At 41.7% G+C, this 243,793-nt stretch overlaps 1 protein-coding gene across 4 annotated transcripts; it reads right to left on the bottom strand.

Annotated features, from left to right (window-relative positions):
- Positions 1–3,310: 3,310 nt before the first annotated feature.
- On the bottom strand, positions 3,311–235,928 carry LHFPL3 (LHFPL tetraspan subfamily member 3). Of its 4 annotated transcripts, none has more exons than XM_064421994.1 (4): positions 235,313–235,927; positions 76,787–77,023; positions 37,530–37,557; positions 3,311–5,980 (listed from the first exon to the last, which is right to left on the bottom strand). In XM_064421994.1, exons 1-3 carry the CDS (start codon positions 235,779–235,781, stop codon positions 37,541–37,543), a joined length of 723 nt encoding a protein of 240 aa, XP_064278064.1. In that variant the 5' UTR covers positions 235,782–235,927; the 3' UTR covers positions 3,311–5,980; positions 37,530–37,540. The 4 variants fall into 4 exon arrangements, with proteins under 4 accessions (XP_064278064.1, XP_064278063.1, XP_064278062.1 ...); XM_064421993.1 differs by having other exon boundaries at positions 37,510–37,557; positions 235,313–235,923; XM_064421995.1 differs by lacking the exon at positions 3,311–5,980 and adding an exon at positions 37,289–37,306 and having other exon boundaries at positions 235,313–235,928.
- Positions 235,929–243,793: the final 7,865 nt, after the last annotated feature.

The following is a 243,793-nucleotide window of genomic DNA, read 5'->3' as shown; positions in this document are numbered from 1 at the left end:
CAGGACAAGTGATAATGGTTTAAAACTGGTACAGGTTGCCCAGAGATGCTGTGGATCTTTAAGATCCCTTTGAGGCCAAGCCATTCTATGATTGTATGGTTCTTTGAGGGGGTAAATAGAAATTAGTGTCTGTTATATCTGGGAAATGTAGAAGCCTGCCCCTGAGAAATGTTGGGCACAATAGGTCTGGAAAATGCTTTTAAAATGTTAAGCAAAGTTCTCATCCACATTTACAGAGATAAAGCTTCTTCTAGTCAGTCTTGAGAAATTGAAAAAAACCCATAGAAGTTCTCAAACTTTGTATCAAACTTTATGCAGTGTGAGTTAATATGGTGATGGTTTCATCTCCTGGATTTTGCCCCGGGAGGCACGGGAGGTAACGCGTGCACTGGTTTTGTTACCTTGATCTCTGTGAAGGGAAATGCAAAGCTGCCTTTAAGTGACTAAATCCCGAGAACGACACCCGCAGAGGCTGGTGCACCATTAGATGGCAGCACAGATAAGGACAACTTCCATCGTGCCCGGTGCTGCTCCAGGAAAGCCTCTCCACTGCTTTCAGCATCCCCAAGGTGCCTTGTGGGTGAAGAATTTCCACATCACTTAAAGCAAAGTAAATTAAAACCTGTAAATGAGGATTTTCATATTATATTAAAGCATATAAAATAAAAATTACCCCCTCCCCCAAACAGTGATGGCATGTATTAAGCCTGAATTTCTTTCAGAATTTCTGAATTGTTTTATTCCTTATCCTTCTCAAGCATACATAAATTCAGCTATACTGACTAAAACAGCTCTTTTCTTGATGACATGTGTAGTTGTAGTTTATCACCTAAAAGCTCTTCTAGAAAGCTCCGTCACCAACCATGTCAGCTCATGGCCTCAGGAGCATAATATTTTGCATTACTTTCTGTTGCCATTTGAGAAACTCAACAAATACAGCAGGCACTTAGTAAATCCTCAGAATATTCCAGTGACACTCCAACTAATTGAATTTTTAATGGAAAAAAATAGGGAGGAGACCTATTTTTTTTCAGACTGAATATCTTATTATTAATTTTGCATTGTGTTGGCTTAAAGTTATATAAAGGAGAATCAGGGTGCTAATTGAATACCTGTAAGCCTGATATTTGTGCTGACATCCCAGAGTCTTGCCTGATATCTTGTGTGAAAGCCATCCTTGAGAGCTGTCAGAGTGAAGTTCCTGGTTTTTGTTGTGGCAGAGTAAAAGTCCTACCTTCCTGTGCTGGGATCTGACAGGAGAATCCTGAATCTGTGTAACTGGTAATGTAGCTGATGGTCTAGAGCATCTTCTGGTGTTAAACTGTGGAAATACTTTTAAAAATATGTGGTAATCATGTCAAAGAGACTTCATTTTAGCATATAGGATTTTGACAATCTTTATTTCACTTTTCCCCAAAGAAATTACTAACAATAGTACATAATTTTTCTTATTAATAATCCTATTAGGCTAATGTAAAGCTACCTTGCACTTGACAAAATCAGGAGTAATAATCCATGTTGTAATAACAATTTAAAATTGGTTTGTGGAGTTTAATTCAGCCCCAGCTCTTAGCTTTTTGGAGCATTTTCACTTCCAAGCTGTTTTCCCAGGTGACTGAGCTGGTGCTCAACCTTGAGGCTGGTCTCACACTGGTGATTTCAGGAAGTGCTTTGCAGCAACTTTTGGAGCTGTTTCAAAAGGAGAAGAGCTTTGTAGTGTCTCATAGGCAATTAGGGGCCACATCTCCTCTTGGGAGTTTATGAACATAATGTGTCTGCTTATATTTTTTTCCCTGGAGATTTTCCTCTTGTAGAGGCAATACTTCTCTTGTCACTTTGTGAAGTGGAAAAGCTGTGTAACTAACCCCGACTCATCTTCCCCCACCTCCCCCCGTGGGGTTATGAGACTATCTGGAAGAAAGGAAGGATATATCACTTTACTTTTTAAAATGCAAAAGACATTTCAGAAGGCAAAGGCATAAAGTAACTCTAAGCAAAAATTTAAGAGAGACAGATGGGTAATAGAAAGCATCTCATCAGTATCTGATCACTGCAAGCTTTGGCTTTGTGTTTTCAGCACCACGACACAAATGTTATTTGATCTACAGGGAAGATAATGGATTTTTAAACTACATATTCTACCTTCTGCAGAATTCCAGGCCCTCTGTGAAAAGTTTCTACTCAAATTATTAATGTAGGCCATGTGTGCATGTACTGCCAGCTACTCCAACAGCAGGCAAAGCCATTCCATTCTGTACAGAGCTCCTTGGGAAGGAGAAATGTGTAAATCTTTAGAACGTGGGGAAAAGGAGTGTTGCTTTCTAGCACTACCTCAGAACCTATTTCAGTGTATGGCTGTCTTTTCAATGTGTAAACTAGTTAGGGCAAATCTGGGGTGGGATTTTTATTTACTTTAAACTGTCTAGGTCTTATTCCATTTCAAATCTTCAGAGAATCAGATGAAACTGCTAAAATTTTAAATGTTTGAAGGATATCAGACCAGCAGAAAAAACCCAGAAAGCTGCTGTGCCCAGCATTATATTTTTCTCCCTAGAACAGGTAAAGATGGATGTGTGAGGGAAGCTGATCTGTTACTCTGATTGAAATGTGTCAGAGCCTGGCAGTTTGGGCATAATTAGACCCCAGTCACAATAATTTCTGATCATCTGCAAATGCAGATACTGCTGCATCAGCAGCATGGAGGCAAATCCAGCATCTCTTTGACAAGGAAGTACTTACCTCCTGTTGGTGCAAACTGGAAGGATGTGACAGCCCCTGATGGCTTCAGTGTACCTTCATGTGGTGAAATTAGGGGGTGGTCAACTTCTGAGCTTTACTGTGTCATCCAAGTCACTTGTTTGGGGTTTCCAATCTATTTATAAATAACTGAAATGCATTGCCCATTAAAATGAACAGCATGCTACAAACCTGGCAGTTCTCTATTTAACCATAATTAACTTATAAATAATTTACTCTTCTTTGTCTTACTATAAACCAAATTTTATACCAATCAGAGTAATTAGGAACTTTATATTGTGGCCCATATATGGATATGTAGTCAGGTACCAGAGGGTGGAGATGACTTACCTACAAGGTTCTCCTATGAGAACCTTGACCCATGAGTTGACCCATGAGTACAAATCCCTGCACTCGTTAAGGGATCCAGTTCTGCCTGGACTTGACATATGTGAGGGACCTCTGTAGGTACAGATGTGAAGGAGGTGTCCAGGCTTGTGTTTAGGAGAGCAGTCATCCCAACAACAGCTGCTCTTATCACAGATAAGCTGGAGAAAAGCACTATCACACTTTATTTTAGTATGCTACAAAAGTCTTTGTTGAACTTTATTAGGTACTTTAATACCAAGCATACTTTGAAGTAACAAAAATTATTGTTATTATTACTTTTACAGAAAATCAGGTATTTCAACAGTTTTCTTTACAGTTTTTTGACTTAAAAAGAAATTACAATTGACAAGTTACAATGGAGTGGGATGGGAAGGTGGTAACATTTAAAAAGATAAGACATACTATTCTTACTGAGTCAACATTTAACGATGTACATCCTGGTATGTCTCTCCCTTCTGACTGTGTACAAATTGTACATATTCACTGAGCTGCCCTGGCAGGGTTGTGATGCCTTGTGATGGCACTTCTTTTGCAATGTTTGTGTGTATTTAGAAAGGGGTTTTACATTACAACATCACCATGATGCTAAACAAAATAATATAATACAGAGAAACCCTGTTTTGGTGATTTCTGTCACAGCAAAAGTGCCATGACTGCAATAATGTAGGATAGAGGTGAACTCAAGGAGCAAATGAAGATGGTGATATGAGAGCACATCCAGATAACAAACCCTTTCACAGGCTTTGAGGTGTGGGTGTGGTTGTGAGCCAACAAGAGCAGAGAATGAGGATGGGCTTCACTGAGACACCACTTAACAGGGACTCCTGAATGCATCTGGCCCCTGAGGATGTGCATTTTCCTGCTGACACTGGTTGGACTAACCAGAGAATGAAAAACCTGTCTGAAGTGGGCCCTTAAATGAGTTTATGCTGCCTCATGTGTGAACTACTTGGTTTTTACCTTCCATCCCCTTCAGGTCAATAGCAGGTACTGGGAAGATGTTTATGGTTGTTGACTGATTTGGGTGGGGTTTTTGACCAGCTAGTGCTGGTCCTTTAGAAGTCAGAAGAATTTTCTACATCCAGTTACAAGCACAGTTTCAGATTAAAAAAGTTATTTTTTTAAATGCTGCCCAGCTTCATCTTGTCTGACATCCAAGTAAAGTCAGTGCCACATTGGTACCTTGGTAGTTAGATAGAAAAGTTATCCAATTCCCTGTATTTGTTTTCTGGCAGTTTGCTTAAAGATAATTTTTCTTTCAAAAGGAAAATAAATTCTTTGAGATTCATGCACTAAATTCTGGAATAATTTGTGTTGTGCAGTCAAGAGTTAAAAAGCAGTTTTAACTCATGTTTTCCTCATGTCTTCAGCATTTTGCATTACATGGGATCAACACTAGCAATTAATTATTATTTTAGCCATTTCCCCTGAAAGCCAAAGAATGAAGGAACAGGCTTTAAAACCCCTGAAGGAATCAGCACTGGAGTGCTCATTTTGCACTGGATTAGTCTGTGATACACAGGAGAACCTGGAGGCATGTAGGGAGCGAGGTGCTCATGGCCAGTCCTGAGCCGTGTGCCTTGGCGGGAGGGTTAGAGAGGAGCAGAGGGGAGTCCCTGCCTCCCTCTGCTGCTCCGTGCCTGCTGCTTTGCATCCAGGCCTTTCACTAGGAGCTCCTTCTGTGCCTTCTCCTGATTCACTTCTCAGTGGCTTCTGGCACTGAGTGCACCCTCTGGGACCTGGGGAGGGAATGACTTCCCTGCCAGTGCCCCAGGGCTATTTGCATCCAGCCCTTACACGGCTACTTGCAACAGGTATTTGCTTACTAGTCTGTTAATTTTTGTATTGACTTTAAACTCAGGGGTTTACTGAGTTTGTATTGAGTATGAACTTAAGGCCAGAAGGTCTCTCAGATCACCCTGTCTGATTGGCATTAGCATGGGCCAGAGAGTGTCACTCCACAGCTGTACGGCAGAACAGGGAAGAGAAACACCCTTGAAGCGAGCAGCAGTGGGTTACATTTAAGGGGTAAATTACTTTCTCCTATTAAAAAAGGAATCAAGGGGTTTTATTTTGTCACTTCAAATACAAACAATTCTATGCATCTTGGGAAATTATAGCATTATGATATTCAGTCAGACATACCTTATAGTATATATGCTTCATAGAACTAGAATATAGGTCAGAAATAATTTTTTGAGTCTTAAGTTTGTTACAGACATATTAATTGGAACACGTATGCAGTAAAAATTGAGAAGCTTTACAGTTTTAGTAAACTTATTATACAGTGAAGTAAATGAAGTGCAGCAATGTAGCAGTAAAAGTTATGCTTTTTCCACTAGGTGATGGAAACATTCAGAGTCTATAAATGCTAATTTAAGAGAGGTGTCCTAACAGCTTCTTGGCTACTGGGATAGGAATAGTCTGAAGTTAACTGCCTCTCTACTGTGAAAGGTTTTAAAGCTTTTTGCTTTCCATCCGAATAAAAAAAATGACATTTACAAACCTCTTCAATGCATATATATTACATATGTTTATCTAGCAACAACTACACCCCTTTTAATTTATTCCCCAAATGTGACTTTTCATGCATGTCTTCTGGATGCTGTATTCAGCAACAGTTTCTAATGAGCTGGTGTGTAATCCATGATTGCATTTCTCTTCTGAAATCACTTCCATGTCTGGCTGATCTATGTTTAGAAGGTGGTGCTTATCCATCAGGCATTTTTGCACTTGTCAGCATTCTTCTCTGTTGGAGGCCCTTTCCCAAGCTTCTTCCCATTTTAATGTTGATGTACAAAAGCTGTTATTCATTTGTTTTGTGCTCATTCTAGTGAGGATTGGCTTAGTAGGACTGTGCAAAACAGAGAAAAGAGAGAAGTTGGTTTACTGCCAGCAAACACAAAAATGATCACTCTGTTTTTAGCTTAGAGCAAGCCTCTGACCAATATTGTAATGCACTTCATTATATATATTTCCATTTGTCACAAAAAGTGAAAAATTTAATCTGTAGGTAGGATTTGTAATCTGAAATTCTCAAAAATAATTTTTCACCAGCTAATTGACACAAGAAGTCAAAATAATAAAATTATTTCATCTAAAGTTTGAGCAATATGAAAATAAAGATACAATGCATATGGGGCAAGAATGACATTTACTAGATTAATACCATGAACTGAGTCAAAATCCTGACGTTTCTGTTCCGTATCAAAAGCTCCTTTCCCTCGAGGACACAACCCACGCTTGCAAACATGTTAAAATAATACCTTGTGTTAAATTTCAAGTGAGGGCAGAGGTGTGGGGGTGTTTTCAAATCAAACTCTCCCTTAGAAACTAATTCTCACTGCCCAGGTTCCATGTACCTGAGCGGAGCTGGGTACAGGAGGAGGGGACAGGGGCTCTGGGCCTGGGAGCAGGGTGACAAAGGCTCCCCCTCCTCGCTGCAGGTGACAGCCCCCGAGCTGGTGCTTCAGGGGGCACCTCTGGAGCTGGGGCTCAGTGAGATCTTTTTGCAGTACCCACACACAGGCAAAGGTGGAAACCTGGCTGCCCCAGCATTCGGCAGTGAGCAGGAGGTTCTTGCACCAAATGGACTCTGCCTGTTCATCATTAGTTAGAGTGTCTCAGACCCCGAGACCACACCATGAAGTCCTTTGTCAGGCAGCCTCTCCACTGCCTCCCGTGAAAGGGTCACTGCTCAGGGGGTCTCACAAAGCCTCGTCCTGGGGGAGAGGGTGGCCAATGTCATCACAACACCAGTTCCTATGTCGTAACACAGGGTCCTCTGCAAGAGACTGCTGGATGCAGAACTAGGGGTAAATCGCATATTTTGTCACAACAAAAGAAAAATAATGAATTTCATTGTGAAATGAAAACAAACAAAGAATTTCAGGACTAGAAACACTTAAAAATATTACTCTAACAAAACTGAAATATTTAATTTCCTCCCCGCATATTACACTTCTTCTATTCCCTCAAATTCCCTACACCCTTGACTCTTGTGGTCACCTTGGCCTGCAGCAATTCACCCACAGACCCAGAGAGTGTGGTGCCCCAGGGCAGGATACCCAGACCTTAAAGCCTGGGGTGATGGTACCAAGAACCAGTGAGCCTGGGGGTGGCAAACCCTCCTGCCATGGACCTTGGATGCCTGCTTCCCCATCAACTTCCAACAAACTGACATTTTTCAAGCAAAGTTCATTTTGGAGGAAAATTCCAGACTTGTCCAGCATGTATCTATAGTCCAGATTTATTTTACAAGACACTTTTAATTGATGTTGCTGAGACTAGAAAGTAGCAAATAAGTATAAGAAGCATAACATGAACTAGGGAGGGAACTGAAAAAGAAAAAATGAGTCAGTTTTGTTTGTGTTAAAAAATTAATATGAAATATAATGTTCACTGGGGTAAAAACATTTTTATGATGTGAGTATATAAGGGGATGGTAGTTTCCAACTGTAAAAATACCCTTGCCATTCATACCTCCATGAGCTTCCTTTTAGTCTTTGAAACATGTAGAAAAAACGAAGGATAAAGTGTGGATGAGAAATGAAGATGCTTGTGATAAATAAAAACTATTAAAAATGGTCTGAGTCTGGAACTTTGGTGTATTTTATAAATGTGGTTACTAATGTTATTTGTGTGGTAATTAGTAATATAGGTAAACAGCACTACCAAATAAAATGAATGAAAAAGTGCCTGAGCCTCTAATCTGTTTATTTTCTAGTGAGATAAGGGGGTCTGTGAGCCTCTTAAACAATCCCTATTTGGTGCAACTGAAATCTGGAGAAAGACAGATTGCGTGGTAAGGGGCACATGCCCTGATACTCCTAGGAACAACCAAAGCTTAATAGAACTGAATGAGCCATTTCTTTCAATTATTTTTAATCACAATTTCATGTACGTGTGTTATTCAAACTCCTGACATTGCTTATTGGATTTCCAGCAGCACTCCGTGTTTCAGCAGTAACATACTAAGACCTTTATTAATTCTTTGGACAAATTTTGCACACAGGTGTTGTACAGATGGAAATGAAATTTAACAAATGCCATAGGTGCCTAGCTGACAAGACATAAGTAAGTTATTCACATGCAACATCTCTCAGTCTGTTTTGTATCACACCAGAGGCTTTTGAAGTTTGTTTTCTTAGAGCTACTCACAGTGCTCTTGCCAAGAAATCAGTTAATGAAAGCAGTCTTCATGGAAGCTGTATTACCCAGCCACCCAGGTGCTCTGCTCTTAAGTTCCCTATTTAAAGTCTTTAAAGGCTGCCTGTTAGGCTGACCTCACCACAAGGGGGTTACTGCTTATAATTGACTCACTCAATTAGGGCAATCACTTCTGCTGACTGCAGAGCTGGGGTATAGTCAGCCTGGAGGGATTTACAGCATTTTAGTGTTTATGTACATTTCAGAAAGAGGACACTGAGGTTTGTTTGTGGTAAAGATGAATCGCAGGGAGATTTCCAGGTTGCTCCCTGACAAGGTGTAAAAGACGAGCTGAATTTCAGATGGTCCCTTCCATGCTGTTACTGTAAAGTCAGTAAAATGAACAGTAAATATAGAGAGAAAGGCAGACCTTCTAGGTTTGGGTATATGTTGTCTCAGACAACCTTAAGACTTTACACCACTAATTGTCACCAGCCATACTGAAATTATCTTTGCCATGTATTTGACTGGCATCTAGAAAATAACACCTTTCCAAGTATTAATCTTTTATTGCTGACTCCAAACACATACAACTGCTGTGCTAAGGAGCAGCTGGCATTTGTGGTGACACCAAAATTGGTACAGTTACAAAATCAGCTGGCAGAAAGCCATAGGTTAATGAAGTACCAGAGATTTCCTCTCAGGACCTCCACAGGATTCCTCCAGCCTAAACATCATCTCTGCTGAATGCTGGCACTGTGGGTAGTGTATGGGAGGCGATGAAGGATGAGAGAAACATTGATTCTGAAGCTCTGCAATTGAAAATAGACATGCTGAGGCACCTTGGATAACACTGCTGTCTGGGCTGTAGGCCAAAAAAAGTTGGACAAGTTCAGTTTTAATGAGGTGTTGGAGTTCTCACCTTTCTGCTTATAGAACCACAGAATCATTAAGGTTGGAAAAGACCCCTAAGACCATCAGTTCCAACCATTAACACAGCCCTTCCATGTTCACTCCTAAGCCATGACTGCAAGTGCCACATCCACACACCTTTTGGACACCTCCAGGGACAGTGAATACAAGACTTCCCTGGTCAGTGTGTTCCAGTGTCTGACAACTCCTTGGTGAAGAAGTTTTTCCTAATAGCCAATCTAAACCTCTCCTGGTGCTACTCAAGGCCATTTCCTCCTATCCTATCCTGTCACTTGTTACCTGGGAGAAGAGACTGACCCCCACCTGGCTACAACCTCCTTTCTGGGAGTTGTAGCATGATAAGGTCTCCACTGAGTCCCCTTTTCTCCAGGCTAAACATTCCCAGCTCCCTTATCTGCTCCTCAAAGGACTTGGGCTCTGGGCCCCTCACCAGCTTTGTTGCCCTTCTTGGACACATTGATCTGGGTCAGCTCCTTATAATCACAGGTAGATGGTTTTGTTGCTTACATCAGGGTTGGTGAAATGCTAAGTGTGTTAAAACTCCACTTGTAGCTGCTGCTGCCAAAATTGAAACAGGAGCATATATTCATGGCCTGGACAATATCCAGGTATATATAATTAAAAGGCATGAAAGGCAGATAGATGCCCAGCTGCACAGAGCAACCAATGACCCATTATCTCTTATTTCCTTGAAGATAGTCTCTTTAGAACACATAACAAACCAAATTTGAGTGGCCTGAGAGAATTATTTTATTTTTCATGTTATTAGAGTGAGGAATTATGTATATTCCCATTTCCCTACCTGCTGTGGGTGCCTTTTCCCTCTTGATGCACTGAGCATCCTTTGCCCTGGCCTCATGGGGAAATGCTTATCCATCACCTGGAGAGTGACCCTGGGGCAAATTGTGCTCTCAGTAAACAGCCAGGCACCAACTCAGGTCCTCTCCAAGATCCCTGATGATCCAAGCTGAAACTCTAGCCCATGTTTTGGAGAAGCTGTCCACAGATCATACTGGAAACAGCTACATGGCCAGGAGGAGAATAAATTGTGCACTGCTGCCTACACCTGCACTGCAGCTGAGACACAGTAAGGAGGGTACAAGGCTGCCCTGTGGATATGGAAAGAAGAATAGACAGAAATTCCCCAACTGTTTTGCTAGCAGCTCTCTTTCAGTGTTTCACTGTTCAGCACCTTCTCAACAAAATGTGATAAATGACCTGTCCACACCAGAGCTGCCCAAGGTGTTTTCTCCTCTTCCTGGCAAACAAGCAGGCAGGATCTGGCAATTGCCTGCTCTGCCATCACTCACAGCTACCAAAGACTACCTGAAAGGGCAGGGGTTAAAGAGAATGCACCGTAAACCTTGAGGAGTTACTAAGACTTTTACAAAATTTTGGAATTGAAATTGTGTGACAGTTTTGTCCATATGGCATTAGAGGAAAAGCTCATCTGAGCAGAAGGTGTGTGAGCTTGCTCTTCTGCTGCATCACTTCCTTGCAATAAAATATAATTGAATCACATAAAAAATGGCAAGATTTTTCCCGATTCAGTATGCAAGCCCTGTGAAACCAGAGCTGAGTGGAACAGTGGGACTTATTCAATCTGCTGGATGGTATCTTGCTCACCCTGTTAGTGGCAGCAGCTGAATTCCTGGGCATGGCTTGTGGGAGGTGTTTCTAGGACAGTGGGAAATGGTTACAGGAGCATTCAGGAATTTTCTAAATGTGTGGCTCTGGTGGTTCTGCTGTCAGAAGGCTCAGTTCATGGCTGCACAAGCACATTTCCAGCATGTGACAGGATGCTGTGGTGGTGTGCTCCCCTCCACTGCTTGAGCCTATCTAGGGCTCTGATGGCTGCACCCAGCTTTCTCTGGACTTTGGGGTGGTTGTCTGGAGTGGTGGGCTGCATGCCAGGATGTCCCCTTGAGAAAGGTCACCTCTCAAGGTTACTCCTTGAAGCTGAGAGATTCCTCACTGCAACAGAACCGTGGTATGTGGTTAAAAGCACACTGCACTTTGAAATCTTAGCTAAGCGATATAAAGGATTGATTGTGCAAATATAATCCCTCAGACATAAACCACTGAACACGTCTGGGGCTAGGACTGGATCCAGCCACACCTACACTTCTCTTTGAGAAGGGTTTTAGAGCGCAAGGAAATTCTTTCTGAACCTCATGGCTCAACGACAGGGGTTGAGCCCTGAGGTAGTTTTGTCTGACCTTGTCCTCTATGCAGTGAATAAACAATCTTGCCATTGAATCTTGTTAAACCACAGTCGCATTTACCACTGAACTTTGTTAAATCACTGTTTTATATCAGTAAAGCACATTGTTGCTTCTCTCTTGTATGTTGCTTGTCTCTCACAAGTGCAGTTGCCTCCATCCATGACAGATGTTTTCAGGGCCAGAGGGGCGATGAGGGCTGAACAGACAGAATGCTGTTTTATTAGACATCGTTTGCTGAGAAGAAATAGAAAAATGTTGAAGGATCCAGTCAGATCAATTTTGCTAGGTTTCCAGCATCTGTGTACAACACACAGCTGGACAAAGCTTTGCCGTCAACTTACAGGCTGTCATTCACAAGAAAAAACCCAGCACACTGTCAGACCTAAAGCTGCACTCCTTGAATACTTAATGCACTCAGCAACTGTCCTACCCTGCCTGACAGACTCTGGCCAATTCTTGTAGTTTTAAAACACAATTTAATCTTACATTGTATTTTCCCCCCTTTTTCTGTGATGACTGAAACATGACAGGAGGAGATGGATGTCAATTCAGAGGCTGTTTGGTTGCAGACAGCATGCTGTGGGGGGAGAATCATGGAATCATTGAATGGTTTGGGTTAGAAGTGACCGGAAATGTCACCTCATTCCAATTCCCCTGCCATGGGCAGGGATGCCTTCCCCTTGACCAGACTGCTCAAAGCCCATCCAACCTGGCCTTGAACATATCCAGGGACAGGGCATCTTTTGGCAGCCTCACTACCCACACAGGAAAGAGTGGCATGGCAGGGATACCTTATTTTCTGCATTGCTGATTTCTCCAGACAGAATGTTTCTTGAAGCTATTATGACAATAAGCAAAAGTTCCCAGGACTATATGTGGTTGTCAAGAAAAATTGACCACAAAAAAGGCATTGAGCAATGAAGTGTCACCACCTTGTGCCAAGGTATGAAAGGAGACATGTATTTGGAACCTGAGTGGGTCAGGGCAGCATAACCATTTGTGGTCTTCTTTAAATTCCTGTTTTCTTCCAGATGGAAATTTTGAGAAAGTTGAGAAGATGTTTTGGGAGGGGAGATCAGACAGAGGTTGGGCCTGGAGATGCATCTCACATAACATCTGCACTCTCACAGTCAGACATCAGATGTGAGGCTCTAGGAAGTCCTTGGAGCAGGACAGGGCCCTCCTGGGGTGACTAATTTATTCTTAGGATGGTTCCCAGGATGGATGAGTGCTGTTGGCTTCTGTGGGTCTGTAGGCCTGGATGAGATGGGAGGCCTAAATCTGAGATGGACAAAGTGAGGTGTGTGAATCCTGGAGTTACAATTGCCCTGTGCAGAGTCATTAACTGCATGCATGGAAGAAGAGGGAAGCTGCTGCCTATGCATGGAAGATCTTCAGCATGAAATATCAATAGCAGTTTTGTGACAAAGCCTGCAAGATTAGGCTTGTTTGTAACAAGCTATCAGAGACCTTGTCTGAGCACAGCTTGAGGATGGGTATTTTTAATTCTTTTGGGGTGTGCCATAGTGCACCAGGACTGCCTTCCAGGTGTTAAAATGGCTTTGCAGAAGCTGGGTCTGATACTCTAACCCCCGGTCAGGAAGGCTCAGTAAGATCAGTTAAACAGCTTGAGGACTGACTGGGCAGGGGTGCAAGCAGCCTGCCAGCCTGATGGGAAGGCATGAGCCAAGCTACATCCAGCAATCAGCTTGGCTGTCTTGTCAGTGAGACTGTGCCTGAAGGAGCAGGTGAATTTTGACTGAAATCTTGTGAAACGGGGTTAGAGCAGCTTAAAGAAGGCACCTCTTTAGAGCCTGACAGTTTTCTTATCTCTGAAAGACCCGAATTCAACTCCTAAATATAGCCAGGTGGCAGTGGCAGGCTGCAAAACTCTGAATATGGGCAGGTTCAAGTTCCCTTCCTAATCCACCCTTCCTAATCTCTGCCTTGGGTGGCTTTCCTCTGGTTTGAATGCAGCTCCAAGATTACAACATATGTGTTTTTAATGGTGAGAAAGACAGGAGAAGAGTGACAGACAGAGGGAATAAAGACCTATCCAAGGATGGATCAAGTTGTAGCTGTCATCTCTGTCATCTGCTGGCACCAGTCTAGGCTGCTGGAACAGGGCTCCCTTTGGTGATGGCTCTGCTTGCCATGCCTCACTACAAACACCTTTTGGGTTCCTCATCTGGGCAGCTTGGTGCTCATGGCTGTACCTCCAGGGCAGTCAGCATCCATCATCACCATCCCCGTGCCACTGTCGCACACAGCGAGTGTGCCCTGGCCACAGGAGGAGGCTGTGAGTCTGCCTGAGGTGGGAACCAACACGCTGGGATGTCGTGATCAGATCCTGCTGAACACTGGGCTGCCTTTTCCTCCATTTCAATATTTGCTTCTGTCAAGAAAAGGAAGATTTTTATCATAATGAACAAACACAGCAAAAAGCCTCCTATTCTTTCTCCTAAAGAGTTTTATTTTACTGTGGAACATCCCAGAGACGCTCCTTCCTCTGGTGGTCCCTTTCCAGAAGGCTCATCAATTTGTCTTTTGTACTTGGTGGTGTTTCTGTCAAGTTTGGCATGGGAGTCACGTCTCAAGACAGGTTTGCTGGCATGGGAGATCTAGTATGTTGTTGGAAGAACTGGCAAGAGGCTGAAATGCCTTCATCAATAATGTCTTTCACATGAAGTAGCTTCCTGCTCTGTAGAGTTGTAGGCTCAAGTCAAGCAAAATCAGTCACTTGTTGTTCATCTATTTTTATTTCCTCCATGTGGTTTGCTGCAGTCTTTCTTTGCCCAGATGGTCAAATAAATTGCTGTCATTAAACAGGAGTCTCTGAATGGTGATTCCTAAACTCTTCCTGTTCTCTAACTCTTTAATGAGAAAATGTTTCACTTTCTTTATATTCTGCCCATTTGCTGTAGCTGTTTTTCAGTTTCTCCCCTGGAACCCAGAGGATCTGTAGGTATTTTTGTTTGTTTCTCCAGCCTTCAAGCTGCGTGATCAGACTGCCCAAAAAGCTCTTTATTGTCTGTATTTAAAAACTGTTACAAATGTTGATGTACTTGTTTACAGGGAGCTTCTCTGAGGATCCAGCCATGTCAGAGAGGTATCATGACAGGGTTCTGGGCATCTCGGCCACAAAATGTTTGGATTGACATTTTACAATCTTTTGGTATTTTTTCATTTTTGTTAGTAACATTTTATATCTAGCTTCAGTAGCATTATATCTTCCAAGAGTTTTCCTGTGCTAGGCAATGCTGGATGTTGACGTTGGCAGGTTTTTTGGTTTGGGAAAACAAACCTGGCTGCCATTGATACAAAGCTCTCCCTGTCTGGGCTGGGCCATCAGGGCAGGAGCAGAGCCAGGGCCAGCGTGGGCTGGGGCTGAGAGCGAGCCCCAGCCTGGGAGAGCCCTCGCTGCCTTCGTGTGTGCTCAGGCTGGAGCTGCTTTTCCGTGAGCACGGAGAGAGTGGGAGTTCAGTGCTGGGAGAAAGCCAAAATATTGCAGCAGATCCTTGAAGGTGCCAGCCAGGATCTCTGTGTGAGGAAGCTGCTACGATGGGGCTTATTTTAGTGGTGTGACAGAAATGGAGCTCTGCTCTTTTTTCAACAGACTGGATTTCTCCAGATGAATTCACAATTCATACAGTGAGTGTTTCCTCCTAACAGAAATGAAGAGGGCTCTGACAGTTCTCTGGCCATTCCAACATGACATTTCTGTGAATGAAATTTCCTTAAAAAAAAAGCTGATTTTAAAAATTTTTAACATAATAACTAAAATATTGCAAGAAGTTTAAATGCCACAGAAAACATAAGAAAAATTTCATTGCTGATGAACCTTAAATGCTGCAGAATTTTTGTGTGTGAAATGAATTTCCCTGCTCTTTGGTCAGTGCCAAAGCTGTGTGACCTGGGAATATGGCACAAGTCCATGCAGAGCAAAGGCACATCCAAGGATTTCCAAAAGTTTTCCGAACTTTCTCTTTGTATGTGCTTGTGCTGAAGGGAAGAGGAAATTTGATGAATGAACTGGGCTGGAACTGGCAGTGGGGCTCTGGCTTCAGGGGCTCACTATGGAGGGGAATGGTCCTGCAGCTGCAGGACTTTGTCCAGAGCACCTCTGGGGCAGGGGCTCACCAAGGCAAGGCTGTGTGTCCTTCATCTCGTCACACTCCTCTCTGGCTGGTTGGCTGCTGTGATGTTGGGTCTCAACCAAACCTGCTAATGAGCTGCAAATATTGATCCCGTTTGCCTTTGAGAAGGATACAGGTGCCAAGTTACATGTTTATGGGCAACAGAAAGATAATGATCTGGAGCAGCTTTGGTCTGAGGTTTCAAAACTGCAGTTTAGTGATTAGCTTACCGAGCACAGGAATGTTAATTAACTGTCTGCATACTCTCTAGGCAAATAGGAAGTATTTGGAACTGTACATTAAGCTCAAAATTGTTTCCAAGGTATGAAATTACATGTTAAACTACTGAAAAAAATCTCTGTGGGGTTAGATGATACTCAGCTAGAAGAGAGTCTGGATTTGGGAGTGGGCAAAGCCAGGGTCTAGGGAGTGGGTGAGCTTTTTGGTGAATACCATCTGTCATGAAAACCTGTCTGACATGTAGCAAGGACAATGTTGAATGCTCATGGTCCTGAAGACATTTTTTTTTCTGTCACCTTCCTTTTCTTGTTCCAAACCCAATTTGTGCGGGCTTTAAACAATTTGTAAGGATTTATTATTGCTATTAATTTATATTATTCTCATTAAACATTTTCTTGAGTTGCTCTAGAGGTGTGAAGGGTACTCTCATGAAAGAAAAAGAAGAGATTCCTTCCCTGAAGAGCTTTCAGCATGGAAGGCAAACTGCAATCAGCAGTGCAGAGAAAAAAAAACTAAAACAACCCATCCCAGAGAGGGAAGGAGAGGCTGTGTTAGGAAATTGCCAGCTGAAGAGCATGCAGAAAGGCAAGCTGGTTTGCAGGAGCCCTGAGTGATAGGTGGACATGGACAATTTCTCTGTTGTTTGGCTGTTCCCACCAATGACCATAAGACAAGTCTTGGGTAAAATGCACCTTTCAATGTAAGGATGCCATTGTAGCAGCAAGAGACAGCAGGGCAGTCTTGAGCAGCAACCAATCCAGTACCAAACACTAACAGGAAGGGGGGAAATCTCCAGACCACCATCTCAAACCAAACCCCAGTTTCACCAGGATTTCTCAAAGCTCAGTCACTAGTTTCTCAAAGACAGCAATAATTCAGAATGACATGTTACATAAAGAACACACTGATACAGGTTTTCTCAGAAAGAAGCTCATCTGTAAAAAGGGGGGCAGCTTAGACAAAGGGAAAGCAAGTCAGGTCCAGTTGCATCTGCAGAGCTACATCTGCAGCTCTAGAAAACCTCCAATAAAGGCTTCCTCCCTCCCACACCCTAAACAAGTAATATTTGACAATATTTCCCTCTCATTTTGGTCCATTGGCCAGGTCAGCAGTGGGGGCACAGACCCAGTGTGTACCCTTGGTGCTGGGCTGCTCAGGGACCAGTGCCACTGCTGCTGGCCCTGCTGGGGCTGCTGGGGCTGAGGGTCCTGCCGAGGCTCCCTGGCCTCCAAGAGCCCCTGGCAGTGTTGATTTCCCAGTGCAGGTGCTGCCTGTGTTTGGTGTTTGGCACAGAGACCCCTCCTTGGTGCTGCAATAACAATGATGGATCTCTGCTCAGGAGTGATGGCTGGTGCTGTGCAGCTGGGCTAATGTGTGTCAGCTGTCATCGTCCCTGTCAGCCGCCGCGGTCACCCAGCTGCAGATAAGTAAATCTGTGATGATGCATGTCCCAGAGAGAGCAGGGATTAAATATTTCATCGCCTCAGACACTGAAACATCTCCTAATTTGGTGTCCTTTTCTGGAGGTCACATCCTGTCAGATCGCCCAGCCCTGGGGGAGAGCAGAGGCTGCCTGGGTTTCAGGGGCCGCAGGGCTGAGCATTGCTGGCAGCAACGTCCCTGCAGCCAGGGTGAGCCAAGCTGCTGAGCCAGCCTGGGCACGTTTAAAAATAAATGGAAACTCAAGGAAAAAGAAAAACCTCCTTTTCTTCCAATGGGCCTGGTAAGGCAGTTGAACTTCTGTTGTACAGACCAGGGACACACTGCTGAGCACCCAGCACCGTGGACTGAGCATCTGCCATGTGTGGTGGCTCACCCCACGTGGGCAGCACTATGGAAAGCATCAGCTGTGGCTGTAGCCAGGTAAATGTGCTGGTCTCATGGTGTTCCCAAAGTGATGGGTCACTGAACCCTGGAGAGGAGCTTGGTGGTCATTCCTACAGCCCTTACATCACCGGGTGTCCATCCTCTTTCTTCTCTGTGGTGATATGAAAACCTCTTTGCTAGCAAAGTTGCCTATTAGCAATTGCTTGGAGACAGGGAAAAAAGCTACAATTCAGATTTCTTCACTCTCCTGGACTTTTATGGTGTTACCCATAGGAACTTTATATTGAAGGAATTTTCAGTGCAAAATACCAATTTGTTGAGACTGAAATTTTCTCGGATGCTTCTTTTTTTTTAACACATGAAAGGAGCTCTTCTAGGGAGATGTGAAAGAAAATGCTCTGATAAACAAAATCTTGGGTACTTTTTAGACTAACTACCTACAGAAACAAATAAAAATGAAAATGTCTCGTTTTTTTTGCACCACATTGGAAGAGACAGAAGACCCATCCTGTTAGTGCTGCTCAGGGCATAAAGTCCTTGTTTTCCAGAAATATTTAATGAACCATAAACATTAAAAAACCAGGAAGACATATAAAGATGAGTTGTGAAAAGCCTGATTTCTTTCTGGTTTCCTGAGAGCTAGTGGTTTTCTTTGCAATTATGAGGCACAGAAGGGTGATTTTTGTTTGTTTTTGTTTGCATCTTTGTTTTTTTTTTAAAGCTGAGATTGAAGTACAACACATGATTCAGAACTGGAACTTGGAAAACAGAAAGCATGAGCAGTTGTGTAATTCTACAGGCACTTCATCTTCATCCCTTCCTTGCCTTCCTCTGAAGCAGTCACCTTCCTTTGCTGTGCTCTTTATCTGGACAGCAGATCGACTGTGTCCTCCATATGGGTATGTTCCCCTGTGGGTCTGTGGTTGCACTGACTCTGGGATCAGTAGCTGGACCTCAGCAGAAAACCAACAGCGGTTTTGCAGATGGATCTTTCTGTTATGTAAGGTTTCCAAATCCGTATTCATCTGTGCACTGCGAAGTAGCAGCATTTCTGCTTCTTTTTGATTTTTTTTTTTCATGCGGGGAAAGTATAGTTTGTACTGGCTTCTTACATAAAAATAGCAGATTTTATGAGATGCATTTCCCTCAGGCCCCACAGAGTAGAATTTGTTCTGTAATAAGAGACCAATGTGTTTTAATTGCTTGTTGTAGACTATTACCTGTTAAATTTTTCTGACAGTGTGACACCAGCAAAAAAACCTTCTTTTCTGTTTTGCTTCCTTCTACTTTAGAACTGTCAAACAACTTCAACATCCAAGGATAAAACATGACAGATTACTCAAATATGTGACAGGTCATGAAATATTGATTCTTCATGTTACCTGCTAATGAAACACATGCCACCGTGGGTAAATCTTCCTTACTTTGGATTCCTGACTTTTAATTGTTATAATTCCAGTTTAGGTTGTAGTCTAGAATTGGGAAGTAATGGGTTTGGTCCCAGGACATACTAAAGCCTATAAATAAGGAATCAGTTCTACTTTTCTTTAACTTGTGTTTTTTTATCTAGACTCCCAGCCACGTTTTATGATAAAATCTTCATCTCATGGAAACCCTTTTGGACCTTTCTGGTTCTTTTTTGACTCAGTAGAACCAATCCAATTCCTAAGATCATGTTATTATGAGAATTACCAAGGATCAATCAATGACTTCCCATTGTGATTTTCTTCCCCAAGAGAAGAACCTTCTCTTGTTCATGTATGAAATAAATAATATTTACCAGATTTATTTCCAGGACTTTGGCATTTTTCTGGTTAAGCTTATAATTTTTAGTCTTTTTATGTAATTTTCAACCAACAAAAGCTCAGTGTGGGCTTTCTTGTCTGGTTCTACTGGGTGCTTTCTGCCAAATGAAGACAATATTTTTTTGGCTAGAGATTTTTATATGAGATCTTCTGGCAGGAAGTGGGGGATGCTGCCCTACCTTTCAAGGACACTGAACCTACCTGCCCCAGCTGCATGGTTGGCTTTTTGGCACTGGACTGTAAGGGAAAAATGTACCTGCCTCGTGAATACAAGAGTGGAACAGCAAGAGTGTCAGAAGTCTTGGAATTATTAATGTAAGAGAAAACATGGGCAATTGATCTGTGTAATCTAGAGGAAAGGAGACTTAGTGGACATAACACTCTTAACTATGAAAAAAAGCTGCTGGAAAATGAAGGGAACAAATCATGGGAATGTGACAAGTAATGGGCTTAGAGAGCAGCCAGGGAAATTTCACAGACATTAGGAAAACCCTGTCCAAGATAAAGTCCCTTGGCCTGGGGAGCAGCTGCTGAGAGTGGAGTGGGAGCTGCTGGTGCTGGGGTCCTGCAGTGCTCCCCCCACCAAAATGCCCCCACTCCCTGCAGCCAGGCAGAGCTAGAGGCACACAAAACCCCACTCTGCACCCAGTGGCATCCAGCAGGGAGGCAGGAAAGGAGCAGTGTGCCATCTGCACCTACACCCTCGGCCCCCTCAGAGGGACACAGCCCTGTGAGGATGCTGGGCTGCAGGGGCAGCTCCTGAGGCAGGGCTCAGGTGACAGTGGTGTCTTGCTGCTCACCCTCACTCCAGGTGGAGGGACTGAATGACTTAGGAACATCATGTTTTCTCCCCAGGTGACTTACACAGAGGGCATTTCCACTGATCAGGGAAGAACGATTCCCCAGCCCATATTTCTGTGCCAACTGTACTGTCTATTTTTAACTGCAAGCTGCCATTAGCATTTGTTTGCTAAAAATAAACACATTTCAAATGCAATTCATTACCTAGTGCATTAGGGTAAAGGCAATTTATTCTTCAGTCAAGAAGAAATATTTTTAAGAGATAAATTGGTTCATGCAAATATCTGTGACTTGCACTCAATGCACGTGGTACCAGCAGAGACAGTGCTCTGATTTCAACTGATGGGATAGATCACAAAATTCAGGAAGCTGCTGAGGAGCTCAGTGCAACATCCTATTTCACTTAATTAAAAACACGATGACAATTATGTAAGAGAAAAAGAAAAAAGAGATGTGGGGTGGTAGACACAGTTCTCCCCTTGAACTGCAGTGAAACAGAAGTGTAACAAATGGGCAGATAAGGTTCTTGAGGAGGGGGTATTCTTTATTATATTGATGGTAATGGCTTCCTAAAACCTAAACATCACTGCTTCTTGCTCACAGAACAGGGGGGTATTACAAGGGCACAGCACTGAATCAGAAAATGCCAGTAGAGAAGGATTCTAAAATGGGTTTGGATGAGCTGCTAAGCCAGGAGATGGTGATCTCTGATGAACCTGTCCTTCATGAATCCCTTGGTTTCCTTTTTATAAAAAAAACCCAACCAACCAACCAAACAAAAAAAAAAACAAACAAAAAAAACAACTTCCCAAATGTTTTGTGGAAATAAGGTACTTGAAGCAAAACTTGCTGTCTTTTGGCAGGAGGATTTGTAGGGCATGTAGTGAATTCCTGCTCTGAAGATTCACAAGTAGGAACTGAACCTGAGTCTCACATGTCACTCGTTCCCAAAGATCAAAAATAATGTACCATAAATAAATTAAAAAAAAACAAACATAAAAAGAAAAAAATCGACTCAGAGTCCTCAGGATATATGGGGGGAAAGCAAAGCTTTCATATCCAGCCACTGCTAATGCAGCAAGTCCTGCAAAATCAGCACAGTCTGATTTTCCCCACTAGAGGGGACTGCAGTATCTAGAGTTACCTGCTCAATCAAAGCAGTTCTGGTAACTTCACAATTTGTGACATTACTAAGAAAATTAATTACTGATACTTGTAATATAATTCAAAAAGTGTAAAACTGGAATATGGTGGAAACCATTATTAAATGTACAAAATGGAAAAAATAATAACCTGGGTTTAGGTTCCTTCAATAAACAGTATTTTGAAGTTGCCAGATTTAAAAAAAAAATCTTCTAGTTTATCTGAAAAAGTGGGGCATTTTTCTATACTGTTTTGCAATGTTCATATGAAATACTTTAAATTAAAATGCAGTCTAACATCAGAACCCTAATCTATAAAATGCTTCTGATGATTCACAGTAACTTGTGTTAAATCTGCAAAAACCAACACCTCGCTGTCCTCAAAATATTTTGGTGTCAGGATCCTTAGCTAATTGCAAACACTTGAAACAAAATGGAGAGAGAGAGAGAGAGAGAGAAATAAGAGCCCAGGTGTGCTTCCCACCTTAGACGTGCTGCTGGGGGATGCCACAGCAGGTGGCACAAGGAAGGCTCTGAACATGGAGAAAACAAGTTCTGACTTCTTCTCATGGTCTCTTATCCCTACAGTTTTGGCAATTAAGCATTTCCAGGTGCCTTTTTCATCAGAAACATCCACTGAAGTAGCACAAGTTAAAGCACATTTACAGTTGTTGAGGTTTTGAAATCCAGGATAAGGAACAACAGAATCATAGGATTGCTGAGGCTGGAAAAGGTCTAAGAGCATTTATTTCAACCTTTAACCCATCATCACCACCTTCATCACTAAACCATGTCCCTAAGTGCCACATCCACACACCTTTTGAGCACTTGCAGAGAGTTTCTGACAGGGGCACTTTCAGAGTCAGTGTTTCTATCACTTCCCTGGGCAGCCTGTTCCAATTCCTGACCATTCATTCAATGGAGAAATTTTTCCTAGTATCTAATCTAAACCTCCTCTGGTGCAACTTCAGGACATTTCCTCTTGTCCTGTCACTTGCTACCTCCTCTCAGGCAGTTGTAGAGTGTGATGAGGTCACCCCCAAGCCTTCTCCTCTCCAAGCTAAACAACCCCAGCTCCCTCAGCTGTTCTTTGCAAGAATTGTGTTCAATGTGCAAGCACTGGTGCTACTGCCAAGGGCCAAGACTTGGGTTTGAAGCTGGCTGTTCTTGCCAATAGGTTTTGTTTTACAGAGCTTTGTTTGCATCAACTCTTACTAAGGGAGCAATAGTGGGGGATGCCTCCCTCATCCTGAGATTTATCCCTATGTGAGTTGTGCTGCACTTCTCCCCTGCCACAGGGCTGATCCTCTGGGAGCACCTGTTTGCACCTTGCTCACCACTGCACCTCTCTGGCAAGCTCAACCCCTTGTTTATTGCTGATCTTTTGCTGCAAATCATTAAACCAAAACTCACATTTTCTCTCTGCCAGTTGCCAGCAGTTTTCTTGTCTTGGTGTCAGAGACTCAGAAAGCTGCAGAGCTCAGCAGGCACCTCTGGGGTGCCTGCTCCAGCCCCCTGTTCAGAGGGTCAGCTGGAGCAGGGCACTCAGGGTCATGGCCAGCCAGGTCCAGTGATGGAGACTCTAGCACCTCTCTGGCAGCCTGCTCCAGTGTTTGACAGTGCTTGCTGTAAAAAAAGTGGGTTTTTCAAAGTTTAAATGTAATTTCCTGCATGCCAATTAGTGTCTGTTGTGTCTTATGCAGTGCCCAGGCTCCACCAAGTAAAACCTGGTTCTGTCTTCTTTACTGGGCCCCATCAGGTGTTTGTACACACTCACAAGGTCCCTATTGAGCCTGCTCCATTCCAGGCTGAGCAGCACCAGCTCTTTACTCCTTTTCTCACAGCAGAGTTGCTCCAGTCCCTTCAGCATTCTGTTGGCTCTTCACTGGGCTCTCTCCAGTGTGTCCACTTCTCTCTTGCACTGAGGAGCCCGACACAGGGCACAGCACTGCAGGTGTCACCAGTGCTGATGGAGGATCCTGAATGGGTTTGGCACAAGGGCACATCATTAGCCCACAGCCATCCTGGTGTCTCTAGAAACCCAGGTCCTTTCCTATCGAGCTGCTTTCCAGCTGGGTGCCCCCCAGTGTATTCAGGTGTGTGGGCTTGTTCCTCTCCAGGTGCAGGACTGGGGTTATCCCATCTTCACGTGGTTCCTATCCACCCATTTCTTCAATCTGTTGAAGTCCCTCTGGATAGCAGCATAACCCTCTGCTGCTTCAACACTTCTCCCAGTTTTTTATCTGCTGTATCATCCAGCTGGACTTTGTGCCACTGACCACAGCCCTTTAACCTGACACTTCAGCCAGTGTTTAGTTCACCTCACTGTCTAGTTACTTAGCCCTTCATCACCTTGTTTGTGAAGTTATAGCAAGCACTCAAAATCCCTGCTAAAGTCAAGATGAACAATGCCACCCTGTGACCACTGAGGCAGTCGTGCTGCTGTACAAAGTTTTCAGGTTTTCTCAGGTGTGATTTCCCCTTTGTAAGTCCAGGCTGATTATGTCTTATCAGCTTCTTGTCCTTTGTGTTTGGGAATGATTTCCAGGATTATTTACTCCATGACTTACCCAGGGACTGAGGTAACACTGCCATGTGTGCTGCTCCCCACATCATCCCTCTTGGAGATAGGAGTGACACTGAATGTCTTGCCCAAACCTATTGAAATTATTTAACTACTTTTTAAATTCAGTTGGTGAATGCAAAAATGATTTCCACGGTCATATGGGAATGGCAATCTTTCCAGGCTCCTTCCCCAGCAACAGTTTTCCTTGATTGCTCCCTCCATTCCAAACTCTTCATTTCCTGCTGTTCTCTTTCCAGGGGGTGTGAGCAGGACACCAGCCCAGTGCAGGTGAGTCACTGGGATGTTTCCTCACACACTGGGCTGTTTCCAGAGGACTGCACCTCTGCCACAAGCCCATGCAGCTTCTGTGAGGAGGGAGTGCAGTGGGAACTCAGAGTGGCTCAGAGGACACAGTGGGAAGTATGAAGATCTTTTAAAGCTACCTTCTCTTCTCTCTCTCCCTTTCCTAATCGATTCCTCATCCTGAAGAAACTCCTGTGGGATGCTACTGTCAGAAACTTGTCTCCCTTCCCCCCTTATTTCCATTGCTCCCTTTGCAGGTGACAGGCAATTTTCTCCCATTTATTAAGGTTATCTTTTCCTATACCCATCACAGGTTTCAATCTCCTCTGTCCTTTTCTGCTTTCTATTCTCTTCTTTTTTATTCCAAGAAGAGAAAAGAAGGGAGCACCGGCATCCTAATTATTTATATGCAAATATTTCCTCTACTTTTGTCCTGATTTAGCAAAAGTTAGGGTCCTAAAGGAGCAGGCAGGAGAGTCCCTTTTATTCCCATCAGGCATTCTTGCAGCTTCATTCCTGGCTAGCAAAGCAGTTTACAAGACCAATGGAAAACTGACATTCTTTTATCCCTGCCGCAAAATTTGTTTTATGATTATGTATCCTATTCTAAAATGTATATGTGGCCTTAATCTGCCTAATACGTAGGGCTTAATATGTATAAAAAGTCTGCTATGTATGTTGTCTCAGCACAGAATTTCAATTTCTAGAAAGGCTGAGACTGAATTAAAAAGGAAACACTGTGCATGGCAATGAGCTCATTTTGACAGGCTGAATTAATTTTAAATAATAAGGAAGTAATTTCCATCTCACTAAATGTCTGCATTTTTCTGTAAAAATAAAACACTATAGTCAGAAAGATCTCTTGAGAAGTGTCTCTCATAGAGATAAGCAAACCAGATAGCAATTTAAAAAGTAAATAAATCATAATTACAATAGTAAAATGTAGTATTAAGTATTAATGCACTTCAAGCCCAGCTACTTTGATTGATTTCTGCTTTATCTCATTAGCTTTATAATCAGAAAAATATAATCATATGAAGACACATGGATTTAAGCACAGACAAATACCTCCAGCAGTTAGACATGGTTGTTTTAAGGATGCAGTCACAACTGCCTGATGCAAAAGAAAAGACCATGAGGAAAAAAGGCATGGGAAGATGTAGAGAAAAAAGATCTCTACAGCACCATCCCTGGTCCCTACTGCCCGAAAACATAACAGGCTTGTAAATTAAACACTCTGTGGATGGTCACATAGGGAACATGGCTTTCTGTGCTGAAGCATGACCAAAAGTGATGATGCTTGACATGGTAGTACCCATCTGGGGTTGAGAAGTGATGTTCAACTCTCTCCTCTAGAAGGGGGGATTCACTTCTGTACTCCAGACTAGTCAGGAGAGTTTTCCCACCACCAGGCTGGGAACATAAAAGGGCATGTGGCACTGATGAGGGTTTGCACCAGGGCCTCGGGCTGCACCCTCAGTACTGGGCTGCACTTTGTTTAAAGGGCTGTGCACAGGAACAGCCTGGTAGATCCATGGTGCTCCCTGCCCTGGGGAGGGCTGCAACCACCAGACACCTCCACATCCCACCCTGAACAATGAATTAGTTTTTGCACAGCATCAGGAGGAGCATCTAGGTCATGGCTGTCTGTGCATTCTCCCCTCCTTTAGCATATTCCCTGGCATATTCTGAGCCAGGGTGAAAGGCCCTTTCCCAGATTCAAGGGAAAAAATACACCTCCTTTTTTAACCAACAGCATGGTGATTTGAACATCTGCCTAGAAATGGGAGATCCTGGTGCAGCTCTAATCCTTGCAGTAGCTGCTTGACTACAAAGCGTTTTCTAAAATGTATCTTTCTTTGTCCTGTAAAGGAAACTGGGGAGAAAGAGAATATAAAAAGCAAGATCAAGGATGACATTGTAGCCTGGTGACAGGGGCACTAAGCTGTGGAAAAGGTGATCTGACTTCCCTTCTCTGCTCCCATTAATATTTAATAGTCATTAAATTAACAGTCAGGGATGTGTAGGATTAACTACAGGTCAACATCCTCATACTTATATCTGAATGAATGAGATAGTGCTAGTATGGAGGGAAATAAGCTATTAGCAATGAGTATGGCCAGAATGTCAGTAACAGGCATGAATTTAAATGATTTAAACTCTGTCCCTGAAAACCAAAACAATGAAATGGCTGCTCTAATACAGACACCCACACAAACCCTGCACTAGTGCTGAAACCTCCAGAACAAACACCCATGGAGATGTGAAACCCTTTGGCAGAAGTCAGCCCTTTCTCTCTGTGGATTTGCTCAAAGGACTTGCAAGAGACTGATACTGCTGATCACAGGGAAAACAGCCATAAACAGCTTTTCATGCACTCAGTAGCAGTGCTCTCAAAAGGACCTGTGAAGGATGCTGTAACTGATCCACCTGCACTGCCAGGAGAGGAGCTGAGGGCCCTGCACCAAGCCATCAGGCTCATTTGCAGGGTTGGAGTGGCTGATGGCTGGAGCCACAGGAGTGTCCTTCTGCTCCCCTCCAGCCTGGCCCTGACACTGAGGCACAGCAGAACCTGACTTCTCTCCTGCAGTTCCTTTTTTGGGTGCACCTTGGGAGCATCATTGACTGCAGCTGGTAGTGCAAAATTCCCTCATCTTTCCCATGCTCTTTAAAATGAAAAGCAGTCTAATCTGAAACAGCCTTTCCACTTCTGGAGGAGCCACACTGAGGACTGTGATGGCCAGCTTGTTCCCTTGTCCCTCAGTGGAGAGATGGACAAGGGGACAAGCCTGTTCACCTATTTTGGTGAATTGTTTGCTATCTCCCTGTTTAGGGAAGGCTTCCCACCAGCTGTGCAGATGAGCAGAGAGGAGGAGGTCCTCCACAGAGGGATGCCTGCTGGATTTGACCAGACAGCTCAGATCTTAGGCAGCTTCTTTTCCCACAGTTGCTAAGAAACCAAAAACAATCAGCTGCTGAAACAACTGTTTAGTGCATTTCCCCCTCCATTTGTCTCCTTCTGGATTACAGCAGCTTTAAGAATTGCTGGGCTTTCCCTGTGCTTCTGATGGTGAGGGCAAGCACAATGCTGGGGAGGAGAGTTTGGCATCAGTACTTTTTGCAACAGGGCTCCAAGCACACAGGTTGTTTCCATATGTGGCCATCAGGGATTTCCCTCCCTTGAGTGGTCTGCAGGGGTCTCAGGAGCACCTATTCATCCTTTCAGCTCCCTTTACAACCACTGTCAGCACATCCACCTGAGTCACCAGTAGTTCCAGGTGTGATTTTGATGAAACCTGTTGTCCAGTTCCTACTTCAGTGTTTCAAATGTCTTCATTTTTGCCCTTGCAGGTCTGGCTCTGGCTCTCTTCCTGCCCACATCCATTCACAGGTTGCCTGGGAGAAGGGACAGTGATGATTGCCCAGCAGGATTTTGGAGTGCCATCAGGAAGGAGACCATATGGGTTTCCCTGTGCCTGAGAGCCAGATGGCCAGTGAGCCACTGAAGAACAAAACCCCACAGGAGGTTAGGACCTGCTGGGAATATCACCCAGGAGGAAACTCCCACCCACATTTAGCTACAATAACAGAAAAAAAGGAGAAAATAGTCTTGGGAAAAAGCATCCTTAGTCAAGTCAGGGGTAGGTTTACAGATCTGTTTTGTGTAGTGTTAGCACCAGGCATTTGTCTCTGGTTGGAGGGGACTGGAAGGCTGCTAAAAAACTTTGGGGAATAACCTTCCCTGCATAAATGACTATGTGAACTTCACTTCTTTATTTCTCTGCCATGTCAGCTCAGCTGCATGTTCACTATTAATAATAGGTCCAAATCTGCAGAGTCTCATAGTGTCTTGGAAATGTCACCTATCAAGGTACACAAATAAAGCTAGAACAGCCTCAAAATATTAACTGCTCTGTGTGTTTGCTAACAGTTCTGTGCTGACCGTGAGGGCTGGATTTGTGTTCCCAGCACAATCCCTGTAAATTTTGCTGGTTCCCTGGTGGGCTGGGGTTGTTTTTATTAAGTGGTTACGTGTCATGCTTCCCTTATGTGGAACCTTCAGTTTTCTGATAGAGCTGGTGGCTCTTACAGCAAGTTACAGCCTTTTTTCCAGCAGCCTTGGTAGAAACTGGTTGTTGTATCAGCTCATATATTTTGTAACTCCAGCAAATAATTCTGTGCAGGTCAGTAAAACAGAGATCTCTGCTGCACAAGAAAGAAGTGACACAGTGTTGGGAGCGAGGGGGACCTCGGCTTGGCTTGTGAGCTGAGCAGGTTGTGCTGAGCCAACACCCCTGGGAGCTCCTGCTCTGTGCTGGGGCAGCATGATGAGGCATCACTGTGATGGTATAAATACTGTAGTGAGTACAGGGCTGAGGGGAGCTTGGGGGCATGTGAAGGAACAGCTCCAGGGCAGCCAGAGGAGCCTGGAGACAGGCATTCCCCAAGAGCAGGTATGAAAACAAAGTTCTCACCTTCCATATGTAAGGTCAGACCAGAAGTCTACTCAGTCCATACCTTTTTTCTGGCAGTGGCCAGCAATGGGTATGTAGGGCAGGGCAGGGAAAGCCATAGGGATCTTTCCTCAAAATTATCTACCATCCAACAGGTTGAAGGGGGGGATTTGGGAGCCCAACAGACATCATTGCACGTAAGGGTCCTGAAAGTCTTTCTGCCATGAATATATCCATTTGCTTTGTGAACATTTTTAGTACATAAAATCCCAGACGGGGAACTGCAGGCAAGTGAAGTCTGGGTCACCCAGGATGTGGCTGCCTGAGTGTCCTGAAGCTGCAGCCCGAGGCACTGTGTCATCCATTAAAGCATCTCCCTCTCCTGAGGGTGAATAAGCACTGACCTCACTTCAAACTCCCCAGGAGACAACAATCACCCAGTCAGTCATTAATTTTTCAAGTGGTGTGTGTGGCTTTAGGTTTAGAAGGGAAAAAAGGCTGTTCCCTCAATCTCAACAGCGTTGTTTGCAGTGACCTTGTGTGTGCCCTGTTCTAAAGCAGAGAGAGAGATGTTTTGAGAATTGTGGAAATGGTTTGCTGCACCTTCTGGTGCTTTATGGATGATGAGGAAAAATAGGAATGAGGATCACTGAACGAGCTGAGTAAATGGCCAAGTTACCTAATTTGGTTCCTCCAGACAGCTGCTATGCTTAGCAAGAAATATAACTGTATTATTATATGATGGCACACAATTTATCAAATCCTCCCAAAGGAATATATGTTCCCTAATTTTTTATTTTTCAGAGCAAAATACTATTTTTTTCCAACATGTTCTATCAGACAATGGTTAAAAACATATTTTGCTGAGTTCACCATTCCTGAAAAAGGCTGGATTAAATCTTTAGGATTATTTTATTAGAGAAACAGCTCCTAAACCACCAGGTAGGAAGAGGACACTGTAGGGCCCAGCACATCACTAGGATGAGCTATATTCAGCCAATTAATATGATTTTTTTTTTGTTTGTTTTTGGTGTTCTACCTCAGAAATGGCATTGGCTATTTACTGCACACATGTGAATCCCCAGGCCAGCAGGGTGAGTTGCTACCTGGGTTTTGGGTTTTACATAGCAGTCTGAACATTACCTGTGCTTTCCCTCACGTGGGCAGCCTATAAATACTGCCTGTTGCTGTTTGTACAACATGCTCATCAAAGCTTATGTGAAGCAGACAGTTTTTGTAGGGCTCAGTAAACTTTACCATTGTCAGTGACAGAGTTGCCTTTAAAGCTGATGAAAAGCTGTGCACTGCTACAAGGCTCTGGACCAAGAGAATAATAAATGTGGAGAAATATTTATTATTAGGAGCATTTAACCTACAAATTAATTAAATTCTAAGCATGTGAATGGAGCATCAAATTATTTTATGCAAGTTTTAATTAATTAGTCATAGAATTTACAAGGAATTCAGTTAAGTTATGACTTGTGCATATATTGCAACATTTTTGAAAACCTATTACAACTGACTTGACAATCTTAGCTGCAGGATAAGATTTTCCATTATGGGTGACTTTGGCAAAATGGATTTTGCCCTTTCAAGCCCTCTAATTTTGGATGCAATTTTTGTAGCATCTTCATCTTAAAACAAAACCAAAACCAAACCAAAACAACAACCCAAAAAATAACAACAAAAACCCAACAAAAAATCCAAAACAACAACAAAAACAAACAACAGAAAGCCCACATGAATATCCAGGCTCTAAAAACTTAAACTTTTAAGTCTAATAAAGGTCACCCAAACATTGCCAGCTACCTACAAGTACTCTGTTTTACAGACTTGAATGAATTTCTCTTGTATATGCTTTCTTAAATCATCAGTACCCCTTTTTTGTTTATTAACTTTGATATGCAATTGACAAGTTTATTTGTTACTCTGCAGTGATATACTTAATCACAACTAATTCTTGTTATTTAGAAATCTTTGTGGCATCTCTGATCTTTCTAATCTGTTATGAATGTTGTCTTTAAGTAATATGAAAATGGATTTATTAATTACAAACTGCTCCAGAGGAGGCTTCTGACAGGCAAATAATTTTCTGCAAGTCAGAGAGCTGAAATAGCTGCTTGGATATGGTAAATATTTTTAAGTTTCATTCTCAGCCTGAGCACCATACACAAGGTAGAGGTGAATGAATATCCTCTGGATGGAGGGTAGGGTGCCCTCTGCTCAAGAGACTCTACTCTGACAGTACCTTGTGCTCCTCATGTCACATTCCTTTATTTTTCCACTGGGGAAGAAAAAAAAAATGAATCTGGGTGTAGACATAGCCAGAACTTTCCCTACCCAAATCTCAATCATAGTTTCCTTTCTAAAGGGAGTTTTCATCAATGTAACTTTAATGCAATGCCAGGTCTTTCACAGGCATTTAAAATACTCTTGATTTGTAAAAACAGAGTGGAGGCAGGAAACGTGCAGCAGCTGGATCTCCTCCTAGGAAGGATGTTCTTGACTCAGGATGGGCTGTAGATCCTGTGCTACAAAAATGAGTGGCAGACAAAGACTGACTCTTGTTTATTTGGAGGTGAGTTCAAGCAAGGCTAACTTGGGCAGGGGCAGGGCATGGATTCCTCCTCCAGCTCCTGTACCTCGTGCAGAGGAGTGCAGAGCAGGAGAGTCACTGCTCATGTCTCATTGCAGGCAACACCTCAACACCAGAGGCAGGAGCTGTGGGTGAGACATCAAGGGATGATTTGAAAATAACACAGACAAGACTTATTTTCTGAGAAAACCTATGGAAAACTTGGAAACTGGTATGATTTGACCTTGCCTGTGGTGGCACTCAGGGAGGAGGTTTTGTGTTGCAGGGCCTGGTAGAACACAAAGAGGAAAAGGAAATGAGCGTCTCAGAAGAAAGGAGGAGAAAAGCAGGAAAAGCCATAGAAGTAGTTTCATGGAAAACTTTGGGAGGTTGGACCACAAATCTGACAAAAAGGATGAAGGTGAAACAGTGAAAGGATTTAGTGCGATTTGCTAAAGAATTGAAGCTAGGAATTGATTTTAGTTGTGACATTTTGAGGGAAGACAAGGTGAGCGTCAAGAGGGCCAGAACAGAGAAGGCTGTGAAAACTGAGGATGAAGTTATCATGGCCCTACTGTGGGAACAAATAGTAATAGATAATTTTGTAGGATGCTCTTGAGGGAATGTCAGTGGGATTAAATGACAGCATCAGTCTGGAGAGAAGAGAGAAGATGGTGATAATGCTGAAAATAGCACTGGGGGTGTGTGCTGCCTGGATACAGAAGCTAATAGGTTTACCAGTACAGGGTAGGCAGGTGAAGTAAGATAAAGGGTTCAGTTGTAGCTAGAGCTTGGAGAGGGAGGTTGGACCAGATGCCCCACTGCGGTCCCTCCCAGCATTACCCATTCTGTGATTCTGATATTTCACCCTGTGCAGCCCCCATACACACGTACTCTTAGAATCACAGAATCATTAAAATAATTAGAAAAGTCTTCTAAGACCATTGAGTCCAAGCACTAACCCATTAATCCTGCTCTGTTCAGAGAAGCTGCCTGGGCAGCATTTGAGGATTTTAGATAAACTTTTTTTTGAGATTTAGATAAACTTTGCTCTGCAAGTTTAGCAGGATGGAGGTGTTCATGTGCAGAACCACCTGCTATCTTGGTCCAGTCTGAAAGGCACAGCAATCCCATAGGTGTGTGTCACACTCAGAGGTCACAGAGTCTGTGGTCATGCCTATTTCCAGGGGAATCACCCTCTTTCTCTGCTGTCCTAACAAGTGGCCCTTTCCCACATACCTGGGCAGAAGCAAGTTTTACACACTGAAGGGATTATGTGCTGGATATTGAACATATCACAAAGTGTACATCTCTATCCACATCTCATCACAACAAGGGACCATCTGCCCCACAGTTTTTTTGGATGGTTTGGTGTGTCATGGCCTTGAGTCAGGCACCTGAAGTCTCTCCTACAGGGATTATATGATATCCAGCTGGAGGTGAGCATGTTCCCCCCAGAGATATGCTATTGATAGGAAGATGTAATGACTTAGATGAAATCATTACTCATCCTTCCAGTAAGTTGTGTCCTGATTTAGTAACATATTCCATTTGTAGATCATATTGTCTCTGGTGAGTCTGCTTTACAACAGTAGTGCAAACAAATTAAACAAAGTTTTGATATGCTTTTATCAAAGATTTGTCCCTAGTGTCCTTTGATTTACTTCTTGAGATCTCTTCTGGCATGAACTGGATAAAGGCAATATTTTCTCCCCCTCAAAGTGGATCTGAGTTCAACACCTCTGAGAATATATGAGCTCTACCTTCAGAGCTGGCTTCAGGCATTCTAGAGAATGACTGCCCTCCCCTTAATATATAATAGACTGAGGACAGCTCTATGTCTTCATTCCAGTGAAACTGTTTTTTTCTACATTTCCTCGACATCCACATAGTGGTGCTTTGGGTATCCCAAGTCAGTTACAAAATGAACAAAAAGAAAAAAACCTCCCTACTTTATTATTTTTTGGTGGCTGACAAAAGGAGTTGCAAAGGTATATGCTCTCCTGGTCTTTAACCCCACTTGCCTCTCTAGCAAGGACCAAAATTAATGACAGATAGATTTGTCAACAGGAGAATATTCTTGGATTTTGCAATGTTTGTAATTGTGTCACAGAGGTTAGAGATGAGTCTAACCTATTAATTATCCTTTATACCACTTCAAGTCTGTTAGAGATGGGTTCCTAGAACAAGAGGTATATTTTTCAGTGCACATTTTGATATGAAACAGAAATCTGTAGTGAGAAAAAGCTGATTCCATGAGCACCATTAGAGAGCCTTTTTTGTCTCTAGTCTGAATTTCAGAGGATCATTTGCTGCTGAAATTGCTGTGATTGAGTAGATGAGTGCTTGAAGTCTCATGTTGCTAGCATGATTGTCAATATGACTACAAAAGAGGAATGTATCTTAAGAAATAAGAAAATGTTCTTACAGATGAGTATGTCGAATGACTGGAAAATCCAAAGTAGCTGTGCATCAGGAAGACAGGTAAGGCAGTGTGTGCAGGAGCATCAGCCTGCTCTAGCTCAACTCAGGTAGAATAACTTGCCAGTTTAATGTATTGCCAGGTTGTGAGAGGCTACTGCTCTGTCTGGGTTTCTGCCTGTTGTATTCTTTGTGTGCTCTGGATGCAGAGAGGGGACGTCACATCAGAAGCCATGAAGGAAGCCTAAAATTTACAGCAAATCCAACCCTTAACACTGGATAATTCCCAATCCTTTGGCTATGTTTGATGAGTAGCTCATCTGTGGTTTCCAAGCACTGTGGTCCCCATGGCACTGACAGCATCCACCTGACCCTGGATTCTCTATGGTAGGGCTGGATTTGGGGCCAAGCTATTTTCCATAGCAACTGTTGGAGAGGGACTCTGCTCTTGTCTGTGAACAGCCCCAAGGTCTTTGTCCTTCTTCAGATCTTCATGGTCTGTCTGGTGGCTGTTGGACATAGGGAAATGCTGGCATTTTGGGGACACATCATACAGAAAGGCTGGCCAGCCCTACTGAAGGATTAAAACTCTCTGTTGAAGGAAGGAGGCTTGAGGTCTGCAGAGCTTTTCGATGTCTTTGATAAAGACCTTGCAATTTTCACACATCAGGATAGTCTTTGAGGGGCATTGGTATTCCAGTGGGCAGAGTTTGCCTTCCCAGCTGTCCCATGGGCTCTCAGGAGCAAGTTGGTGTGCGGCCCTCAGCCAGAAAAGCACTTAGATAAGAGCATACCTCTCAGACCATGGATCATCCTGCTGCATTTGTTAGGGCTCCTTATGCACTTCCAGGAAACAAAGTGCTTTGCTGGGCTCAGTCTCAAGTCCCCATATGCATAAAGCTCCTCCACATCCCTTGTAGCCACATTAATATGCTGGATGGGGTAGCGATTCTGCCCAAGAGTGCACTCCTTGCTTGAGTTATAACCACACTTTCAGCAGTGAATGAGAGAGTGTGCTTCTGCTTGAGGTTAAAAAGAACCATTCCTTTGGGCTGTGAGCAAAATCAGCCTCAGGGAAGAGAGAGCTGTGCCTACACACTATGCCAGTGATAAACACAGAGATACTTGTTTGCTCCCTGAATAATATGACTTTGAGTTCAAAGTTGGCAGTGCTGGGGAGGATCAGCACATGGCTGAGCACAGCAGGTGGGGGCAGAGGAGGAAGTGTTGTGTTACCCTTCTTGTTAAGGATGGCTCCCAGAGCCCCAGGGGTGGCACTGCAACTGCAGCTTGAGTGAGGGGTGGGTCAAATGGAAATGTCAGGACAGAAGACCCTGCAGAGCCCAGCATAAGTATCTAGCAGCAAAGGACAGCCAGGGATGAGGACATAAGAGGAGAATGAAGGCATGCCTAGCTCTGTGGTGCAGGGTTACAGAGGCAACTCAACAGTAGGCAGGTGAGCCAGGCAGTGGCCCTTTCAGAGAGCTTTGACTTTTGCTTAATGCTCTTGTAGGGCAGATGAATAGGCTGAAACATTGCAGGACTTGGCAGCTCTCTGCCAGATAAGGTGTCTGAGAGACAGCTGGTTCCATCAAGCCTGCAATGAGGGTCAGAGCATTGAGAGGAGACAGGTGGCAATCAAGAGGATCAGCCCAATTCAGGGAATCTGAATTTTGAACTAAGAACTAATTTAGGGGGAAGAAAATGAGAGCAGGAATGCTTAATAGGGTGCTTTGGGGGAAGATGGAGTATTTCACAAGACTCAAAGACAAATTCAGGATCCTTAAGTGGTGCTAGAGGCAGATCTGTGGGTTGTGTTCTATAAAATATGGTCTGTGGACACCCATTCACCCAAAAACTGTGGGTAGATATTGGCCTTTTTTTTTTTTTTTTTTTTGTGCTGTGTAGGATGAGGGAAGTTGGGTCTTCTGGCAGCAAGGGGAGGAGGTGGGAGGTTGTGGGGTGGCCAAGCCCTGTGTATGTCATGGCTCCAGCATCCCTAAGGAGACACATTGTTTTGGGAGCAAACTGAAGAAGGAGCATGGTGACTTTTTGGCAGGTGGGAACAGAGATGTACAGCACTCCTGCCTCAGGGCCTCAGCTGAGTCTCAGAGCTCTGGCTGCTGGCAGGAACTCACTGAGGAGAAGGAGGCAGGAAATCACAAACCCCTTATTGATTCCCTTTCTTTTCTGCAACCCATCCCCAGCACTAACCATATTTGAAAATACAGCTTCCAGGCTTCTTTTACAATGGCTAAAAAAAAATTAAATCTTAGCTCTAGAGAGAATTGTTTTGCCAGCCCTATTTTTCTCTGGCTTTGAGTTTGCCATTGACGTTAATTAGGACTTCCTGAGCCTTGTTAGCCTGGCATTTTCCTTTCTTGCTGAGAACAGCGAAGGTGACCTTGCTCAGTAGGTGGATTTTCTCAGCTCTGACAGTCTAATCATTAATGTCTTAGGAACAGAGGTAGGGATCTTACATGGGAAACTTGAGAAGAGTTGTAAAAACATCATGTAGACAGCTGGCAGTGTCAGCTGGCATAGCTCCAATAATTCAAAAGTAGAGGTGTTTCTGATAAGTCATCTTGATCTCACACTACACATGCTATTCAATACGTATTTTTTGTTGCACAATAAGAAAACAACAACTATCTATCTGTGTAAGCTCAGTTGCAGGTGGTTGAACTGGGTATACTGATCAACAAACTCCATTTTATTATCCAGGAAAGTAGACCAGTCACCAGAACAATGATCTCTGGTGATGTGGTTTTGAATGATGGCTTTAAAGCTATTTTGGTGGTTTCACTCCACACCTGTACAATCACAAAACTGTAGAATCATGGACAACTCTAAGCAGAAAGGGACTTCACGTATTCCAATTCCCTTCTCAAGGTCCAAACAGAGCAGGTTGCTCAGGATCACGTCCAGTCAAGTTCTGAGGATCTCCAAGGATGAGACGATACTACCTTGCTGGGTAACCTGGTCAATATTTGACCAGACTCATGACAAAAAAACCCCACCAGCACGCTTAAAATATGAATGAAAATCCTGTGAGAAAAGAAACCAGGAAGGGAATAACAGTTCTGCCTCCCCATACCAGGCAGCACCACAAGACCCATGTGGGTAAGTTATGTTTCAAGCTGCTGTGATTAGTCTCACCTTCATAAGCTTTACATACACTAAGATTAGAAGGACTATATAAACACAGGAAAACATTGTATTTGCTCATAGCAAAAGTCTTTTTTAAACAGAGACTGTGCAAACAACATTTGTAATTCCGATGTGTCATCTGCCACATGAAGCAAGAGTTTGACAACAGGAAAGTCACAAAGCACTGGCAGTAGCAGAGCTGTCCTCCTCAGCCAGCTGCACCAGGAGCAGGCTCAGCTCCCAGAGGAGGCAAAGTGGGAGCTGCTGCTTTCCACCAGCAGGCACAGCAGGGCTGGTTCTGCTCCTGACCCATCTGAACTGCACACTTCCACACCTCTACCACAGATTTCCAAACAGCCATGTCCAGGGGGGTCCTGATCCTAGCAGGTACCTCTGAGGGTCACTAGGAACGACACACACAGCTTGCAGAATTGCCACTAGCAGCTGCCACAAGCTACCAAAAAAGGCAGAATATTAAGACTGCACAAAACCAAAGCTGAGCTGGAATATCAATGTCAAATGAAACGCTCACATGTTGCTGAACATGCTGCCTAACATCAGAAACACGAGACAACAGCAGAAAGCCATGCAGGGCATTTTGGCAGAAGCACGCAGACATTTCACAGCTTGTCCCCTGGATGCCATGCTCACACTTACGTTAGTCTGTGTCACACTACCTGAACTTGTTTTAAGCATTTCCATCATCTGTGAGGTAGGGAGGGAAAAACAGAATAGTTAAGGTATAATCAAGTGAGATCTTGCACATCACAGTATAATTTGTAAACAACTCTTCATTGGATGTAGTGTGGAGAGTGTAAATGGTTCAGGCTTCTACCTTAACTTATCCAGACAGGGAACTTTCTGAAAGCCAGGTAAGTGATTGAATGGATTACTAAGGAGGAAAATGAAAAAAACCCAAAAAAACAACAAACTGGGATTAACAGAGGAAGAAGTAGTGACAGAACATAAATAAACACATAAACAAGTAAATAATTTTGGTGTCAGTAAGATTAATTTTTTTACTGTCATGTCAGAATCAAAACACTCAGTAATATCTTTTGATCAGTAAGCAATTTTAAACACTGTGTTAATCTGTCTGCTTCAAAAATATTTGAATAAAGATGCAAAATTAAAAAACAAATGCCTACAAATCATTACAATGAATTAGACCAAAGATAAAACTGTATCAGTTCTCATCTCAATATGGAAAGTTCTGTAGAAGTCTTTATTCTAGGTGAGAAATTACAGTAATGAAATAAAAGTGATAAATCAAGAATTTGTTGATACATTGCTCTTCAGTTTTGATTATACTTTCAAAATCATAGGTACCATTTGAAAGACACAGCCTACCAAATCCTTTTATATGCACAAACTTTCCTATTGGCTTAAATATTAAGGTTAGCCATGTGCTTTTAATCATGCACCCAGAGAAGCCCCCTCTGGTGAGATCTTGTGCCCATGCTACCCTGAGAAAGCCCAGGGGAACCCAACAGTATTTTGGATCTCAAAGGATCTTCAGTCATCTCCTGTAATTACTCCTGTGATTTGTGGTGAATTTACAGTACTTTGCACAGTGCATAAGCCTTTCATGTCTGATGAGGGCACATACTAAGTCACCTGAAAGCTGAAGGATTTGTACAAAGAAAAAAAGTACTTGCACATCTAGACTTTACAGTACTGAACAGCTAAAAATCCCTAACAAGATGGAGAAAACAATTATCTCCTGGGAGAGTGGCAGGGTAATCAATTGGCCTAAACTTCTGCTATTCAAGGGGAGCCTGAAAGGAGATACTCATATAGACAGAATTTGACACACTATCTCAAAACAATAATTTCTTCACTAAGAACAGAGACCAATGGTTCCACTATCACTTGACAACTATTTTGGAAAGAATTTAAGGACTTTACTGTGGGTGTAACATATAAATCACAAAGAGCCAAACTACCACCAGAGCTGTATTTTCTAGCTGGGCCTAATGTTTGCAGAAGAACTGCAAAATACAGAAGAGAAATTACATACAGTAGCTGGAAATATGTAAATGTATTGGTTATGTGATTGGCATGTCCCTGCTGAAAATAATCAACATATTGACTTTTCTGAAGATTCACAGTAGGCAGTAAGGAAAAAAAATGAAAAAAATCTGCGTATGTGTGTACGTACATTTTTTTTAAAAAAAGAATTTTATTTCTGTCTGTCTTGGAAGCTGTGATTTTGCATACTGGTACTGGAGTGCCTCCATTGGCTTATCTCTATCATTATTTCAGCAATGAAAAATAGAACAAATAGAGGTGCTGAAGGGTACACTGGATGAGTACTGAGATACAAAGCAAGGCAGCTGTCTCATTTAAAATGCTGGGGAGTATGAGGTAAAGTATCTTATTAAGCAAGTAATAGGGATATCATTTTCCTATTCCCCTATTTTATTTTGGTCCTTGTGCACTGTGAGAGCAAATGATCAGGAATTTGTAGCGATGTAATCATGCTTGGCTCCCTGCCTCCTCTGGCACATCCTGGTTCAGTGGAACTGATGCAGATTTTTTTGTGCAGATTAGGTGGCAGCGTTAAATTCAGCAGCATGACACCAATTGGATACACTTGGGAATTATCCTTGGAAAACCAATTTTACATTCAAGCACTGATGAAGGTTCCCATGCACCTCATGCTCTCCCTTTCCCCTGAGCTTTCCCTGGCATCACCCGAGGATCTCCCTGCCTGTCCAGCCTGCAGGACACACAGTCTGTGCTGCCCCCTCAGCACAGGGGATGTGCAGTCCCTTCCTTGGAACCCTGGAACCCTTCTCCTTCCATGGAGAAGACTCAGAGCAGCTTCTGTCTGCTAAACCATGGGGATGCATGTGAGACGCTGGCAGACTTGAGCCACCTAGGGATGTGCCCACGTCCTTGGTTCAGCTGGGACTGGGACAATGTTTCTGAAGTGAATTTCCCAGTCACTGTGCTCGCTCCAGCTGCTGATGGGCAGCTGTGGGGCCGAGCAGGAGCTTGGCTGGCATGACACTGTCTCTCCACCACGCTGCTGGCACGGCCTTTGGGCCCCCAGCACAAGCTGCTTCCTCCTGCAGTGCTGCTCCTTTTGCTAATGTAGATGTTGGATCCTGCTGACTTGATTGATTCTATTTAAATCAATGTAATTGTTTGTACGAACAAAGTTGATAGAACTGGTCCTAAGTGGCATTTACTCCACCATGCTATTTGGCATATAAATCAGCTGTTTGGGGCAGTGGTAACTGTTTTGTTACCACTGTGAAATTAGGGAAATCTGTTAAAGACAATAAAGAAAGTACATATTTGCAGTGAAACAACTGATATTAGCACTTGACTGGTCTTATTTAGATGTATAGAGTAGCCTTGCTCTGGAGGTAGTTTAAAGAGATTCCTCTGTCTTTTGAAAGATCTGTGAAATAATCAAGTTCATTGTAATGCCTTTCTTCCAAAGTATCATATACATTGATTTATTATGCATTTGGTTACATAGTTTTAAATCTGCATATGGTTGTTTGTACCCAGTGATAAAATATTATTTTAGCTTTTTTTTAATGGTTACAGTAAAATTCTGCATGATGTATATCACAAGTAGTAATTTTCAGCTAGAAATACTGATGACATCTTGCCTATGGCAATAAACAGGTTTTAATAGTACAGTAAAGCATGTCCTTTCTTCTTAATTAGTCTCCATTCATTAATCATGAAGCTTATTTACAAAAAGCCTAATACAATAGAAAAGAAGAATAACTAATGCCATGGCTGTATTCCCAGGATCACATGAAATTCCTCTTCACTAAGCTAGCTGAGCCTCTATAATCTCAAGGTGTTTATGAAATAATAGGGAGAAAGCATTAGGTTAAGCATTTATTTAGTAAAAAAAATAATTTTTTTCTTGGGATGAAATTCTCCTATTTTTGAGGGAAAATTAAAGTCCTTGATGGGTTAAAGCCACAGACATCTTGCAGTAAGATATAAGAAGCCTTGTCAGATCACTAACAGAAACAATCTTTATGATGCTGAGATTTTGTAGCTTATAATTAAACATAATTTTTCAGCCTCTGTAACCTGTATCATTCTCACATGCTGTATTTTGTACATCACAGCAATTAGAGAAGCCTACAGGGCACATTTAGAAGAAGGCTTTGTGTCAGGAGCTGGTGCTGTAGTGACTCAGCAAGACATCAGAAAGCTTTGCTTGTGCTAAGGCTTTGTGCACCTCCAGGAGGCTGGACCTGTCAGATTAACAAAAAGGGCTATTTTTGTAACATCCAAAAAGTTTCTGCCGTACATCAAAGTGCACTGGCTGCTTATTTTAGATGACAGCAACTCTTAGATTTGTCTTGAACAATGCAGTCTTTAGCACTTTTTTTGGTATGCACTTCTCCAAAAAGAAAATTTCCTGTGAAGCATTTTGTTGAAGAAGGGCTTTCCATTTGAGATCATCAGAGACATTTTCATCCTGTGCTTCAAAAGTTCCAGTAAATTAACAGCACAAGTACCAAAGGTAAGAGGCTGTCATGGCATGTTGGGGACTACTCTGAGCATGGACATCTGGATTTGTGCCCTGCTCTTCAGCTGAGCTGGGGTTTGCTCCCAGGCAGTGTGAAGAGCCTCTTGAAAACGGGGTCCTCAGTTGGTCTGGCTTTTTATTTATTGAGTTAATTTTTTACTCCCAGCAACCAAAATCTCACCCTCCTTCCCAGACACTCAGTTATTCTCATTCTTGAAACTAACTTGCCTGAAAGCTGCTCTTTTCCCTGTGGCCATTGATGAATGTGGCATATGTAGCCTTCCACAAGCAGAGGGGCTGTGAGTTACTTTCCCTTGGCTGCTCTTAAATCTGCCAGGATGTTTGGATAATTAGTCTGAGCATTTTATCCTGACTTGTGTTTCTTTCCTTGTGCCTGACCTAGTGGGATCCTGACTACAGAAGTGTGAAGCAGTGGAAGACATGAGGTCACAGATGTGTCCCCAAGGTCAGAATCAAGAACTTTTGGCAAGTTCTAGAGAGATAATGGAAATTACCTCTGAAACTAGGTGATTTCACAAAAGATGTCGTCATTAACATTTGGCTTTCACAATGTGCCATTGGTTTGTGTTAATCTCAGAAGGATATTGTCAAAGAGACTGCTATTAACTCTAATGGCACAGTGAAGTGACTTGGAAAAGGTGACACCAGAGTCAACAAAGGCACTGAAATTGGAATGAGCTTTTCTGAGTCATGGCCTGACTCAGCTCTCCTTGCCCCTTCTTCCCCAATACCCCTGCAGCTGCCCTCTGCTCCTTTTTGCTGTTGCCTTTGTGTGGTCCCTCTCAGCGGCCTGTCCCTGCTCACCAAAGCACTCACCAAGGTCCCTTGGCTGGCCTGTGCTCCGGGGCCTTCCTTGGCCAAATGCAGCTGCACTTTTCTAGATGGGGATGGATTAACTGTGTGCTTAAAAGCTTTGCTGGATGGAGACCTGGACTCCAGAGCCAGACGCACCTTCACTGCTGGAGCCTGCAAGGAGGAGGAGGAGGAGGCATTTTTCTCCTTCTCACACACTGACTAGAAAGGGGTGAGCAAGAGAAGGAGAGAGAGCCCTGACTTGGTTTCTGCATTGCTGCCATCAGAGCACTGGGCAATGAGGCTTTGAGTACCTCCCAGATCCCAGAGCATTCTGGGGAGAATTAATAGCAAGGCTGAGCTGAAAAGTAGTTCTGTAATATTATTTAATAAAAACACTTGGAGAAAAGTTTTCCCTATTGACTTTGGAAAAAAAGAAACATCTAAAAACCCAACAACAATTTTTATGCAGGCAGCTAGTATTGTAAATATTAGATTTATACTAGAATAACTTGTAGTTATATTAGTACTTGCCCGTATAAAAAATATTTTGTGGTTTTCAGTAGGAACTCAGTATTACTACTAGTAATACTTTCATTTGAGTAGCTCTTTTGTCTGCAAAACGTGTCAATGATTGCTTGTAAGTCACACAATGCAGGGGTGCTGGAACCTCCCTTACCTAAGCTATTTAAAAGCATCATGTTGTTCCTGTTATTTTAAGAACACAGCATATAACATCCAGTTGAAAATAAAAACCATTCTCCTTACTTGTTTTTCCAACTGAAGCTTATTTTCACTGTTTTCTCAGAGAAGCAACAAAGTTTGGGCTTAATCTGTTTAATTGCACCTTCAATTTTCATCCCTTTATGTTATTACCATAAATGCATGATTTTTAAAAGTCTGTTCCTCAAGTTATTTCACCCATCAAAAGGCTTGGTTTTGCTTCTGAGGTGTATGTTTTATATAGTAAACTTCCCTGTAGGATACAGGACAAAGATTTCTTTGCTGAATCACTACAGTCAACAGGAATTTCAATACCTATATCTCAGGCAGTTGGGTGAGGTATCTTTTAGTTTCTTCCTCTATTAGGTTGCTGCTTTTTTTTTGGGTCTCCCTAGACTCAGCACAGCAGCATGAGCTGAGAGTTCTCAGCATGGCAGCTGTAAGAATCACTGATTTTTTTTGGTCAGTAGCAGAAACAGACAAAAAAAGGCTGATTTCTGTCAGCCTTTTGAAAAGCAATTCTGAAAAAATTAATTTCAGACCAGCAAAATACATGATTTGAGGGACATGGTATAAAAGTAGAGGAAAAAAAGCCTGGCATCACAAAGTGGAAGAATAAGGCATGGCAGCTATTATTCCCTGACCTGGCTTTCAAAGGAAAAGATGTTCACTGAGGTCAAAACCCTCTCTTCTACACGCAGAGATTTGAGCCAAAGCCCTTCTTTTACTAGAGATGTTCTCTAGCTCCAGCCAGAGGTCACCTGAAATAAGATGTTCTCCAGCTCTCCTGCTGTGACTATTTTACTTTTCATTGCAACTGTACAAATGCTCAGCAGTTAAGCAGAGCAGAGCACGTATTTGAGTGAGTTTTCTGTCTGGTACAACCTATGGCTGAGACACAGCACCATCAGGTTTAGCTTGGTGGCAAAGGCCAGTGAAGCCATTTACATTGAATTAGATGCCACTGAAAGAACAGGTTTCAGCCACATTCCCCAGTATGTCCTGGATGAGCAGCAGCTGCCCTGGAGCAGGGGTGTGGGGGCTCCTTTCTCCAGGTAAGGGAGGGCTGGAACCACTATTGCTGAATTTGTTCATAAAGAATTGTTGTGATCCAAAATTGCACTTTTAAATTATAAAAGAATGAAAAATGCTGTTTTTAAATGCTGTGCACCCCTTCTGAACATCAATCATGCACATTGAAAATCCCACTTTCTGTGACAGTCCATGCATGTGATCTTTACCTGCACACATAGGAGAGGTGCTGGTGAATCCTTGTGAGTCATTCAGCTCAAGGAATGACAATAATGAGATCTCAGCTACCTTCCTTCAATTCCTGGTCTCTCTGTCCAGCCCTTGGATCTGCACACTGAGGTTACCTTACTAATCTCACTGGTTTAGATTTGAAAGTCCCAAGGTAGTATGCCAACCCTCTTGCACACATTATTATTTTTGTATCTAAATCTTCTTTAAATATTGGGCAGGCTCTCTTTTCATAGCTGAGTAGTTATTTCAGTAAGTGTGGCAGTTGATTTACAGTTGGTACTGTGTGCACTTTCTGTAGTGAAGCATAAAATTGAAAAGCTTATGTCAAATTCATTCATACATGGACACGCTCAAGAACAAATTAATTTTAAAGCACTCACAGGGTGTATAATGTTTCTATGTCATGCTTTACAAATCTATAAAGTAATTTATAACATAAAGCCTACTTTGGAAGAGAGCTGTAGTAGAACAGATAGCAAAGTGATTTCAATCTAAAATATCCCAGTGCTACACTTCCCCAGATATCTGCAATTCAGATCTGATAGGAACCATGAGTAATCAGTTTCTAAAGCAAAATTATTATACAAGAAAAGGCTCTCAGTGCAATGTCCTCTTGCAAAACCAGGCTATTCTAGGACAAATTAGGTTTCCTAACCATTGGTATGCAGCACACTAGATAAGGTGTCAGATTCAGATCTCAAACTAGTATAAATCAGAAGTCACAGCCAGGAAGGATCAAGATAAACTCTTAAAGATGCATATTGGATAAATTTCATATGTAACTGTAATACCAGGACCCCTGTAATTAACAGCAAGGGAGTTTTCACCCCATGGGAACAGATGCCTTCAAGCTGGCACTACTGTTGTGGTCCTTCTCCTCTGGATGGCACAGCCCACAGAGGGTGCCTCTGCACTGGGTGAGTCTTCCCCGTGCCATTCGAGGTTCTTTGAACATCCTTCCAGTGTTTTGTATTTTGGAGCACCACCAGATTCTTTCTGCTGTCTTTGGCAGAAGCTGGAGCTGCCAGCACTGTCTGACACCAGCCTCTTGCTGCATGGACCAAGGGACCCAGAAATCAAGAGAAGAGCACCTCCCTCTGATCACAGCCAAGCTCCTTGTCTGCTTGCAGCAACCTCATGCCTGTAAATTCTCCCACACTGAGCACTTATCATTAGCAAATGTGGTAGGCAATCCTCAGGAACATTCAAAGGCAGTCACCCAAACTCAGCCCTGAGGTGAGCAGCTACAGCTGCCCTCAAACTGCAGGTCTGCACAGACAGGAATGGGTGCTGAGTCTAAAGAGCTGGCAGAAGCCAGCTCTGCCACAGCTACTTCTGCTCCCTCCTTGCATTTTTTTCCAGGGGCATTCCTGCTCTCTGCAAGAAGCAACTTAATATACTAACAATGCAAGGAGTAAAATATACAGCAATGACTGTGGACTGCTGGCGTGCTCCTCTTCCCACTATTCATCCCACTTGGCATGTGTGTTGCACCTAGGTAGCTAACTCTGTAATTTGGACACAAGTAGTGTGCTCCCTTATCTCCTCAGGAGAAACAGAGATATAATCAGAATTTAGAGTGGCTTCTAAAAGGTGCATATTTCAAAGGTAAAATTGCAACATAAAGCATTCAGAGGAACGATAGCCCAAGTACCACCTGTGTGCAGGGGGGAAGGAAAATATCATTCTTTGTAACAGCCAGTGGTGGCAGACAAAAGGGTCTAACTCAAAGCAGCTGCTCCTACTCCTTGCATCAGAGGGAGGAAGCCCTAGTTGCAGTCCCCTCATGCAGTGAACTTTGAGGTATTTATAAAAAGTGGAACAGCTTCCACAGTGCAGGGCAGTAAAGGTCACCCCAGCACAGCTGGGCTGGCAACCAGTCAGTACAGCACAGCCACAGCAATGAGGAGAGAAACCCTGGCTGTGGGGCACTGGGACCATCCTTCAACACAGACACGTAGGCTGGGGGTCACCATGGAGCTGGGTGGGGAAGGTCACACAGGATGGAGGAGCTGAGCCTTGCCTTCTGCTAAAAGCTGGGACCCTGTTTCTCAAAAATACCTAATGACATTGGGTGCATTACACTTCTCAGCACAGGAATTGGTTTTGTCGGACATTCTCTTCCTGAAAGTCAGTTGAAACCAGGTCTCCCAAAAGCCCTTTTGAAAAGATTGACCTATGCCAGTCTCGTGTGCTGCATTCCTCCCTCCAGCCACCACATTGCTGACAGAATGGGGAGGAAGAAAACTCCTTATTCCAGCAGGAAAGGCTGAAAAAGGAAGAACTATTAGTCTGAAATTCTGCTATTAAAGAGGAAGATTTCAAAGGAACCCAAAGAAAAAATGCATCTAGCTCAGTGGGAATGCCTTAGGTATAGACTTCACCTATTTCTTTGCAGCAAGCCAGTTAGTTCTGCAACCTTAACAGCTGCTTTAAACAAAAGGATTCCTAAAATATGCTTTATCATCAGAAGGCAATGGCTGACAGCCAGCAAGCACAAGGAGCAGTGGGGTGTTGGAGGAGCCCTGCCCAGCCCCACCACAGGCAATGGGGAGGCAGCTGCATGAGTGCCAGGCTGGGGGCTGTGCCATTTGCTGAGTGCTTTGAACACTCCTGTTTGCAGTCAATAATAAATACCTGCAATGTTAATAATTTGCACTGGAATGCTCTGTGACTTCTTTCTGCCTCAGGTTGCACTTTTTTCTTTAAAGTTTCAGCACAGCAGTTCAGCAGTTTTTGAGAACCTGTGTCATTGCCTCGGGAGCTCCTGACTCCAAGAGGAGACAAAATTCATCAGCTTTCCTATGGCTGTCATAGTAGTTCTGAAATATTAAATAAATGGTATTTGGATTGTTTTTTTGATTTTGATTGTGAAAATCAGTCATAAAATCCTTGACAATTAGATACCAATGTAGACCTATCCCACCATTCCTTTGCAGATGCAGAGTGCTCCAGAATGTTAGATCCACAAAGTGGTGATAGCATGAAGCCATGATGCTGTAACACTCACCTTTCAGGGATCTAACCCGCCCTGAACAGTCACAAAGCAGGATGTATATAGGGAGCTTGCAGCTTGAGGAGAGAGATGGGTTCCTAAGCTTGGGATCCAGGAAAGCCAATATAATGCAGAAAGACTGCCTGTGACAGAGGCCAGGAGGCATTTGAAATGAAAGACTGCTGAGCTCTGCACGGAACACAGAGGAAATGCTCATCTTTCCTGGTTGGTGGAGAGCTTCTACTCAAGAGCATTTCTGTGGACCCCTGCTGTTTCCCACTCTTGTATTCCAGGAAGGCAGTTATTGTTTGTCCTCCCTTCTACTGCATTAAATGTTTCTAGGTGGCTGTCACGATGAAAAGTCTGCTGGGACTGCCCTGGACACCTCTGCAATGCCAGGAGGGGATGAAGTCTTGATCTTGTCTGTGGTGAGTATTCTTTCTTAGCCAAGATTGTCTCCTTTGCTGATGTGCTAAGATTTTGGGTAGGAGGGAACACTCCCCAGAGATCACCAAGTCTCCTGTCCAGGCCTAAATAAAAATCTCCTACAGGCAGGTCCTCTCTGTGTGGACAAGAGAATTATTGAGTAAATGCCTTTATAAATGCCAGAAAAGTGCTGATTAACAAATTACATTTGTTTCTCTCAAACACTGCCATCACTTTCTCAATCAATTGATGTGAAAGGGTTTCTCTCTTGAACTGGCTTTTTAACTGTGCTGCTAAGGAGGCAGGTGAGGTGCCAGGGTAAATAAGCTTGTGCAGGGCTCTTGGAAATTATGGCTGGAGGTTGCCTCCAGCTGCCAAACTTACACAGTGAGAGTGAAGCCTGCAGTGTAGACAAACATTCTGCTACTGCCCCAGATTTCAAGTTAGCTTACATAAAATATGAACTTATGCAATTTATGTGCAAAATAAAAGACTTTCTAAGGTGTTTGACTTGATATTCCAGGGCATAACATGAGCACTATGTAGGTTTAATAAAGCACACAGGAAACAAAAGTGAAGAACTGCTTTCCCTAGCACCATTTGGCAATAAGCCATCATCATTAAACACAGGGTACCTAGCAGGGATGTACAGAGGTTGTTCCTAGACCTAAAAATGCTCATCAGCAGTGCAGATGCTACATTGGATCGTGGCTGATAAAATCTGCAGCTTGCACAAGAATCGATGTCATGTTTAAAAGATGAAGAGGAGGCAGTGATACGAGACCTGTTGCTTGGTCAGACAAATCCACTGCTTTTAATACGGCCAAATAGAGAGTTAAAACCACAGAAAAAGAAATACTAGCTGCTCTAGTTAAGTGCTGTTTTTTCTCTAAAGGCTTTAGAGGCCAAAGAAGAAGACAAAAACTCAGGTCCTCTAATAACTCAGAAGGTTAATGAGACTTTGACTGGCTAAACAGGGGATGCTGAGATGGAGGCAGGAGCCGAGGTCAACACTGCTATCTGTGGTCTTAGCATCCACTGAGGATGCTGAAAACCTGGGAAAGAGGCAGAGAAGAACTGCAAAAGGGGGCCAAGGACTACAGAAAGCACCTAATGGGGAGAGAGAGGTTAAGAAAGCACTGTCTGTCTGGGTTATCAAAAAGATTGAAAAGTCTTGATTACAGAGAAAAACTCTTCACGGAGACAAATGAGCTCTTTATTTTGGTGGAAAAGGATGAATGCTTAAAAGCTGAAGCCAAATATATCTGGAGTGGAAATTAGGCAAAACATGTTAATAATGAGGGTTTAAAACAAGCTGCTGAGAGAAGACAAGGAGTCTGCAGTGCTTGATGAAGATGTCTCAATGCTTTTCTGAGAGAATTTTCCTGAATACATGCTACATTTCAGTCCATCCCAACAAGGGCACAAATGGGTGACATTTTAAGAGTGGTGTTAAAATCCAGTTATCTTTTCCAGCTTCAGCTCTGGGACCTTGTCTGAGCTATCTGGAGGCACACAGGGGTGTGTGCCTCTTTGCTCTTTCTCCCCTTCCAGCAGGATAGTCACGTCAAAACCAGCACTGGCATTCAGTCCTAAAGCCTGGCTTGCTGAGTTTCCAAAATGCCTTGCAGAACAATGAACCCCTTCCTTGTCTGTCCTCATTGAAACTATTCCCAGAGCAGAGGGACAGTAGGGCACTGCAGGGGTGACCACATCAGCTCCCACCTGTCCTGGGCAGGATGGGTGGCTCGGGGCACCGAGCCAGGCTGACACAACTCCAGCGGGTGCTGCCTTCATCTGGGGGATCATTCAAGAGAACAACCTGTGTTCTCATCCTGAGAGAGTTTTTTACCTGAAACTCAACACATTTTCTTCACTAAAATATGTTCACTCCATTTTCTTTCTCTCTTCATCTTCCAGAGATAAACAATTATTTTTTCCCCAGTGGAGCACCAACATCCTTCAAATGCCTGTTAGAAAGCTTCACCCTCACTTAGTTGGTGAGCTCAGCAGTGCCAGCTCTGTGCATCAGTCCTGCAGCATGGACTAGAAATGCTGTGCTGTGGCTCTCCCTTTGCACCCAGCAAATGGTTCCCAGTATGTTTAGAATACTCAGTCGATGGTGGGATTGAACGCAACAGGGCTAAAAGGCTCAAAATAAGGTGGGTATGATTTCACCTGTAGCAAAACAATAATCCCCACCTTCTTTGAAGCTCATTGTAGCTACTTTTTACTCCTTTAAGTTGTCAGTCTCATGGCAAGGAGCTGGCAAAAAAATTACTCCCACGCTTGGCTTTGCAACAGGAAAGTGAGTGCGTCATGCAACGATGTTTCAGGCTTTCATCAATTTATCTTTGACAAAATGCAGCTCTTTAGAGAGAGATCAAGGCTGGAAGAAAAAGACAATGCTGACATTCTATCCTGGTACTTCTAGACTTTTTTAGCATGGAGACTCCTTTACTCAGCATTTAAAGAAATTGTCAAATCTTCGTATACTAACTATAGAAGAGTGAAAGTCTGAGCAGTGGCAGCAGTGGTGGAGCAGCCCAGGGAGACAAAAGATGTGTGGACTAAGCCTGAACATGCAGTGCCTTGTGTTAACACAGATCCCATGTCTGGGACCCTTGAGTATTCAGCCCTTAGAGGGAGTAACTTTCCTCCAGCTTCTGGATGGTTCCCAAACAGGAATATCCACTGACAAGCAGCAGATGATTGCTGCTCAGTAGACAATTGTCATGGTGGCACAGTCAGAAATTTGAGATCCTGCTCATTTCCCAGCCCATGCTCATTCCAGCAGGACCCCACACATATTTGCTTCCTGTGACTTTCTAGGGAAAGCAGTTGAGTTACAAGGGACAAAGCTGTTTCTTGAGAAATAGAACTCCTTAATGTGTGGTTAAGCACAGAAATATTTCCTGATTTATTGTTTGTTTGTTTGCTTTTAAGGATGTAGAGAGGGGTAATAAGCAGGCAAATGAATGTGTTTGTGATATGTTTTTAGAAGAATGAAGAATGAGTTATTTAATGGAAAATTGAAAGATGTGATTGCACTCTGTCATGAGCACTTACAAGTTTGGCCATTGTATAATTCCACTGACTTTTTTAGAATTGTCCTAACTTAATAGTCAGAAGGGAGGTGCAAATTAGACACAAAGCCCACATTCACACTCTTGTGAATTAAAAATATAGAATTCTGACTTGCAGAGATAAGCATTTAAATCAGCTGATTTAAAAACTATTAAAAACCACCTTGCTAAATTGAAAAATAAAGAAATCAAGAAAGACATCAGGATAAAATATTTGGAATTTCCAAAGACAAATGGAGAAGTGGAAATTATTGACAATTACAAAAAAAAGCAAACCCAAATCCCAAAGGTTTTCTCAGAAAAGTACCTTCTAGAGCAACCACACCACAGTAGAGGAAAGAAGAACTTATGAAGACATTAATCAATGTGTGAGTGAAAAGAAAATTAGATGCTTCAGGGCACAAAGATGACAGGAAGCATATCTGTGGCAATAAGAGATGATGGAAATCATACAGAGGGAAATATAACAAAGTATACATAAGGAGAGGATGCAAGCACTGCAGAACACCTACTCTGACAATACAGTCTTTTGCTCTCACTAAAAGCAAAAATCAATAAACTCTGTGTAGGAAGAAAAGCTTATTAAATCATTGACTGTCCAAGCAGATATTCCTGTTGGCAAACACATTGCTCTGTGTGATGGATGGACACCAGGGTCAAGAGGTCATTCACTGAAGTGATCAGGCTTCATAAAATCCAGATTTGCAAACAGCTGGGGCAGCAGAGGCTCAGTGCAGTTGCTGCTGTTGGGTGATTTCTGTGCACTGCAACACTGCAAGCTCCTTTTTGGACCAGTGAAAGGGTCTCAATGAAGGAAGAAGTGGAGGCATTCCCACAGCTCTGGCCCTGGGCAGGCTCCTGCAGTGCCTGCCCCTGCAGCAGCCACGGGGCTCAGCTCTGAATCCCCAGCACTGCGGTTCTCTCCCTCCCCCTGCTTGCCCAACAGGGAACCTGGTGGTAAAGCAGGATGAAACACACTGCAATTCCTTGTGTGGAGACACATCCTACCCCATCATCAGCAAAGGACTCCTGAACCCTGGATCACAAGGTTTAGCTTGGAAAGGACCTTCAAAGATCACCTAGCTTAAGCCCAGTGCCGTGGGCAGGGGCACCAAGGGCCTGAAGATCACCCTACATTTGGCACATACCAAAGCAACAATAAAATGCCTCCTTTGAAGCTACCCTGTGTTTCTCCCACTGTCTGGCAGCAAGCTGTAACTTGGTCCAATTTCAGCTCTCCCTGTTGGCTATTTATATTACTGGTGGGTCTCTCATCCCTTAGCATCAGCCCATTTCTTCCTTATGCCCCCTGCCCCATCCCCACACTCCTTAACCCTCAGCATTACTGCCCTCTTTGTGCAAGGTGAAACACACAGAGCTCACTCAGTCACCTGTTGAGAGAGAGAGGCAAAGGAAAGGAGCTTTCAAGGGAGAGCACTGGGCTGTAAACTTCAGGAATGTGCATTTCATCCATAACTGCAGCTGAGCAGACAAACTGGGGCACAGAGAAACCACGGTCCTACAGGACCTGGTCTCATTCTCAGTGTCCAATCTCCTTTCTTCTGTGGCACCCTCTTCTGACCCGAGCTGACTCTAAGGGAGCTCAAACACATTTCCAGGTACACCTCAGGGCCCTGTGCACAGTGGGCTGGATTTTGGTGAAGATATGAGATCTGGAGATGACAGCCATGGAAATGTCATAGGTCCTTCAATAGTTCCCCTCCTCCTCTGCGTTTCCTCCTCCTCCAGTAAGATTTCCATTCCATCCAATGCAAAGCATTTGCATTTCATTAAGCACTTCTTCCTTTAAATGATGCCTCATTATGACTTTCTTTTTGGGTTAGGTATTTCTTTAATTTCTAAGCATACTAATTATGTTTTTCTTTTGGAGGGAAGATGGGCATGCCCTGAAGCTCGGGAATGCTCATTTCAGACCAGTGTGGAAGCAGTCTTTGGGGTCAGGCTGCAAGTGTCCATAATTCCCCACAACCCTAACACTGTGTGTTTACTGCTGTGGATTGGGATCTACCCAATTTGACCTTGATGAGCCAACGTTTTTCTGGCTTTTTTTAGAGTTTCGGGCTGGAGAAAGTACAAAGTGGGTTTTTTTCTTTTCCTGGAGTACAAAGTGCTGTATCAGGCTGGTGAACACTTGGGGCCACTTCTGCTTCAATTCAGTCTGAGGAACGACAGGGGATCACAATAAGCATTGGCCCTTTGGTTATTAAAAATTTATTTTGAGATGTTTTCTCCATCCCAAATTGACAACAAGAAAATCTTGTTTGTTTCTTGCAAATTGTGGAGAATTTTTATATGCCAGTGCATTTTCTCCTGAATGCTAACATATGAGAATAAAATCAAAATTATGTACATTAATAATAGAATACACATATAAAGATAACTTTGAGGTGTCTAAACTTTCTGCATATTCTTCTAGATTGTTGATAGCTTTTGTATGTGAATATAATAAAAACAAAGAAAAAAAGAACAAAATTGAAATGTAAATATTTTTGTCTGGAAAAGAAAAATAATTTGTATCAATAAATCAGTCACAATCTTTGTTTGCCACCGTCAAGAATAATCTATCTGCAAGGAATGAATTTCTGACCTTAAGTAGCTAACTTACTGTCCAACCTTACCATACTGACACTATTCAAATAAGTTAGAGCTTAGCCAAACTCTTTCTTCCTCAAGTTATAAATTTTTCCTCTGATAAAAAGTAAAGTTTGATTTTATTTTACTGTGCTCAGACAGCATCATCCCCTTGATATTATGTTTATTTAGCAAGATAAATGGAAGTTTTCATTTTCTTTCTTCTGGAAAAATGTATTTGCAGAAAAGAGAAAATCAAAAGAACATATAACATCATTGGCAGGAACCAATGATGTGAAAAAAATGTTTCTGCTTACTGTTTTTTTTATTTCTTTTGCCTTTTGGGCCATGTTTAGAAGCCATGCTGTCTATCATCCATGTGTGTGACACACTCATGGAGCCCTGAAAACCCATGGAAAGCAGAAGGTCAGCAGCGGGCTGTCTCCTCTGCCAGGCAGCCTTGACAGTGTGAGCTGTTTGATGTCACGATCTCTTGCTCAAGTGCCCAATTTCTGCAGGAGAATTCAACCACTTGTAGCTTGTGACAAGAGCCACATACTGAGAAAACAGATCACATGCAGTGGAGTACCTGGGAACCTTGCCTGAGGAAGACTGCAGAAACCAAACCAAGGGCCAGACATGCAGTTAAGGAACTTATTTTCCAAATTTTGTTATGCAACCAAGGTGCACAAAATTAATCTACAAGTTACTCAGATACCAGAAATTTTGGGATTATTTGTGCCCTGCCACAGGTTAAATCAACTACAGCTGTATTGAACTGCTTTCATTAGTAGGTCAAATATATAATGGGGGCATTTTCTATGGAACTTGACTGACGTGATGCCAAGGAGGAAGTTTGCCTTGTAAAGTTACAGGAGGCTTAACCATTTAGACTTCTCTCTGGTCTAGTTATGGAATATTTAGTAAATGGCACAATCTAACCACTGAAGAAATTTTACTGGGGTTCTGAGGAATACAAAGGGCAATAATCTGGTTTTAGTGCAATCATTGCAATCCCACAGATGGAACTGGTCTGGTTGCAGCCTGTTGTAATCACTGCCACCCATGCAAAGTGAAGGACTACAGCAGGCCAGTGGAGAAAGAAGTTCTTCAGACATTTTCTTTGCAGCAATACTGTATGAAAATAGTTTGAACTATCAATCCCAGAATGACAGATTAATCTAATTTTGGGGGAGAAGCAGAAGTGACACTGATGGATGAACGGTGGCAGGCGGGGCTCAGAGCAGCCATGGAGCGGGTGTTAATCCTATTGCTGCATCCAAGAAAGGACCTCATCCTCCAGCTCTGATGACTCAGCAGAGGGCAGATATTTAAGGAAAGGTCTGACTCTGTTTACTGAAGAAAATGTCTGTGGGAATTTATTCTGCATGAGGGATGCAGGACAGAGCCCTTGGTTATGGCTGCAAGGTGTTACAGCTCCCCTGCTCCCTCTCCTGCCCCTGGAAAACCCCACAGCAAACAGGAATCCCCAGACAAAGTCCTACATTTCTCATTTGAAGACCTGCCAGTTGAAACTTCAGTTTTCAATTTTCTCTGGAGCACTATATTATCAGAGGTATTTGATGCTTAGTTTAACTTGGTTTCCACATGTTGCTATGTTTATGAAATGTCTTTCAGTGAGGAAGATGCAATCACAAGATCTTGCTCTTTGGCTTAATTTCCAATTAATTGTCACAATTGTTTTTCCAAATCCAGGTCAGCCTGCTAAACATACTTAATAATTTACAGTTTTTAATACCTATTGGCCGGGCCTGAAAGGCTGACTTTTTTCTTCAGCTCATTGTGAACTCTGTAGGGAAAAAGACTGAAAACTGCAAAGGTCAAGAGGAGTTTCAGATTAAGGTTTATGTTGTGCTGCTATTTGAGTAAACAAAGGTAAATTCCAGAAGGAGGGATGAATTTACATCACATACAATGTGTATTGACTGTGGTGAGGTAGAGCTGGAATGGAAATCTTTTCCCATTGTGAGGCAGACTGAGCAGGAGTGATGTGAGAGAATGTGGAGGAAGGTTTACCAGAGGGTGCTGGGATGGGTAATGAACAGCAGAGGCAGGAACAGCAGGAAAACATCCATTAGCAGAGATTACTGCATCACACAGAGCCTTTGCACACCCTGCCAGAGCAGGTTTTCATGCTGGTGCCTGGGGTTGTGTCTATAGCAGTATATGAGAACAGACAATGTTCTGCTCTCTAGTCCTGAGGGCAAGAGGCACAGCATGGCAGCACCTATCCTTGCCTCCCCAGCCTTGCCTTAACTGTGAGCACCTGACCTGCATCTCCTGAAGTGGTTGACTCCACTCTGCTCTCCCCTGACAGGTGCTGGCTGCGTCTTCCTCCTTATGAGAGCTTGGGTGCCTCACGTGTGTCAGCACCTATGCACAGGTGTCTTTGGGGTGTCAGCCCCACCTGAACTGTGCTGGTGGCTGTGCTGTCGTTGGCCACACTGCTGCAGAAGAGGCAGCCTGGGGGTGAAAGGCAAAGCCAAATAAAGAGATGTCTACGTCACAGCTACCTGATAAAGTGACTGCAGCTTGTAATCAAGGATATACGGGGATAGCTGTGGCCTATTTGCTACTTAGTGAGGCTTGCAGCAGTAGTAGGTGCAATGATGTAGGCATCATTCATCTGTATTTTCCAGCCTCCAGATGCATTTATTTATGGATACATTTAGCCTGTGCTACTCCTTCTCTATTGCTGTGCCTTTACAAGCTAGCCTGAAGCTAAATCTGGACCTTCTGAATGGAGTTTGCTTGCATCTCTGCTTAGATCAAAGAGGGAGAGAAGCAGAGCTGACCCTGCTGGATGTGTGAAGTGTTGGCCAAGAGAGATGGAGCTGTAATGAGTCTGATGGTGTGATGTGCCTGAAACCAGTGTATGGGCTCCATGTCTACACCATGTCAGATACTGCTGTCTCAGCCTCGCCTGAGCTGGTGGGGCTGTACCTTAGTCACTCTGAGAAAAATACAGAGTAACTTCTGAAGCTCATTAAAATGTAACTGAATGGTAAGGAATGAGGAGGAAAAGGAGCAGCTTTTTGAATAGAGCATTCCTGCTGTTCAGGAAAGCAAAATGTAAGGCCCAGAACGGAGTGGGACATGCATGCAGGGAAACACCGATGCAGATATTTAAAAATAACTGTATGGAATGAATGGAGAATGAAACTACAAAATGAACCACAAACAGAACAAATTTACATGAAGCTGAACAAAACCATGGAAGTTAACTCAGTATCTTTATCTTGTGTGAAGGTTTTATTGTGCCTTTAGGATAAAAAGGAGCTTGAAAGGATTATATATCTCATGAAACACATCTGCTGAGCTTCTAATGGTTATGCTGCTGGTAGAAGACATTGCTTATCAAAGCCTAAATAATGTTCTCCCTTTCACATATAAACAGGAGCCATAAAGTCTGGGAGTGGGATTTCCCAAAGCAGGCTCATGACAGAAAAATACCTACTTATTCACTCCTGGCAGGTCTGGGAACTTATGACTAATTCTACATCAATTACACTGCTGATCTTCTGTCAATCTATACACAAATCCTGTCAGTGCATTAATACCCCTTACTGCATAGACACAAGTAAAGCAAGATACAGACAAACCAAGTAATTTATTGCTTTCTATGCCTTGTGATCATAGTGAGACCGTTCCTTAGCAAGGTTTGGAATAAATGAGCTGGTCACAACCCCTTTCATTCTGGAAGTGTCCCAGGGCTTCCCAGGTGAGTTTAGTTCTTACAGAAAATATTACATTGACAGTCTTGAGAAATTAAGTCTTTGTTTCCAAAGAGCAGAAGCACATCCAGTAGAAACAGATTTCTCTACAATTTCCCACCAATAGGCTGCCTTATGTCCTCTGCAAAATGGGATTTTCCACAGCAGATGCCTATTGCTACCAGAAGAATGTCCTTGTGTCTTCCTAAGGCTCTCCACAGTTGAGCAGCCGTGGTCCTGTTGGGCACCCAGACTCAGCAGGACAGAGAGGATGCACATGCACACCCATGCTCCTGCTCTGCTGTGTCTGACAGCCTCCAGCATCCTGCCCTGGTCAGCCTGACTGCACCCCAGCCCAGCCTCTGTCTCCCCCACTGTCCCTGTTTGGTGGCACCAAGACCCACAGGCTGTTTTCTGCCCAGGTCTCTCAGCAGAACCCTGTTCTGTACCTCCCCTGCTCCCTGTGCATATTCACAGCATTCCTACTTGCTTCCAGCCAGTGACAGACAGGGCTGGATTCCATCCAGTGAATCAGCAGCCTGACTCACCATTAACAACCAACTTTCCTCATAGCACCAGCACCAGATCTTGGCCATGAATCTTTTGCTGTAGAGCAACCATGCTAGAAGGTGTTGTGAAGTTCTGCTCCAGGTACATGGAGCACAAACCAGTTATTTTTAACATTTACCTGTGATGTTCCACATTCCCATTCATCTAAAAGTGGAAGAACACCGAGGTGTTTCTCACAAGATCCAGTAGGGTATCTTCCCTTGCACTTGTCTTTGCTTGTTACCCCTTGATGTTTTTTTTGTTAGTCAGTTGCCTCAGTGGGTTTAAAAATAATCTAATTTATCCAAATCCATTCACAACATTTCAGTAATGGTTTTTAATTGTGTAATTAGTGTAAAGACATATAATCATGTAATTAGGCTGTGTAATTACAACATGTAATAATATTGTAGTGCAGTTATGCACCTTTTTTCAAACACGGGGGAAGAAAACCCAACATCCATATAACTCCAAAATCATAACTGTAAGTCCCAGAGTGTCTGTAAGTATTTTCTTAAAAATATTCTTGTGCAATCATTGAAGTTTAAATGCAGGGATATATGCTGTTATAAGACTGCCAGGGAGACACCAATTATTTTTGGAAATCAACTCCATTAAATTGTGTGGTATCAACATGAAATAGTTGTGCACAGGTGGGCATGTCTAAAGGCAGGTGTTAAGGAAAGAGGAGGGAATTTAGCTGAAGATATGCTTATAAAGCACACTTAATTGATTCATGGATGTCCTTATTGCAAAGAATAATGGTGCTTTCATCACATAGCCAGAGTCTCCTTTTCTCATGGTGGAATTGGATGCAGGACTGATCCTGCTCTTACTTCAGGCCAGTGAAAAAGCTCCCAGTGGCTTTGGCACAGTAGACTCACCCCACAGTGTGAAAGGCTCCAGGAATTCATGTACCCATGGAAAATTGGTGCCTTATTCTGTTCCCCCCTGCCCCTGCTCTGGCAAAATCAGCATTTGTAATGTGTTTGGATTCCAGCACTTTTCTAAGACAGAGCAATGTATCTCAAAAAGAAAGACTTTGCTAGTGTTAAGTTTCATCAGCTCCCAAGTGGACCAGACAATCTGTTCCATCATGCTGGGAAGTATTTAACAATTCACAGAATTAAAGTACAATGGGATTAATTGTTAGTAATTACTGACTGGCTTTGAGGAGTTCAGGTGAATGTCTCCAGTGTTCATCTACATTTTGCTCATTTTAAGAAAAGGCTGGTAAATCCCCAAACGAGGCAGATGTTGCAGGTTTCTGTACGTGGCATCCTTCACCCCCAGCCGTGAAAGCAATGCTGTACCTGTCACTGGTTTTGTACAGAATTAATGAACTGTTTGAGAAACATATCACATCCTCAGTAGTTGATGGACATGTTAATAATGTCTTATTTAGTTTTTGCAAAAGCATGACCCAGTTTCATTCACACATTGGCATTGCAGTTAACTACAGTGAATGCAGCATTTAATGCAAACAGGAGCCAATGCTGGAAGGTTTCTGTGACTTTTCTGAATGGAAAACCCCTTCTAATGTCAGATGAAACAGCACAACTGGCTAATACTTGCTTTACAATATGCACTGATCACCTCAGGATGCACCAGTCTTTCCAAATGATCTGAGAAACTTTTCAGGTCAGCAAGCAGCCACGCCAACCTCAGTTGCCACCACCAAGATGGTTGTGTGACTCTCCCTGCTCCCACTCCCTCCCAAACATTCCATGTGCTGTGCAGTAACAGCCTGGGTGTCCCTGGAACTGAGGAACATTTCTGTGATCTGACAACTATCACTACAGGAATGTATTCACTTCTATTTTATGGCTCTATGAGCTCTGACATGCAGCTCAGCAGCCATGAGGAGGAGGATGGAGCCTGAAGCCAGGGGCAGAGGCTGGAGGAGAGGAAGGCATCTGGACATCCTTCATTCAGTGGTGATGAGATTTTGGGTCAGCTGCTATACAGCACATATCATTAGCAGAGTACCCAAAGTACCCTATTGTGCCACAACACAGTAATTGCTAATGGAGACTATATATTCTAATGGAGACTAAAAATGTATATAAAAAGTAAATAGGCTTACAATAAATCCCTATTCTAGTTTAGTTACTAGAATGAAAATCTAATTTTGTCTCTCTCTTGTTAAGAAAAAGCTGCTTCCCCTCTCCTCAAAGTGAAAATATTAGTGGTTCAGACCAAAAGTCGTGCTGTAATGTATCAAAAATAATCAGTTTCTAGGAATTTCTTTTTTTTTTTGTAACTTCATGTGGTGTGTTTTTCTTCTTCCTGATCAAATATCTGAAACTTTTGGAAAAAGCAGAAAAATAAAAAAAAAAAAAGATTTCTTACTAACATGACAAACAGAAGACCTCTGTATTATGTGCAACTATTTTGGTTGGTCTTTCTCTTTCTTGGAATTTGCTGTGAGTTAAATGATCACTGATATGAATGCTTGCAGCAAAGTCAGACTGAGATATCAAAGCAATGGCATGAGTTTTATTTGTGTGTGTCTTGGTGAATGCTTCTTGCTGCTGATCTGCAGCAGCTCAGCCAGAGCAGTTGCTGCAGCAGCTGAAGTTTCTCGTGGCAATCACTCAACATGCCCAGTCCTGCTCAACCTGCTGATCCATGAGACACGTTTTCCCTGGAATGCACAGATTCAGGGGTTACTGCTTGCATAAGTGGAAAAGGAAAAGCCCTGATCTGACCAGAGTGCAGAGCCTGGCACGACATGAGTGAGAACATGGCAGTGAAGAGCTCCAGCCACGAGCCCTGTGTGCTCCTGCCTGGCAGACAGACACACGGCGGCTCCTGCTGAAGCACTCAGCACCACGAGGGACAGCTGCCACCTTATCCCCACCAGCACTTCCATCCTCCCATCTCATCCTGACCCCCTTGCTGTACACAGACACACCTCACCCCTGTGTTTGCCAGAGGCACACCAGGAAATTTGGGATTTACAGCCACGCTGTGCAGACATGGCAGCTACAGTTCTCGGCCCCATCCTTCCAAGCAGGACAAGATTTGTGCTGTTCCTTCTTTGGCTCTCTCTGAGGTTGTTTGAACAAAACAGCACCTTCTTTCAACTTCCTCAGTTTGATCAGAGTTATTTTTAACAAATTGTTTATTTACAGTAATACACACTTTTATTGTATCTACTTCAAGAGCAGTTCCAACCATTTCAGAAATGTTAGCTGAGAAATCCTTACATAAGATGCTGGAAGCAAGAAAATAGTGCTGGTGCCTCTGCAGAACAGGCAGGAAACTGAGGCATGGAGCAGTGAAGTGCTTTGTAACTCACACAGAACTGGAAATAGCTTTTTGACTGCCCACTCCTCCTCCTCTAGCCTCAAGGTGAGGGCTGGTTCCAGCCTCCTCCTATTCCGCTTTTTGGGTGCTTTGGAGCAAATACAGTGCTCATTTTGAATCCAGCCAAGTGTAGTTATTTCAGCAGTGAATTACTTTTCCTTTTCTGTCCCTACTGTATTTCTTTTGATTGCAGAGAGCTAGACAAGCTCTCCACAAGGCAGACTGGACAGTGATGCTGGGGGATGCTTGGTGTTTGCTCATCACAAAGTAACACAACTCTGAGGTCCCTGTGCAGCTGCCTGTGTCTGAAAGGGGGGACACAGCTGTGACAGGGGGTTAATTCTCCACTCAAGCCCATAAATCATGCATATCAACAGGGTTTTTTAGCTCAACCAGTACTGCAATATTGTAGCCATGAGACTGTGAAGATCTGAGCCAGGCTCTACCCTGCGTGGGCTACTGTGAGCTTTGGGATCTGTGCACCGTGTTACACTGAGTAATATACACACGGCCAAAGATAAAAATATTCAAAATGTTCCTTTCCAGATGGAAACAGGGAGTTATTAAAAGAATAAAGGAAAGGTCTGTGCACATGAGAGATTGTATGGGAAAGGATGGATGTTCATGGAAGATGCATTCTGAACCAGCTTCTCCTGTGAGTTTGGCCCATTGGTTGCCCTGTTGTCCATTAAGCTGCTCTGGGACAGGTTTGGATTGGATATTAGGAAATATTTCTTCATGGAAAAGGTTGTCAAGGACTGGAACAGTCTGCTCAGGTAAGTGGTTGAATCACCATCCCTGAAAGTATTTAAAAAACATTTAGTCGTGGCCCTTGGAAACATGGTTTAGTGGTGGGTTTGGCAGTGCTGGCTTTACAGTTGGACTTGGTTCTAGATGTCTCTTCCAACCTAAATAATTCTGCTATTCTGTGCTCTATGTAACAGCATTTCAGCAATATCTGGAGGAAACCACACAGGAATTGGAATGCAGGGACCAAACCAGCAGCTCAAAGCACTTTCCCCTGGCACAAGGTGCTGTGCAGATACAGCTGAGTCCTAAAGGCAGAGGCTGTGTCAGCTCCGAGCTGTGCTGACGCACAGGGCAGCTGCAGCTGCTGCTGCCAGGGAGCCACGCTGCTGCAGCTGCCTCCTGACACAGGCCATGCTCCTCAGCAGCTCCAAACCCCCCCATGGAGCCACAGCGCTGCTGCTCCTCCTTCTCCCCAAGCCCAGGGAGTCATGTGCCTGGAAGAATACGCTGCTGCAGGCCGAGTTTGGGTGTACCAATGCCCTTCTAAAGCTGTCTCAGCATGTGCAGCAATTGAATTAAGACGAATTTTCCATTGGGTACCAATAACTTTGTGTTCTGCCCATTTTTTTTTTTTCAGATGCTTTGAACCAGGGGTTATAACCTGACTCCAGGTTATTCTCTAGGTTTACTCAGCTGGACAGAGCACAGTGAAGTTTTTGTTTCAGGAGAAAAAAACTGGCTTAATTATTTTGTTGTAACAATGATTTCAGACTTGGTTCAAATCTTGCTCACACTTCTCTAAGGGCCGAAGTTTATTTCAGCCACAGTAGCAATCAGGTGATGTTGGTTAATCCTGGATGTCCACTCCACTGGGTCTGGGTTGAGACTAAAAGGTACCTGAGGCCTGGACCAGAGGCAGCACAATCAGAGCAGTGCTGACAAGGCAGCACAGCAACAGCACATACTTTTATCCCACATTTTCCTTAACCACAACTACTGAAATGCTGCTTCTTCAAAAAGCTGCATTTCCTAGACCAGCTCTTCTTTATCTTTCACTCTTTAAAAGAAATTGCTGCAAAGGATTGATTGACAGGATTTGTGAATATAGCTTTTTGCTTATCTACAAACCACTTATACTGTGGGCACTGCTTGCCTAGTGCTCGTTAGAAACAGCTAATACTCATTTTCTGGAAGATAAAGGTTCCCCAGACCATGGTCCATTCAGTTTGTCAGATGCAACAAACATCCCATCTTTAATCAGTATTGTAGATTGCATCTCATGAACCTGGTAGCATAAGCCCTGGTAGCATTGGCAGATTTGAACCATAATCTGTAGATGAGAATTGATTATTTTGTATGCACCAGCCTTCAGAAAAGTTTCTTACAGCAGCTGCTGAAATGATAGTATCTTCTAGAAGATTATCATTGGCAGAGGCATGTTTGTTAGTTCTACTTTGTTTATCTTTGTGTGAACAAGGGAACAAATTCTCCAAAGCACAGGCTGAGATCTTATCAGCCAGAATGCAATAGGCAGTGCCAGGTCCCTGGCACATTTTTTGAGCTGCCCCCACTCCAAAGCTCTGAGTGAAAGGTAATGGCCGTGCCTGTGTTGCAAATATTTTAAAGCATAACTGTTAGGTAAATAGCCAATTTTTCAGTTCAATGGCTGAAGCAAGCAGTGGAAAAAATAGTTTGGGGATGAACTGAAACAGAGTTTTTACAGTTTCTATTGAAAAATGGAGTTCCCATGACTTTGCATTGTACTGCTTTCTTTATAGTTAAACTGAATTTTTTCACTAAATACTTTTTGAGTTACTTAGATACTAGAATAACCTTTTTATTGGTCAGCTTTAAACAGCCTGATGTTGTGTGAGTGGTACAAGAAATCAGTGCCTGCCTTTCAATGAACAGCATGTGTGCTCCCCCTCCCACATGGCCAGAATATAATGACCCAGCTCCTTTGTCACAGCCCCACGACACCTCCACAGCAAGACCCTGTTTCCTCTTAGACACCTGCACCTTCTGCCCATGATTCCTATGTCTTTCTTATGTCCTCAGATCTTTCCCTAGTACTACTGACTCCCTTCCTGCCCCAGACATTTCCAAGCTCCCATGCTTCCCACATGCCCCAAATGTCTCTTAGAGTCTCTTTGCTACAGGACTTGTCTTCAGTTTCTTACACTTTTAAGGATACATAAATATATATTTATATACAGACAGACAGACAGACAGACACACACACACACACACATGCAATGTGGTCCATGTATCCTACCTACTTTATTTAGCATGACAGATGATCCAGAAAAGGCAGGAAGAGTGGTATATCTGACATGGGATTTATGCTGACTTGGTTAACCAAGGGCTATTAAGCGCTGAATGTCCTTCCTGGCTTTCCCTTAGTGGAATCACATACTAATTTTTTAAATTCATACATTAATCTTCAAAACACTTCTGGGAGTTTTAAATTCTTATGATAGCGTTTGTTAAATTTTGTTGAAATTGGACAATGCGTTTAACGATTATTAGAGAAGGGGATTGATAAACAAGTGGGCAGATAAGCAATGTAATTGCATAAGGAAATTATTCTGATGGGGAAATTAGGAATTTTTGCTTTCAGATATCAAAATGAAATGTACTAGAACAAAAAAAAAAATCTAACTAAAGCAAAGCTTAAATTCAAGAGCCATCCATTAAAAGGCTTTGCTTCCTGAAATGCTACTGCTCACTGAAATTGCAGTTTGTTAAAAAAGGGGCAATTCTAGGGTTTATGTTGGTTTAAGATCTACCTGGTGCACATCATGCCACAAGGAATCACAGTGAAATCGCTGAAACTAAAGCCAAATTTCTGAATGTATTGCCTGCTGTTGCACAAGTCCTTCTGTCACTAGAAAATGTCAGACAAAGGAAAATCATAACCACTGGAGACTAAATTTCTTGGAAACTTGGAGAAAGAAACATCATGTACTAGGTCAATTCACTTGACTACTTCAATAGAATTCAAGGTGGAATGGGAATGCCAAGAGACTGCTGTACTTTTCAAGGCAGGCACGTGCCCAGAAAAGCTGACCTTTGGCTCTCCCACAAAGCCCTGCCCAAAATGCAGCAGCTCTCTCCTGACATGCTTACATGGCACCCATGTCCATCCCCTGCCCAGTTTTTGAGGACAGTCCTGTCAGGAGCACTGAACATTGCTCAGAAGATACCTCACTTTTTAAGTGCATCACATCCAATACTACAACCTGGTGTTCAGAGACTTGAGGGGCATGTCCAGGCAAATTCCCTTTCTGGCAGTAGGTAGAAGCTGAACGTAGCAGACCAAGGATGAAGGCATCCAAAATTACACAAGTTCTGCATTTCTCAGTCTCCCCAGTTAGGATGTTTGCTAGCACAGGGTTAAGACACATGTATTTTTTTAATATTTTTATTGCATTAGTCTACTCTCAGCTGCACAGAAAAAAACTTTTCTTACATACTTCAGCAATCAGTCATTCTCCAGATTCAGTTTTCAGTCAATTTTGGTCAAATATCTGCTGTACTTGAGTCAATGATCCAGAAATGAAAAGTACCAACTACCTCAAACTGTCAAAGCTCTCCAGTTCACAAATTCCACTCTTATAAAAAGGCACAAAACGTTAACTGGACTGGACAAGTGATGAATTGCTGCATTCTTTTCCTGCTAAAAAAATGGAATTAGTCAATGCAGTGGGCTATAGCTAAACAGCCCACATACACTTTTTATAAGGTAACATTCACTCCTAAAGCAGGCTAAGAAAAACAGTATCGTTTTAAACACTTTTTACTGGTAATGCTTAGAAATAATATTAGATATACATTAAAAAAATCCCTTTAACTTCTGGTTTTCATCTGCTTAAATGATGATTCGATCTCTTTTTTTCTCCCCTTTAATTATGAAAACATAATTTGAGAAAATTCTTGGCCCTGGGATTATGAAAGTTGAAGATCTTAAAGTTGAAATGAAGATATTTGCTAAGTAAATGGTATATAAAGACATACTCTATGATAAGAGAGGTGAGAAAGACAGCAAAATACAAGAATAAAGGAGAACCAAGATGGAACTGAGGCACAGCCCAGGAAATCTGTCAGGAGAAGAAAAATGAATGTTTAATATTATTTTTAAAATATCTAGTTGGAAAGAAATTTACTTTCTCTCTCCAGCTTCTTTGACTGAGACCTAAATTTACATCAGAAGGCAACCTAACTATAGGTCTAGACAAACAAAGGCTGATAACTGTGATTTCAATGCTATGCAGGGCTTTAGAGAGCATTCTGAAGAATAATGGGGCAGAATGCAATGAGGCTCTAGCTGGGACAGGTGGTGCTGAACCCACCTGATGGGTTTTAGGTGTAGCTCCAGAATATTAAAAAATAATCTAAATAGCCCACAGTGTGGCATGGTGGGACTGATGTCAGCTGCCAGGAGGATCCCTCGCAGTGCTCACCCGTTTCCCTGCCAGGCAGCTGTGCCTGTGCTGCCCGAGCTCCGTGCTCTCCCTGCCTGCCCCGGTGCCCCCTGAGCCCCTGAGCTCAAGGCTGGTGGGAGCCCTCCTCAGAGGGCACTCTGGGAAGTGATTGGCACAGGAGCTGAGAAGATGGTGCAGCTCAAAGCATGTGTGCCATAAGTAAGGATCTGGGTGGAAAGGGAAACGATATGAAGTCGCCTCAACCCTTTCAGTGAACAAACCAGACCCAGACTCAGATTGCTGGCTGCCTTCTTCCTACTGGACTTCACATCACCTTAAACTTCCTTTCTTAAACTTCATATTTCTTCATTAAGTCAGATCTAATCTTTGCCTAAAAATGGGGTCCCTTCCAAAGCAGACACCCTGTGAGAGCCAGAGAACCAAGAAGTGGCCTTTGCACTTCCTCTTTGCATGCACCTCCAGCTCCCCCAGAGGCTCCCAGGCCCCTCTTTCAAAAACAGTTTCCATAGTACAGAGGACAAAGGTCAGTGTTAGCCTGTCTACAGAGATTTTTGAGACTGTGAGCACATACTCTGTATATATCTGCAAGCACATTAACTGCACTAAAAGAAATGCAGTGGATGAGCTCCCATTGGATTTGGGGAAGAAGGTGACACCTTGGCAAATTGTCTGAGACCAGGATCTTATATAGGAATTACTCAGAAGTATGAAATCCTATCAGTTCATGCTGTAATCCTCCATACTTAGCATTTTTATAACATTTTTATACCTGTATTTGTGTCTGAGTACAACTATAGTGCCTCTAACCTTTGTGAGAGCTGCTTGATAGATGAGCAGACACAGGCCTGAATGTCAGCTGCTCACTAGTGTATAAATGATTGAGGAGTGTATAAACCTGCTCATCTTCTGGCATCATTGTAAACATACAAATTCTAATCATTTCACAGAGCCTTTTTAGGGATTTATTTAAGGTAAACTTGTCAGTCCTCTTCAGGAAAAAAAAAAATAGGGCTGATGGTTATAGGGGAAGATTTATTTTACTTAATAAGGTGTCATCTTGTCCATATGGGCTAAAGATTAACATCAGCAGAGCAGCAGGGAGCATACATACAAAACTGAGGCACACAGCAGCGTCCTGCTCTTCAGAGTCCTGCTCTTCAGACAGCTACTGCTTCTGCTTGGAAGTGCTGAGGCTACACAGCACTGAATAATCAGAGATTTTCAACCATCTTTTTAAGTTCAACAATAGGATTCTGTGGGCTAGTTCTGAAAGGACATGGAAATACCCCCTTAACACTGGTACAGATGTTTATTCTCCCAAGCAAACTGCTCCTTAACCATTTGGAATTACTTCTTTCCATGTTGCTAAATCCCGAATTTTTATTAAGGATGCAAACACTGTTTTTGTAGCTGTTCATATAAGTACAGAATTTTTATACTTTACCAGCATGGCTTCTGTACTGAATTTCCAATCAACCCTTTGACAATTTTTTCTTCTCCTTAACATTTGAAACACGTTTAATGATATCTAGCACACTTCCACTTCCTCTAGTAGACCAATATTTGTCTCTGCAGGATAGATGAAGTCTGATCTTTATTGCTTTATCAGTTTTGCTTGCAAGAGGTCAGCCAGATATTATTGTCAGCAATGATAGTTCTTGAAAGGAGATGTGGATGTATTTGATACACATCAAACGATAAAACACCTGAAAAATGTTTTGAATTTCTGTGGTCAAGAATTAGTGTAAGATTCACGGCCATTTAAAAATTGTATGAATTGCTCTAATGGCTAAAATTTACTCCCACCCTCTACAATTTTTATGGGTTTCACAGGATGAAGCCTGCCCCTCTACTCTGCAAAATCACTCCAAAATGCCCAGTGGAAAAAAATTGAGGATTTTGTTTCAATAATCTACTTAAAGAGTAGTAGTAAACATCTTGCATAAAATGAGTCCATTTTAGTTATGCCAATTGAATTTGGTTTCAGACTGTGCTCTTTCTGAAGTAATCACTAAATAACAGAATTACTGCACTCTGCAGAGATTCCAGATGCATCCATTTTAGCAGGCATTTACATAATACTGCTATTTTTCTCAACTCTTATCTAGTGTGCTCTCATCTTTCACGTATATTTTTATGGTAGAAATGTAAAAGTACAACTTAACTGTTGCTTCTCTGCTCAGGAAGCAAGAATATTTCTCCCTTTACCTGTCATTAGCAATGCTGGTGGATTTCCTCAGTATTTTAAAATTGTTGTCCACCTGTTAGGCCCTACAGTGGGCACTCAGGATCCCCAGCTGTACCAGAGGGGAGAATCCACACTGCAAAGATCTACCTTTATTGATTCAACTCTCCAAAGGCAGCCAGAAGTAATGAAACCCTTGGAAGACTAGGAAAGCAAAGCAAAATTATGGGAGGCACAAAGTGTCCTGACCCTGTTAGTTCTGAGAACTGGATTTTGTGTCTGAATTCAGCACAGGTGCAGAAAAAAAGAGGAGGTGGCTGCTGGTGTCCTGTGCATCTTTGCATCTCCTAGTGAGGAAGGAGGAGATAGACCTACAACTTCCACAATTCTCCAGATTGCTGGGTGCCAGTGTCCATTTTCCTTCTCAGCTGCTGCAGTGAAGAGGCTCGAAGAATTCTTCATGTGTGCTGCCAAAGGGCTCGCTCTATAAGCGTGGTCTGACACAAAAACACATCAAGGAGTAAGAAAGCAGCCCCACACAGGCAGAGAGAGGTGAAATGCCAGCTGAGCACGAGGCAGAGCTGTGCTGCAGACAGAAGGGCTGCACCAGAGCAAAGGCTGAGCAGGAGCAGAGGGGCTGTAACTCCTCTGGGCACGGCAGAGTCAGAGCCACTCCTGGAACAGCATCCAGCTCTGATTCCACATTTTACACAGTGCTGATAAACTGGAGGGGGCTCAGGACATCCTGCAGCCTGTGTGATACTGGGGGTGGTTGAAATGGCCATGTTGGTCCTTTCAGCCTCTATCAGGCACAAAGTCTTACAAGGAGCAGTGAGTGAGGTTTGTTTTCAGCACGAGAGGAACAATGCATGCAGTGATTGGGAGAGAATCAGTTGGGAACATCAGAAAGCAGGAACTGAGGAAAATGGCATATAGGAACCGGATTAATGGTCTGTTTTGTGTCAAATGCTGTCACCTGAAAGGGTGCAAGTGCTTGGAGATGAAAGAACATTTTAAGATGAATAACTGTGTGCAATGATGTCCTCATGCCAGCTCATTATCATCCTAAAAATTTTTGGATTCACAAAAGTGGTTTGTAAAATAAAATGTGCCGTGGTGGTGCAAATACATTTAGTCAAACAGGATTGCATCTAAACATCTATTTTCAGTTTTACCATGTTTGCTGAGTACATTTCATGGTAAATGGTCTTGAAGTAGGTGCACAGAAATATTTCTGATAACTGGAGTGCTTGCATGCCAAATGTCTGAAAGATTAAACATAATAACCTGGACTATGGGATATGAACAAAATAATTGATTTATTTTAAAAACATAAGTTAGAAAAAAATAACCTCCGGATATAAGAGATAGGAAAAAAAACTTTGTTAAAATATCTTTGTATTATAATTTCACTTAAAAAAAAAATGTTTATCATTCTAGCAAATGAAGCCAGGACATATCTACAGCAATCTTAGTACAATATTTCTTATTAATATCCCATCTCTGTTTCCTCTTCCACTGCTGTTTTTTCTGGTATTCTATCAAATAAAACTGTACAGACCTATCAAAATCAACAGACAGAGACCTCAGAAGTCAAGAGCACAACTCTAATTTCCAGTTGCAGCAAACTGGGGCTAAGTAGGGTCATGCTGGAGCCAAGGAACTAAAATATGTGTATGCCCTAGTCTGGGCCTGTCCCAGGGCCAGGCTTCTCAGGCATCCAGGGAGAGGTCAGTGGGAACAGAAAACTGGAGTTCACCACCTTGTTGTTCAGGAGAAGATGAGGGACTCAACAGAAAGTCCAGATCAACTCTAAGTGGTCCAGAAATAAAATCAACAGTTTAAAGGTTCCCAACTAAAGCCATATAGTAAGGACTGGCTGAAAGTATCTCCGCTGTTAGCACCAAGCAGGTCAACTTTTATTTTATACTGTAGTATTTGTAGTATTTATTACTGTAGTAATTTGTACCTGTAACAGAAAGCAGGAAGAGCCAGATATCTCAAATATCTCATTAGCTATGATTTGAATGTCTCCTTGAATATAATTTTAGGAAACAGGGCTGTTTACTTTGCTTTCATTTGGATTTTTTTGGATAGCTCCTTTATTCTGAGACTACTGCCTTTATTTCTGTTGATGCTATGCCCAGAAAGAAGGAGGTTACTTTCAATTATTTTCAGGTGTATTGCTTGCAGATAATAATTCTGGCATTAGGAAACTGCTGGAGAAGGATCACAACAAGTTCACACTGGAATGTGATATTGAAACTAATGACTTCTTAAATAAGATAAAGATTTCCAAGAAAACCTCTGGAACTTGCTGCAAGAAGGAACAATTACAACTCAGCGCTACAGGCTTCCTCTGTGTATGATGACAAGACATCAGGGCTGGTAGAAACATAAGGACAGCCCAGACAGCTCTTGGAAGTGGCAGGCTGGACTGGACAGCAGAAGTGTCCCCTCAATAGCTGTTCCCAGTCACAGTCCAGATTCTTGGCACAAACCTTCATTAGTTTGTCTGCATGAACACTTTGTTGAAAAACATTCATGCAAGGGCAGTTGAGTCACGAGCATTCTCTGATGTTCCTCCTACAAATACGGTTCCTGTCAGTAAGGAGGAGGGATGATGGAGTGTAATAACTTTTGTGTGTCACTAATCCTACCTAGAATGAAATATGTGTCGGCTACTTTCCTTTTATATTTCTATATTGTGAAATATCTCAGGGTTTTTTTTTTGTCCAGGCTTCAAAACACCATTTCTAATGCAGCTGCTAGTGATGGCACAGTCAGACTTGCTTCCTTCTAGCTCAGTAATCATGGTCTTGCTTGCAACAGGGCATAGGCTTCCTTTTAAGTTAACAACACAGACCTGTCCAGGCTCACTATGGACTTGTCTTGACCAAGCTGGAGGTTTGTTTATAGGTTGTAGCAGCACTGTCTAAGGTCTTTTTCCCCATTCCCATGCATCCTGCCCCTCTGCTGCACTACAGAATTTCTCAGCTAAGCACAGAGCCTGTTCAATGCATTAAGCTACCTATACCATTTAAGAAGCATTTTTGAGGCTGCCTAAGTTTTTTTGGTGCAAGCTTTCCTGTAAGACCCCATCCTTTAAGTCCATAACATCATGAGCTCATCCAATGGAACGAGAATTTCTTTAACTGGGCTATTATACAAGAGTCCTTACAGAGGGTAACAGCAAGTGGGATACATCTTGTGAGACAGAAAACAATTCACTATGTTCTTTCTTCATTAATCAGAGGGGAACTAGGACTCTTTATTCATGGTCTCCAACTTCTGTAGTTAAGTAATTAATGCATGTGTTTAGGACTAATTTTATTTTCTCATTATAGAAAGTGGAGCTGGAAAAGAACTCTTGGATCAGCTGATGTATCAATCAGAACTATTGCAAGATTGACCTTTATTTAATAAGATATTTTAATCAGCTTTTGACTTTTAGTCTTGATGTCTCATTTACCTCCCCTTAAGAGTATCATCATTTAGCATATCGGCAAAGTAGTTCCTTGACAAAATATATTTATCAGACCTTAATCTTGGAATAGATATTTTAATAATAATTTCACCGTTTTTACTTTTTCTAATTAGTCTTTCATTGCTGAATCACGAACTACAAACCACATATCAACAAAGTCAGTCTCATTCCTTCCCATTTAAAAGACAGAGAAATGTAAAAATCAAAATACAGATCCAGTATGAGAAACAGGAATCAAACTCTGCTTTCTGAATACCACTCCAAAACTTTCGTCTTAGTTTCATTGAATGCCAGGAGAAAAATCTAAGTAGTTTATTGCACACATATACATGTGCTTCCCACAAGCTCATAAAACCAAAACAGACCTTTTCAAAAGGAAGACCTTAAAGTGTCTTCTAAGTTTGTGTCAAAACCCCTTGACTCCTGATTTCACTCTCCCATTTCTTCCCCTCAGTTTCTGTTAAAACCTCCAAAATACTTTGTCATTAGAGACCAAGGCTGGAGTCTGAAAACCTTCTACCTAAGGAGTGAACACCCTCAAACCAAGGGGAGCAGAAGATCAGTGTCCTAAACAACATTCCATAGCCTGCTGTGGAGGGGGGAGCCAAAAATTCTCAGGCTGGTGCTGGCAGAATTCCACTTACACCGGGCCATAGAGTGCATGACACTGAGACACTGCACAGGAAGGTTCTGGCTGTGGTCCAAGGACTGCTCATATACTCCTTGGATGAAACTCCATACTGTGGGCATAGACCTTACAGCAGTGCTATGAATACCTTCATTCTGGAGAGATTATATTCTGTTTGATGCCAAACACAATAAAATCTCCATGTTTATATTTTCTCTTTTACAATATTATTTATTCAGCTGAAATCACAGGAAAATGGTTGTTATTATCAAAAGGAGAAAATTTTGAGGGAAAAGTATAAAAAATCTGTTAGTTTGGCTTCTAGTTGCAGATTTTTAGATAAAATATGTCTGGTGCTACTTGTCTGCTGTTGTTTTACTCAGAACTACTTGAAGCTCATTGTGGAGGTGATAACTGAAGGAAAATAGATTGTAATTAAACAAGGAAATTAACAAGTGGATCTAATTGCAGTGGTGCTATGCTAGATGAGCCACTTACCAGCTGAAGCTCAAAGAGAGCATGTGAGCTCTTCAAAGCTGTGGCAAAACTTTGTTCTTGGCTGACATGTCAGGGAATCACGTTTTGAAGCCAGAAATGGGGTCCAGGAGTTGCCAGCCTGCAACCTGTGACTGTGGGCTCTAAAGAAGAGTCTGATTTTGCCTTTAAAAACGAGGGTACCTTAATAATTCTTATTTTGAGGCAAGAGTATAAACCCTTTAACACAGTCCCAGTTCCTCTGTCTATAGCAATCTATCACAGATCCCTCCCCAGTGAGTTTACTGAATTTGTTCTGAGTTCACAATCATCTTAAGTGCTTTGACCAAAAAGCCACACACCAAAGCAGCAGGAGTCTGAAGTGGGTGACTCTTAGACTTTTAGAAAAGAAGGAAGGGAGGGGACTAGCACCATGAAGAGAAGCACCAGTCTGAAAATGGGAAGAGACTGACAGAAATCTTGCCTTTTGTTTTTGAAAGTATTTTTACTATTGTAATGTACACCTTAACTGAAATAAAAATGAGCATACACTGACTTTTTATGTATCAGGAGGAGTTGGAGGTATATAACTTTACAAAAAAGGGACTATATAATTATATTGGATAGAGAACATGGGTATACAGGTGTATATGTGGAGTTCTGTCTGTATTTGTACTGTTTATTGTTATGAGAACTGCTGGCAATTCTTTTATGTGTTGTAGCTATCTGGGAAAACTTAAATTGGGTCTCAGTATTAATATTAATATATCTAATTTTGAACAAGTTGGCCTGAATGTTTGGGAGTGCATGCCATGGAAACTACATGCTGACAAGCAGGGCTTTGCAATTTTGCAGCAGTTTGCATGTTCACTGCATCCTGAGCTATTTTCCTTTTGAAGGATGACAGAGGATGAGCATTGGGTCCTGTCATCCTTCCATGGGCAGGTGAGCTCCTGCCATTCAGCTTCACATACAGCTTTTGCAGGTTTCCTGTTGCAGCAGTGATCCCATGGGTAGGCTATTCCTGTTTGAGGAAGAGGATTCTCTGGCTAAAGGTGCGCAAATCTCTGTGCAATACTACTTTTTCTTTTACTGAAAGCTGCTTTATCACCAAGAAACAATATTCCCTCACTTTGTGTGTTTAAGCATGTTTATTTTGCAGTGACTGCAGCTCAGATGTATGGAGCCAGCCTTCAACAACCTGGAGAGTAAGGAGGGTGTAAAGTAGCAACCAGCCGGCAAGTTCTGGTTCGTGGTTACTGGTTTGAGGGCTTTGACTTCACATTGTAGGAGCAGCTTGGAAAGCTGAGGGTAGTATTGTCTGTATCCATACTCTTGTCTTTTGTTAATATGGGAGATATGCAAGTGCTATTTGCACAGAGCAGTATTTTCACATCCTGACCTTTTCCAAGAGATGCATGGATACTGTGCATGGGAACTGATGAGTAGTTCTCCACTGTCTCCTAATCTGAAAGGGGGCAAGGGGATGTGGTTTATGGGGTAAGTGTCAAAGCACTCGTGCATGTTCAGTGCACAGGGGTACAGACTGATGCCAGGGCTGTATTCTGCTGGGTCTCCTCGGGGCTGAGGCTGTGCCTGGTGGCAGCACTGCAGGTGGGTAAATCCTGGGGGGCTCAGGGAGATTTAGACTTGCCTTGTTGTTGTTTAGCAGAAGGTTTTTGTGACAAGAGGGGAGAGAATGTCCTTTTTAGAGGCCAAGTTTTTCCCTTAATTTGAAAGACAGTTTAAAAAGTGGTGATCATTAGGCTTGATTGTGAGGGGCAGAGTCGGGTAGGTCCCTTTTTGTTGAGTTCTGCTTTGTTTTGAAGCCAATGGTGTGGCATGTTTCTGTGTTTAATCCAAGGAAATTGAGCTGTTGAATGATTTTTTTCTGACATGCTGAGGACCAAATGTTCTGGCAAGGGTTTGTGCCAGCAATGTGAGAGGTGAGGAGGCTCCAGAAGCTGTTTTTTTGCTCACAGAGTGCCAAAACAGATGCATTTCTTTGATACAAGTAGTGTTGGGTACATGAGATCTATATGGTATAGACAAATCAGACATAGTGGTGATGCCAAAAGTACTTGTGACATAGCTGTGAATGCCCTTCTGATAAGTATTTTGATTTTAAATGCAGGTGAATAGTGTCCTTACAGGGAAGGGTCACAGGGACAGTCCTTGAAGCTGGTGCCCTCAGTTTACCTGCAGGACAGATGCACACGTGCAATTGCAAGCAACACAGACTTTCCTTAACTCACAGCATTAGTAGGCTCTTGTCTTCGTGGGGTTCCCTAATGAAGGAAGGAATGATGCATCTGACTCTATGTTCTTAGAAGGCTAATTTATTATTTTAAGACACTATATTTTATTAAAGAATATTAAACTAAACTATATTGAAGAATGCAGAAAGGATACAGAAAGGATACAGACAGAAGGTTAAAAGATACTAATGAAAAACTTGTGACTCTCTCCAGAGCCTTGACACAACTTGATCATAATTGGCCAATAAGTCAAAACAACTCACAGCACCTAATGAAACAACTCCCTGTTAGATAAATAATCTCCAACCATATTCCCAAGCAGCAAAACACAGAGAACCAAATGAGATAATATTGTTTTCCTTTTTCTCTGAGGATTTTCAGCTTCCCAGGAGAAAAATCCTGGCGAAGGGGTTTTCCCAGAAAATATGATAGTAACAGTAGTCTCCATCCAGGTCTGGAATTGTATGTGATATTCAATCTTCAGATCCATTTATCTTTGGCTGAGTGTGCTGACTGCAATCCAGCAAGCAGGGGCCACTGTACTGGTGCTGTCAGGTATACAGATAATGGTTCTTCTGGACCAGCACTGAGACAGCTATTTTCACATAACAGTGGCTGCCAAACAGCAATCTAGTGGTGAAAAGCTCCTGATATCTCTGCTATTATTAGAAGCAGCCCACAAAATTACAAAGGTGGTAGATGAGCTGAACTCAGAATCCTGCTCTTGGGGACAGTCAGTGAAACTAGCAGGGGATCAATTTGAAACAGATAAAAGAAAGTACTTCTTTAGCAGTCAGAAGTGAGCTTCAGGAACTTGCTGCCGTGCAGTGCTGGAGAAGCTGACAGTATCAGCAGGTTTAGAAGGGATTAGACAGATTCAGGGAAAACAGGCCCATTAAAAAGATAAGGCAGGGACATGCCCTCTGTGGTATCTATCCCATCAGATACTCAGCTGGGATGCCGGGGGGCACAAGGGGAAGGGGCTGCAGAAATAAGCCAGGCTTGCACACACTTACTAAAAAACATCTCTATACCTGCAAATGTATGATAAATTACTGGTCCAAGCCATTTTCATGTACTTAATCTAGAAATGAGTTTTATCCCCAAAGCATTGCATGAGTCTTCAGTTATTACAGCATCCTAGATTCCCATGAGCTGACTCATGAGCTCAAAGCAGCACGTTCAAGGAAGAACTGGGATTCTTCTTCATTCCAGACTCTGATCCTTAGCCCACTAGTTCCTTGCTGTATGGACAGTCCCATTACACAGATCCCCCTTACTGTGCACTGTGCTGACACATATGCCATATTACAGACATTCATATTACATTGCAAAATCCTAAAGGGACCAAGGGAACAAGTCTTGCATGGGGTACACAAAAAGATAGAGACAGGGAAAATTAAATGCTAATGAAATACTGTACAAGGGAGTAACACAATAGCATCCCATCTACAGCTCTAAAAGCTAAGGATAATTCATGCATAGGGCAGAAATTACATCAAAATTGAGCTTTCTCAGATTTTTGGAGGCTGAAATGCAAAACTTCCTCTGCCCCTTGCATTCATTCTTTCCCAGCAATATAGGAAGTAAGCCAGCATGCCAATTTTTAAGCATAACATAAAATGAAATTGAAACTGATTATTGTTTTTAAGCAATTGCCCTTGAGGCCACCCAACAATAGTGTTTCTAAAGCAGTCCTACCTTTGTTTTCCAACTTGAGCTCCTCTGCTAGCAAGCTGTCTTGTCTGTTTCCAAGCACAAATGCCAGAAATGAGAGGATCAGGGCATCCAAGATTCCGATAATTGCCAGGATGTATGCCCAGCGGACTGAGCAAGCCCCCAGCGTGTACTTGTCTGTCTTTTCACCACACATCCGTTTTACCTCATCTGAATCCCAGCCATCAGGAAAAATCATACAACCCAGGACGAGACAGGCAGCTTGGAGAAAAGAGAAAAGGAGAACAATGGGATAATGAGACCAAGCTTTCATTTTGATGAGAACCTGCAAAATTATGATTAAAGCATTAGACTTTTTCATCCTGAACTCCAAAGCTAGGCTACTAAAAAAAAAAAAAAGTCACAAAATTACATGCTGTGATTAAGTATTTAATATAAAAACCTAAGATGCAACATCAATTGCACACATTGCTTAAAAAGCTGTTACATCCTGAATGCCTGGTCAGGTTTTGCATCAGTGCAATCACATTTTCCTTGTGGGACCAATGTCTTCAATGCAATATGAAATGACCATACAAAACCAAAAGAGAAAATGGTTAATAACCTGAATATTCAAAGGTAACACTGGGTTACTGTCAAGTAGTCAGGCAAACAATCAGTTTAAAATAGAGGAAAAAAAACCTACCTATCATTTCTGTTAATCTACCCTTTTATCCTAATCATAAGCGTTCAACTTTCTCATTATCCACCCGAAGAAAGAGCTTGATACATTCCAAGTGTTGCCTCACAGAGGGAAACTCCACCCCAGCAGCTGCCAGATCTGTCCTGAGCACTGTGCAGCCCTTCATGATGACATTCCAGTCATGGGAGCTGTCCCACCACACCTGTAATTGCAATGAGAGCAAAGCCCTGGGACTGCACACAGATCTCTTGTTCCTCCTGCTTGTCCTCCATCCTGCAAGGACTGGTGTACAGGCACTGTATGGAAATATTTGATCGTGTCAGTCTCCCAGCAGGGGTGGAAAGGGATCCCCCACAGTCCTGTCTGTGGTTATGTCTTTGGCTGCTTGTGATTTGAGATGCTCTCTCTTAAGGCTTCTTTTGTTACTGGGTGGTTTCTATAGTTCTCTCATTCCTATGTCTAATGTCTATCAAGCCTGACTGTGTTCTCATTCCCCTTCAAATCCACTTTAAAGCTCTCTCTATGAGCTCTTCTAACTCCTCACATCAAATTCTTTGGGACAGGTGGAACTCATTTGCTGCCAGCAGGCTTGGTGTTGTATAAACTGACCTATGACCAAAAATTTCCAAATTTTTCTGGTAGTGTCTGTCCTGAAGCCAGGTATAGTCACCTTCAGCGGGAGAGGATAGCATACAAAAATAAAGTAGCATAAGAAAATTCTGAAAATAATGATTATGTTGAATGGGTTCATTCTTCAGTTTTTATTGTATTTAAGAGAATCAGAAAGTCCATATGCTTTCAGTTACCTCATCAATTACTTTTAGTGACTTGGAAATACCTTTCAATTACCTGTAGTGACTTGGAAACAGCCACATTTCCATTGTTAGCCCTTCTATTTAGTTGATGAAATACAGTGGATCCTAAACATTCTTTTATGTCTTAATATTATATTGATGAAATATGCTCAAAATTTCAGATAAATGTGCTAATTGAAAATAATGCATTGTGTGACTTTCAGCCTTTGAAGTTTTTGTTGAGTCAGACCTCTGTTTGGAAATGACAGTTTATACTCCAAGTATCTTGTGCAACCAGCAGCTGCTGTCACTGTGGGATTGGTTTCCTGTCATTGTCACAGGTTTCTTGCCTTTCCTGGACAAGCACTATCATTTTACAGACCTCTAATGCCCACAAAATAAAAACAGACTTACACTGGATCAATATGATGAAATACTGGAAGAGGGATGTGTAAAGAGAGTTCAGGAATGGTGGTTTCCTTTTGACAGCTAGAAAATTGCTGTAGACAATATCTTGAAAGCATGTCTGCAGAAAACATCTGACATGGGGTAAGAGATGCACCCAAGGTGTTTGATGAGTTCCTCCTGAACAGCTAATTTGTGTGAAAATAAAACAGTTTCTAATACTTTCAAGGACACTTGGGCTTAGAAACATGGGAGATTAGATAATGAGCAATCTACTCAGAACATGAAGGTTGGACAAATTCTAAATTACACATTGTCTGCCTTAACTCATTTACACAATTACATAAGATCTTTCAAAAGGCCTTAGAGACAAAGAGTACAATAATTTATTTTCTCGAGCTGGTTACACACACTTCCAGAAAGTGGAGTTGCCCTCACACTTAAGAGTTTCCCTCATACTTGCAAAGAACTCCACTCAAACGGTGCAGCAAATCTGCAAACTTCTTGTGTTCATGAAAATGTCCATATTTACCCAGCTAACTGTTGACAAAGTTTCATTTACTATGTAACAGCAAATACCAAAGCCAGTTTATTTTTTTAATCATCAACATGAGAAAGCTTAATGCTCAGTTAATGATCAATAGAAGTGGAATTTTCTGCTAATTGTGCATGAATAATTAGCAAATACCAACATTTCTGTCGATTTTTTATTACACAGCACACCAGACACATTCTTAGTACTTCCTAAAAGTAATTTAACTTTGTTCTTTTGCACACAGGTAATTAAAAAAATGGACTCTTATCTCAGGAATTCAGTGTACAGCTCCCCAGCTGTGTTCCTCAGATTTCCATTTAACTCATCTTTCCTGAATTCTGTTCCTGCATTCTTTGATATACTTAAATTTCTGGAGTCATTCTGTTTGTTGCAGTTGGACTTCTCTTGGTAATAAGTCACATGGGTAAATGGTGTCTGGACTAGATTCCTTTTCATAAAGACAGATATCAAGGAGGGGTTATTATTATTTTCTCTTTTCCCTATACAGTTAAGATGCTTTCTATTAGATGACTACTTAGTTAACATCTTCAGGTGCAGGAATCATACCTTACCTGTAGAGGGTAACATAAGTAAGATTAGTCAACCTTGAGTCATTTTTTGTTGAAGGAATATTTTGCACTGGATGCCTTTAAGAACACAGACTTGCTCAATAATATAAACAAGTAATGATTCTTTTATCAGCTACAAGATTGAAAAGACAGATATGAAATCCACCTACGGATCTACTTTGCATTGCTAGAAATTTTTACATTTGAATTCTGCTACAGAGGAATAGAAGACTTCTCTCTAAAAGGAAATTACTTTTAGTTTCATACAAATTTGTGAAATGGAAATAATTTTATGAAATTTCAGTGAAACTGCTAAGAGATGATTTTATAACACTAACATTGCTCCCATGTCTTTTTCTAACTTCTACTGTCTGTAATGGCAATGTTACCAAAATGGAAATGTAACAAAAAAAAAAAGCTATTACTGTTTTACTTCTAAGTAGTAATAGTGTTCTAGTGAATTCAGAAAGTTTTGTATTTGAAAAGTTCACTGACTAAATAAAAACCCTTAAATCATGAGTTCCCACAGACTCTTGGATTCAAGAAAAAGTTAAATCTATACTGGTTGAAAGCAGCCTTCTATGAAGCCCTCTGATGTCCCCTTCAGATCTGGGGACATCAGATCAGCATCACCCTCCTGACAGACAGCCCAGCCTAGGACCTCTGCAGCTAGCCAAGGCCCTTCATGAGAAGCAGCAGGGAGAATTGATAAATGACTGATTAATGTCACTGACACCATTCAGAACCATTTGGGCAACTGTAAAACTTACAATAATCATATCCACATGGTTTTCCCTTTGGCTTCTGGAGAAAGCTCCCAGCAGGATTATTATCTTTGTAAAGGTGGCCCTGGGTTTCCTCCATTTCTTCCTCTCCTGTGATGACAAGGTGACTGGCTTGTGTTGGAAGAGACTTTAAAGAGCATTGAGTTCACCCACCATGTTGCTCAGAGCCCATCCACTCCAGCCTTAAACATTTCCAGGGTTGGTATCTCTGACTTCTCTGGACAACCTCTTCCAGTTCCTCACCACCCAAACAGGTGCTTTCTCCCATGTATTGGAGTCTGGTGGAGCTTTTAAAACTTTTAAAAAATGATTAATAAAAGCACTTAAACAAGCCCCATGTATTTGCTTTTCTTCTTAAACAGTTTTTTCTTGTGTGAACAGCTAACAGGAGCTGTCACATGATTTTCCTCTAGGGCTGTGAGTGACAGGGCAAATTATTCATACTAGGAGAGAGAGCCAGGATTTTTACCTCGTGGGATGAAAGGATGCAGATACAACACTTCCAGAGATTGGAAACAGACAGTGAATTGTTGCTGGCACTGACAGACTTGTGACTCTGACCAAGCTAATATTATCACAGACTGTGCTCTGTGCATGAGCTCAAATGGTAATTAGCAAACAAGTAGTTCACTATGCTATGGTTGTGCCAAATACAGTGACAGATTAATATTATATCATTGCATGAAATGAGGTTCTATTTATAAAAAAAGCTGACTGCTATGCAGGAAACCAGTGCTGAGAAATTCCTGCTGGCAGGACTCCTCTCTCATCTTCATTCTTTTTCTGACAACAGACCAAATTTGCTTGCATGTAGAGTATGAGGATGGCAAGTTTCCTGATAAAGGAGTAAAAAAAATTGGAATGGGAATTATGCTGACCATCTATTTTCTTTCCATGCTCACACATGCAGGAGTCTTCAAACATCTCTGGTTCCACACATGCAAGAGTCCTGAAACCTCTGTGGTTCCAAAATGCGAGAGGTTTTTTGTTCCCTTTTTCCCCCCCAAAAAATGTATTTACAAAAACAGCGACCCATTAAATCTCCACTAAGCTGAACAGAGTTTTTTTCCAGCCATGTTGGTGATTAGGATTAGTCCTTCAGGAACTTGTAGCTGGGAAAGAAGGAAATGCTGAGTGGAGGTAGCTGAAGACATAGGGTCAAACACAATTCAGAGTGAAGACAGAGTCTACACACCCATCAATTGAGATTGATCTAAGTGATGTGGTCTGCATTTCTGAGTGGGACAATAATCCTCTGTGATTATATTTACGTCATGGTTTGGAGGAATGTGCAATTTTGAAGCAAATGCCATGATTCTCTCCATTTACTGATTCCATCCACAGAAATAGTTGCAATCAGAGTATTTCTGGAGAGGTCTAGAAGTTCATTTAGAAAAGTTCTTCAACACTGAGTTGGGAGCTTAATATTCTGGCTCAATATGTGGGCTTCATCACCCTGTGCCTAAGAGAAAGCTCTTGAACTATGGAGAACTTCCACAATACCTTGGAATAGTTATGGTGCAATACAAAAAGGCAAATGTCATGTATGACTTCTTGCTTGATCCTTTGTTTGGAGGCTGCCACATACAATGTCCACCTTCGAAAAGGCTCTTCAGAGAGGTGCCAGCTGGATCCCCAAGGAGATGACACAGCCTGTTAGTTTGTGCATAAGCAGACTGAAAATTCCTGGTGGTGCTCATAGATGGCTGCTAACCACATGACTGCTTCTGAGTATGAGGCAGTCAGTGAGAAAAGGGTAAAAAAATTTAAGATTCAAAGGCAGTGTTATTAGAGAGCTGGAGTCATAAAATCCTATCTGGACTTCTGTGACCTGAGCTTTCATGTAGGACGAGGAAGGTGCCCTGTGGAATTGCTTCAGGACATTGATGTGATGCTCCCAACAACCTCCTCCCCAAAAGTGAAGGAGCAAAGGTTTGTAGGTTAATCTTCCTTCAAAAAACTTCAAACAATATGTATAATGGGGGCATTGGGTCCAGGAAACAGAACTATTTCTGATTTGAGGCAAAACTCTAAAGTCCCATGTGATGAGGATGCAAGAGTCTTCAGCAGTAACTACTTTAATCTACTTATTCTCTTATTTCACATAATCTTGCTTGGTAATGTAGACAAGCCTGAGTCTCTCCACAGGATTAAGAATATTTATAGATACTGCTAAGGGGAGAAAAAGTAGGAGAATCTTGTACTGCATTCCTGTGATAATATTAAAGACATTATGCAATTATGGCCATTTGACTTATTAGGGCCTGGACATTCTGATAAGAAATCTGATAAGAATATACATATATAAACAGACATGCATATTTCACATGCTGATTTTAAGAAAAGGGAAAAAGAAGACCAAACATTCACTGACTGGACAGTAAAGATAAGGAAAATAATACTGTGGAAAGTGCTAGTGAGGTGGGTGCTATGGTCAGGGGGAGAAGACTGGCTGAGTAGACAGGTAGCAGATATTTTGAGTGATGACTGCTAGTTATTCTTAGGAGTAAAATGGAATAATTTCATCAGCTGTTGCAAGATGTGAAGCAGATATAACAGAAATAGGGATGACTGACAGATATATCCAAAGATGAGCACTGCAGAACATGAATTGTTCAGAAGGATGGAAACAATTGAGAAAGTGATGTTATATGAAGAAATGTGTTAAACTGTAAATAAGTAGAAGAGAATAGCAACGATAGTGTAACCTAATTCAGTTAAGTCAACTGTAAGAGAAATTTCACTACACTAAGGGGACCTGTTTTAGACCTCGTGTTGGAATCATATTTCGATAGAGAATTCTTTGATTTGATAGAAACAGAAATTCTGTGTGGGGTTGTATCAACTTGGGAGCATTTATCTTTCAAGTTTTGATCATTAGCCACGATAATTAAACATTGAGATTAATGTAGTTCTATGAATAATTTAGTCAGTACAACAACTATATTAGCTGGAGAATAAAAATCATGTAAGAACATAATAGATTTTTATAAAGGTGTGGCAGTTGATCCACAAGGTGGATCCCAATAACTCCTCATGAAAGAACACAGCTTCTGGTGTTCCAGCCATGGTTATTTGCAATAGGTATTTATTGTCTAGAGAAAATATGGAGGCTGGGAACTGCTAAAGGATGCAGGCCTAATCACTATGTGGACAAGAACTCCTTAGGAACTGACATGACAACACATTGCTAATAGTTGTAGCAGAGGGTGATGACTACCTGATGAAGAGTGAGTAAACTGAAATCATATACAACCAGAGATAAAAATACTTCTTTAAGATGAATCAGGTATGGGAGGTGGTGCAGCTGGAAATCCACAGGTGCATGTCAAAATTACACTTATGCTGTGTCACCTCCTGTGGTGTCCAAAGGCCTGGGATCTAAGGATTTTTTTTATCTCATTTTCTCTTTAAAGTATCTAAAATAACATGAGAACTGTGTCACAACCCACCAGAGTTTTCTCTCTGTGTCTTTGTACCACAGGACGTGTGTTAGGAGGGCTGTGTGTCAGCTGGGTCCCTGCCCAGGGAGGGCCTGGGGCCAGCTGCATGCAGGCAGGCTGTCTGATGCTGTGGCCACATCCAAAAAGCACTTTTCTCACATGCTGGACTTGCCACTGAAAGTGTTTATTTCTAATGCTGTCACAGAGGAGTGCTGCATCTTTCTACTTTAATGTTAACTTCTCTTTGTAGAACCTCTTCTTCAGCCAAAACATATCATGGCATACTGACATGTACAAAATCTAATTAATTAATAAACTCAACACAAGTACTGTGTAAGCTACTGCAGACAGACTGGAGAATAGGTGTTCATATGGCATAGGCTAGGAATTTCTTGAGATATATACAGCTGACATTCCACCACAAGTTACTGATCCAAATAGCAGAGATATTTTAAACACACTTTTGATAAAGGAAGAGCTGAAAATAACCTCACTTTCAATGACTATGAGTCAATTCAATTTAAATAAAATGAGAATATATTAAATAATATGATAATAAAAATGTTTCTGAACCTGGATTGTGATGCACATTTTAGATGGATCAACTTTTTAAAAGGCTAAAGAAACTACTAACAAGTTAACTAGACTGAAGAAGTTCATACTAATTGTGGGGCAAACCTTGAATTTTTTTTGGACAAAGATATAAATTTTCTGAAGTATCTTGACAAGACAAATGAAATTCCAAGGATACTTTCAGCTCTGTATTGATGACTAACAAACTCTGTTTCATTCTACCCTCATTACCTATCTTCCCAAAAAAGCCTTGGGGAAAAAAAAAAATATATATGAGCAGAGACCTTAGAAATTCCAGGAAGAGAAAATTATTAGCAAAGAAAAATACATTTTGAAGGTTAGGTAATGCAGGTCTAAAAGATAGCTTTCTAAAAGTCAAGCTGTGCTAACTCTAAGACAAATTGAAACAAGTAGTGGAATAATCTTCAGTGTGATTAATAAAGAAAGAAGAAAAGCAGATATGGAGTTGGGCTGGGAATTGGGAATTAGGGCCTAAATATTTGTCTCATTTTTCAATGAAGAGGATGATAGAGAAGAGGAGGATGATGCTATGACTGCTGGGTGTGAGCATTTGGAAATGGAAACTCCCTCGTGCCTCCAAGTCCACAGCATCAAAAACAATCATAGTGTGCTCAGACTGGAGGAATGCACCTTCCAACCCCGAACACTGAAATAACCAACACGTTAAACTGCAAAGATGTTGGAAGGATTTTAAAATCAAATTTATTGTTGAGATAGTGGTGAAGACCATGTGCATTACCTGCATTTTAGGAAAAAAATACAAAATTGAAAACTGAAAAGTAATTGGAACAACCAGTCATCACTCAATTTTATCCCAGTTCTTTGGGTAATTATTGAAGGAAAGAATAATTGAAGACATGGAAAGATTTACAAAGTAACACACTTTTCAGAGAGCATTTGATCCTGTGTCATACAGAAACACTTACTAACTGGGAAATAGAGGTTAACATGAGAATGTAAGGTGTTTATGCATTTGGTTCATGGGGAGCTGTCATTTTTTTCTTGAAAGAAAAGCCTCCAGCTGTTGTGAGGATACATTGGGCACCTCAAGGGTCAGCCTGAGTGTCAATCATTCTGTGTTTTCATTAGCAGCTTTGGCAAGAGTAGAGGTCTGGTAGTGAAATCCACTGATGGGAGGCACTGTCAATGCAGACGGTTGAGACAAATGATGGAGAAAATGTGTATGTTGGTAATCCCTTGGAGGACCATGGGACACCAGTCAAGTGAACCAATGTAAAAGAGTTTTAGCAGTACTAGGGAGAGTCTTTAAAGCATAATGTAAGCACTAGACATCCAGTGCTGGTGTTTTCTTAGCTTTAGAAGAGTGATGTCTGCAATGACCAGTTAATCAGAACAAGGTTATTTTAGGATGCAAGGAGCTATTTTAGAAAATATATTGCATGAAGCTGTAACTGCTCATGATAACAGGACTAGATATGAGGATTTAGTAGCTCTTTTCCTGGCCTATGTTCTTATGACGAGGCTGAGAGATAATCTTTGAAATTAGTAAAGAATGAAACCTAGGGGGAAGAGCAGCTAAAGAATTAGGAGCTTGATGGAACTGCAAAACAAAAAATAAATGTTCTTTAAATCAAACTGAAATGAAAATCTAACAGAATAAACAGGGGTAAGAGGCAAAGAAGCAGCTTACTGTTGGGCTGTCTCACTATGGTCTGTATATAAATTTGTCATTCCCCTCCATTTTTAAAGGTTTTAAAATGTGATAGCAAAGAAAGAAAGAAGAGAGGCATAAAGTGATTTTCTTTTCCTGCCAGATCTCATCCAAGCTGACCTGACAAACACCATGCATCTACAAAAGCCTGGTTTTGGACTTGGGCAGTGCCTGCCTGCAACTTGTTTCTGAAATTACTGCAAATGCAAGCAAATCTAAACATGCTGGCAAGAGAGGAAGTCTGGGACTACATCAGGCACTGTTTTCAGGGTAAAGATGGCAAAATTCTGCAGGCTATCAAGGTAGAAACAAGAATGAAGAAGCAAAAGATATTAATCTGAAAAGAAAATTTCTACATCTAAGCCTATAGTGGCATCTATAATAAATACCAAGTTTGGTCTTTTGTTTCTGAAAATGAACAATTTCACAGTCAGTAAGCACTCATTTGCAAAAAAAGGAGGTGAAAACCTTCAAAAAGCCATGATAATGTTGCCTAGAAAACAGATCTGCTTGCCTTACAGTAAACTGAAGAATTTTATGATTATTCTATATAAATATAAGGGAATGGATCCCAGAGAGGGGGAAGAGCTACTTAACTGAAAGGGCAGTCTTGACATCTGACCAAATGCATATCAACCATCCAGGAATACATTTAGACTGTAAAGAGGAAGGCAGTTTTGAATTGTCAGGGGATAGGTTCTGGCACAAATTCAGTAGCTGTGGCCATGCCAAAAATGTTTGAAGTTGTCCAAGTGGATTTTGTAAATAGTTATTAAAGATGGAGTTTGATTAGTGCATTAAAAAATTATTATGATGTGTTTCTCTGTGAAGAAGAGAATTTGACTACTTGGGGCCTTTAAGATAACTGCAAGAACTCAGAGGTCTTGCATCAAGTATCTTCAGACATCAGAAACCCAGGATCATCACTTTTCTCAGCATATGAGCTTTGCCATAGCTGCAGAGCTGGGCACACAGGCAGTGCAAACAGCACTCAACTGAGCCTCAGGGCAGGAGCAGCACTGAAGCCAAGCTCCAGTCTTGAGCATTACTGGCATTTTGCGGGAAAGCTTCAGATTTATTTCCTTTTGTCCATAAATTTAACAAATCTCTCTACCTGGCTAAACCCTGCCTGGTAGTGTAGCAAAGCCCCTTGCTGACTTCTCTCCTACACTTACACTCAGTGAAACCAGTTCAGCTTGCACTGCATACCTGTGGAGATCACAGCCAGCAAGGCTTCCTGGCAGTGTTACCAAACCCTGTGCACACCTCTGCCACCTTGGACTGCAGGGGGTTGTCTGCATCTCACCTGGTGTGTGCCAGGTGCCACTAACAACTGTGGCTTGCTAGTAATGCATTGAGGAATCAGCCCCCACAGACCTCTGCTTCAGAGAAACATCTGCCATGATGTCCTGGCTGTGTTCACAGTTTCATTTACAGGACCACTTGAGAGTGTTTGACAGCCATAATTAGAAGTATTGGAAAGTGGGGTAACTCACCCATGCAGTACACGAAACAGCACAGGCCAGTGCTCAACAGCTGAGCTGGGGAATTCAAAACTGCCACCGAGGATCCAACCAATTGTCATCTGACCCCCACTTTGTTGTCATGCCGTGAAAGGAACACCAACAATAAAACCACTTGTGAGAGGAAATTAAATAAGGGACACTGAGGGTGGGGAATGCAGTTTTCTCAGAGATTCAGAGCCACTCCTCCCTCTGCATGGCTGCCCTCAGGGTGCTGGTGCAGAACGCTGACCCAGCACACTGGGTGGGAGGTGGGGAGCAGTGAAACACCTGCAGTACAAACAGCTGCCAGGCAGATTCTGTGCCTGCTCTTGGGCACTGTCCAGCAGGAGAAATCCCTCCTGCAGAAGCTGATTGAAAGATTCAAGAAATTGCTTGGCAGTGGCTAAGATCATTAGCCACTGGTGAGATATCTCCACTGTAAGCTGAGGTGCAAGTTCATGGCCTCAGTGACTTTCTCTGCCAAAGCATGATTATGATTCCCAGAATATAATGCATCATGATAGGAAATATGATTTAATGTTGAAATGAGAAGTGTTTTAAGATTAACAATTTATAGGCATTCAATCCCTGGGTATGGGCATGACAATGACACTCTGTGCCCTCACTTGGAGCTTTGTGTTCCCCACGCACTTTAGTGGAGAAGGTAACTTTTCAGGAGGAGTGACTGAAGTCAAGTAGAAAGATAATAAGAGGAACAAATAAATATTCTGTCATGAGCAAGACAAAAAGCAGCAATTGAATGCATGGGGGAAGAAAGGGGAAGGCTCTTGCTTCTCTTGTCTTTTGTAAAACATTAATGTTCTGCTAAAAGAATGTCATACAGCTGAGCCAATGCCATACTTGCCATTACAGGCAGGAAACTGTACTGGCCCTTTTTGAGACAGTGGGCAGAAATCTAGATCCAAGTATTAAATCTGGCCAGGGTTCACCAGTTTTTCCCAGGGCTCGGAAGCCTTCCATGCCAGAAGGGTCCAGCTAGTTCTGCACGGGAAGATCTACCCCCAGACTGGTTTTGTTCCCTTTTTTAATATCAACAGCTTTTCCAAAGCTGTCCTTCACCCTGCTCCCCATCTCCTCTGAATGATCCATGGACCTCAGAGTGGTTTGTGGGATAGGAAGGAAGTGGGTCAGGGTTTGAAGCACCTTTATGCTGCAGGCAAGGGGGAGTGGGCAATGCAGAGCTAAAGGCCTGCTGAGGGGATGAGCTGATTATGAGGGGGAGATGGAGCTGGAAGGCAGTGATATGGGGCAGTCTCCCCTGAAGAAAAAGGTGGAAGCGGAAGGAGGCAGGAGGCAGCCTTGTTATTGAGCTGGAATGCTAAGATTTAACTAAAGCCATTACAATCATTTAAATCCGATTTCCCAAGCAGTGCTAGCCAATATTGCAAATGGGCTGGCAGAGAGGCAAGACAAGTTCTGAACAGATGATAAAGGCATCGACTTTTGTATAGTTCCTTTCAATGCCCCTGAGGCACCTGCATACATCTTTATGCCTGCACAGCTTGTCATGTGCTATTCTTCACTTATCTCTGCTTCAGCCCTTCCTGATCCCTCAGCAGCTTTCCTTGGAAGAAAAGAGAAATGGACAATAGGCCCCGAGACCACTGCACTGCTTCTTTATTCAAGTTGACATTTGGCAGCAAGGCTTTGCTGCCTTTCAGAAGCTGATGTCTTATAGAGCCTAATGGCAGCAGAGGTATCAGGGGCTCTGCCTCCCCCACTGAGCATCTGAGCCCTGAGTGGTGGGAGAGCCCTGGGGACTGAGACTGCTAACACTGGAGATGTTTTTGTCTTCTGCCTTTTTCCTGTTAGAGGGAAATCTATTCTTACCTAAGGCCATGACTATGAGATTGCTGAGCCTTCTAAACTCATTGCTTTGGACATGGCGGTCTTGATAAATTTTGAAATACCTGCAAAAATATGGAAGAATTCTGCATGATTTTTTAAATATCTTATAATAATATCTCCATATTGAAAGCACATCTCATCTTATATTTGCTATCAAGTCAGTCTGATCAGTAATGTGTCCAATTTTGTTCAGTACCACCACAACAGCCCTTGCCTCGGTGCTTTAGTAAACCTGATACCCCTACTGGTTCCTAACTGGAAGGGTTAACTTTGGAATTTCACTTCTACAGAAGTATATTTCTGTCCCTGTAATTTGATTCTTGTAAATTAACCCCAAGATTTGCACTATACAACAAAGTTTACCAGTATAGTATTCAGCAAATTCTTGTGTGTATGCACATGCAATTTCAAGTCCTGACTAGGTTTGTGGTATCCATATATAATACCTTTTTGAACATTTTGGAAGTCCAGGACGTGGTATTCTAGTTCTGCAATGCCTCTGAGGTAAAGTAATTCTTAGTACTTCCAACACAGCAAACAACTACAGCAAACAACAGTGCTGATGCTCAGCACTGATGCCCAGAAGTCACAGAAAGTAGGTCTCCCTCCACTTAAAACTTCTAGCATGTGCCAATTAATATACCACTGCTGGTGATTTCTGCCTTAGAAATTATGATGAAAGGCACTGAAAGAACTGGAACAATACAAGGCAAAGCAGCAGTGCAAGGCAAAGGGAAAAACCTGACAAGGTCACAAAACGCATAGAGACTGACATGGTCTGCCAGAAAAGCAGAGTGGGTACTTGCAAAGTTGAGTATGAAGCTTGAGGGCTTGCTAGGTGACCTGTGAAATCCCTCAAGGGCACGCTGCCCACTGGCTGATTTAGAAGAATGAACCAGGAGATCTGCTGTGTCCAAAGGAGTAAGAGGGTTTTGACCCAACTGGATCCAGAGATGGAGCCAGAGGAAAGAAGAGTTTAACTGGGGTTGTAATAACTGTGTCTTCCTTCAAAAATGTTTGTGCATTCTGGAGCTCCATGTCCTTTTCTATAAATAAATAATGGCTGAAAATTTGTATAATAAAATTGTTTCCTGAAGTAACTGCTTTAGTTTCACTCTGGTAGGCATCAGAAAAACAATTCCACAAGCAGCTCAAAATGTTCCCAAATGCATCAGGCAGCAAGTGCTTCTATCACTACATTGCAAGCAACTGAAAGACAGCATAAAAGGTATTAGAGCATTTCAATAAATGTACAGAAAATAGAACATCTGCCTTATAAACAATCCAGTATCTTGTCATTCAAATTACTTGCTTTTTGAAAATGAATGTCTAGATGAGACATAAGCTTCAAGAACTCATCCCATAGAATCACCACTGGCTTCAGTAATTCAGCAATCCTTAATGCATCATTCCTACCTCTCCTACCTCTATTACCCATGACACCCCTGAATTCATTCCTCAGTCTCACAGGTCTCTTTGCATTGGAAAGTGATACTAAAAAGTGACGGGGTTGAAAAATTTTGACCTATCCCAAACAAATGTATTGCAATTGTACCAAAGTTCACGAAAATTTCTATGAAAATCTTGACTTTGGGGCAGCACATTCTTAAAGCTGCTGACAAACACCCTTATCATGATGATGAAGATATATGCCTATTGAAAACAGATTCTCTAATTCTCTCCAAAAGTCCAAGTTCAAAGTATGAAGGAAAGGAGAAGAGGGAGTGCTTAGTCCAGTTGAAACACAGGAACTCCAGAAATACAAAGGGAATTGCACAAGATGCCATGCAACTCCAGAGACTTAAAATACAGAGATTGTAAAACCAAACTTCCTTGAAACCTGTACAGCATCAGTCATTCTGTATGGGCTCTGTATATTTGGTACTGAAGAAAAATACCACGTCAGAATTTGCATCTCATTAGGCCCAAGAGAAACATAAAAATTGCTGAGGCAACCTGTGCAGAACTCCATGAAAATGGGGCTCTACACCTTTGCAGCAACCTGAGACCAGAGAAATGGACATCTAACAGTGTCAAATAAAAGTAACCTCAGCTGTTGGTATACTCTATATATTCTATACTGATAAATAAAATACATAGGAGCTATCTCATTGACCAGAGAAGCTAGGCTGACCTTGCCCAGTAGTAAACTGGACAATAAGAGCAAAGTATTTTTATTTGGACTCATTGCTAGAATAATTTTTGTTTAGCAAGAGAGTGCTACATTGAATTGTACTAATAATAGTGTGACCATGGGAACTAGGTAGTAAGGTGCTGCTATAAATTTGGTGGAAGTAATTTGTGTATTCAAGAATTATGTTTTCATGTGTTAACTTCTGTGTTCCCAAAGCTGAATGTATGAATTACTTAAAAGGCACAGTTAAGGACTGGTTCTTTGGAGTTTTGTCTTGTGTGCCTGTGGAACTCCTGTGATGTCCCTGTACCAGCTTGGGGGTACCTTGTTTCTGCCTAGGAGGGTTTTGATAACCAGAGCAAATAACTATCCTTATCTCACCAGTTCAAATAAAAAGGCTTTCTGCTTAAGCAAATCATTATTTCTGTAATAAAATCCTTGTGGCCAGTCAGAAACAAACCTCAGAAAAGTACTTATTCCAGCTGAATATAACCAACCTGACCTGACCGTGAGCAGACTTTTCATCAGATCCTGTGCAAAGGCTCACTTGGAGCCTTGTGCAGAAAGACACAATAATGGCTTCACTTGCTTGGATTTCAGCTGCTCTCAATATAGGTATGTGGCTCTGACATCCTTTGTCAGCCAGGCTGCCAGCTATAATGTCTTTCCTCTTACCAGGTCAAAGTACCTCTCATTTTTGGTAGTACTGAGTGAAACATTTCATCTGAAACTTTTTTTGCCAATAAAGAGTGCAGTAGGTTCAGTGGAAACATTTCAAACTTTCAGGTTGATCAGTGTGAACTCTACCGGCTGAGTACAACACAAAAGCATTTCTGAGAAAACCCGTAAGTGCTCTGTTTTTATTGAGAATCTTTCAAAAATAAAGTGCATTTTCATCAGAGTTAGAAAAGGTGTTATTTGAGGTTTATTGGCAATTGATTTTGCTTGCCAAGTTTGCCATCATTCTTTTTTATCAAATTCCTTTATACTCTTAAAATTATTCTCACCACTTGTGTTTAACTTGCTGACCCTTGTTGTCACTTGGTTATCCATCAAATAGTTTGTAATTCTGTAACATAACCCACATTTTCTTGTTCTGCACATGTTGGCTGATGCAAGATCTGACTACTTTGTTTTCATATTGACAGAACATATGGTAATTTTTCCCGAGATTTCCCTCCACTCCTGCATCTTATCCATCAGCATGTCTTTTATCCTCTTGTATTTGTTTTATTGATTACAGGTTTGTTCTCCACCTTCTCTCATGCCTTTGGTGTTTTCTTAATCTTGATTAGGAAACTAATTAGATTAATGTTATCACTGCTCAGACAGTTATCACGTCACCTACCATCTGTTGCTCAGGATATTTTTTCTCTCTGCCAATCCTCTTTCCGCACAGTGCACAATGGGTAGGGTTTATACATTGTTCTCAACATGACAGACAGATTATATTCAAGGTTCAACATTTACCTGTACATTTGTCTGAAATGGGGAAGTAAAAAAACCCCCTCTTTCTTGGAGGTGGATGCCAGTATTAAATATTTTTGGTTATCTGTGCCTTATCTGTGAGGGTGAAGACACCCAAGCAGCCTCCAGGGTGAACGAATGCCTGCTGAAGACTCAGTTAACCTGTGTCTCATGAATGAAACTCACTTGAAACTGCAATTCAAACTCAACCAGTCAGGACCCTCTCCTGATCCCTCCAGCACAGGAGTACCACTGTAATGTGCTTATATTCCTTATATTGAATGAGGCAGGTAGGAGCATTGGCTGGCTGCAGCTTCCGTGGTTTCCACAGTTGCTGGAGTGAGATCTCCATCCGCCAAGGGAGCTGAATGGGGACATAAAAATGAACAGTTTGCCACAGTTTTTGTATGAACAACTGTGCACTGGTGTGGACCCAAGATGTAAGAGATTTAAAAGGGACTATAGTAAAGATATCTAGAGTACAGAAGGGTGGAATAAGAGGTGGCATCCGATCCCAGCTTTGGGAAGTTCTCCTGAACTCTCATTTCTTTCTTCTCAGTCTTCCAGTCTTCTCCTTCATTTTTCAGTTCAAATATTTCCCCTAACTTCCTTGCAAGGATTTTCCCCACTTCTCAGTCAATTGTTTCCATGTGCTTCCCGCAGATATTTCTCCATCTTCTCCTGTCTGTTTCCTTTGTCCTTGAACATGTCAGCAACATTTGCAGGCTGATTGCTCCCTTGTCAGTCACTCAGACACATTCCTGCTTTCCCTTTCTAGTGAGTTGCAGATGCCTATTTTTTCTCAAAACTTCCTGATGGGACCTTGCTTTAATTGACTTTATTTTGAGTCTGCAGGGCTTTAACTCTATCTGAATGCTTTACGTGTCTACACGTTTGGGGCCCAGCCCAGTCTAACTATCCCTCGTCTCAATTATTAATGCATAAAACCCCTCACTAACCTTTGTTACTATAGTAACAGATATAAGTGCTAAACACTTCTCTGACAGTTAAGACTGCAATTCTTTTTGTTTAATTTGTTAGTGCACAAGAGGTACCTCACTTTTGCTCACCTTGAGGGCAAAAAGGGGTCCCACAAGGACATCCCTCTTCCAGTGCCAGTAGGCAGGAGCAATGGTTGTCACAGCTCTGTCACTTCCAATAATACATCCAGCCTCTACAGAGCAACAGCCCTTGCTGATATGAAACTTCTTTGTAACAGGCTCTGTAACACTTGGAGATAAGGTCTGTAAGCTTCCATTGGAATAAATGCCACTCTGATGATACGTTTTAAAGAAAAAGAATTTCTTTTGACAGCAAATGAGTATATATTATTTAGCTGCCTACCACTATTTGACTGTTTTAGCTCCTTTGAAAATCTGCAGGAATGGGTAATCCAAATATCTTTACTGATCTGGTTCTCCATATGTCTGTGTGTGGACAGCCAAGAAAGAGAGTGTAATTGAAAAGTTCAAAAGAACATAACAATAGAAATTTAGGTGCACTAGGTCAGCATTTTCTCCTTTAATAAGTATCATTATTCTCATTCCTGTATCCCCACACCCTGTCCCACGCAGTGGGCAGCAGCACATCCCTGGGGCATTCTGCCAGTCTCACACCATCTGCAGTTCAGTGGGGGTATCTTTATACTTAGGGACATTTCATAAATTTTTCCTTCCTCAACTAATTTTCCCATTTGCTTCTTGATAACTTTCAGTCCATAATATCCTGAGGTAAAGAGTTCCACAGCTTAGTTATCTATCAGATGACAGGAAAAAAAAAATTAAAATTTTCACCTTCTAGTTTCTTTTAATGGTTCATGATTCCTGGGTTGGAAATTACAGTCAATAATATTCTTACTCATGTACCTCCCAGACCCTATATCTGGTATGTCATGGTTTTGTGGGGAGGAAGAGTCCTGGCCTCCTCAAGCTGTTTTGGTATGGTAGAGATTTGCTGCCTCTGCTTGTTCCTGCACCCCCTGCCTGAGCATTTTGCAGATGTACTCTACTGAACCATAATTTCCCCTTCTAAAATCCATGCTGACTGTCCCCAGTATGTATGTCATGTTTTCGAGTGGTCACTAAATCAACATTTCTATCACTTTGCCTATACAGCCACCACCTTCCTGTTCCACAGTAACTTTTTTTCTCCTGTAAACTCTTTGAAATCTGATATAAAATTAACTATCTCCTGGCTTCTAGTACCAAAGAAATTTTAAAGAAGAGGTTAGTCAGTGCTGTTGAAATGTTGAATACATCATCCTTAAGTTCTTTTAAAACTCTGTTACTGTTGATCCTTCTGATCTGTTATCATGCATTTAGTCTATTTTTTCCATGAACTTTGTTATCTCCATTTCAGTTTGAAAAAGAGCATCCGATAAATCTCCTAGAAGAAAGACTTCCAGTGTGGGAACCTGCCCAAACTCCTCCAAAGTCACTGTGTGTACAGAAGATTTATTTTAGATTGTTTTCCTAGAATATCTCTGACTTTTTCTGAGACTTTTATGATACACTTATCAGAGACTTTATTCTTTGATAATTTTCCTGTACTTCTGGCAGATTTCCTCCTTCTAATGTTTTTTGCAGAAGGATTAGTAGTTTTTATGCCTTTTACTAGATGCTCCTCAATACTATTTTGCTTTTTTTTTCTCTCCCTCAATATGCTTGAATTAAAAGTCAGATTGCCAGAGTTCAAAGCTGTCTTTTTTTTCCCAAGCTCCAGAGTTCACAGACTACAGCTGTAGGGCTCATTCAGAGGGAAATATTTGAACTTTGTAAGGGCCCAGTACTCCATTTGCTCTTATGAACAGTCATAGTGAAGATTTGCAAATTCAGATGATCTTGAGTATTTGCATCTCCCAAGAAAAATCAGTAAATTTGCTCTCCCAAACCCTGTCACAGAAGATGCAACATTTTAGTCCACATTCACTGCATTTTATCTCTGCTGATGCAGCAGTCGTAAATTCCGTGAGCCACATTAAGGAGTGAAATGTTTGTTTTAGAGCATGAGAATAATGATATATTTCCTTCTGCTGGATAAGAATCGTGGTGCCTTCAAACATTGCCTCTGGCTGACTGCATGGGATATTTCTAACACGTGGGAATGCTGTGTGCTAGCCCCTCAGGGTGCAGCAGCAGCCTTCATCCCCCACACTCTGTGTCTGTGCTGACAGCTCCCAGGGTTCCACTGTGAATCTCACAGTGTGCTTAAACAGTTACCCCAATGTGAAAGATTTTGACATTTCCTTAAAAAGAAGTATGGAAAGCCCACCTGAAGGGTCATATGCAGATCCAATAATTTAAACTAAATTAAAACAAATCCAGCACTTCCAGCCTTCTGCTGGGCCACATTGAGGCCAGTGCACACAGGACCTGTTCCCAGTGTGGTCTCCCAAGGCCACAGAGACCTGTGGATGGGATGTTCAGCCCTGTGAGCACTGCTCCTTCTCCAGGCAGTAGGACCTGGCAGTGACATTGAAGGGTCTGCTCTATGCACTACCTCTTGTTCCTAAATCCCACTCTTGTTTAGAAATGGAAACCTTCAGGTCAGTGTTGTTTTGAACCCCAAACTCTTGCATTTGTGGTAGGAAACTTTCTGGATCCAGCATGGACCTATCATATAAAAGACCATGTTCCAGTTCTACCCTGGAAAAGTCATCCCTGGAGGCACAGCCTGCTCTCGAGACTGGCAGACCCTCTCTGCCACTGCCATGGTGTCCTGGTTTAGGGCAAACAGGGGAGAAAACCTCTAAAGGGGCTCCTTTAGAAAGCAGATTTAAGCGGCCCCTCCCCCAGCTGGTTCGGGAAAATATTTCCTTGGAGAAAAGTGGAAAAAACCTGTTAATTTAACAAGCAAAGCATTCACAAGCATAAGAAATGAACTTATATTAAACAATAAAGCCTCTCGCTGTTCTGAAGAGACGGAAACTCAGAAAGCCCCTGCTGTGGCTGCAGCTGGGCTCGCTCGGCCTCCTCTCCGTCCCTCCTGCGCTGGAAAGGCCGCGGCCCTGCTGGGCCCAGGCGGGAGCTCCTGGAGCTCTTCTGGGAGTTCAGTCCAGAGCAGGGCTGAACAGCTCCAGGAAAAAGAAAAGCCAGAGTCCAGGGAACATCTCTGCCTCAGCTAGCTAAGCCCAGCTGAAGCAGAGCAGAGCTCTGTCCCGCTGTCTGTCCCTGCAGGCAGTGCAGCAGGAGAGGGAATGTGGAGCAGAGAGCGCAGCTCCTGGGAACAACTGCGCGCTCCTGCTCCCCTTCTCTCTCAGAACCAGTCCTGAAAGGTGCAAAACTTATTTCTGGGCTAAACGAACGAGTGGGGATACAAGCATCATAAAGTCACCCAGGACACATGGGGACCTGCAGGTGTGCAGGACAGGAACCAAGAACAGCGTCATCACGACTTTACTTTCAAACACATGAAGCTCACTCATTGTTCTTTTAAAGCACACCAGACTTGGGCTGACTGATTTCAGCTTCATACATAACACTGTTTCTAAAGCTCTTATGTAAGGTGATATGTTTGAGCACACACCTTTTTCCTTCTGGAATGTGAACCAGCCTTCTGCTGTCAGACTTCTAATCTGACATATTTAAACACCCTGATAGGTTAATAATAGTGTCTAGGATCATAATGCTTTAACAGCTTCAAACTCCAGGCAACATTTCCAGATTATCACTCCATTTTACTTACTATGTAGATAATATTGTGTAATTTGCTCAGGGAAGATTTGTATTACTGGCTGACACTGATGAAATACGTGCAAGATATCTAAGGTTTGTAAATAGATATGCACAAGACCTTAAAAGCTGCAAGCATGAATATTGTTAAAACATTCTCTCCCTTATACACTCCAAGTAATATGAACAACTCAGACTGTGTTTCACAGTGTGACACTGCAGTACTTCAGTACATTTGGCTGGGAAGGAATTTATTAAGTAAAGCTGTGTATAAAACACACCCTTCAACATCAAAGGCTGCACCTGATCTCAGATTTTACCATGTAAATACATTGTAGAGAAAGACAATGTGTAAAAAACAGCCCAAGATACAGAGAATACAGTTTCTCAAAATAAAGAAACTTTCTTTTCTTTGTTTGGTTGTTTTTTTTTTTTGGTGTTTTTTTTTTTTTTTTTTTTTTTTTTTCACTTGGATAAACTTTTAGTTGAAAAGCACCTGGGTGTACTTTCCTCTGGATTTGTTTTCACCATGGGCCCATCTTTGCTTCTATTGAAGTCAAGTGCAAAATTGATTGAATGAAAACAAGTCAATCCCTCTGCAGACATTATAAAGAAATAGGGAGTTTTATTTATAAACTTCATATAAAAATTGTTATAAAATGCAGTTTTCTTTACCCCGAAATATTCAAGACTAACAGTTATTCATGGGTACATGTAGGACATTTTTGGTACTTCAGCATCCAGGCTAAAGCTGCAGAAATGTGATCCTTGTCTCAAACACCAGAGCTTCAAAGGCTCAAATGTGACTGTATCCATTCTGACTTTTGTGTCCTTCCCAAACCAGAGCAGGAAGACTAAAAGCTTTTGATAAGTATTTGTTCCATAAGTGGAGGGTTTTGCTATAGCCTATGGCCATAACTTATGCCACAGGTACATGGCTATGCAGCTGCATTTGCTCTCCTTGGTCCATGACCTGGAGGGGATCCATATCCACTAGCATTAAGGGAAGTGACTAGGGGCAAGGATGCTTTAATCTTTCCCCTTGATCTACTGACACAGCAATTATTTCTATTAATCAGAGACTCAAAGTACATTATCACTATGGTCCTTTGGTTCTTTAAAACTTGTGGGAAATAAGGTGTGGAAATATATAAAATTACAACTGGTGATTTTAAGTACTTCAGTTTTGGGTGCTTTAAACACTCAAGCAGATCTGGTTAAGCAGCCAAACTCCCTAGCTGTGTAAGAGGTTCTTGTTCATAATATTTCCTAGTAGGATTGATTTCAGGATTTCTTTTATCTCCATTCAGTAATTCAATCTGACGTGAGTAAGAACAAGCAGCAATCATATCATCAATGTACACAGAGATTAGGACAGATAAATTGAACTGTTTACACTTCAGCTGCAGTCCATGGAGATGTGGTCAATACAGTCAGAGGTGTCTGGATGGCAATTCACTGATCAATTGAATGTGCCTGCTTCCAGGTGAGCTGGATGTCTCTTCAGGTCCCACTGGCTGTATTGACTGCATCCTCCCTGCATCCTCCCTGTGGCTGTACAGGAACTCAGTGGACACCTCAGTGCAAACGTGCCCCTCCACCTACAGACATGGAAACTGAAGTATTAACTTGCAAGATGAATCCTGCCCTGTGCATCTCCTCTGCTTTTGCCAACACTGCATTTGAGCAAACAAGGGACAGCTCTGATTATGTTTGGAACAGAATAAAAAAATTTTGTCAAGAAAAGGATTATCAACTAGAATGCATCACCACAAATTATCTGAAGCAATTCATAAGTGGGAAAAACTTTTTGAAGAATGCCAGGGAATTAGAAGATACTTTTAGCTTTTAGTCTGCCTAATACAATATTTCTGCAGTGTGAATCCAAACTGCATGAAGTATCATGAAGGAAGTCATAAGTGCAAAGTGTAGATGGCAAAGGCCAAAGTATCCTGAACCATCAACTGTTTTGTAATTAATTAGCAATTTAGTCATCACCCTAAGAGGTTTTGACATGCCTTTTCTGCCTCCCATTCCATGGTTTAGGAATTTATGTTCCTTTGCTGCAGCTGTAACAGGCCAGGGAACAAAGGCAGACATTTGCCATTGTAAAGGAAACAAGTACTTTGGCTCAGCTGTATTAAAAATGTTACCTCTGCTCTGGTAAAGAAATTGTGTATAGATGAGCCAGGATATGGATATTCTCATGCTATGGATACATCATTAATACCCTAATGTGTAACTATAATCATATTAGAAGGAATTGTTAGCACAAACAATGTGCCCAGCAGCACCAGGGCAGTGATGCTTCCCCCGTGCTTGGCTGGTGATGCCACATCTTCAATCCCGTGTTCAGTTCTAGGATCCGCACTTCAAGACACTGAAATGCTGCAGAGAAGTGTGTCCAGAGAAGGCCAGCAAGGCTGGGGAAGGGTCTGGAGCACAAGTCGTCTGAGGAGAACTGAGGGAGCTGGGGGTGTTCAGCCTGGAGCCAAGGAGGCTCAGAGGGACCTCAGCACTCTTATAGCTGCCTGACAGGAGGCTGTGGCCAGGTCGGTCTGTTCTCCCAAGTAACAGGCAACAGGATAAGAGGAAATTGCCCTAAGTTGCTCCAGGGGAGGTTTAAATTTTTTTTACTGAAATTCTAAACACTAAAAGAGGCTGTCCATGGAAGTGGTGGAGCCACCATCCCTGGAGGATTTAAAGAGCATATGGCTTTTAGGGACATTGTTTAGTTGTGGACTTGGCTGTCCTGGGTTGATGGCTGGACCTGATCTTAAAGATCTTTTTCAACCATAGTGATTCTATGAATCTATGATTTTGTTGTTATTCCATTTGTAGTTCTTACCTTATATTATAGCATTTCCTTTTTTGTCAGTTTACCATTTCTGAATAATTGTTCAGCATGTCTAATCTTTTTAGAAAAGGTTTATAACTAAAGCCTACTTAAGACTTCTTAAATATAACTCTTTTTATGTCTTTAGAGTTCACAGTTCCCTCAGCATTTCTGTTTCCAAAGTACGTGAGTTTCCATTTATATACCAACCATACAGAAATCTGATCTCACACAGTGCAGTCACAGTGGAGTTAGTCTAATATTTTAAATAAAATAATGAATGTGAAGTAAATTTAATATAATGTTACAGAATATGGGCTACAGTAAACTGATGTAGCTGGAAGGAATTAGAAGGCAGACAGCTTTAAAGAGAGATGAAGGTCAGCTTTGTCAGCCAAGGGGTATCTCAGACACTTGCTCAACTACTGCTTTGTTTTTGCTGGTCGAAGTCCTCTTCAGCTACATACAGACACCTCAGAGGTATTCAGGCAACAAGCAGATTTCTGTCACAAAATGTATTATCATCTGCTGTGTAATAAACTCTGTGCTTATACTCATGCATTAAAAATGTTTTCATGTTGTGCTCATGGGAAACAGTATCAATTAAACCAGATTTTAGTATTTGATTTGGTTAAGACAGTATTTCTAATATAGAAGCACTGTTTCAGTATAGCATAGCTGAAAAGAAAATCATTACTGCAGGCATTGGCCCAGTGTTTTTGGAATTTTTTGTTTCTGATGGAGTTAAGCAGGATGTATATTAGTGCAAGATATATTCTGTGATCCTCCAGCCTTGTTAATGCTCAATATGGCCCCCAAATGACTATTTGCTTCTGGATAAGTTGTGTCCAAACATTTAAAATGCAAATGCACTCTGTATGCTAATTTCAAATTCAGAAATATCATCAAAGTTGGAGTGGAAAAATTTTGTGAACTTTGGATTTTCCTTCTTTTGATCTTCCTCCACAGCCCTAGAGCCATTAATATAATTGTATTTTCTCTTTAATTAGTACCAAATCATTCATGCTATCTTGGATACATCACAAGCAAATCCTAAAGCAAATTTAAACAATAAAGCACAGTGCACTGAAATTGCAAGGGAGGTAAGTCACAGCAGATGGGGAGACCATAAACAAATTTCTTAACACTTTTTCTGTTTGCATGCTCAAAAAGTATAATTTTCTTCTGATAAATATTTATTTTCTTTGAATGGAAAATTATGAATAGAAAGTGATTTTGGTTTCTGAGCAATGCAAAGGTAACTCCAAGGGGTGGGGTGGGACTTAAGCAATAAAAATCACAGAGATGCCAAGCCAAACAGATGTGCCCTTGCTGACAGTAGTTTGGGAAATGATTTTTTAAAAAAGTAATTATACATTCATTACATCAGTGCTGCTTTCCTATTAAAAGATATATTTCCTTTACACAATTCTTTTAGATTATGAGTGATCTGTTTTCCAGTCGGAAGAAATTATTTATCTTGGCAACAAAGTCTGTCATGCAATTTGTCAGATGCAAGTTTGATGCTAGTTAATAACCACAACATTATAATTTTGACTATAATTCAAAACTAGAAAATTAAATCTGAAATTCAAGCAACATCTCTAACTCACCAGCCATAACACACAGATTTTGAGCTACTACAGGCAGTGTTTTGCCCATAGCACCTGCACAGCTGCAAACACATAGCTCTGCCCATGCTATATGTGTGACATGCTTACAGAAATGGCAAATTTAAACTGTAGATTTGTGGATTTAGTGTCCCTTAACAAATAATGTTATTTGTAGGATATTACTGGCATTGATGTCATTACAGCACAGTGATGCCATTGAAAACTTTGCACATAAAAGAACATAATGGTGTCACTAATATATCCACATGGTGAATTTATTCTTCAGGGCATCTAGATTTATAATTGAAATTTTGAGAAGTCAGAGCAAATTCAAGAGCTGTATTCCTTACAAATAGTTTGAAATATTTTCACATAAATGTTTCAGTTAATGCTGTAATGTAAAGAAACAGCTACTTAAAGTGTTTTCAGGGGGGATGGTAGATATTTCCAATTTGTGATCTCTAATTGGAGTAATGGATGAACTCAAGCTTTAGAAGCTACTCTTACATTTCTCTTCATTAGCACTTTCCAAACAGACTTTTGCCCAAATGTTCCACAACTCATAAAGCCTACTGAGCTACAGCCACTTTCTCTAGCATTCATTCTAGGTACTACCTCCTTGTACTGGCTTTTTTTTTTCCCTTTGTTTTTTTGTTTGTTTGTTTGTTTGTTTTTTGTTTTCCCAGAAAACACAAACTTGTGCTGAATTTTCTCTTTGACTAAAAAACTCCTAAGTCCCAAAACCAATTTTACAATTCTGCTGTACCACATGGCTAGCTTTCCCCCTCGTTTCTCCTCTGGCCCAACAAGGGTGGATCCAGAATGAGTTTTGTCCTTGAAGCCAAGATCTCTCCCTCAATGTGCAGTGTGCTGCTGGGATCAAGTGTGATTACTGTTTATCCCATGTTATTAAGCTGTTGATTAGGCTGTAGGAATTGACAATTGAGAATTGTACATCAGTCAGCTCAAATGAGCTAAGCATCACTTGATTAAGCAGTAAAGTCTAAACACACTGCGCAGGGAATAGGAAAAAAGTGGGTTTCCCTGGTGTCAATTGATTCAATTCAGAGCTTGTGAAATATGCAGTAGTTAGCAGCATGGACTCTCATGTACATTACTTGTCAAAGAGCACTGAAAAGGAAAGACACTTCTGCTGCTTCAAAGAGTTTGCTGCATAGGACTGCACGTGATTTCCTCCCTACAAGGCAGGGAGATGGCAGAAGGAAAGTTGACGGAGATAAGAGTGGCAACAAGATGATGGCACAGTTCAATGGGGCATGAAAATATTTATTTATGTTTGTATTTATCTCACTTTGCATAGGTAAAATGACAGAAATGAAGGCTCAGGAGGGCCTTGAGTTAAGGAAGGAAAAGCTGAACTGCTGACAAATCCTTTGGCCTTTGAGAGTGCAATAGTGTACTGGGTAGAGTAGGAAGGAGAAGGAATGAGAAGCTGTCTTGATGGAGGAAGTTCTGCTGTAAAGATGGAGATGAAGAACTGGTGAAAGAAATCCAGGAAATGTAGCCAGGAGGACATATATGGAAGAAAAGAAAAATATAAAACCTATTATGCTAGCAAGAGGATACTCTTCAAGAACAGCAAAAGAGAAGTAAAATAGTCATGGGAATACCTTGGCAATATCATGGCTCCATTTTTAAGTCAATGGAGAATCCCCATTTCAAACTGAACAGCAAAATAATGGCCCTTGCTATTAGTCTTTATGGAAGCTGATTCACCATTTGACACTTTCTACCATTCTGCTCTTTTGGCCTGTATTTAACCCATTTATTGCCAATTTTGTGTATTATTTATATATTGTTTCTGTAATGTATTTTCCATCCTGTCTTACTACTTTGATTTCCACAGTTACAGAATTGAAATGATAACTGCTCAATAGACTGTAAATAATTGTAGATAACTACAATCATGTTGTTCAACCATTTCAAACTTGGAAAATATTAACACTTGGGTTCTACTGAGAAATGGGTAAATGGGCAGTGCTTTAAGTAATCATGTCCTGGACAGATGCTGAATTCAGAGCATTCAACGTGAACAATAGGCATACAGACACAAAAGAGGATAATTTGAGAATATCTTACAAACATTAGTATTTTGGGTGTTAGTTCTAAGTGTTGTGAAATGAAAACATTGGTTAGTATTAAATCCAGTGGCGTTAAAACCTGGGCTTTTTAGGGAGTAGCAAAGTAAGGCAATGTTTTTACAGCTTTGTCTCCTGTATTACCAGCTCTCTGGTACAAGACCTCACCAAGTCTCTTATTCCTTCTCTTCAAATTCCCCAAGGAGAAATAGATCTCCTCACTCCTTTATCCTCTAACTGCTGACCAGAAAAAACACAGCAGATGTTGCAACTGGTTGTCAGCTCCATGCTGAGCACCATGTGTTTATTGATTTGTCAGTACACGGGTTGTCACCCACCAGCCATGGGGTCAAACTGATAACCACTGGGCTCACTGCTGTTTTTCATCCAGTGATTATACTAATTTGGGGCTCTTTTGTGAAACCAGCCAGAGCCTGTGTTGGATCTGTCTGAAGTGTGCCCATTGCTAAGAACATTTCTGAGAAGGACGTGACAGATAGTTAGACAGCAAGATTACACACGCCTCATTTCAAGGGGAAGCCAAGCTAAAAATCTTGTTATACAGAGAAGTCCAGAGGGTAATTTTATTAAATATCACACAAAGCTAAACTGAAAAGCTCTCTGCATATCTTTTTTTAAAATGTGGCATATTTAACAGAGCTTCATGTGTTTCTCACAGGATCAGATGTGTTGATAATCTAAATGGGCACTTGTTGCCAAACCCAAAACAGAGGTTCCCTGAATAAATCACCCAGTAAGTACCTTTCTCTGTCCCTCCATGTAGAGAGCCACCTACACAGACACAACTAGGAAAAAGGAATTTGATGTACCCTTTTCTTGTACTACTTTAAAGTTTATTATGACTTTAATTTATTAAGTGTATTATTTGAGTTTTTAAGAACCTGTAAGGCTCTTATCCTGACAGCTAGGTGTAGCCAATGTTCCTGATGCCTCTTGAAGACTATGAAGAGAGACTGCTTCCGAGATGCTTTTGTCTCTACTCCCATCTCCTTGTTCTTCCCACTCTTTCCAGCTCTCCCGTTGAAACCTCCTCTGAACACCACTTAACACAAAGATAGGCAGTCACAGAGACCTCACAGAAATCAGGCAATGTCTGAGTGAAATTCAACCTAGCATAGCTGGGCATATGTGGGTTGCCAATTCCACTGTGCAGATGGCATGGGGCAGGAAAACAGTGACTCTCCATGGGAGATGCACTTTTCTACTGGCCTGGTCAGGGAAGCTTGGCAGTTGTTTTGTAGCTTGCCTGTCAGGAAGAACATCTACACTTCTCCCAAAGTATGCACAAGTAGGTTGGGAATGTACACTACCAAAAGTGCAGGGTTTCCCCAGATAATGCTGAAGTGGCAAGTTCTGAGAGGGAGGGCAATACAGGTTGTCAGTGTGCCCCTCTGTGAAATATCATGCTGGGCTGTACAGGTGACTTTGTGTAGAGTATCTCAAGGTGTCCCCAGGATGGAAGTGCTTGAACAACATGTCCACACCCCTGGAGTGCCTTCAGAACAGAGGCTTGCTTTGATGGAGGGGATGGACAGTTGACTTTTCACTGTGATATCTTCTCAGACAAAACCCCTTTGCTCTCAGGGGAGAGGAGTTACTGTTGGTTAAAGGTTATCGACCACTGATCCATCACATAGAAAACCTTCCTCACAATTCCTGGACAGGACATTTTTGTTTAATCCTAAGAATAAACAGTCATTAGTCAATACCCCATGCCAGGCCTAGATTTTGAAATGTTTCCTAATCCTGAGAGATCACCTTGCTCTATTTTAAGTAAGAAAAAAATCCCAAAGCAACACATTTTTTTAAGGCCTATTCATCTTCATTTATACTTTTTCTGTCAAAGGATACCAGACACAAGGAAATTACTTTTTGATCTAAAATGGCAGTTTCTGTCTCCTGTAACAGACACATGCCAGGAGAGAACATGTTAGTGTTCAACTCAAAGAGAATAGCATAAAATAGTTAAGAAAACTGAAGAGACTAATTTCTGTCTTTTGTGGGATTGTGTAACTTAATTTGATAAAATTCATAATAAACTCCCTTTTGCCTTTCCTCTTTTGCACAGCAAGAATATCTGTAAAATAAGCTAATTCACAATCTCTAAGTAGAAAAAATGTTGCCAGCCAAGGCAATGATAGCATGGAAATATGATGGAAAGAACCACACAGTGCCAACATTTAAGGATACTTAGTCCCAACCATTCTCCTACAGTGCTGGAGTAGACGTTGTAAAACTCTCCATGTAACCAATTTCATGGTCGAAGTGGAGTGAAACGCAATGTATATTAAGCATACATTATGAGGGGGGAGAAGGAATGAAATTTGTAATATTTTCAGCTGTAACCTTCCAAAATGGGATGGTCTAAATACAGCCTCTGGGCAAGAGAAATCATTGCATCCATACTAGCCCTGAAAGAAGTGGGTGGAAGTTTAAATGCAAGAGAGTATTTATCCTGCAAGATGCTCTCCTTGCTTTGCTGGCAAAGAGGGCTCTGAAACTGTTCCCTATCCATCCCAACTTGCTCTGCTACAGGCAGGAAGGCTGCCATCATTCATTTGTTGCTGAAGACAGAATGTAACTTGTGACCCCTCAAAGTAAAATTTTCCTGTACATTTAAAATATCCAATTTCTTTGCTGGAGATTACAAAGATGTAAATAAAATATTGATCAAAATTTATACAAAACCTGTATCTTTAATAGTCAAGCACAACAATTTCTTCTCAGTTTCACTTCTGTGTTATGGAGTTCTTCTCTGCGCTGGTTTTGACTGGGATAGTTACACCTGCCTGACCACGAGAAGTGGTGAATGAATTGTTTTGTCTTGTTTGTGTACATAAGACTTTTGCTTTAACTATTAAATAGTCTTTATCCAACCCATAAGTTTTCTCAGCTTTATTCTTCTAATTCTTTTCCCCATCCCACTGAAGGAAAGTGAGTGAGCGGCTGTGGGACTCAGTTTATGTCTGGGCTTAAACCATGACGTCCTCTAATTGTTTAAAAATACAAAGATGCACATAATTAAATGGTGCCTTTTTTATGTAATTAACAAGGACATGTTTTTTTTTTTCTCAGACAAAAGCTCACTGATCCCCTCTTTATCACAGTAAAAAAGCAATAAGACACCATGTTTAACACCAGAAATTCACACCTGAATCACAGAGAGTCACAGTAACCAGGGAAACCAAACAGTAGCATGGACAGGTTTTCATTAAAGCATGGATGGGAGGAGAAATAATATGATTATTATAGGATACTGGCTTTTGAACAATAGCAGTTCATTACAACTTATTTTGCTTTTGATGGTGAGGAAGAATGTTGTGTCTAAGGAGAAGCATTCAAAGGCAAGTATTTTGGTGAGGGCTATACAGTTTGTAAATGGATGGGATTTTCTAAAGGTGAAAATGCCTTTGTCACAGACCATGATGGATGATGTTCTTGTCTGATATGTGGGGATGATGCTCACAGCAGAGTCCCCTGCTAACAGACACAGGAGCTGGGCTGTGGGTTGCCACCATGAGCTATTTTCCCTCTTCTATGTAACCCTCAGCTGCAACTGAATCATGAGAATATATTTGAGATGTTCTTGCCAGCTGCTTCTACAGCTGGTAATGGAGGGAAGGATGAATCCTTGCTCCGAGAGCAGTTTCAAGAGCATTGTCCACAGCTAGTGATGCTCTTCTGTGGCAGGCAGCAATGCTGGCAGCAACCTGACAACTAGAAAAGCAAGACTGGGAAAAATAATGCATATTGGCAGCATATTATTTCATCCTTCTCTTGGTGAACAAAGGCATTCTCCTGCAGTGATCTGCTGATGTTGGGGAGGGGAGACAGACCTCTCCCAGCAGTTTCTTCCTCTCCAAGGGCTGATACAGGTCCACATCCACTCTCCTGCCACCACAGGCTGCCTTCCAACCATTTCACACTTCCCAGTCATCAGCTTGTGGAGGGGACCTGACCTGGGCACCATGACCTCGTGAACTGCTGGGGCTCAGCAGCAGCACTTTGCCAATCCCTGTCTGGCAGGAACCAGAGCTACTGCTGTGTGTCCTGGCAATGTGGAGAACTCCAGCAAGGACTGCCCTGCTCAGTGGCATTTGTGCTGCCTCGCATGAAGATCCAGGGGCAGAACTTCTCCTCTAAGCCTGCTGTCTGTGTCTGTGAAAAGAAAGAAGCACACTTGGCAAGTGACTGATCCTGCAGAGCTCAGACACCCATCTGGCATGGCAAACTCTATCCTTGGAGGTACAGACCTTCACTCCCTCCATCACTGATGAGGAAGCCTAGAAGGCCAGTTTATACTACACTAACTTTCTGAAAGCAAGGCCTGGTGAGATGCTTTAGGCCTTAGCTTTCTACTGAGCAAAAGATCAGCTGTTTAATTCACACTGAAAACACAGTATTTACAGGACTATACAGAGAGCTCCCACAGCTTTTGCCCTTTTGGGATACTTGCAGAAAACTGCTTTTGAGCAAGGCTGGTCAGTTTGCTGATCTGAGGAAACCACCAGTCTATAAAACTTCCTAAAAAGTAAAATATATATCATGAAGTCTTTCTGATTTATATTATTCTGTATTAGATGACAGAACAGCAGCTTTATGACTACCCGACTGTAATATTTATATCACCTCAGAAGACAGTAGAAGATAAAATGGATTTTCCCTTACAAACACCTGAACATTTAAGTTTTCAGAATTAAAATTTTCCGAAGATCCAAAGTATTCATGCCAACATTAACATAGAGAAAGAGGTACATGGCAAGGTTTGAACAGCACATAGGCTAAAAGGAGCTTATATGGTTTTATTTTTATTTTTTATTTTCAACCTTTTTTCAAATGTGGAACTAGAGAAGAATGGCAGAAACCCTTAAAAAGGAAGCCATGAATTACAGGATGTGGGTCTTGAACCTTCCTCATGTAAACTGTCTCCCTGGAGATCCAGTCCCAGTGGGGGCCTTTAATTGCTATGTGAAAGCAAGTAATATTAATTAATATTAATTAAATAGAGTGTGTATTCACTTGCTGTGAGTGTCCATGCCAGTAAAACCACATCACTCAAATATTCATGAGAAACAAACACTGAGTGCAAGTCAGCCCAAAATGGATTATTTATTTGAAATTATAAAGCAATCAAAAAGACATTTTCTGTAATGTTTGACTAATTTCTTTAACTGGAGTAAATCAAACCTTTCATCAGGAAGGCAAATTCTTAGTATGCACTTCCCTATTGAACTGAGTTTTTTGTAAAGATAAGAAGCCAATACAAGACCCAAACCTTGAAAAAGCTCTTTAGACATAAGAAAGATTTGTTAGTTTCCAATGCAGAAATACATCTAAATTGCTTATTTTTATAACTTCCTGTGTTTTAAAAGCAGTGAAGAGAGGCAAAAACCCTTTTTCTCTCCCATGAAAAAGGATAACAATGTATTCTTTGTTTGCAATAACCCTTGGAATAATTTGTAGAGGGAATTACAGGAAAAAGTCTTTGAAGATTTAGATTCGGTATTCTCTCAATTTCCAACAATAAAAAACTCGAAAGTTTCCACTTATTTTTACCAAGTTGTTAATTTTTATATCAAAGTCTCTTAAAAGTAAAGTAACAGATGTGTAATTTGCCATAGAAAAGGGTTTTAATCTGAATTATCCTTTATCCTTTATTTCTCATCTATCAACTACACCAACCAAAGCCAACAACTTCAACATCCAAGAGAGATGCTGAATCCCTGCAAGCACTTGGGTTACCTTTCTAGCTTTCCATCTTTGTGATGAAGTGTATTCATCCAGAAACTGCTGGTTGTATATTACTGAGCTGAAGCCTTTAGACTGGTGTGTCGCTAGGAGATTTTAGTGTATGTATCCATTCACCCAGGCTACACATTAGCCTGCAGTTTATTTTCTGCTCAAGGTTCACATAAAAAGTTGCATCTCACACTTTTAGATGTCTGCATGTGACAAAAAGAAACTCAGTAAGAATCAAAACTGTAGTTTACTTATAATGAAGTCCTGGGTCAATGCAATGGCTCATTTGGGCACACAGCTTCAATGATGTCTCCACATTGACCTGAGCTAACTATCAGGTATTTAACTTTGGCAGAGAAAAAACCAATTTTTTTTCCAAAATAAAAATTGTATTCATATTGTATTTGCGGGATGCCCCGATGAGGAAGGAATAATGAATCTGACTCCATGCTCTAAGAAGACTAATTTATTTTTTAATAATACTGTACTATATTAAAGAATACTATACTAAACTATACTAAAGGATACAGAAAGGATACTTACAGAATGCTAAAAAGATAACAATGAAAACTCTTTTCAGAGTCCCAGCACAGCTTGGCACTGATTGGCCAATGAGTCAAAACAACTCACACCAAAATACGATGAAAAAATCACCTGTAAGTAAAAAATTTCTATACATATTCCACATAAAAAAAAGAGAGGAAAAGCAAATAAAATAATAATTGTTTTCCTTTTTCTCTGAAGCTTCTCATCTTCCTAAGAGAAAAATCCTGAGCAAAGGGATTTTTCAAAAAATGTAAATGCAACACATTCAGAGTCCACAAGACAATTTCAGGAATCAGAGGACCAGCAGCTCTGCTGTGGGTAGCAATATCTCTGACACTCAAGTTGCAAAGGGACCCTCTGGAAACAAGTGTCCTTCAGTGTCACTCAAACCACCCAGCTAAAGGGAGAGTGTAACCATGATATTTTATGAAAAATCCTCTGCTAAGGTTTTTCCCTCCAGGGAAGCTGAGGAGCCTCAGGAGAGAAATGCAAACAATAACTATCTGCTGCTGTGGAATGCAACAGGTGCATCTTCCATTGGTCCATGTGGATTGTTTTTACTTGATGACCAATCACAGCCACCCGTGCCGAGGCTGTGAGCAGTCACAAGATTCTATTCTTGTTCTTTCAAACCTTCTGACCAATCTTTTCTCTCTACTCTTTTAGTATAGTTTTAATGTAGTATTTTAATATAATATATATCATAATATAATAAACCAGCCTTCTGAGAGCATAAGACACCAGACAGAACAGGAGAGAGCTCTGAAAATTACTGAAAAATTTAAAAACCTAGATATGAAGTAACAACTCTATGTGGTAGCCTGAAATGTGTGTTCATCTGTTTTCTGCTGCCACAGAGATAACAAGAACTGCAGATAAGTATTTCCTATTCATCATGGAATGACACTGCTTGGGCATGGAGAGCAGCCTGGTGGCTCAGAGCACAGCCAGGCAGCCAGGAGCCTGCAGACTCAGAGTCTGCTTCCTACCACAGGGAGCCAAAGGCACAATCTAATCCAGAGCATTTACTTCCAGATTCCCATACCTTATAGTGGTAAATGCAGTATCAGGTTTACTAAGTAGGCATCAGAATTATGAATGCCACTGTTGAGCTTGTATAATCAGGGTGAATATAGCTTAATGCAATGATTACTCTGCTAGAGATTTCAATGACTGCCTTCACAGTCCCCCATAACATCTGGAATTACATTAAGATGCATTGAACCTGCTGGAATCACCTAAAAAGAGTCGCTAAGACCTTAAACAGGAGCAGCCATAGATTAGTTAGCAGATTTTCTTACCAAACAGGGTCATATAGGAACTCTCATGTGTCACTGAATTGAAACCCAAAACCAAACGCACCTGAGATTTCTTTGAGTGAATACATACCCTTACAACTCCTCCTGCATAGAGGATGCAGAGTTTAGTCCAGGTATTAATCTGGAGGACAGCTGGGGAGACAGCTTGAGGAATTAAGGAGATATCTGCAAGTGATAGGTTTTTCCTGATAATCATATGTAATACAAAATTGTGCTTCTTCTAGTCAAGGCAAAAGGCATATTTTCATCCCCTGATTACTTAGAATTGTGAACTTACTCTTTTTTTCTCAAAACCCATCCCATTAACCTGAACAGTGCTATTTATATATCTGCAGGGCTTACTAGTGTGAGTAAAAGTTGCTGGATTAGGCTGTGTGTTTGTAGTGTGAACTTTATTTTAAGTGTGTGGGAGCAGAGTCCTGAGATTGCACAGAAACATGTTGGTGTGAAATGCTGAGGAAAAAGCATCTGCTGAGCTCTGTGAAAAACAGATAAAGAAATAAGAGAGAGATAGAGCAGATGAATGGGCAGAATGATAAAATAGTCTCATAACAAGCCCCAGACATTTGACTATTTATTCTGAATTATTCTAGTTTTGATAGCCCCCAAAGAGCACTTTAAAGTGCTTAATTTGCTTTGCTCCATTGATTTTAATTAATCTTGCCTTAGGCTTTCAAACTTGATGAGCTTGGAGAACTTAGGAAAAAAACCCAGCAGCCTACTTTCTCACCATATAAAATTCCTTAACTGCCTCACATCATGGGCAGCTGCAGTACAGCTCTGGACATAGCACTTGTCATGCCCTGGGCACTATCTTTGCAGGGGTAATACCTTCACGGGCTGAAGTCAAAGCAGAAGAGAAATATCTACTGCTGAAACCTTCTGGACGGATGGAGCTGATGCAGCTCCTTTCCTTCCAGCCAAGGAGCCATCAGATACCCAACTGCAGGATGAGCAGTTCTTGCCATAGCCACGGTTCCACCGTGGCCCAGAGTCACACAGACACCACTCCTGTACTGTGAAAGGCTCCTGCCAGCACACAGCAGATGAGGAGGTGCCTTGGCTTTAGGGAGGAAGGATGATTGGCAAAAAAAAAAAATTACAGGATCCTCTGTCCTCCCTGGGACAACTGACTCAAGGCAGCCCCTTCAGTGAGACATCTCCTGGGATCTTTGCAAGGGACCAGTGATAGCTGATGGCTGCAGCACAGGGAGAGTGGCACTGGCATCAAGTCCAGATAATGAAGTGAATTTGACTACTGTCAAGCAGCTGAGCAATACCTAACCAGGTGTTAAGCGCTTGTGTAATTCCAAAATCTTGTTCCAGAGTTACTAAATTTGAGATTTAAGAAATACTTTCTTCCAGCATCTTCCATTAAAGAGTCAGAAATCCCAGTGAGATAGGGACCCTCAGTCTGACAGCACAGCACTACCACCATGTGAGGAATGTGTGATGGGATCAGAGACTGAAGCGAAAAATTGCCATTTTTATGCTTTCCCAGCCAGGCAGAAACACTATCAATCAAGTGACCAATTTGCCATCACTTCTGCCAAACTCTAGGTATGGACATGTCATCTCTCTTTGATTCAGCTGAGAGCAGCAACCTCCACAAAACTCCCAGTCCCTCAGCATGTCCCCGTTGAGAGGGCTGCTGAGTACCTGGGGAAATGCAGGATGTCACATCATGGGCAGCACATGGGAGGAAGGGGATGCACTGGCAGGACCAGGCTTGGCAGGGAGCCCCAGTCCATCATGCAGGGGGATAATAAGGTCAGCCCTCAAGTGGGATTTACACCTTGTCCTCCTAAAGGGCAAAACACTGACCAGCATGAACTAATCACTGGTTAAACTGTTACTCAGAAGCTGTAATTTAACATTTGTGACTTCTCTAATTACTTCTGTCTCATTCTGCATCTTGCCTTTCTGGGAAAGGTTATTAGAAGGTTGTATGTTTTAGATAACAATAACTTACATCTGCTGCCTATTAACAAGCAACCTCAGATTTTTTTTTTGTCTGTAATTCTGAGTGTGCCTATCTGCGTCCTAAAAAAAGAGAGGAAAAATAGTTTGCTTTAGCAAAGGAAGGTATTGATAATGTATATCCACAAGAGACTTACAAAGAAATCCACAAATAAAGTAATTCATTAAGAACATTAATCAGTTTTGGACTATCCCACACTGTAGTAATCAATCATTTTAATTAAAAGAAACCATGCATTCTCTCCCTCTTTTACCTCAGCCCATCTTTGCAACACAGCTGATCAAAGACATCATATTTCAAAGATGCTGAGTACAGTTTCTATAATCTTCATTAAATAATTTCACAAAGCAACAATACCCTCTGTATTGAAGTGCCAGCCTTCTTATGGATGCTTTTGCTTTTGCAAAAAGTGAGAAAGTGATCAGGTGGTTGTTCAACAGCTCCAAACTCCCGTGCTGTGTGTAAGTGAGGAGAGTGGTCCCAGCTGCCTCACAGCGAGGTGTCCGTGCTCTGCCTTGCTTCTCTGGGACAAACCTGGAATTACACACCCACACAGCCATCACCCCTCAACAGCTGTCCCTCCCATGTGTCCCCAGAGATCTGGACCTCACAGAGGTCTCTGTCCTGCCCAGTACCTTTTTGAAGAGCAGACAGCACAGAAAGAAAGGAATGATTGCCTAGGGGAAGTACACAGGGATCTTTCCCCACTCTGCAGGGTGTTACAGCTCAGGGACTTCTCGAGCAGGAGGCAGCATTTATTGGCCAGAATGGATTTTTAATGCAGTGCATTTCTCCAGTCCTTTTAGAATCTCGTAAAAAGCTCAGATAATTTCCTTCTTTTTAATATCAGCTGCTTTGTTCGGCAATTTTCAGAGCAATCTAACACTAAAAATTACAGGAAAGAATGAAATATTTTATCTTGTAACAGGCAAGAAAAGGGTTTTGTTCCACTCATCAATGTGTTGCAGTCTTCTAAGATCAAAGAGCACTGCTACTTCCCTTTTAGGAGCACAAGGAAGAATGAAGGAAAAAAAATACATTTATAAAGTAGCTGTATCTTCCTTTCCTTAAGTTGATTCTGCTGCTTAGCAATATCTGCCTCTGCCCATCAGCATGAAGTTTCAAAGGATGCCTGGCTTCAATGATATCTAATGTTGATTTAATTTAAGATAGAGAAAGAGAAGGGTAGAATAGGGAGAATCAGTCAACAAGGAAGGCATAAGTCAAATGTGTAGCAGGGAAGATTTTTCAGCTGTCCTTTTCTAGAATAAGAGAAACAAAAGCCAAATGGATCAGTCACAGCTGTGATTTGTGCACTGCTTAAACTGCTCCTCAGAGAAAGGGACTCAGAGAGATAGTTTCATTTTTCACCACCCTACAAGATAGCAAATGGAAACAGAAGCAGCTGACATAGTTCAGCAGCAGGTTCAAAAAGCCACTAGCAGAGTTCTAGTTGAGAAGATAAGTAAATCATGGCATGAAAGATAAGCAGTGATGTGGCCTGTAAACACTGTAGGAACAGATGGATCAATAAAAGGTCACTTGTCTCTAGACAGAAAGTTACACTTGAGCTTGAAGTTCCTGACTGAAACTGGGGTGTTAATTATTATATTTATATATGACCTGAGAAGAACAAAGTATAAACAAAAGAAAAAATTACTTAGATTAATCAAAACTAGAAAAAACAGGAGGATCTCCTCAAAAGGATCCTGCTGAGACAATGTGACAGCTGTCAAACACACAGATGTGAGAGAAGTGGTCTGAATGACTCTTGTACATTACTAGTGTGGAAATGCAATACAGCCACAAAAGCCCTGTGTCCATGCTGTAGAAGTATGAACTTCTGCTTGCAGAAACTTTGGGATGCCAAAGGAACAGGGCAGAAAATTCCTAACTCATAAAGTCCCAAAGTAAACAAAATGCTCACCCTTGCTTTCAACAGTATGTCTGTTCTCAGCTTCATATCTCAAGAAAGTAGAGTTTAACTAGAAAGAAAGTGATAGTGCAAACACTAATGGATATAGGACAATAAAGACAGAAAATAAGTCTTGCTTTAGAGACAAACTGAAAAGACTGTGACTCTTTAGAGAATAAGTGAACAAAAACAGATATACCAAAGAAAATTGTTCTTTACCCTGCTATAAATTAAAAGGAAAGTAATATTTGAAGTATTTAGAAGGCAGCACTTATCTACACCTGAGGAAATGCCATCTTTTAAATTAGAAAACAGAAAGGTTAATAGCTCATGGATATCCTTATTTCAAGGTATCAAGTAACAAAGATCCTTCCAGAATAAACAAGAGGATCAAACACTTATAGTTCTAGCAACACACACTGACATTAGAGAAAATTAAATAGAAACTTCTATCAGTTTTTTTAAGTTACCCATTAACTTGACCACTGTAAAATCTTTACAGTTTCAGTGACTTCCTGGAGTGTACACCACAAAGTGGTGCATGACAGAAACACAACAGAACAAGCAGAGACCTGTGCTCCTGCTGCACAGAGCAGCACTCCCTGGACTTCACTGGCTTTGATGCAGGTGCAGTCCAGCCACAGCAGGGCTTTGTTGAAGTGAAAGAGTGCAAATGTGGCTTCATGCAGCCACACTGAATGTGGCTGCAGGCACTGAAGGCCACCAAGCACTGCTCTGCCACAGCTGCACGCTGGCTCTGCTGTGCTCCACCTCAGCATGGCCACACGCTCATGGGCACCTGCCAGGCTGGGGTATGAGGAAATAAGGACCAGCCTTATTTCATGTGGTGCTTCCTGTGATTCCAAGTAGAAATCAGCACCGTGTTGGTAGTAATCCCACCTCTGCACACAGACAGCAGTCACTCTGTTGAGGACAAACCCGAACTAGTCCACCTCTCTCACTCTGCTCTACTATTTTGTCCCTTGACAGTTTATTTTCCTAATAAAAAATAAACAGCACTCCTCACTACTGCAATCCTTACTGTAAAACAGCCAAAATATTTTACAATTCAATTCTGTGTTCTTAAAATACACCAACTTCAAATGATCATATTGATTGGGGCTTCCTCTAAATGAACAACACAGCATTTGCAGACTTCAGAAACCAGCTGGTCTCTGAACAAGAGATAGACTTGTTAAATGGGAATTCAAGTAAAAAGAATGTAAGAATGAAAAAAGATTCAAGTAAAATTAAAGTAAAAAAGAAAGCAAGTACTGTAAGAAAAGAGAGGGTGAAGATTGACAGCTTTTTTTCTTGTTTTGATGGAAATATCTCGGGGATGAACTAAAATTTGTTTTAGACCACAGGTTTGGCTTGAGAATGGGTGAGTTATATTGGGAATGAGCTCTTACAGAAACTTTTAATACATTATTTATCTTAAAAGAAACATGATCATCAATTTTTATTCAAATAGACTCAAGACACCATTGCCCTATGGAAACAGGCAGGCTTGCTTAAAGGGACTTTGCACAAAATGTATCACTCTTTAATATTTATGAGACTTTTCCCAGGTTTGCTAAAGTTCAAGTGCATGTCTCTTTTTAGTGCATGAGTCAAAATATTTAGAGTTAGTTAAAAATAATTTATTCCAACTAGTTCTAATGTGAGCAAATAATTCTAAAACCATACAGCCAGGAAAATCTGAATGAAAAATACCCAGACTGTCCCATTCAGATATCTGGTCCATGGATACTCCTGGCACTGCAGCACACATAGGTAAAATCTTCCTCAATGCCTTAAAACCATTTACTGAGGGTAACTCTGCTTGAATGTTTGAACCCAGGAAACCTCTGACAGTCTTGCTTTTCAATTCTCAGTTCTACTGTTTCTTTGCTTGCAAATGCATTAATTACTAGAACTGAAAACAGAAAATTAGTTGGCAGACCCTAAAAAATAATGTATTTTATGGGTCAAGCCTTCCCATTGACAATTTATGGCCAGAGTGTAACTGGAGCTCTGCAACAAAAATAATAGCACAGGTAGAGTTCCTACCATAAAAATCACCCTTTTCCCAGTATATTTCTTCTGTAATAACTTTTCTCTTTCTCCCTTTCCCCACACACCATTTTTGAATGCCACACCATTTTTGTGATGGCAGTTAGCCAAAGGCATGCAAGATTGAATTGCACTGTTGTGGCATTTAAATTATATCAATACTGAAATGCAGAATAGAGTCCTTTTCTATTTTATCTCTAAATTGAATGCTTTCACAGAGAGGCACTGTTATCTGCATTACAATTTGAGAGCTACATTAGTAAATCTTGAATGCTCTGAATTAGAGTATTCAACTTTTGAGATGGATGGTTGAGCTCAACACAAAAAATGTATTAAGCTGAAGATATGGCTTCATTTGGAGTGAACATGTATTTTGAAGAATATATGGGATTCAGAAACCAAGCCTAAATTTCTGGGCAGCCTGCATCCAGATTAATGTTACCCCCTTTTTAAAGTAAATATTTTTAGATTTTCCTTTTAAAAACTATGCCTTCAAAATTATTCTCCAGGCACCATTTCCCTGTCAGATGGGGAAATTATGCAGATTCTCACTTTCCCACAATCATTGGAGCAGCCTTGAAATGCTGCCTGTGAGTGCAGAAGGTTCCCATCCCTTTTATGGCACATTGCAAGCACACTGGTAATGCTGCAAGTATATTGATGTGTCCTGCAGCTGCTGAACTGTTGTAGGGGTTAAATGAATTAAATATCTGGGTGTATTTCAGAGGTTTTATCCTCAGGGCTTCAGTGCGACCAACCTCTCAGTGTCCCACTGTCACAGACATATTTTATGAAAAATCCTTTTGCCAGGATCTTTTCTCTTTATGAGAAGCTGGGAAGCTCCCACTTCTCCATGTTGTGCTGCTTTGGAATGTGATTTGGAGAACTGTTTACCCAGCATGTGAAATTGTTTTTACTTGATGACCAATGACAGCCACCTGTGTCGAGGCTGTGAGCAGTCACAAGATTTTATTATCATTCCTTTCCAGCCTTCTGATGGATCCTTTCTCTCTATTCTTTTTTAGTATAGTTTTAGTATAGCATTTTAATATAATATAATAAATCAGCCTTCTGAAACATGGAGTCAAGATTCTCATCTCTTCCCTCATCCCGGGGCCCTCGAACACAACCATACCCCACAGTCACCCAAAGACCTTTTTGTCTATTAGCCAATCTGTAAGTTTTCAGGTTTCTGAGATGCCAGATCTGCCGGGTGTATTTCTGGGATATGCCTGGAAGAGTTGGGCTTGCTACTCTCCAGGGTGGGTGCAGAAAGAAAAAAAAAACCTCCCTTTCACAAAAAAACCACACATAGTAAACAAGTGCATTTAAAATTTATGTTTGTGGAAAAATGATAAATAACATGATGATCAAATTGGTGTGCTTATCCTGTGATAAGTGAAATGCATTCTGAAGCATAGTCTGTGTTTTCTTTTTTTCATGCATGGGTCAAATTTGCTGACAAATACCCAAAGTGCAGCTGCTTCTAATGGAAAAAAAAGCGCATAGAAAGACTATTTACTTCACTTGAGCTTAAATGATTATTGTTATGAACCAAGTGGTAGTGCAAGAGAAAAGTATTCCCACAATTGAAAAAATGAAGTCAGAAATAGTTATACAAGAAAAAGTTCTTTGCCTCTAAAAATTGTTTCATTTGTGAAACTGATATATGTTATCTTACTGGAAAGAAATGTGCCCTCAGTACCAGTATTGTTTGATAATGCTGACCCAGAAACACATCTGTGAAAAGCAAAGTGCTTCGGTCAAAGAAGCTTGAAAAAGACGGAAGGACTTCGGGGAGGAAAACTGAGATGGGCTTTGCTTGCAACCTCATAACAAGGCAGGTTTGAGAAGAGCCCCAGAGATCTCTGGCCTTGGCTGGAGATGGATCAAAAGCACTTGCAGCACAAGGAGCATGCTTTGTGCAGGTGAAGCAAGGTCAGGGCTGAAGCTGGAGTTCCACCTGTCCCAGGGAGAGGTGTGACCTGGTACCCAGCTGAGAGCACCAGCTCTGCCGCCTGAACCCAGGCAGAAACTGCAAGCAATCTTGTCAGTATTTTTAGCCCTTTTCCTCAGATATCACATGCCAGCAGCTGATTTGCCTCTCTTGGTGGCTCCTTGCACTGGAGGAGCCATGCTGACCTTGGTGACATGGATATGATCCAACACCATGCCTGGGAAAGGAAAAGCCTCCAGCCCCCAGCACCACAGCTCAAAACCAGCCTACAGCTCACCCTGGCCCCACCCCAAGAAATTAGATTATTTTTGTCAATGCGTGAAATAGTGTTACATGTTGAAATACAAAACATCTCTTTTCTCTTCCCTTTGACTTAAAAAATCCTAGTAGGGTTCACATTTGCATTTCATTTTAATGAGGAGCAGTTTTCTGTTGAATTCTGTCTGTTGATGGTGCCCATTAGGGAACCTGTTAAAGGTTTCAGGTGAAGTCTTGATCCCTTTGATCTTGAGTCCATGGGGATGAGGAACAGGTCACACTACTTTGATCTGAAGGAGACTATATGGGGTCACATTCCCATGCTCCTTGATCTTCCTGTAACCAGAAACCTTGCTTGCAATTTTTGTGCAACATCAGATATGGATTTCTTTCCCCAAACAAATCTATGGAGCCATCTCCTAGGAGAAAGAAATGGCACCTGCCAGGGCAGAGGTTGAAAGTTGTTCAGTTTCTCAAAGACCTCCTCCCTCACCTTTCCTCCACCCTTTACAGACAGCAGTTAAAAGGTAGGATTTTCAGATGCTCACACCAGAGTCACACAGGAGCCAGAAGGAGAAACTGCTTTTCTGATAGGGCTGCACACTCATCTTCCATAAGTTTGCTGCATACAAAAAGAACAGTTTCAATGCATCACTGGCATAAGTGAGCATGCGATACCACCCCTGAAGGGTCTGCCAGAGATTCTTGTGTTTCTCTCTCTCTTCCTGACAGATGCCCCTCAGCTGCGGCATTTCTAGTCAAAGGTAGACCTGATAGTGCTGTTTGTCAAAGCATATGGAGGATGTGAGGCATCATTATTTATTTATTATTTGTTATTTAGTTGTTATGGAATTATTTATTTATTATTCAAGATTTATTAGAAAGTAATTCTTCACTAGGAGAGCAAGGCTACACTAGAAAAGGCTTTCCAGAGAATTTGTGGGTGTCCCATCCCTGGAAGTGTTCAAGGCCAGATTGGATGGGACATGAGTAATGTCTAGTGGAAGGTGTTCCTGCCCACAGCAGGGGGTGGGAACTAGATGATCTTTAAGATTCCTTCCAAGCCATTCTACGATTCTCTCTGACTTAATCAATTGCCATTATGTGGCTGATGATGTCTGAGTCCATTCCTGCAGAAAGCTGAAGTGATGTTTATCTACTGTGCAGCAGATAGATTTTATCCAGGGTAAAGCACTGACCCTCTTAGCCCCTGGATGGTTTCCTGCAGGAGTCTGCTCTGGCACAGCTTTATGACTGCTGGGATAACCTTTATCTGGCTGGAGGCAGGCACCAAGCCAGACCTCAGTTGGTTTGTTACCCTCAGAGTCCTGGACAGAGAGCAAAGCAGGCACCTGGGGAATTGTTCTGAAACCTTCTGATTGCAAAGAATGAGGCCAGGGACTTCTAGGGCAGCTGCAGGTCTTTAAGGAATAATTTCACAGCTCTTCATGCTGTACCTTAAAGGGCATATTTTGTTATTTGATCCCTATACATAGGGACATCCCCCCTGTTTATTCTGAGCTCATGGTGTTGAAGGACCAGCTGAGGGGTTTGGTCCTTGCTGCATTACGCCATTCTGGTTTCCTGTGTGTGGGGGATCATTCCCCACAAGTTGTGGAGCTCAGCTGGAAATCAGCTCTGATTTTATCAATTAATTTTGCCTCTTCCTTGTTCTCCAGTTTTCAAAGTATTTGCTTCAGAAATAATTTAAGTAGCTACCATCTCTCAGCCTTCAAAGCAGCTTTATCTCCCCTCCCTTACATTAGCTATGCCTGAAAAGCTCAAGAAAGTGTGTTTCAAGAAACCCTTGCTCCCCACTGGACCTCCCCCCAGCCAGCTGGAGTTGTATCTCTGTTCACTAAAGGTACCAGGCCATGGTGTGAAGTACAGGTGGTCTGAGGATCTCTGTCCACTCCCTGCTGGTGCTGATGCTCCCAGATGGAGCAGGTGACAGAATCACCACTTCCCATGCACAGATCCAAGGCACGGCTGCACTTGTGCTGTGGAACAGGAGAGGAGCAGTCTCCAGGAAGGATGGGTTGAGTAAAGGGGAGCCACAAAATTCTCAAGAAAGGCACATCATATGGGGGTGAAGAAAGAGCCTTCCTTTTGGCTTTGCTTGGTTCCTTGAGCTGCATGCACAAATGACAGGAAAATCTCCTCCTACAGAAAGCAGAGCACTTGGATACAGGCAGACCCAAGCCTGAAGCAGTTGTGTGTTAATGCATGGAGTGATTCACTTTCACTTGGTACAACAGATAGGCAGGCATGAGATTAGCCTGGGACTAAAAATAGGTTATGAACCTCTGACTGAAATTTCCAGAACACCAGTATATTTTAGGGGTTCCAGCAGCTAGATTGCAATAAGAGATCTGAAATTGTATTCAAAAGCTTGAAAACAGAGACAACAGAGGAGAGAAATGTAGCAATGTGAATAAGTGAACATAAAGTGTGACTAGTAAGGAAGTACCATGGTCCAGAGAGATAACAAGTCAGCAAAATGTAAGGAGAAGTCTAAAAACAAAAGTGATGCCATCATATGTAATAAAAGTCAATCAAGCTCCAGGAACATTTTTTATATTTCTTGTGAGCTACCTCACAAAAAACCCATAATTATTATAACAATTGGTTTACCCAAAACCTGTTTTCTTCCTCCTCTTAACAGCCCTCTTTTGAAGCCAACAAATTTTCTTGTATCTCTGTGGAGACCACAACTTCCTTTTAAATTGATAAATTATAGAGCATAGTATCCTTCTTTTTAAACACTACTGATTAAATGCTTTCAACTCTACAAAATACATATCCTCCTTTTGAATGGATTCTGTCAAATGTGAATCTCTTTTAATTGGTTATTGCTAAAGGAAGTGATATATATAAAATTAAGAAGCTAGTTTCCACCTGAGGCATTACTCTGCCATGGATCCTATAAAAATACCCAAGCCTGCACCAGGCTTTGTGCTCTGGAGCTTCCCTGTCCTAGATATCCCTGCTACATAGGTTCAAGCTCAGGTGTGTCCCAATGGGCCCCATCTGCAGCTGGGACAAGGGCAGCAATGGACCTGAAAAACCCAGGATGTTCTAGAAGAACTTATCTAATTTATTTAATTTTGTCTCTCCTTAAAATAGAAAGGTATCACTTTGGTTAGGAGCTTGATGAAAGCACAAATGCATATTCACATATCCTACACAAACATTTTGTTACAAATGGGTGTTTTCTTCATGTGTTGATTTCATATAAAGTCTCTTTTTTGTGTGTGTGTGTAGAAAATCAGAAAGACAGAACTATTTTATTTTCCAGTGCAGCTGACATTTTAAAATTCAGGGTTGAGAAAACAAGAAGAGAGTAAAATGTATTCATATTGAAGTACCAGAAGGTATCCCTCTTTGATCTTGTTTTGGCCAGGATCAGGAACACCCAACAGGCTAATGACACCAGTGGCATTTATAAAGCTGGAGTACAAGAGAGACTTTTTCCTTCAGCACTTCTCCCTGCTGCTATAAAATTTATGAGCATTATATGCTACCTGGACCAGAAGGTCTCTTCTCTTTTAGCATTTATGAGCTTTGCAGGACAGCCAGAGAGTGAGGAACTCTGAAATCTTACAGAAACTATTAAAATTCCAGAGACATAGACTGAGAAATTTGCAATTCTTATAACCTTTTTTTGCATAGGAAATAGATTTCCATCAATCAGGAGGTATAGGGGCATTCCTATGGGAGTACCTAACTGAAATTAGCCCAACAGTCTCACTCTAAAATAGTAAAAGGCTCCAGTCTGAGCTAACATAACAAACCCTAGTTATTAGGTGTAGCTGGCTTTGAGACAAGATTTCTGTTGCCTTTCCTCCAGCTATTAATAGCAACATAGAGAGATGAAGGTTTATGTTGTTTTTTCCCAAAGGTTGGAAACTCTGGTATGTGCTAGGGATTGTAAATGTTGAAAACTGCTGTAGAGTAGCCCTGAGGTTCCTCCACAGCTTCTGCGATTCTAAGAAAAATTTGCAATTAATTAATTTAATTTTCATACATGTTTAGATAGATATGTCATTATAATAATAATAAAGATCCCTATAATCTTAACTGGGAAAGACTTTTGCCCTTTTGCAGCAAGTCTGGTGCAGCAGTCATAAGGAGAACCTTAAAAAGCAACACATGGTTCAGTTTAACCCTGCATATGCCACATGCTTTGGTTTCCCAGACAGCACTGAAGTAAAGGCAGACATAATCCTGAAACCCACCCTGATTGTGAAACTTGTGAAGTGACTGATATCCAGGGAAGAGAAATGAGTTAAAATCTAAACTGCTTCTTGGTTTACTGCAAGCAGAGTCTTGAAGAAAATACAAAGCTTAGCCTGAGCATGCTCTTAAGTAATTTTTTAATATATCCAAAATAATTTTGTAAACTGAACTGAATATTACATTGGGTCTCCCATGTGATCTAGGGGAAGAAAGATTTTGACTACCTTAGGGAGGAGAAACCTCCAGATGGATAAAGTTGTTCCTCCTCAATTAGGAGCTGTGGGACTGCTGGAGCAGTTGGGCCCAGACTAAGAAAACAAACACCACCATGCAGCAGGGAGAACTAATCCTAAAGCAGAGCTTATGAGCTGCAATCTCGTCTTGCCTGACATCGAGGAATAAAAGCAGGATTGAGAACATGTCTAGCAGGTGAACTGAGGTGCTAATTGTACAAGAAAGCTGCAGATTCACAGGAGGGAGAAGCAGCTTCAAAGTCCTCAGTCTGGAAAAGGGTGATGGGCGTAGAAAACATTTAGAGACGTGAAGGAAAGGAGAGCTTGAGTGAAGTCCTGTCTCTTGTAACTCGTCTCTGTGCTAAAAATGTCTCCAGAGGTATGTCCTCCAAAGGGTCAATCTGCAGATCTCTTAGGGAAACTGGATGGGTCTCCACCAGCCCCAGGAGCAGTCTCTGCAGGAGGAAGCATATTTGGCTCAGCCAGAGCTACACAGCTCTGCCCTGGGAGGCCTGGCAAAATGTGCCATACTTTTCTACATCTTGAGTGATCTTGACTAGCTTATCTATATACTTCCAGCAGACCTGGAAAATACTCCTTCTGGAGACCAGCTCCTGGTTATTCTCATATCACTCTGGACTGCACTGAAAAGCACATTTTTGTGGATGCTCAGCTTTCCAATCTATTATCCAGTTTCAGTCACGTTGGACAATAAAGCAAAAGTCTCCAGGAAAATTAGGATCCTACAGTCTCCACAGAGAAGACACTGTGGGTCAAATACCCACAGGTATTGGCTTACCCCAGCCACTTGTGAGGCTTGAAAGAGATGTGCAGTCAAATGGTTGCCTGTATTTTGCTGTCAGACTACTCTGCAGGAAGAGATTGTACACACACGCAGGGACAACAGAACATCTTACTATAATTCAATCCTAAAGCCAATCAAGCAAGAGATATAAATCTCTGGACAACTAGGTTTTGAAAGAACAGGTGCTTGCAAAACCTGTTTGTTATCTTAATTAGATAGTTTTCCATCCATTCTCTACATGTTGTTAATAATCTCCATATGAATGTTTATGATCTGCCTGAATCCACAGACCAAAACCAATAACTCAAAACACACAGGAAAAGGTGATGATGTCAGTACTGCCTGTTCCTCTTGATGGTGTACTGGAGACTAAACTCTTTCGTCAGCTGGCTTTTCTTCCTCTACTGGCTTAAACAGGGGTTTTGTCTATGAAGTGTTATAATGGGCAGTGAAAACAGTAGTAGCTCAGCAGGGCCCTGAACTGAAGCTATGAAAACCAATGAGCATATTCTTAAACACGTGCTTAGGAGTTTGGCTAAACTAGGTAATGGTCTTGATTATAACCTAAAAAAGTTATGACTCAACTAAAAAAAAAAATAAATCAGATTTATTCAGGTTACAGGTAGTTTGGGCATTAACAATTAAGGTTAGTTAAAAAAGCAACTAACAAAACTAAAAAGCAACTTGCATTGCATGTTATTGGACTTATCTGAAAGGACTCATTTATGTGAAAGTACATATCTTACTTGTGGAAAAATCCCAAACTAGTAATGAAGGCAAAATTACTACTTGTTGCAGCATGTGTCATAATTGAGATGACCATGATACCGTATCACCACACAATTTCAGAAAGCTTCAACCCGTGCAGAGCAACATCACAGCACTTCAGAAGGCTGCAAGCATCTGCCCTTCTTGTTCTTTAGCCCAACCTTTTATCCCCCCATGTTGATGGACTGCCCCTGTGTGCCCTCTGTTCCCTTTGGTGCCCCTGGGCACTCCATGGCTCACTGCTGTCAGTGCTGCTCACCTGCTTCCACAGCTGCACCCACTGGGAATGAGGCTCAGCCACAGCTCCACTCCCAATCACCACAATCTGTGTGCCTACAACTACTGACTTCAGAAAGTCAACATTTTTAATGCCAATATTCACACCAATATTCAATTCTTCATACCAATATTCAATGATTTTGCTGGCTGCTGATGCCTTCTGAAAAGGGAGAAATTGAAGGTTTCATTTTCACAAGTAAACAGTTTGTGGAGAGAAAGGAAGAATTTCAGGGAATTTAGGAAAGGTTCATTGCAAAGTTAGAAGAAAAACTGTAAAAGTATGATTTTGAAGGCTGAGTGAAAGTTGAAAAGCTAAAATGTCAGATGACTCTTTTCAGACTGGGGAGATGAATCCTTGTATAGGTTCATTGGGAGTAATTGTGGTGTATGTGATGTGATAGCATCTCCCCCAGTCATGAGTACCATAATCAAAACTCTTACTCATAGATGAATATATGTAAAAAGAATAGGTAATTTCCCTTCTCCATGAATTTTGAAAAGCTGTCAAAAGGTATTTTATCTGTCCATTAGCTCTCATCACAGCCCAATTTCATCAAATTACAGACAGAGAGTCTTTCATGACTGCATTGAAACAGAAGTCCAATGTTGAAAACAAACTGTGAAAATGTAATATGAGTACATAATGTACTGTTTCACATACAAAGTAAAATCTCTATTATGTATAAGCACTTTAATGTTTCTTAGGATATAACTTGGGATCTTGCTAGCTCCTATTTTCTTCCTAAGTCGAAGAATTTAAAATCCTTATATTCTCTGTCATTTAAATAGGAATTTTAAACAACCTCAAACCAAAATATTTCATCATTAAACAATCAGCTGCAAACAGCAGCATGAAAGGATTTTCTTCTGCTTAAGACTTGCTGAGGGTTGTGGTGCAAAACTTTATGTTTTGGATAACTTTGTCTCTCAAGACCTGAAGGTCAGATGTTGTGCAATATTCCTCTGTATTTCAGAGAACTATGCATTGCCAGCTTAGAAGAATGAGAAGGCAGATTTGCTATCAATTAGGAGCCAATATATCTACCATTCTATGAGGAAAAAAACCTTATAAAACTCATTAGTAGGCGTCCTAAAATTGTCCATTAGGCAGCTAATTTATTTTGAATGAAAGCCACAGATAATTTTTAAAATAGAAATGCAGGATTTAATTAGACATTCTTAATTACACAATTATACAAATACCCTAACATGAGCCTTTGCTGTTTTCTTAATCAAAATAAAGTTTACATGAAAAAAAATTTCATAAGCAAGGTGAATAATTTTTCACTGAATATCCATACCTTCTGAAAATACCCCAAACCAAACATTAATTTTTTTCTAAGAGAACTGCTTGCCATCAATTACGTGTTAGATGTGCAAAGGAACACACCATAGCTAAAAAGAATGCAACTGTAGAAAAGAATTTTTGTGTCCTATTCCTTTGCTAGAGATTCCAAATGTGCCTTTTGCCAATAAAGGACCTGAAAGTTGACAGAAAAGCGTTAGACACAACAGAAATCCATCACTACAGAAAAGCCTGGGAAAAGGAGATATGACAAATTACATGGGCTAAATCTGAGCAGCCTGGAGTTCCTGCAGATCCTGTGAAAAACGAGGCGTGTGGGTTGACAATACAGGTAGCAGAATGTCTCTCTGCTGAAATGCAGACTTGATCCAGCTCTCAACCATTTTTTTGTGTAACAGATAAGTGAAGCCAACAGTTGTGCAAAAAACTAGCATGAAGGAGAGAAGAATAGAGGGGAAAGTGTCCTTGGGTTAATTACATTGCAGGATGTGCAGAAAACCCAGGTTAGTGTGGCTGCTCCAGTACAACAATGCTGGGTGAGATGAGATCTCAGCTGCCCCAGGCAGCAAAGATGGGCAAAGTGGGCTCCTGCCACTGAGAGGAGAGGGATGATGCCCTTACCCTGCCAGGATAAGTTCTGCAATCACAAATGTGAAGGAGAGAAACTCATATTTTATCTGGTACAGCAAAACCAGGCAAGGAAGGGTGGAACAGCTCACTCAGGATGATAGAGAAAGCATATGGCAGCAGAGGTTTTTGGGAAAGGGTACTTTTTCCTTTAATCCCTCATTTTGCTACCTGTTTTTGTCATAAGACAGCACATGTTTATTCTCTGGGAGTTTATGCTGCAAGGTCTCTTGTGTTGAAAAGGAACTGGAGGAAGGAGCAAATAGAAAGACACAGTGGTACCCCAGAGCAGCTCAGGCAGAAATGCAAACTAATAAAAATGATGATGATGTTAATAATAATACGATATGTGAAATAACTACAGCTGACATATGATCTATTGATTAAAGTCTTTCTTATGACAGGATGTCAGCCAGCAGAAATAGGAAATCAATACCTCATTTAACAGCAAAGAACGACTCAACCTCCTCCAGGCCAAAGAGAGACAGGGCTGCTTGAGCAGACAGTATGAATTTATTTATCTAATTTTGTGAAAAATAAAGGTTTAATTATACTAAAGAATGTGTTTCCTTGAATCCAGCAGGGAAGGGGGAGTTTTTAGGTAGCTTATGAGCAATTAGTCAATCTAACCAAATTGCGGTGTTCATGCATTTCCCTGCATGCTTCTGGGATGTCAGGGTTTTTGCAAAAATGAATGACCGCAGATTCCAGTAAACGTGAATTTAAGTACATATATCAAAGGCAGGAAACATAATGTTTTCAGGAGCTTGCATATTATTTATATGTTTTCTGCAAAATGCAGATTCTGCCCCAAAAATTGGTTGTCTGCCCCTGGAAGGTGACAAACCACAAAAGACATGTCAATGAGGAGGCCCTGATGGAGATATGTTCACACTGGATATGGGAACATTCCTCCAGGGAGGAGCACATGGGTGTATCTATGGTTGCTGTTGGTCTCCTGGGCCACAGGAGTGTTCTAGTCCGTGCTTCCACACATGCACACAATCGGGAGATTTTTGTCCCATCTATTTTTTCTGTGTTTTTTTCTTTACTTCTTTTTTTGAGGCAAATATTTTAGTTCTAAGAATTTTAGACTTAATTCCTGTAAATGATTCTCTGGCAAAAACAGAAGTACAAATAACTCATGCATTTTTAATGGGGAAAGCAGGATAGCCCAGGAACACAGGATCTGTGGATGGAGTGGAACATCACATAACATATTTGTAACTGGGTTGTGACAAAAGATCTGCTGCTTCATGAGCCTGGAGTTACTGAGATTCATGAAGGACTTAAAAGGAGATAATTCTATGGTTTGCAGGTTGTGATTTGTGGGCATCTTCTAAGGAGTCATACTTGCCTTATTTCTCTTCCTAGGAAGAGAATAAAGCAATAAAAAAAGACATGAATACAACAAAGCAATTTGTAAAACTACTCAGGAAAGCACTCCACTGCACCAGAAATATTGCATTTTCATGCATACAAACCACAAGTGATCTGCAGAGAAAACTGATTCTCTACAGTTTCACAGAAAAAAAAAAGGTGTAATACATGTAATTTCACAAGAAAAGGTTTAGCACTCTTGTACCTCCAGTACCTCCCCTACCATTTTTCTTCTCCACAGCTTGCTCCTTCTTGCAATCCTGAAGGAAGAAATCCCTCAAATGCATGTTTGCACCTAGGGTGCACGTGTGAAAATTAACACTGAGGAACATGAAAAATGAGCACCTCAACAATACTGGGTGCCCATCCCTGGAGGGAAAAAGTGACAACTTTGATTAAATTCCTTATTTTATCTTTGCCCACACCACTTAACCTCCCCATAGTGTAACTACTGCTATTTAAGCTGCCAGGATGGTGGCATTTGGGCTCCCAGACAATAAGAAGGGGTTAAGGGAGGGACTGAAGAATTTCCCACCACATTCCTTTTTTCTGTGTACATCTCCCCTGAACACAGAGATTCTCTCCTGGACAAAGCCAAATTCCAGTTGTTTCTTTTCAGGAACTGGAATTAATGCTTTTTGTTTATTCTGATAAACAGTCTATTTCTTGTTTCAGCCATTGTACCAGATGGGTTTTATTTAATATATTATTTACTACCAATACAATGGTCCCCTGATAACGTGGCTGTAAGTGATCTTTTCTGGCAGCCTTGTTGACAATCTCAGTGAAGAGCCAAAGATCAAAGGAGCAGGAATGCTAAATAACCTGTTAATCAAAAATATTGCAGCTAAAATTGACTGGCAATTTATTCTGGGGAAAACCACAGAGCCATTGGTAATCCTTGTCAGTTCTCTGTTTTAAAAGAGGCATTTGTTTCCAGAGCAATAAATGGTTCACAAAAATAAATTAAAACCTGGCTATGGAGAATTAATGAATTCATAATTTCAATATGCAGAGATAAGGATGAAAGCTCAGTGTTAGGCAAGCATGCATTTTTATTTTCCTTATTTTTGTAGCATACCCAACAGAGAGATAATTTATTCTTAGTTTAAGAAAAAAAAAAAAAAAACACAGGCTCTTGACTTGATTTTGAATTTTTCCTACTGATATAACTGTTTTCTATAACTATCAGTACCAAGCCCCATGTTCAGAGTTCTGAGTAAATTCTCAGTATTTGGTACAGTAGAGTAACTAAACCCTATCCCATACTCCTAGGAAATGCAGTAGCCCAACCATGTAATAACCTCACTAGTTATAAGGACAACACCAGGGCTCTGGGGATCTTGGAAATATCTCAGTCTTTTCTTAGCATGTGATTAGCTCACAGCAATGGTGGCCAGAGCACACGTGCCCTGGTTCCAGGCAGGGCTGTGGCTCAGAGCTGTCATTCCAGCCACGTGTCCAACATGCAGCACTGTGAGTCCTCGTGATCCGCTGGCACGAGCACGCTGGACTGCCACAACCTCCTCCTCCAGGGATGGGTGGGAGGGTTCAATCCTGGAAGGACCTTTGGAGCATGATTACCTGTAAAACCATGGCTTCTCTTGGGTTCTGCAGCCCACTTGCTGCAACATTGCAAAAAGCAACTCTGGTTTTTTAAGCCTAATACAGGCAAGGCCTTTAAAAACCCCCAACAATACTGTTATTTTTGTATGGACATCTAGAAATTCAGGAATGCACATGCTGAAGGGTGTGGTGATATTGCCTCATTTTAGAGACAAAGCACAGGATTGTTATAGTTTCACCTCTGCAGCTCAGGCAAACCAGTGCTGAAGTGGAAGGGAATCATCCAGGATAGCTAAGGCTGGGATGCCCCAAACAGAGCTGTTATAATTTCCCTAAGAGTAAGTACTGGATCTGCATGGGGGATGAAAAAAGAGACAATTATTTGGAACAGGAATGAAAACAGACCCTGAGCTATTTCTCAAGGCCTGAAACCTGTGAGCTGCCATCTGAGCAGGTGCTAGTTGGAACATGGACATTCAATACAGACTCCCCTAACCAAACTCTCTGCAATAATGTCAAGAATAGGACAATTCAAGGACGTGGAAAGCTGTACTTTGCACAATTCAATGTTCATTTCTATTCTAGAAATTTCCATACCAGGTTACAGCTTCATTATTTTTGAACTGTCCCTGTGATGGAGATATTCTCCTCCTTTTACAGCTGGGGAACCCAAGGTATGCAGACTATCAACCCTACATCACGTTTTGCTCCAGGCTGTCCAGTCTGCCTCCCAAAAAACCTGCCTGCAGCTCTGCTGGCTCTGTGGAAATGCAAAAACCTTTGGGCAAGTGCCACAAGACCTGAAAGCCCACCACTGCACACTGCCTCAAAGATGACTCTGTTGGCAAAACAGCAGCAGTGGAAGATCCAGCACACCACCAGAGCTTGGATCAATTCAGAATCCCTCATGCCCTTGGCCACCATCAAGCATTCCTGTGCTCTGTAGCTGAGGCACTCCAGCCACACCTTCACCACAGAACCATGATCTTGCCAGTGCAGAAGCTGGACATGATGTGAAGTACAGCAATGCCCAGTAAACAGCTACCTCATCCTTTGGACCCTTTGTGACTTTCTGGGATTGTTCTTGAAACTGTACAGTTTGACTATCTCATGCTGTAACACAGCATACCAGCTGACGTCTCAGGAAGAATTTTTGAACTCCTATAAATGAATTATCCCTCCTACCCACAGATCACTTCTTTGGCAGGCTTGGACAATTTGTTCATTAGCTACCAGTTAAAAACCACCTAATTTTTCCCTTCAAAGCTATTTTTAACTTAATATTGTGTACGAGTATTTTCTGTATTTTTTTCCATGGATCAATTATCTTATTTACCATTTCTTGAAGCTTAATATGAAACAGCAAAGCTAGACATCGAATCACAGAATTAGGCTGGAAAAGTCCCCTGCTTGAAGGAGGCTTTTATAAAAGAGGGACAGACTTTTCAATAGGGACTATTGCTATAGGAAAACTGGTAATGGTTTTAAACTAAAAGACAGTAGATTCAGAATACACATGAGCAAAAAAGCACTGGTCCAGGTTACCCAGAGAGGTGGAGATGTCCCTTCCCAGGAAACATCCAAGGTCAGGCTGAATGGGTCTCTGAGCAGCCTGGTCTAGCTGAAGATGTCCCTGCTCATTGCAGAGGTGTTGGACTAGATGGCCTTTAAAGGACTCTTCCAATCCAAAATATTCTATGAATCTGTGATTCTGACTGAAGCCAAAAGGCATATGTATCCTATTCTAGGAAAATGGACTTTCTGGGTTCAGCAAATGAAAGGCAGCAGACGCAGCTGCACAGGGACTGCAGATGGCACTGGGGAAGAGCAGGGCTGGGATCAAACATCTGCTGAACATGAGAAATGGGAAGGTAGAAGAAAGCTTATGGGTTTTGCTTTCATTACAGGTCCAGCCCTGGGCAAGATTGGAACACACTGTTCAAGTGTTTAAGTGTTAAAAGAGCTTGCATCATGTTATACAAAGTGTACATGCTGCCACGGCCATGCACAAGTCAGAAATGAAACTGAGAAACTAATAAACGTACCCACTCAGTGTCTGAACAAAATCCCCTCCAGGGCCCTACCAGCACACCTGAACTTTGATAACCCTGTGATGTTCTGCTGAGCACAGGCTTCCAGCTGTGGCAGTGACTTTCTACCAAGCTACAAAACTCTGAGCTAACCATTAAAATCTGTTAAGGCTGGAGTTGGATGGATTTTCTCAGGATAGGTGTTCACTATCCTTTTTCAGTTGTAGTTGAGGGGAGGAATTAGCCAAGTACTGGCTGGGATTTATGAACCCTGGGGTGTTCTGCCTGCACAGACCTGCCTGGTGTGCCAGGTCTGCCACCCTGTAAAAAGCCTGGGATGCACAGAAACTCCCCAATGAGAGACAGAAAGGGCATGAGTGAGAAACACCTGGCCAAAAGCATTACCTTTGCATTTTCTAAATAAACTGTCACAAAGTCAGCAGTTAAATCCACAAAGCAATCTCAGAAGGCAGGACCTTTTTTCTAAGGCAGAGGCAAATTGCTGAAAGTTTTCTTCTTTCCCATGCTCAGAACAAAAGGCTGTTGAGGAGAATTTGTGGGGCAGCTAGTGAACCTCCTCAACAAAAGTGTAAGCCTGTCTTTAATGTATTCCTATCACAAGCAGTAAGGACGTTTATTAAAGAGCACTGAACTCCAAAAACTGCTTTAAAGCTGTTAAATCTGATCTTTGGCTCTTCAACATGGTTATGAAGTGCATGAAGCCAATTGGCTGCACAGCAGCTGCTGCCACTTCTCTGTGCAAGTTACACCCCAGCCACCACCAAAGTGCTTTGCCCTGGGAAATGCACCATCTAGGCAGCAGCAAACAGAAGATGGGCACCATCTGCCAAGACCTTATTTCTCATAGATTGATTCTTTGTTGCTAATGACACAGAAGGAGATGATTGTACTTGGTCACCTCACACCATGTGATAACACCTGGACCAGAATGCCAAACCAACCCACACTACACTGCAACAGTCTCCTCCCCAGCTTACCCACCTCAAAACTGTGCTGGGAAGGAGGTGATGTGAGTGGGGAACAGGGAAGAAGGTATTTCTAATTGATTGGAAGCATATCTTGGGATAAATCATCACAAATATGGATTTAATTTTCAGTTTTGGCTAAAACTATTCCCAAGCTCAGTTTTTTTAAAGAAGACTCTATGTTGTCTACAGCCAGTTTTCACCAGAGTCTCAGCCTAGGTAAAAGCCTACTGGAAAATGGTTTTAAAGGAAAATCTTGGCGTGTCTTACAGGTAGCCCTACAAAGCAGGGCTTTAGACTTGATAGCGACAATAAAAAAAACCCCAAATTTTTATTTGGAAAATCTTACTGGGTCTTTCAGAAGAAATCAGTACAGAAGAGGGAGTTAACCTCTGTCCATATAACTATGTGCCACAAAAAGCACCAACACATATTTTTGAAACAACTTCTGCCTTTGCTGAATACGCTCCCTAATCACAGGACTTTAAAGATTATTTGAGCACTTGTTCTTTTTGGAAATGTCAAGATCACTAAGGGATTAACTGTAACATTTTATAATAATTTTTGCTTCTCAGCAGTTCATAGAGAAATGCTTACACCATGGGAATTTAACTTTTTAAATTTTTTTTTGATTTGCCAGATTGTGAGATCAAGCAGAGCCAAACCAATTATCTGCAATTCTCAAATGACAAACATGCAAACAAAACTATTTGCAGGAAATCAAAGAAAATGCCGAATTTCTTTGTAATGCAGCAGAAAAAACAAGGTTTGCAGCATTGTTAAGTGCTTTGATTAGAACTCTCTGTGGGACAATATGTGAGGTGTTACTGCAAGGTCAGCTCTGCTGAATGAAGCTGAACCATATTCAGTCTCTGATTTTGCAGTTATGTATGTCCTTATGTCACTACTTGGGACTACTGAAGCACAAAGCCAGAGTGTGATGTGCTCAATTTGTCCTTCAGTTGCTCCATAAAGCAGGAAAAACAGCCCCAGGTAAGGAACAGCCACACTGAAATTTGTGGAAGGCTTGGAAGAAGCTCCTGAGCTTTCTCTTAGGAGTACTCTTGGAGGACAAAAGCAGCAACAGGAAAAGAATGATCCCATACAGAACAACATGGGCAATAAAGCAGCTTCCAGAGGTGAACCAGAGTTGCAATGATGGCACATTGTCACAGCTGATACTGCTTCAGGATTTGGTACAGCCTGGGGGCAGAGCAGCTGCAAAGCTGCCTGGTGGAAGAGGACCTGGGGTGCTAGTCAGCAGTGGCTAAACAGGAGCCAGTGTGTGCCCAGGGGGCCAAGAAGGCCAATGGCATCCTGGCCTGGATCAGCAATAATGTGGCCAGCAGGACCAGGGCACTGATTGTCCTACTCTACTGAGAGTCACAGAATCAGTCAGGCTGGAAGGAACCACAGTGGGATCCAGCAGGGATGTCCTAGAGCACAGGATTGCATCCAGATGGTTCTGGAGTATCTCCAGCGAGGGAGACTCCACACCCTCTCTGTTGCAGTGCTTGGTCCCCTGCACAATAAAGAAGTTCTTCCTCATATTCAGATGGAACTCCCCGTGCACCATTTTCTGTGCAGTGATTCTTGTCCTATTGGTTTGCACCACCAAAAAGAGCCTGGCTCCATCTTCTTGGCACTCCCCCTTTATATAATTATATACTCAGCACTGGTGAGGCCACACCTCAAATCCTGTGTTCAGTTTTGGGCCCCTCACTGCAACACAGACACTCTTGTGCTGTAGCGTGTCCTAAGAAGGGCAAAGGAGCTGGGGAAGGGTCTGGAGCACAAACCCTTTGAGAAGCAGCTGGGGGAGCTGGAGTTGTTTAGTCTGGAGAAAAGGAGGCTTAGGGGAGACCTTATCACTCTCTATAACTGCCTGACAGGAGGCTGTGGCCAGGTGGGGGTCAGTCTCTTTTCAGGTAACAAGCAACAGGATCAGAGCAACCGGTCTCAAGTTGCACAGGGGAAGTTTAACCTGGACATTAGAAAAATATTTCCTCACTAAAAGGGCTGTCAAGCTTTGGAAGAGGCTCTCCATGGTGGAGTCACTATCCCTAGAGATATTTAAAGGAAAACTAAATGTGGGGCTTAGGGGCATAGTTTAGGGGTGGACTTGGCAGTGCTGGGTTACCAGCTGAGCTCGATGGTCTTCTCCAACCTAAAGATTCTACTATTGCAATGAAGAAAGCACCCATGATCTACTTGGGCCTCTGAACATATCCACTTTCAGCACAACTTTCTGGCTGCTGCAAGTAGAGCACTGCTGATCTGAAGAGTGCAATATGTAGTTATGCAGGAACATCGTTTGCACCCTTACAGCCCAATTACATAATCATACAGTGCTATATAAAGAGGTTCTCCACAGGGGACCCAGCAGGCACACTCAATAGTCCCTGCTTACATGCAAAATAAGGATCTGAAGGCTGACATGCAGTGAAGCTTGAAATGTGAAAACAGCACACTGAAAGTTCAATATGCAATTAACCATAAAAGCAACACTGCCTCAGTTTTTAGAAGCATTTATAATATGATGTCTGAGCTGATTTATTAGTATGGAAAAGATAGCAACTGACAATGTCTCTCAGAGGAACAGAACAAACAGATGTATTTAAGTCACATACACATGATGAAAGTTGTAAGTGGGAAATAAATGATCAAGATGCTCAAGATTTTCAAAGCTTGACTATAATTTTGAAAATATTTGGTGTAGTCAAGTTGCAATAGAGGCTTGTTTTCAGATGGTACTGAGTAACCCTTCTCTGACAGCAACATCACTGTATGGCATCTCAAACCACGTACCAGGAACTGTGACATCCTCAGTGGTTTTTGATGACAGCCACCAGAAGGAAAAGGTGCTCGGAGGCAATTGTCTTGGGTCACATGAGTGCTCAGCTCCACATTTGCTGGGACACAGACTGCTCCTCTGCCATTTCTGTGAGACCCGAGTGCAGCCTGAGCTTACCCAGACCCAGTTTAAGTGGGGACACATTGAATTAATATTTAAGAATTTCCTTTAAAGATTGTTCCACTTTTTTGTTATCAAAAGAACTACGAACTGCATGGCAAAGGACAGTTCAAACCCTGCCCTCAACAAATATTTGATCATTCTAAAAAGGTGGAAAAATAATGAATGCAGAATACAGAAAATCAAAAAGATAAAGAGCCTCAAGGTAAAGGAAATTTGTGGAAAAGCTTCTGTCTTTGAGTTCCAATAGAAAGACTGACAGCTTCAAATTTAGTGGGATGATCCAGATTAACTCCTGCTCATTCTCTCTTCTCCTCGTCTTCCCTTCCTTCACCTCTCTCTGCCTGCCACCTCTTCTCTAGCATAGCTTAAACTTCAAATTCATAATTTACTTCAAATTCTCACACAAGCAAGTTTATTTCATTCTTCTGAATGGAAGCAAATGAATTTTATTTTCATGGCTCACTCTCCCAATGCCTTCTGCACGGTCTGATACATTAATGCAGATTATCATTCTGTGCACTTTTTGCATTAATTCTCAACTGACTGACCCTCTTCATCTGTAATTATTACCATGAAGGTTTTGAATATCATTAAACTCTTCTCACCGACTGCATTAACTTTAAAAGGTAATTTGATTAATTCTGCCAGCCACTGGTAGATGGAGATTTAACGCCTCATGGAATTTCTGCATTATCAGTATTTTGCAGCAACTAGATCTGAAAGATAAACAAAATCCTTGGAGACCAGATGAAAAAGGTTGGTTGTTTTTGTGAAAGATTTTAAGTAATTTTGTTAAGCTTTAAAAACAGTGTTCTAAATTGTTTTTCCCAGAATTACAAACGGATCATTCCTCTGCATTCCCCCACAGTACTGATTTAATAACTTTTCATTTCTGTGAAACGCATATATTTCCAGAGCTCAGCCAAAGGTTCTTCACTTGGGAAAACACAATGTCTGTGAGGCAGCAAAAGTTATCAACTGATAAATTGTAGAACAATATATCCTGCCAAAATAATCAACATGTAAAGACTTCACCTAAGTTCAAAACTTTGTGGAGAATGAAGACGCATGCTAATGCAGCATCAGTGTGGTGTCACGTACAGCTGATGCTGGTGTGTTTAAATTGAAGTACTGGAGGATGGTGAGGATGGTAATGGAGTAAAATACAGTCATAGCATTACTGAGCAGCAATGTATTGCATTAATGGCCCAGTGTAAGCAGCTGCAGATAGCAATTCTTTAGCAGAGATTCCCCCCCTTCCTCCTTAGGCTGCGCTGGCAACAGCTCTTTTCTGTGTCTACTACTTCAAGGGTAGCAGAAAGCAATATTCATTAAAATTTCATAAATGTTAGCAAAGGCTCAAATTACAGATTAGAGTAGTGAATTAGGGCTACATGATTCCTTGCATGGCATATGTTGAAGGGCAGTGGAAATAGAAATCTCCCAAGGAAAAGGAGTTAATGGAGAGGCAGCAGCCATAGAAACCATCCTTCTGACCCGTGCCAAAGCACATCAGCTCCAAAGACAAACTGCTAGACCAGCAAGGGAAAGGACCTCTAGACCAGAGCTGCTAGGGAAAGGATGAGTTCAGTGGCTTGTTTGAGGTCTAGTAATAAGTACAAGTTTGTGTCCTCCATGGCTCAGGTAGCAGAACAGGACCATGACATTATAAAGCACTGTGATACTCTTACACATGACACTGACCTTCCAGAGGGCAGTAGCTGGGGGCTTTGCCTCTCTTTGTATCAGGGATTTCCCTCATCTCTGGGGTTTAGTTGCTTGGGTCAGACAAGGTTAGAAAGGCTGCAGGTGTCCAGCTTCAAAGAAAAATGTGAGAAGCCTTAGCACAGGTCCTTCTCTTCTGCTCAGGAGCTGCATTTCAGCTGAGGATCCCACCCTTGCTGTCTGTCTGCACTGTGCTGCTGGACAGCCTGTGCCTCATCTCACAGCCAGGCTGGGTACAGCCCTGGGAATGCTCCTGTGCTGCTGAGACTGATGACAATGTTATCCAAAAGGGCATGAAAAAGGTGCATAGGAAATGATATTTTTTCTTTTTCTAGTAACACAACTGTGAAGTGAAATACTGGGAAATCATCAAGCAGGATGTTTATAGCACATAAAGGGAAAGATTCTTTCCCCCCTTACGGAATGAGTAATTGAACTGTGAATGCAACACTGCAGAATGCTGTAAAAAATAAATATACAGATTAGAAAATAGACCAGACAGATCAATTTACAGAGGATAAATTCATACTCATATTCCAGGCAATTGGACTAGATATCACTAGTTTCCTTGCAACTGAACTATTCCATTATATTCTTTTTTTTTTTTTTCATTTTGCTATAGAACTGGGGTGAGGGGGCTAAGTCAGACCAAAATCTCATTGTCATATTTATGTTGAACAACTTTTCAGTGGTAATAGAGATTCATGGACACCAATTACCACATTAGCTTCTTGAGATAATGAGTATTTCTCCCACCAAAACTCACTCATTTGCATATGCACTGTGGTTTGTCCAGGACAGTGGGTGCTGAGTGCCCAAAAACTGGAGGAGCACAAGGTAAGGGGCTGGCTGAATTTGAATGCTGGGATGCTTGACTTGTGGGTCTGCAGTGTGAAGGTCCCACTCCAGAAAACAGACACATCCTCAAAGCCTTGATGGTGCAAGTTCAATAAAGCCCAGAGTTTTTCATGCACTCCCCAGCTACCCACAGGCAGAATTTCAGCTCCACCCTCTGTTACCCTCTGTGGGTGTTCTACCTGCTCTTGTAGTTGCTGTCTCTACAAGCCAATTAAACATCTGCTAATGATGATCCTGTTGTTAGATCAATGAAGGAAACTGACCTACAGAAAGTCAGGATTTCTCACCAGTCAGCCTGGCTTGGTTCTCACCTCAGGAAATGGCATCATGTATTTGTGCTGCCCTATTCCAAAAGAAAATCTGCCTGCTTCAAACTGTGCTCAATATCCACCTGAATATATAGACATACCAGCTGTCATAAAGCAAAGCATCAAAATGCATAATTATACTTTACTTACTGTGTGTACCTCACTGACTAAGCTGGTCCTAACTGGACCAGTTTAAATGATGAATTAATGAAGTAAAAAAACCTCAGAGACAATTTTTTGGATAAATAATACTGCTTTGTTTGATAAAATTTATTTTTAATTGATGTGATTTAGGTCATTAATTTTCTCTGTCAGTGCAGTGAAATGGACCTAAGTCTTTCCCATGCCTGCATTTCTATTATTCTGTAACATCTTTCTGTATCAGTCAGGTCTTGAAAATAGTAACGCATCAGATCTTTACAGACAGAAATACCTATGGCAAGTTTGCACAATTAGAACATCATTATCTTAATTAAACTTCAGTGTTGTTTGAAACGTCTGATTTTTTTAGAAGTAGACACTGTGAGAACTACATAGCATGCTTAGAGAATAACGATTTATACAAAAAATATGATGTTCATGAATTTTCCTGAAAAACTCTGGATGATATTTGTAAGATCTGATTTATCAATAAATATCTTCGTGAGTGGAAACTTATTTCCAGTGGAAATCAGTCTCCTTTTTTGCCAATTCAAGTGCATATACACATACATTCTTCTTTTTTCAAGCTCCAGCTGCCATGGCACTCAAATTACGCTGCAACAAAGATTTCCCTTGAACACAGAGGGAAAGAAAATATAAGAAGATCAAAATGAAACAGCAGAGTGCTGCTTCCAATACACATTTCATAAAGGTCTGTATTTAGAGTATGCCACAGCCATGGCTGTCCTGCTGTCACAAGGCTGGTGGCACCCACGGTGACACTGAGAACTCACCCTGTGGCTGACCCCCTTTCACAGAATATGTCCCCATTTGTACATTCCTCTCTTTATCTCTTTCTTTTCCAGAAAATCAGAACAGACACTTTTCAATTTACCTGCTATTACTTCCTGCATTTCTAAAGCCCTTAGTACTACCTGGGCTACCTCAACACACACCACATAAATTAACCATGGGCCAGTTTCCCCTGGTCACAGCATGGGTTAGAAAAGGCAGTTTATAATTCTCTTCACAGCCTCAACATCAGCAATGAATCCTTCCCTTAAAACATCTTTGAGCACCATCATTATTTTTTAATGCTATACTGTGAGTCATGGGTGCTACCACACTCCATTCAACTTTAGAACATTTAGATGTGGAATTCACAGCAGATGGCTTTTTGTAATGGAAGATAAATGAGTGAGACCTGATTTTAATATTATTTGTTGAATATATGTAGATGATGGACCGTGCAACAGTAGTATCACACAAAGCATAATGTTTTTTGATGCATTTTGTGATACATACATGTGTGTACCTTGCAGACGACACCAAAATCCAAGCTAGCATATATGGAAGGGAGGCAAAACTGACACCAAAATCCCCTTTCAAAAATTTACATCCAGATGGGTGAGAAAATAAACCATGCTCCTGAGGTACAATAGTGTACCTAATCTCCCCTAAAGTAGAAGCAGTCTCAACTAAAGTAAGAGTGTTTAAGCTGGTTTAGATACAAGGCAGATGCCTGTAAGTGCTGAGAGAGCCAGAAGCAGGAAAATGAGCAAAATGTTGGTAACGAAGCATTTATGCAGCAGCTGCACTGTGCTGCAAAACAAGCACAGGTCGTTAATTAGCAAAACAGCTTCATCCATGACCAACGCTTTAAAATTTGAGAGACTGTTTACAAATAGCTGAAATATTCAGAATATGCTGTTGAGATCTATTTTTCATCCTGTTGGTTTTTAAAGCTCGTGTGCCGTAAGTGGCAAGCAGATATTTGTTGCACTCCCAGAATCTGTGAGAGATGTGAATACAAATACCTCCAGCACTAAGCATTCAGAAAAAAGAGCTCCAAGTCATCTTCATAAGAGAGACCTTATCAAGGGCGTCACTGGGACTGATTAGACCCCAAAATGCATTTAGCCTTGACCAAACTCATGCACAAATCCTGTGGAAATATATTCTGGAAGTTCCCTCAGGTAAAGATTTGGGTGCATTAAGGGATGCCTGCATTTAGACATCATCTAAAGTAAAAAATAAATGGCTCAATTTACCTTTTGCTGGGATGGCTGGTTCTCTCTGTTTCACTTGAGTGCATGCAAGATTTTCATCTTAACTACAAAGGCAGATTTTGATGGCCCACAAAGTGTTCCAACAACCATTAAAAACTCTTTATCCATACTGTAGTAAAGAATGCTGTTAAGCTCAACCTGCCTTTTCTGAGCATTAGATACACACACAAACTGACAAAAAGAAAGTTTGTTCCAAACAGAACCCAACAAGTAGAAAAAAAGGGAGTGAAGATGATGGAGAAGACATATGATGGTAGATATGTGAGTGTCACACCCTATGACACCCATCTCTTCCTAGTTTTTTTGCTTTGAATACTTCACAAAATAGGCGTTTTCTTATTTGAGAACAATTGTTTTTTTCCTAAAAACATGAAAAGGACTCAATTTGTTTTGCTCTGCATCTTATCATCTTCTATTGTAGTTACAAGTAAGGTGTTGATATTTCATAATCCAAGGGCTAAATTTAGTAACTGTTGTCTTTTCGTACTTGGAAGCAGGATAGCAACGTTCCCTGATTCCAAATCTTTGGGCCTCAGAGAACAATGGCATTATCTAAAAATATATAGCTTTTCAAATATAAATGCATTTCACTTTGTCAGCATTTTGCCAGCTCTTTCCATGCACTGACACCAAACTTATTTCCCTTAACAAAGTCTTTGCCAGGATGGAAATCAGTATTCAGGACTAAAAAAAGCACAACAGCTTGCTGAGTCTCCTGACAATAGAGGAAAGCACAAAAATTGCATTTTTATTAGTTGTATCTTTATGACAGCATTTAAATACACAGGTGAATTCCCAGTATATAAACAAATATTTATTACTAACACAATAAAATATTTATAGCATTGAAAAGCTATTCAAGAACATAGAAACTATTGTAAGCTTCAATATCAGGGGGCTTGTAAATGAATGCATAAATAGAAAAATTATGCCTTAATTTAAATGCATTCGTTATTTAAATGTTTGGCAGCTTTTAAATAATTTTTTAAAAAAGCTAATTGAAAGCATAGAATATTTTAATAATTTAAAAGGGCTTCCTGATTAATTTATAGGGTTTATCTCCATTCATTTTTGCTGTAAACCTTGCACAGGTGTGCTGTGCAATTTGCGCCACAAATTATTTCAATTTGCTCACAAATGTTTTCTTGTCTGGTAAGTTTGACGAAGCTAAAGATCAAATGGTTGACTTGGATAAGACATGGAACAGGAACAGCTTGCATTAAAAGTCATGAAATTTTTTTTAAATTGGTGGTGTTACAAAAGAAGTGCCCATTTTGAAGACCACTTAATGGGAAAATAGCTGGGTTTTTCACTCTAAGACTACCAACACATCTAGTCAGTGAAGGTTGCCACTGAATATTCTTGTTTCAGGATTGAATTTTTGCAAAAATAAATAGGCTGCAGTTTCAGATATCTTAGACATTTAGGCACAACATCAGCTAAAGGAATCATGTTCTGAAAATGGAGCAACTCTGAGAAGTCCTTGGAAAGCTCTCCTGCAAAGGACGTTCTCAGCTGCCGTTCACACAGCTGCAGAAGGAGCTTGGTGCTGGTGAAGCTCAGGACAAGGCCCAAGGGAGGAAGAGATGGAAGTTGTTGGGACATGTTCCATGTTCCTGTGCCTGTGCTGGTGGGGCGGCGGTGGGAAGGGGAAGGCAGAGCTGTTGTTTGTTGAGGCCCGCCACAGGAGGGGAGGACATTCTGTACGGGCACTGGGAGGTCAGACCAGTCCCTCTTTGTGCAGAGGATGTGGTGGGAGCAGGCAGCACCAGCAGGTTTAAAAAGGGATTAAGCAGGATCCTTGATGCATGGGAAGGGGAGTAGGCAGGGAAGCTGGAGAAGTTCAAGGCAGTGGCAGGAGAAGTGGCTCATGTGCTCTCCCCAAGCTGTTTTGCCACCAGAGAGCTCAGAGCATGGGGTAACACAAACCCTTTTTCTGCCTAGGATGGCATTTCTTATGTTTGTATTTTCACACTTGAGATGCCAGAGTGAAATGCTACAGAGCAGAAAAAAAAATAATATCACAGCCTCACAAGAACTAATTGGAGTTGGAAACCACAGAAAACAGGCTGGATATTCAGCAATTTTCTGTGAGAGAGCCATTTACTGAGGCTGGTTAGTTGTGTGTGCAGATGAGCAGCGTAGCTGGCCTTGGTGGGAATCTGCTCCTGTCCAATCCCATCCCAAGTACTGCAGGATTACTGGTACAGGTGTCTCATTCACTCACAGGGCACCAGCAGCAGCTCAGTTATGGGAGACAACACAGGAAAAACACTTTTCACTGCAAGAGAAGCCACACTGCAGAATGGCTCTGGACTTGCCCTGGCTAAGACATGTCCTGAGCAGCTCAGCACTGGCCAGAGAGAGACAATCACTCTTCTTTGATCCATTTATCTCCATGGATTACAGGGAGCAGGTGATTTAGACAGTTACATCCAGTTCAAGCCAGAACTACAACTACATCATCCAAGCCAGACAAGGCAAAGTTCTCGTTTTATGGGGGAGAGCCTCCGTAAAAAATCTAACTTGACAGCAGTAAGGCAATTGATAAACTATATTATCTCACTGCTTTATGTAGTCCTCTGAATACAGTCATCCACAGTCTTGTCTTGTATTATACCTGGCTGCCTTTATGCCCCATGTTTGTGCAGTACCCAATCCTGCTGTGTGATTAGGGCTCCTCTGAACAACAGAAAAGACAAGAAATAATAACAAGCTGTGCCAGAAACACAGTGTTTTAGCAGGGCAGAAGTTACCATTCATTGGGAGCAACTTTTCTGTTGTCACAGGCTGTGGGTGAACCTGCATTCAGCAGAAAATTCCCTGTTGCTGACTTTTGGACTCCCCAGCAGTACAGCATGATCAATTCTGTGAAGACAGTTCAGAAGCCTTAAAACCACCTTTCTATACTCCAGGTGACAGAGCAGCAAGAGGAACATTCACCCTTACCAGGTACAAAGGGACAGATGCTAAAGTTGAATCAGGTTTGTGGGACTCTCTTTGTCTCTCCCAGCCAAACTGGATGTCACAGCAAAGCAGACCTCTGGAGAGCACACAAGAATTTTGATCCATAGCATTACAGCTTTAATTTCTGTCTGACCACTTGGGAGTCCCAGGCCAGACTAGAGCTTTTCTTGTGATTTAAGACACTGTAATATACTTGTCATCCTTTGGGCTTAAATGCATCTCGGAAGTTATGCAACTGATCTTTTAACTTCTAAAGTCAACTGGGAGCTAAAATCCCATGAAGTGTCCCACATCCATTTATATTAGAGAGAAATTATGTATGCTTTTAAGTCTACTTTTAGTTTGTGCAAAATTTATCAGTTGGCCATATCCGTATTATTATTTTTTTGTAGACAGACAAACTTCATGCTTTACTTCTCAGAATATATTAGTCTTTTTTCTGTGCTAATTCAGTAGCAGTTAGTAGGCTGCATGTTATCAGAAAGCTGAACAAAATGTGAGCCTCGGAGCAGACATGAAAAGTGCTTTATTCATGGAAAAACAGTTTGGTTTTGAGGTCTATGGTCAGAGGTAAAGTCTGATCACAGTTAGAAAAATAAAGTGTAGAATGAAATGAAACCCAAGGAAAAGTGAAAAACAGGGCTCTAGGAAGGGAAAATACTATGAAAAAAATATGAATGTAAGTTACAGGAATGAGTGAAGAGATGGGAAAAAACTCAACCAAAAGCCTTGAAAAGGGCAATGTTTTCCTTCCATTTTCACTCTGCACAAATCAATTTATTGCAGCTGGTTTGTTCAAGTGTTAGATTTGCCCTGGAACATTTCTGACCCTGCTGGGCTGTCAATTTCAGCATCTTTTTGTCACACTCCTGCAGCAAACACATACACAGAGATTCAAAAGGATTTCTCATATTGCAGAAATACCAAACAAGCCTTAAGAAACAAGATCTAAGAGTAATTATAAGGCAGAGGCTTCCTTCACCTGGCCCCTGACACAAACTGCATGTTCCAACATAAATACCATCCCTATTTGAGAAGCACCAGCTTGCTTTTTTTCCCCCTGTGTTTCCTGATAACTCACTCTTCCCCAGCTCTTGCCTCTAGTGTTAAACCTCAAGTTTCGCTTCCTTGTGGCAGGAAGTGCCTTTCCTGACAGGTTTGTGCAGTGGGGTACAGCCCAGCCAGGTGGCACAAATACCACTGTAGTGCAGTGCCATTGTTGTTGAAGATAGAAGGCTTCATGTCCCTAAATTTTTGCTCCAGCTCCCAGGATGCTCTACCTACACAGAAAAGTCACCCAAAAAGTTACAGTTTTCATATTTTTTTCTGGGAAAGCGGCCCAGGCTGTTTTCTGGCAGTAATGTTATGGCTGATGAAGTGTCTACAGGAAAGAGCCAGAAACTCCCTGCAAGGCCCAAATGGTCCTCCTGAAGCCTCAGTGCCATTTCCTTATGGGCACTAAGCGAGATAGAAATCAAGAGGAAAGTTTCATCTAAGTCTCATCATAATTCAGTGATGTGGAACTTAAGTGTGCCTACAAAATTGACTTTGTTCTTTTGCCTTTGCAAAGTCCTTCTTCAATTTACTCAGTTCCCGTTATTTTTTCCCCTGCATTTTCCATTTGCTGCTCTGTCCTCTTTTTCACCTTTTCATTTTCTCTCTGGCCTCTCTTCACAGTCCCACTGCAATTGCAGTTTCTATTAAATTTGAAGAAATATACATTTCATACTGGTTTTTACAGAATAAATTCTGTATTGATTGAGACCTGTGAAAAACTGCATTAAAAAAAGAAGTAAAAAAAAATAAAAAATAGGGGAAGTAGGTTCCAGCTGTGATCCTCTGCCCTGTGAGCACAGATAATACCCACCAGGAAAGTTCCCTCATCAGCTTGCACAGAGTTGCCTTTGCTTGTTAAATTGGATCTGAATTATCTGAATTTGGGATGATTCTTAATATAACAAAGTCCCTGCAAAGAAGTTGGCAAAGGATGAGGACATTACATGGAAATTTGACAGAGCTATCTGATATAATGGATGAAAAATTGGTTTCTTCATAAATGTGGTGCTGAACTACAGGGGAAGTAATGTCATCTTTCCTGATTTCAACCTCCTACAGAGACATTGTTCTCTGTTGCACATTGTGGTCCTTTCACACACTTCTCTTTAGAACAAAGAGTTTCCACGGGAAGAAGTGGAACCTTGGGGACATTTTTCTGTAGGTAGAGTGTTAAGCATGTATCTCCTCATGTCTTCTGCCTTTTGCAAGGCATTGCAGAGGAACTGGAGATGCGTGATTGTGCTTTAGACCAGGTTGCCTGGATCATGCACCCTAAAAGGTAAGCACTATTGCACTCAACTGGTAGATGCCTCCTTTTTTTATTGGATCTGGTCCAAATCCTTTATTACAGTTTCGGTACTGGAAAAGTTTATTCTAAAATTAAAACTTATCTCTTGCAGAAGTTGAGCCTTTAAAAGAGTGGTGACATGCATTACCCTAATGCAGTGTCCTCTTTTAGGACACAATTTCAAAGATGAATCATGCTCATATGCAAAAGGTGAGAGACTCAATTTTCTCTTATCAGTCCTGTAAACAATACACCTTCACTGTGTCAAAAATACCCAATTAAAAGCTTAAAATAAAAACAGATCTTAAAATAGGCATTAGTGCTGCCCATGGTTCAGTGCTGATGTTATTTCAAAGGCCCAGGAGATTTGCCCTTCACGCTCCCAGTGCCAAGCAGCACAAGGGGAGCCTTTAAACACAAAGGGACAACCTTTGAAAGGGACAAGCAGGAGCAGCTCTCAGCCATCAATATGATCCTGATCCTGGCAGCCATCAATATGAACCTGCCTTTCATCCAGGGACTGCCTCATGACAGCAGCCTAAGGATAGCAGGGCAGGCATCCCCTCCTTTGGGCTGCAGTGGAGTTCCCTTGGATCAAACCAATTCTCCTTTCACTGCTACAAAGCCACACAGCCACAATGGTGACAGTGCTTGATGGTTCACCCCTCTCCTGAAGATAAGACATCTGGGACTAAGTCATCTGCACTGGAAATTCTGGGAAATCCTTGAGCTTTTGGGTGGTTGGATTCAAGGATTGCAGCATTACCTCCTACATCAGGAAAAAATGAACCAAGACAAATGGAATGCTTGTGAGACCACAGAAGCAGCTGTACATGTCAAGGTGTGGTACACCCTGAAGTAACCCCAGCCACAAGGACTTTATGGATCTCCCATTTTGTACAGGAGATGGGCACCAAACTCCACAGCACTTCTGAGGCTGAAGTCATTCCAGACATGTTCCTGGCTTCAGTGAAAATGCCTTAAAACTCAAGTGTTAACAGAGAGAGCCATAGAAAAAGATGAGTTGGGACAAGAAGATTTACACCCTTGAACCCAGGAACTGTCTGCCTAAATTCCCTAAGCTGCCTCTGGAGCTTATGTGACTGTGGACCTACATGAAGCAGAACTTACTGCTTGAAGACACACACAAAATGAGGAAAAGAAGCCAGACAGAGAAAGGGCAGAGAACACAGAGGACAAAGGAAGGGGATAAGGAACTAGCTTGAGGAGATGTGTACATGAGAGAGACTCCAGTGATCTGGAAAAGCTACAAGCTGTACAAGTGGGACCTGAGTATCACAGAGGATTCCTGCCTGATTAAAAAGGATGCATGAAGAAAATGCTGGGAGCAGATATTTATAAATTGAATTATGTCCAAAAGTCTCATGTTAGCTCAGGTAAAGAGGTAAATGCAAAGGCTAGGAATAGGTTAGGCACAACTGCTTTTATTCTCAAAGCAAGTTTTACCTGAATATAAACGAACTAGAACATAAGAGCTACATGGTTATTTGGAATAGAAACTAAAATCTTCTCTTCTGACTATCACGGGCTGAGGCATTTAAAGAAGCCAGCACTCTAAATATTCCACATTTCTGCATTTGCCAAAAATGCAAAATATTACAATGCAAAGATCAAAGTAATTTTTCCCAAGAAAAGTTTGCGCTGCATCTCGTGTAGTTCTAAATTCATCTGCAAACCATTGCTTCTATTACAGCTTCCTTCTGCTGTCACAGAATCACAGAATCACATGGTGTTCCCAAGAGCATTGTCCAAAAACTTCTTGAACTCTGTCAGGGTTGGTGCTGTGACCATCTCTCTGGGGAGCCTGTTCCAGTGCCCAGCCACCCTCTGGGTGAAAAACCTTTTCCTGGCCTGTGAACACAGTCATACCTTGTGAACAGTTTGGCCTGTGAGCTTAATGTAAGGGTTACACCTTGGCTGGACACCAGGCATCCACCAAGCCGCTCTGGACAGGGGAAAGAAAATGTGATTGAAAATGGATCAAAGGTTGAGATAAGGCAGTTTACTGAAGCAAAACTGAAAGTTTGCATGTGCACAAGCAAAGAGACAAAAATAGGATTATTCTCTACTTCCTGTTAGCAAGCAATGTTCATCCACTTCTCAGGAGTCAGGCCTTCAGCATGTGGGGCGGTTGCTCTGGAAGGCAAACGTCATAAATAACAACTGCCTCCCCCTTTCCTAAGCTTTTAGAACTTAGCTGACATCCTTTGGGGTAGAAATTTCCTTTGGTTAACTTAGGTCAGCTGGCTTAGTTGTGTCCCTTCCCAGGACTTTGCACACTCACAGCCAATTGATGGGAGGCAATGTTGGGGAGGCAGTGCTGCTGTCAGCAGTTTCCAAAGCACTGGTGTGTTATCAACACCTTTATAGATATCACTGCAAAGCACAGCACTGTGAGGGCTACTGTGGGAAAATAAACATCTCAGACACAGCAAATACATCTGGGATGGCTACACTGCTGCAAAACATGTTTAAAGAATCAAGTTAAACTGGTTAAAATCTCAGCCTTACCTCTACCGAGGGGTTTTGCTGGGTTTTTTTGCCTATCGCTTTGGCCAGACAAACCAAGTCATGTGGGCAATTTGACACCGAAACTGCAATTGCATGCATAATACCAAATTCCTTTTGGACCTCCTTCCTCTCATGCAAATTCCCACATTACATCACATGGCTGCTCACTTCATTGAAATCTTGTTGAGAGTAATGCTAAGTACCAGATGTTTAGGGATTACCTACAAGGGGCCTGATGTTGAAGAGAGAGTTTTGAGATGATCTCTCTCCTCAGAAACTTTCCTCCTGGCAATGAAAACAAGTCCCAAAACTCAATGATTTACAGTTTCCCAACTGTTTGTTGTTAGCCTTAAATTCCAAAGTTCTACTATTCCAAGTTTCTTCTACATAAACATGCAATTTGGTTTTGGATCCTACTAAACTCTGCTTCAACAATTTTTAATGACGCAGAAATGTAAATTCTAATTTTTTTACAATACAAGAATGTATTTCCTAGTTTCTCTTTTTAATCCCCTTCCTTCAGGTTCATAGGTTCCTCAAATATGCCCTCCTATTTGCTGTTTCAAATCCTCTGTGTTATTCCTATTTTATTTTGATGTCTACCCTTAAATAAATAGCCCTTATAGACTTTAATGCCTTCACATGAGATTTTCCTTAATTGTCTTTGACAAGTAGATCTCCCAAAGGTTGTCAAGGACAATTTTTCTCAGTAGGTTATGCCTGGCGCATTCAGTGACCACCCAATGGCCTGGCAAGGTGCACCACCCTCACTTTCAGAGGATTTGTCCCCCAGAACCACAGATCATTTACTGAACCTGCATCATACTTGAGGTCACTAAGGGTGCAGACAGATCCATGGTGTTGGGCTGAATTCATCAGAGCAGCAGCATGTCTATTTATGTGTTCTCTGGAAAAACAATGTGATTCTCTGTAGGAGAGCCAGCCCTGGTACTGGTCTGCTGATTGTTTCTGTGAATGTTACACACCACCAGTGACTATTGTTATTGTGCTATCAAATATACCTATAAGCAGTAATAAAAAAGTCAGGGAACATCTTCCCACAAATGAAAGCCAGTGGAAGCTATCAGACCGTAATGGACCATAAATGTTATTTCTTCTTTCCTGTTTGCTTGTTGGTATTCTTATAGTTTTAAATTAAGGAAAGATTTCTAGAAATATTTTTATCCCTTTTCATCATTTTTATTCCCAACAGCAATAATGATGCTCTACACTGGTTCTTTGAAGAACTGGAAAGGGCATGAAAAAGTCAAATGAGAGTAGTGTGTCCAGATGCTAGATATAATTTCAGCTTCCCAAGAAATAATCCTGTTTAATTTCTTTTAATACTGGTAATCACACTCTATGCTATCTAATGCTGACTCTAGCATCAAATCTTCCCATTTGGAAATAACCCCTACAAAATGTGTCAAGAATGGATGAATACTGTAACCAGAACTTGGGGATAAAGAGCTCCAAATGCCTGTTTTCCTTTGGCAAATTTCTACATAAAAGCAAACTAACTTTCTCAGAATTATTTTGCTGATACCTGTTTTTTCACGCAGCCTTTATACAACCTGCATTTTGTAGGGTATAAACAGTAGTTTCTTCTTTAGTAACTCTTGTATATAAAAGCTGGATTTTAGTGCTGGAGTAAAGGAGGATTACTTGCTCCATTAAAGAGTTTAGGGTTTGTGAATTTTTTCAGAAAAAGTAATTTGTCTCCCTCAAACAGTATTTCTTCAGGACTTGCACTGTTTTTTTCATTTTCTGCTTCTTCTCACAGTGTAGTTGCTCTTGAATTTTACAAATTCATCTGTTTCTTTCCTTCTGAGGACTCTGTTTTCCTGCAACATCTTAATTACTCTGCTGGCCTAAACCAGGATTATTGAGGAGCCTGGAAAGGAGGAGGCTTTAGCTGAATCTGAGAGTTTACTACTTGTCAAAATACTCTGTAATCCTTGGTAGGATTATTCTCTGCAGTGTTTCCTTGCTGCTAAATGACAAACAAATAAAATTTACTGTTTCAATACAGCATGAAATGTTCTTTCACTTTTAATTGACCTGAGGCAATGTTTGACAAAGATACCAGAAGGTAGAACAAGGAGAAAGAAGAACAAAGGCAAGGGTATGTCAGATTTGTGGTGAGCTTAATCCTGCACCCCAAAGAGTTAAACTACAACAGGTCTAACTGTGACAGGCCTGTTTCATAGAGATTTTTTTCCTGATCTTGAAGCTAAAATGTGTCTTTGAGGTGGTTGGACAAAGCTCTCCAAATTCTGCATGCTGGGAGACTCAGTCAACACTAATTCAATGCCAGAAGAAATGTCAGGGAAGGCAGTAAGCATACAAAATAGCTAAAGAAATCTTCTAAAAGGCAGCCCAGGATAGATGTTTTGGGTGAAAATTGGGTGTGGAAGACAGACACTCAGTTTGGGAAGACTGGAGGGTGAAATCATGGATTAATAGCTCTCAGTGCAAACAGCTGTCATTTTTTCTAGAAAAAATTGAGTTGCAACCTACAGACAAGTACTGGAGTAATGGTGTTTTACCAAGCTATGGGGTGATTTTCCTTGTACCAACCCCTCCATAAGAGTCTTGGCCAGCTGTGCTTTCTGCTGATGAAACTCTGGACCAAGAGGGGCACACCAAGATTTATGCCTCAAAATACTTAATGAGATTCAAAAGAGGTTATAAAAAATGACAAAGCACAACTATAATTTTATTTCAAATAAGTACTGTCATGAAACTCTGATGACTTCCCTGGTTTTGTGGTAACATGTAACAGTGAAGGACACAATACAGAAATCCACACACGCTTTTGCAATCACATTCAGCACATCTTCCAGATACTTCTATCTCCCAGAAAGCTATAAATGCATTTTTTATCTGTTTTGATTTAGGGAAATTTTACCATTAGAGAATTTTTAGGATTCCAGTCTGAGTTTGTATATATTCCTGGGTCTTTTTACTGCTGGTTAGTCTGAAGAACACTGCCAGAAGGCACACTCTAGCTATTTTCCTGGTTCTCAGGTGTTCTGGTGGGATCTATGTCTATATATACCCCTTCCCAGAGTACTTTGATGGTATCTGCACCTGTAAGTGCAGCTTGTCTTTCCCTTTGTTATCACTATCACCACAATTTCCTCTGTAAATTCTTCATACAAAAGAATTACAGGTTTCTTTCAATTTTTTTTTTTTCCTCAGGAATGCTCTTCTTGGTTCTCAAGTGTTTGATGTTCTGCTTGTGCTTTGTGACAGTCTCATCTAGACCTTTCATTCATTTTCCAGGACCTGCTTCACACCACTCTACTATTCAGCTTGCTCCATGACAGCATGTGCCAGACCATATCAGCACAGTAAAGTTTTTGGGATAACACCTAGCTCTTACAATTTCTCCTGCCTCTACTTTTTACCCTTGCATATAAAAAAAGCCACTGCAGCTTCTAGCTCTGTTTAAGGAGTATTCAGCATAGTAAATATAGACTCCAAGTGCACACTAGTAACTTACTCAGTTCATGTGCTTTACATGGTTGTGCTAGTAAAAGCAACAGGTTTTTTTTCTTGCTATAGAGGGAGGAAGCAATATGTGTGAACTCCAGCCTCAGTGTATTAATCTGCATTAAAAAAACAACAAAATGGTCCTTCTTCCCAACAGCATTTAAATCATAAAACCCATAGCAGCAGTGAAGGATGAACTTCTGAAATTCTTTAGAAAATACTCATCAAGCCTGTTAAATTTTGAACCAAATTATCTAAGTCTTTAGATCACCCAGCTGAGAATACACCTGGTCTGAGTCAGGCTTGCCTCTAATACCTCTAAAAGTCACAGTTACCTGAAAGAAGTTAATTAATTCCAGACATCCACCCATACTCAGAAGCAACTTTAGTTCCTAAACCGAGAGACTGATGGAGGGAAACCATTTGTTCTACAAATTCTGGTGATATGCTGGCAGTGAGCAGAGGCCAGGCTGTGGCAGTCAGTCCCTTTGCCTCAGCCTGCACAACAATGTCTTCAAGGTCCCTGTGTAATGAGAGGGGACCCATGCTGGAACAGACTGCTCCTAAAGGACTGCATGCTGTGGAGGGGACCCACAGTGGAGCAATTTGTGGAGAAGTGCAACCCATGGGAAGGATTCACATTGGAGAAGTTTGTGGAGGACTGTGTCCTTGAGAGGGACCCCATGCTGGAGCAGGTAAAAGGTGCAGAGTCCTCCCCTCGAGGAGGAAGGAGCAGGAGAGACAAGGTGAGATGAACTGACCACAGCCCCCATTCCCATCCCCTGTGCCCCTGAGCAGAGGAGGCAGAGGATTCAGGAGTGAAGCTGAGACCAGGAAGAAGGGAGGGATGGGGCAAAGGTGTTTTAAGATTGGTTTTATTTCTCATTGCCCTACTCTGATTTCATTGGTAATAAGTTTAATTTACATTTTCCCCAAGTTGTCTGTTTTGCCTGTGATGGTAACTGGGGACTGAAGTTTCCCAGGCCTTATCTTGACCCTCTTATCTTGAGCCTCTCAGTAGACTTTTTTCTCCTCTGTCCAGCTGAGGAAGGATAGAACAGCTTTGGTGGGTACCTGGCATCCAGACAGCATCAACACACCACAGGGAATAACCCCTGACAGGGTTACACTGGGTTCATTGAATCACGGCATTGACTTCCATGGTTGACAGTGTGGGTCTAAGAATATCTGCCCTAAATTTGTTTTAGCACTCCAAATACTACAAACACTCATCCCAATTGCTTTCCAAAGGGATTATTTTTCTCCACTGAAAAGCAGCCAGCTCCACAAAGCTGCTTGAACTCAGTTATGGCCCGAGCCAAGTTGATTTTTAACATTAAATAATGTTTCTAAATTGCTTTGGGGTTCATGGATGACAGTTCTTAGGAATTTGCAAAGAAGGATTTAATTCTGCAAACACCCAAGTCACACACAAGCAGTTCTCATTCAGTGATACTGCCTCTAATTTTCACTCTGGGACCATGGATTTTGTTGTGTGCAATATGAGATTAGAAGCCTTTTTGTGTGCAATATCAGATTGCACACAATCTGATTGCAGCCTATCAACTCCAAACCTTTCAAAAATGTGATTAAATCCCATGAAAAATAATGTTATCTTAAAAACAATGACATTTAAAAGATTCCTTTACCGTGCTGATATTCTGTTGATAATTACACTTTCTAACTTCATTTTTTAAGCACAACCTTGAAAATAAAAATGACAAAAATCTTCATTTTTTGAAAATGAAAAGTTTGCTTTGGAATGGCCTGCTTCTGCAAGAAAAGAAACCTCAGAACCTCAGGATAAATACACCAGCAATTAAGTGCTGGTGACACAAATGTTTTGCTTAGGATAGAGGCTGTTTTCCTGCAGAGAGGAAAGGGAGTTCCTTGAGAAATGGGCTAATCTCTGCCAGATGCAGTTAGGTACAATGATACTTAAAATCACTCTCAACACACCGGTATCTTTGACTTTTTATCAGGACTTGTCCAGTGATGGAGATACTGCAGTGTTCCTCACCATACTCCTCCAAAGCTTCAGTATTTTAAAATAAAACCTTCTTCCTATCTCTCCAGTTTACCAAATTGCTTCTTATCCACCTTATGTGGGATACAGAGCATCTCGTTCCTGGGAGAGGCAACAGAAAAGGGGAGAGGAAATTTCTGGTGTGAAGTGACACTTGGCCTCCTTGGGCCATCTCCTTGCTGAACTGGTTTTCTCTCAAGCTTTCCTACTACACCACATTTTCTGATTCTCTGATTGGCCTAATTGTTTTTGCCTTTGCTGCTCTCCAGTGTAGCCCACTTGTTTCTGGAACAGCAGCACCCAAATCTGGAGATTGCTCCAGCTAGGTTTTCACTGGTTCTCAGTGGCACATTTCTTTCATTATTTAATGTCTTATTTACATATCATGGCTCTGCATCCTGCAAAGGTGGTTGCTTTTGCTTTTTGGAGAATGATGACACTGCTGACTTGTGTTCTGCTTGAAAACCACTGCATCTCTTATATCAGTTTCTGCCACTCAGAGAGCCCTGCTGCCACATTTCGGACTATTTGTGCAAAAAAGTCACAATTAAGCAGATCCTGCTCAGCGCTTTGCAAGAGCTGCTGCTGCTGCTGCTGAAAGATGGTGCAGTTGTGCAACTGGATCATGTAGTGACAAACTGGATGTCTGTAGTTTATGAAAACACTGACACAGGTTTACACAGACACATATCACTGTATGGAGGGCCGTGCTCCTGGGGAATGCTCAAATATTGAGACAATCTGGACAAGCCAAGCAGGCAGTGTGGGTCCTGCTAGGGACTGCATGCACTGAATGTGGATAACAAAGATATGCAGCTTAAAAGGACATGAGAGAAATGCACAATACAATGTACATGGAACTCATCAGAACTCATTAGGAAGGGAAGCTATGGCTGAGGTTGGTTTTGTTCCCTGAGCATTTTGTCTCAGTGTGTTCTGGTCAGTCTCCTGCAGAGAGTGAAGCTCATCACTCACCACACTGCCTGGATAAATAAATCCAAGTGATGGGTCCAGTGCCAAGTTGGGTTTTTTTGTGAGCAGACTGGTGCCTTAGCTGAATGAATTGAATTAAAAAGAGGACCTGAAAAGGCACCTGTGTCTGGGAGGTGAACAATGTGCTGCACAGCCCATGGCTGTGAGATGGAGGCTGGGAGAAAAAGTTACAGAAACTTGCCAGCTATATGCTACATATCTCAGAATTTTGCTCCAATTTACAAGATCAGTTTAAACTCTAAAACTGTCCTACAGCTCCTTAGTTATATGTAGATTTTATAAGCACCCTCCTTAGTTCTCCACTCCTATAACTGATGTAAGCACTGAGCAGATTTAGGCTCAGGACTGCCTTGTGGAGCTCTCTGTTGGAAATTAACCATGGTCTTAATTCTGTGAGCGTGGCTATGAGAGCTGGTGCTCTCTTGCCCTACCAGTTTCCCCCAGACGAAATTTCCCTCTCTTGCTTTGAGATCCCCACGTAAGACAGCACTTTATGTGATGTCCCTTGCTTTCCCCTCTGTCCACAGTCTCCTGCCTTTGTCCTAGGAGGGAATTATTTTGTTTTGACACGATTTGTTCAAGGCAAATTGATGTTGGCATTTTCCTGACACTGTTTTATCCCTCTGTAATCCATTTCAAACACATGAAAGAACTCCATAAATATATAAATGAATTAACCAAATTTTTCCCACCTGATCTTTAATGCAGTCTACTCACAGTTCATAAAAATATTTACGCAGAGACACATTATTGTGTTTTTCGGATCCTTTCTGAGCCTACGTAAATGCTTAACATAGCTGCTCTCTGCACAAATTAAATAAGATAATTCCCTGTAAATGAAGTAAAAAGCTGAGACTTAATTTGTGAGGCCAGTCACTCACAGAAAATCCTAGCTCAGTCTTTTCCAAAGGCTGAAGAAGGTTTGACTCCAAAAATTACAACTCTGATTTTGCCCCTGAACTCCTTTGAACATTTATTCAAGTGTTGAAAAAACCTAAAATTATAATATCAAGTACTGCATTATGCAGCAAGGTCTGTAAATCTTTTTGGTGAACTTCAGGAGTTTCATGAGTGTATTCAGCAAGTACCCAGGAAATATTTAATAAGTTTATTTATAAAGCATTATAAAGGGTCATAAATGGTTTATGGGCATGTAATAAAGAGATAAATAAGCGTTAAGGAGTATTTATCAAATCAGCCTAATCTCCAAGTACAGGGTTTAATTAGCATTTCTACAAAATCTCCTGCTCTGTCTGCCATCCCATTGTAAATGTTACACTTCTCAGCAAGGCTAGGATAAGATGTGGTGCTCCTCCTGGAGCATTTCTACTACAGCAATAATTCATAGTTTGGATGCCAGGATGCTGGGACTTTGATTAATGTAATGACATACTTTATGGTATCCCTGGCAGAAGCTAGGAAAGATCACAATTTATACTGAAAAGTGAATTCAGGATTCTTATTCAGAGCAGAAGGTTTCAAGATAAATGATACACTACCCTACGGCTCCTCGCAATGCTTACTGATTGTATTTTATTACACAGCGCCGTAACTTGACCTTAAGAAATACTGCATACATTCAAGATGCAATTTATCAGGTGGCTTATGTAGCAAAGGAAAAACTCTCATGCCAGCACTCAGACATTAAAACAGCCCTCAGAAACCACAGCCAGGTACACCATCCCCTGCATGCTCTGTGTGGGACTGTGAGAAGACCTGCTCCACCAGCTGAGATTTCATCCCATCTCCCCAGAGATGTGCAGGAGCAGAAGGATCCGTTCTCCAGCCCCCCAGAGAACCACAGCGAAGCCACCCAAAAGACCTCTGCCATGGACAGGAACTTTCAGACAAAAATAAATCCCAGGCCTCCCTCCAACCTTCAAACCATTGTATCTTAAACACAGGAAGGATTTTTGTCTCACAGAATAACACAAATGATAATGATGTAGTCTTTTTTTACAAGAGCAACTAAACAGCATTATATCACTGCCAAAGAGATGGGGAGTAATTGAAAACTAACACTAAGTATCATAAATTATTGTTTATCACTAGACAAATAAATGGCTGTCTTTGAAAGTGGACCTACTTGTATGGTTAAAGTTTAAACCAGCACTTATGGTAACAATTTAAGCTCTTAAAATATACACTTTAAAAATAAAAAGACTTACTGTAGTGTCTCTCAGCTGCATTTCTGCAGAATAATCTAAAATCATTCCAATTACTTAACGCAGTCTGTAATTTATCAGCCCAGATAAGTCAGGCTTCTCAAACCCAGACCCAGATACATGCAATTGTTAAATTACATAACCTTCATGCATATTATGAATTATTCCCATATCAAATGGACTCTTTAAAATTACTAAGTGGTTTCTAATGTGCAAATAGCATATTGATTACATATACCTGATTTTTTCTTCCTAAGGTCCAATGCATTTTTCTGGGAAAAGAGTTATCAAAACGAGACTTGGAGTAAATGTTGCAAATTAGGAGTGAAAAAAGAAAGAAAAAGCATGAACCTGATGCAATCCATCAAGACACACATGAAAAGCTCACCCATGCAGGCAGTGAACATCCAGAACTCCCTGTGAATTCAGAAGTGATGAATCTGAGTCATCCCCTTGGCCCACACAGACAGTCTCTGCCCACACAGACACACTGCAGCATTATACACCTCCTACAATTTTGGTAGCATAAATATTACGATTTAGAACTTGAATAGTATTTTTTATTTTTGCATTTCTTTGCAGGCTTTACTCACTTAATCCACCCACCAGACCAGACAAGCACTACTAGCTCTGTTAATCCACCATAGCTATCAGCAATGGTCCATTAACATTACACAACAGGTGAGAAGCAGAATTGGAAGATCCCACTGGGACCCAGGTGGCCCAGAGTGCCCTCAAGAACTTGTAAGGGTGTCAGACTGCCAGAGGGCAATTTTGGAGATTCATATTCAGTGTGACTGTGACTCTGCTGCCAATGAGAGGTAGTTGTGATGGTGCCAAATGATATATGACTGACTAAACAAGAGTTGAACCTCCATTTCACCTTTTTTTTTCATATTGTGCTTACTCTTTTCCTGCTGGAAATCATTATACATACAGGCTTTTTTCCAGGTTTCATGCTGTAATGTTTGGACACCAGATTTCACTGAAGTAAAAAATAAATTTCCATTTGGTATTATGAAATACAATTGAGAAAATAATTTCTGTTGTAATAACGACTTCTTACCAAAATTTCCTTTGTGCATAAAAGTTATTACAGAATTTTAGGAAACACTTAATTTGATTAACAGTCTTCTACATTAATCCTTTGCTCAGTCACTCTTGAAAGCTGCATTAATTTAGCAGAAGCTTTGCCAGGCTGTCTGCATGGCCATGGATCGATATCCCAAAAGGCAACCATGCATAAGCTTTGGTTGAGACTTTATGATCAAGCAGGAAAGTCCATCTAATATGAATACGAACTCAAATACCCAACATTTATGTCTGCTTTTCTGGATTACAGTGCTTAAAAAATGAGCTATCAACAGAGGCTACAACCTCATATTACACTTTTGATATTTTTTCTGACTATGAATAGAAAATAATTTTAAGTCTTGGATACTGCCCCAAGTTTTAGCAACACAGATATACTTGATCTTAGGTGTCGGGGTCGGCTGTTACTTGTCTCTGCCCCAGCACAGGAAAAGGTGGTTCTGGGCAGGCCGCGCTTTGAAGAAAGAGTCTGGACTCTTGAGTTTTCAGTCTTCGGTTGTGTTTATTGTTTCTTATCTACAAAGCTTTTCTGTCTGTCCAGCCAAAGTCTGATCAGCAAGACAGCCAAGGGTACTCTCTCCCGCCCACGGGGCGGTTGTCTCTTTTAGAGTGAAAACTACGTATAAGATATTTACCTTCTATTTCCAATACTTTTCACCCTTGTTAACAAGTGCACCTTCACCATGAACCAATCCACACGTGCCAACATCATCCTGAACATGGATGCCAAGGAGAAGAAAGAAGAAGGACAGGGCACGCCCAAATCCCTCCATCTTGGGACTCCTGACCACCATGTACAGAATTCCAACCCCCCCTGTACAACATACAAAACCCCCCTGTACAGTGCATTAAGATCTATGTTTCACCCAGTGAATATCATCCCCTCACCATTCAAACTTGAAATTCTCTCATCTCCTCATACAGAGGTGTCACTTCTTTAGAAGGATCAAAGTCAAGCCACCAGGCACTTTTGGCAACATTCCAGGACTTCCGAGCCCCCCAAGGGTTGTCTCGGTAGCTCTGGACATCCAGAGTGATGTACTGAGTTCCCACACTAGGGGCCAATATAGATTTTATAGAATGCAGAGCGGTATTAGACACCTATACTTTGCAAAACTTACACCTCTATACAGACATCTAGTCTTTACATGAGAGTAATGGAAATTATTAATATTATCATGTCTCTTCCAAGATCCCAAGCAAATTCCTCCCCAGGAAGAAGGAGCAGAGCTTCTGGAGGAGCCTTTGAAGAGAACTCTTTTGTATTTCTCAGTGAGACAGTAAGCTACTGGGCAAGAATAGTGGTCTTCCTTCTAAAAATAACTTTTTCAGTATAAACAATCACAAACGTACATTAACAGAGTCTTACCAACACTACTGGGACTTCAGGGTCTGCAATTGCTAAATTTAACCCTGCAAACCCATCATAAAGAGTTCAAACCAATACAGCTAGGTTAAGCACATAGTTAGGAAACTGAAAATAGATTATGGTTATAATAACAGAAGGGAAAATGACAGAAGAAATTAAAGAAGACCTGATGTTCACAGGAGAGCCTTTAGATCCTTTACTGAAAAAAGCCTTGGGGAATATTTGCCAAACAAAGATTAGCATTACTGCCACTGTTCTTGGGATTCATTATTCACGGTGAACCTGTCTATAACTAACACCTATTTAGTAATAAACTGTTTCTTTGATGTGGTTAATGACTGATACAGGACAATTATTACTATTGAATTTTCTGTTAGGTCTGTTAGACCTGAAGGGGGAGGGAATGGAGTGCAGGAAAATGGAAATTCTCTGTTTGAATTCAAGTCTTAGAGACTTCTGCTGAAGTGTTTTCTTGTTTCCTGCTACTCTATTGCACAGATGGGAATTTAGGATGAAGCACAGTAGAAAATTTAACATATTAATTCAAAATGCAAACACTGAAATTAACTAGTTTGTTGAAAGATTGCCTTCACACTACAAACTGTCAGTCCCACTGCCCTTCTGAACAGCACTGGATTCTGGATTCAGTATCATGTCCAGAACCAGGAGGAAGGTTTAATTATTAAATGAACTTACTCAAACTGATACAGATCTGCATGTAAGGGTGTGTTACTCTAGTTCCCAGCAGTTTATTTTACAAGTAGAACATAGTTTTCTTCTGTGCTTTTTACTATTTCTCTCCTCCATTTTTCATTTGTGCTTTGGTCCTGCCTTTTTTTTTTCACCCCATTGTAATTTTTACATTCATAACCTGAATTCCGTAATTTTTTCAGATGTCTGTGCTATGTTTATTTTCCCTTGTGAGTTTTTTTCTCTGACACAAGTTAGTTTCTCTCTAACTGATCAACCTAAATCTTCAGTTTTCTTACACAACTTGCTCAAAGTGAATTTTGCCTTCATGTTAAATCTCTATCCCACCTTCATACACTCTCTACCTTGGTGCACTGAGTGACAAGTAAGAGTCAACCAGTGCCATTCATCTCAGCTAGCTGTCTCAATGCTGCTTTGAGCTAACAACCAGATCAGCAGAGAGCTCCTGTACCTGGGCAGACAGAGTGGATGGACAGCTAGGGAGGAAGGGTCAACAAGCTGAGCTTCATGGACCAAGGTCCTGCCTGGAGCAGATGAAACTTGTAATACAGGAGCAGGAGAGCAGGGCATGGAGCAGGATTTGTAGGCCAGAGGACCTGTATGAGCTTTCTCATGATATCTTCCAGAAATGTGAATCTTTAACACAGCTCTTCAATCACTTGACTTCACATTTCAATCAACTGCCTTTTTGAACTGCTCTAATTCTATCTCTCTGAGAATGTACAACTTTTGAATGTAGAATAGATAATTTGATCCATGAAGTTATATGGGTAGATAAAGCTAAATGCTGCTAGGCCTAGGAATAAAACCAGCTTAAAGATGGGCTGTACCATATAGTTATGATGGATAGCAAAGAAATTTCATGCAGTCTGCTTCCTGAATCTCATCACCAAACACTACAACTTCCTGGCAGTGCTCTCTGAAACAGCTGGTCCCTTCACCCAGAAAAGGGGACCCTTCTACATTTTCTGCTAGGGAAAAAGTAGTGGGATCTACTAGAAAACAGCACCCTTATTTCATGTTGTTTCTTTATCCCAGAACATATCTGCTCTATACAGCAAGATCCTCTGTATCCTGCAGTGACACACACAGATGTGCATCCTATGTGTCCTGTTTGCAACCTTGGTTAACAGGAAAGAAAAATGAATGTCTGTTTGCAAGACCACAGTGTGTTTGTACTTGACTGTCCTTCATTTTAACACCGCCTCACAGTGGTTTCACAGTCCTTTCATTCAAATCCACCTTGCATTGAGACTGCAGGCTAAGGCCTGAGCTAATTTTGCCCTTCTGGAGCCTCCATTAAGCCTGAAGGCAGCACTACACAGAGGCAGAGAAATAGATCCTGTATAGTGGATCTCAGCATGGAGAATATCACAGCACATATCACATCTTCAGAGTGGTCACAAAACAAAAACTTGTTGGCATGTTGGACTGGATATTCAAACACTGCAAAAACTCTGCTCTTTATCATCCAATACACAGCTGGGACATACGAGGAAGGATTTGGATTAATCTCACACTATAAATGGGTTGAAATATACCCAAGTATTGTATGTTTTTGGGAATAAATTAAATATAACATAGGAAGCTGTTTGATCTACTGGGATGGATGCAAAGCCTGTGGGCAAGCACCCAAATGAGAGATGGATGCTTAAGGAGAAGTGCAGATACCCAGCATGTAAGCAGGACCCTTCTCAGATTTTTGGGCCAATGAAGCACTGACTGCAGAATACAGACATTTACAATGGGTATTTTCCTTGGGACTGACAGTAATGGGTATTTTGAGAAAACAGCATACTGAAACCACTTACACATCTTCAGGTTTGGAAATCAAGTACGGAGCCTGCACATTGTAAAATACAATGGATGTTTGTACTAACTGTAATTGTCTGTTTATTTGCATGCCACTGAGTATCATCAGACACTCACACAGCCAGCAGCACAAGGCTGGGAAGACAATAATGCAATGTCAAAACCAAGTCAAACCGTGTCAGCACAAATGATACACTGCAAACCAAAATAAATTGAACATGAAGTCTTAAGCCAGCAGGGAAGGCAAGCTTGGAGAGCTCACAAAATCAAGGAGCTCTGAGGATATTCCTAATTACTATGAGAAATTACATGTTAAGAGTATATTTGCTCATCCACGCTTCACCTCATGTTCAACAAGTGTGTAGGCAACAAGGTAAGCAATGTAGGCACAAAAGAGCTACCATAGCTCCCATTTTAGCCATGATGGGTCAATGCCATCTAGGAAGAGACAAATGCCACTGAAACGAATGCCTCCATCAGGATTAGCAGCTTCCTCAGAGATTTCAAAGCTAAAGTTGGTCCTGCTTGTTCACTGCCAGACTCTGAGAAAGAGAAGCCAATAACTGAGAAGCAGATCCAACATCCAACCTGCCAAGGCCCTGCTCCTCCTCCTGCAGCGGGTGCCTGGGATGTTACTGGGATATCAGTCCTTACACAGGAACTGCTTTGCCAGACAAGTCTCCTTTTCCACAGCCACTGATATTGGAGTTATTAGTGTTTTCCTCTAAGCTCTGGTGCAGAAAGCTGGGGCACCTTCCCTTTAAAATAAATACACCTGTCACAGCTTCCATCTTGTAGGGAGAATAAATACTTTCAGCAGGGAATTTCTTGTATTTGGTTTCTGACCTCAGGGCAATATTTTTCTAAACATCTGAACTTTAGATGTTTTTCTTATTTTTCTGCTGGGAGAAAGGGTCGCAGAAAGACATCCTTTGAATGCTGAAAAAATATTTTTACAACCTTTTGAAAGGGAACAGGTCTGCAGCTTGAGGTAAGAAATGAAATTCTTTCTGAGAATAAAGTATAGTCTTCAATTTTCAGTTAAAAATACAAATTAATCTTTCCTTTTTGTACAAGAGACAGCCTCCTTTACTGATTTCACTTACAAAACATTTGACAATACATTTTTCATGCAGACATGATTTGCTAATTGTCATGATGAGTGATTCAGTTAGCTGCATTTATTCATGAATCTTTAAAACATATTTTTTCTTGTAATCAATTTATTCATCGATTATCATTATATTTTTGAAATATTTTTGTTGGATTGTTTACTCTCCACTGTACATTGGAAGTCATCTATAGGATTTTTTTCCTTCTTTCAAAAAAAAAAAAAATTTAGCTGTTTCATTGTAATGATTTTATGAAGTTAATAAGCATTAATATTATTGCTGTTGTAGTTGTTACTGAACTTGCAGCAGTCACTGCAGTATCCTCCTACTTTGCTCGACAAGAGAGAATTAGCTCATTGTTTTTGTGCCCATGAGCAAAACCTGGGGAAAAATCCATAATTTTCATGAGAAATGTGATCAAAGCAGGGGAGAAACACAGCATGGAAAACCCTGAAACATTCACTGGGAGCTGTATGCGCCCTTGTTAATCCATGTGGAAGTGCAGAGAAGTGTGGCCATGAAAGGTGCCTGCTGTTACACATCTGTTGCTCTGCTTGTTCTCCTCCACTGCTGCAAAAATGGTTGTTTGTGCCCAGGAAATTTTTTGACGTAATGGAGGAACACAAGTTTTTCCATACAATGAAAATACCAATACTAATATCAAGGCTGTGGAAAGTCATAAAGGGAGGAGGTTCCTAAAAATGTAAATAAGTAAATCCAATTTCAGCATTAGACTAGCTAAGGAGTACTAAGCTGCCTAATTTTTCTTTTCTTCTTAAGTCAACAGTTCTCACCATTATTGTTTTTCATTAATATTTGACTTGTGGATTCTTATTACTGTGTAAAACTCAGTTTCTCTCATTTTAATGTTTGTTTCCCTCTGAGAGAAAGGAAAAGTAAATATCAGTTCAAAAGCAAAGGGTAATTTATTTTTTAAGTTATTACAAATTTGGTATTATAAATATAATCTTATTAACCTAAGCAGTGTAGTAATTTTTTTAAGTTCCTCAGGGCAAGGCTTAGCAGTCCCCTGAAAAAAGTAATTTCTAGGAAAAGAAACTGTTCATTTGTTTGTGATTCATCAAGGCACTAATTTTCGAATGCACATAAAAAGAAATCCCTAGAACTATTTAGTACTGAAGTGCGTTTATAAAAAGTAATTTTATTCAGCAATAGATGCAAATATCTGTGCTATCATGGGCAAGACAAATGATTACACCCAACATTACTACATACTGCCATGATTTTGGCTTGGTCCCTAAAATCCCCAATCTGTTGTGTAGCTGGAAACAGAAACCATTGGAGCCACAGAGCTGCCTCCTCTGGGACATTTGTGCACAGGAGAAATAGGATTGTTTGTATGGAGAAAGGGGATGGGAGAGAAAGCATCAGAGTTTTTGCGAAAAAGCATTCTACAGCAACAGCCTATATCACCCTGGGTCAAATGGGCACCTCTGTCTAGTAAGTGAAAATGTTTTGGTCGTCCTGCACAGAACATTATATCTGAGCAGTCACACAAGAGGCCAAGTCTATCACACTGGAGATATCAGTACAGTAGAATCACTTGTGTTTTTTAGTATAATTTCACATTTTATTTTCTCCCCAGCAGTTTTAAATCGCATGAAACAAATTCTAGCTCCCCAATTTCCCTTTCCTATCCCTGGGGCCTCCATCTTTAGCATGATTTCCTGAGGTGCTAAGCTCCCTCACCAGGGGACAAACCTGGGAGATCCCCTTCTGTAGGTAAACACTCAAAGCTGGCCATTGAGGATGAAGGACTGAGCCCCATTACTGCTCTATTTGCTGCATCTGTTTTGGAGGAAAGGACAAATTGCCCATCATTTGTAGCACAGAGCCAAGGCTTTGGCATTGTGTCAGTGAAGCCCCTGCACAGCAGACCCTTGAGATCACCTGACAGTGCTCACAATGATGATGAAATGCCCTGTGTGGTTAAGAAAGTCTCAGACCAGATAATTTTATTGTTACTAAATATACATAATGCTGTCATTAAATATATTTTAACATATATAAAACCAGAACTTACATTTTGTTTTGGTCTTATCTGTCTCTAGCCGCTTCCTGGACAAAACAGAATAACACCTAATGCATATTTCTCCCACTGTCTGCTAAGTGTCTGAGTTTCTCCCTTAATTGCTGCGAAACAAGTAACTTCTTTTCACTTCCTGCTGTTGTTTAGGGATCGAGACAATTCATGTCCAGCAAACACAAACCCAGTAATATGCATTTGGGGGCTGAAATGATGTCTTCCATGTTCTGCAGTTACCATGGTTACCATCCCACAGCATCCCTGCATGCATGCTAGAAGAAACACTAAAAAAAAAAAAAAGAATGTCCAGGTTAGAAACAAAAGGAGAGTCTGGGCCTATTAAAAAATACAAAGTATGACTTGAGGAATCATAAAGACTTATTTTCCACAATGACAAAGGAAGATGGATGTCCCCATGGTCTTATTGATAAATTTCCCTACTCTGGCATTAAATGCTGGAGTAAATTTTTGTCCCATCTAGAACTGGGAAGATAGATGAGACACATGCTCCAGAAAGCAGCCAGTGTCAGTGCATGCCTGGGAAGGGGAGAACAACACTTGCTTTATTCCAGTAGGAAGATAATTACCTGGAGCCGTGAGCCACGTGAGTGTTGGGGTTCCCAATGCCAGCCTGGGCAGCCTGCCATCCTCACAGGAGTTAGGAGGACATCAGGGGTTACAGCGAGAGCTGGAGGCTCAAGCCCTGCTCTGGATTGGGCACAGAGTAACAAAAGGACTTGGTGGCTACAGTGGAATTCTGTCACAGTTCCGTGTCTCAGACCACAGATGTGATACTCAACACCAGGCCAAGTCATGAGAGGTGCCTGCCTCTGAATTTTTCCCCACAGTGAGTGCTCTGTGTTTGATTTACACAGCTTTGGGCCTTCTTTGGACCTAACCATGACCAAGAATGGGTGTACACAACTTCTCTGGATGCACCCGACCCACACTGAGAGATCCCTGTACTGCAGACATCTAGATATCTCTCCAGGAATGTACTTCATGTTGGTGGGGTCAGGGACATTCCTGACTTCTTCCCCATCCTGAAACATCATGGATGACAGCACTAGTCCTGACCAAGGAGGGAGACTTGATGGAAATCCAATTCTCAAAAGACAGAAAGTGCTCTACCCCACAGGAAATGCTGGCATTTGGCAGGAGGTAACTGGAGACCAACTGGAGCAGAGAGAGTGACCAAAACAAAATCTGTCTCTCTGCTTGCCAAGGCGGAGGCGACCTGAGTTCCCACCTTTTGCACTCACATTCTCTGAAAAATCCCTTTGTCCAGGATTTTTCTTCTGGGAAGATGAGAAGCCTCAGAAAAAGGAAATCAATTCTTATCTCATTTGCTTCTCCTGTGTTGTGCTCACATGCGGAATGTGTTTGGAGATTGTTTACCCACAGGGGATTGTTTCATTGGTTTCTAGTGTGAGTTATCTTGACTCATTGGCCAATCAGTGCCAAGCTGTGTCGAGACTCTAGAAAGAGTCACGAGTTTTCATTATTATCTTTTTAGCATTCAGTAAGTATCTTTTCTGTATTCTTTAGTATAGTATAGTATAGTATAGTATAGTATAGTATAGTATAGTGTTCTTTAATATAATACAGTATCTTAGAATAATAAATTAGCCTTCTGAGAACATGGAGTCAGACTCATCATTCATTTCTTCGTCAGGGATCCCTGCAAATACAATACCCACCTTTTCACAAGGCCAAAGGCTTCACGTCGCTGCAACCATAGTGAAGGTGGGGGGAACCTTCCCTGGGAGGTGAGTGATGTGAGTCTGACCAACCCACAGGCTGACTGACCTCCAGCCAGACTGAACACCTACCCTCAAACTCTGCCCTGTGAACCCCTGCTTGTTTTGAGAAACATTTACTCCTCACATTCAGGCGAAGGTGTCACTAACTGAAAGCCACGACAGCTGGGTTCTGAAGACAGATACTAGGAGTGAATACTATCATTTCAACATATGTGCAACTAAATAAAAAACATCCTGCAAGTGGAAATAGGATTTTAAAAAATCCCCAATATTAAAAAAGTCACACATTTTCAACTTAGACCCACCACATGCCCTACAAAATATATCGAGTTAATGGCTGACAGTCCATTCTTTATGTACCTAGCTACTCACTTTGATAAACAACTGGCCAGAGAACCAACTCCATTGCAATGTCAGTGACATCACTGTGAAAGCAAATAAATCATCTTATGGTCAGTCATTTGGCATGGATGATTTCAGAATAAGTATGAATTTGTGAACTACTGCAGACAGTAAAATTACATGCATGCAACAGTAGGTGTAGCGGAAAGACTGGGATCTTCCTGAGTACCAGGAGACAGCTGAAAGCAGAACCTGCACTGTCTAAAGTCTCAGCTTTGATTATTATGAGCTGTACTGGATTTTACTGCACAGCAGCATGATGAAGGCTTCCATTTCTGGTACAGCAAATAGTCTATTTAGAGTGATGGTGCTGTGGAATACTCCAATTTATGTGAAATCTGGATGCTAGAAAGTAGTGCTGTTATTATCCTACATCTTCTTGTTTTTGCTTTTTCTGTGTGAGTATCATTGTATCATAATTTTCAAAGTTTTCACTGGAAAAAAAAACCAAAACAAACTGAATTCTACAGCCTTATGATACTGAAAAAGAGTTCCTAATTATTTTCTTCTATGTTTGTTGATTTGAGATTGCACTACCAAGAAGGTCATTGCATTTCAGGGTCACCTTCTTTTTGTATTTGATCTACAAAGGCTGATCGAAAGCAGAGCAACATCTGAATGGTGAGTTCTTCCTTCGGTGTACATCTCAGAGACAAGGTATGGTTTCAGGAACAAATGACAACAAGGAAAGTCCCTATTCTTCATTAACAAATGATTAGCATGAGGTGCTGTGAAATGTGAGGGAATAAAATAGAATGAAAGTGTGAAAATGCATCCTGAATTCCCCAGTACTTCCCTGCTGTGTCCTTAGGGCATTTCAAGACCTACCTTGGAAAAAGGCCTTGCATAATAATCACTGCTATGATTAGAGCAGTGTTTCACATTATATAATACATACAATTCACCTGATAAGCATTGCAAGAATTATTTGCAATTAAAGTTTCAAAATGTTCCAGGCTTTAAGGTTTCTTCTTCTCTATTCAAGTAACACCATCAGTTTTCTCAGTACCTCACTTAAAAGTAGGAATATTCTTTAAAATTCCTTCTAAATGATCACAGATTTGTACCAGCAACAATACTGGCAGACCCAGGGCTATAGGCAATTCACCAGCAGGGATTTGTTGGTCATCTAAGGACTGAAGTGTGGGAGCTGAGTGAACTGGGTTTAGAAGTAATGAAGCTACACCCACATGCAAGAGAGACAGGAGATTCTGACCTATTGTAGACTGGCAAGCCAGTGAAGAAAATGCAAATTGCAGTCATGTTGGTAGAGGCAAAAACAATCTCAGGACGATCCCAGGAGGAGCATCCACATCGGATGCAACTTGGGATATTGAGGATGCTCTGTACCCCAATACTTAAGACACTGGCAGCAGAACCCAGTAGAGCAACGGAAGGATGAGCACACCACCAGAGAAATGGATGGGGATTAAAAAGCTTTGCATATGTGTAATTCTAACAGTTTGAGCTGGTGTTCATTGTGATCATCATAACTGGAGTAATAATAACTCTCTCATTGGGCTCTTAAGACTTTAAAACTTGAAGTAGACTAAATTCTTAGCTTTATATCTAATGTGGGTTCCTTTTGCACCAATCAAGTCTTTGAGTTTAACAATCTGGCAGGAGGATTTCAAGCAACCTTTTCTGTAGATTGGATGCAGCATGTTGGTAACAGTTGTCCTGAGAATGTGCTGCTAGCAGAATGAAACATGCAGCTCAACCAGAGCCACTCTTTCGTGGGGAAATCTGGCACTGCCTTCCAGGAATTCAGGCTCCCAAGCTGCAGATGGACATGGACAAGCCTGGCATCAGGGTCTTAAGACAACACATAGACCTTAAATAATAAAAGCTAAGAATCTGGTGCTTCCAGAAAGCAATGAGATACAGTTCAGGGCTCCTCTCTTCCCAGCCTCACTGAATTATATTTGGCTGAACTGTATTTAGAATTATTTATTTACCGTATATAGTTCTCCATGAAAAATAAGTATGTCCTTGGAGTCCTAAATCAAAATACTATAGCTTATTTAATCATACAGTATAGTTTTGCAACTCTATCATGTACATTACTTGATTTTTTCTTTTTAACAGCATTTATTCTTTTAATTTAAAAGCTTGTAAGAAAGATTAAGTATTCACAGCAGTAAACTGTAATTCTAAAGTCATTAGGGACTAGCTATTGCTCAATACAAATGCTAATGCAGTTTAAACTTGATATAACCTTTCTAGATTTAAGATATCAGCAAATAAAATGTTAATAAAAACTTCTGGACTGTATCTAGATTTCGTTTTGCATTAGTAAGCTTGCTATTACAGAATGAACAATAATCAAAACCTATTTTTCTCAAATGGTTTCTACTACAGCAAATAACAGTAAGGGAAACAAAAGAAAGTTTAAGTGAGAAATAATAATTCATATGAACGATGAATGCAAAAAGGACACTGCATTCCTGAATATAAACAACAAATTAGCAGGCAAATAATGGTGAATACTCTTGAGAAATTTTGAGCTTCACATGTTTGATGTGTTTACTGTTGTTGTTGTGTTTATTAAGGTAGTATGACAAATACCCTACAGTCTGGCAAGTGAAATTTAGAGGCAAGTGGGCACTTCAGGTGTGACTGTAATGCTGCACTGCCAAGGACCATGGTTAGGGAAATCCAGACACCTCCCTGTCTCCTTGTCCTGTTACAAAAGCTCCCCACATTCCAGTGGAACTGTACATGGGAACTGTAACTTCAGCCTGCCAGGAGGGAGACCAAAGTAGACCTGAGGAATGCCTTCTCCAGGGACCCCTTCTTTTCTCTTTCATGTGTAAGCAGCTTCCCTGGCTGGAGCACCTTGTGTGCTCCCTTTGTGCCATGGGCTGCCAAGACCATTTCTGGTGGTGATGCCATGCAAGCATCACGGTGATGCCTGCCATGGTGATGCCTTTCACAGAGATGGCATGCAGGAGCTCTCATCACCTGCCACAGTGATGCCAGGCAGGAGCTAGCTGAGAGGTGAGCATCATTTTTGTCTGAAAACAGTGCTAGCAGCCCTTCCTCGAGGGCCAGCTGCAGGGGGAAAGGGTGTTTAATTTGGGAAGGAGAGCACTCACAGGAGGGCCACATTAGGATAGCACAGAAGCTCAGCACTTTTTTTCTTGATACAACATTAGGGAGAATATTTCATTACTTCTGAAGGGAAGTTTCTGGGCATTTTAAACCCAAGTCATGCTATATTCCATCTCCTCTTTCACAGCAGAAACCTCCATGAGATGAAATGGAAGCTCTGGGTGTTGTGTCCCAGCAACTCCAGACTCAGTGCCATTTGCTCCTGAAACCACACCTTGTCTCTGAGATGTACACCGAAGGAAGAACTCACCATTCAGATGTTGCTCTGCTTTTAATCAACCTTTGTAGATCAAATACAAAAAGAAGGTGACCCTGAAATGCAATGACCTTCTTGGTAGTGCAATCTCAAATCAACAACCTGGATGTTGTGTCCCAGCAACTCCCCACTTTAGACACAAGCTCTCCACTCACCATAGCCCCTGTCTATGGAAACACAACTCTGCTGTGAGGCTTGATTATGTAATTGCAGAAATAATTTTGCCTTGTCAATTGAAAATCACTGTAGCTTTTTCTACAAAATGAAAAAGCCTAAACTATAGAAGCAGGGACTCCAGAACATAAATTTTGATTTATATTCAAAAAGACTGCCTCCTCCTATATATTATGAATATATCCCCAGGCATTCTGGATGTTTTGTTTGCTTTGGTGAACAAATGCAGACTTATATGTCTGGTGTCTTTTATGACAAACTATACAGGTGCCATTCTTCCTGCAGGCCCAGTAAAAATTATATCAATACTTTGGGTGAGTACAAACATATTCCCACAAAAAAAAACCAAACCAAAACCCTCAACCAGCCACAGCAGAATCAGAATACAAATCCCAAGAAATAGATGTGGTTCAGGAGAGTGAAGGGAGGTCATGAGCATCTTTCTTTGAGAGGCTGGTGTTGCACCAGAGAGAGAACTGTGGCTCTGCAACACGTAAATTATTGCAGCAGAGATGGAACAGTCAGTTCAGTGGGAGGACAGAAGTATGGAGAATGACATTACTGGATCAATAAAATCTTCCTCTGCCTCCCACGCAGTGCATCACCTGCAGCGCTGCACAAGCCGCCAAGATCAATTTCTGGAGTTTTGCTGAGATCTGGGAGACACACCGAGTCTCACCAAACCCAGTAATGTAATTAACACAGTAATGGAGAAAATAAGAATAAATCCTGGAAAATCAAATTGCATCCTGTCTATATAGAATTTTGAATTAAAATATTATTAGTAAATTGACAGACAGTTATTATTGCAGCAGACTCCTAGGGCTCCAGTCTGCCAGTGAAGCATTGGCTGGGGTACAATAGAACAGAGACAAAGGGTTGTCTTCAGTATCAATTAGCTAAAAATGGAGTTTGTACAACCATGGCAAATCCTTAGAGCAAAATCATTCTGCCAGTCAATACTCTACTTGTTATATGAGCAATCATGTATGGACATAATTTCTTCTATATTTTCTTAGCTCTACTGATGATGATGGTTTTTACTGTCATAAAGGGAAACCTTTTACTGCAGCACACACTGAGAGCAGGCACACTAACCATCAGGAAGAAGTCAGGATTCCCCCATGAACAAACATTTTCCCCTAAAATGGGCCATTTAATTGCACTCACAACCGTGAAAAATAGATTAGTGTGGTTTCCTTTTGTGGCATTTAGTTAGTGTAATTCTGAGACATTTGTTTGAAAACAGTACTCCATTTCATTGCTTCTTGTTCAACAAAGATTTGATTAGCAAGAACTATGTTGCTCTTGCAAAACTTAAAGCTGTATTTGGAATTAGGACCCTTTTTATTAGTATGCATTAAAACCTGTTATTGATCTGCTAGAGGTGCTAATGTAAGTGTCTTTTGCAATGCAAACCCAAATTAGATTCTGATCAGGTTCAGAGTGTTCAATCAAAGACTACCTAGCAGCATTTTTAAATGAAATGCAGTTTGTGTTTGGCATTGCAGATCAGGTATTTGATTGAAAGTCAGAAAGAATTCCCAACAATGTAGCATCTCCTTTCCTTTGCTGGGCCTCTAAAATGTATCTAGCATTCAGCTGCTGCACAATGCTGACATATTGTGTTGTACAGTCTAAAGCACTTTGACATGTAATGTATGTTACAGTGGCTAACTAAAAAGAGACCACTGCAGTACATTAGTTTAAAAAAAACAACATTTACTAAAAATTTTAAACCTAACTTCTTTATAACTAAAAACTGACATGTTTATTAACAGAATGCAAGTGTATAATGCATCACGTCTTGTACTGCTCACAGGATGAAAATAATAGCCTTCATGGAGTAGTGACAAAATAGGTGGAGATACAGTACAGTGACCATTTAAGACTTCAGATAAGCTCAGGCACCCACTATGCTAGGTGCTTAGATGGGCTATAAGGGATGGACATTGCCCTGAAAAGTTTCAAGTAATTTGTACTTGAAAAGACAGATGTAAGCCCTATTTCTATCATAACCCCAGTGCTGATACAAAGCAGGTATTTTCACCTAACCCTATTCTATGACTCTAGAATAAGAGAATCATAGAATCATTTAGGTTGTAAAAAACCTTTAAGATCATCAACTCCATCTGTTAACCCAGCACTACCATGTCCATCACTAAGCCAGGTAAATCTATAAGAATTCACATAGTCAGCAGGGAAATACACTTTGAGGATGCCATTCATCCAATCTCTGCTGTGCAGAAAGAACTCTTCAGTAGAAAGCATGAAGTCATCTACTCCTGCCAACCATAACTTCCTTCCCAGAGGTGCACAGCCACCGTGCCCAGGTGTGCAAGGTGAGGGGAGCACCATCATCCACCAGCACAGGGTCACACAGTGGGCAGTCACCTCAGCTGCAGCCGTACGTCTCATGATGCCAGTGAAAGGGTTTATTCACTCTGGAGTGAAAACCAGAGCTCAGAGACTCTGGGACAGTGAGAGACAGCCCTGGGGCAGCAGAGACCAGAATGCAGCTCTTCAGGATGTTCTTTGCTTCATTTAAACTGATGGCATTTTTAATGATTCAGCTTTGCAATAGATCTACTCAGAGAACAGCACAAAGCCTCTAGGTTCTGCACTGCAACTCTGACAGGCAGCTGCTGCATGCAGAGATTACTACAGCCAAATAATGGTCTCAGTGGTTTAGTCTGTTTATACAGATTTAGATTAACTCAACCAAAAAAAAGAAAAAAAGCTAAAGCATAAAATTAGACAATATGTCACAAGAAAAGGAAGGTCAAGGAAGAACTCAAGATCCAGAGCATGCCAGGTCCTCTCCTCCAGACACAGTTGATTCCTGCAGTGACATCTCCTGCATTGCAGGAGCACAGCCCCCATTTTAGCAATGAGCTCACAGCAGCTCAGGCTACTGTTTCTAAACAATTTCTGATTCTTCTAGACACCTTGTGGTGCCAAACTTTGCTCAGATTTCACCATCCTTTCACGGTAAGTGGCAATTAAAGGTGTGAGTTTGTAAGTGGCATTACACTCAGCACACCTCTCCCCAGGCAGGCTGCTTGTACCAGACTCAGGGTGGCCAGCAGGACCAGGGCAGTGAACCCTGTACTTGGCACTGGTGAGGCCACACCTCGAGCACTCTGTGCAGTTCTGGACCCTTCACTGCTGATGAAGGTGCTGGAATATATCCAGGAAAGGGCAATGAAGATGGGGAAGGGTCTGGAGGATGAGTAGTGGCTGAGGGAGATGGAGGTGCTAAGCCTGGAGAAAAGGAGGCTCCCTACCTGAAAGGAGGTTGTGGCCAGGTGGGGGTTCAATCTCTTAGGTAAAAGTGACAAGACAAAAGGAAATGTCCTCAAGTTACACCAGGGGAAGTTTAGATTGGATATTAAGTAAAATTTCTTCATTGAAAGAGTTGCCAGGCATTGGCACAGGCTGTCCAGGAAAGCAGTGGAATCAACAGTCTGGGAGGTATTAAAAGATGTGCAGATGTAGCACTTAGGGACGCGGTTCAGTGGTGGACTTGGCAGTGTTGGGTTAACAGTTGAGTTCTTAAAGGTCTTTTCCAACCTAAAGGATTATATGATTACATGAAAATACAAATCCATAGCTGGTACATAGCATTTCTTCCGTGTTGTCCTCTAGCCTGATGTTCAAGAGTAAAAAAACCCAATGACTGTCTCATCAGCACCAACAATGCCTCCTCTACACTAATCCTCTTTCATCATCACCTTTTCTAAATACTGATGATGGGAAAATGAAATGAGAGTGATTGTAGCAAGTCTCACAGAAAGGTCCAAGCATTAAAAGGTTTTGATTACAGGTGAAATCCTTTGCCTGTACTGCACAGCAGCCCCTGTGTCCAGGTGGTGACAGAGAAACAAGCTAAGGTCACACCACCCTGCCAGAGCAGCGTGGGAGGCAGCACCGAGCCTTGCTGGAGAGGGATGCTGCACCATTCCATGTGCTAGCCCTGCTGCCAGTGGGACAGCCTGGAAAACACAGCGCTGTCTCCAGGAGCTGAAAGACACCCATCACTAAAAGCATGCAGTCAGATGCCTCATCTGTGCCCTACAGGAGTATGAGCAAGGAATGCCAGGGTCAGAGTTCAAAGTGTGGGAGTGAAGAAGGGAAAGGAAAGCCCTGCATTTTCCAGCACCAGACTTAAAGGGTCTTGTTCCAAGCCTAATTAAACTATTATTTTCAAATAAAGAAATTGAGATGTACCAATTTAATTTGTTTTTTTATTAGCTGGAAGTCAATCATTAATCAGAATTCAACCTGCTGACCTCATTCCTTATTGCACAAACACACGTGGCTTACTACATCCCGCTGGAAGTACTCTATGTACCTAAGGGTAAGGCTGAACTCACCCTTAAGACAATGTCACTGAAGTTACTTACTCCAGGATCAAGCTTTTCCCAGTTACAGACTTAGATCATAATTTCTGAGGATGGCATCAGTCCTGGGCAACAAATGGTGCTAACACAAGTATGGAAAAAACCCTGTTTTAAGTTACTGCAGCTTTACTCTGACCTGCCTCCGAATGGAAACTGTAGTCTGCCAAAGTTTTAATATTTAAGTGTTTTCAATTGGTTGCCATGCTAATAATTGGATTGGAATCATTCTAAATAATACATATTGTGACTGAACTAATTTGGCAAGCAGCCAACAAATAATTAGGAAAAAGTTAATTATGTACTTGTCATGAAATGAACTCTATTTATGGCAAAAGGTGTTGACTTTAAATCAATCTTCATATTTACAGTGAAATTAAAAGTTACAACAGAATCTAAGTATTTATTTAAAAGACACATTTTCTGTAGGGGAAACCCAAAGAGGGAATAAGGTTTGCTACCACAAACCAGAGAGTGGTATCTGAAAAAATGCAGATAAATTAGAGTAGATGCAATTGGGGCCTTTCCAATGAAAACTGAGAGCAGCCCTCTGGCTTACCAGAAGATTTCCTAAAAGATTTATTCTGGGGATCAATTTGATTAAAGATGGTAAGAAAAAGCAAGAGGGTGGTAATACTTTGCTGATGATACCTAGTTAGGAGGAGTTCTGTCAATTCAGAGGAGAACTGGGATTGCACACAGTAATAACCAGATGACCTTGAGGTCTGAATTAATAGAAATGGATGGAAATCAATTGTGCAAAGTGCAAAGCCATACAGCTAAGGACTGATAATGAGTATTTCTGGCATAAGCAGGGAGCTCATCATCTGGAACTGCTAAGGGACAGACACCTCGCTGTCTAGACAGATGCTTCTACATACCCAGAAGCAGTGGCTGACCACAGAATCACTGCAAACCTCCAAGAGGCAGCAATGAAGAAAAAAGATCCCAGAACATGCAAGAAGTATTTCCACAGAGATGGGGAAGCATTAACAATATTGCACAGGGAATGGTGAGGCCTCCCCCACAGGCTTGAATATGAAAATGCAGCACTGCTTGCAATGTTTAACAAAGATGAACTGAGAGTGGAGCAAGAACAGAGATGGGACATTCATGATGTTGTGCAGGACTAAGTGTTTGACTTACAAGAAGAGACTAAAGAAGTAGTTTGGGCAGCAATGTGCAGAAGAAAGTTGATTATTCAGTATAAATACAGCAGAGGCAAGAATTTATTGTCAGAGAAGAAAAAGAGCAAGGTTCAAGATGGGGATACTATGAGAACAAAAAGGTTTGAGTGTATTGTTAACAGATTTATACTATATATATATATGTATATATATATATGTATGTATATATATTAGAAGAGAACTTATCAACATATAAACTGAGCAGTGAGGACACTGAGCCAGCTCCTTCTCAGACAGAAGTGACACAGCTGAGGAGGAAGTTCGTGAGAAAGCTGTCAGCCACCATGGGGGCTGGAGGCGCCTTCTGAGAATTTTTTGGTGCCTGAGCACCACTGTGAGGTCGAGCAGACAGCCTTGATGTTCAGTGGGACTTTTTCTCTGTGACCTCTTGTAGATGTGACTTCATTACATGATTATGAGTCCATACAAAGAAGTTGTTTTGCAGGGCTTTTTTTCCTGAAGGAGCAGAAACCCCATTTTTCTGATGAAAGAAATTAGTTGAATTTAGCCATTTTGTCCAGTGTACTAATTTCTTCTCTACACTAAATGCAATGAATTAGCTGGTTCTACCTCATACCCATGTGACAGAAATGGGCTAAAGTACCACTCACTTACCTATAGAAAGAATTATTTAGCACTCCTTTCTGGAATTTTTTGTAACAATTTCATCTATAGCAGAGAGTATGCAAGCAGTTTTGGATTGGCAATACTTTAGCTTAGACCACCAGCTTTTATCCTAACTTTATAGCCCTGAAAATCCTCCATTTTTTGCATCTAGGGATGATCCCAGAGAGACAAGGATCTTTAACTGAAGTTTTCCAAACTTGATATCAGAAAACTGTACCTTCTAGACTATTATTATTATTACTTATATAGAGTATGGCTCTTTTGGAGCTGGTTATATGAAACCAACTTTTCAACTTGAACTTCAATAAACATCAGATATATGTTTTCCTGTCCATATTGCCACTAGAATGAGAACTAAAATAGCGTAATATGCCACAAATCAACAAATGAAAAAAATGCGGCAACATCTTGTATTGTTACAAGTGGTACTATACAGTACAATTTACAAGGTAATAGGCCTATTCATCACCAGCACATCATTCATTCCAGTTTCTCTGCTCAGATGCTGCAGGGTAGGAATTTTGATGGTCTATTTGTTCTTGCTTTGATTAAGAATAAAGCATGGCTTGAAAATAAGAAACTTTGCCTGCTGTTTCATATCTCTGAAATACCATCCTTGTGTTTCCAGCATGGATCAAAAGTACTGAATATGCTGATCACAACATCATGAAATCAAAGGTTGCACCCAAGTTCCATCTTTTCTAAATTTGTTGTATCAAACCAGGATAAGCTCAAACAGACATCCATTGCATTTCTAAACTTGTCTGCTTTGGCCCCATGATAATCCAGAAGTTGATCAAGGACTCTGTGACTCTGGATCATGTCCCTGCTATGGTCTGACCTTCCCATCTGACCTTAGAGAGGTCTCTTGGGCTGAAGAACACAACATGCTTAAATACGACATCAACCTACCTTTAGTCTTTTATTTTTCTAGTCCTCTACATCTGGCTGACTACATCTACATAGAACCTGCTCTGCTTTTCACCACGTGGGGATGATGATGAACCAGGACAGTGAGGCACTTAGATATTATGAAAATGAAACTATAAAAAAAATCTTTTGGAAATAACTTAAAGTGGCAAATGAGTACCCTGCTCTGTGACATTGCCTGTTGTCTTCTGCATGACTCTCGCTGGGAGGAAATGCTCTTGCCTTCAAAGTGCTCCCACAGAGATTTTGCTTACATCTCTTTCTAATTCTTCCAGAGGGACCATTTAACTCAAATGTATAAGACAGCTGAGAACTGAAGGAACTTCACATAAGGACAACCACCTTCAGACAATGGTCCTTTTTAATTAAGATCTTGCTTAATGGCTTTTGTGCTGGCAGTAGATGAGTTAAAGACACTGAGGTACATGAGTGTAAGATGCTCTTTGCCTGGGCCAGCTGACAGAGAAACATGCTGTACACACAGCTACAGACAGCTGTCAGCAGGTATGAGCACTGAAATCCTGCTGGGCCCCACGCTGCTCACTTTTCCACGTGAGCCAACACATTGCACAGCCCCCTGCTAACCTGCTGACTGCACTCCCTGCTTTTATTGGGGCCACCCAGACAACTGCATTTCCAGTCTTCTCTGGGTTTCCTAAATAGTGAAATAGCAAAAGTATTGTAATGTTCCCCTGCTATCATGGTGATACACTTGTAGGCTTCTTGGCTTGGTCACTAAACCACTGACACAAGTCAAAACAGCTTTTCTTGCTGAAGAAGGCCAGAAATGCTTGTGGCCACAACAGGTGTCCTGCTGTGGGACTTAGGGCTGCAGCACAACCACCAGGCTGCACAGCATCCAGCGCATAAATCTGTCCTGAAATAGCAGTTGAAATTTTCATTTCATGGTCTGCAGCATTTCAAGTTTTTCTCTCTATTTTAAATATGCTCATTTCACAAAGTACAAAAGCAAACTTCCTTTCATAATCCTGTACCTTGCAAACTCTCACTGCCACTTGAGAACCAAGCTGAATCTTTTTGTCTATGAACTGCCATCTACAACATTTTAAGGGGCAATGTGAGTTTCTCCCCCTCTGCTTTTCTTGGAAGTTTCTCAGACAAATTCTGTAGATCTGACACCCCTCTCAGAGAAATTCTGTAGATCTGACACCCCCCTTCTTCCAGGAAGTCTGACCCTTGTTCTCCTAAAACAATGAACAACTTTCCTCTTGTAAAAGAATTGCCACTGCCACATTCCAGGCTGGAAAAAGTCATTCTGGTCATACTGATTCCATTTGGGGACATGAAAAGCCCCTGCTGATGCTGCTTTAAAGTGGCCCACATTGCACAGATCTCCTTCCAAATCCTTTCCAGCTCACTGACAAACATTCATTAAAACTGGCATATACAATTGTCAGTGGGAATCCATTATTTTAAAGTGATTTTTCAGAGCAATTTGTACTCTTCCAGTACAGTGAATACAAGACAAGAGATGCTTCATATGCTGATGCTCCTGCTATGGCATGATCTTCCTAAAGCTGTGAGACAGAACAGTTGCTGTAAATCATTTTTACTTCAAGCACTCATCCTGGAGCAGGCAGCTGAAGGCAGTGCAGCCACAGGATGTGAACATGGACAGAATGAGGTGCTATGGCTGTGTCCATGCTCCCTGACAGGCAGGAGGAGAGAGGCACCCACGTGTCCCTGCTCTCCTGAAGGAGGGAGAGGCACCCACACGTCTCAGCTTGTTTCAGGCTGGGGTTGACGTTTGCCAGCGAGAAGCAAGAGGACTGAAGATGGAAGGAGTGCAGCCTCACAGGCTCAGGCAGCCTGTGAGCCCCAGGACAGGCAGCAGGAGCATTGCCCCGTGCAAACAGGGTGTCCTACTGGGGACCTGGCACTGCAGATGCACCCTCCCTGATGTCCCTCAGGCACCTCATTTTCCACTCACTACCAGAAGTCATCTGAAGGCACAAACTAGTCAGACAGCAGCAAATTAGCATCATATTCTGGTGTGACAAGAAATCTCAGTCCACTAAATAACCCACATTTTTCAAATTATGTGCCCAAATAAGTGTTTGTTTGATGAATGCTGCAGAAGAGCATTTTGCACTATCAACTAAAGAGTAGTATTTGTTTACAAACCAGCCTAATTATAGAGCCATTAGATTTACTGTTCTATGAGTCTGTGAGTGCTGCTGCAATATGAAATGTCAGAATTTGGACACAAATCACTGCTAATCTTTGACTCCACCTATGCATACTCAGAACCATTTCAGTGGAACACAGGAAGGAGAACTGTGAGAGGATGGACTGATAATTATTTCCCCTTAATTAGGATTTGATCTTCTCTACATTAGAGGGAAGGAAACAAGCCCAGATACACACACTCCTATTCATTCATTCATTCTAAATGACATGGAATTAAAAGCAAAGTGGTGAATCCTTCACTCAGTATGCTCACACAACTCCCATTAACAGTAATGGTTATTTTGCTGTGACCAGCACGTGCTTTGAATGTTTAATTTTCATCACAGGTTTCTATTCAATTAGATCTATTGGCAGCAGGACTTAAACACTAAGAAGGAGGAAGGTGAACCAGAGGTTAAAAAAATACTAATTGCCTATGTAGCATTTTCCAGAACTGCAACATCTGCTTCAGGGATCCTGTGGTTGGTGAGGTAAAAAAAATAATTCTTTGCATTTCATCCATGGTCTGTGGCTGTTTTTGTGCCTGCCTGTGCTGGCTCTCACACAAGGAGAGGAATCAGTCCCACGTGCCATGCTCTCATCCACACAAAATGTGACACTGAGGTGCACTGCTCCCTGTTTGCAGGTCTGCCATGAATGAAGCTGGTGTGCAGTGCCACCAGCCTGAAGATATCTGAGGGCTCTGGTCGTGAAGCTGTGACTCTCCATCCCTTTCTACTCCAGCACACAGCCACCTCCAGCCTCCTCAGTGAAGAGAGCTTCTTAACAAGTTTTTCCATGCCTTTTGATTGCTGAGTCACCACAATCAGGTAAAACATCATGGAAAGATGCCCATCTGGGGACTCTAAATGCTACAATCTCTCCTAATAAAATCATGTTTTACTGGTTCCCACAGAAGGCGGTAAGAAAACAAAATGTATGATTTATTGATCACTTAACCTTACAACATGTTAATTTTATTAGATATCTTGGTAAAGATGTGGGGGCTCCTGAACAAGATTTGCTTGGAGAATGCTGCAAGCCCAGTTTCCACACCAGTGAATGTGAGGACCCCAGAGTCATTGCTCTGACTTCATCTGTGGGAGCAGGCACTCGTGTAAATGAATGCAAGCAGCCACTGCTTGGCCTTGTGGACCTGGAGGTTGCTGTCAGATCCCACTTGCTGCCTGTGGAATTCTGCTCTGCATGAGCCATCCACCACCCAAACCCAGCAAATGCTGCCAAAAAAGGGATGTCTTACCCATCAGCACAAAACACGAGCACACAGTGTTTGTAGGAGAGAAAAGAGAATGGGAAGATGGAAACTACCCAGGGCTATTAAATTAAATTATCATGGGACTTCTGGGTATCTATGGCCAAGTCCTTCATGTCCTATCACTTACACAGGTAACCTCATCAGATTTGTTTGCAGCAACAAGTCAATAAAATGGACTGAATTTGGTTCCAGAGAGAATTTGATCAAGCCAAATAAACCATTTTCATAGGCAATGAAGAAAAATCACTGAGAAATTTATTTCCTTTTCTTACAACAGCAATCTATCTCTCTATAAAACATAATATACTCTCTACATTTCCCTGCAACAAACTGAAAATGTAGGTTTTGTAAACATTTGATAGGAGTACATGATCACACCAGCCTGAGTCAGCAGAAAGATTTGGTAAGGCAGATCTCATAAGAAATTAGATGGGTGAATTATGCAGAAGACTTTCTAGAAAAAAATATCTTTCATACTTTCTGTAAATTTTGATAACTTGACAAATAATTTCAAAGCAAAGAAGTTTCCCTCTGCTTCTGAATATTTATGGAGTGGAAGAAATACTTGCTTGACACCAATGGGAATCAGGATACAAACACAGCAGCATCTTTTCCTTTAGCCCTCAGCAAACTGGAGATGTGCAAGACTGACTCCTCCAGCTGTGCCAGCCTATGAGGCAGGGGATGGGGGAAACAGGGAATGGTGCTAGAAATCCAAACCAAAGTGGATTTCTAAAGCTGTTGGATTGGCATTGTAACAGTATTTTGCATGAATACTGACTTCACTTGAGATGCAAAGAAAAATGCTGTGTTCAGATACAGCTATAGTAAACCTGAGAGTTCTCAGCACATTTTACTTTATGAACACAAAATTTGCACATTTTGAGCTGTGCTCAAATAAATGTCAAGTAGGTAACCTAAACTCCCAAATGACACAAGCAGTAAATCTGGTTTAAAGAGCAGTGAGTATAATAACAAACTTTACAGGATTCCAATGTCATTCCTATGACCAGCCATAACAAAATGCTATGGCTGGTCATTGGAATGACATTGAAATCCTGAATTTCAAAACTGAAAGTTAACTTTTATGGGCAACAGTATCTAATACCAGGCTGGTACGAAGCCTATTAAAATATACCATCTGTGCAAACGTCTGTCCCTAAACACATTTTATTTATAAGATAAAAAATAATGGGCATGATACGAGAAAACCTAAGAAATAATAAGGAATTAAAACTCGGTTTCAGATAGGAATGAACATTTTAAAATTAAAGTATCTAAAAATATACACACATGAATGTTTAGCACAAGGAAAAGCACGATGATCTTGCCCTGTAAATCAGCCTCCTTATGATAAAACCTCTTTTCTAAGCAAGAAGGATTCTTCAATGTCATGGTTAAGCTCCTGTTGTTGGTGAGTGGCAGCGACACAGGTCAGGAAGCAGCAATAAGATCCCCTACCACAAAGAGAGCACCACATTCTGATGAAAAGACAAGACTTTCAATATGTGATTTTGATTTGAGAGCATTTTTTCCCCTCCAACTTTGACCAACTGTTTGCTCACACACCAGCTAACACAGCCAAGGTGATGTTCAAGGGGATCACAGCAGGCTGCTTGCATCAACTGAGAGGTCAAGACCAAGGATTGATGTTTTAGAAGGATGTCTTTTCAGTAACTATACTATAAAACTAAAGTTTTAAAACTCTGAGAGTAAAAAATAGCACCCTTTTCCTGTTTTTTAAAGCTCAATATCTTCATTGCTGGTATGGATTCAATAATGAATATTTTCACATCTGTGAGTGCCAGAGCGTTGAAATGCACTTTTTGCATAGATTATAATTGATCTATTCATTAACACTACTATGCTCCCATGCTTTGGCTGAGTTAATTTTTTTTTTTCTTCTGGGAGACCTGCAGAGTATTGTGGATGAGGGTGGCATGATGAATCCCCATGTACAACATTGCTTAGCCGGCTGTTACACAAGACAAAAACTGCTATCAGCTAAGGAAAAATACAAGCAAATATGCAACATGAGGGCAGCACCTTCCTCCAGCTCAAACATCCTAAAACTGCATGGGAGTTCAGGCATTAAGAAAATACTGCATTAACTGCAGCAGCGGGTATTGTAAAAGGTGGAGGAGTCTAGAAAGCCAATTTTCTTTCCACCCTTTGTTTCCTGACTGCTTGGCACCCCCAGTGAAGCACTGGGTTGCCCAGTCCCTCTGTGCAGGCGTCCTCTGGCAGCAGCAGGGCTTCCAGAAACCACAGCAATTGTGGTGTCCCCATGGGCTTTTAAAATGGACTTAGGTAGCTATTTTATTGATATTCAGTTTCCTTTGGAAACAAATCAAGACCAAGATAAACACCCCTACCTACAAAGCACAGCACGATGAAAAGAACAAAGGAAGATAATGCACTCACAGGGTGTGCTTCTGCATCTCCTCCAGGGCAGCACACCAGGGTTTGCTCTCCCATTGGGTGGATTCAGGCACCAACTCACAGGTGGGAACATTACACCAAAGAGTCTGAAAATGCAGGCACAGTTTGTGGTGACTGGGAGTGGGGCTGAGGCTGAGCCTCATTCCCAGTGGGTGCAGCTGTGGAAGCAGGTGAGCAGCACTGACAGCAGTGAGCCATGGAGTGCCCAGGGACTCTGACCAACACCAAAGGGAAGAGAGGGAACACAGGGGCAGTGCAGCAACACGAGTTTATAAAAGGTTGGGCTGAAGAACAAGAAGGGCAGATGCTTGCAGCCTTCTGAAGTGGTGAGGTGTTGCTCTGCATGGGTTGAAGCCTTCTGAAATTGTATGGTGATACTCTGTGTATTGTGGCCATCTCTCCCATGACATGAAAAAACCTCTCAATTTCCTACCTGGGCTTGATCCAGCCTCACCTTTGTGCTGTGGCTGCAGACTTAAGGTGACTGTCCTGTCCCTGGTTGGGACAGTGGGTGGCCAGGTGAGTGACCAAGGCAAGGACACTTTTCAGTATGTGACTACACAGTTTTGGGGAAAAGAACAGCAAAGCTTTCTCATCTTTTTACTCTCATTCCTGTCAGTCTGCGAGAGGATCAGCACACACTGCCCAAGGCCCTGCCCTTGGCTCTCTTCCCTCCGTGTTTGCAGTCTCCAGTAGAGAGGTGAGCCCCCAGCTGTGTGTCTGCTCAGACAGAGCACTGCCTCCCTGTGCTGGGGTGGGACCTGCACAGCCCCAGCAGCCCTGCCAGAGGCAGCCAGCAGGAGCACAGGCCTCCCTGTGGGATGCTGAGCTCCAAAACCTACGGGACCCTCCTGTGTGCCCCTGTCACAGACCCTGCCAGCACCCTCCAGCTGATCAGGGCACTCTGGCCAGCAGAGGCAGAAGAAAGTGGGGTCTCTCTTTGGGGATACTTGGTTTGTAAATCTGCATCTGTGAATAATGAATAACTTCAGCTTCATTTTTCACTTGTGTTAGAGAACAAGAAGAGTTTCTAATTTGGAGCGAGACATTGTTATTTTCAAAATTGAAGATATATATATATATATATTAGCAAGGAATTCTAGTAAAGATTCGCTGGCAGAAAACTCCAGCAATTTCCTGATTTGTTTATATTTTGATGACTGACTGAGAAAAAATATTGATTGACAGGTCCAGAGATAAGTGTAAAAATGCTCAGAAAGTAGAAACTTACAAATGCTATTTTCATGTAACATTTTCCCACTTATCAAGTTTCTCATATTTCCAAATGGATGTTAAAATCTTCTGGAATCAGAAAATTGTTTTCCACATAAGCCACATACTATCTTTCAACCTGCCTGTAATGTGTCTTGATTGCTAATGTTCTGTAAGCAAAAATGCTACATATTCTCCTTCTTAATTTTTTCATCATTTTAAATAAACTTCTCCACATGCCACCAGGAATTTTAAGAGGTCCTTCTGAGGACATAAACTTTCAGACAACCAGAAAAAACCTGCTCCTGTACCAGTATTTTCAGCAGGTAACCAAGGCAGCTCAAGTAATTAAAGCTTGTGAGCCTGACTGATCATAGAGAAAATAATGAAATGGCTGAGAGGGACTTGATTAATAAGGAAATAAAGATGGCTAATGTAATTACTGCCAATCAACACAGGCTCATAGCAAGCAGATTTTGTCAAACTAATTTGATTTTTTATGGGGTTTCAAGTTGCTAAAAGTAACAATGATGGCACAATAGACCACTAAAAGCTGCTTTAGATGGTGTGTACAATGTGATGTTTTGATTAACCTGAATGATATAAAAATCAACGTGGCATACATTAAAAGGATTAAAGTGTGAGTTATTGTTCATTCTTTAAGGAATTATTCTTGAGCATGTGTTTCCAGTGAGATCCTAAAGCTATTCTTAGCCCTTCTCTTCCTTATGTTTTATCCCTGATATGCAAGAATACAGAAAATCATTACTAATAAAGACAGGATAAAGATTAGAGAAGGGGCTGAATGATGAGGAGACAGAGCCTGCAGTACAGGGGGGATTGGATTGCTTTGGGAACCAGCACAACCAACTAACACAGACTCCAGCAGGCAGGGACCACACTGTTAAGAACACCAGCAAATCTGGAAAGGACTGGGGGAAAACAAGGGGTTTTCAACTGAGCATGTATTTGGGTTAGACGTTCTGCTAGATGAATGAATGGAGTCCTTTAATGTGGAAATGCTGAATGGGATGTGAAATAATGTGTCCAGCTTTGATGCCCACAGCTCAACACAGGTATTCAGTAGTCAAAGAGTTCAGGAAAAAAGATCAAAGAATCATGAAAGAGTTGGAAAATACAGTTCATGAGAAAAAGTTCAGGGTGTTCAAGAGATTTAAGAACAAAAAGTATCTGCTCACAGTCCAAGACACAGTGTCAAACACAGACTGGATTTAGAGGGTTTTTCAGTCTGACAAACAGACCCAAGATCTGGAAACTGAATCAGGAGCTTCCATTCAGACATATGGTGTATACTCTCTGTAGGAAGGATGATTTACCACTGGAACATCTTTCCAGTTCTTTGACAAATATCACATCACTAGACACTAAATACTTCACAGGATTTTCCTCTAAAAGATCTGTCCTATTTCAACCTAAACTCATTTAGGTAAAATGTGGCCTGTCTATTTGGGGGCTATGATTAGCTGATTATGGTGTGTTCTTGGAGCCTAAAAACTGCTATTCTACAAATATGTCTACTTTTCAGGCAAAAATGCAGCAGTATTGTAATGTCCCTAGGAAAAAAAATTCTCTCTTTTCTTGTCTTCCTCCTCCTGTAAAGTTTCTTTTTCCAGTTAAAAATCCTTTCCAACTTTCTTCTTTTTTTACCCAGTGCCCAAATTTGAGGTTGAGAGTTGTAGAACAATGATCATGAATCCCAGTGTCCAAGAGCCCACAAAGGAAAACATGGGCCACCAAGAACAAATGCTTCAAAATTCACAGAGAGAGAGAAAACTAATATAAAAAGGATGCTGTAGACAAGAGACCTCAGTTCAACCACTGTTCCTAGGCTGTTGGACAAAAAGACTCCTCAACAAGGCTGGATAGGCTGAAAAATGCCCATTTTAAAGCTCTAAATTAATTACAAGGCTTGGCTGGGATTTATATTGATAATCTAGGGATGAAATGCTTTTCAATATTCTTTCTTCCAGCCTATGCATTTGTGGATGTGTACATTTATAGCAAACCTTTACTATAAAGGATCTTTAGCAGCTAAAATAATTACCTGAAAATACTGTATCACTAAAAAAATCAGTGAACTGGAAAAACAAAAATCACTAAAATTTGCTACATAACCTGCAGAAATTGAGCAGAAAAACAGATGGCTCACAGTATTCTTTCTCCAATTAATGGCTAAGGAGAAATAGCTTACTTGAGGAAAAATGACACTTTCCATTTAAACTCAGAGTATTTTAAGGCAACAGTTTAGGGGAAATTCCAGCAAGCAATCAGCAGCTGTTATGACCCTTAATATTTCAGGACTTGATCTTCACAGAGGCCAAACCCTGGTCTTTCTCTCAGGATGACGTCTTTATTTTATGCTAAGTCTTGTTCCTTGCTCCCATTAAAGTCACTCCAAGCCCAAAAGCATGAGATGAAAAGGTGGTGAGCAGAGATATAAATAATGTGTTCACTGCAGAATAAATTCATATCTAAATTACAGGCCAAGGGGAAAAAACAGCTTCTGCAGAGGGCTCATCACATTCACTGCTTTCCCTTTCATATATATTTCTCTACCTTCATTCCCAGACTATTTACTGTTTAATAACTCATTCAAGGTCTTGCTTGAATGCTTTGATGCTTCTCGATTGAATAGATTTTCTTTGGAGCATACTCCCTGAGCTGTATGTATTACTTTTGCTATGAAATATATTTTGACCAACATATTATCTTAAAAGAAACCCAAACCAAACTCACACAATTTTCAACTAAGTTTTTTAAGACCATCCCTGAATTTAGCATATCAAAATTTGGCAAAATTGTCATTGTGGGGATGAAGAAATTCCTATTAAGGTATCTCTAAGACATTTTTATTTATGCCACTGAGTTTCATTTTATATGCAGGCTTATAGATGTTCCTTACCTTGCATGAGTAAAAACATTCTAAAGCCATCCAGCAGAATTGTGCAGCCTCTATGCAAACAAATTTCTCAGTTAAAAAAATTAAGACTTTGGTCTTTGGAGTAAGATCATAGTCCAGTAATGATTTATGTGTGACACTCTCACTGGTATCTTTGTCTCATCAAGCCTAATTCTGTGATTAAGGTTTCTACTGTTAGCAATACAAGGAGATTTTATCCACCTTAATTATTCCTAAAGATTTTCAGTTTCACAACACTGAACTTCTGAACATTCAATGGCTGTTTATTTTGCTTCTGATCTATTTCTCAAAGACACTTTAAAGTACATTTTTCTAAAGATGCTTTTTCCTTTTAATTTTTCGAACCCTTCTGGATGGTATAAATATTTTTCTTCCATATTGATTTTTGTCCTTTTTTTCCTTCAAAAAACGCTAATTATTTTAGTAGTGTTAACTGAATCTGCCTCATTTATGTTCGATTAGCCATTTCAACACATAAATTGCTATTATACTCCAATAACCTTGCCCACCAACATTATTAATGCAAGTAAAACTATGGGAAAATATTAGTTAAATTGATATTTTTAATTGTTATTTTTAACTGTTAATTTAAAAGTAACAGTTTCTGTTGAATCCTTTATTCTGCTGTGTTCCCCTATGAAATATGTTAATTATCCCAAGGTATAAATAAGAAGTTCAGGCTTCCAAAGCCAAGCATCCTACAGATAGGAAATACCAAAACAAAGATAACCACAGATGCCAAATTTGAGTGTCTCAGCACCATTTTAACACAAATAATGCCAGTCATTACACATAATGATATATTAAATATCCAGCAAGGTTAGAATGTATTCAGCAGCAGTCCTGCATTTAGCTGTACAGATTAGGATGCTTTTGAGTACCCAGTATAAAAAGGGTAATTAATCTCACCTAAATTTGCTGTTTGCAGTGCTGCCTCCGAAGTCCATAGAGACTTGTTCCACCTGCTCAAGGCTGGTGAGCAAGGGCTGGAGATCTCAACTCTTCCCCTGGGATGCAAGCCAGGGAGAAGCCCAGCACCCTCTGTTCCTACAGAGACAGTTGATGTAGGGATTCCCACAGGGGTTGATGTACCTCAATGCACTATAAATGCAGATTTTAAAGAGCAAAAGCAAGAATCTCTGTTTCCTTCTCCAGCAGCTGCAGAGAGGGATGATCAACAGATATACAGAGCAGGTTTTACTAAGCCAAGTACAGGCTTAAGTGTTGTACCATGCCAATTGGAAAAGAACAAACTGCGCTGATGTAGACGGAATTTTGCTGAGAATTTATTCACTTTTTGTGCCTGCAGCCAATCTTGTATGCAGAAGAAACTATTCAGAGAAGGTGCTCACTCCACACTTCATGGCTGCACACCAGCAACCAAGCTGATGTTCTTAGCAGAGCTCCTCAGCTGCAATGGCTGTAAGGAGCACAGTCAGAAACCTGGAAAGAGGGAGCTGAGAATAAACCAAGTGTGTGTGAACCAGGGTGAGCAGTGTGAGAAGGGTGAGCAGGGTGAACAGTGTGAGCAGTGAGCAGAGTGAGGAATGTGAGCAGAGTGAGCAGAGGGCAGTGTGAACAGTGTGAGCAGAGTGAGGAATGTGAGCAGAGTGAGCAGAGTGAGACAGCCCCTCGCAGCCCAGTTCATTCCTTCCACAGCTCACACAGATGCCAATGCAGGAGCACTCCACTAAAAGCCAACCCAGTGAGTAAGATTTGTGAGGCTGATCCTCTTCATTTTTCAGGATGCAATTTCAAGCCCAATTACAAATAAACCCTATCCATTCTGGATTTCCACCAAAATTGTCCACAGGAAAGCTGCAAGTGCAGAATTGGAAAGAAGAATTGGAAACCTCACATTTCCTAAGGTGTCTTGATTTACTCTTTAGCTGAGGGTACCACAGCTCCCCTGTGCCTGAATGCCTCAGGCCCCAGATTGAGGTACATCCATTCTGTTTAACAGAGGAACAGCTTTGCTTGGGCTCCTACCTACCCAAAAGCAATGTCTAAGCAGATTGGTGCACATATGCCTGTATTAAAGCAACACAGCAAATATAATGACAACAACAACAGTATTATCTCCTTTAATGGGAGGCAAATACAGATGCCATAATTTATGTGGCCATTTACTTCAAAGGCTGTGGCATGTAAATCACTCCTACATCCTGTGATCTCTCTGTTCACTGTGCTGCACAGTGCCTGTGAGTCTATTAGAGAGCAAACTCACAGTGTCAAAAAGATGCTAGGTATAAACTGAGGTGCTGCACTGGGAAGGCTGGAGAAGGTTTACCACCACTATCCCAAGAGCTGCCCACTCTCTCCTAACCCAGAGGGTGTATTTTATTTCTCCTTAAATGATTATCTGCCTTTACTGAATGATGTTTAAATACTTTCTGGAGGGCAATGATTTTCTTGGAAACAGACAAAATTTTTCCTTATTTCAGAAACCACAACTCTTAAAACAGAACATCTTCATCCTAAATTGAATTTGCAGTCTCCTCCTCACAACCTCCTTTCTTTACTTTCTTGGAGGTGTCAGATCCATATGGGAAAGTGTATGACATGAGGTAGAAAATTCATACATAGGGTATATGTGCTCAGCCAATATATATGTATTTCATTCTAGGCAGTAGGTTTCCCTCCTGTGATCACTTCAGAAAAAGAGGAATACTCAGTAAGTAGTCTCTTATATTACATATATATATATATTTAAAAAGTAATTTTTAAGTTACTTTTAGTGGCTTATGTAGTATGAGATGAAACATTTGAACTTTGGGTTTCTCCTTCATCAGTATAAGCAATGACATTTCTAAGAAGTACCTATTGTGTAGCTCAGTAATTGGAAAAACAAATTGTCACAGAAGTGAGATGATACAGAAGATACAACTTACGTAAAATGAAGTAAAATGTCATCTCAGTGTAAGGTCATTTTGTCCAACACTTCATTTTCAGAACATCAAGCAGATACACAAGATCTCTTTTTTTCCCTCCACCAGTTGCTCTATTAACTAGGCAAATAAAAGTTTTTAAAAGATCACCTTTATTCTCTTTCCCTTTAATGTAGTCCTTTGAAAGAAAATTAGATCTCAGATTGAGTATAAAACATTTATCTACCGATACACCAGGGATTACAGACAGGAATATTTAAAGTTTAAAATCAGCCTCTCAACAAAGTAGAAGGCCCTCACTGAATCAATACAATGAAGTGAAGGCTCATCTGGTTTTGATTGTTTTGTAAGGTTACAGGTCAATAAGTTTTACATATTTTCTGAAGAGAGGCTCTAAGAAATGCATATGTTTGCAGTCTAAGGCATTTGGAGGGGGATTCACCTGTTCGAATGTAGGCTCCAGTTTGGTGAACAGCTACATCTGAATTGCTGTTCAGACTTTGTTTAGAGGTATCACAAAAAGAGGCAATGAAAAAAACAAGACATTTCTGAAGTTTTGGAGTAGACATTTATCTCATCCAAAACCAGAAAAAAAAAGAAATTCTTTCTCTTACTTAACTATAAAGGAATCATCAGAGGTAGATGTCTGCCTTGGAGATGTTGTAAGACCATGTTGAGATCATAAGGCCGTGGCCGTTCTCTCCATGATACAGCGTAATTAATTTTTTTATTATTATTTTTGAGATGGTGGTTATAAAAAATCCGTTCCCATCTGTGGTCCTGTTCTCCTGTGAGTCATCTGACACTGAGTCAGTGCATCCATCTAGGTGAGCATCTTTGTTGAACTTTAACCAAGACCTGGTTTATAAAGGTCTGTCATTTTACAAACTGTTTCCATATGGAAGTAGTGTTGGGTTTTTGTCAGATTTTAAACTTAATTTAAATGGTTTACAACCTCTTTGGTCTCTGTCAATACATTTGCTGTTTCATGATACATACAGAGTTATGAAGAACCCCAAAAAGCAGATTTAAATAGATCTAGACTGTCTTATCACATCCTTTCAGTTGTTTAACAAATTTTGTCCTCACAATTTCTCCTTCAAGAAGACAAGTTGGAATTTGTTCAGCTTTGATAGTCTCTTCACAAAATGTGGTTCAGATAGTTTTATTTGTTGCACTTTTCAGTGAGTATATAGCAAGTTTTCCCTTTACAGTTATGTGACTTGAACTGCTTTTGATTCCTATATTCTTGTGAAGAATCTTCTAGCTTTTTTTGTCTTTTAAAAGGCAAGTAATTATTTCCATCTGATTTTTCTTCCTTCTTACATTATCAAAGGTATCATGAAGCAGTTTTCTTCAACTACTACTTTGGACCCTTTTCTTGAGAATATCTATCTTGAGAACCATAGCACTATTAAAAATCCATTATTTCCTTTATTTTCCTTCCTTTGTGACTTGCAAGAAAAGTAAAAAATGGAGATAATACAATGAAACAAAATCATTACATCCCTTAGAGATGTTTGTGCTCTGGAAACATGAAAGCTATCCTGGAGTGACTATTACCAATTCAAACATGGAGCCTTTTGTACAGTATGGATCTGGATGTAAATATTTCTGGTTTCTGTTGTGCTGTAGCATTAGGCACAACAATAAGAATAATCAACAAGAAATTTCCCTTATTTTCTGTAATTTTTTGACAAAAAGTGAGGAGAGACAGTATAAATTCCTCCAACTAAGCATTTTATTGATTTCCACTGATGAAAGCAAAATGAAGGGTTATTTTCTTTATTTTTCCTTGCTTTCACTAGAAATTTTATCTTGCTTCTGAGAAAGCTTTAACAATAAAAGGTCCCCTAGAAATGCCAACAGACTGCATTAGGGGACATTTTTAATTCTCTAGGCTTTTTTTCTCTTGGTTGTAAGCACAATATAATCCTGAGTATCTGTTGATAGGGTATTTGCCACATTATGAGGGGAGAATAGCACATATCCAAGATATCTGATGATGTTAGGTTTCTTTGCTACTCTAGCTGCTACTTTTTAAGAAGCATGCACAATAATAAATACCACTAAATGCATGAAGCATCTGAAATATTACTATTTGTCTGAATTTAAAAATATCTCCCATGTAGATTTTCTATTTGGTAAATACACAGTGACTAAGTAATTCTTTCTTTCCCTGGATGCCTGAGTTGCAAGCACTGGTGTTCTGTGTTTCACAGCCTATCAGATGTAGCTGATATATTTTAAAAGCTAGGCTGTATCTTCTAGATACTACCAGTTTGCCTCTCTGTCACATAACAGCTCTCATTTGACATCTTCAAGTTGTTTATCAGCAACCTGTCACCTGCACCTGGCCATTTTGTACTCTTATCAATAGTCTCAACTTAAAAAAATAATACTAATAAGTAGATATTGACTTCTGCTGAGATGCATATCAAGATTTATTGACCTCAGGGCAAACATTTACCAGAGTAACCTACAGTCAATAATTTCTTTGTGGAGCAATAACCCTTGATGTTCACGGAAATACAAAGACAATCTCATGCATGTGCATCAAAGTCTCCCTAGCCCACACTGCAGTAGTCTGTAAGCCTACCCAAAAAAGCAGATTTCCAGGCTGCACATTCTGTACAGAACAGTACAATGGTTATTTCTCCTCTAGCTGAAAAACAACCTCACTGAAGAGGAAAGGATTAAGAAAAAGGTAAAGAGATTTCATGAGTGGCTCCTCTGTTCTCATTTCCTCAACAGAATCTTTTCAGAAACAAAGGAAATAATGAAAATTCTGTTGCTGGAGAGGGTAGCTCTTACCTCCAATCATCCTGTCCATAGCCACTCTTCTAACATAAACACACAAATCAGAATCTTATGTACTTGTTTTTATCTCCACAATTTCTCCAATAATAATAATAAAAAAACTATAAAATCTTCTCTGAATTACAATCCTCACTTAGAAAAGCAGAAAATATTCAGCACAATCTTTGAAATAACAGAATTCCAGATTATAGGTTATTTGTGTAGCAGAATTTTGCAGCATCATTGCCATATCATGCCTGAAAAAAATCTTCCTTCCACCATCAGTATTTACACATCAACTACATCTGAAACAAAAAAAAAAAGATTGCAAAGAATTGCTAATAATAGTTGTTTGGGTTCCTTAAATAGAACATCCTACAATGTGAATTCCACTTGAGAGGAAAAAATAAACTGCTTTTCCTAGACTCTGATTCAGACAAACACTTTTATGAATCTCAGTAGGACCAACAGGGAAAATTTCTGTGTTAATTTTCCCGTGCAAACAGATGTTCCAGATCTCTGTACTAATGAACTTGGCCATGGCAGTCACTTACTGACTCACTACAATGTTTACAGTCATTAGTGTAAGCTAGAAAATGTATGACAATGTTTGGAAACATTCCCTCCTCCTTGGCTGAAATGGCTTTTTCCCAACTCCTTCCATTGCCACCTGAAGAATCATTGTCTGGTGTGAAACCTTCACCCATGACAACTAGCCCAGATTGTCATGATGAGCTCGTGCTGTTCATACAGAGCCTGATTATCTCTTATTTCAGCTTTGTATTACTCCAGCTCTTTAAAATTTCAGTTTGGTACCTCCAGGCTAAACAAGACTCCAGCCCGAGGTTTGTACACATCACTAAACTCCAAGCACTCATTTACATTTTTGTTCTTTCAGTCTCTCAGGTTTCCAGACTGAGAGAACAAAACAAGTTACTGTCATTGCCAAAAAGCTTCTTCCTCATACATCTTGTCATTTACTGTGCCATCTCATTTATAGTCAAACCTTCTCATTTATATCCTGATGTACAGCTGACTTTTCCTCTGCATTTTAGAAGAAATCTACCCACCTACTTCTTTATATTCATCGTATTTGAATCAATAGATAACACTGCCTTATTGTGCTTCCAGAAAAAAATTATCTACAGAGCCTGCTACAGTGTCTTCAGACACTTTTACCTCTCCCTTTCTTCTACCTCCTTGTTATTTTACCACATCCACTGCAGCTCTCAATAGAAAATACTTCTTCCCTTTGGCTGGGAAGAGGCTGTTTTTGACCACCTCTCAGCTCACATTTGGGGTCCAAATGCAGCTGCTCTAATGGCCACAGCTGGTGGTGCCATCTTTTAGGACATGGCTTGACTCTCTCAATTTAAAAAAGGTGTTTTCAAATCAGGTTAAGCTTCACTGAAACCAGTAGGGTTAGCTACCACCATTCATATCACTACAAATTACAGAGAAACACACATTTCTAATTAAAAGTTAAAATCTAGGTATAGTGCACAGCAACTGTTTAAATGCTCTGCAAGAAATAACAATGTTGAGTATTTTGGGGTGCAGGGACATATATGCACATACATATATATGTATTTGTGTGTGTGTGTGTGTGTGTGGAGGTGGGAGGACATGGCCATGCATGTTTAAGAACAGCTTTACAGGTAAAGAAACAGGAGGACATTTCACAGAAACAACCTCAGGGTATGGCCACAAGGGCAGGTAAAGAGCTGAGCTCTGATGGGTACTCCCAACCAGAACAAAAAGAAAAGCAAAGACATTTGTGTAATTACTGCAGAATGAATTCCTCCTGTCCATGGATAAAGACTTTTGTCAATCTGGAATTTGAGAACAAAAATGAACTAGAACAAGGATAATAGAAAATACTCCACAAACAACAACTCTGGGAATAAATCAAATGATAAGCAGGAGGGAAGAATGGCAGAGAGCACTGGATGTCCTTTTGGCCCAATAAAGGGTTTATGCTTTAGGAAGAGGCTGACTGCTGCAGCTTGGGACCCTGCCTTTCCTGTCAGTTATGAAACATCCAGACAGTTTTAGTGCAGGGAAAATGCTCTAAACTAGAGCTGTCTAGGGTGAGTTAAACAGCTAAAGGATGGAGCAAATTTGCCCTGCACCAATGAGAATTTGCAGTTGTGAGAGACTCAAATGGTTAATGGTGTAAACATTGCTAGAATCATTGAAGGACTTGCCCACTGTAGCAAGCTGCAAAGAATCAGCTCCATGATGATTGACCATAAACTGTACATAGGCAGGCAAAAGTCCCTGATTCCAAGATAGGGGGACAGTATTTCCTTCCCTTGGGAAGCATGGCACCTGAGTGCTACCCCAGTGTGGGTTTTTGAGATGCAGCCAGGATACCCACCAAGAGCAAAGGGCTCTTTATGCCATTTAAGACACAACCTGTGATACCTCTTGCAGCACAGAAGGTGCTTCTGGTGAGTAACCAGGATCCATCCTCTGAATGCCATTCAGTCTGCCTGCAGAGGGGCAGCAAGGGAATGAGCCTGGAGGACACCAACCCATTCCCCTGCCACCTTGCCATGTAGCAAAATCCAAGAAGGAAAAGCACCATTAGTCAGTGAGAAAATGCATAACTGAATTCAACCACTGTCTGAGCTCTTCTAGAGGTTTGGTTAGAAAAAATAAAGTAAAATCAGATCAGAATTGAACAAAACCTACCTTATCAAAAATATACCTTATCCTTTCCCACCTATCTTATTCTATGAGTCTATGAAAATTCAAGTAATTTTAAATAATTTAAATTTATTACTACAAATAGATTATAACCTAACTCTGCAGCAAATTAGACCAAGTGAAACTAAAATATGGTCTTCGCAAGGTGAAGTGGACAGCAAGGATGGAGGAAACAGTGTTTTCACAGCTGAACACAGACTGCAGCAATGTACAATGACCTTTCTGGCTTGGGCAGTGTACCTGTCACATCTGACAGTCCTAGAGAGACAGCACAAAACAGTTCACCTCTCTCAGCTCCCAGGTTATCTGCAAATGATATCCTAAGGTCAGCTAAAAATTCTGCAAGAATTGGGATATTTAAAACAGGTCTCAAATAAACTGAGAACTGCTAATTTGGCCCTAAATACAAAGGACTGAAAGTTGTTCCAAAGGCCTGATGTTTATTGGAAATGTGTCATCAGCAAAAAAACTTCCATCAGCATAATGAAAAGAAGTTATTCACTGAACTGCCCAGCTGTCCAAGTATTCACAGATATGTAGAGTTTTGCAGGACTACATTCCTATTATAGAATATTTTTTAAAAAATCAAGTTACCATTGTGAAACTGTACGGCAGTCAAATTTACCACTTTCAAAGTTACAAAGGCTCCTGTCATTGTCCCAGTATTGGCTTCATGATGGAAAAAACTAGTGAAAGTTTGGGAAGTAGCAACAGTTTGGAGAGCTATGGACAAAAGTGCATGCTGAGCTGAGCTGGATGACACCCATCCACAGAAATGGTAATTCCATGGGGGAAGATCATTGTACAACCAGCACCAAAGCCCTGACAGGGTGACAGTCAGACTGTTTGCAGCCTGGCCTGTAGATAAGGCTGTTCAGATCATGACTGAGCACCCACCCTGACAACACCTGGAACAGATTCTGCAAACCTGCTTAATTGGGAAAACTGCAGTGCTGTGACCGTGCAGCCCCACGTGAGGAAGCTGCTGGTGCCTTGTTAAGACAGCCTTGCTGAAGTGATAGATTGCAAACACTGCTCTAGGTAGGAAACAAAAATCTGATTTCTCAAAGGAGCAAGCATACTCTGGGAAAAAATTACTGTCTTCTCTCATCTTGTACTCTGCTGAAAGGGAATTGTTGCTGATTTATCCACAGGTGATAAAGACGAGATGCCAAAGCAGATAGAGGAGCTTCCATTTCAGGGCTGCATAAAAACAACAAAAAATCAGGTGCAACCCCAATACTATGAATACATTTCAAAATTTTAAAATCACTGAAAATGTTGCGATTTCTATGATAGGATGGCTTTTGCTAGAGTAAGCGGAAAAATTGACACGAAGATGGTGGGTTCAAGAGAGTTTTGAAAAGTATAAAGATCCCAAACTGAAACCAACACTTTGTCTCCATAGCCACTGTCAGCTGTATTAGCTAGGTTTCATTTTCATGGTGAAGTGCTTTGTGCAACAACCATGACAAGTCCTGCACCTGCTAGCAGACCCAGAAAAGAAATCATGTTGTTCTCTGGGAGCTGAAAGTGTAGTAAGCAGGGAATGAAAGTACCTGCAGAGGTTTCAGAGATTGGGGCTGTTTGGATTCACTGCAAGAAATCGTGTGACAGACATATCAATTCCACCTCTCAACTTTTGAACTATTTATCTGCTTTCTGTTTAGAAAAAAAAAAAAAACAAAAAAAACAAAAAAAACCAACAAAAACCAAAGAAACAGCCCTAATTGTGATAACTGGATTAAACTTTGGAGAAAGTGGCAAAATTAGCCACTGTTTGGCTTTGGGACAGAAGGAAGAGTTTGGGTTGGCCAGCCCTACCCCAGATGAGCTTATCTGTGGCACTTGGTCAGCCTGGGCAGGGCAGCTCTGCTCTGGACAGGGATGTGTGTGATAATGGAAGAAGAAAGTAAGAACTCAGATGGACAAGCAGTGAGATGTCCCAAAACAGATGGAACAAAACAACCTACTCCATACAGATTTGCCAGAGTACTCGCGTCTGCAGGGCTAGCACGTTTTTATAAGTAATTTCCTCAGCATCCATTCTGTCTTCATTCAGAAAAAGTGCCCCAGTACATGGAATTTTCTTATCTTTACAATGTCCAAATCTGACTATATTTTGTCCTTATTAACCCAAGACTTTGCAGAATATAAGAAATTTAGTTTTACTCATATTTAAAATTTGAATTCTTAACTAATATATGTCAACCTGTTTTGGGAAAAAAATCAGTAAGTTTTAAGTTCCCAAAAAGGCCAGGATTCATTCCTTCCCTGCTGTAGCTGTGTTCAGTGCAAATCAGCAAGCCTTGTTCCTGGATTTCCTTCACATTAATAAAGAAAAGCATCTCAGAAAAGCAGTGGGAAGGAATTACATATGGTTATTCACTTGGCTCTTTACTGAATCCTGAGTAGGTCTGCTCATTTTTTAAGAAACCTCATGTTTTACCACCATAATGCTTGTGAACAAAGTGAACAAACTCCCCGTTCTGTATATCTGCTCTTTAAAAAAGTCCTCATCAACTGAATTCATCAGCTCCCTGAAGGTACATTTTCAGCTAAGACAGCCAAGGATATTTTCCAAAGATATTATGTCTGGGTTAGCATTCTGCCTACTCAGACACCTAGAGCCTTTCACTAAAAGGATGGAAACTATACTCACAATCATGATCAAATCCATTGTGAAATATGTATCCACAACTGAGCAGTTTTATCTTCCTTACCAGTGTGTGCTTTGAGATAGGCAGACAGGCATCAGCTCAGGTGAATTTCTGAAAGTGTGCTCCAGAGAGGATGGCAAATAAAATCTCCCTGACTGGTGGTTTTGTGAGGAGCAACTAAAAAACACCATTAAGAATTTGAGAGTTACACAAGTCTCCTCAATGGAAAGCAGCAGCAGTCACAACTATTAATTGCCATTTATTTATTTTAACTATCAATCCAGGTGATGCTGCTGGCTGGGCCTCCAATGGGGACAGGCAGCCTCCACGGGCCAGGCAGGTGGAGCAGGAGAGATGAAGGTGGAGAGGTGTCCTGTTGTGATGGGGGTGAAGGGCAGGCACTGGTGCAGGTTTGGGGGGAGGAAAGCAGAGTAACCTGACCCCAGAGCCCACTGCAGCCCTGGAGGCACCCAGGACTTGTGCCACCTGGCAGGAGAGCTACCTGAGAGGCCCAGCTTGAAAGATGCAGTTGTGTTTGAATGATTTGGGAACAGGGGTGTGCAGACTGCACACCAGGCTCTGTGTGCCCTGTCCTCCTCCCAGGGATCCAGCTGCTCCATTTGAGTTCTGCTCCGGCACCAGGCACTGTAGCCATGATATTTTCTGAAAAATCCTTTTGCCTGGATTTTTCTCCTGAGAAGCCGAGGAGCCTCAGGAAAGAAATGTAAACAATAACTATCTGCTGCTGTGGAATGCAACAGGTGCAGCTTTGATTGGTGCATGTTGGTTGTTTCTAATTAGTGGCCAATCACAGTCAGCTGGCTCGGACTCTGGGAGTCACAAGTCTTTGTTATCATTCCTCTTCTGTCCTTTCTAGCCTTCTGATGATTCTTTTCTCTCTATTCTTTTAGTACAGTTTCAGTATAGCATTTTTAATATAATATATATCATAATATAATAAACCAGCCTTCTGAAACATGGAGTCAAGATTATCATCTCTTCACTCGTCCTGGCACCCTCGAACACAACCATACAGGCAGTGAAGACTGCTGAGAGAACAGCTCAGCTGTGGGAAAAGGATGTGTGGACAATGCTTGACCCAGGGCTTGGGTCTCTTCTCCTGGTTTTCATTGGGATATATTCCAGGGGTGGGAGCACCTGGCCATAAGCCATGCTGACGCTCATGGATGGGCTTCCCTGCCCAGCCTTGGAGCTGCCTCTTGACCATGGATGTGTTTGGTGGCTCTCTGAGCCTGGTAATCCTCACTTTCCTCATACAGATTCCACTGCTCTGGGTTTCCAATCTGCTGTGTCAGCAAAAGAATATTCTGTTTCCAAGGTAATTTAAAATCTTTAAAAATAAATTGTGTTTGACAACTGTATAAATGGAATTAGCAATGTGGCAAACTGCACAATGTCTTCATTAATGAGTCTGATGAGCAAAACAACCTGGCCTTTAAGAGGGATAGGCGTAATGTTTGCTATCAGTCATTTTATTTAAACATCAGAGTGCTTTTGCACCCAGAGATGGTAAATTCTGGAGGACCCTAATGTGTTTTTCATAAAACTGTACCCAAAAAGTCCTCAAGATTCCTACAAACTAGCCCAAAATTGTTACACAGGACACCAGAGACATTTACCTTTACCTGAACTCCAAAAAGGTCTTTTAATTATTTGGTCTACATTTTCAGAACACTTTTATAATTGTGTTCAGATTTAAAATAACAGCAGTCCATTATCTAAAAGAGTCATCAGTTCTTCTTGTTGGCTTCCAGATCATTCAAATTATTTAAAAAAAAATCCAAGCATGTCTGTGTGTAGCTTTTATATAAAACTACCTAAGTCATGAATTGTATGTAATTAAGATATCTCACCACAGCAACAGAAAGTTATTTGGCCCTAGCAGAAGAAATTATGGTGGCAATTTTAAAGGTTGTAATGAAATATTAGAATGGTCTTTTGCTTTCTAATATTAGATCACATCATTTACCTCAAAAGCAGCAAGTAATTAAACTGTGGCTTTGTTTATTAGATAACTTATTTTAAGGCAGTCAACAAATCACTAGCTCTGTGGTTAAAACCCCCACAACCTGCCTCTTAGATCCTTAACTGTGGGCTTGGCTAGAAAAACAAATCCTTTTCATGAACCTTTCTGGGAAGGATAACTACCACTGAATTATGGTTTGTAGCTGATAAGTTTTATCTCCTTTACTCCTGCTCACCGATCTGAGGTGCCTTGGAATTAATCTGGGACACACCCAAAGCGTGTTTATCATCAGTGCCCTTCTCCCTCCATCCCCCAGGGTCCGTGGTGGTCTCAGGTGTGCTTCCTGCTGGGCAGCAGGCTCCCTGTTTCAGGGGCTCCATCCCTGGAGCCAGCAGCAGCTGGGCCGTGCTGCGCCTGCTTCCACCCTTCCCTCTCTGTGCATGCACAGGCATGAAATCAAGCACACTTGTTTGCACAAGCAGCTTCATAACCTGTCCTACATTTCTGGGAAATAGAGATTTTCCTGTCCAATTCTCTTCCAGCTGCCTTATTCCCAAGATGTTTGTCCAAGTTTTCCTCACTTACTTTTTCTGTTGCAGTATTTTTTTTTTTTAATTCAGAACGTTTCTGTCATCCCAAATTTGTCTTGCTGAATACTTCTGCTTTCAATTCTGAGACTCCCACCCACCACCATTTATCGGTAAAAAGATGAATTCAGATGAGTAATAAATCTTTTGAGCTCTTTAGTGTTTGCAGAAATGTTTATTTGCCACAAAGACTGACACGATATACAGAAAATTCATCCATTGCCTTTGAACTGTTAACAATATCAACTGTTAATGCAGACCTTTCACATAAAGAAAGCAAGATAGCTTGAATTTCCCCCTTTAATCACTATTCAGCTTTGAAATGTCTGTGTATGGAAGTGACAGAAATTAGCTGTATTCAGTAAAAGCAGTAGGCACGCATTAAACACAGAAAACTCTTGTTCATTTGGCCTCTCATTGCCTGCCACTTATGCTACCTACCACTACCCAGGTTCTCAGGTCAAGGGACAAAGTAGGCAATCATGTAAATGACTGCAATACAGACCTTTTTCTCCCATCTGCCTGCAAACAGAGAAAAAGAGAAATCACGTTAAAAGCCATCACTGTTATTTCAGCCATCTAATTTTTCTGGATCTTCTCACATCTCTCTGTAGTTTCAATGACCTTACCTACGTCAAACAGAGTCTCCAGAAAAAAAGCAGGGAAGGAAATAAGTTCCAAGGACTGTCAGTGAGCACAGGAAGTAGCAGCGTCCTTTCATAAGTGAGCCTTGATGAAGATGTTAGTTTCTAAGTAGCATGACGTTCCAAGAGAAAAATAAAGCTTTAGTGCTTTTAAAACACTTTCTGCAGCTCAACAAAGAGTGCCATAAATGCCTATTATTACCCTACACCATCTTGCAACAGAAATAGATTTGAAATGTTTTGTATTAAAAAGACACAAATAATTGAAAGGAGAAAAGAACAGTTATAGGCAGGAAAGCACAAAGTTGCAACATTTACTATGGAAAAATACACATTAATAAATAGGCATATTTGGGCTTTTTATGGTCACACATGTGACATTCAAAAGTCCCTGCTCCGACTTTTGTCCCATAGATTTAGGTTTTGCTTAGACAAAGAGCAAATTAACCCAAAGTCTGCAGAAGACAGAAAAGAGCAGGAGAGGAGGAGGGAACCCTCCTTATCAACAGGCAGCAGCAGCTCCTAAGGAAAGATGTGACAAGCATCCATCACCTCTGTGCTCAACAACCCACTGCAGTAGATGCAGAACAGGCTAATGATAAACAGCCAGATCCAAAACAGGCAAAAGATTCCAATCCAACAGTAAAAGTTTTACAATAGGTTATGGCCAGGAGTGAATGCAGGACACTGGGAAGCTGAGTCCATTTCGGCGTTGGCAGTTTTGTGGTCACTGAAGTCTTCTCTGCAATGTGCTACTTCCCTCACCAGGTGATGATTCACCATAGTTGTGTTCACCAGAAGAGCTGGGTTTTTTGTTTTCTACTGACAATGAGGTTGATTCTCATCACTTTTCAGTACTTCCACTATTTTTACCAAGATCAATGTTGAATAAGAGAGAAACAAAGAGGAAATCACAGGTTTGCCCAGGCATACCCAAGGAAAGACTTCATAAACTTGCCTAACTTGCAAAATTAATCCCACCCTACATGTGGAGGCCCATGATTTGATTCTTTGGGTCTGGATCCACCACAGCAAAAAAACTTGAAAAAGCAAATTTTGTGATTTCTTCCTGGAACAAAATTATGCCTAGCCCTTGTTAAGTCAATGAAAATGTGCTGTTCTAAGTTTTTACAGAAAATTAAAAATAATCCTACTCATGTTTGTGATTAAGGCACTATCCTTTGGCTGTTTAGCAGACTGAGTGTGCTCTGTAAGGGCACAGACTCATCTCTGAGCCCCAGCTGAGACTCATTCTCTACTGACACAAGAAACAGTCAAGCAATGATGTGAAATAATGAAACCATTGAAATATTTTTAAAAGAAACATCTTTGGAAATACATTCTACCCCTCTGCTGACTTAAAATAAGCTATTTGGTGTAGTTACTGTTCTGACAGTACATAGGTCACTGCTGGCATTACTGAAACAGAAGAAATGAATCATGCAGTTGGATTTTGTGACACTGCCTCGTGTCCAACCTCACCAGGTCTGCAGGGTGCAACTCAAGAGGCTGGACACTGGTCACCTGAATTTATGAACTCCATTAGAACTTGCTTTCACAGGACAGAGTGTAATGGTATAATTGACAGTTCAGTGGCAACAAAGTCTGCCTAATGTGTGGCCAACATTCACAGGAACTCCAAATTCATCACATTTTCAAATGGCCTGGTAGATTGGAGAGTATTCCAGTTAAATTTCCCACATCAGTATTCAGCCAAATAAAATTATCTGAACTGCTAAGGACTGTTAGGCTCATATAGGTTTTTTAAAACCTTCCATCTGGTCTATTTATCAAGAGTATGCAGTAATAACAAAACAGAAAAACTCTTAAAACCAAACATAGTTACTCATGCACCAGGTAACTCTCACTTTGGAGCTCCTTAGAGCCACCCCTAGTGCATCTATTATGTCAGGAAATTCATTATAGCATTTTTATCTGAAATTTTGCAGATATTAATGCAAATGGGAAAGCACTGACTGAAACCAAAAATAACATCTAAACAAGTTATTTTAATAATGACTGAATTAATTACTGAACAGCACAGGGCAAACATACTAATATGGATGTGACCTTATGACACATCCACAGCCACAAAAAGGATAAAGCATAAAACATTCCTCTTCAAAGTTAATCTGACTACAATGCTATCAATGTTATGACAAGGAAAAGCTTCCAGAAATGGCTAAAGGTTTTAGCTCTTGATTATATATTTACAGGTATGTTATTCTCTCTGTGATCAAGGAAATTAATTTTCATTAGGGATGAAAATCTTTACAATTTTTTTTCTTCAGAAGCAACAGTAATGAGATGTTGGACAGATGAAATATTGGTTATGGCAAGGTTTCCTTAGTAATCTCATACAGGAAGAAGGCATTATAACACACCATAATAACACCCCAAGAAATACTCTGAATTCTCAGAAAGACCTGAAAGGACAGATATTAAATTTTGAGAAAGTTTAAAGGAATGCATGGTCTTTAATAAGGCCTTATTCATTTATTTATGACAACTGATAGTAAAGGCCTTCCTGTAAGTTACAAGGGAAACAGAGCCATACAAAATTAAAGAATGGCCATGGACAGAAAGCCTTTGGCCTTTTTCATTTATTTATTTGGCCTGTTTATTTTCTCCATAAGGGGCAAACACAACAATAGCTTTAAGACCTGGTTCTGTGGAGCTGCACAGCAGGCAAGTTGTGCAAGAAAATTCCTCCTTTCTCAAGTCACCCCGAGTGAGAGGCAGGATTGCTCCCTGCCTGCAGAGGAGGGGAGGGAGCGCAGCTGGAGGAGGCTCAGCCAGGGCCAGAGGGGAGCCTGGGACACCACATCAGGCTCAGCACACCCATGGCTCAGCAAATAACACCTCAGAGGCTGCTGTGCATGGCCATGAGCAAGTGATTTGCAGGCAAAACAGGAAAGAAACTGATTTATTCTGGATTCCAGTACTGCAGGATGGTCATGTGTGTGCTGTGACCCTGGAGAGGGAATGGCTTTTTTGCTAACCTGAAAGATGCCCACTTGTCCTCACACGGCACCCAAAACCTTTCAGGAGATTTCCATAAATGGAAGAGGTATCTTGGGACAGCCATCAGAGTGACCACCAGGACATCCTCCTGGCCAGGGGACAGTTTCTAAGATTTAGGTATCTAGGCTTTCTGATTCAAAGGAAATGTTTGATAGTGGGTATTCAGCATCTCACACAATGCTCACTCTCTGGAGTATTCCCCTGGGTGATTCCTGCCTGAGACAGGAGACGCCTTTCCTATTGCCTTCAGTTTTGCTGGAACTGGCAGAGTGCTGCATGTGGTTTTGATCATTGCAAGTCAGCATCTTCTAATGAAAAATCTTTTTATTAAAATTTCCAATCAGCTATATGGCTCATCTTGGAATTACACCATGAGGTTAGCTCTGAAAACAACCAATTTTTTCCCAAACGTTTCCATGGACAGATTTGAAAATGCCTTTGCATACATTACTTCTGAACCAATATTGCCACTAAATCCTATAAACAGACACTGAAATCTCTCCTTATTGCTGTTTATCATTGAATAAAGCAATTGAAAAGCTTTTACAATGTGAACTGATAGTGGCCAAAGCCAGAATGTGAGTGATTCATGCAAATCAGCAGCTCCCAGCCATATCATTATGGATTAGGGATGTGAGACACAGCATTAGTGGCAAGCATCTAGGAAATGCAGAAATGAAAAGCATCACCTCTGCCTGAGTCTCGCACTAAGCAGCAGGACAGATGCCCTCTCAAATTGTCTACTCAAGCAGAGAGGGCACCACAGAGCACCATTAATGGGAAGGTCCACATGATTGTGTAACACTTGCCTATTTATAAGTTCAGAGGAATGCAGCATGCATTATTTATTTAGTTGTGCTACATGGTAATTAGCAGGGCTGGAGACTGGAGAGCACAGCCAGTTAAGAGGTCAGACGTGCTCCTGTCACAGCTCTGCTAATCCCCAGCAATCTGCCTCCAGCTGTCAGCACCATTTGCAAGTGCTCTCTTGTCTGCTGCAGTGAAGATGGGTAGCCATGGGTCTCCTTGGGCTTCTTAAATAAAGTCCTCTTTTTCTTTATACAGACTTTGACAGAAAGAAAATAATACACACGTTCTAACATAAATATTCTGTGGCCTTTTTTGTATGACCTTTCATTGCTTTAGGGATTTGCAAGAAATTATTATCTTAGAAATTGAGTCAAGAGAAGCAGTCAAATTTTGTACAGGAAATCAGGTTTTCCTTAGAAGCCAGCATTTGATGCAACACTTTTACAGGTAAAATATTTTTACAAAATACCAACAGTTAATATTGGACTTTTCTTTGGCATCTCAGCTGACAGGCAGGTGGCTCAGTGACCATGGCAGATTAGAGGGATGGGGACACGGATCACTGTCTGTGGAAACAGGGTGAATCAGATACGTGGGCAGGTTGAGTGAGTGGCTTGGCACTGGGGTGTTGATTGGAGAATTTTGGCAGCCCAACAGGGTGCAGAAAATGGCTGTGTTTGCAGGATATGTTGAACTATGGGAGGAGAAAAGTTAGTCATGATTGATATATCAGGACAGGAGCTCCTGTCACCTTCCATCTATGAGAGCTGTGGCTTGCACTGCCCTTCCCTGCTGGAAAGCAAGCATCTGTGGAAAAAACCGTTCCCCTCATGGCAAGTGAAGTACATTCATACTGCAAACAATCAGACGTTGAGGTACTTACCCTAGACAGTTATCTCACAAAGTTACCAGACTACAGATCTTTGTGCAGTCTGATCATTGCTGCTTCACACCAAGAGGCTTTCAGTCGCCAAGCAGAGCAGGCACCTTCACCTGACACTTCAGTGCAGCCTTGCTCTGAAGGGCTGCTGAGTCATGTTCCATGAGAAGAAGGGATGAAGAAGAGCAAAAATGGGAAATAGATGCCTGACTTTGTAATCAGCCCAGTGGCTGTTGTCTGTCCTCCTACAGTGCAGGACCCACAGCTTCTGGCTTTTTGGTTCTGAGGCCCACGAGCTTTGGGTTCACTGCTCAGAATCCCAGCAGGTTCTGCACTGTGGAGTATCTTTTTCCTAAGCAATCTCATCTGCTGACTAGCTTCAAAGCTTATCAAAATAATCTTAAGCTGACAAGCTACTTAGATAGCTTCCTTCCACACCTCCAGGTCTTAGGGACAGGAATTCCAGCTCATCTCCCTGTAAGCACACCCAGCCTCCTCACAGTCCTTTGCTGCCAGGCTTGTGCAGGGTGTCTTTGCTCCCTTAAGCTATCTCAGGAACACTGCAGTGAAGTGAGCTAGATCCCTCCTGCCCCTACCCAATCCTCCAGTGTTTCTGCAACAAGTCCTCCCTTACAGCCTGATGCCTATGCAAAGCCTTTGGTAGGAATGGAAAAACCACACACAAAATGGTGTTCTCTAATCCAGATCTGAACTAGAAAGAAACTGGAAAAGAAATAGTAACTGCAGGAGAAGTAGTAATATTAGAAATTTTGAAATATGAGTTTATTAGGAACCTGGTGAAGTGGCAGGAAAATCCAGTCTCTGCTTCTTTTTTTCTTTATTTAATTTAAACCAGAATTAATTCAGGGAAGCCTTGTGGAGCACATTAGCCAGAAGGTCAGACTAGGTGTTCGAGGCAATCCTCTTCGTCTTTTTGGTGTATGAAAATCAATGAAGATGGAATTTCCAGATGAAAGAAAGGACACCTCATTCTCTGTACCAGATTCCAGCACAGAGACCAGCCTGAACACCAGTGCACAGTGTCTCAGCCACCAAAAAGACACTTCTCCCTTCTCACTGCAATCTCATGCTGCTCTCCAGGCTCTTGCACTGAGCTAAGGCAAGGTCCTCCTGGCACTGCAGATAGACAGTGTGTCCCTGTGCATCAGACTCCTGAGCACCACACTTTTGGGGTCCCTGAATCCCTGCATGCACAGAAGAGGACTGTCATTTGAGAGATTTCACAGGAACAGGCTTTTCATTACACAGTTTCACTGTGTAACATTCTCATCAGCTGCACCAAGGACTATGGCCTTAGAACGAACCTGGATTCATCCATTTATAAAGAATGAAAAAGACAGAAAAGGCCATTCAATACTAAATAATACCTCTTTAAAAACATAGTATAAAGTTTTTTGTTGATCTAGGACATATTGTGGGTCACTGGCTGGGCTCTAATACAGTGACAATCCCCTCATGTTCAAGCAGTTACAGCTCTGTATGGAGCTCCATTTAGAGGGATGTTTGGTAATCCTAGCAGGGTAATCTGGCTATAAAGAGACTGGAGCTTTAGGTTATGGATCTGGACATGACACATCCTTCCCAAGCAGCCAGTCTCAAAAAAAACAGCACCTTCAGAGTTAGACCTGAGTCTAGACTGCTGGTGTAAGTTCCTTTCAGCCTCAGTTTTCTCCTGATCAGCCATCAGCAGAGCTGCCCTGCTGCTGCTGGGGTTGAGAGGCTCAGCTCATGGAAGTTTGCAAAGTGCTCCGACACTCTTAGATCAGAGAGTGATTAGAGAGTGCAAAGCAGGAAAGAGGAACCTTTTCTTCCTGAGGCCCAAACAGGTTTTAACAGGTTATATATTAACCTCTTGCTCTCCAGCAATAATTCCCAAAGAAACCCAACCAACACGGTGGGGTGGAATGGTCTACATGAAATGAAGCTACAGGTTATATCCAAACACATCCCAACTACAAAGTAGCGTGATGTGATTTATTAAGCACTTCTAGAAATGTTAACACATTTCTCAGCAGACATCAGTAGCAAGTAATTCACATAGCTGACTTAACGAAGAAACTCTGTGATGTGCTCAAAGCCACTAAGGGTTCTTTTGCAAAGTACCAAATTGCACTTTGAAACTAGAAAATCTGGACTTTTACCTCACTGTTTGATCTGAGAGTAGGTTGCCTTCCATTTACAGCTGAAACTCCATATGCAAGCGATTTTTCATTCCTACTCAAATTGCTTTAGCTATTTTTAGGTCATATGAGTAGAATAAATATCATTAAGGATTTTTCAGGCATTTTTAGAATTGCTTCCTAACTAAAAAAGAGATCCTTTTCACAAAAATTAATTCTCTAGTCATCCACCCATAAAAGCACTCAGACCTTTTGATATTGTAAAAACCAAATAATGAAAAACTACTGAGTTAACCACATTAGAAAAGCTCATACTGTACATTTATTGCAGCTATTCAGTATAAAAAATTTTAGCAAGCACAGGTACAGAGCTGGACTGGAGGCAGAGCCAAGCTGTGCTATAGTGATTTAGAGAAAGAGACCAAGAAATTTGAAATGAGCACTGTGAAGCAAATGACATGCCATTACCACTAATATCTACCAGTGAAGTATGGTAGAGCATTCTTTAAAAACACTCAGTTCAATCCATGGACATGAGCACAAAGAGCCCTCCCACGACCAATTTTGGGAGTTTAATGGCTGGGAGTGGTCACAAGTCAGGAGATGGAGACTGGGATCCCAGCTCTCCAGGCACTATGTTGAAACCACTTCTGTTCTCTTTGGCCCTGCTTCCTTTCCTGCCTTGCCTGTTCTGAACATAGAACATTTTGGGGGACACTGGCCTCTGTACCTCTTGGGCAAGGCTCAGCACAGCAGGGCTCAGATCCCAGCTGGACACCTTCCATGCTCATACCATGGGAGCCCCACAAAGGGAGCCCTCACACAGAACCACCCTGTGCTTGCCCTAGATGGCTCTACAGATTGCTCTTCCTGCAATCAGCAATATCACAGGCCTGCTTTTCTCCATGCACAGGTTCCTGCTGTCTTATCTCCATGTTTGACACCATCTGTATTTCTCCTTCATCCTGGTTATCTCAACAACCTCCCCACCACATGGAATAGCTGAAGTTTGCCAGAATAACCTCCTCTCCTGCTCAGCCGACTGACAGAAATGAAACCAGGATTGTTACCTGCCTACAGTCCCAGGAGATGCACACAGTAGATGCAAGCCTACGACTGAGAGCTTCCTTGACTGCCCCCATCACCAAGGAGCTGCCCTTTTCTTTTTCATCCAGACAGGCAGTAAGCTCCTGTCACAGGTGCTGAATTCAGTGAGACTTGTCCTCTTGGGTGTTTGCCACAAACCATTTTCATCAACTGCCAGAAAAAAAAGTCAAAAAGAGATGAGACTTTTTGGGAAGGATTTTACAGAGAAATAAAAATGGCATGAGACACCTAGGAAACACAGGAGGAGTTCAAGCAGGAAGCAGGACATGAGATGCTGTCCTCTCTGCTTCTCTGACACATCTACTTAGGCTGGAAGAGATAATTCTCTGATGTTTCCAGGTCCCAAAACACCAGCACTGGAGCCAGGTGGCCACTGCAACATATCTGACACACAGAACAGAGCAGCCAAAGGTGTATTCATGCTGTAAGTTGCACCTGCTCTGCTGTCAGCCATTCTTAGCTGTCTGTAATGAGCAGAAGGTGACAACAAAGGTGACAATGGAGACAGGCTGTGGGGCAGAAATTGGTAAGTTATTAATTGTTCTGAGTGACTCTGAATACCCAAAGAGAAGCACAGTCTGCTCAGAAGCCAGGAGTCACTACTCTGATGAGTTCCCAAGTCTGAGTTCTGAGAAAATTGACCAATTAGCAAAAGAGAGAACACAAATCCCTTGGTCACTCTGCAGGACACACGTGTATTTCTGTGTACACTTATCCTGATTGTTCAATTATCTGAGACTTAAGCCCCATGCTTTAGAGTGCCCTTCACAGTGCAATGCTGTGGAATCAGTATGGACAAGTGCAGCACAACAGCAAATACTCAGCATTATTTCAGGAAATGAGGAGCCCCAGTCCACCCCAAGAGTACTCTTCCTAGGAACTGAAAAGAAGAGGCAGCTCTGTCTTCACCTCTCACATTAAGCTGAAGCTCAGATATACATATTTCAAATAACTGCTCAGCATTTTCAGTATTTTTACCCCTTTCAAAAAGGAGAGAAAAGAACACAGCTTTCCAGGCTGGATCACACTCAAAAAATATTTCTAGTCTTGAAGCCATGCAGCCATTTCATCATTTTGCCCAGTGAATCTCCTTCAACATATACCAGTGTGGAGAGTAATCCCCAGCAAATGCTGTCTGTAGCAAGGGATTTTCTGCTCCACTACTTCTGAACATCTCCAAGCAAACACTGGACAAATTGCACAAGGGAAGGGGTCAGTGCCATTGTGAATATTTCATCTAGACAGCACAACAAAATCCACCAGAGAGAATAGAAAGGTAGAAAATCCGTGAAAAATCACTTTTCAATTATTCTTTTACTCAGTACTACTTGTTCTTTGGTAAAACATTGCAGAGTGATTCTCTTGCAATCAGAAGGAGAAGAAACCTCTGCTCTTGGCAATCTATTTTTGGAAACTGAAAATCTCATTCTGTTTTTTTTCTTAATTCCTGCTTAGAGGAATTTTGTGATAAGGATGTAAGCCTTGTAGCTTATTAGAAATTATACAATTAACATTCAAAAAACCTACAAGTATTGATTTTTTTATTAAACTTTGCTTTTATAGACAATGACTGCATAGACAAATTTATCTCTCAGGTATTTTTCCAATTTCTAACACTTCTCTGCATGCTAGCACTTACTGTCATACATTTTCTTGTAGACTTATTTACCATTTCTGCTGTTTTTCTGTCCTTTACATAAAGCTTTTTTTAAAATAGGATCATCATTCAGCCCTGCCTTTTTACCCAGATTTCTAAATTTTTGTCTCACTAGCTGGTTTTCCTACTAGGTTAAAGACTACTCTTTTATCCTAAAAAACATACATTTGGAATTTTTTACCACTGAATCTCAGGCTGCAGTTTCTGAGGTAATTTTATTTTTTCCCCATTTTTGCTCACCCTCAGACTTTCACCAAGTATCTCAGAAATTTTGTGATTTTTTTAGAGACAGTTCTTGGAGATCTGTGTGAACACAAAAAATGTCACACTAACCTTCAGAGTTCTACACCAAATTCTGGAGATGAGAATCTGAATCCGATGTGACTCTAAATGGCAATTCCTTCCAAAATGTACTTGGGTTTTGTGACACTGCACTTTCATGAGCAGTTTTGATTCTAAAGGGTATTGGCTTATGACTACTTGTGGTTAGTTGACTCATGGTTAGTTTACAATAAAATTTGAGAATTCAAGTATTATCAACAGTTTCATCTGAATCTACATTGCTGCCAATTTTGATTCCCACTATGTAAAGTATGTTCAGACCTCAGGATTCTCACCTCTGACCTCTCATCCTTACCACACCATTCCCACCACCTCCCAGGACTGCGAGGACAGCAGCTGCCTGTCAGAAGTGCCATCTGCCATAGCACTGTGGTCCTGTGTTCCTCCCCAGCTCAGCCACTTGTGCAGCCACCAGCCCTGTAACAGGCTGTGCCTGAATCCCACCAGTCTGAACAGACCCAGACAACAACAGAGCAGAGGAAGAGGCTGGGTTCTATTCTGGGCTCTGCTACTGATGTAACAGAAAAACTGGCAGACAGCAAAGCACTTTGCCTTTGGTCGTTAAAACCTGGGAAATGGGATATGTCTATCCATAAGCAAGAAATATTTTGAAACAGTTGGCTGAAAGCCACTATGTAAATGCTAAGTATGTATTATGAGACACTGCTCCTACTTTAGGGCCCTTTCTCATTCACAGATGTTATGCTCTTTGTCAGCCACAACAGTATTTTTTAGATTGTAGGATATCTGAAGAAAATAAACTCAGTAGCCACCTCCTGGGAGGGGAAAAGAATGATCCTGACTCTGGCAGCAAGCACTCTCTGCACCTTGTTATAGCTCCTACAGAGTAAAGGAAGCAGTATTAGCATACTGCTCTGTACAGCAGCAGCTTGGTAAAACTCCATGGTGTGTGCTACCCAGTAAAGCTGACTAATGGACCTGTCTGGCATTGAACTCCATAGATCCATGAATTCATTTTATGAAGAGAAAAAGTCTCCCAAAGCATTTTCAAAATTCAAACCAGGATGCTGATGATCAGGCAATCCTCTGACTGGCACTTAATGTTGGAATATGTCATTGCCCACAGAAAGAACAAACAATCTCTCTTAAACCTACCTGCAGAGGAGCAACTAATACACAACACTGGATATACTTGGTGGGAACAAACGTTCATCTAGCCTGGAATGACATTTTCAACAGCAGACAATGTCAGACATTTAGAAGCAAGATGAATTTGGTTTTCCCCAATCACACCATCCTTACTCCCACCAGTCTGCCCAGCTGTGACAAACGTGCAGACCAGTAACAGCCATTACTGCATCTCTTCTCTCTTAATTGTCTAATTATTTTCTGAAGCAACCTGTGCTTCTGCTTTCCATGTCTTTTGGCAACAAACTGGAGCAACAAAAGGTGGTGCATCACAGCACCCTGCTCTGCACCCTGCAGTGACAGGCAGGAGGACCAGCCTGGTTCCTGATGATGGCACTCCCAAGCCAGCTTCCTGTGTCCTACAAGAAAAGCAGGAGGATGTTAGATGTGCTATGCAGCTTGTCCAAAGCACAATTTAGGACAATTTTCTGCTGTTCTCCTCTTGGACCCAAACCAGAAATATCCAAAAGAAATAGAATATTACACTGAAGACCTGAGGAGCTTTCAAAGAGGCAGCATAAAAACATGCCCTGTTTCCGTTTCTAGTTAGTTGTCCTCCTTGTGGGACATCCATTCCCCTTCATGGGAAAACTCGTGGGAGACAGGATCAAACTACCTGCAGGTGAAATGAAGGCTGCAACAGCCACAACAAGCTTCAGGGGATGGGTACAAGCCTGGTTAATGTGCTGCCTTTCATCAGGAAAAGCTTCATGTGCCTCTGTGGACACTCCTGCAGAGGTCCCTTCCCCCTGCCATTTGTCAGCAGCCACGTTTGCATAACCTGAGTCAGAAGCTACAGACTCTACTTAGTCCTTGCACGAGAGTGCTCTGCCTCTGCAGCCACCACAGCTAAAAGATTTGGGGGAGCCCCTGTGCCAACCCCTCATGAGCCCCTCTGGGCATGAAGACTTTATTCTCTTGTATTTTAGGCCATAAATCGGAAATGACAGCAAAGTAATCAGGAGAGGATCATGCTGTGCCTCCTAACTCTCCTGAGTCGCCACTGATTATATAGGAGAAATCCAAGCAGACATGGAATTAAATCACTTCCCTTACGTTGGACTAGTTGAAGCTGCTCTGTAAATGACAGATTGCTAACAGCTCCCTTAATGACATCACCCAATATGTCATAAAATCTGCTGCCAACACTATGGATTTTTTCCCCCAGACAGAAGTGTTCTCTGGCTGTGGAGCAGAAGTTTCATTGGCAAAATGTGGCTCAAGAAATAACCCATAAAAGGTTCTCAGTGCATAAGGTAAGTACCACCCAAAAACTCACTGAAGAATAAAATTATCCTTGGCACTGCTTTCCTGGAACAGTGCCCCATGTCAGATTTTTCAAAGTGCTTCTGATTGAAATTATCCATCCACCATCTCTGCAGGTAGCACTCACAGCTCAGGAACAGTATCCAGATCTTTGCCACGTTACTAGCCTTGGGTGAAAACTGTTATCTTCTTATTACTTTCAAGCTTTTTGGAAGGAAACTCTTCCCAGATGGGTATTTGCATTAGAGAAGAAACAGATATACTTGTAGTAAAATAACAAGGATTATTTACCTGGAGTTTCACTATTATCCCTTTATTTCCAGGCTCACATAATTTCTTTTGCCAGAGCTGCAAGTGATAACCAGAGCATACATAGCACGAGCAGCCTTTGAGAATTTCTCAGAGACAATTCAGAGGTTCTCTATTTTTCAGACAACAGGAATCTAGCAAAATGACTACCCATCTTTTAAAATTTTGGAGTAGAACTCACTTGGGCAGCCATCAAGCATGACCACACAAAAAGTGCTTATTTATCCATTCCTGTAATTCTGTGCTACCTGTACTTTCTCACCAGCATGCCTTGTGTGAGAATTAGCACAGCTTCACAGACTGTTTTCAAAAAGAGTAAATATATTTGTATGGGAAATACCTCTCTAAGTGGAGCCAATGGTGAAGAAGGAGAAAGCTATCCTTCCTTATTGAGAAAAACTAAATTCTGCTTCATGGTGCAGACCACTGAAAGTCTCTAAGATTTGGTCCTTCTGATCAAGGTGAGGTTGCCTCTCTTCACTCAGCTGCAGAAAATCAGTGTTGGCTGCTGTTCCTCTGTCACTCAGATCCTCCTCTCTATGCATGTTATCTTTCCTGCATTCCCTCACCTATGCACTCAAAACAGCCACAGCTGAACAACCAGATCATGCATAGGAAGAAGGAAAAAGTGGAATGCTAAATCTGGTGTGAATTTAAAGCTAGTGCACTCGTCGGCAAGGTCCCAGGATGAGGCTCGACTGTCTTTGGTAACTCCTCGTGTATCAAGTGTACATCTGTTCCCTGCAGCAATTCTTGCCAGCAGAACACCCTGCAGAACACCAGTATGCTGGGGATGCTGAGAACCAGTGGTCTGAACAATCTGTCACTCATGTATGTTGAAAAGAGAATCACTGTAGAGACACTCGCTGGCACTGTGAGTAAATGAGCCATGAGCTACATATCTGGCTTTGCTGCAGTTGTTTTCTGAAAGAAAAAGCAAGTCAAAAAGGAAGTGTAACACTTGGCTGAATGATGAAGTGACCAAATAAATAGGATTAGCTAAACCTTGCTTATCTGTCAGTCATTCCTCCCTGTATGGAAGCAGTCTCTGAAGCTGCCCATGATGATGACAGCCTCGGTACCTGTTTGGGTTCCTGAACTGATGCATTTCAAGCTATGTCATCTTGTTATGTTATACACTCATCCTGGTCTTGCGGTCCAAGGGAAAAACATGGTTTGGCCAAATGTGTTTCACCACTAGTACTTCCAGTACATGGAATAAAAAGCTAAAATAAGCACCCATGAATTTTGTTCTCAAATTCAGATCTGCACTGCCATGACTGCAAAGTGACAGATGTCAAAGGCAAGCCAAGTACCTCATTAATGCAGAGATAAACACACAGAATATGCTGTTTGGAATGACAACGCAGTGTGTTTATGTATGTATGCCACTATTTATCATTCTGCAGATGGTTGCTCACAGTGATGTACATCCACAAATATGTTTAATTTTGCCTTTTCCTTTTTTAGGTAATTAACATTTTTCCTTGTTTACACTGTCTACTTCTAAGATGGCCTAGAGATCTCTGAATTTCTCTGAGGGCAAGGGGTCACATTGCACAAAGCAGACCAGAATCAGCATGCAATCAGTTATTTGCAGTAATAACTGTTCATGCCTGTAGAGCATTTTTAAAGAAATTATCTTGGTCTCATTTTATAGCCAGGAAAGCCCAGAGAGGTGAAATGACTTCCCCAAGGTCGCACAGCAGGCTCTGCTCAGTACATAGTTACTATTGTTGCAAATTGGGTAGCTCATCAAGCTTATGCTACTCACACCACTCAGATACAATTCAAACAATAATTATTATTTCTACTGCAATTTGCACGGCAGTCAAAGCTGGAGGCCACAATCAGGATTCAGCTTATGCTGAGCTCTGTTCAAACACCAAATCAAATCCAGTCCCTGCTCCAGAGGGACTTCCCTTCTCCGTAGGAACATTGTTCTGTGGGAACACAGGTCACACTGGAAAGAGAGGGAAGGAGAGAGGGAGAGACAGAAGGAAGTAACCTCAATGTAAGGTCTCATTTTTTTTTGGATAACTGTGAAGTTTGGAAACTTATTGTTACTTAAATTATTTAGGTTAGCAAGAAATATAAATGCATTCTTGACAGTGCCTGGCTAGTTACTTAGGCAGCAGTTTATCTTCATAATCTTAATTGCACAAATACTTCACTTTCACTCCTGTGGTCTTTGATTACATTGAGAGACAGCAATTGGATCCTGCTCTTCAGGGGACTGACTCACACTGCACTCACCCAATACTTAGAGTACACTCTACTTCTTAAGGAGTGATACTATACTTAATTTTACAACTCTCCAATCAACTGTTAGGGCAATTCTTGCTGTAGACCTTTCTATATACTATGTGCTTATACATTTTACAGCACATGACAATTTGGTACACTAGCCATGAGATAATGAATTAATTTCACTTATGCTAACTTAAAACTGCTACTAAGCTCTGCAGTAGCAAAACACATAACTCCCACCTCACTGTCTCTCACTGCATCCTAATGTGGCTCCATGCTAGCAGAATGTTATGTACCAAACATATAGCCATTCCTCTTTGGAAGCCTTAACTAAGTCTAATATAAGAATTAATAGCTCCTCTAATACTGAATGACATAGACACAATAGGATTATTTTCAAGAGTAAGATTTCTCAGTACCAAGTCAGGACTGCTGAAAGGTTCTTAGAAGTCAACTCCTAAATTTTCTGGTAGGGATCTGCTACCCTATTATTTATTATAATGCATGTATTTGTATAAATAATGTAAAAGTGAATACAGGAAATATTTGATTGACTTCCAAAACCTCAGATGGGTGGGCATATTTTTCAGATTTCAATTAAGCCGAACACTCAAAACACCTTTCCAGTCCATCAAAGCATGTGCTTATAAATCCTTTGCTCAGCTGATGTATTCTGTTGAAACAACCAGCTTTTCACTGACAATAACAGATTCTAGACCAGCACAATAATACCATAATGTACTCCAGGAGAACTTGAGAATTCACAATTTAAATACATTATTTTACAGAGCAAAAGAATGGGCATTCATTTACAATGACTTTCCTTGCCCCTATTTTCAATTGGCTAAATCCACATATAAATTAATGACCTATCACAATGCCTGTTGAGGATACAACATCAAAAACTAAGGTACTGGAGAACTGACATAAAGAAATACTAATGTGATTTCATTTTAGACCATTCAGATTTTCCAGAAATTGATGTTAGGTGCACATTCACTTGTTCCTCTCTGCCAGGCATCACTGAAGCTCAGCAGAACTGAGGTATTTACTTAAATGATTAGAACCTGACTTTTAGTACAATGATAAATGGAAGCAATAAATAACAACAGCTTTCTTTAGCAATTGCCAATACGTATTTTGCAGCTCTTCATACACCATCCACTAATCTCCTTTAGAATCAGGTAATTCAAATTCCTTTATCATTTTCTGATACCTGTATTCATGACACTGTGGCTTTATTTTAATCCCAGGCAAAAGCACATTAAGAAGGAACTGTGATTGACAGAATATTGCTAATCAGAAACAATCCTCCCTACACTCAGCTTCATAAATTCGAGACACAAGCAAGCATAACCAGAGGGCAGGATTCAGCTCTACACTGGCAAAACCCAAGTGAAAGTTATACAGGCAAGTTGAGAGTAGAACCAGGGCTTGATTCACTTTGCCAGCAGGCTGGTGCCTAATCACTTGAGCTGTTCTCCTGTTTGTGAGACATCTTGTGTAGATGACATAGAACCTGCAGAAGACCTGTGTCCTGCTGAAATAGAAGTCAGAGGTCAGACAGGATCCCCTAGGCATTTTAAGCCCAGAAAATTGGATCCAGGCAACTGCTTGATGGCTTGGCTACCACAGACTGACATCATATCCCAGGGGCCTGACTGCTTCTGGATGTACTGCAGAAACACTGGACTGGCCCAGCCACAGCCAGGTTAGGTCTGCCAAGGCTGTTGGTCCTTCCACCCTACTGCAGTCTGACAGGCTAAGCCAGATGTGTGTAGCTGAGTGTTTCATTGCACATTCTCTGGCACATCCCTGCTCTTGAATCTGTGCTTACCCATCACCTGATGAAGTGCAAAGTAAAATGGAGCTGTCTGTACAAGTGTGATTTGCATTTGGTCCAGACTTGATTTGGGGAAAAACAGCCCCAGGGAATAAAAGAAAATACATCTCTTGTGAAGAAACAAAAATGCATTAACAATTTCACAGACCGCCTCACTTTTGCCTTGGCACAATTCCTCCACGGTACCATACAGCTAAAAAGAAATGCTGTTTGATATGTTTAACACTCAGTTTATATATACCATCTCAGGTTCAAACATAAACTCCCTGATTCAGTAAGACTAAATTTAAACCCAGACCCTTGTATCTGCAGATCTGTCCCTCCAAGGGTACAAAATCCTGAACAGGATTTTGTGAGTATCCATACTGGATGCAAGAGCTTTCACAGACATGTACACCATCCACAGTGTTTCACTGGGAGCTCAGGCTCTGCCTTAAATACAGTTATTTGATGGACTGAACACTTGTTTATCCAGCTGAAAAAGTGCTCCCTCCTCTCTCTCCCTCTCTGAAACTGCTGCAGGAGGCAGGAAAAGAGGCAGCAAGGACAGAGAGGGAACTCAGTGCTGCCCTGCTACCCATCCTGTGTGAGCAAGGACCACTCAGAGAGTCCCTTTCAACACCCAACACACTTGACACCAACCTGTTCACCCAAAACATGATACATGCAGCTGTGTATCAAAAAGATGAAGAGATTTTAGGAGTTTCTTAACTATTTATGTAACAGCATGGCAACACAAAACAATTAGGTGCATGAGAAACTAACAAGGGACAACTTCTCCAGGAAACATCCTAGGAAAAATTACATCTCCGGTTATTCATAGAACTGATGATTTGTAAAATTGCTTTCCTGAAACCTTGATATTTTAGAATATTTTAAATATTTGGTTTTTTGATTGCTTCCACTTTTAAACACCAGCACTTAGACAATATAACCATTACTTTCTTAAGGGAATCTAGTATCCAAGTTGCATGAAAATGCTGAAGGCAAAGAGAAAATATGAAGCACTGTGTCCTGACACACTGCAACTGCTGCACCAGTGCAACTGCTGACGTTGCCAAAGTTTTACAGTTTTGCTGGGAATTTAAGGAAATCCCTTGCCTGTTTGATCAGAATGCCAGGTAGGAATGAGCCTCACTTAAGAGATTTACAGATCTTGGTCCCTGTCTATTTTTAATCCTGGAAGTCACAGAGATAGAAGTGATACTACTTAAAAAACCAGAACAAATGGGAGTAGCATAGAAAAGAACATTCACCCAGATGAGTTTGTTTTCAGAAATGAGAGAGGAAGAAGACACACTGTTACAAACACTGCATTTTGTAATGCCTTTCAGATATTCATCTGTTTCTTGTACACAGATCAGTATTTTACCAAATCTCCTTCCTTCAGAAAATTGCTGTAGAACCTTTCTGCTCTAATAGAAACCACCTTTTAATTTTCAGCCTGAAGTGATTTATATCCAGATAATATCCATTTCTTCTTGTATCACAGTTAGCCATGAGTTTAGAACCATTAGTTTTCACTCTACAGTCCATGCATTCCAGAAGGTTCATAAACTACTTCTGAGATTTTTAGAAAATACCAAAGAGCAAATAGCAATAGCAAAGTAGGCCAACAGGCTGTGATTTGTTCTAACCATGCTACATGACATGTAGTACCACCTTTGGAAAAAGTTTAGGAAATCAAATTGAGTCAAAGAAAAATCAGTGACAAACAGTTCTTTCATTTTCCTCTTGTTCTTATCTGTTCCAGGTGTTTTTAGTCAGGACAGACGTCTTATCAACGTTCCTCTTTCCACATTAAACTAACCAAGCTTTCCTAATTTTCTTTTTTCAAGACATGTTACCACTCACTGGTTCTCCTTTTTGAAGCTACTCATTCAGAACTGCACATCAGCGTCCAGAATCCCACAGGCAATATCGCAATGCATCCTTAATTTTGTCAGCATTGCCCTGAATCAGCTGGAAATACTTCACAAAGAATGTGCCAGGGCCACGTGTGTCCTGTCCAGAGCAGCAGCACATTGCCATCCCCTCTGCCTCACAGAACCACAGACGGGGTGATGCTGGAAGGCACCACTGGGGGTCCATCTGGGCCAACCTCCCCACTCCAGCAGGGAGCAGGTCACTCAGGACTGTGACCTGATGGCCTGTGAGGGTCTCCACTGTTACCCACCCTGAGCTGCACAGCCTTTCCCAGTGCCAGCACTGTCCCCTCCCTCCTCAAGGCTGACAAATGGCCGAGTGTCACCTGTGGCTGCTGCTGAGCCACACTAACGTGGTGCTGCCACACCAACAGAGGAATCCGACCAAATACAAATGCCTGACAGGAGCTGAGCACAAATGACTGCGGCTGGCACGACATCTGCATGTTTGGAGTGTTTGGGGCTATATTTTTCTAGTGTAATGACCATGCATTGCAATTTCAACCTTTTTATTTTAATGATGGTCTAATATAACTTCACCAGTAATAGGAAGGCTAAATACTAAGATACAGCAACCAAGTAATAATTAACTTTCTTCAGAGGAATGTAAAGCTACAAGTATGAATAATTTTATTTTCATGGAAAGTCTAATACTTCTCCCATTAAATTAATCTTAAAACTTGGAATTAACTCTTTGTGAAATTACACTGAATGTCCCTTAAGTGTATGCACTCAGTGCAGAACAGTTTTATAGTGTTCAAAGATGCATTAGCCAAGCTGAAGATACCTGTGGGAAATCTGATTTTGAAACAGTCTACATCAGAGAGAAGTCTCATTTACGATTTTTAGGCTCATGGGTAACATTCTTCAACTGTCTCTAAGTGAAAACCCTTTTTTATGGTTTGTTCTACATTTTTGATCACTTCTTCCTCTTGCCAAAGGTTACAAACATCTGTCTTTTTCAAGGTGAATACTAAGTCTAGTTTCAAACACAACTACATTTCACAGAAAATTTTAATCCAGAGATTATTTGTTGACAATTTAAACAAAATAAATCAGAAATTTTTACTATGGCACTAAGTCACAGCTATAAATTTGTTCAAATTAAAGGAAAAAATTCCATGTTACCTTAACTTTCCTGCACAGTTAATTCTTGAGCTCCTCATTTTGAGACTTGGCTGCATATTGGTTATGTCTACAGAGATAAATGAAGCAGTACCATGGAGCATTCCCAGGCACTGAAACTTGACGCTATTAAATTGTTAGAATTGTCCCTCAGCATGTGTCACAGGAGTGTTTGTAGTCTGTTCCATCTAACAATCTTCCAAAATATTGCCAGGGCACAGTTTGCAAGTTAGGACATGCCAGGAATGGTTCCCAACAGAATGCTTCTAGTGACCCAGTTTTAGAAGGTAAGAAATGTAATAGTGTGGACACTGGCCAGAGTGGCAGCTGACTCTGCAGCAGAGGGACTCTGTACCTGCCTCATTTGTGGGTACAGGCTCAGAACCACATCTCTGTGTAGGGCCCTGGCAAGCTGAGATGGGTCAGTACAGAAATGTCTCTCCAAGAGGCACAGGATCACTTATGTCAGTGTTTCATGCTTACAAGCTGTTACATCTGGGCAAAATAACCTCCTCCAAGGCTCTTATCCCATCAAGAAATTCCATGGAGCTGAGAAGCATTCACTTTCCACAGCCACTGCAGAAGCCTGTTATCCCACAGGAACAGGCAAAGGGTCAGACTGGAAGGAGAGACACTGCTAAGATCTTCCCTGATCTTAAGGGACCGTGCCCTATTTTATTCACACTTCTGCTGCACACAAGGCTCACCATGACCAATAACCTACAGCAGGACAGAGGTACAGTCTAGCACAGCAGGACAAGACAACTTCTGGCTATGGTAATTGCATGAGATCACTCACTCACCTTATTCAGTAAACTTCTGCAAAGTAAAGCACTTGACTTTTGACTTCTTGAAGTAAACAAAAGAACCTCCCAAGGTTTCAAAAATAGTGTTTTCTGAACCTCTGAACTCGGAATATCTGCCTTTGACCTTGCAAGTACAGCATGTCTAGTTTTCTTCTCGATGAACTTTTCCTTTGGAAATATAACCAGAAAAATAAAGAAAGTGGAATGCGTGACAACTCATCAACTGTTTGTAATAATTTATTTCAAACCGTTTATTCCATAGCTTTCTCCTTCTGATGCACTCTCAATTACTTGATTGAATAATATTCTCTGAAATAGCACATGATGTGCTTGTGTCAAAGAGGCTCTCCACAGACGCCATCAGCTACCTTTTAAAATCAATGAAATTCATAAATTTGCATCTGGCTTCTCAAGGAGAAAATAGAAGAACCTTTTCCCCTGGTAAGCATGACCTTCTTATTCTAAGGCCAGCTTGTTTCAAGTCTTCTGCATCTCTGAATGCCAATGTGAAGATGGATAATATCTTTCTTAGAATAGACAGATCTTGAAGTCTATTATATTGCCTTTTTTAAGGATTCTAGCCATAATTCTCTCTTAGTAATTGGGAGCTGCACACTGTTCCACACAGTAATGCATAATCTGGCTATTCACTGTCATGCTGCTGCCACTGCATTTTTAACAATGCTGATAGCAACCAATGTTATCGAATTCTGCAGATTTTCCAGGCTATAGCCTTGTTCATGTTTTTTTTTTTCTTTCACCATTTTTGAGCAAAAATGTTTTTATATTTTCCTTTGTAATGCCTCAATATTGTGACCCTCCCATTCCTCACAGCTGGATCTTGTTAGTTTTCAAATATTGAGTCCACACAACCTGATCATACCACAGATCTTCTGTTCTGATATGTTTGCTGTCTTTATGTTTGCAAGATCAAAGCTAATGCTGTTTATACCACAGTGCTAAAAAGGCTGTCTTCACGAAAGGTAAAATAACCTTCATGTTTGAAATCTGGCCTTCTTTTCTTCCATGCCTTTTTACTGCTGATAATATCTGTATGTTTCCCTCTTCTTGATTTCATTTTGGCATATAGCAATTTTCTTCATTAAACTTTTAGAAGGAATCCCTGAAAGAACTCGACAGCAGCTGTATTCTATGCCAGAGATGCTCCTGCAGCAAGAAAATAGAGCTGCTCTGACACCAGTCTCTTTCCAAAACCCCACTCCCATTTCTCTTTCCTAACCATATCTAAGTTCTCAGCTCCCCACATTTCAATAGGTAATATTCTCCTCTTTTAAACTCTTTCCCAGTTTCTTTCTCCCCTTCTTTCTTCCCTCACACATACACTTTTTCCCAGTGAAATGGTATTCATCCTCAAATAGCCTGGATAAGTTTATGCATTTCCTTTTATATCTTACTATTCTGTTATCTTACTGTTTTTCAAACAGTGGACCACAGCCCCCAGGATGTTCATAAAAGGCAATTGGGAGAGTTATAAGACGCTGAAATTTTTATTACACTCTAAACCAAAAGAAAATATCTCTTCTCCATTCCCTAAACACCTTTATCCTTCAAAAAACAAGTCTTGCTACCAAAATCTCAAATCACTCATACAAATAAAAGATATTCACTTCTTACATGATACATTTTAGACAAGTTCCCTCTGGGATCAAGACAGATGTGTCTGTGTGATTTTGAGCCTGATGACCAATTTTAACCAAATTTGACTGATGCTACAAGCCTTCAAAACACTAAATTCTTGCAAGTTTTGTGAAAAAGCTGGAAGCAGATAAAAAATCCCAATTTCCCACCAGTGGAAAGACAGGGATAGTTTATCCTTTAACAAATCTAGATGGCAACTTGAGGACATCTAACCAAAAGGCAAATAGCTTTCTGCCAGGTATAGCACATGCTGTGCCTTTGTCAATGAGAGAGATTGGGAGCTTGTGAGGAGATGGAGAGTTTAGCCACCAAAGGCACAACGTCATGGGATGCACAAGAGAACTTTTGGTACTGTGGGCAAAGGGTATTTGGGGGAAGAAATTACTTACTTAGAGATGGGACACTGGGCACAGCATTTCTCCCTCATTTCCACTGTTCATGTGATACATCTTTTATTTTCATGTTTTTAGCCAAACATGAAGTATATGAAAATGTTTACTTCAGTGTAATGAAACCAAAAAAGCTGCACAGCCCCATCAGTGACTTCACCCAAAACTACCCACTAAAACCTTCAGGTAATTTTCACAGCCTTCCCAACTAACCTTCTGACTCACACTAGGACACAAGCAGTTCCCAGTGGCAACACTCATCACAGCCAGTGTGACAGCAGCAGCGCACAGGCCGCCATGGGGCATTCCTAGGCAAGGATGAAGGAGGTTCTAGGGATCTCTTTTAAACCCATTGGGAAACTTTCCTCTGGAGCTGAATGTACAGAAAATCAAACTGGCAGCATGATTTCTCCTCTGGGAAAAAGAAGCACATGTACCAGACCCACTTGAATTAGATGTCCTTGTAGGCTTGATGAGACAGTCCATTTGTGGGCCAGGAGAGCACTTGGCTCTTTCCCTGCTCCCTCCCTGCCTGCACAGCTCCAGCACCCCATGTCCCCAAAATGCAGAGTCAATACTCATCATAACATGATCAGAGCCTTCAAGAACCCTGATTTTTCAGAATTTTCTCCCTGATGGTCAAACATCCACTACTGTTCAGAGATCACTGAATAACTTCAGTCACCTCACCCTGCAGGTGCCATGGGAGCGTTAAACACTTTTATTAAAATTAACATCAGTGATGAACGTCAAACTCAAAAACCTGATCAATATTCCTGGACTTGTCTTCCTGCCTGGACTTGTCTTCCTCTCCCTTTTGCCTCCCATGTGCCTCCCCAATTTACATGTGGAGGGTACGTAGTGGCAACAAAAGCTGACAGCATTGTTGGTAAGGTCCTTTGCTTCTGGTGAGTTAGCAAAGACAATTAACAAATGAAAAATGCAACTTAAAAGTTTACAAATGTACATACCTCATGGCTTATGCATTTTTGTGTAACATCAGCTTCCAAACACAGTATTTGTCAAGCTAAGGAGCACAGCATGACTTGAAATCTTCCCCTGTAGGTCCTCATATGCCATCATCTGTCAATTTTTAATCTTCTTTTGAATAGCAAGAAAATTCATCCTTTTAGCTTTTCTTCTTTCATTTATTTAAATCACTTCTGAGATCCTTTCTACTTTATACTTGAAAGGGTGTCTTGAAAGATATTTGACCTAGACAGAACAGGCATGGGAACCACTGCAGGCAAAGGAGTCCATTTTTTGCATACACATTTAGGGACAAGACTGGACTTGTTCACTGCAGTAAGTGTTCACATGCAGATGTCCATCTACACAGTCTGTAATTTCTCTTCTAAATAACTGTTTTCTCTTCTAAATAATTATTTCTTCTAAATAACACACTTTCATAATTCTCCCATTGGTAGGATGGCTCCTACGTTTTTTGAAGCGGGAACTGAACCTAGGAAAAGATGCAAAGAGTAACAAGAAGTGCTTCTACAGGTGTATTAACCAGAAAAGAAAGGTCAAAGAAGATGTAGCCTCAGCTAAGAAATGCTGGAAAACTGGTAACAATTGACAAGGAGAAGGCTGAGGTATTCAACAACTTTTGTTTGCCTCAGCCTTCAATGATAGCCTTTCTTCCCACACCTCTTGAGCACATGGACTGCAGGATGGGGACTGGGGGTGCAAAATGCTTCTGACTGCAAGTACAGACCAGGTTCATTACCACCAGCCTGAACATACACGAGTCCATGGGAACTAATGGGATGCATGGCAGAGTCCTGAGGGAATTGGCTGGTGTAGCTGCCAAGCCACTCTCCCTGATACCTGAAAAGTCATAGGAGTCAGACAAAGTCCCAGAGGACTGGAAAATGGGAAACATTGCACCCATCTTAAAAAAGGGTAGAAAGGAGGACCCTGTGAACTACCAACCTGTCAGCCTCTGTGCCTGGGAAGATTAAGGAACAGATCCTCCCACAAGCTGTGCCAAGGCACATGAAGGACGGGAAGGTGATTTGGAACAGTCACCATGGCTTCACCAAGTGCCAGCCCTGCCTGGCCAACCCAGTGGACTTCTATGACGGGGTGACTCCATCAGTGAACAAGGGAAGGGCTGTGGGTGTCACTTACCTGGACTTCTGTGAAGTGTTTAACGTGGTCCCCCACAACATCCTTCTCTCTAAATTGGATTCTGTCCCTCTGCTCTGCTGAGACCCCACCTGTGGTGCTGCAGCCAGCTCTGGGGTCCCCAGCACAGGAAGGACATGAACCTTTTGGAGCAAGTCCAGAGAAGGGCCATTAAGGTGATTAGAGGGATGGAAAGATGAAGGAAAAGTTTGGAGAACTGGGATTGTTCAGCCTGGAAGGCTTTGGGGTGACCTAATTTTGGACTTCCAGTGCTAAAGGGAGCCTACAAGAAAGACGGCAAGGAGCTATTTACAAGGGAACATAGTGACAGAACAAGGGGAAATGGATTCAAAGTAAAACTAAGAAGTAGGTTTAGATTAGATATTGGGAAGAAATGTTTTACTATGAGGGTGGTGAAACACTGAAACAGGCTGCCTAGGGAGGCTCTGGATGCTCCCTCCCTGGGAGTGTTCAAGGCCAGGTTGAAGGGGGCTCTGAGCAAGCTGATCTAGTGCAAGGAGTCCCTGCTCATGGCAGGGGGGTTGGAACTGGATGATCTTTAAGGTCCCTTCAACCCACACCATCCTATGGTTCTGTGATTCCATTATTCTGGTTCTTAGAAATCTTACACTGCATTTGGTATATTAAAATAAAGGTTGTAGAAATAAGCCCATGTTATTATGACATCCAAATCAGTCTATGCAATTGGCTATGTTTACTATAATTTATTAGACAAATAACTATCATTTATTAAACAAATAATTCTTATGCTACGTGCAAAGTTCAGGAGACATAAATGTAAAGTACTCTCTCAAAAAATTCTTAAGGATACTGAGGCCATGAACAAGATCCTTGTCTGGCTCTACGAGACACCCTGTTCAAACACTGGTGCAAGGCTGGTTTTTTCCCTAGCCTTCTGGAACTGACCCCTGCACCAAGATCTGTCAACCAGCAGTAACAAAGGCTCCAAGAGCATCAAGGTCAAGCCTTTTAAGACTCTTACATAAAAGTCACCTGGTCCTGCAGACTGATTTCAAGCATAAAGGCAAACAGCATTGTTGCAATGAAGACTTTCTCGTTTTCATTCTGAAACAGTTCCCTGTTTTAAAAAACTTTTAACTGTGGCATGTAATAACCTCCTCATTACGGCTGCTTTGGCCTCAAAGATCTGGCAGTTGAGTGATAGGAAACTAATTTTTAAAACCTGTTTAAAACAAGTCCAGGGAAAACCTGGGGAATGACAGACAGACCAACACATGTATGACATAAATCAGTACAACTACAAAAAAACCCAGTGTATGTCAGCATGTGTACAAACATGACATATTTGTGTGACGAAAGGAAGTAAGGTAGGACCAATACACCTATTTTAAGTAATTTTTCACAAAACTGCTAGAGTTCTCCAAAGAAGTAAAAATTAGTGTGTACCATTATTTTAATTTACAATATTTACTTGGATTTCCAAAAGACAATTGATGAATCTATCATTCATAAGTCTTAAAAATCCTAGACTCCCATAGGATAAAAATAAATGCCCTTGCAAGGATAAATAATTGGAAACAGATGGTAGGACACTACTGTCAATTTTTCAAGTGGAGAGAGGTCAGTGGTGGAATCCTGCAGGGATCTGTGCTGGAACTTGGGAGCTACTCATTTATTTATAAATGAGCTGGAAAACAGGATAAATGGTGAAGTGACAAAGTTAGCTGCTGATACTCATTCAGGGTAGCTATGATAAGGGTTGGCTGTGAAGAAAGACTTTACAACACTGAGTGACTAGGCAATAAAAAGTCAAATTAAAGTCAGTGTAGATAAATATGAAGTAATTTCTTTAAGGGAGAAAAAACTTAACTACCTAAAATTATGTGCCCCAAGGTGATTATTACCACTTCAGGACTGAGATCTTGGGGTTATAATAGGCAGTTTTGTGAAAACATCAGCTCTCTGTTCACTAACAGGGAAAAAATGAATATTACTAATTACTAGGAAAAGAACAAAGAATGAAAGAGAGAATTATATTTAGTCACTGTATGAATGGCTGGCTTGACTGTCTTGAATATTGTGTGTAGGTCTGGTCCCACAGACTCTGAAAAGATAAGAGTAGACTGGACATGGCTATGGGCAGGGCAGCTGGGATGATCACAAGTTCGCTAAAACCCAACAACTAAGGACTGACTAAGGAGCCAAAGGTCTCAAAACCATGTAACTGAGGGGATACAGCAAAGGTGTAATCAGAGCCAGGACAGGGAATGTGTCTCCAAGTTCCCTGTTCCCAGCCTCTTCCAATGCATGAGCTGAGAGGATCAAATGAAACGGCCAGGCACAAGATTTAAAACACAAAACCCACTGTATCTTCACACAACACGTATAAAGCTGGGGTCTGGTGTATTGGTCTGGGGCACTGCAAATGCTAAAAGTTTACACAGGTTCAAAATATGACCAAAGTCTCAAAAAACAAAACCCAGCAAGAGCTTTTAAATGCCAAGATCCATTTGAGGAAATCCCTGAGTAAAAGTGCTGAGAACAAATAATTTGGAAGGCAAAATGAGCTTTAGCTGCTCTGATGCTGTTGTGGGCCCCTGTTACAGACCACTGTCTAAGATCACAGGACTGTGCTTTGCCAAAGTACAGAATTTTTATGTTTTGTTCAATGGTCCTCTTACTGTGGGCATGGGCTTAGGCATCCCTTGAAAAACCTATATATTGGTTTCATCCTGCTTGTCCATGGGACACTTCTGTGCTTTTCTTCTGCTTTCCTTATGTTTTTCTTTCTAATAAGTTGAAACATCCTAGTAAAGGAAAAAAAGTAATGACAAATATAGTGAAAAAAAAATCACTATGACAGAATGGAAGTGTTTAATTTATTTAACCTATAAAGGAATAAATCTCAAGAGTTACCTTTATTTGTGAGGTTTCCTGTAAACATTAGGTGTAGAACAACAAAGAACAGTAATACCTAATTCCTAATGATTTCAAGAGTCTGTGATCATGCAGCTGCTCAGATTAGGTGAGTGCATACTGCTTGTACTTATGATTTTGCACTTGCAGAAGAGGAGGTCAGGGAATGGAGAACCAGGCTGCCAACACTGGCTCTCAAAGTATCAAGTGTACCCTGATATCATTATGCACATGCAACAAAAGAGGCAATCTAAGCCATGGCTAAATCATAGGACCATCTAATATAAGCTGTACTCACATACACACAGGAAATACATTTTTTCTTAGGATTTTTCTTCTTTATCATGTCATAGACCTGTCTAGTCATAGACATGATTAGGCAGCAACAAAGACTGCAAGTGTATGTGGCCAAGATACTGTTTATCTTTTTCTTACTTAATAAACACCTTTTCAAAACAAGAGCTATATCATGCTGACAATTTATAATGACTCATGCAGGACAGACTGTGATCCAAATCTTTCTTCTAAAGAAATCACTTCCTAAGCTTTCATTTGCAATCCTAAACCAAGCATGATCCAATGCCAGAAACCTGATTCTAACAAGATTTAAATTACATCAATTTTAAGTGTTGTATTATCTAACCAAATGCTAACACTATGAAAGTACACAATAGCAAGCAAAATCAAAATTATATTCACATGCTTCTTTATTTCATTACTTCAGATTCAGTCTTGTTCCTCTACTACACAGAACTATATGCATATGTAAATTACATTACTATATTCTTTTTTTGTGAGGAAAGCATTTTAGGCTTAGTATTATCTATTACTTATACTCTCCAAACAGTAAACTAATAACAGAAGTAGGTCATATAGCTCAGAGAAAACATCATTATAACACTCCTGTCCTGCACATTTTACTCCAAGTTTTCCTTCTATCCCACCACCTTTGTTTTCTTCAAAGGATGCAACCCAAAGCAATATGGACTTTCTGGTAGTTTTTGAGGAAACTTTTTAAGTAATACAGAAATGAACAGTGAGGTAAATACTGAATTAAGGTAAAACATTCAGCAAACAATAAAGTCAGGTTCTTTCAACACCCAATATTTTTCTAGTTCTTCCAGGGCGTTCTTGTACAAATTGGGAAAGACAGCAAACAACCACTTGGCTATGCATGTATTCCCTTGTTAATTTTGGAGGGAAGCAGCCTGAGAAGTGATTCTTCTGCTGACATAAAGCTCCCTTTGTTGACTTTTAATGGCAGCAGTGCACCTCCCAGCTTTGGAGATGACAAAAATTCTGTGTTGCTTTGCCTGAAAACATATCTCAAGTCACACCTGCACACATGCAGTGTGGTACAGACTGGAGCCCAGTAGATCAGTCACGTAATGGTGGTTTCTGAACATTATTATTCACCTGTACAGAAACACAGTAAAGGAATCAGATTCATTTTGTCTGCCTTTCACTAGCACCTCCGGGCATGAAGTAGTGCAAACCTAGATGTTGATGTTGGAAAGTGCAAGGGATTTGGAAATTGTGCTGCCCTCCTGCATACTGGACATGAAAAAAACATGCTGAAATGCATCAAAATAGTGAATATTCATGGAACCTTTTAGCAGCAGAGCCATAAGAAGAGGAGACAGCTGGAAGCAGAAGTCCTTAATGGAGCAGAGGAGACATCAGTTGTGCAAAGATGAAACAGTTTTCTCTGCCCAGAGCCAAGTGACATGACTGTGTACAATTGACCAGACCATATCAGAATGCATGTTACTGAATGGACAGAGGAGCCACCAGCATCAAAGGGGGTTCCAGTACAGAGATAATGAACACAAAACTAAACTCACTGGAATTGGGAAAAAACCAGCCTCGAGTGACTGCAGATCACTCCCCAAGTGATACAGAAAGAAATTACAAGGAAACTTCGGTGAAGGAAACAGCAAAAAAATGTATAGCAGCTCACAGAAAAACATCATCAGAGAGAGAAAAGGTTAGAGCTGTTTCATACAAACCAGAGAATTCCACCAAGTCTTATGGACTAGATGGCAAATTAAATAATGCTGAAGATGTTCAATACAAAACTCAAAAGAATTTTTGCTCAGAAACTGAAACAAATGTAGGTCAATTAAGGGGACCAAAAAAGTGTTTGTGAGCCCATTTTGGTGATATTTTGCTCTGTTTCCCTAACAGCTTCTTCCTGCTTATTCCCAAATGTCAATTTCAGGGTTTTACCATGAGGACATGTAACAGGTACACTTTGATTTTAGCCCCTTTTCCCCTCAAATGATTGAAGAATTAGTATTTTCTGTCTTGCTAAAACTGCTTGTATGTATTACTCTCTTAATTCTACAGACCCTCCCAGCTGCGCACAAATAACCAGTTCTCCACTAACTCAGAGGTAAAGCTGTGCTGGAAATGCAGAAAGGGATGTCCTGGTGTTTTCCCTCTTTCCTACCACACACTTTCCCCAGGGACACACAGAATGTGATAGGGAAAGTAAAATGAAGTCAGATATTCTGAAAGAAAATCAGCAACTGAAATATTTTTCTTTACACTCCTAACATATCGTGGAAAATAAACCTTGTGGACAAGTGAAACAGACCCCAACCAAAACTCATGCATGCCACATCCAACGACCTCACCTGCCCTTCCAGTTCACCAGCAAAAGACCTCGCCAACCCCTCCCACGGAGTGAAGTGGGCTCTGCCTTGGCCAGGTGGAACTGTGGGAGCGGGACTAAGCTCCAACAGGCGGGCAGCTGCCTTCACCCAGCGTGGCCAGCTCGAATTGTCCCCACTGCCATTTTCTCCTGACCTTTACAACAGACCACGGGCCGGAGGACACCCACCCTCTGCCTCCCGCTGTCCCTGCAGCTGCTGGAGCTGCCCACGGGTCGCTTCCCGCACCGACACCGGGCAGCATCCCCGGGCAGCCCCCGGAGAGCTGCGGGCTGAGCCCGCCTTGGCCCACGCCCAGTCGGGCAGCGGGGCGGCCCGGGGCAGGCACGGGCACCGCGCTGCGACGCTGCCGATGTGTCGCGGCACCCCGAGCATCCTCTCCCGGCCTGCCCCGGCCCCCGGCACCCGCCCCCGCCCCTCCCCGCCCCGGGCGGCCCCGACTCCGCAAGTTTGTCCCGAGCCGCCCGTGCCCGGGCCGGGCCGGGCTGTGCCGGACTGGGCGGCGCGGAGCCCCCGGCACCGGGGCCGCTGCCTCCACTCACTCACCCGAGGTCAGCTGCATCCAGGCACAGATCTTGTAGACGGTGGCTGTGTTGCAGAAGAAGAAAAGGATGAAGCAGACGATGCAGGCGATGATGAGCATCATCGAGAGCCCGATGAAGAAGGACGCAGCTTTGAAGGCTCCCGAGGGCAGGCTGGAGAAGTCCGTGAAGCTGCCCCGGCAGGTGAGTTCCCGGCTGAAGCCGTTGCCGATGCAGTAGTGGAAGAGCCCGAAGTAGCCCGCCTGCGGGGTATCCACGCCGTCCCCGATCCAGTACGGCTGGATGAAGCACACCACGTTGACGATGGCAAAGCAGATGGTGAAGATGGCCCAGAGCACGCCGATGGCCCGCGAGTTCCGCACGTAGTTGGTGTGGTAGATCTTGGCTGCCTCCTGAGCTGGGAGCATCCCCGCTGCTACTGCTCCTGACGAGCCTGCTCCTGTAGCCGCCGTCCCTGCAGCCGCTCCGGGCATCCTCTCCGAGAAGGTGCCCCCCTCCCCTTCCTCCTCCTCCTCCTCCTCCTCCGCCTTCTCCTCCTCCTCCTCCCCGCTCGCTCCGCTCGACGCGACGCGCTCCGCCGCCGCCGCTGCGTGCGAGAGCCGGCGAGCCCCTCTGCCGGGCTTCAGCGGCTCCGCGCCAGCCCCAGCAGCCGCGGCAGCGGCGGCAGCACCGGCACCGCCCGCCGCCGCCTATCGGGGCGCAGCGCAGCGCCGCCGGCCCGCAGCCCGCCCGCAGCCCGCCCTCCGCCGCCTCCCGCGCACCGCCCGCAGCCACGGCGGGGCACGGGCACGGCCGGCCCCGAGGGCACCTGGAGGGGGCGAGGGGGCCGCCCGCGCCCTTCCCCCGGGCGAGCCCTGTGCCCGCGCCCCTCGGCCCGCGGCACCTCTCCCGGCCGGGGCAGCGGCTGCCGAGGGGACCCGCTCCCGGCGCCGCTCATGTCCTAGGAGACGTGTTCAGGCAGGTTTTAAAGTTTAGAACGTGTGTGTGGCGTTCCCGTCCCCGCACAGAACATCATCGTCGCCTCTCCAGCCGGGGGCGGCACTGCTGGGTCCCCCGCGGCGGGTGAGCGGCGGCGCGGGGGAGCCGGAGGCGCTTGTCTCCCGGCTGAAGGAAACCTACGCGAGGCAAAGCCTGGAGCTCGGGGCAGTCAGGAATCACCAGCGGCCGCTCCGCGCCTCGGGAGCGGGATGGCGGCCGCGGAGGAGAGCGCTGTGTGAGCACAGCGTAGCCGGGGTGGCGGCTCTCGGAGCGGGGCTGAGGCTGCGAGCAGAGCAGAGCAGAGCAGAGGAGCCGCTCCAGCCGAGCGCCTTCTGCCTGGCACTCGGTGCTCTGAGCGCGCTGGCATGCAGCAGTGATTAGCATACATTAACGAGTAATTAGCATCTGGTAATAATCATTCCTGTGCCAGTGACACTCGGGTGTGCAGTCCCCGACCTGTGCGTGAGCCGCAGCTCGCAGCGGCGGGAGGCTGGGCAGAGCGGGGCCGGCAGGGGCCGCGCTCCGGTAAACGCTGCCGCTCCGCCGCGCCGGCAGGAGGGAGAGAGACTCCCGTGGAAATGATTCCTGGCATCCCTTACATTTTCAACTGTTTCAAGCAAAGTTTTATTTCTGCCCCCAGACTGCCACTAACCAGGCGCAGCCCCATGGAGCGCAGCCCTTCTTCCCAAGTTTCCCGCAGAGGAGTTTAGGAAAGGGTAGCACCTGCCGCCCTTTCAGACCGCCGCGCTCCTGTCGGGGACAGTCAGAGCTTGGGAAACTGTGGCCGAGGGCTGGGACCACAAAGGCAGCCGTGTCCGTGCAGCCAGGCCGTGGGAGCACTGCCCTTGGCACGCATGGCACGGGTATGCTTAGACACAGGCAGCACGGGCAGTGTGACCCCAAATACTCACACTTGCCTCGCTTTCTTAGGTAGGCGGCTCCAAATGTGAAAAGCACTGCTAAAATCCCTGGAGATTTGGTTCACAGCGAGTGTGCTTTGTCCAGGGCTGCCCGAGGTGCCTGGGCGCGCTCCGCGGCCTCGTCCTGCTCCTGCTGCAGCTGCTGTGCGTGACCCGACTGCTCATGGGCTGCCTTCAGAGAAGGGCTGAACTTGTTCCAGCCTCGAGCACCAGGAGGAGTGATGGTTCTTCGGTGCTCGCTCCTGTTTTCTTCAGGCTGAGGCTTGCCAGGCCCCAGGGGTCGGTGCAGGATGCCTCTCTTCACTGCGCTCTAAGGCCGTGGAGTATGGAGGTGCAGAAAATATGAGCCAGGTATGGGAGGCAGGAGGAAACCTGAAGTGGCCCAAGACAATTTAGGAATGGAGGTCAGAGCGAGGGTTGGGAAACATGTTCAGTGAAATAAAAAACAAAACAAAAGAAAAGTATGTGAGGAAGGGATCTGTGCAATGGGAAGTTTAGTGGTAGTGGGCCTTTTAATATGCACACATGCAATAAAGACGACCCTAAGAATTAGTATGGCAGGAAGAAGAGATATGGACCTGGGAAGAGTCCGGAGAGGAGAAATGAGTTGCTTGTAGAAGAAATGGGCCAAAAGAGCTGATGAGGACAAAATACTGAATTTGGAGAAAAAGCTGGGGAACAAGAGTCAGACTAGAGTAGGTAAATGTAGGAACCAGTCTGGACAAGAAAAGGAAGGGCCAGAAGCAGGGGAAGACTCTAGGGTTCTGCTGAAAAGCTGAGTTAAAAACTGTGGAAAAAAACCACCTTTGCTTGGCAGTGATTGGTTTGGTTGTCCTAGGCTGTCCTCTCTGGTCTCCAGCACCAAAAAGCACACAGTTCACATGGGCTTTAGGTGATACCCACAAGTCCTTCAGTTTAATGCATTGGAAATGGGAAAGTGGTACTAGATGTCTGGTTTTGGGGGCACCGGAATATCTCTGGCTGTGTGCCTCTCTAGAGCTTTGAATCCTCTAGTCTCACTTATTGGTATGGGAATTTCTTCAGAATACCTGAAGACAGGCTTAGGAGGTGTTTCTGTGGTTCTTAACACAATTATATGTATGCTTCATAGCATTAGAAAATAGAATGTCTCTATGAGATAGAAGGTTGGCATATTGTGAATGAATGGTTGAAAGGCAGCTGGGATTATTTCTCACATCAGACCTTGCACGGATTTTGTTGCAGCAGTTCTGAAAATGAGGCCTCAGAAGGAGCCATACTGAGCTACTGCTCATCTATCAAAGGTTTTAAGCATTGTGCCTGGCATCACAGAAGAATTCTGTGGCAGAAGCAGGGATAGTCCCCAGATCTTCTGGACAGCTTTCATCATCTTAATCCTCAAAAGATTATCCTTTTTTCTCCAACAATATTGTACCTCCACAATTTTTCTCCCTGAAAATTAACTGGGTCCTAGCCCTGTGGCTGCCACCTAGTCTCATCTAAAAAAGAGTCTGACTTTTGAGCCAGGACTTTCACCAAAATCTCCTTCAACAGGTGAAATAGGATTCCCATCATTCTGATCTTTCTGGACAGCAGCTGCTGTCTCCCGCACCTGATAATGCAGGATCCTGTTTGCCAATTAGCACGTGAGCATGCAATGCAGAACAAAGGGATGTAAATCAAGTGGCACAGACAGCTCTTTTTTTGGCACATCCTCTTCAGTACTGGATTTTCCAACCATAATATTGCTCTTAAAACATTTTCATGTGGGTTTAAAAAAAGGTAAGTTTAAAGAAAAATTATACAACTTCTAAAGTATAATTGTGACCCAAATTTGTCTGGAAAACACTACTGATCATTTTATCTGACCATGGATGTGCTCATTTTTTGTTTGTATAGATCATTACACAAAACACAAAATAAAAAGGTTATAATAAAAGTTATTTAGTTAGTGTTTCTAATCACAGCATTTCTCTTTGGAACATGGCAGTTACTTGCAGTGGTGGAGCTGTGGTGGAGAGCTACTTAAATATTTTGTTTGGAGCACTATGAAGAGAGGCTGTCTGCTGTGCCAGGAAACCCTTGGACATGGTGGGTAAGAAGAACAGATGCATTCAGTTGCTGGGCCATGGGTAATGTCTGGGAAGAAATGCACATCTGGGAATTCGTTGATATTCACATGGTGGGAAATGGAGAAAAAAACAGAAGGGGGAAGGGGTGAATGCGTATTTGGAGAAGAGTTATCAAGAGAGATTAATTACACAAAAAAAATCTGTGCGTAGGGGGGAATGGGGTAGTAGGAAGTTTCATGTCAATGAACCAATAGCAATAAAGTGTCAGACAATGAATGATTAGTTTTGCTGATAGTTGAGGTAACTGGGAAAAATTGTTGAGCACATGAGGCCAGGCTCAGACATAGGCAAACTTCCATGACAGGCATGTCCCTGCTCGGACACGACTGACTCCTGCCAACCCCTCTGAGCAGTGTCTCCCATCCGACCCTCTAAAAATGCAGCTCTGCCTCAGAAGTGTTTTTCCCCTGGTTCACAAAGAAGTCTAGGCTGCCAGGAGTTCTTTCACATCTGTAGCTGCATGCAAGGGTTCATGAACTGCTCTATCCCTCAGGGACTTCGCTCCCATTTTTCTGTGGTATTGCTTGCTGGCTACCATGTTCACCCAGAGCCTATCAACAACTTAGATTTTCACTCTCACCCCACTTAAATAGCTACGTACAACTGTTACAGTCTTTTAACAAAACAGATACAGATAACAGACTCATTTAATTTGGGCTGGCCTAGATCCTGAGTCTTGAAGAGAAGGAAGGCAAGTCATAGTAGACTTGAGGCTTCTGCAGCTTGTGTCCAAGGGTCTGTGGGTATCCAGAGCAGAAGCTGAATAAGGTCTCCTCTCTGCTCCCTGCTCTCCAGCATTCAATGTGAGCCAAAGCTGGGGCAACACTAAAGACCAAGCAGGATTTCTTGTGCTGTTTTGCTGATGATTGAGATAAGCTATGTATGTTTTGGGCTTGATTAAAGCTTAACTTATAAGGCATGTGTCAGTCCAGACTGATTTTTCCATGGTCCCAAGTTGTCTGGAGCTGGCTGCAAACAGTTCCTGATGTGTTTGCTCAGGACAGCAGGATGATGACCTTTAAGCAGCCCCAATGTGCAGCTCCAGCAGCCCCACAGTGCAGCCTGATGTGTGTAGTCCTGTTGCTGTGGCAACCCACAGCCTCGCCAGTGGTCTATCACAAAGCATTAACTTTAACATTATGTCTTATTTTATTATAGTTTCTGTACATTTTGGCTTTCTTTCTCCTGGGACCCAGCTGCACTGGTGAAATGTTCCTTCTTGGGGAGTAGGAAATGGCATTTCTTTCTATTTCTGTAGTGTTAACAACCGTGGGAGAGGCACAGCAAAGGGCTGGCTAGAATTACTGTTATTGATGTTGCTGAAACTCTTCTTGCCATCACTGTTCCAGTCAGAAATGGTCCAATTTAGGCCTACTGTAAAAATTAGAGGGTAGCTCAGATTGACACCATTTCTCTTGAATTTAATACTGCTGGTGGTGGTGGTAGTGAAAGGAGAGTCCTGTAGGGCACCCATAAGGGCAGAACTGGGAAGCACAGTGTGGCCATTCTGGAGCCACATTCCCAGAAGGCTGCAGGACTTGATATTCCAAAGCACTGGGAAATGGTGTGCAACCATCAGAAAAAAGCCACAAAGTCTACCCTGAATCAAGCTGCTTGGCTGCAAATGATGGAAGTCCACTTCAGTAGACAGAGAGGGGGAGAATAGGTAAGTCAGGCAAGGAGCAGCTGCTTTCCTGAGAGGAAAAGAATGAGAGGAAGGTGTGAAGTACTTGGGCTGTGTGTGGAAGCAGAGACTGAAAGGAAGGAAAGATCTCACCAGCCTTGGAAGAAAAGAAAAGCTCTGTAAAGGGATTAAGTAGCCAGGTTCCCAGTGACGGCAGAAGGCTGGACTTCATAACCCAGGGTAGGTTCATCTGCACAAAGGCAGCATGAGAAGTGACTGTTGAAGGGGAGAGCAGGTGGGAGTACAGATGAAGCTGATGAAGTAAGCACAGGGAAAGTGGGAACATTAAGATCCGTGATGAGGAAGGAGAGATCTTAAGGCACCATGACCCATGACTCAGCTAAGACCTGCTTCAGCTTCCTACCCTCAGCCTCTCTGACTTGGAGGAGTTGCAGAATGACTCTGAAACACACTGTCTAAAATAGAAAACTTTATGGACCAGTTGGAAGCCAAACTTTCCAGTCCCCACTCTCCAAGGAATGATTCCTCTTGAGGCCCAGTAAGCTCTGTCACAATGCCAGGGGCATTCTGCACAGCCCGGTGCCGCACCTGGGGCTTCTCTGAGCAAGTTGTCTCACTGCCAGCCGTGCAGTGGTCTGCCTCACTAGCATAGCCTGCTTGTCAGTGCTGCTAATTAACCCAGACAGGGCTTTCAGGTGCCTTGCTGTGTTGTGCTGTTCAGAGGCACCACCGGAGACTCCCCCTGAAGTGACGGAATCTTGCCGCTCTTGCTGCGGCTGCTGTTTGCCAGAGGGTCAGGAGATTCAACACAAAAGGTGCTGTGAAATACCCTGCTGCAGGCTATATGCTGTTCATCTTCAAAGGTAGCTGTGCAGCTGAGGCTGCTGTCTAGACATGTTTTTCATGTAATAAAAGTTTAGTTAATGTATGTCTCCTAGACTGAAATTCATGTGGAGAAAGACTTCTATTTCTCTGGACCAGCCAGGTCTAAGGTAAGTACATAAACTCTTCTGCCAACAAGATGCATTTTAGGTTTCCTTTGCAGAGCCCCAGGCATCACGTAGGTAGCTAAAACTTCACTACCATAAACATTCAGCCATCTGTATAAGGATTATATGATGCTAAATACAACTTTGATGTTGCTCTCAAAAATTGTACCTGCCAGTGGTGAAGCCCCCTTCTTTGCCTTTAACAAGGTAAAATTGCTGCAGCCAGGATGTGACTTACAATGTCTGCAGATAATTTTTTTCCACTGTGGAAAATGACTAAAATATTTTACATCACACCAGATAGAAAATTATGCTTTAAATAGATTAAAATTCTAATTAATTAAATACATGCTACATTTATTTCTGAATATTTCTTCCCAAGAAGCTAAGTAACAGACCAGTGAGGATGTATCAAGAGGACCTTCTGATCTCTGGCAAGTCAGAAGCTGGTCAGTTACTCTGCCCTGGTGACAAGCCAATTAGGATGCTGCACAGTGTTTCTGCTTGCTTCTAATTTTAGAACATACAACAGGGAGACAAAAGTAGGTGATATTAACTCCTCTGGCATTGATCTGCTAGAAACATAGTCCTCCTGTAATCTAATATATTTTCATGTAAAACAGGAAAATTACCACTCTTCTAGTGTACGTACTAGGAACTCTGCAGACCTTTCTAACACACAGGGCCTGATCAATACTTGGATAGAGGAATCTGCAGGGGAAGCTCGGCAGCTGCAGTGTGTGATTTTGACGCTGCACAAGATGATATCCTAGCATAAAGTGAGTCTTCACTCTGGCATTACACAACACAGCACAACTGAGTCTGCTGTTTCCAGGAGGATTGATGATAAAATGTTTAAATGTACCTAAGCGACCTGCCAGTAAATCAGCATCTTGACCTGGAGCAGACTGGGGAGTGTGATTAAATGGAGAAAGTGTGGAATGCCTCCCTTTGAGAGAAGCTATGTGGCATAATGCAGTACCATTCAGTGGTATCACAGCTACCCCGAGCAGTATGGTCACATTAGCAAGATGTTAATGTGATTAATTAGCCCTGATGACAAGCAGGTTATACTAACCTGGGCACAGCTTAAGTACTTAACTGCTTAAGTCTCCAGAGTGCTTGTGGCTCACTTAGGTTAATATAATCTAGTGACTTAATAAGCATATAACCTATTTCACTGTTCAAGCCATTAATAACAGTATTGAGTAACACCAAAACTAAGGAAGACTTAAGCAGTGTGGAACTGCTAAAGGTACACAAATTCAATATATCAGTGAGCTGCAAGTAGCTGCTCTTTTAAAGTGTTCCTTGCCACCTACCTCTGCATTCACCTTCCAGGAGCTCCACCTAAAAACTTTTCTCATCTGGCTATGAAAATATTACTCAAGAGGGCACCAAAAGCCTTAAAGGAGGCAATTTAGAGGATACCTATATCTTTGCCTTTATCTACATGTTACCCTGCAATAGAACAGAACAAATTAAATATTACAAGATCAATCCTTGATAAATCTGTATTAGGTGTTACTCTGCCCTCTTTCGTTTTCCATGTATCCATAAAAAACGTTGCTTGATTCCATATTACTTTAGGAGATAAAGCTTACCTTTTATTTCTTCAGTTGTATGTTCCATGTTCATACTCCTCCATCATCTCTTTCTAAATGCAGACACTATGTTTTTCTTTTATAATCTTCCTCATATCCTAAATCTGTTGTCCTTCTTTTGTAATTTTATCTCAGCCTCTTATCTGTAAGATTTACAATTCTCTCAGTAATTTTTGCAGGCTTCCCTGCCAAGCAAACTCATCTACATGGTCTTCAACCTATTCTTATTCCACACCTG

Source organism: Passer domesticus, chromosome 5 (genome assembly GCF_036417665.1).
Source record: "Passer domesticus isolate bPasDom1 chromosome 5, bPasDom1.hap1, whole genome shotgun sequence".
In the NCBI taxonomy this organism is placed as follows: domain Eukaryota; kingdom Metazoa; phylum Chordata; class Aves; order Passeriformes; family Passeridae; genus Passer; species Passer domesticus.
This window is presented reverse-complemented; position numbering and strand designations above follow the sequence as displayed.

Excerpts from the sequence above, each read along its gene's own strand:
- LHFPL3 (XM_064421992.1), bottom strand. The coding sequence starts at position 235,781 with ATGCCCGGAGCGGCTGCAGGGACGGCGGCTACAGGAGCAGGCTCGTCA. Across the intron at positions 77,024-235,312 it reads CTGGATGCAGCTGACCTCGG|CTGCCTGTCTCGTCCTGGGT; the intron begins GTGAGTGAGTGG and ends CTTTTCTCCAAG. Across the intron at positions 5,981-76,786 it reads GCTCAAGTTGGAAAACAAAG|TCCTACTAAGCCAATCCTCA; the intron begins GTAGGACTGCTT and ends TGTTTTGCACAG.